We start from the raw sequence: 288,358 nt of genomic DNA on the forward strand, positions 1-288,358 counted from the left end.
ATCAGTCTTGGTGACTGCATTTAGAGCTCTATAGTCCACACAGAATCTCAAGTCTTTGGATCCTGCCTTTGGTACTAACACAACTGGGCTAGACCATGGACTAGTAGAGGGTTCTATTACCCCGAGATCAAGCATCTTCTTGACCTCTCCTTTGATGTGGGCTCTGATATGTTCTGACATTCTGTATCCTCTGCTTTTGACTGGCAGACAGTCACCAGTGAGTATCTCATGCTGGCCCCAAGGGGTCAAGCCTGGTGACAGTGAGAACAGGGAGGCAAACTGATTTAACATAGATTTGCACTCCTCTTGTTGCTCAGGTGTCAGGTCTGAAGAGAGATTGACTCCTTCAACTTTTTCATCTAAAGGTACACCTCTGAGGAGATCAGGGAGAGATTCACTCTCTTCCTCCTCTGCAGCTGAAGCTAGGAGCAAGGCTCCTACATCAGGTCTGGAGATGTAGGCTTTTAGTCGGTTGGTGTGGAAGACTCTAGGAGCTTCCCTGGGTCTGCCCAGATCCACCAGATAGTTGACCTCTCCAAGTTTTCCCACAACCTTGAAGGGTCCCATCCATTTGTCTTGCAAGGCCCTCTGCCTTGTTGGGAGCATAACTAGAACAAGCTGGTCTTGAGTAAACTCAACCATGTTAGCCTTCTGGTCGTGCCAATGTTTGACCAGGGCTTGACCAGCTTTCAAGTTGTCACTTGCTTCTGCCATCATGTGTGACATTCTCCTCCGGAGACCTATCACATAGTCAGTCACTCTGACTGGCTTGAGGGGAGGAGCACCTTCCAACCCCTCCTTAATCAGGGCCAATGGACCTCTGACTGGATGGCCATAGAGAAGCTCAAAGGGAGAATAACCTACTCCCTCCTGAGGGACTTCTCTATAAGCAAAGAGAAGGCATGGCAGTAGAAGGTCCCACTTTTTCTTAAGGGGTTCTTCCAAAGCACCTATCATGCTCTTCATGGTTCTGTTAAACCTTTCAACCAACCCGTTTGTCTGAGGGTGGTAGGCGGTTGAGAACTTGTAGGTAACTCCACAGGTTTTCCACATGGCCTTCATGTAGTGGGACATAAAGTTTGACCCCCTGTCAGAGATTACCTCCTTAGGAAACCCAACCCTGGTAAAAATACCAAGGAGGGCCTTAGCCACAGCCGGAGCTGTAACAGTCCTCATAGGAATGGCCTCCGGGTACCTAGTAGCATGGTCTACTACAACAAGGATAAACCTGTTGCCTGAGGAGGTTGGAGGATCAAGGGGACCAACAATGTCAATCCCTACCCTCTCAAATGGGACTCCCACAACTGGGAGAGGCACTAAAGGTGCCACATTCTTGGAACCAACCTTACCAGAAGTCTGGCAGGTATGGCAGCTCTTACAATATCTATCTACTTCGGCCCCCATCTTTGGCCAATAAAAGTAGAGTGAGAGCCTTTCCTTGGTCTTCTTGAAACTCAAGTGGCCAGCCAAAGGTATCTCATGGGCTAGTTGTAAGAACTGTTGTCTGTTTTCCTGTGGGACTACAAGGCGTTTGTAGTCTCCAGGTTCAGACTCAGTGGGTTCACTGTAGAAGAGGCCATCTTCCCAGTGCAACCTATACTTCCCAGGCTCTTGCCCATCAGCTTGAGAAGCTGCCTGGTGGCGGAGACCCTCCAGAGTTGGACATTCTCTTTGCCCCTTACGAAAAGCTGCCCTGCTAGGCCCACCTTCTGCCAGTAAAGACTGCAGCTCAGGATGGTCCTCAGGGTCCAAATCTCCAATAAGGTTGGGGCCTCCTTCTAGCTCTTCCTCAGAGTCTAGCTCAACCACACAGGGTTGTACCTCCCTCTCAGCCTCAGCTGGAGGTGGAGTTACAGGTGTAACTTTGGACAACCTAGGGGAAGTCCTTGTTGGAAGCACTGGAGTGCTTGCTGCTGGCTTTTTCCTAGGAGTCTTGGGTTGCCCCTTTGCTCCTGATCTGGTAGTTACTGCAGTAAGTTGCTCCAGTGGTAGAGGAGTGATTTCTGTCATCATCTCCTGAGATAACCCTCTCAGGGTTTTCTCCCTTGCAGGTTTTGTGAGTTCCTGAAACCTTTTGCTAGGAGGTCTGGGGGTATGAGATACAACTCCAAGAGCTTTGAGGTCATTACCCAACAGAACCCTACCTGGCACTTCACATTGTACACTGACAGGTATTTTTACAGCCATATCATTACATTGGATGAGAACTGGTAACTGGGGACACATCTGCACAGGCCCACCAGCTAACTTGGTGAGGCATTTGGGTGCCTTAGCAACATCCTCTGCCTTGAAAAATGATTCATCCACCACAGTTATGCTGGCTCCAGTGTCCCTAATGGCAGGAGTCTCCTGACCATTCACCTGGACACTGTCCTTATAATACTCTTTAGTATTATCTGGGATAGAGTTATAGACATCTAAATTCTGTTGCTCCCACAACCCCAGAGAGACTAAAGAAACACTAGCTGAGACTCCAGTGGGTTCATCAGCTAGTAATAGAAAGTTTCCACTTGCCATGGGTACTTCCTCTTCTGGAGCGAAGGCTAAGGAGGCAAGCTGGACCCCTGAAGGTTTACCCTTACATCTGGGATCTCCTTTCACATGGTCAGTAGCCTTACAAACAAAGCATGAGCCAAAGGCTCGCTGGAATGGAGGCTTGTTCTGACCTCCTTCTGGTCTGGGACCAGAAGGTACACTAGCCTGATTTGGTTTCCCTTGTGGCTTACCCTTATAGTTTTGTTTGGGGCCCTCTTTGGAATTTGTAGTATTAGAATTCTCTTTGGAGTCCTTCTTAGACTGTTTTTCCCCATCCTTCTTCTGAGTTACCCCAGAATCCTTGTGAGTGGCCCTGTTGGCAACCCACAAGTCAGCAGCCTTAGCTAGCCTCCGGGAATCTAATTCCCTGGAATCAGCCAAGTGTTGTCTGAGCTCAGGAGAGCAGGCATCATAAATAGTCTCCAACATAAACAAATTCTTCATACCTTCATAAGTGTTCACCTTGTAACCCTTAATCCATCCCTCTAAGTTTTTCAAACATTCATTCACCCAGGTAGCCCAAGGGGTACCATCATGCTTTTTGAGGCTCCTAAACCTCTTAAGATACTGGGAAGGGGTCTTCCCAAACCTAGCTATCAAAGCTAGTTTCACACATTCATAGTCCTTCCTATCCTCCTCCCCCATCTCCATTACCACATCAGTTGCAACAGGGGGAAGCCTAGAGAACAACCAGGTGAGTAAGTCATTTCCTGTGATGTTCTGGAGCCCATGATTATATTCAAACAGAGACAACCAATCCAACACATCCAACTTAGGCTCATACATACCAACCAATTCTTTAGGCATCCGGGGTCTTTTAGGACTGGAACTTCTAGAGGAGCCAGAGAGAGAAACATTCTCAACAGATAATTTCTTCATTTCTAAGTCATACTTGAGCTCCATTTCCCTTAGCCTTAGTTCTTTGTCAGTTTGAGCATTAAGTTTCTTATACTCCAATTCTAGCTTCATTTTCTCCAGTTCAAAGTACTGAGGACTAAATGTGGGACCTGGTAAAGGTCCAGTAGGTACAGCAGGTAGAGCAGGCAGAGGCCTAGGGGGGACAGTTACAACAGCCTCACCCTCCTCTTCTGACTCTTCCTCAGAAACATCAACATTTTGCTCCATGTTAACTTCAACACTGTCATCTACAGTTGCTGGAGTGGTAGGTTCCTCTGAACCATCACCCAGACTTTGGTTAGCTAACAATCTTTCAATCAGCTCCATTTTCTTGCCCTTAGTCAGGAGATCCTTATGTTTACAGAGCACTCTTAAACAATCAGCAGTTTTGGCTGCAAGGGACTCTTGACTATAGCTTTCTATAACTGACATGTTAGAGGTTTTACTTTTTCAGTGCTAAGCTTTGTGGTTAGTTGCACTAAGGTATCTAAAGCACAATAAAATGTATACTCAATACAAATCCCACCGCTGTACACCAGTGTTAGGCAGAAACCTGTGCAGTTCCCTTGGGGAACACTGCAAAAGATTTAAGACTACAGGTAGAGCAGTAAACCCCTTTGGTAGCAGTCTGTACCACCCAGATTTACCTGGTAGCTGTGGCTGAGCAGTCAGACTTCTCTCAAGAAGAGTTAGGCAGTATGTAAAGTATACACAATATGTACCAAAACACAATAGCACAAGCAAACACTGACCAGAGCTTGGTTTCAAAAGTATATAGTTATTTATTTAAAATACACATAAGTTAAAAACACTCTAGCAAAAATATAGTAAAAGCACTTCAACACAGTTATAATGAAAGTAGATTCAATCCTTTCTCCTATCTAGACAACTCTAAGTAAACACCACTTAATTAAAACAGAGGCGAGTGCTTAACGTTAGATGACACTCTAGTAGTTTCCAAGAAAGGGAGAGAAAAAGCAGAAATGGGTTAGACACACCACTCTAAGGTCCAGAGCACTTGCAATAGGCTTAAAGAAGAATAAAGTCACAGGTGAGCAAAAGTCACTAGGCAGGGCCCACTCTTAGAGTAGCCGGAGCGAAAATGTGCCCAAGATCACACTGTTAGTTAGAGATTCAAAGTCTTGCAAAGAGTCAAAAAGAGGTTAGAGTGGCTCAGAAAGTTTAGCCAAAGTGTCCCAGGCACTCCCAGGTTCGAAAGCCGGGGACTAAATCTACCCCGTACAGTCGGTAGCAAGGGAAGCCAGGCAGAACACAGTACCTTAAGCGGAAAGGATCCTCCAGCGGTGGCAGTTGTTCCAGGCAGTGGCAGCAGGGCTCGACGTCGGTCAGGGGAGAAGAAGTTCTCGCTGAAGAGCAGAAGAAGAGGGTCGTTGCACTGCCCGGGAAGAAACCAGCCGCGGAGTCCTCCGGTTAAAGGGTTGTTACCGACTTTCGCGGTATGGGGGTAAAGTGTGGTATTCCGGTTGCCGGGGTGCTTGGCACAGGCAAGGCGGCCACGAGATACCTCAAAGAACGGAAAGAAGGCGAAAACTGGTTGTCCCCACCAGTCAAGGGAAGGAGCCACTCCGTTAAGAGTTCTCCTCGGTCGTCGGGAAAAAGTGGTGAGACGGTTCAGCAGGGCTCCACCGGGTGGTGTCGTCGAAGCAGGTCGGCTCAGCTCTTCCCTCGTCGGATTCTTGGTCCTGTGGCGACTTCTGAAGTCCCAGTCCCCAAAGCCCTGCTTTTATGCAGCAAACCCCCATTCACCCAGCCTAGCTGTCACTCAAACATGCTAAGTGGTGAGCCGGGCGGCTCACCACTTGGGCCAATCAGGACGGAGTGCGACTTGAGTTACCAAGGTAACTCAGTCCAGGGTGCCTAAATCCCCCTCCCCCCCTCCTAAGTACCCCAGACAGAGTGGCACCACTTTGGAGGGCTTCTGTGGAGAAGCCCGCCAAAAGTGGAACAAAGGGCTCCACTTTGGGTCAGAGTTACAGAGGCGAACACCAACGCCATTTTAGAATCAAGTTTTGGCAAAAAGTCCCAACCGGAGTTATAAAAATAAATATATAAACCGGCGGTATGTTTAAGGCTACCGTAAATAAATAATTAAATGTGTTAGCCTAAAACAATGGGAAATCCCATAGGGAAATATTCGCGGTCGAATATAAAAAGTAGTTTCCACTGCCACCAGCCAAAACTCGATCAGGGGGGACGGAGACGTGCCCCCTCGACTAACAGACCCTGGGGCAATCGAATTGCCCCAGCCAGTACGTCCACAATATGATGGTTTGTACTGGTTCTGTTCAGGATTCAAGACTAGCAAAGTCTTTGGTGACTTTACATGCCCTGGGAGACAGTAGTCAGTCCCAGGGTATGGAGTCTATGTTGGGGAGTCCCTAGGACACCCCTGGGTCACGGCACAGAGGGTGCTGTGTGACCCACATCACAAAAATACATGAGGCCCTATGGAGTAAGAGACCCCATAGCCCATTCAACACAAGGTTTAACCAAGAAAACACACTTCAACATGTCCAAGAGTGAGGGTAAAAGAGTCTCACTCTTGGCAGGAGAAAAAAATTAAACCCCAGAAATCCAGCAAAGCTGCTGGGGGACTCACTAGGTAGGGAAATTCAGCCTAAACAGAGAATTCTCCCTAACAGGCTTGGACACCCGAGGCCCATATCTGTACGTTGTGCCGGTCGGCAGAATGTCTGAGATTTCACTCTGAAAACAGACTTGGGGTTACTTGTGTTTCAGGCTTTCCCCTTGGCGGCCAGGTAGGTGCACCCACACATGTGAGGTACCGTTTTCATCGGGACACCTGTGGGAACGTGTGACGGTAGGCCATGTGTTGTTGGGGGCGTGTTTCGATGGGTGCGTCGAGCGAAATGTGCGTAAAAAGTGTTTTTTCCCCACATTTCGGACTTTGCGGGGCTGTCTGGTTAATAAAATCTGGGGCGATGTGCGCAAATCATACCTCTGCGGATTCCCACGGGTGTCCTCTTTTCGGAAATGCATGGGGTTCCCTATTTTCCTCGGTGGCTTGGACACCCAAGGGCCATATCTCTACGTTGTGCCGGTCGGCAGAATGTCTGAGATTTCGCTCTGAAAACAGACTTGGGGTTACTTGTGTTTTAGGCTTTCCCCTTGGCGGCCAGGTAGGTGCACCCACACATGTGAGGTAGCATTTTCATCGGGACACCTGTGGGAACGTTTGACGGTAGGCCATGTGTTGTTGGGGGCGTGTTTCCATGGGTGCGTCGAGTGAAATGTGCGGAAAAAGTGTTTTTTCCCCACATTTCGGACTTTGCGGGGCTGTCTGGGTAATAAAATCTTGGGCGATGTGCACAAATCATACCTCTGCGGATTCCCACGGGTGTCCTCTTTTCAGAAATGCATGGGGTTCCCTGTTTTCCTCGGTGGCTTGGACACCCAAGGGCCATATCTGTACGTTGTGCCGGTCGGCAGAATGTCTGAGATTTCGCTCTGAAAACAGACTTGGGGTTACTTGTGTTTTAGGCTTTCCCCTTGGCGGCCAGGTAGGTGCACCCACACATGTGAGGTACCGTTTTAATCGGGACACCTGTGGGAACACGTGACGGTAGGCCATGTGTTGTTGGGGGCATGTTTCAATGGGTGCGTCGAGCAAAATGTGCGGAACAAGTGCTTTTTTCACGACATTTCGGAATTTGCGGGGCTGTCTGGGTAATAAAATCTGGGGCGATGTGCGCAAATCATACCTCTGCGGATTCCCACGGGTGTCCTCTTTTCGGAAATGCATGGGGTTCCCTGTTTTCCTCAGTGGCTTGGACACCCGAGGCCCATATCTGTATGTTGTGCCGGTCGGCAGAATGCCTGAGATTTCGCTCTGAAAACAGACTTGGGGTTACTTGTGTTTTAGGCTTTCCCCTTGGCGGCCAGGTAGGTGCACCCACACATGTGAGGTACCGTTTTCATCGGGACACCTGTGAGAACATGTGACGGTAGGCCATGTGTTGTTGGGGGCGTGTTTCAATGGGTGCTTCGAGCAAAATGTGCAGAAAAAGCGTTTTTTTCCCGACATTTCGGACTTTGCGGGGCTGTCTGGGTAATAAAATCTGGGGCGATGTGCACAAATCATACCTCTGCGGATTCCGAAGGGTGTCCTCTTTTCAGAAATACATGGGGTTCCCTGTTTTCCTCGGTGGCTTGGACACCCGAGGCCCATATCTGTACGTTGTGCCGGTCGGCAGAATGTCTGAGATTTCATTCTGAAAACAGACTTGGGGTTACTTGTGTTTCAGGCTTTCCCCTTGGCGGCCAGGTAGGTGCACCCACACATGTGAGGTACCGTTTTCATCGGGACACCTGTGGGAACGCGTGACGGTAGGCCATGCGTTGTTGGGGGCATGTTTCGATGGGTGCGTCGAGCGAAATGTGCGGAAAAAGTGCTTTTTTCCCGACATTTCGGATTTTGCGGGGCTGTCTGGGTAAAAAATTTTGGGGCGATGTGCGCAAATCATATCTCTGCGGATTCCCACGGGTGTCCTCTTTTCGGAAATGCATGGGTTTCCCTGTTTTCCTCGGTGGCTTGGACACCCGAGGCCCATATCTGTACATTGTGCCGGTCGGCAGAATGTCTGAGATTTCGCTCTGAAAACAGACTTGGGGTTACTCTTGTTTTAGTCTTTCCCCTTGGCGGCCAGGTAGGTGCACCCACACATGTGAGGTACCGTTTTCATAGGGACACCTGTGGGAACGTGTGACGGTAGGCCATGTGTTGTTGGGGGGGTGTTTCGATGGGTGCATCGAGCAAAATGTGCGGAAAAAGCGTTTTTTCCCGACATTTCGGACTTTGCGGGGCTGTCTGGGTAAGAAATTATGGGGCGATGTGCGCAAATCATACCTCTGCGGATTCCCACGGGTGTCCTCTTTTCAGAAATGCATGGGGTTCCCTGATTTCCTCGGTGGCTTGGACACCCGAGGAACATATCTGTACAATGTGCCGGTCGGCAGAATGTCTGAGATTTCGCTCTGAAAACAGACTTGGGGTTACTTGTGTTTTAGGCTTTCCCCTAGGCGGCCAGATAGGTGCACCCACACATGTGAGGTACCGTTTTCATCGGGACACCTGTGGAAACATGTGACGGTAGGCCATATGTTGTTGGGGGCGTGTTTCAATTGGTGCTTCGAACAAAATGTGCGGAAAAAGCATTTTTTTACCCACATTTCGGACTTTGCAGGGCTGTCTGGGTAATAAAATCTGGGGCGATGTGCGCAAATCATACCTCTGCGGATTCCCACGGGTGTCCTCTTTTCGGAAATGCATGGGGTTCCCTGTTTTCCTCGGTGGCTTGGACACCCGAGGGCCATATCTGTACGTTGTGCCGGTCAGCAAAATGTCTGAGATTTCGCTCTGAAAACAGACTTGGGGTTACTTGTGTTTTAGGCTTTCCCCTTGGTGGCCAGGTAGGTGCACCCACACATGTGAGGTACCGTTTTCATTGGGACACGTGTGGGAACGCGTGACAGTAGGGCATGTGTTGTTGGGGGCGTGTTTCGATGGGTGCGTCGAGCGAAATGTGCGGAAAAAGTATTTTTTTCCCGACATTTCGGACTTTGCGGGGCTGTCTGGGTAAAAAATTCTGGGCGATGTGCGCAAATCATACCTCTGCGGATTCCCACAGGTGTCCTCTTTTCGGAAATGCATGGGGTTCCCTGTTTTCCTCGGTGGCTTGGACAGCCGAGGCCCATATCTGTACGTTGTGCCGGTCGGCAGAATGTCTGAGATTTCGCTATGAAAACAGACTTGGGGTTACTTGTGCTTTAGGCTTTCCCCTTGGCGGCCAGGTATGTGCACCCACACATGTGAGGTACTGTTTTCATCGGGACACCTGTGGGAAAGCGTGACGGTAGGCCATATGTTGTTGGGGGCGTGTTCCGATGGGTGCGTCGAGTGAAATCTGCGGAAAAAGTGTTTTTTTTCCCCACATTTCGGACTTTGCGGGGCTGTCTGGGTACAAAATTCTGGGGCGATGTGCACAAAGCATACCTCTGCGTATTCCCACGGGTGTCATCTTTTCGGAAATGCATGGGGTTCCCTGTTTTCCTCGGTGGCTTGGACACCCGAGGCCCATATCTGTACATTGTGCCGGTCGGCAGAATGTCTGAGATTTCGCTCTGAAAACAGACTTGGGGTTACTTGTGTTTTAGTCTTTCCCCTTGGCGGCCAGGTAGGTGCACCCACACATGTGAGGTACCATTTTCATCGGGACACCATTGGGAATGCGTGGCGGTAGGGCATGTGTTGTTGGGGGTGTGTTTCGATGGGTGCATCGAGCAAAATGTGCGGAAAAAGCGTTTTTTCCCGACATTTCGGACTTTGCGGGGCTGTCTGGGTAAGAAATTCTGGGGCGATGTGCGCAAATCATACCTCTGCGGATTCCCACGGGTGTCCTCTTTTTGGAAATGCATGGATTCCCTGTTTTCCTCGGTGGCTTGGACACCCGAGGGCCATATCTGTACGTTGTGCCAGTCGGCAGAATGTCTGAGATTTCGCTCTGAAAACAGACTTGGGGTTACTTGTGTTTTAGGCTTTCCCCTTGGCGGCCAGGTAGGTGCACCCACGAATGTGAGGTGCCGTTTTCATCAGGACACCATTGGGAATGCATGACGGTAGGGCATGTGTTGTTGGGGGCGTGTTTTGATGAGTGCATCGAGCGAAATGTGCGGAAAAAGCGTTTTTTCCCCGACATTTCGGACTTTGCTCGGCTGTCTGGGTAAAAAAATCTGGGGCGATGTGCGCAAATCATACCGCTGCAGATTCCCACAGGTGCCCTCTTTTCAGAAATGCATGGGGTTCCCTGTTTTCCTCGGTGGCTTGGACACCCGAGGCCCATATCTGTACATTGTGCCGGTCAGCAGAATGTCTGAGATTTCGCTCTGAAAACAGACTTGGGGTTACTTGTGTTTCAGGCTTTCCCCTTGGCGGCCAGGTAGGTGCACCCACACATGTGAGGTACCGTTTTCATCGGGACACCTGTGGAAACATGTGACGGTAGGCCATATGTTGTTGGGGGCGTGTTTCAATGGGTGCTTCGAGCGAAATGTGCGGAAAAAGCATTTTTTTACCCACATTTCGGACTTTGCGGGGCTGTCTTGGTAATAAAATCTGGGGCGATGTGCGCAAATCATACCTCTGTGGATTCCCACGGGTGTCCTCTTTTCGGAAATGCATGGGGTTCCCTGTTTTCCTCGATGGCTTGGACACCCGAGGGCCATATCTGTACATTGTGCCGGTCGGCAGAATGTCTGAGATTTCGCTCTGAAAACAGACTTGGGGTTACTTGTGTTTAAGGCTTTCCCCTTGGCGGCCAGGTAGGTGCACCCACACATGTGAGGTACCGTTTTCATCGGGACACCTGTGGGAATGTGTGACGGTAGGCCATGTGTTGTTGGGGGCGTGTTTCAATAGGTGCTTCGAGCGAAATGTGCGGAAAAAGCATTTTTTCCCCACATTTCGGACTTTGCGGGGCTGTCTGGGTAAAAAATTCTGGGCGATGTGCACAAATCATACCTCTGCGGATTCCCACGGGTGTCCTCTTTTCGGAAATGCATGGGGTTCCCTGTTTTCCTCGGTGGCTTGGACACCCGAGGGCCATATCTGTACGTTGTGCCGGTCAGCAAAATGTCTGAGATTTCGCTCTGAAAACAGACTTGGGGGTACTTGTGTTTTAGGCTTTCCCCTTGGCGGCCAGGTAGGTGCACCCACACATGTCAGGTACCATTTTCATCGGGACACCTGCGGGAAGGCGTGACAGTAGGCCCTGTGTTGTTGGGGGCGTGTTTCAATGGGTGCGTCGAGCGATATGTGCGGAAAAAGTATTTTTTTCCCGACATTTTGGACTTTACGGGGCTGTCTGGGTAAAAAATTCTGGGCGATGTGCGCAAATCATACCTCTGCGGATACCCACGGGTGTCCTCTTTTCGGAAATGCATGGGGTTCCCTGTTTTCCTCGGTGGCTTGGACACCCGAGGCCCATATCTGTACGTTGTGCCGGTAGGCAGAATGTCTGAGATTTCGCTCTGAAAACAGACTTGGGGTTACTTGTGTTTTAGGCTTTTCCCTTGGCGGCCAGGTAGGTGCACCCACACATGTGAGGTACCGTTTTCATCGGGACACCTGTGGGAACGCGTGACAGTAGGCCATGTGTTGTTGGGGGCGTGTTTCGATGGGTACGTCGAGCGAAATGTGCGGAAAAAGCATTTTTTTTACCCACATTTCGGACTTTGCGGGGCTGTCTGGGTAATAAAATCTGGGGAGATGTGCGCAAATCATACCTCTGCGGATTCCAACGGGTGTCCTCTTTTCGGAAATGCATGGGGTTCCCTGTTTTCCTCGGTGGCTTGGACACCCAAGGGCCATATCTGTACGTTGTGCCGGTCGGCAGAATGTCTGAGATTTCGCTCTGAAAACAGACTTGGGGTTACTTGTGTTTTAGGCTTTCCCCTTGGCGGCCAGGTAGGTGCACCCACACATGTGAGGTACCGTTTTCATCGGGACACCTGTGGGAACGCGTGACGGTAGGCCATGTGTTGTTGGGGGCATGTTTCGATGGGTGCGTCGAGCGAAATGTGCGGAAAAAGTGCTTTTTTCCTGACATTTCGGACTTTGCGGGGCTGTCTGGGTAATAAAATCTGGGGCGATGTGCGCAAATCATACCTCTGCGGATTCCCACGGGTGTCCTCTTTTCGGAAATGCATGGGGTTCCCTGTTTTCCTCAGTGGCTTGGACACCCGAGGCCCATATCTGTACGTTGTGCCGGTAGGCAGAATGTCTGAGATTTCGCTCTGAAAACAGACTTGGGGTTACTTGTGTTTTAGGGTTTTCCCTTGGCGGCCAGGTAGGTGCACCCACACATGTGAGGTACCGTTTTCATCGGGACACCTGTGGGAATGCGTGACAGTAGGCCATGTGTTGTTGGCGGCGTGTTTCGATGGGTACGTCGAGCGAAATGTGCGGAAAAAGCATTTTTTTACCCACATTTCGGACTTTGCGGGGCTGTCTGGGTAATAAAATCTGGGGCGATGTGCGCAAATCATACCTCTGCGGATTCCCACGGGTGTCCTCTTTTTGGAAATGCATGGGGTTCCCTGTTTTCCTCGATGGCTTGGACACCCGAGGGCCATATCTGTACATTGTGCCGGTCGGCAGAATGTCTGAGATTTCGCTCTGAAAACAGACTTGGGGTTACTTGTGTTTAAGGCTTTCCCCTTGGCGGCCAGGTGGGTGCACCCACACATGTGAGGTACCGTTTTCATCGGGACACCTGTGGGAATGTGTGACGGTAGGCCATGTGTTGTTGGGGGTGTGTTTCAATAGGTGCTTCGAGCGAAATGTGCGGAAAAAGTGTTTTTTCCCGACATTTCAGACTTTGCGGGGCTGTCTGGGTAATAAAATCTGGGGCGATGTGCGCAAATCATACCTCTGCGGATTCCCAGGGGTGTCCTCTTTTCGGAAATGCATGGGGTTCCCTGTTTTCCTCGGTGGCTTCGACATCCGAGGGCCATACCTGTACGTTGTGCCGGTCAGCAAAATGTCTGAGATTTCACTCTGAAAACAGACTTGGGGTTACTTGTGTTTTAGGCTTTCCCCTTGGCGGCCAGGTAGGTGCACCCACACATGTGAGGTACCGTTTTCATCGGGACACCTGTGGGAATGCATGACAGTAGGCCATGTGTTGTTGGGGGCGTGTTTCAATGGGTGCGTCGAGCGATATGTGCTGAAAAATTATTTTTTTCCCTACATTTCAGACTTTGCGGGGCTGTCTGGGTAAAAAATTCTGGGCGATGTGCACAAATCATACCTCTGCGGATTCCCACAGGTGTCCTCTTTTCAGAAATGCATGGGGGTCCCTGTTTTCCTCGGTGGCTTGGACACCCGAGGGCCGTATCTGTACGTTGTGCCGGTCAGCAAAATGTCTGAGATTTCGCTCTGAAAACAGACTTGGGGTTACTTGTGTTTTAGGCTTTCCCCTTGGCTGCCAGGTAGGTGCACCCACACATATGAGGTACCGTTTTCATTGGGACACGTGTGGGAACGCGTGACAGTAGGGCATGTGTTGTCGGGGGCGTGTTTCGATGGGTGCGTCGAGCGAAATGTGCGGAAAAAGCGTTTTTTCCCCGCATTTCGGATTTTGCGGGGCTGTCTGGGTAATAAATTCTGGCCCGATGTGCGCAAATCATACCTCTGCGGATTCCCACGGGTGTCTTCTTTTCAGAAATGCATGGGGGTTCCTGTTTTTCTTGGTGGCTGAAGCACCCCAGGCCTAAATCTGTCGGTTGCCTCCCCAAACCCTTTGGGGGGGATAGCAGTGTTTTAGGCTTTCCCCTTGGCGTCCAGGTAGGTGCACCCACACATGTGAGGTAACATTTTCATCGGGACACCTGCGGGAAGGCGTGACAGTAGGCCCTGTGTTGTTGGGGCGTGTTTCAATGGGTGCGTCGAGCGATATGTGCGGAAAAAGTATTTTTTTCCCGACATTTTGGACTTTGCGGGGCTGTCTGGGTAAAAAATTCTGGGAGATGTGCGCAAATCATACCTCTGCGGATTCCCACGGGTGTCCTATTTTCGGAAATGCATGGGGTTCCCTGTTTTCCTCGGTGGCTTGGACACCCAAGGGCCATATCTGTACGTTGTGCCGGTCGGCAGAATGTCTGAGATTTCGCTCTGAAAACAGACTTGGGGTTACTTGTGTTTTAGGCTTTCCCCTTGGCGGCCAGGTAGGTGCACCCACACATGTGAGGTACCGTTTTCATCGGGACACCTGTGGGAACGCGTAACGGTAGGCCATGTGTTGTTGGGGGCATGTTTCGATGGGTGCGTCGAGCGAAATGTGCGGAAAAAGTGCTTTTTTCCTGACATTTCGGACTTTGCGGGGCTGTCTGGGTAATAAAATCTGGGGCGATGTGCGCAAATCATACCTCTGCGGATTCCCACGGGTGTCCTCTTTTCGGAAATGTATGGGGTTCCCTGTTTTCCTCAGTGGCTTGGACACCCGAGACCCATATCTGTACGTTGTGCCGGTAGGCAGAATGTCTGAGATTTCGCTCTGAAAACAGACTTGGGGTTACTTGTGTTTTAGGGTTTTCCCTTGGCGGCCAGGTAGGTGCACCCACACATGTGAGGTACCGTTTTCATCGGGACACCTGTGGGAACGCGTGACAGTAGGCCATGTGTTGTTGGGGGCGTGTTTCGATGGGTACGTCGAGCGAAATGTGCGGAAAAAGCATTTTTTTACCCACATTTCGGACTTTGCGGGGCTGTCTGGGTAAAAAATTCTGGGCGATGTGCGCAAATCATACCTCTGCAGATTTCCACGGGTGTCGTCTTTTCGGAAATGCATGGGGTTCCCTGTTTTCCTCGGTGGCTTGGACACCCGAGGGCCATATCTGTACGTTGTGCCGGTCAGCAAAATGTCTGAGATTTTGCTCTGAAAACAGACTTGGGGTTACTTGTGTTTAAGGCTTTCCCCTTGGCAGCCAGGTGGGTGCACCCACACATGTGAGGTACCGTTTTCATCGGGACACCTGTGGGAATGTGTGACGGTAGGCCATGTGTTGTTGGGGGTGTGTTTCAATAGATGCTTCGAGCGAAATGTGCGGAAAAAGCGTTTTTTCCCGACATTTCAGACTTTGCGGGGCTGTCTGGGTAATAAAATCTGGGGCGATGTGCGCAAATCATACCTCTGCGGATTCCCAGGGGTGTCCTCTTTTCGGAAATGCATGGGGTTCCCTGTTTTCCTCGGTGGCTTCGACATCCGAGGGCCATATCTGTACGTTGTGCCGGTCAGCAAAATGTCTGAGATTTCACTCTGAAAACAGACTTGGGGTTACTTGTGTTTTAGGCTTTCCCCTTGGCGGCCAGGTAGGTGCACCCACACATGTGAGGTACCGTTTTCATCGGGACACCTGTGGGAATGCATGACAGTAGGCCATGTGTTGTTGGGGGCGTGTTTCAATGGGTGCGTCGAGCGATATGTGCTGAAAAATTATTTTTTTCCCGACATTTCGGACTTTGCGGGGCTGTCTGGGTAAAAAATTCTGGGCGATGTGCACAAATCATACCTCTGCGGATTCCCACAGGTGTCCTCTTTTCGGAAATGCATGGGGGTCCCTGTTTTCCTCGGTGGCTTGGACACCCGAGGGCCGTATCTGTACGTTGTGCCGGTCAGCAAAATGTCTGAGATTTCGCTCTGAAAACAGACGTGGGGTTATTTGTGTTTTAGGCTTTCCCCTTGGCGGCCAGGTAGGTGCACCCACACATGTGATGTACCGTTTTCATTGGGACACGTGTGGGAACGCGTGACAGTAGGGCATGTGTTGTCGGGGGCGTGTTTCGATGGGTGCGTCGAGCGAAATGTGCGGAAAAAGCGTTTTTTCCCCGCATTTCGGATTTTGCAGGGCTGTCTGGGTAATAAATTCTGGGCCGATGTGCGCAAATCATACCTCTGCGGATTCCCACGGGTGTCTTCTTTTCAGAAATGCATGGGGGTTCCTGTTTTTCTTGGTGGCTGAAGCACCCCAGGCCTAAATCTGTCGGTTGCCTCCCCAAACCCTCTGGGGGGGATAGCAGTGTTTTAGGCTTTCCCCTTGGCGTCCAGGTAGGTGCACCCACACATGTGAGGTACCATTTTCATCGGGACACCTGCGGGAAGGCGTGACAGTAGGCCCTGTGTTGTTGGGGGCGTGTTTCAATGGGTGCGTCGAGCGATATGTGCGGAAAAAGTATTTTTTTCCCGACATTTTGGACTTTGCGGGGCTGTCTGGGTAAAAAATTCTGGGAGATGTGCGCAAATCATACCTCTGCGGATTCCCACGGGTGTCCTCTTTTCGGAAATGCATGGGGTTCCCTGTTTTCCTCGGTGGCTTGGACACCCGAGGGCCATATCTGTACGTTGTGCCGGTCGGCAGAATGTCTGAGATTTCGCTATGAAAACAGACTTGGGGTTACTTGTGCTTTAGGCTTTCCCCTTGGCGGCCAGGTATGTGCACCCACACATGTGAGGTACTGTTTTCATCGGGACACCTCTGGGAACGCGTGACGGTAGGCCATGTCTTGTTGGGGGCGTGTTTCAATGGGTGCGTCGAGCGAAATCTGCGGAAAAAGTGTTTTTTTTCCCCACATTTAGTACTTTGTGGGGCTGTCTGGGTAATAAAATCTGGGGCGATGTGCGCAAATCATACCTCAGCGGATTCCCACGGGTGTCCTCTTTTCGGAAATGCATGGAGTTCCCTGTTTTCCTCGATGGCTTGGACACCCGAGGGCCATATCTGTACATTGTGCTGGTCGGCGGAATGTCTGAGATTTCGTTCTGAAAACAGACTTGGGGTTACTTGTGTTTAAGGCTTTCCCCTTGGCAGCCAGGTGGGTGCACCCACACATGTGAGGTACCGTTTTCATCGGGACACCTGTGGGAATGTGTGACGGTAGGCCATGTGTTGTTGGGGGTGTGTTTCAATAGGTGCTTCGAGCGAAATGTGCGGAAAAAGCGTTTTTTCCCGACATTTCAGACTTTGCGGGGCTGTCTGGGTAATAAAATCTGGGGCGATGTGCGCAAATCATACCTCTGCGGATTCCCAGGGGTGTCCTCTTTTCGGAAATGCATGGGGTTCCCTGTTTTCCTCGGTGGCTTCGACATCCGAGGGCCATATCTGTACGTTGTGCCGGTCAGCAAAATGTCTGAGATTTCACTCTGAAAACAGACTTGGGGTTACTTGTGTTTTAGGCTTTCCCCTTGGCGTCCAGGTAGGTGCACCCACACATGTGAGGTACCATTTTCATCGGGACACCTGCGGGAAGGCGTGACAGTAGGCCCTGTGTTGTTGGGGGCGTGTTTCAATGGGTGCGTCGAGCGATATGTGCGGAAAAAGTATTTTTTTCCCGACATTTTGGACTTTGCGGGGCTGTCTGGGTAAAAAATTCTGGGAGATGTGCGCAAATCATACCTCTGCGAATTCCCACGGGTGTCCTCTTTTCGGAAATGCATGGGGTTCCCTGTTTTCCTCGGTGGCTTGGACACCCGAGGGCCATATCTGTACGTTGTGCCGGTCGGCAGAATGTCTGAGATTTCGCTATGAAAACAGACTTGGGGTTACTTGTGCTTTAGGCTTTCCCCTTGGCGGCCAGGTATGTGCACCCACACATGTGAGGTACTGTTTTCATCGGGACACCTCTGGGAACGCGTGACGGTAGGCCATGTCTTGTTGGGGGCGTGTTTCAATGGGTGCGTCGAGCGAAATCTGCGGAAAAAGTGTTTTTTTTCCCCACATTTAGTACTTTGTGGGGCTGTCTGGGTAATAAAATCTGGGGCGATGTGCGCAAATCATACCTCAGCGGATTCCCACGGGTGTCCTCTTTTCGGAAATGCATGGAGTTCCCTGTTTTCCTCGATGGCTTGGACACCCGAGGGCCATATCTGTACATTGTGCTGGTCGGCGGAATGTCTGAGATTTCGTTCTGAAAACAGACTTGGGGTTACTTGTGTTTAAGGCTTTCCCCTTGGCAGCCAGGTGGGTGCACCCACACATGTGAGGTACCGTTTTCATCGGGACACCTGTGGGAATGTGTGACGGTAGGCCATGTGTTGTTGGGGGTGTGTTTCAATAGGTGCTTCGAGCGAAATGTGCGGAAAAAGCATTTTTTCCCGACATTTCAGACTTTGCGGGGCTGTCTGGGTAATAAAATCTGGGGCGATGTGCGCAAATCATACCTCTGCGGATTCCCAGGGGTGTCCTCTTTTCGGAAATGCATGGGGTTCCCTGTTTTCCTCGGTGGCTTCGACATCCGAGGGCCATATCTGTACGTTGTGCCGGTCAGCAAAATGTCTGAGATTTCACTCTGAAAACAGACTTGGGGTTACTTGTGTTTTAGGCTTTCCCCTTGGCGGCCAGGTAGGTGCACCCACACATGTGAGGTACCGTTTTCATCGGGACACCTGTGGGAATGCATGACAGTAGGCCATGTGTTGTTGGGGGCGTGTTTCAATGGGTGCGTCGAGCGATATGTGCTGAAAAATTATTTTTTTCCCGACATTTCGGACTTTGCGGGGCTGTCTGGGTAAAAAATTCTGGGCGATGTGCACAAATCATACCTCTGCGGATTCCCACAGGTGTCCTCTTTTCGGAAATGCATGGGGGTCCCTGTTTTCCTCGGTGGCTTGGACACTCGAGGGCCATATCTGTACGTTGTGCCGGTCAGCAAAATGTCTGAGATTTCGCTCTGAAAACAGACTTGGGGTTACTTGTGTTTTAGGCTTTCCCCTTGGCGGCCAGGTAGGTGCACCCACACATGTGATGTACCGTTTTCATTGGGACACCTGTGGGAACGCGTGACAGTAGGGCATGTGTTGTCGGGGGCGTGTTTCGATGGGTGCGTCGAGCGAAATGTGCGGAAAAAGCGTTTTTTCCCCGCATTTCGGATTTTGCGGGGCTGTCTGGGTAATAAATTCTGGGCCGATGTGCGCAAATCATACCTCTGCGGATTCCCACGGGTGTCTTCTTTTCAGAAATGCATGGGGGTTCCTGTTTTTCTTGGTGGCTGAAGCACCCCAGGCCTAAATCTGTCGGTTGCCTCCCCAAACCCTTTGGGGGGGATAGCAGTGTTTTAGGCTTTCCCCTTGGCGTCCATGTAGGTGCACCCACACATGTGAGGTACCATTTTCATCGGGACACCTGCGGGAAGGCGTGACAGTAGGCCCTGTGTTGTTGGGGGCGTGTTTCAATGGGTGCGTCGAGCGATATGTGCGGAAAAAGTATTTTTTTCCCGACATTTTGGACTTTGCGGGGCTGTCTGGGTAAAAAATTCTGGGAGATGTGCGCAAATCATACCTCTGCGGATTCCCACGGGTGTCCTCTTTTCAGAAATGCATGGGGTTCCCTGTTTTCCTCGGTGGCTTGGACACCCGAGGGCCATATCTGTACGTTGTGCCGGTCGGCAGAATGTCTGAGATTTCGCTATGAAAACAGACTTGGGGTTACTTGTGCTTTAGGCTTTCCCCTTGGCGGCCAGGTATGTGCACCCACACATGTGAGGTACTGTTTTCATCGGGACACCTCTGGGAACACGTGACGGTAGGCCATGTGTTGTTGGGGGCGTGTTTCAATGGGTGCGTCGAGCGAAATCTGCGGAAAAAGTGTTTTTTTTCCCCACATTTAGTACTTTGTGGGGCTGTCTGGGTACAAAATTCTGGGGCGATGTGCGCAAATCATACCTCTGTGGATTCCCACGGGTGTCCTCTTTTCGGAAATGCATGGGGTTCCCTGTTTTCCTCGGTGGCTTGGACACCCAAGGGCCATATCTGTACGTTGTGCCGGTCGGCAGAATGTCTGAGATTTCGCTATGAAAACAGACTTGGGGTTACTTGTGCTTTAGGCTTTCCCCTTGGCGGCCAGGTATGTGCACCCACACATGTGAGGTACTGTTTTCATCGGGACACCTCTGGGAACACGTGACGGTAGGCCATGTGTTGTTGGGGGCGTGTTTCAATGGGTGCGTCGAGCGAAATCTGCGGAAAAAGTGTTTTTTTTCCCCACATTTAGTACTTTGTGGGGCTGTCTGGGTACAAAATTCTGGGGCGATGTGCGCAAATCATACCTCTGTGGATTCCCACGGGAGCCCTCTTTTCGGAAATGCATGGGGTTCCCTGTTTTCCTCTGTGGCTTGGACACCCAAGGGTCATATCTGTACGTTGTGCCGGTCGGCAGAATGTCTGAGATTTCGCTCTGAAACAGACTTGGGGTTACTTATGTTTTAGGCTTTCCCCTTGGCGGCCAGGTAGGTGCACCCACACATGTGAGGTACCGTTTTCATCGGGACACCTGTGGGAACGCGTGACGGTAGGCCATGTGTTGTTGGGGGCATGTTAAGATGGGTGCGTCGAGCAAAATGTGCGGAAAAAGTGCTTTTTTCCTGACATTTCGGACTTTGCGGGGCTGTCTGGGTAATAAAATCTGGGGCGATGTGCGCAAATCATACCTCTGCGGATTCCCACGTGTGTCCTCTTTTCGGAAATGCATGGGGTTCCCTGTTTTCCTCGGTGGCTTGGACACCCGAGGCCCATATCTGTACGTTGTGCCGGTCGGCAGAATGTCTGAGATTTCACTCTGAAAACAGACTTGGGGTTACTTGTGTTTCAGGCTTTCCCCTTGGCGGCCAGGTAGGTGCACCCACACATGTGAGGTACCGTTTTCATCGGGACACCTGTGGAAACGTGTGACGGTAGGCCATATGTTTTTGGGGGCGTGTTTCAATGGGTGCTTCGAGCGAAATGTGCGGAAAAAGCATTTTTTTCCTGACATTTCGGACTTTGCGGGGCTGTCTGGGTAATAAAATCTGGGGCGATGTGCGCAAATCATACCTCTGCGGATTCCCACGGGTGTCCTCTTTTTTCGGAAATGCATGGGGTTACCTGTTTTCCTCGGTGGCTTGGACACCCGAGGCCCATATCTGTACGTTGTGCCGGTCGGCAGAATGTCTGAGATTTCGCTCTGAAAACAGACTTGGGGTTACTTGTGTTTTAGGGTTTTCCCTTGGCGGCCAGGTAGGTGCACCCACACATGTGAGGTACCGTTTTCATCGGGACGCCTGTGGGAACGCGTGACAGTAGGCCATGTGTTGTTGGGGGCGTGTTTCGATGGGTACGTCGAGCGAAATGTGCGGAAAAAGCATTTTTTTACCCACATTTCGGACTTTGCGGGGCTGTCTGGGTAATAAAATCTGGGGCGATGTGCGCAAATCATACCTCTGCGGATTCCCACGGGTGTCCTCTTTTCGGAAATGCATGGGGTTCCCTGTTTTCCTCGATGGCTTGGACACCCGAGGGCCATATCTGTACATTGTGCCGGTCGGCAGAATGTCTGAGATTTCGCTCTGAAAACAGACTTGGGGTTACTTGTGTTTAAGGCTTTCCCCTTGGCGGCCAGGTGGGTGCACCCACACATGTGAGGTACCGTTTTCATCGAGACACCTGTGGGAATGTGTGACGGTAGGCCATGTGTTGTTGGGGGTGTGTTTCAATAGGTGCTTCGAGCGAAATGTGCGGAAAAAGCGTTTTTTCCCGACATTTCAGACTTTGCGGGGCTGTCTGGGTAATAAAATCTGGGGCGATGTGCGCAAATCATACCTCTGCGGATTCCCAGGGGTGTCCTCTTTTTGGAAATGCATGGGGTTCCCTGTTTTCCTCGGTGGCTTCGACATCCGAGGGCCATATCTGTACGTTGTGCCGGTCAGCAAAATGTCTGAGATTTCACTCTGAAAACAGACTTGGGGTTACTTGTGTTTTAGGCTTTCCCCTTGGCGGCCAGGTAGGTGCACCCACACATGTGAGGTACCGTTTTCATCGGGACACCTGTGGGAATGCATGACAGTAGGCCATGTGTTGTTGGGGGCGTGTTTCAATGGGTGCGTCGAGCGATATGTGCTGAAAAATTATTTTTTTCCCGACATTTCGGACTTTGCGGGGCTGTCTGGGTAAAAAATTCTGGGCGATGTGCACAAATCATACCTCTGCGGATTCCCACAGGTGTCCTCTTTTCGGAAATGCATGGGGGTCCCTGTTTTCCTCGGTGGCTTGGACACCCGAGGGCCGTATCTGTACGTTGTGCCGGTCAGCAAAATGTCTGAGATTTCGCTCTGAAAAAGACTTGGGGTTACTTGTGTTTTAGGCTTTCCCCTTGGCGGCCAGGTAGGTGCACCCACACATGTGAGGTACCGTTTTCATTGGGACACGTGTGGGAACGCGTGACAGTAGGGCATGTGTTGTCGGGGGCGTGTTTCGATGGGTGCGTCGAGCGAAATGTGCGGAAAAAGCGTTTTTTCCCCGCATTTCGGATTTTGCGGGGCTGTCTGGGTAATAAATTCTGGGCCGATGTGCGCAAATCATACCTCTGCGGATTCCCACGGGTGTCTTCTTTTCAGAAATGCATGGGGGTTCCTGTTTTTCTTGGTGGCTGAAGCACCCCAGGCCTAAATCTGTCGGTTGCCTCCCCAAACCCTTTGGTGGGGATAGCAGTGTTTTAGGCTTTCCCCTTGGCGTCCAGGTAGGTGCACCCACACATGTGAGGTACCATTTTCATCGGGATACCTGCGGGAAGGCGTGACAGTAGGCCCTGTGTTGTTGGGGGCGTGTTTCAATGGGTGCGCCGAGCGATATGTGCGGAAAAAGTATTTTTTTCCCGACATTTTGGACTTTGCGGGGCTGTCTGAGTAAAAAATTCTGGGAGATGTGCGCAAATCATACCTCTGCGGATTCCCACGGGTGTCCTCTTTTCGGAAATGCATGGGGTTCCCTGTTTTCCTCGGTGGCTTGGACACCCGAGGGCCATATCTGTACGTTGTGCCGGTCGGCAGAATGTCTGAGATTTCGCTATGAAAACAGACTTGGGGTTACTTGTGCTTTAGGCTTTCCCCTTGGCGGCCAGGTATGTGCACCCACACATGTGAGGTACTGTTTTCATCGGGACACCTCTGGGAACACGTGACGGTAGGCCATGTGTTGTTGGGGGCGTGTTTCAATGGGTGCGTCGAGCGAAATCTGCGGAAAAAGTGTTTTTTTTCCCCACATTTAGTACTTTGTGGGGCTGTCTGGGTACAAAATTCTGGGGCGATGTGCGCAAATCATACCTCTGTGGATTCCCACGGGTGTCCTCTTTTCGGAAATGCATGGGGTTCCCTGTTTTCCTCGGTGGCTTGGACACCCAAGGGCCATATCTGTACGTTGTGCCGGTCGGCAGAATGTCTGAGATTTCGCTATGAAAATAGACTTGGGGTTACTTGTGCTTTAGGCTTTCCCCTTGGTGGCCAGGTATGTGCACCCACACATGTGAGGTACTGTTTTCATCAGGACACCTGTGGGAACGCTTGACGGTAGGCCATGTGTTGTTGGGGGCGTGTTTCGATGGGTGCGTCGAGCGAAATCTGCGGAAAAAGTGTTTTTTTCCCCACATTTCGGACTTTGCGGGGCTGTCTGGGTACAAAATTCTGGGGCGATGTGCGCAAATCATACCTCTGTGGATTCCCACGGGAGCCCTCTTTTCGGAAATGCATGGGGTTCCCTGTTTTCCTCTGTGGCTTGGACACCCAAGGGTCATATCTGTACGTTGTGCCGGTCGGCAGAATGTCTGAGATTTCGCTCTGAAACAGACTTGGGGTTACTTGTGTTTTAGGCTTTCCCCTTGGCGGCCAGGTAGGTGCACCCACACATGTGAGGTACCGTTTTCATCGGGACACCTGTGGGAACGCGTGACGGTAGGCCATGTGTTGTTGGGGGCATGTTAAGATGGGTGCGTCGAGCAAAATGTGCGGAAAAAGTGCTTTTTTCCTGACATTTCGGACTTTGCGGGGCTGTCTGGGTAATAAAATCTGGGGCGATGTGCGCAAATCATACCTCTGCGGATTCCCACGTGTGTCCTCTTTTCGGAAATGCATGGGGTTCCCTGTTTTCCTCGGTGGCTTGGACACCCGAGGCCCATATCTGTACGTTGTGCCGGTCGGCAGAATGTCTGAGATTTCACTCTGAAAACAGACTTGGGGTTACTTGTGTTTCAGGCTTTCCCCTTGGCGGCCAGGTAGGTGCACCCACACATGTGAGGTACCGTTTTCATCGGGACACCTGTGGAAACGTGTGACGGTAGGCCATATGTTTTTGGGGGCGTGTTTCAATGGGTGCTTCGAGCGAAATGTGCGGAAAAAGCATTTTTTTCCTGACATTTCGGACTTTGCGGGGCTGTCTGGGTAATAAAATCTGGGGCGATGTGCGCAAATCATACCTCTGCGGATTCCCACGGGTGTCCTCTTTTTTCGGAAATGCATGGGGTTACCTGTTTTCCTCGGTGGCTTGGACACCCGAGGCCCATATCTGTACGTTGTGCCGGTCGGCAGAATGTCTGAGATTTCGCTCTGAAAACAGACTTGGGGTTACTTGTGTTTTAGGGTTTTCCCTTGGCGGCCAGGTAGGTGCACCCACACATGTGAGGTACCGTTTTCATCGGGACGCCTGTGGGAACGCGTGACAGTAGGCCATGTGTTGTTGGGGGCGTGTTTCGATGGGTACGTCGAGCGAAATGTGCGGAAAAAGCATTTTTTTACCCACATTTCGGACTTTGCGGGGCTGTCTGGGTAATAAAATCTGGGGCGATGTGCGCAAATCATACCTCTGCGGATTCCCACGGGTGTCCTCTTTTCGGAAATGCATGGGGTTCCCTGTTTTCCTCGATGGCTTGGACACCCGAGGGCCATATCTGTACATTGTGCCGGTCGGCAGAATGTCTGAGATTTCGCTCTGAAAACAGACTTGGGGTTACTTGTGTTTAAGGCTTTCCCCTTGGCGGCCAGGTGGGTGCACCCACACATGTGAGGTACCGTTTTCATCGAGACACCTGTGGGAATGTGTGACGGTAGGCCATGTGTTGTTGGGGGTGTGTTTCAATAGGTGCTTCGAGCGAAATGTGCGGAAAAAGCGTTTTTTCCCGACATTTCAGACTTTGCGGGGCTGTCTGGGTAATAAAATCTGGGGCGATGTGCGCAAATCATACCTCTGCGGATTCCCAGGGGTGTCCTCTTTTTGGAAATGCATGGGGTTCCCTGTTTTCCTCGGTGGCTTCGACATCCGAGGGCCATATCTGTACGTTGTGCCGGTCAGCAAAATGTCTGAGATTTCACTCTGAAAACAGACTTGGGGTTACTTGTGTTTTAGGCTTTCCCCTTGGCGGCCAGGTAGGTGCACCCACACATGTGAGGTACCGTTTTCATCGGGACACCTGTGGGAATGCATGACAGTAGGCCATGTGTTGTTGGGGGCGTGTTTCAATGGGTGCGTCGAGCGATATGTGCTGAAAAATTATTTTTTTCCCGACATTTCGGACTTTGCGGGGCTGTCTGGGTAAAAAATTCTGGGCGATGTGCACAAATCATACCTCTGCGGATTCCCACAGGTGTCCTCTTTTCGGAAATGCATGGGGGTCCCTGTTTTCCTCGGTGGCTTGGACACCCGAGGGCCGTATCTGTACGTTGTGCCGGTCAGCAAAATGTCTGAGATTTCGCTCTGAAAAAGACTTGGGGTTACTTGTGTTTTAGGCTTTCCCCTTGGCGGCCAGGTAGGTGCACCCACACATGTGAGGTACCGTTTTCATTGGGACACGTGTGGGAACGCGTGACAGTAGGGCATGTGTTGTCGGGGGCGTGTTTCGATGGGTGCGTCGAGCGAAATGTGCGGAAAAAGCGTTTTTTCCCCGCATTTCGGATTTTGCGGGGCTGTCTGGGTAATAAATTCTGGGCCGATGTGCGCAAATCATACCTCTGCGGATTCCCACGGGTGTCTTCTTTTCAGAAATGCATGGGGGTTCCTGTTTTTCTTGGTGGCTGAAGCACCCCAGGCCTAAATCTGTCGGTTGCCTCCCCAAACCCTTTGGTGGGGATAGCAGTGTTTTAGGCTTTCCCCTTGGCGTCCAGGTAGGTGCACCCACACATGTGAGGTACCATTTTCATCGGGATACCTGCGGGAAGGCGTGACAGTAGGCCCTGTGTTGTTGGGGGCGTGTTTCAATGGGTGCGCCGAGCGATATGTGCGGAAAAAGTATTTTTTTCCCGACATTTTGGACTTTGCGGGGCTGTCTGAGTAAAAAATTCTGGGAGATGTGCGCAAATCATACCTCTGCGGATTCCCACGGGTGTCCTCTTTTCGGAAATGCATGGGGTTCCCTGTTTTCCTCGGTGGCTTGGACACCCGAGGGCCATATCTGTACGTTGTGCCGGTCGGCAGAATGTCTGAGATTTCGCTATGAAAACAGACTTGGGGTTACTTGTGCTTTAGGCTTTCCCCTTGGCGGCCAGGTATGTGCACCCACACATGTGAGGTACTGTTTTCATCGGGACACCTCTGGGAACGCGTGACGGTAGGCCATGTGTTGTTGGGGGCGTGTTTCAATGGGTGCGTCGAGCGAAATCTGCGGAAAAAGTGTTTTTTTTCCGCACATTTAGTACTTTGTGGGGCTGTCTGGGTACAAAATTCTGGGGCGATGTGTGCAAATCATACCTCTGTGGATTCCCACGGGTGTCCTCTTTTCGGAAATGCATGGGGTTCCCTGTTTTCCTCGGTGGCTTGGACACCCAAGGGCCATATCTGTACGTTGTGCCGGTCGGCAGAATGTCTGAGATTTCGCTATGAAAATAGACTTGGGGTTACTTGTGCTTTAGGCTTTCCCCTTGGTGGCCAGGTATGTGCACCCACACATGTGAGGTACTGTTTTCATCGGGACACCTGTGGGAACGCGTGACGGTAGGCCATGTGTTGTTGGGGGCGTGTTTCGATGGGTGCGTCGAGCGAAATCTGCGGAAAAAGTGTTTTTTTCCCCACATTTCGGACTTTGCGGGGCTGTCTGGGTACAAAATTCTGGGGCGATGTGCGCAAATCATACCTCTGTGGATTCCCACGGGAGTCCTCTTTTCGGAAATGCATGGGGTTCCCTGTTTTCCTCGGTGGCTTGGACACCCAAGGGTCATATCTGTACGTTGTGCCGGTCGGCAGAATGTCTGAGATTTCGCTCTGAAAACAGACTTGGGGTTACTTGTGTTTTAGGCTTTCCCCTTGGCGGCCAGGTAGGTGCACCCACACATGTGAGGTACCGTTTTCATCGGGACACCTGTGGGAACGCGTGACGGTAGGCCATGTGTTGTTGGGGGCATGTTAAGATGGGAGCGTCGAGCAAAATGTGCGGAAAAAGTGCTTTTTTCCTGACATTTCGGACTTTGCGGGGCTGTCTGGGTAATAAAATCTGGGGAGATGTGCGCAAATCATACCTCTGCGGATTCCCACGGGTGTCCTCTTTTCGGAAATGCATGGGGTTCCCTGTTTTCCTCGGTGGCTTGGACACCCGAGGCCCATATCTGTACGTTGTGCCGGTCGGCAGAATGTCTGAGATTTCACTCTGAAAACAGACTTGGGGTTACTTGTGTTTCAGGCTTTCCCCTTGGCGGCCAGGTAGGTGCACCCACACATGTGAGGTACCGTTTTCATCGGGACACCTGTGGAAACGTGTGACGGTAGGCCATATGTTTTTGGGGGCGTGTTTCAATGGGTGCTTCGAGCGAAATGTGCGGAAAAAGCATTTTTTTCCTGACATTTCGGACTTTGCGGGGCTGTCTGGGTAATAAAATCTGGGGCGATGTGCGCAAATCATACCTCTGCGGATTCCCACGGGTGTCCTCTTTTTGGAAATGCATGGGGTTACCTGTTTTCCTCGGTGGCTTGGACACCCGAGGCCCATATCTGTACGTTGTGCCGGTCGGCAGAATGTCTGAGATTTCGCTCTGAAAACAGACTTGGGGTTACTTGTGTTTTAGGGTTTTCCCTTGGCGGCCAGGTAGGTGCACCCACACATGTGAGGTACCGTTTTCATCGGGACACCTGTGGGAACGCGTGACAGTAGGCCATGTGTTGTTGGGGGCGTGTTTCGATGGGTACGTCGAGCGAAATGTGCGGAAAAAGCATTTTTTTACCCACATTTCGGACTTTGCGGGGCTGTCTGGGTAATAAAATCTGGGGCGATGTGCGCAAATCATACCTCTGCGGATTCCCACGGGTGTCCTCTTTTCGGAAATGCATGGGGTTCCCTGTTTTCCTCGATGGCTTGGACACCCGAGGGCCATATCTGTACATTGTGCCGGACGGCAGAATGTCTGAGATTTCGCTCTGAAAACAGACTTGGGGTTACTTGTGTTTAAGGCTTTCCCCTTGGCGGCCAGGTATGTGCACCCACACATGTGAGGTACTGTTTTCATCGGGACACCTGTGGGAATGTGTGACGGTAGGCCATGTGTTGTTGGGGGTGTGTTTCAATAGGTGCTTCGAGCGAAATGTGCGGAAAAAGCGTTTTTTCCCGACATTTCAGACTTTGCGGGGCTGTCTGGGTAATAAAATCTGGGGCGATGTGCGCAAATCATACCTCTGCGGATTACCAGGGGTGTCCTCTTTTCGGAAATGCATGGGGTTCCCTGTTTTCCTCGGTGGCTTCGACATCCGAGGGCCATATCTGTACGTTGTGCCGGTCAGCAAAATTTCTGAGATTTCACTCTGAAAACAGACTTGGGGTTACTTGTGTTTTAGGCTTTCCCCTTGGCGGCCAGGTAGGTGCACCCACACATGTGAGGTACCGTTTTCATCGGGACACCTGTGGGAATGCATGACAGTAGGCCATGTGTTGTTGGGGGCGTGTTTCAATGGGTGCGTCGAGCGATATGTGCTGAAAAATTATTTTTTTCCCGACATTTCGGACTTTGCGGGGCTGTCTGGGTAAAAAATTCTGGGCGATGTGCACAAATCATACCTCTGCGGATTCCCACAGGTGTCCTCTTTTCGGAAATGCATGGGGGTCCCTGTTTTCCTCGGTGGCTTGGACACCCGAGGGCCGTATCTGTACGTTGTGCCGGTCAGCAAAATGTCTGAGATTTCGCTCTGAAAACAGACTTGGGGTTACTTGTGTTTTAGGCTTTCCCCTTGGCGGCCAGGTAGGTGCACCCACACATGTGAGGTACCGTTTTCATTGGGACACGTGTGGGAACGCGTGACAGTAGGGCATGTGTTGTCGGGGGCGTGTTTCGATGGGTGCGTCGAGCGAAATGTGCGGAAAAAGCGTTTTTTCCCCGCATTTCGGATTTTGCGGGGCTGTCTGGGTAATAAATTCTGGGCCGATGTGCGCAAATCATACCTCTGCGGATTCCCACGGGTGTCTTCTTTTCAGAAATGCATGGGGGTTCCTGTTTTTCTTGGTGGCTGAAGCACCCCAGGCCTAAATCTGTCGGTTGCCTCCCCAAACACTTTGGTGGGGATAGCAGTGTTTTAGGCTTTCCCCTTGGCGTCCAGGTAGGTGCACCCACACATGTGAGGTACCATTTTCATCGGGACACCTGCGGGAAGGCGTGACAGTAGGCCCTGTGTTGTTGGGGGCGTGTTTCAATGGGTGCGTCGAGCGATATGTTCGGAAAAAGTATTTTTTTCCCGACATTTTGGACTTTGCGGGGCTGTCTGGGTAAAAAATTCTGGGAGATGTGCGCAAATCATACCTCTGCGGATTCCCACGGGTGTCCTCTTTTCGGAAATGCATGGGGTTCCCTGTTTTCCTCGGTGGCTTGGACACCCGAGGGCCATATCTGTACGTTGTGCCGGTCGGCAGAATGTCTGAGATTTCGCTATGAAAACAGACTTGGGGTTACTTGTGCTTTAGGCTTTCCCCTTGGCGGCCAGGTATGTGCACCCACACATGTGAGGTACTGTTTTCATCGGGACACCTCTGGGAACGCGTGACGGTAGGCCATGTGTTGTTGGGGGCGTGTTTCAATGGGTGCGTCGAGCGAAATCTGCGGAAAAATTGTTTTTTTTCCCCACATTTAGTATTTTGTTGGGCTGTCTGGGTACAAAATTCTGGGGCGATGTGCGCAAATCATACCTCTGTGGATTCCCACGGGAGTCCTCTTTTCGGAAATGCATGGGGTTCCCTGTTTTCCTCGGTGGCTTGGACACCCAAGGGTCATATCTGTACGTTGTGCCGGTCGGCAGAATGTCTGAGATTTCGCTCTGAAAACAGACTTGGGGTTACTTGTGTTTTAGGCTTTCCCCTTGGCGGCCAGGTAGGTGCACCCACACATGTGAGGTACCGTTTTCATCGGGACACCTGTGGGAACGCGTGACGGTAGGCCATGTGTTGTTGGGGGCATGTTAAGATGGGTGCGTCGAGCAAAATGTGCGGAAAAAGTGCTTTTTTCCTGACATTTCGGACTTTGCGGGGCTGTCTGGGTAATAAAATCTGGGGCGATGTGCGCAAATCATACCTCTGCGGATTCCCACGGGTGTCCTCTTTTCGGAAATGCATGGGGTTCCCTGTTTTCCTCGGTGGCTTGGACACCCGAGGCCCATATCTGTACGTTGTGCCGGTCGGCAGAATGTCTGAGATTTCACTCTGAAAACAGACTTGGGGTTACTTGTGTTTCAGGCTTTCCCCTTGGCGGCCAGGTAGGTGCACCCACACATGTGAGGTACCGTTTTCATCGGGACACCTGTGGAAACGTGTGACGGTAGGCCATATGTTTTTGGGGGCGTGTTTCAATGGGTGCTTCGAGCGAAATGTGCGGAAAAAGCATTTTCTTCCTGACATTTCGGACTTTGCGGGGCTGTCTGGGTAATAAAATCTGGGGCGATGTGCGCAAATCATACCTCTGCGGATTCCCACGGGTGTCCTCTTTTCGGAAATGCATGGGGTTACCTGTTTTCCTCGGTGGCTTGGACACCCGAGGCCCATATCTGTACGTTGTGCCGGTCGGCAGAATGTCTGAGATGTCGCTCTGAAAACAGACTTGGGGTTACTTGTGTTTTAGGCTTTCCCCTTGGCGGCCAGGTAGGTGCACCCACACATGTGAGGTACTGTTTTCATCGGGACACCTGTGGGAATGCGTGACGGTAGGCCATGTGTTGTTGGGGGCATGTTTCGATGGGTGCGTCGAGTGAAATGTGCGGAAAAAGCATTTTTTTACCCACATTTTGGACTTTGCGGGGCTGTCTGGGTAATAAAATCTGGGGCGATGTGCGCAAATCATACCTCTGTGGATTCCCACGGGTGTCCTCTTTTCGGAAATGCATGGGGTTCCCTGTTTTCCTCGATGGCTTGGACACCCGAGGGCCATATCTGTACATTGTGCCGGTCGGCAGAATGTCTGAGATTTCGCTCTGAAAACAGACTTGGGGTTACTTGTGTTTAAGGCTTTCCCCTTGGCGGCCAGGTAGGTGCACCCACACATGTGAGGTACCGTTTTCATCGGGACACCTGTGGGAATGTGTGACGGTAGGCCATGTGTTGTTGGGGGCGTGTTTCAATAGGTGCTTCGAGCGAAATGTGCGGAAAAAGCGTTTTTCCCGATATTTCAGACTTTGCGGGGCTGTCTGGGTAATAAAATCTGGGGCGATGTGCGCAAATCATACCTCTGCGGATTCCCAGGGGTGTCCTCTTTTCGGAAATGCATGGGGTTCTCTGTTTTCCTCGGTGGCTTCGACATCCGAGGGCCATATCTGTACGTTGTGCCGGTCAGCAAAATGTCTGAGATTTCACTCTGAAAACAGACTTGGTGTTACTTGTGTTTTAGGCTTTCCCCTTGGCGGCCAGGTAGGTGCACCCACACATGTGAGGTACAGTTTTCATTGGGACACCTGTGGGAACGCCTGACAGTAGGGAATGTGTTGTTGGGGGCGTGTTTCGATGGGTGCGTCGAGCGAAATGTGCAGAAAAATCATTTGTTCCCCACATTTCGGACTTTGCGGGGCTGTCTCGGTAATAAATTCTGGGCCGATGTGCGCAAATCATACCTCTGCGGATTCCCACGGGTGTCTTCTTTTCAGAAATGCATGGGGGTTCCTGTTTTTCTTGGTGGCTGAAGCACCCCAGGCCTAAATCTGTCGGTTGCCTCCCCAAACCCTTTGGTGGGGATAGCAGTGTTTTAGGCTTTCCCCTTGGCGTCCAGGTAGGTGCACCCACACATGTGAGGTACCATTTTCATCGGGACACCTGCGGGAAGGCGTGACAGTAGGCCCTGTGTTGTTGGGGGCGTGTTTCAATGGGTGCGTCGAGCGATATGTGCGGAAAAAGTATTTTTTTCCCGACATTTTGGACTTTGCGGGGCTGTCTGGGTAAAAAATTCTGGGAGATGTGCGCAAATCATACCTCTGTGGATTCCCACGGGTGTCCTCTTTTCGGAAATGCATGGGGTTCCCTGTTTTCCTCGGTGGCTTGGACACCCGAGGGCCATATCTGTACGTTGTGCCGGTCGGCAGAATGTCTGAGATTTCGCTATGAAAACAGACTTGGGGTTACTTGTGCTTTAGGCTTTCCCCTTGGCGGCCAGGTATGTGCACCCACACATGTGAGGTACTGTTTTCATCGGGACACCTCTGGGAACGCGTGACGGTAGGCCATGTGTTGTTGGGGGCGTGTTTCAATGGGTGCGTCGAGCGAAATCTGCGGAAAAAGTGTTTTTTTTCCCCACATTTAGTACTTTGTGGGGCTGTCTGGGTACAAAATTCTGGGGCGATGTGCGCAAATCATACCTCTGTGGATTCCCACGGGTGTCCTCTTTTCGGAAATGCATGGAGTTCCCTGTTTTCCTCGGTGGCTTGGACACCCAAGGGCCATATCTGTACATTGTGCCGGTCGGCAGAATGTCTGAGATTTCGCTATGAAAATAGACTTGGGGTTACTTGTGCTTTAGGCTTTCCCCTTGGTGGCCAGGTATGTGCACCCACACATGTGAGGTACTGTTTTCATCGGGACACCTGTGGGAACGCGTGACGGTAGGCCATGTGTTGTTGGGGGCGTGTTTCGATGGGTGCGTCGAGCGAAATCTGCGGAAAAAGTGTTTTTTTCCCCACATTTCGGACTTTGCGGGGCTGTCTGGGTACAAAATTCTGGGGCGATGTGCGCAAATCATACCTCTGTGGATTCCCACGGGAGTCCTCTTTTCGGAAATGCATGGGGTTCCCTGTTTTCCTCGGTGGCTTGGACACCCAAGGGTCATATCTGTACGTTGTGCCGGTCGGCAGAATGTCTGAGATTTCGCTCTGAAAACAGACTTGGGGTTACTTGTGTTTTAGGCTTTCCCCTTGGCGGCCAGGTAGGTGCACCCACACATGTGAGGTACCGTTTTCATCGGGACACCTGTGGGAACGCGTGACGGTAGGCCATGTGTTGTTGGGGGCATGTTAAGATGGGTGCGCCGAGCAAAATGTGCGGAAAAAGTGCTTTTTTCCTGACATTTCGGACTTTGCGGGGCTGTCTGGGTAATAAAATCTGGGGCGATGTGCGCAAATCATACCTCTGCGGATTCCCACGGGTGTCCTCTTTTCGGAAATGCATGGGGTTCCCTGTTTTCCTCTGTGGCTTGGACACCCGAGGCCCATATCTATACGTTGTGCCGGTCGGCAGAATGTCTGAGATTTCACTCTGAAAACAGACTTGGGGTTACTTGTGTTTCAGGCTTTCCCCTTGGCGGCCAGGTAGGTGCACCCACACATGTGAGGTACCGTTTTCATCGGGACACCTGTGGAAACGTGTGACGGTAGGCCATATGTTTTTGGGGGCGTGTTTCAATGGGTGCTTCGAGCGAAATGTGCGGAAAAAGCATTTTCTTCCTGACATTTCGGACTTTGCGGGGCTGTCTGGGTAATAAAATCTGGGGCGATGTGCGCAAATCATACCTCTGCGGATTCCCACGGGTGTCCTCTTTTCGGAAATGCATGGGGTTACCTGTTTTCCTCGGTGGCTTGGACACCCGAGGCCCATATCTGTACATTGTGCCGGTCGGCAGAATGTCTGAGATGTCGCTCTGAAAACAGACTTGGGGTTACTTGTGTTTTAGGCTTTCCCCTTGGCGGCCAGGTAGGTGCACCCACACATGTGAGGTACTGTTTTCATCGGGACACCTGTGGGAATGCGTGACGGTAGGCCATGTGTTGTTGGGGGCATGTTTCGATGGGTGCGTCGAGTGAAATGTGCGGAAAAAGCATTTTTTTACCCACATTTTGGACTTTGCGGGGCTGTCTGGGTAATAAAATCTGGGGCGATGTGCGCAAATCATACCTCTGTGGATTTCCACGGGTGTCCTCTTTTCGGAAATGCATGGGGTTCCCTGTTTTCCTCGATGGCTTGGACACCCGAGGGCCATATCTGTACATTGTGCCGGTCGGCAGAATGTCTGAGATTTCGCTCTGAAAACAGACTTGGGGTTACTTGTGTTTAAGGCTTTCCCCTTGGCGGCCAGGTAGGTGCACCCACACATGTGAGGTACCGTTTTCATCGGGACACCTGCGGGAATGTGTGGCGGTAGGCCATGTGTTGTTGGGGGCGTGTTTCAATAGGTGCTTCGAGCGAAATGTGCGGAAAAAGCGTTTTTCCCGACATTTCAGACTTTGCGGGGCTGTCTGGGTAATAAAATCTGGGGCGATGTGCGCAAATCATACCTCTGCGGATTCCCAGGGGTGTCCTCTTTTCGGAAATGCATGAGGTTCTCTGTTTTCCTCGGTGGCTTCGACATCCGAGGGCCATATCTGTACGTTGTGCCGGTCAGCAAAATGTCTGAGATTTCACTCTGAAAACAGACTTGGTGTTACTTGTGTTTTAGGCTTTCCCCTTGGCGGCCAGGTAGGTGCACCCACACATGTGAGGTACAGTTTTCATTGGGACACCTGTGGGAACGCCTGACAGTAGGGAATGTGTTGTTGGGGGCGTGTTTCGATGGGTGCGTCGAGCGAAATGTGCAGAAAAATCATTTGTTCCCCACATTTCGGACTTTGCGGGGCTGTCTCGGTAATAAATTCTGGGCCGATGTGCGCAAATCATACCTCTGCGGATTCCCACGGGTGTCTTCTTTTCAGAAATGCATGGGGGTTCCTGTTTTTCTTGGTGGCTGAAGCACCCCAGGCCTAAATCTGTCGGTTGCCTCCCCAACCCCTTTGGTGGGGATAGCAGTGTTTTAGGCTTTCCCCTTGGCGTCCAGGTAGGTGCACCCACACATGTGAGGTACCATTTTCATCGGGACACCTGCGGGAAGGCGTGACAGTAGGCCCTGTGTTGTTGGGGGCGTGTTTCAATGGGTGCGTCGAGCGATATGTGCGGAAAAAGTATTTTTTTCCCGACATTTTGGACTTTGCGGGGCTGTCTGGGTAAAAAATTCTGGGAGATGTGCGCAAATCATACCTCTGCGGATTCCCACGGGTGTCCTCTTTTCGGAAATGCATGGGGTTCCCTGTTTTCCTCGGTGGCTTGGACACCCGAGGGCCATATCTGTACGTTGTGCCGGTCGGCAGAATGTCTGAGATTTCGCTATGAAAACAGACTTGGGGTTACTTGTGCTTTAGGCTTTCCCCTTGGCGGCCAGGTATGTGCACCCACACATGTGAGGTACTGTTTTCATCGGGACACCTCTGGGAACGCGTGACGGTAGACCATGTGTTGTTGGGGCCGTGTTTCAATGGGTGCGTCGAGCGAAATCTGCGGAAAAAGTGTTTTTTTTCCCCACATTTAGTACTTTGTGGGGCTGTCTGGGTACAAAATTCTGGGGCGATGTGCGCAAATCATACCTCTGTGGATTCCCACGGGTGTCCTCTTTTCGGAAATGCATGGGGTTCCCTGTTTTCCTCGGTGGCTTGGACACCCAAGGGCCATATCTGTACGTTGTGCCGGTCGGCAGAATGTCTGAGATTTCGCTATGAAAATAGACTTGGGGTTACTTGTGCTTTAGGCTTTCCCCTTGGTGGCCAGGTATGTGCACCCACACATGTGAGGTACTGTTTTCATCGGGACACCTGTGGGAACGCGTGACGGTAGGCCATGTGTTGTTGGGGGCGTGTTTCGATGGGTGCGTCGAGCGAAATCTGCGGAAAAAGTGTTTTTTTCCCCACATTTCGGACTTTGCGGGGCTGTCTGGGTACAAAATTCTTGGGCGATGTGCGCAAATCATACCTCTGTGGATTCCCACGGGAGTCCTCTTTTCGGAAATGCATGGGGTTCCCTGTTTTCCTCGGTGGCTTTGACACCCAAGGGTCATATCTGTACGTTGTGCCGGTCGGCAGAATGTCTGAGATTTCGCTCTGAAAACAGACTTGGGGTTACTTGTGTTTTAGGCTTTCCCCTTGGCGGCCAGGTAGGTGCACCCACACATGTGAGGTACCGTTTTCATCGGGACACCTGTGGGAATGCGTGACGGTAGGCCATGTGTTGTTGGGGGCATGTTAAGATGGGTGCGTCGAGCAAAATGTGCGGAAAAAGTGCTTTTTTCCTGACATTTCGGACTTTGCGGGGCTGTCTGGGTAATAAAATCTGGGGCGATGTGCGCAAATCATACCTCTGCGGATTCCCACGGGTGTCCTCTTTTCGGAAATGCATGGGGTTCCCTGTTTTCCTCGGTGGCTTGGACACCCGAGGCCCATATCTGTACGTTGTGCCGGTCGGCAGAATGTCTGAGATTTCACTCTGAAAACAGACTTGGGGTTACTTGTGTTTCAGGCTTTCCCCTTGGCGGCCAGGTAGGTGCACCCACACATGTGAGGTACCGTTTTCATCGGGACACTTGTGGAAACGTGTGACGGTAGGCCATATGTTTTTGGGGGCGTGTTTCAATGGGTGCTTCGAGCGAAATGTGCGGAAAAAGCATTTTCTTCCTGACATTTCGGACTTTGCGGGGCTGTCTGGGTAATAAAATCTGGGGCGATGTGCGCAAATCATACCTCTGCGGATTCCCACGGGTGTCCTCTTTTCGGAAATGCATGGGGTTACCTGTTTTCCTCGGTGGCTTGGACACCCGAGGCCCATATCTGTACGTTGTGCCGGTCGGCAGAATGTCTGAGATGTCGCTCTGAAAACAGACTTGGGGTTACTTGTGTTTTAGGCTTTCCCCTTGGCGGCCAGGTAGGTGCACCCACACATGTGAGGTACTGTTTTCATCGGGACACCTGTGGGAATGCGTGACGGTAGGCCATGTGTTGTTGGGGGCATGTTTTCGATGGGTGCGTCGAGTGAAATGTGCGGAAAAAGCATTTTTTTACCCACATTTTGGACTTTGCGGGGCTGTCTGGGTAATAAAATCTGGGGCGATGTGCGCAAATCATACCTCTGTGGATTCCCACGGGTGTCCTCTTTTCGGAAATGCATGGGGTTCCCTGTTTTCCTCGATCGCTTGGACACCCGAGGGCCATATCTGTACATTGTGCCGGTCGGCAGAATGTCTGAGATTTCGCTCTGAAAACAGACTTGGGGTTACTTGTGTTTAAGGCTTTCCCCTTGGCGGCCAGGTAGGTGCACCCACACATGTGAGGTACCGTTTTCATCGGGACACCTGTGGGAATGTGTGACGGTAGGCCATGTGTTGTTGGGGGCGTGTTTCAATAGGTGCTTCGAGCGAAATGTGCGGAAAAAGCGTTTTTCCCGACATTTCAGACTTTGCGGGGCTGTCTGGGTAATAAAATCTGGGGCGATGTGCGCAAATCATACCTCTGCGGATTCCCAGGGGTGTCCTCTTTTCGGAAATGCATGGGGTTCTCTGTTTTCCTCGGTGGCTTCGACATCCGAGGGCCATATCTGTACGTTGTGCCGGTCAGCAAAATGTCTGAGATTTCACTCTGAAAACAGACTTGGTGTTACTTGTGTTTTAGGCTTTCCCCTTGGCGGCCAGGTAGGTGCACCCACACATGTGAGGTACAGTTTTCATTGGGACACCTGTGGGAACGCCTGACAGTAGGGAATGTGTTGTTGGGGGCGTGTTTCGATGGGTGCGTCGAGCGAAATGTGCAGAAAAATAATTTGTTCCCCACATTTCGGACTTTGCGGGGCTGTCTCGGTAATAAATTCTGGGCCGATGTGCGCAAATCATACCTCTGCGGATTCCCACGGGTGTCTTCTTTTCAGAAATGCATGGGGGTTCCTGTTTTTCTTGGTGGCTGAAGCACCCCAGGCCTAAATCTGTCGGTTGCCTCCCCAAACCCTTTGGTGGGGATAGCAGTGTTTTAGGCTTTCCCCTTGGCGTCCAGGTAGGTGCACCCACACATGTGAAGTACCATTTTCATCGGGACACCTGCGGGAAGGCGTGACAGTAGGCCCTGTGTTGTTGGGGGCGTGTTTCAATGGGTGCGTCGAGCGATATGTGCGGAAAAAGTATTTTTTTCCCGACATTTTGGACTTTGCGGGGCTGTCTGGGTAAAAAATTCTGGGAGATGTGCGCAAATCATACCTCTGCGGATTCCCACGGGTGTCCTCTTTTCGGAAATGCATGGGGTTCCCTGTTTTCCTCGGTGGCTTGGACACCCGAGGGCCATATCTGTACGTTGTGCCGGTCGGCAGAATGTCTGAGATTTCGCTATGAAAACAGACTTGGGGTTACTTGTGCTTTAGGCTTTCCCCTTGGCGGCCAGGTATGTGCACCCACACATGTGAGGTACTGTTTTCATCGGGACACCTCTGGGAACGCGTGACGGTAGGCCATGTGTTGTTGGGGGTGTGTTTCAATGGGTGCGTCGAGCGAAATCTGCGGAAAAAGTGTTTTTTTTCCCCACATTTAGTACTTTGTGGGGCTGTCTGGGTACAAAATTCTGGGGCGATGTGCGCAAATCATACCTCTGTGGATTCCCTTGGGAGTCCTCTTTTCGGAAATGCATGGGGTTCCCTGTTTTCCTCGGTGGCTTGGACACCCAAGGGTCATATCTGTACGTTGTGCCGGTCGGCAGAATGTCTGAGATTTCGCTCTGAAAACAGACTTGGGGTTACTTGTGTTTTAGGCTTTCCCCTTGGCGGCCAGGTAGGTGCACCCACACATGTGAGGTACCGTTTTCATCGGGACACCTGTGGGAACGCGTGACGGTAGGCCATGTGTTGTTGGGGGCATGTTAAGATGGGTGCGTCGAGCAAAATGTGCGGAAAAAGTGCTTTTTTCCTGACATTTCGGACTTTGCGGGGCTGTCTGGGTAATAAAATCTGGGGCGATGTGCGCAAATCATACCTCTGCGGATTCCCACGGGTGTCCTCTTTTCGGAAATGCATGGGGTTCCCTGTTTTCCTCGGTGGCTTGGACACCCGAGGCCCATATCTGTACGTTGTGCCGGTCGGCAGAATGTCTGAGATGTCGCTCTGAAAACAGACTTGGGGTTACTTGTGTTTTAGGCTTTCCCCTTGGCGGCCAGGTAGGTGCACCCACACATGTGAGGTACTGTTTTCATCGGGACACCTGTGGGAATGCGTGACGGTAGGCCATGTGTTGTTGGGGGCATGTTTCGATGGGTGCGTCGAGTGAAATGTGCGGAAAAAGCATTTTTTTACCCACATTTTGGACTTTGCGGGGCTGTCTGGGTAATAAAATCTGGGGCGATGTCCGCAAATCATACCTCTGTGGATTCCCACGGGTGTCCTCTTTTCGGAAATGCATGGGGTTCCCTGTTTTCCTCGATGGCTTGGACACCCGAGGGCCATATCTGTACATTGTGCCGGTCGGCAGAATGTCTGAGATTTCGCTCTGAAAACAGACTTGGGGTTACTTGTGTTTAAGGCTTTCCCCTTGGCGGCCAGGTAGGTGCACCCACACATGTGAGGTACCGTTTTCATCGGGACACCTGCGGGAATGTGTGACGGTAGGCCATGTGTTGTTGGGGGCGTGTTTCAATAGGTGCTTCGAGCGAAATGTGCGGAAAAAGCGTTTTTCCCGACATTTCAGACTTTGCGGGGCTGTCTGGGTAATAAAATCTGGGGCGATGTGCGCAAATCATACCTCTGCAGATTCCCAGGGGTGTCCTCTTTTCGGAAATGCATGAGGTTCTCTGTTTTCCTCGGTGGCTTCGACATCCGAGGGCCATATCTGTACGTTGTGCCGGTCAGCAAAATGTCTGAGATTTCACTCTGAAAACAGACTTGGTGTTACTTGTGTTTTAGGCTTTCCCCTTGGCGGCCAGGTAGGTGCACCCACACATGTGAGGTACAGTTTTCATTGGGACACCTGTGGGAACGCCTGACAGTAGGGAATGTGTTGTTGGGGGCGTGTTTCGATGGGTGCGTCGAGCGAAATGTGCAGAAAAATCATTTCTTCCCCACATTTCGGACTTTGCGGGGCTGTCTCGGTAATAAATTCTGGGCCGATGTGCGCAAATCATACCTCTGCGGATTCCCACGGGTGTCTTCTTTTCAGAAATGCATGGGGGTTCCTGTTTTTCTTGGTGGCTGAAGCACCCCAGGCCTAAATCTGTCGGTTGCCTCCCCAAACACTTTGGTGGGGATAGCAGTGTTTTAGGCTTTCCCCTTGGCGTCCAGGTAGGTGCACCCACACATGTGAGGTACCATTTTCATCGGGACACCTGCGGGAAGGCGTGACAGTAGGCCCTGTGTTGTTGGGGGCGTGTTTCAATGGGTGCGTCGAGCGATATGTGCGGAAAAAGTATTTTTTTCCCGACATTTTGGACTTTGCGGGGCTGTCTGGGTAAAAAATTCTGGGAGATGTGCGCAAATCATACCTCTGCGGATTCCCACGGGTGTCCTCTTTTCGGAAATGCATGGGGTTCCCTGTTTTCCTCGGTGGCTTGGACACCCGAGGGCCATATCTGTACGTTGTGCCGGTCGGCAGAATGTCTGAGATTTCGCTATGAAAACAGACTTGGGGTTACTTGTGCTTTAGGCTTTCCCCTTGGCGGCCAGGTATGTGCACCCACACATGTGAGGTACTGTTTTCATCGGGACACCTCTGGGAACGCGTGACGGTAGGCCATGTGTTGTTGGGGGCGTGTTTCAATGGGTGCGTCGAGCGAAATCTGCGGAAAAAGTGTTTTTTTTCCCCACATTTAGTACTTTGTGGGGCTGTCTGGGTACAAAATTCTGGGGCGATGTGCGCAAATCATACCTCTGTGGATTCCCACGGGTGTCCTCTTTTCGGAAATGCATGGGGTTCCCTGTTTTCCTCGGTGGCTTGGACACCCAAGGGCCATATCTGTACGTTGTGCCGGTCGGCAGAATGTCTGAGATTTCGCTATGAAAATAGACTTGGGGTTACTTGTGCTTTAGGCTTTCCCCTTGGTGGCCAGGTATGTGCACCCACACATGTGAGGTACTGTTTTCATCGGGACACCTGTGGGAACGCGTGACGGTAGGCCATGTGTTGTTGGGGGCGTGTTTCGATGGGTGCGTCGAGCGAAATCTGCGGAAAAAGTGTTTTTTTCCCCACATTTCGGACTTTGCGGGGCTGTCTGGGTACAAAATTCTGGGGCGATGTGCGCAAATCATACCTCTGTGGATTCCCACGGGAGTCCTCTTTTCGGAAATGCATGGGGTTCCCTGTTTTCCTCGGTGGCTTGGACACCCAAGGGTCATATCTGTACGTTGTGCCGGTCGGCAGAATGTCTGAGATTTCGCTCTGAAAACAGACTTGGGGTTACTTGTGTTTTAGGCTTTCCCCTTGGCGGCCAGGTAGGTGCACCCACACATGTGAGGTACCGTTTTCATCGGGACACCTGTGGGAACGCGTGACGGTAGGCCATGTGTTGTTGGGGGCATGTTAAGATGGGTGCGTCGAGCAAAATGTGCGGAAAAAGTGCTTTTTTCCTGACATTTCGGACTTTGCGGGGCTGTCTGGGTAATAAAATCTGGGGCGATGTGCGCAAATCATACCTCTGCGGATTCCCACGGGTGTCCTCTTTTCGGAAATGCATGGGGTTCCCTGTTTTCCTCGGTGGCTTGGACACCCGAGGCCCATATCTGTACGTTGTGCCGGTCGGCAGAATGTCTGAGATTTCACTCTGAAAACAGACTTGGGGTTACTTGTGTTTCAGGCTTTCCCCTTGGCGGCCAGGTAGGTGCACCCACACATGTGAGGTACCGTTTTCATCGGGACACCTGTGGAAACGTGTGACGGTAGGCCATATGTTTTTGGGGGCGTGTTTCAATGGGTGCTTCGAGCGAAATGTGCGGAAAAAGCATTTTCTTCCTGACATTTCGGACTTTGCGGGGCTGTCTGGGTAATAAAATCTGGGGCGATGTGCGCAAATCATACATCTGCGGATTCCCACGGGTGTCCTCTTTTCGTAAATGCATGGGGTTACCTGTTTTCCTCGGTGGCTTGGACACCCGAGGGCCATATCTGTACATTGTGCCGGTCGGCAGAATGTCTGAGATGTCGCTCTGAAAACAGACTTGGGGTTACTTGTGTTTTAGGCTTTCCCCTTGGCGGCCAGGTAGGTGCACCCACACATGTGAGGTACTGTTTTCATCGGGACACCTGTGGGAATGCGTGACGGTAGGCCATGTGTTGTTGGGGGCATGTTTCGATGGGTGCGTCGAGTGAAATGTGCGGAAAAAGCATTTTTTTACCCACATTTTGGACTTTGCGGGGCTGTCTGGGTAATAAAATCTGGGGCGATGTGCGCAAATCATACCTCTGTGGATTCCCACGGGTGTCCTCTTTTCGGAAATGCATGGGGTTCCCTGTTTTCCTCGATGGCTTGGACACCCGAGGGCCATATCTGTACATTGTGCCGGTCGGCAGAATGTCTGAGATTTCGCTCTGAAAACAGACTTGGGGTTACTTGTGTTTAAGGCTTTCCCTTTGGCGGCCAGGTAGGTGCACCCACACATGTGAGGTACCGTTTTCATCGGGACACCTGTGGGAATGTGTGACGGTAGGCCATGTGTTGTTGGGGGCGTGTTTCAATAGGTGCTTCGAGCGAAATGTGCGGAAAAAGCGTTTTTCCCGACATTTCAGACTTTGCGGGGCTGTCTGGGTAATAAAATCTGGGGCGATGTGCGCAAATCATACCTCTGCGGATTCCCAGGGGTGTCCTCTTTTCGGAAATGCATGGGGTTCTCTGTTTTCCTCAGTGGCTTCGACATCCGAGGGCCATATCTGTACGTTGTGCCGGTCAGCAAAATGTCTGAGATTTCACTCTGAAAACAGACTTGGTGTTACTTGTGTTTTAGGCTTTCCCCTTGGCGGCCAGGTAGGTGCACCCACACATGTGAGGTACAGTTTTCATTGGGACACCTGTGGGAACGCCTGACAGTAGGGAATGTGTTGTTGGGGGCGTGTTTCGATGGGTGCGTCGAGCGAAATGTGCAGAAAAATCATTTGTTCCCCACATTTCGGACTTTGTGGGGCTGTCTCGGTAATAAATTCTGGGCCGATGTGCGCAAATCATACCTCTGCGGATTCCCACGGGTGTCTTCTTTTCAGAAATGCATGGGGGTTCCTGTTTTTCTTGGTGGCTGAAGCACCCCAGGCCTAAATCTGTCGGTTGCCTCCCCAAACCCTTTGGTGGGGATAGCAGTGTTTTAGGCTTTCCCCTTGGCGGCCAGGTAGGTGCACCCACACATGTGAGGTACCGTTTTCATCGGGACACCTGTGGGAACGCGTGACGGTAGGCCATGTGTTGTTGGGGGCATGTTAAGATGGGTGCGTCGAGCAAAATGTGCGGAAAAAGAGTGCTTTTTTCCTGACATTTCGGACTTTGCGGGGCTGCCTGGGTAATAAAATCTGGGGCGATGTGCGCAAATCATGCCTCTGCGGATTCCCACGGGTGTCCTCTTTTCGGAAATGCATGGGGTTCCCTGTTTTCCTCAGTGGCTTGGACACCCGAGGCCCATATCTGTACGTTGTGCCGGTCGGCAGAATGTCTGAGATTTCACTCTGAAAACAGACTTGGGGTTACTTGTGTTTCAGGCTTTCCCCTTGGCGGCCAGGTAGGTGCACCCACACATGTGAGGTACCGTTTTCATCGGGACACCTGTGGAAACGTGTGACGGTAGGCCATATGTTTTTGGGTGCGTGTTTCAATGGGTGCTTCGAGCGAAATGTGCGGAAAAAGCATTTTCTTCCTGACATTTCGGACTTTGCGGGGCTGTCTGGGTAATAAAATCTGGGGCGATGTGCGCAAATCATACATCTGCGGATTCCCACGGGTGTCCTCTTTTCGGAAATGCATGGGGTTACCTGTTTTCCTCGGTGGCTTGGACACCCGAGGGCCATATCTGTACATTGCGCAGGTCGGCAGAATGTCTGAGATGTCGCTCTGAAAACAGACTTGGGGTTACTTGTGTTTTAGGCTTTCCCCTTGGCGGCCAGGTAGGTGCACCCACACATGTGAGGTACTGTTTTCATCGGGACACATGTGGGAATGCGTGACGGTAGGCCATGTGTTGTTGGGGGCATGTTTCGATGGGTGCGTCGAGTGAAATGTGCGGAAAAAGCATTTTTTTACCCACATTTTGGACTTTGCGGGGCTGTCTGGGTAATAAAATCTGGGGCGATGTGCGCAAATCATACCTCTGTGGATTCCCACGGGTGTCCTCTTTTCGGAAATGCATGGGGTTCCCTGTTTTCCTCGATGGCTTGGACACCCGAGGGCCATATCTGTACATTGTGCCGGTCGGCAGAATGTCTGAGATTTCGCTCTGAAAACAGACTTGGGGTTACTTGTGTTTAAGGCTTTCCCCTTGGCGGCCAGGTAGGTACACCCACACATGTGAGGTACCGTTTTCATCGGGACACCTGTGGGAATGTGTGACGGTAGGCCATGTGTTGTTGGGGGCGTGTTTCAATAGGTGCTTCGAGCGAAATGTGCGGAAAAAGCGTTTTTCCCGACATTTCAGACTTTGCGGGGCTGTCTGGGTAATAAAATCTGGGGCGATGTGCGCAAATCATACCTCTGCGGATTCCCAGGGGTGTCCTCTTTTCGGAAATGCATGGGGTTCTCTGTTTTCCTCGGTGGCTTCGACATCCGAGGGCCATATCTGTACGTTGTGCCGGTCAGCAAAATGTCTGAGATTTCACTCTGAAAACAGACTTGGTGTTACTTGTGTTTTAGGCTTTCCCCTTGGCGGCCAGGTAGGTGCACCCACACATGTGAGGTACAGTTTTCATTGGGACACCTGTGGGAACGCCTGACAGTAGGGAATGTGTTGTTGGGGGCGTGTTTCGATGGGTGCGTCGAGCGAAATGTGCAGAAAAATCATTTGTTCCCCACATTTCGGACTTTGCGGGGCTGTCTCGGTAATAAATTCTGGGCCGATGTGCGCAAATCATACCTCTGCGGATTCCCACGGGTGTCTTCTTTTCAGAAATGCATGGGGGTTCCTGTTTTTCTTGGTGGCTGAAGCACCCCAGGCCTAAATCTGTCGGTTGCCTCCCCAAACCCTTTGGTGGGGATAGCAGTGTTTTAGGCTTTCCCCTTGGCGTCCAGGTAGGTGCACCCACACATGTGAGGTACCATTTTCATCGGGACACCTGCGGGAAGGCGTGACAGTAGGCCCTGTGTTGTTGGGGGCGTGTTTCAATGGGTGCGTCGAGCGATATGTGCGGAAAAAGTATTTTTTTCCCGACATTTTGGACTTTGCGGGGCTGTCTGGGTAAAAAATTCTGGGAGATGTGCGCAAATCATACCTCTGCGGATTCCCACGGGTGTCCTCTTTTTGGAAATGCATGGGGTTCCCTGTTTTCCTCGGTGGCTTGGACACCCGAGGGCCATATCTGTACGTTGTGCCGGTCGGCAGAATGTCTGAGATTTCGCTATGAAAACAGACTTGGGGTTACTTGTGCTTTAGGCTTTCCCCTTGGCGGCCAGGTATGTGCACCCACACATGTGAGGTACTGTTTTCATCGGGACACCTCTGGGAACGCGTGACGGTAGGCCATGTGTTGTTGGGGGCGTGTTTCAATGGGTGCGTCGAGCGAAATCTGCGGAAAAAGTGTTTTTTTTCCCCACATTTAGTACTTTGTGGGGCTGTCTGGGTACAAAATTCTGGGGCGATGTGCGCAAATCATACCTCTGTGGATTCCCACGGGTGTCCTCTTTTCGGAAATGCATGGGGTTCCCTGTTTTCCTCGGTGGCTTGGACACCCAAGGGCCATATCTGTACGTTGTGCCGGTCGGCAGAATGTCTGAGATTTCGCTATGAAAATAGACTTGGGGTTACTTGTGCTTTAGGCTTTCTCCTTGGTGGCCAGGTATGTGCACCCACACATGTGAGGTACTGTTTTCATCGGGACACCTGTGGGAACGCGTGACGGTAGGCCATGTGTTGTTGGGGGCGTGTTTCGATGGGTGCGTCGAGCGAAATCTGCGGAAAAAGTGTTTTTTTCCCCACATTTCGGACTTTGCGGGGCTGTCTGGGTACAAAATTCTGGGGCGATGTGCGCAAATCATACCTCTGTGGATTCCCACGGGAGTCCTCTTTTCGGAAATGCATGGGGTTCCCTGTTTTCCTCGGTGGCTTGGACACCCAAGGGTCATATCTGTACGTTGTGCCGGTCGGCAGAATGTCTGAGATTTCGCTCTGAAAACAGACTTGGGGTTACTTGTGTTTTAGGCTTTCCCCTTGGCGGCCAGGTAGGTGCACCCACACATGTGAGGTAGCGTTTTCATCGGGACACCTGTGGGAACGCGTGATGGTAGGCCATGTGTTGTTGGGGGCATGTTAAGATGGGTGCGTCGAGCAAAATGTGCGGAAAAAGTGCTTTTTTCCTGACATTTCGGACTTTGCGGGGCTGTCTGGGTAATAAAATCTGGGGCGATGTGCGCAAATCATACCTCTGCGGATTCCCACGGGTGTCCTCTTTTCGGAAATGCATGGGGTTCCCTGTTTTCCTCGGTGGCTTGGACACCCGAGGCCCATATCTGTACGTTGTGCCGGTTGGCAGAATGTCTGAGATTTCACTCTGAAAACAGACTTGGGGTTACTTGTGTTTCAGGCTTTCCCCTTGGCGGCCAGGTAGGTGCACCCACACATGTGAGGTACCGTTTTTATCGGGACACCTGTGGAAACGTGTGACGGTAGGCCATATGTTTTTGGGGGCGTGTTTCAATGGGTGCTTCGAGCGAAATGTGCGGAAAAAGCATTTTCTTCCTGACATTTCGGACTTTGCGGGGCTGTCTGGGTAATAAAATCTGGGGCGATGTGCGCAAATCATACCTCTGCGGATTCCCACGGGTGTCCTCTTTTCGGAAATGCATGGGGTTACCTGTTTCCCTCGGTGGGTTGGACACCCGAGGCCCATATCTGTACGTTGTGCCGGTCGGCAGAATGTCTGAGATGTCGCTCTGAAAACAGACTTGGGGTTACTTGTGTTTTAGGCTTTCCCCTTGGCGGCCAGGTAGGTGCACCCACACATGTGAGGTACTGTTTTCATCGGGACACCTGTGGGAATGCGTGACGGTAGGCCATGTGTTGTTGGGGGCATGTTTCGATGGGTGAGTCGAGTGAAATGTGCGGAAAAAGCATTTTTTTACCCACATTTTGGACTTTGCGGGGCTGTCTGGGTAATAAAATCTGGGGCGATGTGCGCAAATCATACCTCTGTGGATTCCCACGGGTGTCCTCTTTTCGGAAATGCATGGGGTTCCCTGTTTTCCTCGATGGCTTGGACACCCGAGGCCCATATCTGTACATTGTGCCGGTCGGCAGAATGTCTGAGATTTCGCTCTGAAAACAGACTTGGGGTTACTTGTGTTTAAGGCTTTCCCCTTGGCGGCCAGGTAGGTGCACCCACACATGTGAGGTACCGTTTTCATCGGGACACCTGTGGGAATGTGTGACAGTAGGCCATGTGTTGTTGGGGGCGTGTTTCAATAGGTGCTTCGAGCAAAATGTGCGGAAAAAGCGTTTTTCCCGACATTTCAGACTTTGCGGGGCTGTCTGGGTAATAAAATCTGGGGCGATGTGCGCAAATCATACCTCTGCGGATTCCCAGGGGTGTCCTCTTTTCGGAAATGCATGGGGTTCTCTGTTTTCCTCGGTGGCTTCGACATCCGAGGGCCATATCTGTACGTTGTGCCGGTCAGCAAAATGTCTGAGATTTCACTCTGAAAACAGACTTGGTGTTACTTGTGTTTTAGGCTTTCCCCTTGGCGGCCAGGTAGGTGCACCCACACATGTGAGGTACAGTTTTCATTGGGACACCTGTGGGAACGCCTGACAGTAGGGAATGTGTTGTTGGGGGCGTGTTTCGATGGGTGCGTCGAGCGAAATGTGCAGAAAAATCATTTGTTCCCCACATTTCGGACTTTGCGGGGCTGTCTCGGTAATAAATTCTGGGCCGATGTGCGCAAATCATACCTCTGCGGATTCCCACGGGTGTCTTCTTTTCAGAAATGCATGGGGGTTCCCTGTTTTCCTCGGTGGCTTGGACACCCGAGGGCCATATCTGTACGTTGTGCCGGTCGGCAGAATGTCTGAGATTTCGCTATGAAAACAGACTTGGGGTTACTTGTGCTTTAGGCTTTCCCCTTGGCGGCCAGGTATGTGCACCCACACATGTGAGGTACTGTTTTCATCGGGACACCTCTGGGAACGCGTGACGGTAGGCCATGTGTTGTTGGGGGCGTGTTTCAATGGGTGCGTCAAGCGAAATCTGCGGAAAAAGTGTTTTTTTTCCCCACATTTAGTACTTTGTGGGGCTGTCTGGGTACAAAATTCTGGGGCGATGTGCGCAAATCATACCTCTGTGGATTCCCACGGGTGTCCTCTTTTTGGAAATGCATGGGGTTCCCTGTTTTCCTCGGTGGCTTGGACACCCAAGGGCCATATCTGTACGTTGTGCCGGTCGGCAGAATGTCTGAGATTTCGCTATGAAAATAGACTTGGGGTTACTTGTGCTTTAGGCTTTCCCCTTGGTGGCCAGGTATGTGCACCCACACATGTGAGGTACTGTTTTCATCGGGACACCTGTGGGAACGCGTGACGGTAGGCCATGTGTTGTTGGGGGCGTGTTTCGATGGGTACGTCGAGCGAAATGTGCCGAAAAAGCATTTTTTTACCCACATTTCGGACTTTGCGGGGCTGTCTGGGTAATAAAATCTGGGGCGATGTGCGCAAATCATACCTCTGCGCATTCCCACGGGTGTCCTCTTTTCGGAAATGCATGGGGTTCCCTGTTTTCCTCGATGGCTTGGACACCCGAGGGCCATATCTGTACATTGTGCCGGTCGGCGGAATGTCTGAGATTTCGCTCTGAAAACAGACTTGGGGTTACTTGTGTTTAAGGCTTTCCCCTTGGCGGCCAGGTGGGTGCACCCACACATGTGAGGTACCGTTTTCATCGGGACACCTGTGGGAATGTGTGACGGTAGGCCATGTGTTGTTGGGGGTGTGTTTCAATAGGTGCTTCGAGCGAAATGTGCGGAAAAAGCGTTTTTTCCCGACATTTCAGACTTTGCGGGGCTGTCTGGGTAATAAAATCTGGGGCGATGTGCGCAAATCATACCTCTGCGGATTCCCAGGGGTGTCCTCTTTTCGGAAATGCATGGGGTTCCCTGTTTTCCTCGGTGGCTTCGACATCCGAGGGCCATATCTGTACGTTGTGCCGGTCAGCAAAATGTCTGAGATTTCACTCTGAAAACAGACTTGGGGTTACTTGTGTTTTAGGCTTTCCCCTTGGCGGCCAGGTGGGTGCACCCACACATGTGAGGTACCGTTTTCATCGGGACACCTGTGGGAATGCATGACAGTAGGCCATGTGTTGTTGGGGGCGTGTTTCAATGGGTGCGTCGAGCGATATGTGCTGAAAAATTATTTTTTTCCCGACATTTCGGACTTTGCAGGGCTGTCTGGGTAAAAAATTCTGGGCGATGTGCACAAATCATACCTCTGCGGATTCCCACAGGTGTCCTCTTTTCGGAAATGCATGGGGGTCCCTGTTTTCCTCGGTGGCTTGGACACCCGAGGGCCGTATCTGTATGTTGTGCCGGTCAGCAAAATGTCTGAGATTTCGCTCTGAAAACAGACTTGGGGTTACTTGTGTTTTAGGCTTTACCCTTGGCGGCCAGGTAGGTGCACCCACACATGTGATGTACCGTTTTCATTGGGACACGTGTGGGAACGCGTGACCGTAGGGCATGTGTTGTCGGGGGCGTGTTTCGATGGGTGCGTCGAGCGAAATGTGCGGAAAAAGCGTTTTTTCCCCGCAATTCGGATTTTGCGGGGCTGTCTGGGTAATAAATTCTGGGCCGATGTGCGCAAATCATACCTCTGCGGATTCCCACGGGTGTCTTCTTTTCAGAAATGCATGGGGGTTCCTGTTTCTCTTGGTGGCTGAAGCACCCCAGGCCTAAATCTGTCGGTTGCCTCCCCAAACCCTTTGGGGGGGATAGCAGTGTTTTAGGCTTTCCCCTTGGCGTCCAGGTAGGTGCACCCACACATGTGAGGTACCATTTTCATCGGGACACCTGCGGGAAGGCGTGACAGTAGGCCCTGTGTTGTTGGGGGCGTGTTTCAATGGGTGCGTCGAGCGATATGTGCGGAAAAATCATTTGTTCCCCACATTTCGGACTTTGCGGGGCTGTCTCGGTAATAAATTCTGGGCCGATGTGCGCAAATCATACCTCTGCGGATTCCCACGGGTGTCTTCTTTTCAGAAATGCATGGGGGTTCCTGTTTTTCTTGGTGGCTGAAGCACCCCAGGCCTAAATCTGTCGGTTGCCTCCCCAAACCCTTTGGTGGGGATAGCAGTGTTTTAGGCTTTCCCCTTGGCGTCCAGGTAGGTGCACCCACACATGTGAGGTACCATTTTCATCGGGACACCTGCGGGAAGGCGTGACAGTAGGCCCTGTGTTGTTGGGGGCGTGTTTCAATGGGTGCGTCGAGCGACATGTGCGGAAAAAGTATTTTTTTCCCGACATTTTGGACTTTGCGGGGCTGTCTGGGTAAAAAATTCTGGGAGATGTGCGCAAATCATACCTCTGCGGATTCCCACGGGTGTCCTCTTTTCGGAAATGCATGGGGTTCCCTGTTTTCCTCGGTGGCTTGGACACCCGAGGGCCATATCTGTACGTTGTGCCGGTCGGCAGAATGTCTGAGATTTCGCTATGAAAACAGACTTGGGGTTACTTGTGCTTTAGGCTTTCCCCTTGGCGGCCAGGTATGTGCACCCACACATGTGAGGTACTGTTTTCATCGGGACACCTCTGGGAACGCGTGACGGTAGGCCATGTGTTGTTGGGGGCGTGTTTCAATGGGTGCGTCGAGCGAAATCTGCGGAAAAAGTGTTTTTTTTCCCCACATTTAGTACTTTGTGGGGCTGTCTGGGTACAAAATTCTGGGGCGATGTGCGCAAATCATACCTCTGTGGATTCCCACGGGTGTCCTCTTTTCGGAAATGCATGGGGTTCCCTGTTTTCCTCGGTGGCTTGGACACCCAAGGGCCATATCTGTACGTTGTGCCGGTCGGCAGAATGTCTGAGATTTCGCTATGAAAATAGACTTGGGGTTACTTGTGCTTTAGGCTTTCCCCTTGGTGGCCAGGTATGTGCACCCACACATGTGAGGTACTGTTTTCATCGGGACACCTGTGGGAACGCGTGACGGTAGGCCATGTGTTGTTGGGGGCGTGTTTCGATGGGTACGTCGAGCGAAATGTGCGGAAAAAACATTTTTTTACCCACATTTCGGACTTTGCGGGGCTGTCTGGGTAATAAAATCTGGGGCGATGTGCGCAAATCATACCTCTGCGGATTCCCACGGGTGTCCTCTTTTCGGAAATGCATGGGGTTCCCTGTTTTCCTCGATGGCTTGGACATCCGAGGGCCATATCTGTACATTGTGCCGGTCGGCGGAATGTCTGAGATTTCGCTCTGAAAACAGACTTGGGGTTACTTGTGTTTAAGGCTTTCCCCTTGGCGGCCAGGTGGGTGCACCCACACATGTGAGGTGCCGTTTTCATCGGGACACCTGTGGGAATGTGTGACGGTAGGCCATGTGTTGTTGGGGGTGTGTTTCAATAGGTGCTTCGAGCGAAATGTGCGGAAAAAGCGTTTTTTCCCGACATTTCAGACTTTGCGGGGCTGTCTGGGTAATAAAATCTGGGGCGATGTGCGCAAATCATACCTCTGCGGATTCCCAGGGGTGTCCTCTTTTCAGAAATGCATGGGGTTCCCTGTTTTCCTCGGTGGCTTCGACATCTGAGGGCCATATCTGTACGTTGTGCCGGTCAGCAAAATGTCTGAGATTTCACTCTGAAAACAGACTTGGGGTTACTTGTGTTTTAGGCTTTCCCCTTGGCGGCCAGGTGGGTGCACCCACACATGTGAGGTACCGTTTTCATCGGGACACCTGTGGGAATGCATGACAGTAGGCCATGTGTTGTTGAGGGCGTGTTTCAATGGGTGCGTCGAGCGATATGTGCTGAAAAATTATTTTTTTCCCGACATTTCGGACTTTGCGGGGCTGTCTGGGTGAAAAATTCTGGGCGATGTGCACAAATCATACCTCTGCGGATTCCCACAGGTGTCCTCTTTTCGGAAATGCATGGGGGTCCCAGTTTTCCTCGGTGGCTTGGACACCCGAGGGCCGTATCTGTACGTTGTGCCGGTCAGCAAAATGTCTGAGATTTCGCTCTGAAAACAGACTTGGGGTTACTTGTGTTTTAGGCTTTCCCCTTGGCGGCCAGGTAGGTGCACCCACACATGTGATGTACCGTTTTCATTGGGACACGTGTGGGAACGCGTGACAGTAGGGCATGTGTTGTCGGGGGCGTGTTTCGATGGGTGCGTCGAGCGAAATGTGCGGAAAAAGCGTTTTTTCCCCGCATTTCGGATTTTGCGGGGCTGTCTGGGTAATAAATTCTGGGCCGATGTGCGCAAATCATACCTCTGCGGATTCCCACGGGTGTCTTCTTTTCAGAAATGCATGGGGGTTCCTGTTTTTCTTGGTGGCTGAAGCACCCCAGGCCTAAATCTGTCGGTTGCCTCCCCAAACCCTTTGGGGGGGATAGCAGTGTTTTAGGCTTTCCCCTTGGCGTCCAGGTAGGTGCACCCACACATGTGAGGTACCATTTTCATCGGGACACCTGCGGGAAGGCGTGACAGTAGGCCCTGTGTTGTTGGGGGCGTGTTTCAATGGGTGCGTCGAGCGATATGTGCGGAAAAAGTATTTTTTTCCCGACATTTTGGACTTTGCGGGGCTGTCTGGGTAAAAAATTCTGGGAGATGTGCGCAAATCATACCTCTGCGGATTCCCACGGGTGTCCTCTTTTCGGAAATGCATGGGGTTCCCTGTTTTCCTCGGTGGCTTGGACACCCGAGGGCCATATCTGTACGTTGTGCCGGTCGGCAGAATGTCTGAGATTTCGCTATGAAAACAGACTTGGGGTTACTTGTGCTTTAGGCTTTCCCCTTGGCGGCCAGGTATGTGCACCCACACATGTGAGGTACTGTTTTCATCGGGACACCTCTGGGAACGCGTGACGGTAGGCCATGTGTTGTTGGGGGCGTGTTTCAATGGGTGCGTCGAGCGAAATCTGCGGAAAAAGTGTTTTTTTTCCCCACATTTAGTACTTTGTGGGGCTGTCTGGGTACAAAATTCTGGGGCGATGTGCGCAAATCATACCTCTGTGGATTCCCACGGGTGTCCTCTTTTCGGAAATGCATGGGGTTCCCTGTTTTCCTCGGTGGCTTGTGTCAAGACCGGTGGGGGGGTCTGTACTTCCGCTCTCTATATGGTAGAGGAGAGGCACAGAAGACCCCAGCCAAGATTCTCGATTACGGTAGCAATGGACGAGCAATCAAGGCCTAGCTTCTCAGGAGGTGATGCAGGCTGGTTCTTAAGTACAGTGTATCCCCCAAGCCCCCACAAAGGAATGTCCACACACTGTATTACTGAAAACACAGTCTTTATATAATTAATATTCAAAGGTTATGTACACTTATCACAATAACGCACTTTGTGCTCAGGAAAATCAATAATGGTAAATATCTACAATTCTAAAGTGGTACCACTAATATTAGACCTCATTAAAGTGCATTCACAATACTGTTAAAATAGCACACAGATCAATAAGAAGGAAACCAGCAATAGAGAGAGGAGAGATAACAGAGGGTTGAAACAATAGGCAGAATACTGGCCCTCGCTACTGGACACAGTTCTGTGTGGAGATCCCCCCACCTGGGCAACCTGTAAAATAAAGAGATATAACACAAGCCCAGTCCATATATTGTTCAATAGTCTTATTCTCTCCTACAATGTTTTTACCCCCCCAATGTACCTGGTGGAGTCGAGTTCTTCGAAGAGGCGTCGACAGATCCTTCTTGAATGACCCCCTTTAAAGCAGGAGTCACGGATCGTCGAGAGGCGTCGAGAAGCGTCGAGGAACTCGGTGTTCGGTGTCGGGGAATCGACGGCCCTTCTTGAATGCCTTCTCTTTCAAGCGGGAGACACGGGGCGTCGAACGTCCGACAACAAACAGGGTAGAACGGCGTCGATGAGGCGGCAGGCTTCGATCCGAGCGGTGCTCGTCGGCGTCGAGACGTCGGCGTCCTGCGAGGAAGAGGCGTGCGGGGCACCTCGGCGACACTAGTTCTGGACCGCAAAGATTGTGAATGACGGTAGCCCAACAGGGGCGTCGAGTCGCTCGAGTCTTTGGGGTCGTGAGGTGGCGGGAAACCCACCGGCGGATTCTCCTCGGCGCGTTGGTCGTCCTCGACTTTCTCCGGCAGGACAAAAGCAGTCGACGGTGCGGACGAGGGAGTCCTTCGAGTCAAATGTTCTTAGGCAAGGAGCGGACGGCTCCGGTCGTCGGCGGCTCGGCGTCAAGTGGTTCCCACGGCTGGGCAACACAACTTCGACGGGCCTCCAGCGGTTGCACAGACCTGCGAACCCTGGTCGACGGCAATGGACTTCGACAGCGTCGATGTCCGGGTGCTTTACTTCGGTCTCCTCGGCAGTCCCCTTCTCCGGTCGGCAGCCTTTCGATGGTCTGGCGTCCAGGGAGCTTCGGCGAAGATTCAGCGGTGCTCGATGGTCCCTCGGAGCACGGGAAGAGGGCGCCTAGCCAGGTCCTCTCTCGGGTCAGTCCTCGACGATTTCGACAACCTTCAGTTCCGTCGAAGCAAATGCCACAGCAAGTCTTCTTCTTCCAGCTGGACGTCGAGGATCAGCAAATCCAGTTACTCTTGAGTGGAGACTCAGCTTCTGAATGCTTCTGAACAATTTCCAGTGGTGAGAGGTCCCCAGATATACTATTCTGTCTCTCATCCACACTGCTGGCACACACACAGCAGTCAATCACACAGAAGGGCATTCATGCAGTCAGTCAGCCAATCAGGCACACAGTGCATTCAGGCCACACTCCTCCCTTTCAGACACTCACAACAAGGAATGTGGATTGGGACAAGTACCCAGCCATTCAACACTACACACTGCATTCAGGCCAGTTTCGGGCAGGGCTGTCTCAGTCTTTGTCTCTCATGCCAGAAACCAGACAACCACAACAAGGAGTGTATATTGGTCACACACTCCATTCACCCAGGTCCCACCCACAGGAGGTACCCATAACATACAGTCACTGGGAAGGCTCCAGTCAGTCTAGCTGGGCCTTCACAACAACACCATATATGGAACTTCCACCCAACAGCCAGCCAGGGGGAAGGGACAGAGCCAGGGCTTCCCAGGACTTTGGGAAAAACAAGACAACAGGCAATAGAAAGCAAGAGGCCACAGGGGCCATCTTGTTTCTATCAGGAATCAACTGATCCCAATGGCAGGGCCTGGGTATCCCAAAATGGAGGACACCCAGAGCACCTGTCAAGTTTAGCATGGAGCTGCCACCAGCCCATACCCTGCTCTGTGGGCCACCCACAGGTGCCCAAAAACATACACTAGGGGCACAGGGTTGTACCCCTACCCATGGGTGCCATAAGGGTATCCCATGGGTCTGTTCACCAAACCAAAAGAGAGCTGCACTGCCAGGAGTCCCTCATGGACTCCTGGGCAGAAAACATGACAGAACACACGGTAAAAACAGAAAAAGGACAAGGATTCAGAGGCCCTCTCCCTCAGATGCATTTCCGGCATCACAGTCGTCCCCCCCAGACTGAGGTGGAGGGTGCCTAATCTCCCACGGGATAGACACCCTCATCCAGACGGTCAACATACCTTCTGGAAAGGCCATCTGCATTATCGTGACTCTTCCCTGGTCTGTGCTCTATGGTGAAGTCTAGCCCTTGTAGGCTAATCGACCACCTGAGCAATTTCGGATTCTCACCCTTCATCTGCATAAGCCACTTCAGGGGCTTATGATCTGTTTGGACCTTGAAGGTGGACCCCGTAAGGTAGGGCCTAAAACGCCTAAGGCTCCAAACTATACTAAAACATTCCTTTTCAACAGTAGCCCACCTAAGTTCTCTACCCTTGAGTTGTCTACTGATGAATATGATAGGATGTTCTCTCCCTTTGTCATCTAACTGGGACAAGACAGCTCCAATTCCGGTGTCGCAGGCATCCGTCTGGACGATAAAGGGTCGGCTGTAGTCAGGCGCACTCAACACAGGTGCCCTACACAGACTTTCTTTCAAGCCATCAAAGGCCCTCTGACAGTCTTCAGTCCAATTAACCTTCCTAGGCTGTTTGGGTGAAGTTAGAGCTGTCAGGGGTGCAGCTATGGTTCCATAGTCTGCCATGAAATTGCGATAGTACCCAGTGAGGCCCAAAAAGGCTCTCACCTGGGTTTGAGTAGTGGGAGTCTCCCAGTTCTGTACGTCCTGTACTTTACTGGAGAGAGGTTGGATTTGACCCCCTCCTACCTCATGACCAAGATAGGTAACTTTCCCCTGAGCTATCTGGCACTTGGTGGCCTTGATAGTGAGGTTAGCCCTTTTCAAGGCCTGCAACACCTTATCCAGATGTGTCAAATGCTCTTCCCAGGTGGAACTGTAGACGGCAATGTCGTCTAAGTAAGCCACACAAAAGGCTTCCAGCCCACTGAGCGCATGGTTGACCAATCTCTGGAAGGTGGCAGGGGCATTCTTCAACCCAAAGGGCATGACCCTAAACTGGTAGAGTCCCTCAGGTGTGGAGAATGCCGTCTTTTCCTTGGCATGGTCCGTCAGAGCTATTTGCCAATAGCCTGAGGTAAGGTCAAAGGTGCTCACAAATTTGGCAGCACCTATAGTGTCCACGAGCTCATCAGCCCTGGGCAATGGGTGCGCGTCAGTTTTGGTGACGGCATTGACTCCTCGGTAGTCCACACAGAACCTCCAATCCTTGGTACCCGCCGGGGAACTTGCCTTGGGGACAAGGACCACTGGACTGGACCAGGGACTGGTGGAGGGTTCAATAACACCCAGATCCAACATCTTGGCGACCTCAGCCTGGATGTGGTTTTTGACGGTATCTGACATACGATAGCTCCTGCTTTTGACAGGCACACTGTCACCAGTGTCAATTTCGTGCTTACACCACGGTGTAAGGCCCGGTGTCAGTGAAAACAGAGGGGCATACTGCTGGAGCAAAGCCCGGCAGGCCCTCTGCTGCTCTGTTGTCAAATCTGGAGAGAGTTGTACTCCCTCCACTGAGCCATCGTGAGGGTTGCTATGCAGCAAATCAGGAAGGGGCTCACTCTCATCCTCTTCTTGCCCTGAAGCTAGCAAGAGACATGAGACCTCTGCTCGCCTGTGGAAAGGCTTGAGCCTGTTGACATGGAATACCTGGGGGGCTACCCCAGAGGCTCCCATGTCCACCAGATAATTGACTTCGCCCATCTTGGAGATGATCCTGAAGGGTCCAGTCCACTTGTCTGCCAAAGCTCTAGGCTTGGTAGGCTCCATCACAAGGATTTCCTGTCCCGGAGTCCAATCCACTTGCGAAGCTTTCAGGTCATGCCAGTACTTATTCAATTCCTGGCTGGCCTTGAGATTTGCTGTTGCCTGACCCATCATTTGTGTCATCCTCCGCCTGAGGCCTAACACATAGTCCCCCACTTGCTTGGCGGGACCTGGAGGGGTGGCTTCCAAGCCTTCTCGGATCAAGGCGAGGGGCCCCCTCACGGGATGTCCAAAGAGTAACTCAAAGGGGCTGAAACCAACACCCTCTTGAGGTACCTCTCTGTAAGCAAACAGCAGGCATGGCAGGAGGAGATCCCATTTCCTCCTTAGGGGCTCTTCCAAAGCACCTAGCATGCCCTTGAGAGTTTTGTTAAATCTCTCAACCAGACCATTGGTCTGGGGGTGGTAAGAGGTGGAGAACTTGTAGGTTACCCCGCACTCTTTCCACATGGTTTTCATGTAACTAGACATGAAGTTGGATCCTCGGTCAGAGACAACCTCCTTGGGGAATCCAACACGGGTGAAAATGCCCAGGAGAGCCCTGGCAACCACCTTGGCAGTAACAGTCCGAAGGGGTATTGCCTCAGGGTACCTGGTGGCATGATCTACCAAGACCAGGATGAACCGATGTCCACCTGAAGTGGGAGGGTCAAGGGGACCGACGATGTCGATGCCCACCCTCTCAAATGGTGTGCCAACCACTGGTAATGGCTGCAGTGGGGCAATGACCCTGCCTCCAGTCTTGCCAGACAACTGACAAGTTGGGCAGGTCCTGCAGTGGGACTCCACCTCTACTCCCATCCGTGGCCAGTAGAAATGGGCAGAGAGCCTCTGCTTAGTCTTCTTGGTCCCAAGATGACCAGCCAAGGGCACCTCATGCGCCAACTGCAGTAGGAAGGGCCTGTAAACCTGGGGTACCACCAACCTCTTGCGGGCACCAGGTTCGGGCTTAGTGGGCTCACTAACAAGGAGCTCACTCTCCCAATAAATCTTGAATGTCCTAGGCACTTCACCTTGTGCCTGGGACAGGGCCTGTTTCCTCAGGCCCTCGAGAGAGTGGCACTCTCTCTGTCCCTTACAGAAGTCTGCCCGGGAGGGTCCCCCTTCAGCTAACAAGCATTGAAGGTCGGGATGATCCTCCGGGTTGAGAACCTCTCCCACAGGAGAGTCTTCTGTCTCTTCTCCCACAGGAGTTGAGTTTGGGTTTTCCACTGGACCCAGCCCGTCCGGAGCATGGATCCCAATGGGTGCTGTCGGAACAGCAGGAAGAGAAGGTGTTCCCTCCACAGAGGTGGCCTTCTTGGTCTTCCTTCTTCTTGCCTTAGGCCTCGCCTTTGGCTCGGGTACCTGACTCACAGCCAGACCCGGTGTCACCTGTGACCTAGTGACTGCAGCAGCAGTCATGGGAAGACCATCCGAGATCAACCCCAACTCTACTAGATCATTTCCTAACAGAATGTTAGCAGGGACATTGTCCTGAACCAGGACAGGAAGCTTTGCTGTCTTGTCTCCAATCATGAGTGTGACTAGGGCTACAGGCGATAATTTGGGAGGCCCACCAGCTAACCTGGTGGTTCTCAGAGGAGCACCTACATAGTCCTCTGGCTTGAGCAGGGTCCTGTCCACCACTGTCATGCTTGCCCCAGTGTCTCTCAAACCAGTAGAAGGCTGGCCATTCAAGAGGACACTTCTCAAAAACCTACGGGTGTTCTGCGGGATAGTTGCCAGTACTTCTGCGTACTGGTCCCAGGCCCCAAGGGACACTAAGGAAATCTCTACCGGAGCACCAAATGTGATTCCTGTAGAGGAGGGGAGGACAGTGGCCTCCACCTCAGCCACGGGGTAAGGGTAGGTCAGGCTGACAGCCTGTACTCCAAGTGCCTTACCTTTACACTTGGGGTCACCCCTTTTGTGATCCAGAGCCCCACAATCCCAACAAGTGCCAGGAGTGCGGGGTACGGTACTGGAACCACTGGGAACCTGCTTTGCAGCAGGTGGACCACTACTCTTATTCCCACCCACAGAGGACTTATCCCCACTAGATTTTTGGGTCTTAGGAGAGGAAGGTTTTGGTTTACCCGACTGTGATTGCCTTTGGGACTCCTCAGCTTTCTGAGAGGTCCCCTTTTCTTTGTCCTTGTCCTTCCCACTGGAGTCCTTAGGGGACACCCGGTGGGAGACCCACTTGTCAGCCAACCTAGCCAGCTTAAAGGGGTCCAAAATGTTCTGGTCAGCCACATACTGACGCAGCTCTGGTGAACAGGCTTCAGAAAAATGCTCAAAAAACAAGAGGTGGGACAACTCAACAAAAGTTTTCACCTTGTAACCGTCAATCCACCCCATCATGTTCATGTGCGCAGTACTCACCCAGTCAACCCAAGACACATTCTCTCTTTTCTTAAAATCCCTGAACCTTTTAAGGTATTGGGTAGGTGTCTTGCCAAACTTGGCAATCAAAGCAGACTTCATACACTCATACTGACCCCTTTCTTCCACACTCAGCTTCAGAATACAGTCATATCCAGTTTGAGGCACTCTGCTTAACAAACACTTAGCCCAATCTCTTTTATCTACATCATGAATTGCACAAGCCATTTCAAACGCTTCAATCCATTGGAGGATATCTGAACCCTCCACAAACACACCAACCAAATCTTTCATAAACTTGGTGGCTGGGGACCTGCCACTCTCAATTGGTCTAGCTGAAGTCTCCACTCTAGCTCTCTCTAGCTGGATTCTCTGACATTCAGTGTCCTTGTCTTTGAGCGCAAGATCCCTATTCTTGAGTTCCACTTGCTGTGCCAGCTCCTCTTTCTTAAGCTCAGCTTCTATTTCCAACTTGCGATATTCAAAGGCCAATTTCATCCTTAATAACTCAAGTTCCATGGAATTGCTGGGGTTTGGAACAGAGGCAGCAGGAATGGTGGCATTCCCAGAAACAGATTCAGCGACAACCCCAGGGGCAGAGTCCTCACTGGGTGCATCCCCCCCTTCATCAAGGGTTTCACCATCAGTCTGGTAGTCCACCAGGGCAGCTATCAGCTCAGCCCTAGACTTATCCACAAAGTCTAACTCCCTGGCTTCACAAGCACTCTGGAGAGCCTCTAAGCTCATCCGAGTCAATTTACCATTTGCAATGGGCTCCATTGCCTGTAATGCAGTTATTTGGTACACACCCAAACCTTAATCTAATAAAGTGCGGATATTTTGTAAGTGGCACGGTTATACACTGAGTCTTAAAACCATAAGCATCCCACCGCTGCCACCAGCTTGTCAAGACCGGTGGGGGGGTCTGTACTTCCGCTCTCTATATGGTAGAGGAGAGGCACAGAAGACCCCAGCCAAGATTCTCGATTACGGTAGCAATGGACGAGCAATCAAGGCCTAGCTTCTCAGGAGGTGATGCAGGCTGGTTCTTAAGTACAGTGTATCCCCCAAGCCCCCACAAAGGAATGTCCACACACTGTATTACTGAAAACACAGTCTTTATATAATTAATATTCAAAGGTTATGTACACTTATCACAATAACGCACTTTGTGCTCAGGAAAATCAATAATGGTAAATATCTACAATTCTAAAGTGGTACCACTAATATTAGACCTCATTAAAGTGCATTCACAATACTGTTAAAATAGCACACAGATCAATAAGAAGGAAACCAGCAATAGAGAGAGGAGAGATAACAGAGGGTTGAAACAATAGGCAGAATACTGGCCCTCGCTACTGGACACAGTTCTGTGTGGAGATCCCCCCACCTGGGCAACCTGTAAAATAAAGAGATATAACACAAGCCCAGTCCATATATTGTTCAATAGTCTTATTCTCTCCTACAATGTTTTTACCCCCCCAATGTACCTGGTGGAGTCGAGTTCTTCGAAGAGGCGTCGACAGATCCTTCTTGAATGACCCCCTTTAAAGCAGGAGTCACGGATCGTCGAGAGGCGTCGAGAAGCGTCGAGGAACTCGGTGTTCGGTGTCGGGGAATCGACGGCCCTTCTTGAATGCCTTCCCTTTCAAGCGGGAGACACGGGGCGTCGAACGTCCGACAACAAACAGGGTAGAACGGCGTCGATGAGGCGGCAGGCTTCGATCCGAGCGGTGCTCGTCGGCGTCGAGACGTCGGCGTCCTGCGAGGAAGAGGCGTGCGGGGCACCTCGGCGACACTAGTTCTGGACCGCAAAGATTGTGAATGACGGTAGCCCAACAGGGGCGTCGAGTCGCTCGAGTCTTTGGGGTCGTGAGGTGGCGGGAAACCCACCGGCGGATTCTCCTCGGCGCGTTGGTCATCCTCGACTTTCTCCGGCAGGACAAAAGCGGTCGACGGTGCGGACGAGGGAGTCCTTCGAGTCAAATGTTCTTAGGCAAGGAGCGGACGGCTCCGGTCGTCGGCGGCTCGGCGTCAAGTGGTTCCCACGGCTGGGCAACACAACTTCGACGGGCCTCCAGCGGTTGCACAGACCTGCGAACCCTGGTCGACGGCAATGGACTTCGACAGCGTCGATGTCCGGGTGCTTTACTTCGGTCTCCTCGGCAGTCCCCTTCTCCGGTCGGCAGCCTTTCGATGGTCTGGCGTCCAGGGAGCTTCGGCGAAGATTCAGCGGTGCTCGATGGTCCCTCGGAGCACGGGAAGAGGGCGCCTAGCCAGGTCCTCTCTCGGGTCAGTCCTCGACGATTTCGACAACCTTCAGTTCCGTCGAAGCAAATGCCACAGCAAGTCTTCTTCTTCCAGCTGGACGTCGAGGATCAGCAAATCCAGTTACTCTTGAGTGGAGACTCAGCTTCTGAATGCTTCTGAACAATTTCCAGTGGTGAGAGGTCCCCAGATATACTATTCTGTCTCTCATCCACACTGCTGGCACACACACAGCAGCCAATCACACAGAAGGGCATTCATGCAGTCAGTCAGCCAATCAGGCACACAGTGCATTCAGGCCACACTCCTCCCTTTCAGACACTCACAACAAGGAATGTGGATTGGGACAAGTACCCAGCCATTCAACACTACACACTGCATTCAGGCCAGTTTCGGGCAGGGCTGTCTCAGTCTTTGTCTCTCATGCCAGAAACCAGACAACCACAACAAGGAGTGTATATTGGTCACACACTCCATTCACCCAGGTCCCACCCACAGGAGGTACCCATAACATACAGTCACTGGGAAGGCTCCAGTCAGTCTAGCTGGGCCTTCACAACAACACCATATATGGAACTTCCACCCAACAGCCAGCCAGGGGGAAGGGACAGAGCCAGGGCTTCCCAGGACTTTGGGAAAAACAAGACAACAGGCAATAGAAAGCAAGAGGCCACAGGGGCCATCTTGTTTCTATCAGGAATCAACTGATCCCAATGGCAGGGCCTGGGTATCCCAAAATGGAGGACACCCAGAGCACCTGTCAAGTTTAGCATGGAGCTGCCACCAGCCCATACCCTGCTCTGTGGGCCACCCACAGGTGCCCAAAAACATACACTAGGGGCACAGGGTTGTACCCCTACCCATGGGTGCCATAAGGGTATCCCATGGGTCTGTTCACCAAACCAAAAGAGAGCTGCACTGCCAGGAGTCCCTCATGGACTCCTGGGCAGAAAACATGACAGAACACACGGTAAAAACAGAAAAAGGACAAGGATTCAGAGGCCCTGTCCCTCAGATGCATTTCCGGCATCACAGCTTGGACACCCAAGGGCCATATCTGTACGTTGTGCCGGTCGGCAGAATGTCTGAGATTTCGCTATGAAAATAGACTTGGGGTTACTTGTGCTTTAGGCTTTCCCCTTGGTGGCCAGGTATGTGCACCCACACATGTGAGGTACTGTTTTCATCGGGACACCTGTGGGAACGCGTGACGGTAGGCCATGTGTTGTTGGGGGCGTGTTTCGATGGGTGCGTCGAGCGAAATCTGCGGAAAAAGTGTTTTTTTCCCCACATTTCGGACTTTGCGGGGCTGTCTGGGTACAAAATTCTGGGGCGATGTGCGCAAATCATACCTCTGTGGATTCCCACGGGAGTCCTCTTTTTGGAAATGCATGGGGTTCCTTGTTTTCCTCGGTGGCTTGGACACCCAAGGGTCATATCTGTACGTTGTGCCGGTCGGCAGAATGTCTGAGATTTCGCTCTGAAAACAGACTTGGGGTTACTTGTGTTTTAGGCTTTCCCCTTGGCGGCTAGGTAGGTGCACCCACACATGTGAGGTACCGTTTTCATCGGGACACCTGTGGGAACGCGTGACGGTAGGCCATGTGTTGTTGGGGGCATGTTAAGATGGGTGCGTCGAGCAAAATGTGCGGAAAAAGTGCTTTTTTCCTGACATTTCGGACTTTGCGGGGCTGTCTGGGTAATAAAATCTGGGGCGATGTGCGCAAATCATACCTCTGCGGATTCCCACGGGTGTCCTCTTTTCGGAAATGCATGGGGTTCCCTGTTTTCCTCGGTGGCTTGGACACCCGAGGCCCATATCTGTACGTTGTGCCGGTCGGCAGAATGTCTGAGATTTCACTCTGAAAACAGACTTGGGGTTACTTGTGTTTCAGGCTTTCCCCTTGGCGGCCAGGTAGGTGCACCCACACATGTGAGGTACCGTTTTCATCGGGACACCTGTGGAAACGTGTGACGGTAGGCCATATGTTTTTGGGGGCGTGTTTCAATGGGTGCTTCGAGCGAAATGTGCGGAAAAAGCATTTTTTTCCTGACATTTCGGACTTTGCGGGGCTGTCTGGGTAATAAAATCTGGGGCGATGTGCGCAAATCATACCTCTGCGGATTCCCACGGGTGTCCTCTTTTTGGAAATGCATGGGGTTACCTGTTTTCCTCGGTGGCTTGGACACCCGAGGCCCATATCTGTACGTTGTGCCGGTCGGCAGAATGTCTGAGATTTCGCTCTGAAAACAGACATGGGGTTGTGTTTTAGGGTTTTCCCTTGGCGGCCAGGTAGGTGCACCCACACATGTGAGGTACCGTTTTCATCGGGACACCTGTGGGAACGCGTGACAGTAGGCCATGTGTTGTTGGGGGCGTGTTTCAATGGGTACGTCGAGCGAAATGTGCGGAAAAAGCATTTTTTTACCCACATTTCGGACTTTGCGGGGCTGTCTGGGTAATAAAATCTGGGGCGATGTGCGCAAATCATACCTCTGCGGATTCCCACGGGTGTCCTCTTTTCGGAAATGCATGGGGTTCCCTGTTTTCCTCGATGGCTTGGACACCCGAGGGCCATATCTGTACATTGTGCCGGTCGGCAGAATGTCTGAGATTTCGCTCTGAAAACAGACTTGGGGTTACTTGTGTTTAAGGCTTTCCCCTTGGCGGCCAGGTGGGTGCACCCACACATGTGAGGTACTGTTTTCATCGGGACACCTGTGGGAATGTGTGACGGTAGGCCATGTGTTGTTGGGGGTGTGTTTCAATAGGTGCTTCGAGCGAAATGTGCGGAAAAAGCGTTTTTTCCCGACATTTCAGACTTTGCGGGGCTGTCTGGGTAATAAAATCTGGGGCGATGTGCGCAAATCATACCTCTGCGGATTCCCAGGGGTGTCCTCTTTTCGGAAATGCATGGGGTTCCCTGTTTTCCTCGGTGGCTTCGACATCCGAGGGCCATATCTGTACGTTGTGCCGGTCAGCAAAATGTCTGAGATTTCACTCTGAAAACAGACTTGGGGTTACTTGTGTTTTAGGCTTTCCCCTTGGCGGCCAGGTAGGTGCACCCACACATGTGAGGTACCGTTTTCATCGGGACACCTGTGGGAATGCATGACAGTAGGCCATGTGTTGTTGGGGGCGTGTTTCAATGGGTGCGTCGAGCGATATGTGCTGAAAAATTATTTTTTTCCCGACATTTCGGACTTTGCGGGGCTGTCTGGGTAAAAAATTCTGGGCGATGTGCACAAATCATACCTCTGCGGATTCCCACAGGTGTCCTCTTTTCGGAAATGCATGGGGGTCCCTGTTTTCCTTGGTGGCTTGGACACCTGAGGGCCGTATCTGTACGTTGTGCCGGTCAGCAAAATGTCTGAGATTTCGCTCTGAAAACAGACTTGGGGTTACTTGTGTTTTAGGCTTTCCCCTTGGCGGCCAGGTAAGTGCACCCACACATGTGAGGTACCGTTTTCATTGGGACACGTGTGGGAACGCGTGACAGTAGGGCATGTGTTGTCGGGGGCGTGTTTCGATGGGTGCGTCGAGCGAAATGTGCGGAAAAAGCGTTTTTTCCCCGCATTTCGGATTTTGCGGGGCTGTCTGGGTAATAAATTCTGGGCCGATGTGCGCAAATCATACCTCTGCGGATTCCCACGGGTGTCTTCTTTTCAGAAATGCATGGGGGTTCCTGTTTTTCTTGGTGGCTGAAGCACCCCAGGCCTAAATCTGTCGGTTGCCTCCCCAAACCCTTTGGTGGGGATAGCAGTGTTTTAGGCTTTCCCCTTGGCGTCCAGGTAGGTGCACCCACACATGTGAGGTACCATTTTCATCGGGACACCTGCGGGAAGGCGTGACAGTAGGCCCTGTGTTGTTGGGGGCGTGTTTCAATGGGTGCGTCGAGTGATATGTGCGGAAAAAGTATTTTTTCCCGACATTTTGGACTTTGCGGGGCTGTCTGGGTAAAAAAATTCTGGGAGATGTGCGCAAATCATACCTCTGCGGATTCCCACGGGTGTCCTCTTTTCGGAAATGCATGGGGTTCCCTGTTTTCCTCGGTGGCTTGGACACCCGAGGGCCATATCTGTACGTTGTGCCGGTCGGCAGAATGTCTGAGATTTCGCTATGAAAACAGACTTGGGGTTACTTGTGCTTTAGGCTTTCCCCTTGGCGGCCAGGTATGTGCACCCACACATGTGAGGTACTGTTTTCATCGGGACACCTCTGGGAACGCGTGACGGTAGGCCATGTGTTGTTGGGGGCGTGTTTCAATGGGTGCGTCGAGCGAAATCTGCGGAAAAAGTGTTTTTTTTCCTCACATTTAGTACTTTGTGGGGCTGTCTGGGTACAAAATTCTGGGGCGATGTGCGCAAATCATACCTCTGTGGATTCCCACGGGTGTCCTCTTTTCGGAAATGCATGGGGTTCCCTGTTTTCCTCGGTGGCTTGGACACCCAAGGGCCATATCTGTACGTTGTGCCGGTCGGCAGAATGTCTGAGATTTCGCTATGAAAATAGACTTGGGGTTACTTGTGCTTTAGGCTTTCCCCTTGGTGGCCAGGTATGTGCACCCACACATGTGAGGTACTGTTTTCATCGGGACACCTGTGGGAACGCGTGACGGTAGGCCATGTGTTGTTGGGGGCGTGTTTCGATGGGTGCGTCGAGCGAAATCTGCGGAAAAAGTGTTTTTTTCCCCACATTTCAGACTTTGCGGGGCTGTCTGGGTACAAAATTCTGGGGCGATGTGCGCAAATCATACCTCTGTGGATTCCCACGGGAGTCCTCTTTTCGGAAATGCATGGGGTTCCCTGTTTTCCTCGGTGGCTTGGACACCCAAGGGTCATATCTGTACGTTGTGCCGGTCGGCAGAATGTCTGAGATTTCGCTCTGAAAACAGACTTGGGGTTACTTGTGTTTTAGGCTTTCCCCTTGGCGGCCAGGTAGGTGCACCCACACATGTGAGGTACCGTTTTCATCGGGACACGTGTGGGAACGCGTGACGGTAGGCCATGTGTTGTTGGGGGCATGTTAAGATGGGTGCGTCGAGCAAAATGTGTGGAAAAAGTGCTTTTTTCCTGACATTTCGGACTTTGCGGGGCTGTCTGGGTAATAAAATCTGGGGCGATGTGCGCAAATCATACCTCTGCGGATTCCCACGGGTGTCCTCTTTTCGGAAATGCATGGGGTTCCCTGTTTTCCTCGGTGACTTGGACACCCGAGGCCCATATCTGTACGTTGTGCCGGTCGGCAGAATGTCTGAGATTTCACTCTGAAAACAGACTTGGGGTTACTTGTGTTTCAGGCTTTCCCCTTGGCGGCCAGGTAGGTGCACCCACACATGTGAGGTACCGTTTTCATCGGGACACCTGTGGAAACGTGTGACGGTAGGCCATATGTTTTTGGGGGCGTGTTTCAATGGGTGCTTCGAGCGAAATGTGCGGAAAAAGCATTTTCTTCCTGACATTTCGGACTTTGCGGGGCTGTCTGGGTAATAAAATCTGGGGCGATGTGCGCAAATCATACCTCTGCGGATTCCCACGGGTGTCCTCTTTTCGGAAATGCATGGGGTTACCTGTTTTCCTCGGTGGCTTGGACACCCGAGGCCCATATCTGTACGTTGTGCCGGTCGGCAGAATGTCTGAGATGTCGCTCTGAAAACAGACTTGGGGTTACTTGTGTTTTAGGCTTTCCCCTTGGCGGCCAGGTAGGTGCACCCACACATGTGAGGTACTGTTTTCATCGGGACACCTGTGGGAATGCGTGATGGTAGGCCATGTGTTGTTGGGGGCATGTTTTGATGGGTGCGTCGAGTGAAATGTGCGGAAAAAGCATTTTTTTACCCACATTTTGGACTTTGCGGGGCTTTCTGGGTAATAAAATCTGGGGCGATGTGCGCAAATCATACCTCTGTGGATTCCCACGGGTGTCCTCTTTTCGGAAATGCATGGGGTTCTCTGTTTTCCTCGGTGGCTTCGACATCCGAGGGCCATATCTGTACGTTGTGCCGGTCAGCAAAATGTCTGAGATTTCACTCTGAAAACAGACTTGGTGTTACTTGTGTTTTAGGCTTTCCCCTTGGCGGCCAGGTAGATGCACCCACACATTTGAGGTACAGTTTTTATTGGGACACCTGTGGGAACGCCTGACAGTAGGGAATGTGTTGTTGGGGGCGTGTTTCGATGGGTGCGTCGAGCGAAATGTGCAGAAAAATCATTTGTTCCCCACATTTCGGACTTTGCGGGGCTGTCTCGGTAATAAATTCTGGGCCGATGTGCGCAAATCATACCTCTGCGGATTCCCACGGGTGTCTTCTTTTCAGAAATGCATGGGGGTTCCTGTTTTTCTTGGTGGCTGAAGCACCCCAGGCCTAAATCTGTCGGTTGCCTCCCCAAACCCTTTGGGGGGGATAGCAGTGTTTTAGGCTTTCCCCTTGGCGTCCAGGTAGGTGCACCCACACATGTGAGGTACCATTTTCATCGGGACACCTGCGGAAAGGCGTGACAGTAGGCCCTGTGTTGTTGGGGGCGTGTTTCAATGGGTGCGTCGAGCGATATGTGCGGAAAAAGTATTTTTTTCCCGACATTTTGGACTTTGCGGGGCTGTCTGGGTAAAAAATTCTGGGAGATGTGCGCAAATCATACCTCTGCGGATTCCCACGGGTGTCCTCTTTTTGGAAATGCATGGGGTTCCCTGTTTTCCTCGGTGGCTTGGACACCCGAGGGCCATATCTGTACGTTGTGCCGGTCGGCAGAATGTCTGAGATTTCGCTATGAAAACAGACTTGGGGTTACTTGTGCTTTAGGCTTTCCCCTTGGCGGCCAGGTATGTGCACCCACACATGTGAGGTACTGTTTTCATCGGGACACCTCTGGGAACGTGTGACGGTAGGCCATGTGTTGTTGGGGGCGTGTTTCAATGGGTGCGTCGAGCAAAATCTGCGGAAAAAGTGTTTTTTTTCCCCACATTTAGTACTTTGTGGGGCTGTCTGGGTACAAAATTCTGGGGCGATGTGCGCAAATCATACCTCTGTGGATTCCCACGGGTGTCCTCTTTTCAGAAATGCATGGGGTTCCCTGTTTTCCTCGGTGGCTTGGACACCCAAGGGCCATATCTGTACGTTGTGCCGGTCGGCAGAATGTCTGAGATTTCGCTATGAAAATAGACTTGGGGTTACTTGTGCTTTAGGCTTTCCCCTTGGTGGCCAGGTATGTGCACCCACACATGTGAGGTACTGTTTTCATCGGGACACCTGTGGGAACGCGTGACGGTAGGCCATGTGTTGTTGGGGGCGTGTTTCGATGGGTGCGTCGAGCGAAATCTGCGGAAAAAGTGTTTTTTTCCCCACATTTCGGACTTTGCGGGGCTGTCTGGGTACAAAATTCTGGGGCGATGTGCGCAAATCATACCTCTGTGGATTCCCACGGGAGTCCTCTTTTCGGAAATGCATGGGGTTCCCTGTTTTCCTCGGTGGCTTGGACACCCAAGGGTCATATCTGTACGTTGTGCCGGTCGGCAGAATGTCTGAGATTTCGCTCTGAAAACAGACTTGGGGTTACTTGTGTTTTAGGCTTTCCCCTTGGCGGCCAGGTAGGTGCACCCACACATGTGAGGTACCGTTTTCATCGGGACACCTGTGGAAACGTGTGACGGTAGGCCATATGTTTTTGGGGGCGTGTTTCAATGGGTGCTTCGAGCGAAATGTGCGGAAAAAGCATTTTTTTCCTGACATTTCGGACTTTGCGGGGCTGTCTGGGTAATAAAATCTGGGGCGATGTGCGCAAATCATACCTCTGCGGATTCCCACGGGTGTCCTCTTTTTGGAAATGCATGGGGTTACCTGTTTCCTCGGTGGCTTGGACACCCGAGGCCCATATCTGTACGTTGTGCCGGTCGGCAGAATGTCTGAGATTTCGCTCTGAAAACAGACTTGGGGTTACTTGTGTTTTAGGCTTTCCCCTTGGTGGCCAGGTAGGTGCACCCACACATGTGAGGTACCGTTTTCATCGGGACACCTGTGGGAATGCGTGACGGTAGGCCATGTGTTGTTGGGGGCATGTTTCGATGGCTGCGTCGAGTGAAATGTGCGGAAAAAGCATTTTTTTACCCACATTTTGGACTTTGCGGGGCTGTCTGGGTAATAAAATCTGGGGCGATGTGCGCAAATCATACCTCTGTGGATTCCCACGGGTGTCCTCTTTTCGGAAATGCATGGGGTTCCCTGTTTTCCTCGATGGCTTGGACACCCGAGGGCCATATCTGTACATTGTGCCGGTCGGCAGAATGTCTGAGATTTCGCTCTGAAAACAGACTTGGGGTTACTTGTGTTTAAGGCTTTCCCCTTGGCGGCCAGGTAGGTGCACCCACACATGTGAGGTACCGTTTTCATCGGGACACCTGTGGGAATGTGTGACGGTAGGCCATGTGTTGTTGGGGGCGTGTTTCAATAAGTGCTTCGAGCGAAATGTGCGGAAAAAGCGTTTTTCCCGACATTTCAGACTTTGCGGGGCTGTCTGGGTAATAAAATCTGGGGCGATGTGCGCAAATCATACCTCTGCGGATTCCCAGGGGTGTCCTCTTTTCAGAAATGCATGGGGTTCTCTGTTTTCCTCGGTGGCTTCGACATCCGAGGGCCATATCTGTACGTTGTGCCGGTCAGCAAAATGTCTGAGATTTCACTCTGAAAACAGACTTGGTGTTACTTGTGTTTTAGGCTTTCCCCTTGGCGGCCAGGTAGGTGCACCCACACATGTGAGGTACAGTTTTCATCGGGACACCTGTGGGAACGCCTGACAGTAGGGAATGTGTTGTTGGGGGCGTGTTTCGATGGGTGCGTCGAGCGAAATGTGCAGAAAAATCATTTGTTCCCCACATTTCGGACTTTGCGGGGCTGTCTCGGTAATAAATTCTGGGCCGATGTGCGCAAATCATACATCTGCAGATTCCCACGGGTGTCTTCTTTTCAGAAATGCATGGGGGTTCCTGTTTTTCTTGGTGGCTGAAGCACCCCAGGCCTAAATCTGTCGGTTGCCTCCCCAAACCCTTTGGGGGGATAGCAGTGTTTTAGGCTTTCCCCTTGGCGGCCAGGTAGGTGCACCCACACATGTGAGGTACTGTTTTCATTGGGACACCTGTGGGAATGCGTGACAGTAGGCCATGTGTTGTTGGGGGCGTGTTTCAATGGGTGCGTCGAACGATATGTGCGGAAAAAGTATTTTTTTCCCGACATTTCGGACTTTGTGGGGCTGTCTGGGTAAAAAATTCTGGGCGATGTGCGCAAATCATACCTCTGAGGATTCCCACGGGTGTCCTCTTTTCGGAAATGCATGGGGTTCCCTGTTTTCCTCGGTGGCTTGGACACCCGAGGGCCGTATCTGTATGTTGTGCCGGTCAGCAAAATGTCTGAGATTTCGCTCTGAAAACAGACTTGGGGTTACTTGTGTTTTAGGCTTTCCCCTTGGCGGCCAGGTAGGTGCACCCACACATGTGAGGTACCGTTTTCATTGGGACACGTGTGGGAACGCGTGACAGTAGGGCATGTGTTGTTGGGGGCGTGTTTCGATGGGTGCGTCGAGCGAAATGTGCGGAAAAAGCGTTTTTTCCCACATTTCGGATTTTGCGGGGCTGTCTGGGTTATAAATTCTGGGCCGATGTGCGCAAATCATACCTCTGCAGATTCCCACGGGTGTCTTCTTTTCAGAAATGCATGGGGGTTCCTGTTTTTCTTGGTGGCTGAAGCACCCCAGGCCTAAATCTGTCGGTTGCCTCCCCAAACACTTTGGGGGGGATAGCAGTGTTTTAGGCTTTCCCCTTGGCGGCCAGGTAGGTGCACCCACACATGTAAGGTACCGTTTTCAACGGGACACCTGTGGGAACGCGTGACAGTAGGCCATGTGTTGTTGGGGGCGTGTTTCGATGGGTGCGTCGAGCGAAATCTGCGGAAAAAGTGTTTTTTTTCCCCACATTTAGTACTTTGTGGGGCTGTCTGGGTACAAAATTCTGGGGCGATGTGCGCAAATCATACCTCTGTGGATTCCCACGGGTGTCCTCTTTTGGGAAATGCATGGGGTTCCCTGTTTTCCTCGGTGGCTTGGACACCAAAGGGCCATATCTGTACGTTGTGCCGGTCGGCAGAATGTCTGAGATTTCGCTCTGAAAACAGACTTGGGGTTACTTGTGTTTTAGGCTTTCCCCTTGGCGGCCAGGTAGGTGCACCCACACATGTGAGGTACCGTTTTCATCGGGACACCTGTGGGAACGCGTGACGGTAGGCCATGTGTTGTTGGGGGCATGTTTCGATGGGTGCGTCGAGCAAAATGTGCGGAAAAAGTGCTTTTTTTCCCGACATTTCGGACTTCGCGGGGCTGTCTGGGTTTTAAAATCTGGGGCGATGTGCGCAAATCATACCTCTGCGGATTCCCACGGGTGCCCTCTTTTTGGAAATGCATGGGGTTCCCTGTTTTCCTCGGTGGCTTGGACACCCGAGGCCCATATCTGTACGTTGTGCCGGTCGGCAGAATGTCTGAGATTTCACTCTGAAAACAGAATTGGGGTTACTTGTGTTTCAGGCTTTCCCCTTGGCGGCCAGGTAGGTGCACCCACACATGTGAGGTACTGTTTTCATCGGGACACCTGTGGGAACGTGTGACGGTAGGCCATGTGTTGTTGGGTGCGTGTTTCGATGGGTGCATCGAGCGAAATGTGCGGAAAAAGCATTTTTTTCCGACTTTGCGGGGCTGTCTGGGTAATAAAATCTGGGGCGATGTGCGCAAATCATACCTCTGTGGATTCCCACGGGTGTCCTCTTTTGGGAAATGCATGGGGTTCCCTGTTTTCCTCGGTGGCTTGGACACCAAAGGGCCATATCTGTACGTTGTGCCGGTCGGCAGAATGTCTGAGATTTCACTCTGAAAACAGACTTGGGGTTACTTGTGTTTTAGGCTTTCCCCTTGGCGGCCAGGTAGGTGCACCCACACATGTGAGGTACCGTTTTCATCGGGACACCTGTGGGAACGCGTGACGGTAGGCCATGTGTTGTTGGGGGCATGTTTCGATGGGTGCGTCGAGCAAAATGTGCGGAAAAAGTGCTTTTTTTCCTGACATTTCGGACTTCGCGGGGCTGTCTGGGTAATAAAATCTGGGGCGATGTGCACAAATCATACCTCTGCGGATTCCCACGGGTGCCCTCTTTTTGGAAATACATGGGGTTCCCTGTTTTCCTCGGTGGCTTGGACACCCGAGGCCCATATCTGTACGTTGTGCCGGTCGGCAGAATGTCTGAGATTTCACTCTGAAAACAGACTTGGGGTTACTTGTGTTTCAGGCTTTCCCCTTGGCGGCCAGGTAGGTGCACCCACACATGTGAGGTACTGTTTTCATCGGGACACCTGTGGGAACGTGTGACGGTAGGCCATGTGTTGTTGGGTGCGTGTTTCGATGGGTGCATCGAGCGAAATGTGCGGAAAAAGCATTTTTTTCCGACTTTGCGGGGCTGTCTGGGTAATAAAATCTGGGGCGATGTGCGCAAATCATACCTCTGTGGATTCCCACGGGTGTCCTCTTTTGGGAAATGCATGGGGTTCCCTGTTTTCCTCGGTGGCTTGGACACCAAAGGGCCATATCTGTACGTTGTGCCGGTCGGCAGAATGTCTGAGATTTCGCTCTGAAAACAGACTTGGGGTTACTTGTGTTTTAGGCTTTCCCCTTGGCGGCCAGGTAGGTGCACCCACACATGTGAGGTACTGTTTTCATCGGGACACCTGTGGGAACGCGTGACGGTAGGCCATGTGTTGTTGGGGGCATGTTTCGATGGGTGCGTCGAGCAAAATGTGCGGAAAAAGTGCTTTTTTTCCTGACATTTTGAACTTCGCGGGGCTGTCTGGGTAATAAAATCTGGGGCGATGTGCACAAATCATACCTCTGCGGATTCCCACGGGTGCCCTCTTTTCGGAAATGCATGGGGTTCCCTGTTTTCCTCGGTGGCTTGGACACCCGAGGCCCATATCTGTACGTTGTGCCGGTCGGCAGAATGTCTGAGATTTCACTCTGAAAACAGACTTGGGGTTACTTGTGTTTCAGGCTTTCCCCTTGGCGGCCAGGTAGGTGCACCCACACATGTGAGGTACTGTTTTCATCGGGACACCTGTGGGAACGTGTGACGGTAGGCCATGTGTTGTTGGGTGCGTGTTTCGATGGGTGCATCGAGCGAAATGTGCGGAAAAAGCATTTTTTTCCGACTTTGCGGGGCTGTCTGGGTAATAAAATCTGGGGCGATGTGCGCAAATCATACCTCTGCGGATTCCCACGGGTGTCCTCTTTTCGGAAATGCATGGGGTTCCCTGTTTTCCTCGATGGCTTGGACACCCGAGGGCCATATCTGTACATTGTGCCGGTCGGCAGAATGTCTGAGATTTCGCTCTGAAAACAGACTTGGGGTTACTTGTGTTTAAGGCTTTCCCCTTGGCGGCCAGGTAGGTGCACCCACACATGTGAGGTACCGTTTTCATCGGGACACCTGTGGGAACGCGTGACGGTAGGCCATGTGTGGTTGGGGGCATATTTCGATGGGTGCGTCGAGCAAAATGTGTGGAAAAAGTGCTTTTTTCCCGACATTTCGGAATTTGCGGGGCTGTCTGGGTAATAAAATCTGGGGCGATGTGCGCAAATCATACCTCTGCGGATTCCCACGGGTGTCCTCTTTTCGGAAATTCATGGGGTTCCCTGTTTTCCTCAGTGGCTTGGACACCTGAGGCCCATATCTGTACGTTGTGCCGGTCGGCAGAATGCCTGAGATTTCGCTCTGAAAACAGACTTGGGGTTACTTGTGTTTTAGGCTTTCCCCTTGGCGGCCAGGTAGGTGCACCCACACATGTGAGGTACCGTTTTCATCGGGACACCTGTGGGAACGTGTGACGGTAGGCCATGTGTTGTTGGGGGCATGTTTCGATGGGTGCGTCGAGCGAAATGTGCGGAAAAAGTGCTTTTTTCCTGACATTTCGGATTTTGCGGGGCTGTCTGGGTAAAAAATTCTGGGGCGATGTGCGCAAATCATATCTCTGCGGATTCCCACGGGTGTCCTCTTTTCGGAAATGCATGGGTTTCCCTGTTTTCCTCCGTGGCTTGGACACCCGAGGCCCATATCTGTACATTGTGCCGGTCGGCAGAATGTCTGAGATTTCGCTCTGAAAACAGACTTGGGGTTACTTGTGTTTTAGTCTTTCCCCTTTGCGGCCAGGTAGGTGCACCCACACATGTGAGGCACCGTTTTCATAGGGACACCTGTGGGAACGTGTGACGGTAGGCCATGTGTTGTTGGGGGCGTGTTTCGATGGTTGCGTCGAGCGAAATCTGCGGAAAAAGTGTTTTTTGTCCCCACATTTTGGACTTTGCGGGGCTGTCTGGGTAAAAAATTCTGGGGCGATGTGCGCAAATCATACCTCTGCGGATTCCCACGGGTGTCCTCTTTTCGGAAATGCATGGGGTTCCTTGTTTTCCTCGGTGGCTTGGACACCCGAGGGCCATATCTGTACATTGTCCCGGTCGGCAGAATGTCTGAGATTTTGCTCTGAAAACAGACTTCGGGTTACTTGTGTTTTAGGCTTTTCCCTTGGCGGCCAGGTAGGTGCACCCACACATGTGAGGTACCGTTTTCATCGGGACACCATTGGGAATGCGTCACAGTAGGGCATGTGTTGTTGGGGGCGTGTTTCGATGGGTGCATCGAGCGAAATGTGCGGAAAAAGCATTTTTTCCCGACATTTCGGACTTTGCGGGGCTGTCTGGGTAAGAAATTCTGGGGCGATGTGCGCAAATCATACCTCTGCGGATTCCCACGGGTGTCCTCTTTTTGGAAATGCATGGATTCCCTGTTTTCCTCGGTGGCTTGGACACCCGAGGGCCATATCTGTACGTTGTGCCAGTCGGCAGAATGTCTGAGATTTCGCTCTGAAAACAGACTTGGGGTTACTTGTGTTTTAGGCTTTCCCCTTGGCGGCCAGGTAGGTGCACCCACGCATGTGAGGTACCGTTTTCATCAGGACACCATTGGGAATGCGTGACGGTAGGGCATGTGTTGTTGGGGGCGTGTTTTGATGAGTGCATCGAGCGAAATGTGCGGAAAAAGCGTTTTTTTCCCGACATTTCGGACTTTGCGGGGCTGTCTGGGTAATAAAATCTGAGGCGATGTGCGCAAATCATACCGCTGCGGATTCCCACGGGTGTCCTCTTTTCAGAAATGCATGGGGTTCCCTGTTTTCCTCGGTGGCTTGGACACCCGAGGCCCATATCTGTACATTGTGACGGTCGGCAGAATGTCTGAGATTTCGCTCTGAAAACAGACTTGGGGTTACTTGTGTTTTAGGCTTTCCCCTTGGCGGCCAGGTAGGTGCACCCACACATGTGAGGTACAGTTTTCATCGGGACACCTGTGGAAACATGTGACGGTAGGCCATATGTTGTTGGGGGCGTGTTTCAATGGGTGCTTCGAGCGAAATGTGCGGAAAAAGCATTTTTTTACCCACATTTCGGACTTTGCGGGGCTGTCTGGGTAATAAAATCTGGGGCGATGTGCGCAAATCATACCTCTGCAGATTCCCACGGGTGTCCGCTTTTCGGAAATGCATGGGGTTCCCTGTTTTCCTCGGTGGCTTGGACACCCAAGGGCCATATCTGTACGTTGTGCCGGTCGGCAGAATGTCTGAGATTTCGCTCTGAAAACAGACTTGGGGTTACTTGTGTTTTAGGCTTTCCCCTTGGCGGCCAGGTAGGTGCACCCACACATGTGAGGTACCGTTTTCATCGGGACACCTGTGGGAACGCGTGACGGTAGGCCATGTGTTGTTGGGGGCATATTTCGATGGGTGCGTCGAGCAAAATGTGTGGAAAAAGTGCTTTTTTCCCGACATTTCGGAATTTGCGGGGCTGTCTGGGTAATAAAATCTGGGGCGATGTGCGCAAATCATACCTCTGCGGATTCCCACGGGTGTCCTCTTTTCGGAAATTCATGGGGTTCCCTGTTTTCCTCAGTGGCTTGGACACCCGAGGCCCATATCTGTACGTTGTGCCGGTCGGCAGAATGCCTGAGATTTCGCTCTGAAAACAGACTTGGGGTTACTTGTGTTTTAGGCTTTCCCCTTGGCGGCCAGGTAGGTGCACCCACACATGTGAGGTACCGTTTTCATCGGGACACCTGTGGGAACGTGTGACGGTAGGCCATGTGTTGTTGGGGGCATGTTTCGATGGGTGCGTCGAGCGAAATGTGCGGAAAAAGTGCTTTTTTCCTGACATTTCGGATTTTGCGGGGCTGTCTGGGTAAAAAATTCTGGGGCGATGTGCGCAAATCATATCTCTGCGGATTCCCACGGGTGTCCTCTTTTCGGAAATGCATGGGTTTCCCTGTTTTCCTCCGTGGCTTGGACACCCGAGGCCCATATCTGTACATTGTGCCGGTCGGCAGAATGTCTGAGATTTCGCTCTGAAAACAGACTTGGGGTTACTTGTGTTTTAGTCTTTCCCCTTGGCGGCCAGGTAGGTGCACCCACACATGTGAGGCACCGTTTTCATAGGGACACCTGTGGGAACGTGTGACGGTAGGCCATGTGTTGTTGGGGGCGTGTTTCGATGGTTGCGTCGAGCGAAATCTGCGGAAAAAGTGGTTTTTGTCCCCACATTTTGGACTTTGCGGGGCTGTCTGGGTAAAAAATTCTGGGGCGATGTGCGCAAATCATACCTCTGCGGATTCCCACGGGTGTCCTCTTTTCGGAAATGCATGGGGTTCCTTGTTTTCCTCGGTGGCTTGGACACCCGAGGGCCATATCTGTATATTGTCCCGGTCGGCAGAATGTCTGAGATTTTGCTCTGAAAACAGACTTCGGGTTACTTGTGTTTTAGGCTTTTCCCTTGGCGGCCAGGTAGGTGCACCCACACATGTGAGGTACCGTTTTCATCGGGACACCATTGGGAATGCGTCACAGTAGGGCATGTGTTGTTGGGGGCGTGTTTCGATGGGTGCATCGAGCGAAATGTGCGGAAAAAGCATTTTTTCCGACATTTCGGACTTTGCGGGGCTGTCTGGGTAAGAAATTCTGGGGCGATGTGCGCAAATCATACCTCTGCGGATTCCCACGGGTGTCCTCTTTTTGGAAATGCATTGATTCCCTGTTTTCCTCGGTGGCTTGGACACCCGAGGGCCATATCTGTACGTTGTGCCAGTCGGCAGAATGTCTGAGATTTCGCTCTGAAAACAGACTTGGGGTTACTTGTGTTTTAGGCTTTCCCCTTGGCGGCCAGGTAGGTGCACCCACGCATGTGAGGTACCGTTTTCATCGGGACACCTGTGGGAATGTATGACGGTAGGCCATGTGTTATTGGGGGCGTGTTTCAATAGGTGCTTCGAGCGAAATTTGCGGAAAAAGCATTTTTTCCCGACATTTCAGACTTTGCGGGGCTGTCTGGGTAATAAAATCTGGGGAGATGTGCGCAAATCATACCTCTGCGGATTCCCACGGGTGTCCTCTTTTCGGAAATACATGGGGTTCCCTGTTTTCCTCGGTGGCTTCGACATCCGAGGGCCATATCTGTACGTTGTGCCGGTCAGCAAAATGTCTGAGATTTCACTCTGAAAATAGACTTGGGGTTACTTGTGTTTTAGGCTTTCCCCTTGGCGGCCAGGTAGGTGCACCCACACATGTGAGGTACCGTTTTCATTGGGACACCGGTGGGAATGGCTGACAGTAGGGCATGTGTTGTTGAGGGCGTGTTTCGATGGGTGCGTCGAGCGAAATGTGCGGAAAAAGCATTTTTTCCCCACATTTCGGACTTTGCGTGGCTGTCTGGGTAATAAATTCTGGGCCGATGTGCGCAAATCATACCTCTGCAGATTCCAACGGGTGTCTTCTTTTCAGAAATGCATGGGGGTTCCTGTTTTTCTTGGTGGCTGAAGCACCCCAGGCCTAAATCTGTCGGTTGCCTCCCCAAACCCTTTGGGGGGGATAGCAGTGTTTTAGGCTTTCCCCTTGGCGGCCAGGTAGGTGCACCCACACATGTGAGGTACCGTTTTCATCGGGACACCTGTGGGAACGCGTGACGGTAGGCCATGTGTTGTTGGGGGCGTGTTTCAATGGGTGCGTCGAGCGATATGTGCGGGAAAAGTATTTTTTTCCCGACATTTTGGACTTTGCGGGGCTGTCTGGGTAAAAAATTCTGGGCGATGTGCGTAAATCATACCTCTGCGGATTCCCACGGGTGTCCTCTTTTCGGAAATGCATGGGGTTCCCTGTTTTCCTCGGTGGCTTGGACACCCGAGGGCCATATCTGTACGTTGTGCCGGTCAGCAAAATGTCTGAGATTTCGCTCTGAAAACAGACTTGGGGTTACTTGTGTTTTAGGCTTTCCCCTTGGCGGCCAGGTAGGTGCACCCACACATGTGAGGTACCGTTTTCATTGGGACACATGTGGGAACGCGTGACAGTAGGGCATGTGTTGTTGGCAGCGTGTTTCGATGGGTGCGTCGAGCGAAATGTGCGGAAAAAGCGTTTTTTCCCCACATTTCGGATTTTGCGGGGCTGTCTGGGTAATAAATTCTGGGCCGATGTGCGCAAATCATACCTCTGCGGATTCCACGGGTGTCTTCTTTTCAGAAATGCATGGGGGTTCCTGTTTTTCTTGGTGGCTGAAGCACCCCAGGCCTAAATCTGTCGGTTGCCTCCCCAAACCCTTTGGGGGGGATAGCAGTGTTTTAGGCTTTCCCCTTGGCGGCCAGGTAGGTGCACCCACACATGTGAGGTACCATTTTCATCGGGACACCTGCGGGAAGGCGTGACAGTAGGCCCTGTGTTGTTGGGGGCGTGTTTCAATGGGTGCGTCGAGCGATATGTGCGGAAAAAGTATTTTTTTCCCGACATTTTGGACTTTGCGGGGCTGTCTGGGTAAAAAATTCTGGGAGATGTGCGCAAATCATACCTCTGCGGATTCCCACGGGTGTCCTCTTTTCGGAAATGCATGGGGTTCCCTGTTTTCCTCGGTGGCTTGGACACCCGAGGGCCATATCTGTACGTTGTGCCGGTCGGCAGAATGTCTGAGATTTCGCTATGAAAACAGACTTGGGGTTACTTGTGCTTTAGGCTTTCCCCTTGGCGGCCAGGTATGTGCACCCACACATGTGAGGTACTGTTTTCATCGGGACACCTCTGGGAACGCGTGACGGTAGGCCATGTGTTGTTGGGGGCGTGTTTCAATGGGTGCGTCGAGCGAAATCTGCGGAAAAAGTGTTTTTTTTCCCCACATTTAGTACTTTGTGGGGCTGTCTGGGTATAAAATTCTGGGGCGATGTGCGCAAATCATACCTCTGTGGATTCCCACGGGTGTACTCTTTTCGGAAATGCATGGGGTTCCCTGTTTTCCTCGGTGGCTTGGACACCCAAGGGCCATATCTGTACGTTGTGCCGGTCGGCAGAATGTCTGAGATTTCGCTATGAAAATAGACTTGGGGTTACTTGTGCTTTAGGCTTTCCCCTTGGTGGCCAGGTATGTGCACCCACACATGTGAGGTACTGTTTTCATCGGGACACCTGTGGGAACGCGTGACGGTAGGCCATGTGTTGTTGGGGGCATGTTTCGATGGGTGCGTCGAGCGAAATCTGCGGAAAAAGTGTTTTTTTCCCGACATTTAGTACTTTGTGGGGCTGTCTGGGTACAAAATTCTGGGGCGATGTGCGCAAATCATACCTCTGTGGATTCCCACGGGTGTCCTCTTTTCAGAAATGCATGGGGTTCCCTGTTTTCCTCGGTGGCTTGGACACCCAAGGGCCATATCTGTACGTTGTGCCGGTCGGCAGAATGTCTGAGATTTCGCTCTGAAAACAGACTTGGGGTTACTTGTGTTTTAGGCTTCCCCTTGGCGGCCAGGTAGGTGCACCCACACATGTGAGGTACCGTTTTCATCGGGACACCTGTGGGAACGCGTGACGGTAGGCCATGTGTTGTTGGGGGCATGTTAAGATGGGTGCGTCGAGCGAAATGTGCGGAAAAAGTGCTTTTTTCCTGACATTTCGGACTTTGCAGGGCTGTCTGGGTAATAAAATCTGGGGCGATGTGCGCAAATCATACCTCTGTGGATTCCCACGGGTGTCCTCTTTTGGGAAATGCATGGGGTTCCCTGTTTTCCTCGGTGGCTTGGACACCAAAAGGCCATATCTGTACGTTGTGCCGGTCGGCAGAATGTCTGAGATTTCGCTCTGAAAACAGACTTGGGGTTACTTGTGTTTTAGGCTTTCCCCTTGGCGCCAGGTAGGTGCACCCACACATGTGAGGTACTGTTTTCATCGGGACACTTGTGGGAACGCGTGACGGTAGGCCATGTGTTGTTGGGGGCATGTTTCGATGGGTGCGTCGAGCAAAATGTGCGGAAAAAGTGCTTTTTTTCCTGACATTTCGGACTTTGCGGGGCTGTCTGGGTAATAAAATCTGGGGCGATGTGCGCAAATCATACCTCTGCGGATTCCCACGGGTGCCCTCTTTTCGGAAATGCATGGGGTTCCCTGTTTTCCTCGGTGGCTTGGACACCCGAGGCCCATATCTGTACGTTGTGCCGGTCGGCAGAATGTCTGAGATTTCACTCTGAAAACAGACTTGGGGTTACTTGTGTTTCAGGCTTTCCCCTTGGCGGCCAGGTAGGTGCACCCACACATGTGAGGTACTGTTTTCATCGGGACACCTGTGGGAACGTGTGACGGTAGGCCATGTGTTGTTGGGTGCGTGTTTCGATGGGTGCATTGAGCGAAATGTGCGGAAAAAGCATTTTTTCCCCACATTTCCGACTTTGCTGGGCTGTCTGGGTAATAAAATCTGGGGCGATGTGCGCAAATCATACCTCTGCGGATTCCCACGGGTGTCCGCTTTTCGGAAATGCATGGGGTTCCCTGTTTTCCTCGGTGGCTTGGACACCCAAGGGCCATATCTGTACGTTGTGCCGGTCGGCAGAATGTCTGAGATTTCGCTCTGAAAACAGACTTGGGGTTACTTGTGTTTTAGGCTTTCCCCTTGGCGGCCAGGTAGGTGCACCCACACATGTGAGGTACTGTTTTCATCGGGACACCTGTGGGAACGCGTGACGGTAGGCCATGTGTTGTTGGGGGCATATTTCGATGGGTGCGTCGAGCAAAATGTGTGGAAAAAGTGCTTTTTTCCCGACATTTCGGAATTTGCGGGGCTGTCTGGGTAATAAAATCTGGGGCGATGTGCGCAAATCATACCTCTGCGGATTCCCACGGGTGTCCTCTTTTCGGAAATTCATGGGGTTCTCTGTTTTCCTCAGTGGCTTGGACACCCGAGGCCCATATCTGTACGTTGTGCCGGTCGGCAGAATGCCTGAGATTTCGCTCTGAAAACAGACTTGGGGTTACTTGTGTTTTAGGCTTTCCCCTTGGCGGCCAGGTAGGTGCACCCACATATGTGAGGTACCGTTTTCATCGGGACACCTGTGGGAACGTGTGACGGTAGGCCATGTGTTGTTGGGGGCATGTTTCGATGGGTGCGTCGAGCGAAATGTGCGGAAAAAGTGCTTTTTTCCTGACATTTCGGATTTTGCGGGGCTGTCTGGGTAAAAAATTCTGGGGCGATGTGCGCAAATCATATCTCTGCGGATTCCCACGGGTGTCCTCTTTTCGGAAATGCATGGGTTTCCCTGTTTTCCTCCGTGGCTTGGACACCCGAGGCCCATATCTGTACATTGTGCCGGTCGGCAGAATGTCTGAGATTTCGCTCTGAAAACAGACTTGGGGTTACTTGTGTTTTAGTCTTTCCCCTTGGCGGCCAGGTAGGTGCACCCACACATGTGAGGTACCGTTTTCATAGGGACACCTGTGGGAACGTGTGACGGTAGGCCATGTGTTGTTGGGGGCGTGTTTCGATGGTTGCGTCGAGCGAAATCTGCGGAAAAAGTGTTTTTTGTCCCCACATTTTGGACTTTGCGGGGCTGTCTGGGTAAAAAATTCTGGGGCGATGTGCGCAAATCATACCTCTGCGGATTCCCACGGGTGTCCTCTTTTTGGAAATGCATGGGGTTCCTTGTTTTCATCGGTGGCTTGGACACCCGCGGGCCATATCTGTACATTGTCCCGGTCGGCAGAATGTCTGAGATTTTGCTCTGAAAACAGACTTCGGGTTACTTGTGTTTTAGGCTTTTCCCTTGGCGGCCAGGTAGGTGCACCCACACATGTGAGGTACCGTTTTCATCGGGACACCATTGGGAATGCGTCACAGTAGGGCATGTGTTGTTGGGGGCGTGTTTCGATGGGTGCATCGAGCGAAATGTGCGGAAAAATCATTTTTTCCCGACATTTCGGACTTTGCGGGGCTGTCTGGGTAAGAAATTCTGGGGCGATGTGCGCAAATCATACCTCTGCGGATTCCCACGGGTGTCCTCTTTTTGGAAATGCATGGATTCCCTGTTTTCCTCGGTGGCTTGGACACCCGAGGGCCATATCTGTACGTTGTGCCAGTCGGCAGAATGTCTGAGATTTCGCTCTGAAAACAGACTTGGGGTTACTTGTGTTTTAGGCTTTCCCCTTGGCGGCCAGGTAGGTGCACCCACACATGTGAGGTACCGTAGTCATCGGGACACCTGTGGAAACATGTGACGGTAGGCCATATGTTGTTGGGGGCGTGTTTCAATGGGTGCTTCGAGCGAAATGTGCGAAAAAAGCATTTTTTTACCCACATTTCGGACTTTGCGGGGCTGTCTGGGTAATAAAATCTGGGGCGATGTGCACAAATCATACCTCTGCGGATTCCCACGGGTGTCCTCTTTTCGGAAATGCATGGGGTTCCCTGTTTTCCTCGATGGCTTGGACACCCGAGGGCCATATCTGTACATTGTGCCGGTCGGCAGAATGTCTGAGATTTCGCTCTGAAAACAGACTTGGGGTTACTTGTGTTTAAGGCTTTCCCCTTGGCGGCCAGGTAGGTGCACCCACACATGTGAGGTACCGTTTTCATCGGGACACCTGTGGGAATGTATGACGGTAGGCCATGTGTTATTGGGGGCGTGTTTCAATAGGTGCTTCGAGCGAAATGTGCGGAAAAAGCATTTTTTCCCGACATTTCAGACTTTGCGGGGCTGTCTGGGTAATAAAATCTGGGGAGATGTGCGCAAATCATACCTCTGCGGATTCCCACGGGTGTCCTCTTTTTGGAAATGCATGGGGTTCCCTGTTTTCCTCGGTGGCTTCGACATCCGAGGGCCATATCTGTACGTTGTGCCGGTCAGCAAAATGTCTGAGATTTCACTCTGAAAATAGACTTGGGGTTACTTGTGTTTTAGGCTTTCCCCTTGGCGGCCAGGTAGGTGCACCCACACATGTGAGGTACCGTTTTCATTGGGACACCTGTGGGAATGCCTGACAGTAGGGCATGTGTTGTTGGGGGCGTGTTTCGATGGGTGCGTCGAGCGAAATGTGCGGAAAAAGCATTTTTTCCCCACATTTCGGACTTTGCGTGGCTTTCTGGGTAATAAATTCTGGGCCGATGTGCGCAAATCATACCTCTGCAGATTCCAACGGGTGTCTTCTTTTCAGAAATGCATGGGGGTTCCTGTTTTTCTTGGTGGCTGGAGCACCCCAGGCCTAAATCTGTCGGTTGCCTCCCCAAACCCTTTGGGGGGGATAGCAGTGTTTTAGGCTTTCCCCTTGGCGGCCAGGTAGGTGCACCCACACATGTGAGGTACCGTTTTCATCGGGACACCTGTGGGAATGCGTGACAGTAGGCCATGTGTTGTTGGGGGCGTGTTTCAATGGGTGCGTCGAGCGATATGTGCGGGAAAAGTATTTTTTTCCCGACATTTTGGACTTTGCGGGGCTGTCTGGGTAAAAAATTCTGGGCGATGTGCGTAAATCATACCTCTGCGGATTCCCACGGGTGTCCTCTTTTCGGAAATGCATGGGGTTCCCTGTTTTCCTCGGTGGCTTGGACACCCGAGGGCCATATCTGTACGTTGTGCCGGTCAGCAAAATGTCTGAGATTTCGCTCTGAAAACAGACTTGGGGTTACTTGTGTTTTAGGCTTTCCCCTTGGCGGCCAGGTAGGTGCACCCACACATGTGAGGTACCGTTTTCATTGGGACACGTGTGGGAATGCGTGACAGTAGGGCATGTGTTGTTGGCAGCGTGTTTCGATGGGTGCGTCGAGCGAAATGTGCGGAAAAAGCGTTTTTTCCCCACATTTCGGATTTGGCGGGGCTGTCTGGGTAATAAATTCTGGGCCGATGTGCGCAAATCATACCTCTGCGGATTCCCACGGGTGTCTTCTTTTCAGAAATGCATGGGGGTTCCTGTTTTTCTTGGTGGCTGAAGCACCCCAGGCCTAAATCTGTCGGTTGCCTCCCCAAACCCTTTGGGGGGGATAGCAGTGTTTTAGGCTTTCCCCTTGGCGGCCAGGTAGGTGCACCCACACATGTGAGGAACCATTTTCATCGGGACACCTGCGGGAAGGCGTGACAGTAGGCCCTGTGTTGTTGGGGGCGTGTTTCAATGGGTGCGTCGAGCGATATGTGCGGAAAAAGTATTTTTTTCCCGACATTTTGGACTTTGCGGGGCTGTCTGGGTAAAAAATTCTGGGAGATGTGCGCAAATCATACCTCTGCGGATTCCCACGGGTGTCCTCTTTTCGGAAATGCATGGGGTTCCCTGTTTTCCTCTGTGGCTTGGACACCCGAGGGCCATATCTGTACGTTGTGCCGGTCGGCAGAATGTCTGAGATTTCGCTATGAAAACAGACTTGGGGTTACTTGTGCTTTAGGCTTTCCCCTTGGCGGCCAGGTATGTGCACCCACACATGTGAGGTACTGTTTTCATCGGGACACCTCTGGGAACGCGTGACGGTAGGCCATGTGTTGTTGGGGGCGTGTTTCAATGGGTGCGTCGAGCGAAATCTGCGGAAAAAGTGTTTTTTTCCCCACATTTAGTACTTTGTGGGGCTGTCTGGGTATAAAATTCTGGGGCGATGTGCGCAAATCATACCTCTGTGGATTCCCACGGGTGTCCTCTTTTCGGAAATGCATGGGGTTCCCTGTTTTCCTTGGTGGCTTGGACACCCAAGGGCCATATCTGTACGTTGTGCCGGACGGCAGAATGTCTGAGATTTCGCTATGAAAATAGACTTGGGGTTACTTGTGCTTTAGGCTTTCCCCTTGGTGGCCAGGTATGTGCACCCACATATGTGAGGTACTGTTTTCATCGGGACACCTGTGGGAACGCGTGACGGTAGGCCATGTGTTGTTGGGGGCGTGTTTCGATGGGTGCGTCGAGCGAAATCTGCGGAAAAAGTGTTTTTTTCCCCACATTTAGTACTTTGTGGGGCTGTCTGGGTAGAAAATTCTGGGGCGATGTGCGCAAATCATACCTCTGTGGATTCCCACGGGTTCCTCTTTTCGGAAATGCATGGGGTTCCCTGTTTTCCTCGGTGGCTTGGACACCCAAGGGCCATATCTGTACGTTGTGCCGGTCGGCAGAATGTCTGAGATTTCGCTCTGAAAACAGACTTGGGGTTACTTGTGTTTTAGGCTTTCCCCTTGGCGGCCAGGTAGGTGCACCCACACATGTGAGGTACCGTTTTCATCGGGACACCTGTGGGAACGCGTGACGGTAGGCCATGTGTTGTTGGGGGCATGTTAAGATGGGTGCGTCGAGCGAAATGTGCGGAAAAAGTGCTTTTTTCCCGACATTTCGGACTTTGCAGGGCTGTCTGGGTAATAAAATCTGGGGCGATGTGCGCAAATCATACCTCTGCGGATTCCCACGGGTGTCCTCTTTTCGGAAATGCATGGGGTTCCCTGTTTTCCTCTGTAGCTTGGACACCCGAGGCCCATATCTGTACGTTGTGCCGGTCGGCAGAATGTCTGAGATTTCACTCTGAAAACAGACTTGGGGTTACTTGTGTTTCAGGCTTTCCCCTTGGCGGCCAGGTAGGTGCACCCACACATGTGAGGTACCGTTTTCATCAGGACACCTGTGGAAACGTGTGACGGTAGGCCATATGTTTTTGGGGGCGTGTTTCAATGGGTGCTTCGAGCGAAATGTGCGGAAAAAGCATTTTTTTCCTGACATTTCGGACTTTGCGGGGCTGTCTGGGTAATAAAATCTGGGGCGATGTGCGCAAATCATACCTCTGCGGATTCCCACGGGTGTCCTCTTTTCGGAAATGCATGGGGTTACCTGTTTTCCTCGGTGGCTTGGACACCCGAGGCCCATATCTGTACGTTGTGCCGGTCGGCAGAATGTCTGAGATTTCGCTCTGAAAACAGACTTGGGGTTACTTGTGTTTTAGGCTTTCCCCTTGGCGGCCAGGTAGGTGCACCCACACATGTGAGGTACCGTTTTCATCGGGACACCTGTGGGAATGCGAGACGGTAGGCCATGTGTTGTTGGGGGCATGTTTCGATGGGTGCGTCGAGTGAAATGTGCGGAAAAAGCATTTTTTTACCCACATTTTGGACTTTGCGGGGCTGTCTGGGTAATAAAATCTGGGGCGATGTGCGCAAATCATACCTCTGTGGATTCCCACGGGTGTCCTCTTTTCGGAAATGCATGGGGTTCCCTGTTTTCCTTGATGGCTTGGACACCCGAGGGCCATATCTGTACATTGTGCCGGTCGGCAGAATGTCTGAGATTTCGCTCTGAAAACAGACTTGGGGTTACTTGTGTTTAAGGCTTTCCCCTTGGCGGCCAGGTAGGTGCACCCACACATGTGAGGTACCGTTTTCATCGGGACACCTGTGGGAATGTGTGACGGTAGGCCATGTGTTGTTGGGGGCGTGTTTCAATAGGTGCTTCGAGCGAAATGTGCGGAAAAAGCGTTTTTCCCGACATTTCAGACTTTGCGGGGCTGTCTGGGTAATAAAATCTGGGGCGATGTGCGCAAATCATACCTCTGCGGATTCCCAGGGGTGTCCTCTTTTCGGAAATGCATGGGGTTCTCTGTTTTCCTCGGTAGCTTCGACATCCGAGGGCCATATCTGTACGTTGTGCCGGTCAGCAAAATGTCTGAGATTTCACTCTGAAAACAGACTTGGTGTTACTTGTGTTTTAGGCTTTCCCCTTGGCGGCCAGGTAGGTGCACCCACACATGTGAGGTACAGTTTTCATCGGGACACCTGTGGGAACGCCTGACAGTAGGGAATGTGTTGTTGGGGGCGTGTTTCAATGGGTGCGTCGAGCGAAATGTGCAGAAAAATCATTTGTTCCCCACATTTCGGACTTTGCGGGGCTGTCTCGGTAATAAATTCTGGGCCGATGTGCGCAAATCATACATCTGCAGATTCACACGGGTGTCTTGTTTTCAGAAATGCATGGGGGTTCCTGTTTTTCTTGGTGGCTGAAGCACCCCAGGCCTAAATCTGTCGGTTGCCTCCCCAAACCCTTTGGGGGGATAGCAGTGTTTTAGGCTTTCCCCTTGGCGGCCAGGTAGGTGCACCCACACATGTGAGGTACCGTTTTCATTGGGACACCTGTGGGAATGCATGACAGTAGGCCATGTGTTGTTGGGGGCGTGTTTCAATGGGTGCGTCGAACGATATGTGCGGAAAAAATATTTTTTTCCCGACATTTCGGACTTTGCGGGGCTGTCTGGGTAAAAAATTCTGGGCGATGTGCGCAAATCATACCTCTGCGGATTCCCACGGGTGCCCTCTTTTCGGAAATGCATGGGGTTCCCTATTTTCCTCGGTGGCTTGGACACCCGAGGGCCGTATCTGTACGTTGTGCCGGTCAGCAAAATGTCTGAGATTTCGCTCTGAAAACAGACTTGGGGTTACTTGTGTTTTAGGCTTTCCCCTTGGCGGCCAGGTAGGTGCACCCACACATGTGAGGTACCGTTTTCATTGGGACACGTGTGGGAACGCGTGACAGTAGGGCATGTGTTGTTGGGGGCGTGTTTCGATGGGTGTGTCGAGCGAAATGTGCGGAAAAATCGTTTTTTTCCCACATTTCGGATTTTGCGGGGCTGTCTGGGTTATAAATTCTGGGCCGATGTGCGCAAATCATACCTCTGCAGATTCCCACGGGTGTCTTCTTTTCAGAAATGCATGGGGGTTCCTGTTTTTCTTGGTGGCTGAAGCACCCCAGGCCTAAATCTGTCGGTTGCCTCCCCAAACACTTTGGGGGGGATAGCAGTGTTTTAGGCTTTCCCCTTGGCGGCCAGGTAGGTGCACCCACACATGTGAGGTACCGTTTTCAACGGGACACCTGCGGGAACGCGTGACAGTAGGCCCTGTGTTGTTGGGGGTGTGTTTCAATGGGTGCATCGAGCGATATGTGCGGAAAAAGTATTTTTTTCCTGACATTTCGGACTTTGCGGGGCTGTCTGGGTAAAAAATTCTGGGCGATGTGCGCAAATCATACCTCTGCGGATTCCCACGGGTGTCCTCTTTTCGGAAATGCATGGGGTTCCCTGTTTTCCTCGGTGGCTTGGACACCCGAGGGCCATATCTGTACGTTGTGCCGGTCGGCAGAATGTCTGAGATTTCGCTATGAAAACAGACTTGGGGTTACTTGTGCTTTAGGCTTTCCCCTTGGAGGCCAGGTATGTGCACCCACACATGTGAGGTACTGTTTTCATCGGGACACCTGTGGGAATGCGTGACGGTAGGCCATGTGTTGTTGGGGGCGTGTTTCGATGGGTGCGTCGAGCGAAATCTGCGGAAAAAGTTTTTTTTTTCCCCACATTTAGTACTTTGTGGGGCTGTCTGGGTACAAAATTCTGGGGCGATGTGCGCAAATCATACCTCTGTGGATTCCCACGGGTGTCCTCTTTTCGGAAATGCATGGGGTTCCCTGTTTTCCTCGGTGGCTTGGACACCCAAGGGCCATATCTGTACGTTGTGCCGGTCGGCAGAATGTCTGAGATTTCGCTCAGAAAACAGACTTGGGGTTACTTGTGTTTTAGGCTTTCCCCTTGGCGGCCAGGTAGGTGCACCCACACATGTGAGGTACCGTTTTCATCGGGACACCTGTGGGAACGCGTGACGGTAGGCCATGTGTTGTTGGGGGCATGTTTCGATGGGTGCGTCGAGCAAAATGTGCGGAAAAAGTGCTTTTTTCCTGACATTTCGGACTTTGCGGGGCTGTCTGGGTAATAAAATCTGGGGCGATGTGCGCAAATCATAACTCTGCGGATTCCCACGGGTGCCCTCTTTTCGGAAATGCATGGGGTTCCCTGTTTTCCTCGGTGGCTTGGACACCCGAGGCCCATATCTGTACGTTGTGCCGGTCGGCAGAATGTCTGAGATTTCACTCTGAAAACAGACTTGGGGTTACTTGTGTTTCAGGCTTTCCCCTTGGCGGCCAGGTAGGTGCACCCACACATGTGAGGTACCGTTTTCATCGGGACACCTGTGGGAACGTGTGACAGTAGGCCATGTGTTGTTGGGTGCGTGTTTCGATGGGTGCATCGAGCGAAATGTGCGGAAAAAGCGTTTTTTCCCCACATTTCCGACTTTGCGGGGCTGTCTGGGTAATAAAATCTGGGGCGATGTGCGCAAATCATACCTCTGCGGATTCCCACGGGTGTCCGCTTTTCGGAAATGCATGGGGTTCCCTGTTTTCCTCGGTGGCTTGGACACCCAAGGGCCATATCTGTACGTTGTGCCGGTCGGCAGAATGCCTGAGATTTCGCTCTGAAAACAGACTTGGGGTTACTTGTGTTTTAGGCTTTCCCCTTGGCGGCCAGGTAGGTGCACCCACACATGTGAGGTACCGTTTTCATCGGGACACCTGTAGGAACGTGTGACGGTAGGCCATGTGTTGTTGGGGGCATGTTTCGATGGGTGCGTCGAGCGAAATGTGCGGAAAAAGTGCTTTTTTCCTGACATTTCGGATTTTGCGGGGCTGTCTGGGTAAAAAATTCTGGGGCGATGTGCGCAAATCATATCTCTGCGGATTCCCACGGGTGTCCTCTTTTCGGAAATGCATGGGTTTCCCTGTTTTCCTCCGTGGCTTGGACACCCGAGGCCCATATCTGTACATTGTGCCGGTCGGCAGAATGTCTGAGATTTCGCTCTGAAAACAGACTTGGGGTTACTTGTGTTTTAGTCTTTCCCCTTGGCGGCCAGGTACTTGCACCCACACATGTGAGGTACCGTTTTCATAGGGACACCTGTGGGAACGTGTGACGGTAGGCCATGTGTTGTTGGGGGTGTGTTTCGATGGTTGCGTCGAGCGAAATCTGCGGAAAAAGTGTTTTTTGTCCCCACATTTTGGACTTTGCGGGGCTGTCTGGGTAAAAAATTCTGGGGCGATGTGCGCAAATCATACCTCTGCGGATTCCCACGGGTGTCCTCTTTTCGGAAATGCATGGGGTTCCTTGTTTTCCTCGGTGGCTTGGACACCCGAGGGCCATATCTGTACATTGTCCCGGTCGGCAGAATGTCTGAGATTTTGCTCTGAAAACAGACTTCGGGTTACTTGTGTTTTAGGCTTTTCCCTTGGCGGCCAGGTAGGTGCATCCACACATGTGAGGTACCGTTTTCATCGGGACACCATTGGGAATGCGTCACAGTAGGGCATGTGTTGTTGGGGGCGTGTTTCGATGGGTGCATCGAGCGAAATGTGCGGAAAAAGCATTTTTTCCTGACATTTCGGACTTTGCGGGGCTGTCTGGGTAAGAAATTCTGGGGCGATGTGCGCAAATCATACCTCTGCGGATTCCCACGGGTGTCCTCTTTTTGGAAATGCATGGATTCCCTGTTTTCCTCGGTGGCTTGGACACCCGAGGGCCATATCTGTACGTTGTGCCAGTCGGCAGAATGTCTGAGATTTCGCTCTGAAAACAGACTTGGGGTTACTTGTGTTTTAGGCTTTCCCCTTGGCGGCCAGGTAGGTGCACCCACGCATGTGAGGTACCGTTTTCATCAGGACACCATTGGGAATGCGTGACGGTAGGGCATGTGTTGTTGGGGGCGTGTTTTGATGAGTGCATCGAGCGAAATGTGCGGAAAAAGCGTTTTTTTCCCGACATTTCGGACTTTGCGGGGCTGTCTGGGTAATAAAATCTGAGGCGATGTGCGCAAATCATACCGCTGCGGATTCCCACGGGTGTCCTCTTTTCAGAAATGCATGGGGTTCCCTGTTTTCCTCGGTGGCTTGGACACCTGAGGCCCATATCTGTACATTGTGACGGTCGGCAGAATGTCTGAGATTTCGCTCTGAAAACAGACTTGGGGTTACTTGTGTTTTAGGCTTTCCCCTTGGCGGCCAGGTAGGTGCACCCACACATGTGAGGTACCGTTTTCATCGGGACACCTGTGGAAACATGTGACGGTAGGCCATATGTTGTTGGGGGCGTGTTTCAATGGGTGCTTCGAGCGAAATGTGCGGAAAAAGCATTTTTTTACCCACATTTCGGACTTTGCGGGGCTGTCTGCGTAATAAAATCTGGGGCGATGTGTGCAAATCATACCTCTGCGGATTCCCACGGGTGTCCTCTTTTCGGAAATGCATGGGGTTCCCTGTTTTCCTCGATGGCTTGGACACCCGAGGGCCATATCTGTACATTGTGCCGGTCGGCAGAATGTCTGAGATTTCGCTCTGAAAACAGACTTGAGGTTACTTGTGTTTAAGGCTTTCCCCTTGGCGGCCAGGTAGGTGCACCCACACATGTGAGGTACCGTTTTCATCGGGACACCTGTGGGAATGTATGACGGTAGGCCATGTGTTATTGGGGGCGTGTTTCAATAGGTGCTTCGAGCGAAATGTGTGGAAAAAGCATTTTTTCCCGACATTTCAGACTTTGCGGGGCTGTCTGGGTAATAAAATCTGGGGCGATGTGCGCAAATCATACCTCTGCGGATTCCCACGGGTGTCCTCTTTTCGGAAATGCATGGGGTTCCCTGTTTTCCTCGGTGGCTTCGACATCCGAGGGCCATATCTGTAAGTTGTGCCGGTCAGCAAAATGTCTGAGATTTCACTCTGAAAATAGACTTGGGGTTACTTGTGTTTTAGGTTTTCCCCTTGGCGGCCAGGTAGGTGCACCCACACATGTGAGGTACCATTTTCATTGGGACACCTGTGGGAATGCCTGACAGTAGGGCATGTGTTGTTGTGGGCGTGTTTCGATGGGTGCGTCGAGCGAAATGTGCGGAAAAAGCATTTTTCCCCACATTTCGGACTTTGCGGGGCTGTCTGGGTAATAAATTCTGGGCCGATGTGCGCAAATCATACCTCTGCAGATTCCAACGGGTGTCTTCTTTTCAGAAATGCATGGGGGTTCCTGTTTTTCTTGGTGGCTGAAGCACCCCAGGCCTAAATCTGTCGGTTGCCTCCCCAAACCCTTTGGGGGGGATAGCAGTGTTTTAGGCTTTCCCCTTGGCGGCCAGGTAGGTGCACCCACACATGTGAGGTACCGTTTTCATCGGGACACCTGTGGGAATGCGTGACAGTAGGCCATGTGTTGTTGGGGGCGTGTTTCAATGGGTGCGTCGAGCGATATGTGCGGGAAAAGTATTTTTTTCCCGACATTTTGGACTTTGCGGGGCTGTCTGGGTAAAAAATTCTGGGCGATGTGCGTAAAATATACCTCTGCGGATTCCCACGGGTGTCCTCTTTTCGGAAATGCATGGGGTTCCCTGTTTTCCTGGGTGGCTTGGACACCCGAGGACCATATCTGTACGTTGTGCCGGTCAGCAAAATGTCTGAGATTTCGCTCTGAAAACAGACTTGGGGTTACTTGTGTTTTAGGCTTTCCCCTTGGCGGCCAGGTAGGTGCACCCACACATGTGAGGTACCGTTTTCATTGGGACACGTGTGGGAAAGCGTGACAGTAGGGCATGTGTTGTTGGCAGCGTGTTTCGATGGGTGCGTCGAGCGAAATGTGCGGAAAAAGCGTTTTTTCCCCACATTTCGGATTTTGCAGGGCTGTCTGGGTAATAAATACTGGGCCGATGTGCGCAAATCATACCTCTGCGGATTCCCACGGGTGTCTTCTTTTCAGAAATGCATGGGGGTTCCTGTTTTTCTTGGTGGCTGAAGCACCCCAGGCCTAAATCTGTCGGTTGCCTCCCCAAAACCTTTGGGGGGGATAGCAGTGTTTTAGGCTTTCCCCTTGGCGGCCAGGTAGGTGCACCCACACATGTGAGGTACTGTTTTCATCGGGACACCTGCGGGAACGCGTGACAGTAGGCCATGTGTTGTTGGGGGCGTGTTTCAATGGGTGCGTCGAGCGATATGTGCGGAAAAAGTATTTTTTTCCCGACATTTCGGACTTTGCAGGGCTGTCTGGGTAAAAAATTCTGGGCGATGGGTGCAAATCATACCTCTGCGGATTCCCACAGGTGTCCTCTTTTCGGAAATGCATGGAGTTCCCTGTTTTCCTTGGTGGCTTGGACAGCCGAGGCCCATATCTGTACGTTGTGCCGGTCGGCAGAATGTCTGAGATTTCGCTATGAAAACAGACTTGGGGTTACTTGTGTTTAGGCTTTCCCCTTGGCGGCCAGGTATGTGCACCCACACATGTGAGGTACTGTTTTCATCGGGACACCTGTGGGAACGCGTGACCGTAGGCCATGTGTTGTTGGGGGCGTGTTTCGATGGGTGCGTCGAGCGAAATCTGCGGAAAAAGTGTTTTTTTTCCCCACATTTCGGACTTTGCGGGGCTGTCTGGGTACAAAATTCTGGGGCGATGTGCGCAAATCATACCTCTGCGTATTCCCACGGGTGTCCTCTTTTCGGAAATGCATGGGGTTCCCTGTTTTCCTCGGTGGCTTCGACATCCGAGGGCCATATCTGTACGTTGTGCCGGTCAGCAAAATGTCTGAGATTTCACTCTGAAAACAGACTTGGGGTTACTTGTGTTTTAGGCTTTCCCCTTGGCGGCCAGGTAGGTGCACCCACACATGTGAGGTACCGTTTTCATTGGGACACCTGTGGGAATGCCTGACAGTAGAGCATGTGTTGTTGGGGGCGTGTTTCGATGGGTGCGTCGAGCGAAATGTGCGGAAAAAGCATTTTTTCCCCACATTTCGGACTTTGCGTGGCTGTCTGGGTAATAAATTCTTGGCCGATGTGCGCAAATCATACCTCTGCAGATTCCAACGGGTGTCTTCTTTTCAGAAATGCATGGGGGTTCCTGTTTTTCTTGGTGGCTGAAGCACCCCAGGCCTAAATCTGTCGGTTGCCTCCCCAAACCCTTTGGGGGGGATAGCAGTGTTTTAGGCTTTCCCCTTGGCGGCCAGGTAGGTGCACCCACACATGTGAGGTACCGTTTTCATCGGGACACCTGTGGGAATGCGTGACAGTAGGCCATGTGTTGTTGGGGGCGTGTTTCAATGGGTGCGTCGAGCGATATGTGCGGAAAAAGTATTTTTTTCCCGACATTTTGGACTTTGCAGTGCTGTCTGGGTAAAAAATTCTGGGCGATGTGCGTAAATCATACCTCTGTGGATTCCCACGGGTGTCCTCTTTTCGGAAATGCATGGGGTTCCCTGTTTTCCTCGGTGGCTTGAACACCCGAGGGCCATATCTGTACGTTGTGCCGGTCAGCAAAATGTCTGAGATTTCGCTCTGAAAACAGACTTGGGGTTACTTGTGTTTTAGGCTTTCCCCTTGGCGGCCAGGTAAGTGCACCCACACATGTGAGGTACCGTTTTCATTGGGACACGTGTGGGAACGCGTGACAGTAGGGCATGTGTTGTTGGCAGCGTGTTTCGATGGGTGCGTCGAGCGAAATGTGCGGAAAAAGCGTTTTTTCCCCACATTTCGGATTTTGCGGGGCTGTCTGGGTAATAAATTCTGGGCCGATGTGCGCAAATCATACCTCTGCGGATTCCCACGGGTGTCTTCTTTTCAGAAATGCATGGGGGTTCCTGTTTTTCTTGGTGGCTGAAGCACCCCAGGCCTAAATCTGTCGGTTGCCTCCCCAAACCTTTTGGGGGGGATAGCAGTGTTTTAGGCTTTCCCCTTGGCGGCCAGGTAGGTGCACCCACACATGTGAGGTACTGTTTTCATCGGGACACCTGCGGGAACGCGTGACAGTAGGCCATGTGTTGTTGGGGGCGTGTTTCAATATGTGCGTCGAGCGATATGTGCGGAAAAAGTATTTTTTTCCCGACATTTCGGACTTTGTGGGGCTGTCTGGGTAAAAAATTCTGGGCGATGGGTGCAAATCATACCTCTGCGGATTCCCACAGGTGTCCTCTTTTCGGAAATGCATGGGGTTCCCTGTTTTCCTTGGTGGCTTGGACAGCCGAGGCCCATATCTGTACGTTGTGCCGGTCGGCAGAATGTCTGAGATTTCGCTATGAAAACAGACTTGGGGTTACTTGTGCTTTAGGCTTTCCCCTTGGCGGCCAGGTATGTGCACCCACACATGTGAGGTACTGTTTTCATCGGGACACCTGTGGGAACGCGTGACGGTAGGCCATGTGTTGTTGGGGGCGTGTTTCGATGGGTGCGTCGAGCGAAATCTGCGGAAAAAGTGTTTTTTTTCCCCACATTTCGGACTTTGCGGGGCTGTCTGGGTACAAAATTCTGGGGCGATGTGCACAAATCATACCGCTGCGTATTCCCACGGGTGTCCTCTTTTCGGAAATGCATGGGGTTCCCTGTTTTCCTCGGTGGCTTGGACACCCGAGGTCCATATCTATATGTTGTGCCGGTCGGCAGAATGTCTGAGATTTCGCTCTGAAAACAGACTTGGGGTTACTTGTGTTTTAGTCTTTCCCCTTGGCGGCCAGGTAGGTGCACCCACACATGTGAGGTACCGTTTTCATAGGGACACCTGTGGGAACGTGTGACGGTAGGCCATGTGTTGTTGGGGGCGTGTTTCGATGGTTGCGTCGAGCGAAATCTGCGGAAAAAGTGTTTTTTGTCCCCACATTTTGGACTTTGCGGGGCTGTCTGGGTAAAAAATTCTGGGGCGATGTGCGCAAATCATACCTCTGCGGATTCCCACGGGTGTCCTATTTTCGGAAATGCATGGGGTTCCTTGTTTTCCTCGGTGGCTTGGACACCCGAGGGCCATATCTGTAAATGGTCCCGGTCGGCAGAATGTCTGAGATTTTGCTCTGAAAACAGACTTCGGGTTACTTGTGTTTTAGGCTTTTCCCTTGGCGGCCAGGTAGGTGCACCCACACATGTGAGGTACCATTTTCATCGGGACACCATTGGGAATGCGTCACAGTAGGGCATGTGTTGTTGGGGGCGTGTTTCGATGGGTGCATCGAGCGAAATGTGCGGAAAAAGCATTTTTTCCCGACATTTCGGACTTTGCGGGGCTGTCTGGGTAAGAAATTCTGGGGCGATGTGCGCAAATCATACCTCTGCGGATTCCCACGGGTGTCCTCTTTTTGGAAATGCATGGATTCCCTGTTTTCCTCGGTGGCTTGGACACCCGAGGGCCAGATCTGTACGTTGTGCCAGTCGGCAGAATGTCTGAGATTTCGCTCTGAAAACAGACTTGGGGTTACTTGTGTTTTAGGCTTTCCCCTTGGAGGCCAGGTAGGTGCACCCACGCATGTGAGGTACCGTTTTCATCAGGACACCATTGGGAATGCGTGACGGTAGGGCATGTGTTGTTGGGGGCGTGTTTTGATGAGTGCATCGAGCGAAATGTGCGGAAAAAGCGTTTTTTTCCCGACATTTCGGACTTTGCGGGGCTGTCTGGGTAATAAAATCTGAGGCGATGTGCGCAAATCATAAAGCTGCGGATTCCCACGGGTGTCCTCTTTTCAGAAATGCATGGGGTTCCCTGTTTTCCTCGGTGGCTTGGACACCCGAGGCCCATATCTGTACATTGTGACGGTCGGCAGAATGTCTGAGATTTCGCTCTGAAAACAGACTTGGGGTTACTTGTGTTTTAGGCTTTCCCCTTGGCGGCCAGGTAGGTGCACCCACACATGTGAGGTACCGTTTTCATCGGGACACCTGTGGAAACATGTGACGGTAGGCCATATGTTGTTGGGGGCGTGTTTCAATGGGTGCTTCGAGCGAAATGTGCGGAAAAAGCATTTTTTTACCCACATTTCGGACTTTGCGGGGCTGTCTGCGTAATAAAATCTGGGGCGATGTGCGCAAATCATACCTCTGCGGATTCCCACGGGTGTCCTCTTTTCGGAAATGCATGGGGTACCCTGTTTTCCTCGATGGCTTGGACACCCGAGGGCCATATCTGTACATTGTGCCGGTCGGCAGAATGTCTGAGATTTCGCTCTGAAAACAGACTTGGGGTTACTTGTGTTTAAGGCTTTCCCCTTGGCGGCCAGGTAGGTGCACCCACACATGTGTGGTACCGTTTTCATCGGGACACCTGTGGGAATGTATGACGGTAGGCCATGTGTTATTGGGGGCGTGTTTCAATAGGTGCTTCGAGCGAAATGTGCGGAAAAAGCATTTTTTCCCGACATTTCAGACTTTGCGGGGCTGTCTGGGTAATAAAATCTGGGGCGATGTGCGCAAATCATACCTCTGCGGATTCCCACGGGTGTCCTCTTTTCGGAAATGCATGGGGTTCCCTGTTTTCCTCGGTGGCTTCGACATCCGAGGGCCATATCTGTACGTTGTGCCGGTCAGCAAAATGTCTGAGATTTCACTCTGAAAATAGACTTGGGGTTACTTGTGTTTTAGGCTTTCCCCTTGGCGGCCAGGTAGGTGCACCAACACATGTGAGGTACCGTTTTCATTGGGACACCTGTGGGAATGCCTGACAGTAGGGCATGTGTTGTTGGGGGCGTGTTTCGATGGGTGCGTCGAGCGAAATGTGCGGAAAAAGCATTTTTTCCCCACATTTCGGACTTTGCGTGGCTGTCTGGGTAATAAATTCTGGGCCGATGTGCGCAAATCATACCTCTGCAGATTCCAACGGGTGTCTTCTTTTCAGAAATGCATGGGGGTTCCTGTTTTTCTTGGTGGCTGAAGCACCACAGGCCTAAATCTGTCGGTTGCCTCCCCAAACCCTTTGGGGGGGATAGCAGTGTTTTAGGCTTTCCCCTTGGCGGCCAGGTAGGTGCACCCACACATGTGAGGTACCGTTTTCATCGGGACACCTGTGGGAATGCGTGACAGTAGGCCATGTGTTGTTGGGGGCGTGTTTCAATGGGTGCGTCGAGCGATATGTGCGGGAAAAGTATTTTTTTCCCGACATTTTGGACTTTGCGGGGCTGTCTGGGTAAAAAATTCTGGGCGATGTGCGTAAAATATACCTCTGCGGATTCCCACGGGTGTCCTCTTTTCGGAAATGCATGGGGTTCCCTGTTTTCCTGGGTGGCTTGGACACCCGAGGACCATATCTGTACGTTGTGCCGGTCAGCAAAATGTCTGAGATTTCGCTCTGAAAACAGACTTGGGGTTACTTGTGTTTTAGGCTTTCCCCTTGGCGGCCAGGTAGGTGCACCCACACATGTGAGGTACCGTTTTCATTGGGACACGTGTGGGAAAGCGTGACAGTAGGGCATGTGTTGTTGGCAGCGTGTTTCGATGGGTGCGTCGAGCGAAATGTGCGGAAAAAGCGTTTTTTCCCCACATTTCGGATTTTGCAGGGCTGTCTGGGTAATAAATACTGGGCCGATGTGCGCAAATCATACCTCTGCGGATTCCCACGGGTGTCTTCTTTTCAGAAATGCATGGGGGTTCCTGTTTTTCTTGGTGGCTGAAGCACCCCAGGCCTAAATCTGTCGGTTGCCTCCCCAAAACCTTTGGGGGGGATAGCAGTGTTTTAGGCTTTCCCCTTGGCGGCCAGGTAGGTGCACCCACACATGTGAGGTACTGTTTTCATCGGGACACCTGCGGGAACGCGTGACAGTAGGCCATGTGTTGTTGGGGGCGTGTTTCAATGGGTGCGTCGAGCGATATGTGCGGAAAAAGTATTTTTTTCCCGACATTTCGGACTTTGCAGGGCTGTCTGGGTAAAAAATTCTGGGCGATGGGTGCAAATCATACCTCTGCGGATTCCCACAGGTGTCCTCTTTTCGGAAATGCATGGAGTTCCCTGTTTTCCTTGGTGGCTTGGACAGCCGAGGCCCATATCTGTACGTTGTGCCGGTCGGCAGAATGTCTGAGATTTCGCTATGAAAACAGACTTGGGGTTACTTGTGTTTAGGCTTTCCCCTTGGCGGCCAGGTATGTGCACCCACACATGTGAGGTACTGTTTTCATCGGGACACCTGTGGGAACGCGTGACCGTAGGCCATGTGTTGTTGGGGGCGTGTTTCGATGGGTGCGTCGAGCGAAATCTGCGGAAAAAGTGTTTTTTTTCCCCACATTTCGGACTTTGCGGGGCTGTCTGGGTACAAAATTCTGGGGCGATGTGCGCAAATCATACCTCTGCGTATTCCCACGGGTGTCCTCTTTTCGGAAATGCATGGGGTTCCCTGTTTTCCTCGGTGGCTTCGACATCCGAGGGCCATATCTGTACGTTGTGCCGGTCAGCAAAATGTCTGAGATTTCACTCTGAAAACAGACTTGGGGTTACTTGTGTTTTAGGCTTTCCCCTTGGCGGCCAGGTAGGTGCACCCACACATGTGAGGTACCGTTTTCATTGGGACACCTGTGGGAATGCCTGACAGTAGAGCATGTGTTGTTGGGGGCGTGTTTCGATGGGTGCGTCGAGCGAAATGTGCGGAAAAAGCATTTTTTCCCCACATTTCGGACTTTGCGTGGCTGTCTGGGTAATAAATTCTTGGCCGATGTGCGCAAATCATACCTCTGCAGATTCCAACGGGTGTCTTCTTTTCAGAAATGCATGGGGGTTCCTGTTTTTCTTGGTGGCTGAAGCACCCCAGGCCTAAATCTGTCGGTTGCCTCCCCAAACCCTTTGGGGGGGATAGCAGTGTTTTAGGCTTTCCCCTTGGCGGCCAGGTAGGTGCACCCACACATGTGAGGTACCGTTTTCATCGGGACACCTGTGGGAATGCGTGACAGTAGGCCATGTGTTGTTGGGGGCGTGTTTCAATGGGTGCGTCGAGCGATATGTGCGGAAAAAGTATTTTTTTCCCGACATTTTGGACTTTGCAGTGCTGTCTGGGTAAAAAATTCTGGGCGATGTGCGTAAATCATACCTCTGTGGATTCCCACGGGTGTCCTCTTTTCGGAAATGCATGGGGTTCCCTGTTTTCCTCGGTGGCTTGAACACCCGAGGGCCATATCTGTACGTTGTGCCGGTCAGCAAAATGTCTGAGATTTCGCTCTGAAAACAGACTTGGGGTTACTTGTGTTTTAGGCTTTCCCCTTGGCGGCCAGGTAAGTGCACCCACACATGTGAGGTACCGTTTTCATTGGGACACGTGTGGGAACGCGTGACAGTAGGGCATGTGTTGTTGGCAGCGTGTTTCGATGGGTGCGTCGAGCGAAATGTGCGGAAAAAGCGTTTTTTCCCCACATTTCGGATTTTGCGGGGCTGTCTGGGTAATAAATTCTGGGCCGATGTGCGCAAATCATACCTCTGCGGATTCCCACGGGTGTCTTCTTTTCAGAAATGCATGGGGGTTCCTGTTTTTCTTGGTGGCTGAAGCACCCCAGGCCTAAATCTGTCGGTTGCCTCCCCAAACCTTTTGGGGGGGATAGCAGTGTTTTAGGCTTTCCCCTTGGCGGCCAGGTAGGTGCACCCACACATGTGAGGTACTGTTTTCATCGGGACACCTGCGGGAACGCGTGACAGTAGGCCATGTGTTGTTGGGGGCGTGTTTCAATATGTGCGTCGAGCGATATGTGCGGAAAAAGTATTTTTTTCCCGACATTTCGGACTTTGTGGGGCTGTCTGGGTAAAAAATTCTGGGCGATGGGTGCAAATCATACCTCTGCGGATTCCCACAGGTGTCCTCTTTTCGGAAATGCATAGGGTTCCCTGTTTTCCTTGGTGGCTTGGACAGCCGAGGCCCATATCTGTACGTTGTGCCGGTCGGCAGAATGTCTGAGATTTCGCTATGAAAACAGACTTGGGGTTACTTGTGCTTTAGGCTTTCCCCTTGGCGGCCAGGTATGTGCACCCACACATGTGAGGTACTGTTTTCATCGGGACACCTGTGGGAACGCGTGACGGTAGGCCATGTGTTGTTGGGGGCGTGTTTCGATGGGTGCGTCGAGCGAAATCTGCGGAAAAAGTGTTTTTTTTCCCCACATTTCGGACTTTGCGGGGCTGTCTGGGTACAAAATTCTGGGGCGATGTGCACAAATCATACCGCTGCGTATTCCCACGGGTGTCCTCTTTTCGGAAATGCATGGGGTTCCCTGTTTTCCTCGGTGGCTTGGACACCCGAGGTCCATATCTATATGTTGTGCCGGTCGGCAGAATGTCTGAGATTTCGCTCTGAAAACAGACTTGGGGTTACTTGTGTTTTAGTCTTTCCCCTTGGCGGCCAGGTAGGTGCACCCACACATGTGAGGTACCGTTTTCATAGGGACACCTGTGGGAACGTGTGACGGTAGGCCATGTGTTGTTGGGGGCGTGTTTCGATGGTTGCGTCGAGCGAAATCTGCGGAAAAAGTGTTTTTTGTCCCCACATTTTGGACTTTGCGGGGCTGTCTGGGTAAAAAATTCTGGGGCGATGTGCGCAAATCATACCTCTGCGGATTCCCACGGGTGTCCTATTTTCGGAAATGCATGGGGTTCCTTGTTTTCCTCGGTGGCTTGGACACCCGAGGGCCATATCTGTAAATTGTCCCGGTCGGCAGAATGTCTGAGATTTTGCTCTGAAAACAGACTTCGGGTTACTTGTGTTTTAGGCTTTTCCCTTGGCGGCCAGGTAGGTGCACCCACACATGTGAGGTACCATTTTCATCGGGACACCATTGGGAATGCGTCACAGTAGGGCATGTGTTGTTGGGGGCGTGTTTCGATGGGTGCATCGAGCGAAATGTGCGGAAAAAGCATTTTTTCCCGACATTTCGGACTTTGCGGGGCTGTCTGGGTAAGAAATTCTGGGGCGATGTGCGCAAATCATACCTCTGCGGATTCCCACGGGTGTCCTCTTTTTGGAAATGCATGGATTCCCTGTTTTCCTCGGTGGCTTGGACACCCGAGGGCCAGATCTGTACGTTGTGCCAGTCGGCAGAATGTCTGAGATTTCGCTCTGAAAACAGACTTGGGGTTACTTGTGTTTTAGGCTTTCCCCTTGGAGGCCAGGTAGGTGCACCCACGCATGTGAGGTACCGTTTTCATCAGGACACCATTGGGAATGCGTGACGGTAGGGCATGTGTTGTTGGGGGCGTGTTTTGATGAGTGCATCGAGCGAAATGTGCGGAAAAAGCGTTTTTTTCCCGACATTTCGGACTTTGCGGGGCTGTCTGGGTAATAAAATCTGAGGCGATGTGCGCAAATCATAAAGCTGCGGATTCCCACGGGTGTCCTCTTTTCAGAAATGCATGGGGTTCCCTGTTTTCCTCGGTGGCTTGGACACCCGAGGCCCATATCTGTACATTGTGACGGTCGGCAGAATGTCTGAGATTTCGCTCTGAAAACAGACTTGGGGTTACTTGTGTTTTAGGCTTTCCCCTTGGCGGCCAGGTAGGTGCACCCACACATGTGAGGTACCGTTTTCATCGGGACACCTGTGGAAACATGTGACGGTAGGCCATATGTTGTTGGGGGCGTGTTTCAATGGGTGCTTCGAGCGAAATGTGCGGAAAAAGCATTTTTTTACCCACATTTCGGACTTTGCGGGGCTGTCTGCGTAATAAAATCTGGGGCGATGTGCGCAAATCATACCTCTGCGGATTCCCACGGGTGTCCTCTTTTCGGAAATGCATGGGGTACCCTGTTTTCCTCGATGGCTTGGACACCCGAGGGCCATATCTGTACATTGTGCCGGTCGGCAGAATGTCTGAGATTTCGCTCTGAAAACAGACTTGGGGTTACTTGTGTTTAAGGCTTTCCCCTTGGCGGCCAGGTAGGTGCACCCACACATGTGTGGTACCGTTTTCATCGGGACACCTGTGGGAATGTATGACGGTAGGCCATGTGTTATTGGGGGCGTGTTTCAATAGGTGCTTCGAGCGAAATGTGCGGAAAAAGCATTTTTTCCCGACATTTCAGACTTTGCGGGGCTGTCTGGGTAATAAAATCTGGGGCGATGTGCGCAAATCATACCTCTGCGGATTCCCACGGGTGTCCTCTTTTCGGAAATGCATGGGGTTCCCTGTTTTCCTCGGTGGCTTCGACATCCGAGGGCCATATCTGTACGTTGTGCCGGTCAGCAAAATGTCTGAGATTTCACTCTGAAAATAGACTTGGGGTTACTTGTGTTTTAGGCTTTCCCCTTGGCGGCCAGGTAGGTGCACCAACACATGTGAGGTACCGTTTTCATTGGGACACCTGTGGGAATGCCTGACAGTAGGGCATGTGTTGTTGGGGGCGTGTTTCGATGGGTGCGTCGAGCGAAATGTGCGGAAAAAGCATTTTTTCCCCACATTTCGGACTTTGCGTGGCTGTCTGGGTAATAAATTCTGGGCCGATGTGCGCAAATCATACCTCTGCAGATTCCAACGGGTGTCTTCTTTTCAGAAATGCATGGGGGTTCCTGTTTTTCTTGGTGGCTGAAGCACCCCAGGCCTAAATCTGTCGGTTGCCTCCCCAAACCCTTTGGGGGGGATAGCAGTGTTTTAGACTTTCCCCTTGGCGGCCAGGTAGGTGCACCCACACATGTGAGGTACCGTTTTCATCGGGACACCTGTGGGAATGCGTGACAGTAGGCCATGTGTTGTTGGGGGCGTGTTTCAATGGGTGCGTCGAGCGATATGTGCGGGAAAAGTATTTTTTTCCCGACATTTTGGACTTTGCGGGGCTGTCTGGGTAAAAAATTCTGGGCGATGTGCGTAAATCATACCTCTGCGGATTCCCACGGGTGTCCTCTTTTCGGAAATGCATGGGGTTCCCTGTTTTCCTCGGTGGCTTGGACACCCGAGGACCATATCTGTACGTTGTGCCGGTCAGCAAAATGTCTGAGATTTCGCTCTGAAAACAGACTTGGGGTTACTTGTGTTTTAGGCTTTCCCCTTGGCGGCCAGGTAGGTGCACCCACACATGTGAGGTACCGTTTTCATTGGGACACGTGTGGGAACGCGTGACAGTAGGGCATGTGTTGTTGGCAGCGTGTTTCGATGGGTGCGTCGAGCGAAATATGCGGAAAAAGCGTTTTTTCCCCACATTTCGGATTTTGCGGGGCTGTCTGGGTAATAAATTCTGGGCCGATGTGCGCAAATCATACCTCTGCAGATTCCAACGGGTGTCTTCTTTTCAGAAATGCATGGGGGTTCCTGTTTTTCTTGGTGGCTGAAGCACCCCAGGCCTAAATCTGTCGGTTGCCTCCCCAAAACCTTTGGGGGGGATAGCAGTGTTTTAGGCTTTCCCCTTGGCGGCCAGGTAGGTGCACCCACACATGTGAGGTACTGTTTTCATCGGGACATCTGCAGGAACGCGTGACAGTAGGCCATGTGTTGTTGGGGGCGTGTTTCAATGGGTGCGTCGAGCGATATGTGCGGAAAAAGTATTTTTTTTCCCGACATTTCGGACTTTGCGGGGCTGTCTGGGTAAAAAATTCTGGGCGATGGGTGCAAATCATACCTCTGCGGATTCCCACAGGTGTCCTCTTTTCGGAAATGCATGGGGTTCCCTGTTTTCCTTGGTGGCTTGGACAGCCGAGGCCCATATCTGTACGTTGTGCCGGTCGGCAGAATGTCTGAGATTTCGCTATGAAAACAGACTTGGGGTTACTTGTGTTTAGGCTTTCCCCTTGGCGGCCAGGTATGTGCACCCACACATGTGAGGTACTGTTTTCATCGGGACACCTGTGGGATCGCGTGACCGTAGGCCATGTGTTGTTGGGGGCGTGTTTCGATGGGTGCGTCGAGCGAAATCTGCGGAAAAAGTGTTTTCTTTCCCCACATTTCGGACTTTGCGGGGCTGTCTGGGTACAAAATTCTGGGGCGATGTGCGCAAATCATACCTCTGCGTATTCCCACGGGTGTCCTCTTTTCGGAAATGCATGGGGTTCCCTGTTTTCCTCGGTGGCTTCGACATCCGAGGGCCATATCTGTACGTTGTGCCGGTCAGCAAAATGTCTGAGATTTCACTCTGAAAACAGACTTGGGGTTACTTGTGTTTTAGGCTTTCCCCTTGGCGGCCAGGTAGGTGCACCCACACATGTGAGGTACCGTTTTCATTGGGACACCTGTGGGAATGCCTGACAGTAGGGCATGTGTTGTTGGGGGCGTGTTTCGATGGGTGCGTCGAGCGAAATGTGCGGAAAAAGCGTTTTTTCCCCACATTTCGGATTTTGCGGGGCTGTCTGGGTAATAAATTCTGGGCCGATGTGCGCAAATCATACCTCTGCGGATTCCCACGGGTGTCTTCTTTTCAGAAATGCATGGGGGTTCATGTTTTTCTTGGTGGCTGAAGCACCCCAGGCCTAAATCTGATGGTTGCCTCCCCAAACCTTTTGGGGGGGATAGCAGTGTTTTAGGCTTTCCCCTTGGCGGCCAGGTAGGTGCACCCACACATGTGATGTACTGTTTTCATCGGGACACCTGCAGGAACACGTGACAGTAGGCCATGTGTTGTTGGGGGCGTGTTTCAATGGGTGCGTCGAGCGATATGTGCGGAAAAAGTATTTTTTTCCCGACATTTCGGACTTTGCGGGGCTGTCTGGGTAAAAAATTCTGGGCGATGGGTGCAAATCATACCTCTGCGGATTCCCACAGGTGTCCTCTTTTCGGAAATGCATGGGGTTCCCTGTTTTCCTTGGTGGCTTGGACAGCCGAGGCCCATATCTGTACGTTGTGCCGGTCGGCAGAATGTCTGAGATTTCGCTATGAAAACAGACTTGGGGTTACTTGTGCTTTAGGCTTTCCCCTTGGCGGCCAGGTATGTGCACCCACACATGTGAGGTACTGTTTTCATCGGGACACCTGTGGGAACGCGTGACGGTAGGCCATGTGTTGTTGGGGGCGTGTTTCGATTGGTGCGTCGAGCGAAATCTGCGGAAAAAGTGTTTTTTTCCCCACATTTCGGACTTTGCGGGGCTGTCTGGGTACAAAATTCTGGGGCGATGTGCGCAAATCATACCGCTGCGTATTCCCACGGGTGTCCTCTTTTCGGAATTGCATGGGGTTCCCTGTTTTCCTCGGTGGCTTGGACACCCGAGGCCCATATCTATACGTTGTGCCGGTCGGCAGAATGTCTGAGATTTCGCTCTGAAAACAGACTTGGGGTTACTTGTGTTTTAGTCTTTCCCCTTGGCGGCCAGGTAGGTGCACCCACACATGTGAGGTACCGTTTTCATAGGGACACCTGTGGGAACGTGTGACGGTAGGCCATGTGTTGTTGGGGGCGTGTTTCGATGGTTGCGTCGAGCGAAATCTGCGGAAAAAGTGTTTTTTGTCCCCACATTTTGGAATTTGCGGGGCTGTCTGGGTAAAAAATTCTGGGGCGATGTGCGCAAATCATACCTCTGCGGATTCCCACGGGTGTCCTCTTTTCGGAAATGCATGGGGTTCCTTGTTTTCCTCGGTGGCTTGGACACCCGAGGGCCATATCTGTACATTGTCCCGGTCGGCAGAATGTCTGAGATTTTGCTCTGAAAACAGACTTCGGGTTACTTGTGTTTTAGGCTTTTCCCTTGGCGGCCAGGTAGGTGCACCCACACATGTGAGGTACCATTTTCATCGGGACACCATTGGGAATGCGTCACAGTAGGGCATGTGTTGTTGGGGGCGTGTTTCGATGGGTGCATCGAGCGAAATGTGCGGAAAAAGCATTTTTTCCCGACATTTCGGACTTTGCGGGGCTGTCTGGGTAAGAAATTCTGGGGCGATGTGCGCAAATCATACCTCTGCGGATTCCCACGGGTGTCCTCTTTTTGGAAGTGCATGAATTCCCTGTTTTCCTCGGTGGCTTGGACACCCGAGGGCCATATCTGTACGTTGTGCCAGTCGGCAGAATGTCTGAGATTTCGCTCTGAAAACAGACTTGGGGTTACTTGTGTTTTAGGCTTTCCCCTTGGCGGCCAGGTAGGTGCACCCACGCATGTGAGGTACCGTTTTCATCAGGACACCATTGGGAATGCGTGACGGTAGGGCATGTGTTGTTGGGGGCGTGTTTTGATGAGTGCATCGAGCGAAATGTGCGGAAAAAGCGTTTTTTTCCCGACATTTCGGACTTTGCGGGGCTGTCTGGGTAATAAAATCTGAGGCGATGTGCGCAAATCATACCGCTGCGGATTCCCACGGGTGTCCTCTTTTCAGAAATGCATGGGGTTCCCTGTTTTCCTCGGTGGCTTGGACACCCGAGGCCCATATCTGTACATTGTGACGGTCGGCAGAATGTCTGAGATTTCGCTCTGAAAACAGACTTGGGGTTACTTGTGTTTTAGGCTTTCCCCTTGGCGGCCAGGTAGGTGCACCCACACATGTGAGGTACCGTTTTCATCGGGACACCTGTGGAAACATGTGACGGTAGGCCATATGTTGTTGGGGGCGTGTTTCAATGGGTGCTTCGAGCGAAATGTGCGGAATAAGCATTTTTTTACGCACATTTCGGACTTTGCGGGGCTGTCTGCGTAATAAAATCTGGGGCGATGTGCGCAAATCATACCTCTGCGGATTCCCACGGGTGTCCTCTTTTCGGAAATACATGGGGTTCCCTGTTTTCCTCGGTGGCTTCGACATCCGAGGGCCATATCTGTACGTTGTGCCGGTCAGCAAAATGTCTGAGATTTCACTCTGAAAACAGACTTGGGGTTACTTGTGTTTTAGGCTTTCCCCTTGGCGGCCAGGTAGGTGCACCCACACATGTGAGGTACCGTTTTCATTGGGACACCTGTGGGAATGCCTGACAGTAGGGCATGTGTTGTTGGGGGCGTGTTTCGATGGGTGCGTCGAGCGAAATGTGCGGAAAAAGCATTTTTTCCCCACATTTCGGACTTTGCGTGGCTGTCTGGGTAATAAATTCTTGGCCGATGTGCGCAAATCATACCTCTGCAGATTCCAACGGGTGTCTTCTTTTCAGAAATGCATGGGAGTTCCTGTTTTTCTTGGTGGCTGAAGCACCCCAGGCCTAAATCTGTCGGTTGCCTCCCCAAACCCTTTGGGGGGGATAGCAGTGTTTTAGGCTTTCCCCTTGGCGGCCAGGTAGGTGCACCCACACATGTGAGGTACCGTTTTCATCGGGACACCTGTGGGAATGCGTGACAGTAGGCCATGTGTTGTTGGGGGCGTGTTTCAATGGGTGCGTCGAGCGATATGTGCGGAAAAAGTATTTTTTTCCCGACATTTTGGACTTTGCGGTGCTGTCTGGGTAAAAAATTCTGGGCGATGTGCGTAAATCATACCTCTGCGGATTCCCACGGGTGTCCTCTTTTCGGAAATGCATGGGGTTCCCTGTTTTCCTCGGTGGCTTGAACTCCCGAGGGCCATATCTGTACGTTGTGCCGGTCAGCAAAATGTCTGAGATTTCGCTCTGAAAACAGACTTGGGGTTACTTGTGTTTTAGGCTTTCCCCTTGGCGGCCAGGTAAATGCACCCACACATGTGAGGTACCGTTTTCATTGGGACACGTGTGGGAACGCGTGACAGTAGGGCATGTGTTGTTGGCAGCGTGTTTCGATGGGTGCGTCGAGCGAAATGTGCGGAAAAAGCGTTTTTTCCCCACATTTCGGATTTTGCGGGGCTGTCTGGGTAATAAATTCTGGGCCGATGTGCGCAAATCATACCTCTGCGGATTCCCACGGGTGTCTTCTTTTCAGAAATGCATGGGGGTTCCTGTTTTTCTTGGTGGCTGAAGCACCCCAGGCCTAAATCTGTCGGTTGCCTCCCCAAACCCTTTGGGGGGGATAGCAGTGTTTTAGGCTTTCCCCTTGGCGGCCAGGTAGGTGCACCCACACATGTGAGGTACTGTTTTCATCGGGACACCTGCGGGAACGCGTGACAGTAGGCCATGTGTTGTTGGGGGCGTGTTTCAATGGGTGCGTCGAGCGATATGTGCGGAAAAAGTATTTTTTTCCCGACATTTCGGACTTTGCGGGGCTGTCTGGGTAAAAAATTCTGGGCGATGGGTGCAAATCATACCTCTGCGGATTCCCACAGGTGTCCTCTTTTCGGAAATGCATGGGGTTCCCTGTTTTCCTTGGTGGCTTGGACAGCCGAGGCCCATATCTGTACGTTGTGCCGGTCGGCAGAATGTCTGAGATTTCGCTATGAAAACAGACTTGGGGTTACTTGTGCTTTAGGCTTTCCCCTTGGCGGCCAGGTATGTGCACCCACACATGTGAGGTACTGTTTTCATCGGGACACCTGTGGGAACGCGTGACGGTAGGCCATGTGTTGTTGGGGGCGTGTTTCAATGGGTGCGTCGAGCGAAATCTGCGGAAAAAGTGTTTTTTTTCCCCACATTTCGGACTTTGCGGGGCTGTCTGGGTACAAAATTCTGGGGCGATGTGCCAAATCATACCGCTGCGTATTCCCACGGGTGTCCTCTTTTCGGAAATGCATGGGGTTCCCTGTTTTCCTCGGTGGCTTGGACACCCGAGGCCCATATCTATATGTTGTGCCGGTCGGCAGAATGTCTGAGATTTCGCTCTGAAAACAGACTTGGGGTTACTTGTGTTTTAGGATTTCCCCTTGGTGGCCAGGTAGGTGCACCCACACATGTGAGGTACCGTTTTCATTGGGACACCTGTGGGAACGTGTGACAGTAGGCCATGTGTTGTTGGGGGCGTGTTTCAATGGGTGCGTCGAGCGAAATGTGCGGAAAAAGTGTTTTTTTCCTGACATTTCGGACTTTGCGGGGCTGTCTGGGCAATATAATCTGGGGCGATGTGCGCAAATCATACCTCTGCGGATTCCCACGGGTGTCCTCTTTTCAGAAATGCATGGGGTTCCCTGTTTTCCTCGGTGGCTTGGACACCCGAGGCCCATATCTATATGTTGTGCCGGTCGGCAGAATGTCTGAGATTTCGCTCTGAAAACAGACTTGGGGTTACTTGTGTTTTAGGCTTTCCCATTGGCGGCCAGTTAGGTTCACCCACACATGTGAGGTACCGTTTTCATCGGGACACCTGTGGGAACGCGTGACGGCAGGCCATGTGTTGTTGGGGGCATGTTTCGATGGGTGCGTCGAGCGAAATCTGCGGAAAAAGTGTTTTTTTCTCCACATTTCAGACTTTGCGGGGCTGTCTGGATAAAAAATTCTGGGGCGATGTGCGCAAATCATACCTCTGCGGATTCCCACGGTTGTCCTCTTTTCGGAAATGCATGGGGTTCCTTGTTTTCCTCGGTGGCTTGGACACTCGAGGGCCATATCTGTACGTTGTGCCGGTCGGCAGAATGTCTCAGATTTTGCTCTGAAAATAGACTTGCGATTACTTGTGTTTGAGGATTTCCCCTTGGCGGCCAGGTAGGTGCACCCACACATGTGAGGTACCGTTTTCATCGGGACACCTGTGGGAATGCGTGACGGTAGGGTATGTGTTGTTGGGGGCGTGTTTCGATGGGTGCATCGAGCGAAATGTGCGGAAAAAGCGTTTTTTCCCCGACATTTCGGACTTTGCGGGGCTGTCTCGGTAATAAAATCTGGGGCGATGTGCGCAAATCACACCTCTGCGGATTCCCACGGGTGGCCTCCTTTCGGAAATGCATGGGGTTCCTTGTTTTCCTCGGTGGCTTGGACACTCGAGGGCCATATCTGTACGTTGTGCCGGTCGGCAGAATGTCTGAGATTTCGCTCTGAAAACAGACTTGGGGTTACTTGTGTTTTAGGCTTTCCCCTTGGCGGCCAGGTAGGTGCACCCACACATGTGAGGTACCATTTTCATCGGGACACCATTGGGAATGCGTCACAGTAGGGCATGTGTTGTTGGGGGCGTGTTTCGATGGGTGCATCGAGCGAAATGTGCGGAAAAAGCATTTTTTCCCGACATTTCGGACTTTGCGGGGCTGTCTGGGTAAGAAATTCTGGGGCGATGTGCGCAAATCATACCTCTGCGGATTCCCACGGGTGTCCTCTTTTTGGAAGTGCATGAATTCCCTGTTTTCCTCGGTGGCTTGGACACCCGAGGGCCATATCTGTACGTTGTGCCAGTCGGCAGAATGTCTGAGATTTCGCTCTGAAAACAGACTTGGGGTTACTTGTGTTTTAGGCTTTCCCCTTGGCGGCCAGGTAGGTGCACCCACGCATGTGAGGTACCGTTTTCATCAGGACACCATTGGGAATGCGTGACGGTAGGGCATGTGTTGTTGGGGGCGTGTTTTGATGAGTGCATCGAGCGAAATGTGCGGAAAAAGCGTTTTTTTCCCGACATTTCGGACTTTGCGGGGCTGTCTGGGTAATAAAATCTGAGGCGATGTGCGCAAATCATACCGCTGCGGATTCCCACGGGTGTCCTCTTTTCAGAAATGCATGGGGTTCCCTGTTTTCCTCGGTGGCTTGGACACCCGAGGCCCATATCTGTACATTGTGACGGTCGGCAGAATGTCTGAGATTTCGCTCTGAAAACAGACTTGGGGTTACTTGTGTTTTAGGCTTTCCCCTTGGCGGCCAGGTAGGTGCACCCACACATGTGAGGTACCGTTTTCATCGGGACACCTGTGGAAACATGTGACGGTAGGCCATATGTTGTTGGGGGCGTGTTTCAATGGGTGCTTCGAGCGAAATGTGCGGAATAAGCATTTTTTTACGCACATTTCGGACTTTGCGGGGCTGTCTGCGTAATAAAATCTGGGGCGATGTGCGCAAATCATACCTCTGCGGATTCCCACGGGTGTCCTCTTTTCGGAAATACATGGGGTTCCCTGTTTTCCTCGGTGGCTTCGACATCCGAGGGCCATATCTGTACGTTGTGCCGGTCAGCAAAATGTCTGAGATTTCACTCTGAAAACAGACTTGGGGTTACTTGTGTTTTAGGCTTTCCCCTTGGCGGCCAGGTAGGTGCACCCACACATGTGAGGTACCGTTTTCATTGGGACACCTGTGGGAATGCCTGACAGTAGGGCATGTGTTGTTGGGGGCGTGTTTCGATGGGTGCGTCGAGCGAAATGTGCGGAAAAAGCATTTTTTCCCCACATTTCGGACTTTGCGTGGCTGTCTGGGTAATAAATTCTTGGCCGATGTGCGCAAATCATACCTCTGCAGATTCCAACGGGTGTCTTCTTTTCAGAAATGCATGGGAGTTCCTGTTTTTCTTGGTGGCTGAAGCACCCCAGGCCTAAATCTGTCGGTTGCCTCCCCAAACCCTTTGGGGGGGATAGCAGTGTTTTAGGCTTTCCCCTTGGCGGCCAGGTAGGTGCACTCACACATGTGAGGTACTGTTTTCATCGGGACACCTGTGGGAACGCGTGACAGTAGGCCATGTGTTGTTGGGGACGTGTTTCGATGGGTGCGTCGAGCGAAATCTGCGGAAAAAGTGTTTTTTTCCCCACATTTCGGACTTTGCGGGGCTGTCTGGGTACAAAATTCTGGGGCGATGTGCGCAAATCATACCTCTGCGTATTCCCACGGGTGTCCTCTTTTCGGAAATGCATGGGGTTCCCTGTTTTCCTCGGTGGCTTGGACACCCGAGGCCCATATCTGTATGTTGTGCCGGTCGGCAGAATGTCTGAGATTTCGCTCTGAAAACAGACTTGGGGTTACTTGTGTTTTAGGATTTCCCCTTGGTGGCCAGGTAGGTGCACCCACACATGTGAGGTACCGTTTTCATCGGGACACCTGTGGGAACACGTGACGGTAGGCCATGTGTTGTTGGGGGCGTGTTTCAATGGGTGCGTCGAGCGAAATCTGCGGAAAAAGTGTTTTTTTTCCCCACATTTCGGACTTTGCGGGGCTGTCTGGGTATAAAATTCTGGGCCGATGTGCGCAAATCATACCTCTGCGTATTCCCACGGGTGTCCTCTTTTCGGAAATGCATGGGGTTCCCTGTTTTCCTCGGTGGCTTGGACACCCGAGGCCCATATCTGTATGTTGTGCCGGTCGGCAGAATGTCTGAGATTTCGCTCTGAAAACAAACTTGGGGTTACTTGTGTTTTAGGCTTTCCCCTTGGCGGCCAGGTAGGTTCACCCACACATGTGAGGTACCGTTTTCATCGGGACACCTGTGGGAACGCGTGACGGTAGGCCATGTGTTGTTGGGGGCGTGTTTCAATGGGTGCGTCGAGCGAAATCTGCGGAAAAAGTGTTTTTTTTCCTGACATTTCGGACTTTGCGGGGCTGTCTGGGCAATATAATCTGGGGCGATGTGCGCAAATCATACCTCTGTGGATTCCCACGGGTTTCCTCTTTTCGGAAATGCATGGGGTTCCCTGTTTTCCTCGGTTGCTTGGACACCCGAGGGCCATATCTGTACGTTGTGCCGGTCGGCAGAATGTCTGAGATTTCGCTCTGAAAACAAACTTGGGGTTACTTGTGTTTTAGGCTTTCCCCTTGGCGGCCAGGTAGGTTCACCCACACATGTGAGGTACCGTTTTCATCGGGACACCTGTGGGAACGCGTGACGGTAGGCCATGTGTTGTTGGGGGCGTGTTTCAATGGGTGCGTCGAGCGAAATCTGCGGAAAAAGTGTTTTTTTTCCCCACATTTCGGACTTTGCGGGGCTGTCTGGGTATAAAATTCTGGGCCGATGTGCGCAAATCATACCTCTGCGTATTCCCACGGGTGTCCTCTTTTCGGAAATGCATGGGGTTCCCTGTTTTCCTCGGTGGCTTGGACACCCGAGGCCCATATCTGTATGTTGTGCCGGTCGGCAGAATGTCTGAGATTTCGCTCTGAAAACAGACTTGGGGTTACTTGTGTTTTAGGATTTCCCCTTGGTGGCCAGGTAGGTGCACCCACACATGTGAGGTACCGTTTTCATCGGGACACCTGTGGGAACACGTGACAGTAGGCCATGTGTTGTTCGGGGCGTGTTTCAATGGGTGCGTCGAGCGAAATGTGCGGAAAAAGTGTTTTTTTCCTGACATTTCGGACTTTGCGGGGCTGTCTGGGCAATATAATCTGGGGCGATGTGCGCAAATCATACCTCTGCGGATTCCAACGGGTTTCCTCTTTTCGGAAATGCATGGGGTTCCCTGTTTTCCTCGGTGGCTTGGACACCCGAGGGCCATATCTGTACGTTGTGCCGGTCGGCAGAATGTCTGAGATTTCGCTCTGAAAACAAACTTGGGGTTACTTGTGTTTTAGGCTTTCCCCTTGGTGGCCAGGTAGGTTCACCCACACATGTGAGGTACCATTTTCATCGGGACACCTGTGGGAACGCGTGACGGTAGGCCATGTGTTGTTGGGGGCGTGTTTTGATGAGTGCATCGTGCGAAATGTGCGGAAAAAGCGTTTTTTTCCCGACATTTCGGGCTTTGCGGGGCTGTCTGGGTAATAAAATCTGAGGCGATGTGCGCAAATCATACCGCTGCGGATTCCCACGGGTGTCCTCTTTTCAGAAATGCTTGGGGTTCCCTGTTTTCCTCGGTGGCTTGGACACCCGAGGCCCATATCTGTACATTGTGACGGTCGGCAGAATGTCTGAGATTTCGCTCTGAAAACAGACTTGGGGTTACTTGTGTTTTAGGCTTTCCCCTTGGCGGCCAGGTAGGTGCACCCACACATGTGAGGTACCGTTTTCATCGGGACACCTGTGGAAACATGTGACGGTAGGCCATATGTTGTTGGGGGCGTGTTTCAATGGGTGCTTCGAGCGAAATGTGCGGAAAAAGCATTTTTTTACCCACATTTCGGACTTTGCGGGGCTGTCTGGGTAATAAAATCTGGGGCGATGTGCGCAAATCATACCTCTGCGGATTCCCACGGGTGTCCTCTTTTCGGAAATGCATGGGGTTCCCTGTTTTCCTCGATGGCTTGGACACCCGAGGGCCATATCTGTACATTGTGCCGGTCGGCAGAATGTCTAAGTTTCGCTCTGAAAACAGACTTGGGGTTACTTGTGTTTAAGGCTTTCCCCTTGGCGGCCAGGTAGGTGCACCCACGCATGTGAGGTACCGTTTTAATCAGGACACCATTGGGAATGCGTGACGGTAGGGCATGTGTTGTTGGGGCCGTGTTTTGATGAGTGCATCGAGCGAAATGTGCGGAAAAAACATTTTTTTCCCGACATTTCGGACTTTGCGGGGCTGTCTGGGTAGTAAAATCTGGGGCGATGTGCGCAAATCATACCTCTGCGGATTCCCACGGGTGTCCTCTTTTCGGAAATGCATGGGGTTCCCTGTTTTCCTCGATGGCTTGGACACCCGAGGGCCATATCTGTACATTGTGCCGGTCGGCAGAATGTCTGAGATTTCGCTCTGAAAACAGACTTAGGGTTACTTGTGTTTAAGGCTTTCCCCTTGGCGGCCAGGTAGGTGCACCCACACATGTCAGGTACTGTTTTCATCGGGACACCTGTGGGAATGTGTGACGGTAGGCCATGTGTTGTTGGGGGCGTGTTTCAATAGGTGCTTCGAGCGAAATGTGCGGAAAAAGCATTTTTTTACGCACATTTCGGACTTTGCGGGGCTGTCTGGGTAATAAAATCTGGGGCGATGTGCGCAAATCATACCTCTGCGGATTCCCACGGGTGTCCTCTTTTCGGAAATGCATGGGGTTCCCTGTTTTCCTCGGTGGCTGTTAGGGAGAATTCTCTGTTTAGGCTGAATTTCCCTACCTAGTGAGTCCCCCAGCAGCTTTGCTGGATTTCTGGGGTTTCTTTTTTTTCTCCTGCCAAGAGTGAGACTCTTTTACCCTCACTCTTGGACATGTTGAAGTGTGTTTTCTTGGTTAAACCTTGTGTTGAATGGGCTATGGGGTCTTTTACTCCATAGGGCCTCATGTATTTTTGTGATGTGGGTTACACAGCACCCTCTGTGCCGTGACCCAGGGGTGTCCTAGGGACTCCCCAACATAGACTCCATACCCTGGGACTGACTACTGTCTCCCAGGGCATGTAAAGTCACCAAAGACTTTGCTAGTCTTGAATCCTGAACAGAACCAGTACAAACCATCATATTGTGGACGTACTGGCTGGGGCAATTCGATTGCCCCAGGGTCTGTTAGTCGAGGGGGCACGTCTCCGTCCCCCCTGATCGAGTTTTGGCTGGTGGCAGTGGAAACTACTTTTTATATTCGACCGCGAATATTTTCCTATGGGATTTCCCATTGTTTTAGGCTAACACATTTAATTATTTATTTACGGTAGCCTTAAACATACCGCCGGTTTATATATTTATTATTATAACTCCGGTTGGGACTTTTTGCCAAAACTTGATTCTAAAATGGCGTTGGCGTTCGCCTCTGTAACTCTGACCCAAAGTGGAGCCCTTTGTTCCACTTTTGGCGGGCTTCTCCACAGAAGCCCTCCAAAGTGGTGCCACTCTGTCTGGGGTACTTAGGAGGGGTGGAGGGGGATTTAGGCACCCTGGACTGAGTTACCTTGGTAACTCAAGTCGCACTCCGTCCTGATTGGCCCAAGTGGTGAGCCGGCCGGCTCACCACTTAGCATGTTTGAGTGACAGCTAGGCTGGGTGAATGGGGGTTTGCTGCATAAAAGCAGGGCTTTGGGGACTGGAACTTCAGAAGTCGCCACAGGACCAAGAATCCGACGAGGGAAGAGCTGAGCCGACCTGCTTCGACGACACCACCCGGTGGAGCCCTGCTGAACCGTCTCACCACTTTTCCCGACGACCGAGGAGAACTCTTAACGGAGTGGCTCCTTCCCTTGACTGGTGGGGACAACCAGTTTTCACCTTCTTTTCGCTTCTCGAGGTATCCCGTGGCCGCCTTGCCCGTGCCAAGCACCCCGGCAACCGGAATACCACATTTTTACCCCTAACCGCGAAAGTCGGTACAACCCTTTAACCGGAGGACTCCGCGGTTGGTTTCTTCCCGGGCAGTGCAACGACCTTCTTCTTCTGCTCTTCAGCGAGAACTTCTTCTCCCCTGACCGACGTCGAGCCTTGCTGCCACTGCCTGGAACAACTGCCACCGCTGGAGGACCCTTTCCGCTTAAGGTACCGTGTTCCGCCTGGCTTCCCTTGCCACCGACTGTACGGGGTAGATTTAGCCCCCGGCTTTCGAACCTGGGAGTGCCTGGGACACCCTGGCTAAACTTTCTAAGCCACTCTAAACTCTTTCTAACTCTTTGCAAGACTTTGAATCCCTAATAACAGTGTGATCTTGGGCACATTTTTCGCTCCGGCTACTCTAAGAGTGGGCCCTGCCTAGTGACTTTTGCTCACCTGTGACTTGGTACTTCTTTGAGCCTATTGCAAGTGTACTGGACCTTAGAGTGGTGTGTTTAACCTAATTCTGCTCCTTCTCCCTTCTTTTTACCTACTAGAGTGTCATCTAACGTTAAGCGCTCACCTCTGTTTGAATTATGTGGTGTTAACCTAGAGTTGTCTAGATAGGAATAAGGATTGGGACTGCTTTCCATATAACTGTGTTTAGAGTGTTTTACTATATTTTTGCTAGAGTGTTTTCAACTTATATGTACTTGAAAATAAATAACTATATACTTTTGAAACCAAGCTCTGGTCAGTGTTTGTTTGTGCTATTGTGTCTGAGTACATATTGTGTATACTTTGCATACTGCCTAACTCTTCTTGAGGGAAGTCTGACTGCTCAGCCACAGCTACCAGGTAAATCTGGGTGGTACAGACTGCTACCAAGTGGGTTTACTGCTATACCTGTGGTCTTAAATCTTTTGCAGTGTTCCCCAAGGGAACTGCACAGGTTTCTGCCTAACACTGGTGGCAGAGGTGGGATTTGTATTGAGTATACATTTTATTGTACTTTGAATACCTTAGTGCAACTAACCACAAAGCTTAGCACTGTAAAAGTAATCCTCTAACATGTCAGTTATAGAAAGCTATAGTCAAGAGTCCCTTGCAGCCAAAACTGCTGACTGTTTAAGAGTGCTCTGTAAACATAAGGATCTCCTGACTAAGGGCAAGAAAATGGAGCTGATTGAAAGATTGTTAGCTAACCAAAGTCTGGGTGATGGTTCAGAGGAACCTACCACTCCAGCAACTGTAGATGACAGTATTGAAGTTAACATGGAGCAAAATGTTGATGATTCTGAGGAAGAGTCAGAAGAGGAGGGTGAGGCTGTTGTAACTGTCCCCCCTAGGCCTCTGCCTGCTCTACCTGATGTACCTATTGGACCTTTACCAGGTCCCACATTTAGTCCTCAGTACTTTGAACTGGAGAAAATGAAACTAGAATTGGAGTATAAGAAACTTAATGCTCAAACTGACAAAGAACTAAGGCTAAGGGAAATGGAGCTCAAGTATGACTTAGAAATGAAGAAATTATCTGTTGAGAATGTTTCTCTCTCTGGCTCCTCTAGAAGTTCCAGTCCTAAAAGACCCCGGATGCCTAAAGAATTGATTGGTATGTATGAGCCTAAGTTGGATGTGTTGGATTGGTTGTCTCTGTTTGAATATAATCATGGGCTCCAGAACATCACAGGAAATGACTTACTCACCTGGTTGTTCTCTAGGCTTCCCCCTGTTGCAACTGATGTGGTAATGGAGATGGGGGAGGAGGATAGGAAGGACTATGAATGTGTGAAACTAGCTTTGATAGCTAGGTTTGGGAAGACCCCTTCCCAGTATCTTAAGAGGTTTAGGAGCCTCAAAAAGCATGATGGTACCCCTTGGGCTACCTGGGTGAGTGAATGTTTGAAAAACTTAGAGGGATGGATTAAGGGTTACAAGGTGAACACTTATGAAGGTATGAAGAATTTGTTTATGTTGGAGACTATTTATGATGCCTGCTCTCCTGAGCTCAGACAGCACTTGGCTGATTCACAGGAATTAGATCCTAGGAAACTAGCTAAGGCTGCTGACTTGTGGGTTGCCAACAGGGCCACTCACAAGGATTCTGGGGTCACTCAGAAGAAGGATGGGGAGAAACAGCCAAAAAAAGACTCCAAAGAGAATTCTAATAATTCCTATCCCAAAGAGGGCCCCAAACCACAAAATAACCAGGGTAAGCCACATGGGAAACCTAGTCAGGCTACTGTACCTTCTGGCCACAAGCCAGAAGGAGGTCAGAACAAGCCACCCTTCCAGAGAGCATTTGGACAATGCTATGTCTGTCAGGGTACTGACCATATCAAAGGAGATCCCAAGTGCAAGGGTAAACCTGCGGGGATCAGCACAGTCTCCTTAGCCTTCACTCCTGAGGATGAAGTACAGATGGCTAGTGCCCACTTTGAACTCTTTGCTGAAGAACCCTTGGGTCTTCAAGCAACTGTAAACTTAGAGCCTATGGGTCTGGTTAGTCCCCAGAATAGGGTTGTGTATAACTCCCTACCTGTTAACTCTAAGGTGTATTATGTGGACAGTGTTCTTGTCAATGGCCAGGATACTCCTGCCAGGAGAGACACTGGGGCCAGCAGAACAGTAGTGGATGAAAGCTTCTTTCAACCTGAGGATGTGGCCAAAGCACCCAAAGGTCCCACTAAGATGTCTGGAGGCCCTGTCCAAATGGTTCCTATCCTACCAGCCCTCATTCAGTGTAACAACATGACAGTAAGGATCCCTGTCAGTGTTCAGGCTGAGGTACCTGGGAAGGTCCTGTTGGGGAATGACCTAAGAACTCTAGGAGTAGTGTCACATACCCCCAGGCCTCCCAGTATGGAGAAGCAGAGCTTAAGCAAATTGGCTAGACAGGCTACCTTGAAGGACCCTTCTAAGCCTGTGGGACCCTCTACTGAGAACCCCACTACAAGCCCTGGTGTTAGTAAGTTGACCTCTAACCCAGGCACATTTCAGGATAGTATGCTAGGAACATGGGCGCCCCAACCAAGCTCCATCATTGTTCCCCTAGTCTCAGAGTCTCTGACTCCCCCTGCTTCTGAGGAAGAGGTGGATAGACCAACTAGGCCCCTATCTGGACCTGAGAGAACTGGTAATTCTCAGTGCTGGTGGAAAACCAGAAAAGAAAAGTCTAAGGCCAGAAACCTTCAGACTGTTGGACCTTCTACTGAAGACCCCAACTCAAATCCTAATATTAGGGGGGAAACTCCTAAAATAGGTAAGGGTAGATCTAAGAGGAAGGGGAAGCAGGTACATTGCCTAACCCCAACCCCTCCAACCAAGAGGCCTAAGACCCAACCTGCTCCCACAAGAGAGGTGGTGAGGAACCTTGGAGGCCCCTCTAGATCTAAGGGAACCCTTTATAAGGACCCCTTCAAAAAGCCTAACCTAGGTTCAGAAGTTGTACCAACTTCTGAGGGACTGGTCAACCAGATCCCCTATAACAAAAAGACTGATGTTCCTCAAAGGGTCTGTAGGTCCGTTAGCTTGAAAAAGAAAACCTTTGAGTTCTCCATTGAACATAGGTCAAGGTGTCACCATCAAAATGCTGATGGACTCTCTAGGATGTATATCATCGACTAGAGGTATGAGGTTCATCCAGGAGTGGATTAAATCCTCCTGTCCCTTAGTCTGGGGGGGGGCGAGTGTTAGGGAGAATTCTCTGTTTAGGCTGAATTTCCCTACCTAGTGAGTCCCCCAGCAGCTTTGCTGGATTTCTGGGGTTTCTTTTTTTTCTCCTGCCAAGAGTGAGACTCTTTTACCCTCACTCTTGGACATGTTGAAGTGTGTTTTCTTGGTTAAACCTTGTGTTGAATGGGCTATGGGGTCTTTTACTCCATAGGGCCTCATGTATTTTTGTGATGTGGGTTACACAGCACCCTCTGTGCCGTGACCCAGGGGTGTCCTAGGGACTCCCCAACATAGACTCCATACCCTGGGACTGACTACTGTCTCCCAGGGCATGTAAAGTCACCAAAGACTTTGCTAGTCTTGAATCCTGAACAGAACCAGTACAAACCATCATATTGTGGACGTACTGGCTGGGGCAATTCGATTGCCCCAGGGTCTGTTAGTCGAGGGGGCACGTCTCCGTCCCCCCTGATCGAGTTTTGGCTGGTGGCAGTGGAAACTACTTTTTATATTCGACCGCGAATATTTTCCTATGGGATTTCCCATTGTTTTAGGCTAACACATTTAATTATTTATTTACGGTAGCCTTAAACATACCGCCGGTTTATATATTTATTATTATAACTCCGGTTGGGACTTTTTGCCAAAACTTGATTCTAAAATGGCGTTGGCGTTCGCCTCTGTAACTCTGACCCAAAGTGGAGCCCTTTGTTCCACTTTTGGCGGGCTTCTCCACAGAAGCCCTCCAAAGTGGTGCCACTCTGTCTGGGGTACTTAGGAGGGGTGGAGGGGGATTTAGGCACCCTGGACTGAGTTACCTTGGTAACTCAAGTCGCACTCCGTCCTGATTGGCCCAAGTGGTGAGCCGGCCGGCTCACCACTTAGCATGTTTGAGTGACAGCTAGGCTGGGTGAATGGGGGTTTGCTGCATAAAAGCAGGGCTTTGGGGACTGGAACTTCAGAAGTCGCCACAGGACCAAGAATCCGACGAGGGAAGAGCTGAGCCGACCTGCTTCGACGACACCACCCGGTGGAGCCCTGCTGAACCGTCTCACCACTTTTCCCGACGACCGAGGAGAACTCTTAACGGAGTGGCTCCTTCCCTTGACTGGTGGGGACAACCAGTTTTCACCTTCTTTTCGCTTCTCGAGGTATCCCGTGGCCGCCTTGCCCGTGCCAAGCACCCCGGCAACCGGAATACCACATTTTTACCCCTAACCGCGAAAGTCGGTACAACCCTTTAACCGGAGGACTCCGCGGTTGGTTTCTTCCCGGGCAGTGCAACGACCTTCTTCTTCTGCTCTTCAGCGAGAACTTCTTCTCCCCTGACCGACGTCGAGCCTTGCTGCCACTTCCTGGAACAACTGCCACCGCTGGAGGACCCTTTCCGCTTAAGGTACCGTGTTCCGCCTGGCTTCCCTTGCCACCGACTGTACGGGGTAGATTTAGCCCCCGGCTTTCGAACCTGGGAGTGCCTGGGACACCCTGGCTAAACTTTCTAAGCCACTCTAAACTCTTTCTAACTCTTTGCAAGACTTTGAATCCCTAATAACAGTGTGATCTTGGGCACATTTTTCGCTCCGGCTACTCTAAGAGTGGGCCCTGCCTAGTGACTTTTGCTCACCTGTGACTTGGTACTTCTTTGAGCCTATTGCAAGTGTACTGGACCTTAGAGTGGTGTGTTTAACCTAATTCTGCTCCTTCTCCCTTCTTTTTACCTACTAGAGTGTCATCTAACGTTAAGCGCTCACCTCTGTTTGAATTATGTGGTGTTAACCTAGAGTTGTCTAGATAGGAATAAGGATTGGGACTGCTTTCCATATAACTGTGTTTAGAGTGTTTTACTATATTTTTGCTAGAGTGTTTTCAACTTATATGTACTTGAAAATAAATAACTATATACTTTTGAAACCAAGCTCTGGTCAGTGTTTGCTTGTGCTATTGTGTCTGAGTACATATTGTGTATACTTTGCATACTGCATAACTCTTCTTGAGGGAAGTCTGACTGCTCAGCCACAGCTACCAGGTAAATCTGGGTGGTACAGACTGCTACCAAGTGGGTTTACTGCTATACCTGTGGTCTTAAATCTTTTGCAGTGTTCCCCAAGGGAACTGCACAGGTTTCTGCCTAACAGTGGCTTCGACATCCGAGGGCCATATCTGTACGTTGTGCCGGTCAGCAAAATGTCTGAGATTTCACTCTGAAAACAGACTTGGGGTTACTTGTGTTTTAGGCTTTCCCCTTGGCGGCCAGGTAGGTGCACCCACACATGTGAGGTACCGTTTTCCTTGGGACACCTGTGGGAATGCCTGACAGTAGGGCATGTGTTGTTGGGGGCGTGTTTCGATGGGTGCGTCGAGCGAAATGTGCGGAAAAAGTGTTTTTTTCCTGACATTTCGGACTTTGCGGGGCTGTCTGGGCAATATAATCTGGGGCGATGTGCGCAAATCATACCTCTGCGGATTCCAACGGGTTTCCTCTTTTCGGAAATGCATGGGGTTCCCTGTTTTCCTCAGTGGCTTGGACACCCGAGGGCCATATCTGTATGTTGTGCCGGTCGGCAGAATGTCTGAGATTTCGCTCTGAAAACAAACTTGGGGTTACTTGTGTTTTAGGCTTTCCCCTTGGTGGCCAGGTAGGTTCACCCACACATGTGAGATACCATTTTCATCGGGACACCTGTGGGAACGCGTGACGGTAGGTCATGTGTTGTTGGGGGCGTGTTTTGATGAGTGCATCGAGCGAAATGTGCGGAAAAAGCGTTTTTTTCCCGACATTTCGGGCTTTGCGGGGCTGTCTGGGTAATAAAATCTGAGGCGATGTGCGCAAATCACACCGCTGCGGATTCCCACGGGTGTCCTCTTTTCAGAAATGCTTGGGGTTCCCTGTTTTCCTCGGTGGCTTGGACACCCGAGGCCCATATCTGTACATTGTGACGGTCGGCAGAATGTCTGAGATTTCGCTCTGAAAACAGACTTGGGGTTACTTGTGTTTTAGGCTTTCCCCTTGGCGGCCAGGTAGGTGCACCCACACATGTGAGGTACCGTTTTCATCGGGACACCTGTGGAAACATGTGACGGTAGGCCATATGTTGTTGGGGGCGTGTTTCAATGGGTGCTTTGAGCGAAATGTGCGGAAAAAGCATTTTTTTACCCACATTTCGGACTTTGCGGGGCTGTCTGGGTAATAAAATCTGGGGCGATGTGCGCAAATCATACCTCTGCGGATTCCCACGGGTGTCCTCTTTTCGGAAATGCATGGGGTTCCCTGTTTTCCTCGATGGCTTGGACACCCGAGGGCCATATCTGTACATTGTGCCGGTCGGCAGAATGTCTAAGTTTCGCTCTGAAAACAGACTTGGGGTTACTTGTGTTTTAGGCTTTCCCCTTGGCGGCCAGGTAGGTGCACCCACACATGTGAGGTACCGTTTTCATCGGGACACCTGTGGAAACATGTGACGGTAGGCCATATGTTGTTGGGGGCGTGTTTCAATGGGTGCTTCGAGCGAAATGTGCGGAAAAAGCATTTTTTTACCCACATTTCGGACTTTGCGGGGCTGTCTGGGTAATAAAATCTGGGGCGATGTGCGCAAATCATACCTCTGCGGATTCCCACGGGTGTCCTCTTTTCGGAAATGCATGGGGTTCCCTGTTTTCCTCGATGGCTTGGACACCCGAGGGCCATATCTGTACATTGTGCCGGTCGGCAGAATGTCTAAGTTTCGCTCTGAAAACAGACTTGGGGTTACTTGTGTTTAAGGCTTTCCCCTTGGCGGCCAGGTAGGTGCACCCACGCATGTGAGGTACCGTTTTAATCAGGACACCATTGGGAATGCGTGACGGTAGGGCATGTGTTGTTGGGGGCATGTTTTGATGAGTGCATCGAGCGAAATGTGCGGAAAAAACATTTTTTTCCCGACATTTCGGACTTTGCGGGGCTGTCTGGGTAATAAAATCTGGGGCGATGTGCGCAAATCATACCTCTGCGGATTCCCACGGGTGTCCTCTTTTCGGAAATGCATGGGGTTCCCTGTTTTCCTCGATGGCTTGGACACCCGAGGGCCATATCTGTACATTGTGCCGGTCGGCAGAATGTCTGAGATTTCGCTCTGAAAACAGACTTAGGGTTACTTGTGTTTAAGGCTTTCCCCTTGGTGGCCAGGTAGGTGCACCCACACATGTCAGGTACTGTTTTCATCGGGACACCTGTGGGAATGTGTGACGGTAGGCCATGTGTTGTTGGGGGCGTGTTTCAATAGGTGCTTCGAGCGAAATGTGCGGAAAAAGCATTTTTTTACGCACATTTCGGACTTTGCGGGGCTGTCTGGGTAATAAAATCTGGGGCGATGTGCGCAAATCATACCTCTGCGGATTCCCACGGGTGTCCTCTTTTCGGAAATGCATGGGGTTCCCTGTTTTCCTCGGTGGCTGTTAGGGAGAATTCTCTGTTTAGGCTGAATTTCCCTACCTAGTGAGTCCCCCAGCAGCTTTGCTGGATTTCTGGGGTTTCTTTTTTTTCTCCTGCCAAGAGTGAGACTCTTTTACCCTCACTCTTGGACATGTTGAAGTGTGTTTTCTTGGTTAAACCTTGTGTTGAATGGGCTATGGGGTCTTTTACTCCATAGGGCCTCATGTATTTTTGTGATGTGGGTTACACAGCACCCTCTGTGCCGTGACCCAGGGGTGTCCTAGGGACTCCCCAACATAGACTCCATACCCTGGGACTGACTACTGTCTCCCAGGGCATGTAAAGTCACCAAAGACTTTGCTAGTCTTGAATCCTGAACAGAACCAGTACAAACCATCATATTGTGGACGTACTGGCTGGGGCAATTCGATTGCCCCAGGGTCTGTTAGTCGAGGGGGCACGTCTCCGTCCCCCCTGATCGAGTTTTGGCTGGTGGCAGTGGAAACTACTTTTTATATTCGACCGCGAATATTTTCCTATGGGATTTCCCATTGTTTTAGGCTAACACATTTAATTATTTATTTACGGTAGCCTTAAACATACCGCCGGTTTATATATTTATTATTATAACTCCGGTTGGGACTTTTTGCCAAAACTTGATTCTAAAATGGCGTTGGCGTTCGCCTCTGTAACTCTGACCCAAAGTGGAGCCCTTTGTTCCACTTTTGGCGGGCTTCTCCACAGAAGCCCTCCAAAGTGGTGCCACTCTGTCTGGGGTACTTAGGAGGGGTGGAGGGGGATTTAGGCACCCTGGACTGAGTTACCTTGGTAACTCAAGTCGCACTCCGTCCTGATTGGCCCAAGTGGTGAGCCGGCCGGCTCACCACTTAGCATGTTTGAGTGACAGCTAGGCTGGGTGAATGGGGGTTTGCTGCATAAAAGCAGGGCTTTGGGGACTGGAACTTCAGAAGTCGCCACAGGACCAAGAATCCGACGAGGGAAGAGCTGAGCCGACCTGCTTCGACGACACCACCCGGTGGAGCCCTGCTGAACCGTCTCACCACTTTTCCCGACGACCGAGGAGAACTCTTAACGGAGTGGCTCCTTCCCTTGACTGGTGGGGACAACCAGTTTTCACCTTCTTTTCGCTTCTCGAGGTATCCCGTGGCCGCCTTGCCCGTGCCAAGCACCCCGGCAACCGGAATACCACATTTTTACCCCTAACCGCGAAAGTCGGTACAACCCTTTAACCGGAGGACTCCGCGGTTGGTTTCTTCCCGGGCAGTGCAACGACCTTCTTCTTCTGCTCTTCAGCGAGAACTTCTTCTCCCCTGACCGACGTCGAGCCTTGCTGCCACTTCCTGGAACAACTGCCACCGCTGGAGGACCCTTTCCGCTTAAGGTACCGTGTTCCGCCTGGCTTCCCTTGCCACCGACTGTACGGGGTAGATTTAGCCCCCGGCTTTCGAACCTGGGAGTGCCTGGGACACCCTGGCTAAACTTTCTAAGCCACTCTAAACTCTTTCTAACTCTTTGCAAGACTTTGAATCCCTAATAACAGTGTGATCTTGGGCACATTTTTCGCTCCGGCTACTCTAAGAGTGGGCCCTGCCTAGTGACTTTTGCTCACCTGTGACTTGGTACTTCTTTGAGCCTATTGCAAGTGTACTGGACCTTAGAGTGGTGTGTTTAACCTAATTCTGCTCCTTCTCCCTTCTTTTTACCTACTAGAGTGTCATCTAACGTTAAGCGCTCACCTCTGTTTGAATTATGTGGTGTTAACCTAGAGTTGTCTAGATAGGAATAAGGATTGGGACTGCTTTCCATATAACTGTGTTTAGAGTGTTTTACTATATTTTTGCTAGAGTGTTTTCAACTTATATGTACTTGAAAATAAATAACTATATACTTTTGAAACCAAGCTCTGGTCAGTGTTTGCTTGTGCTATTGTGTCTGAGTACATATTGTGTATACTTTGCATACTGCATAACTCTTCTTGAGGGAAGTCTGACTGCTCAGCCACAGCTACCAGGTAAATCTGGGTGGTACAGACTGCTACCAAGTGGGTTTACTGCTATACCTGTGGTCTTAAATCTTTTGCAGTGTTCCCCAAGGGAACTGCACAGGTTTCTGCCTAACAGTGGCTTCGACATCCGAGGGCCATATCTGTACGTTGTGCCGGTCAGCAAAATGTCTGAGATTTCACTCTGAAAACAGACTTGGGGTTACTTGTGTTTTAGGCTTTCCCCTTGGCGGCCAGGTAGGTGCACCCACACATGTGAGGTACCGTTTTCCTTGGGACACCTGTGGGAATGCCTGACAGTAGGGCATGTGTTGTTGGGGGCGTGTTTCGATGGGTGCGTTGAGCGAAATGTGCGGAAAAAGTGTTTTTTTCCTGACATTTCGGACTTTGCGGGGCTGTCTGGGCAATATAATCTGGGGCGATGTGCGCAAATCATACCTCTGCGGATTCCAACGGGTTTCCTCTTTTCGGAAATGCATGGGGTTCCCTGTTTTCCTCGGTGGCTTGGACACCCGAGGGCCATATCTGTATGTTGTGCCGGTCGGCAGAATGTCTGAGATTTCGCTCTGAAAACAAACTTGGGGTTACTTGTGTTTTAGGCTTTCCCCTTGGTGGCCAGGTAGGTTCACCCACACATGTGAGATACCATTTTCATCGGGACACCTGTGGGAACGCGTGACGGTAGGTCATGTGTTGTTGGGGGCGTGTTTTGATGAGTGCATCGAGCGAAATGTGCGGAAAAAGCGTTTTTTTCCCGACATTTCGGGCTTTGCGGGGCTGTCTGGGTAATAAAATCTGAGGCGATGTGCGCAAATCATACCGCTGCGGATTCCCACGGGTGTCCTCTTTTCAGAAATGCTTGGGGTTCCCTGTTTTCCTCGGTGGCTTGGACACCCGAGGCCCATATCTGTACATTGTGACGGTCGGCAGAATGTCTGAGATTTCGCTCTGAAAACAGACTTGGGGTTACTTGTGTTTTAGGCTTTCCCCTTGGCGGCCAGGTAGGTGCACCCACACATGTGAGGTACCGTTTTCATCGGGACACCTGTGGAAACATGTGACGGTAGGCCATATGTTGTTGGGGGCGTGTTTCAATGGGTGCTTTGAGCGAAATGTGCGGAAAAAGCATTTTTTTACCCACATTTCGGACTTTGCGGGGCTGTCTGGGTAATAAAATCTGGGGCGATGTGCGCAAATCATACCTCTGCGGATTCCCACGGGTGTCCTCTTTTCGGAAATGCATGGGGTTCCCTGTTTTCCTCGATGGCTTGGACACCCGAGGGCCATATCTGTACATTGTGCCGGTCGGCAGAATGTCTAAGTTTCGCTCTGAAAACAGACTTGGGGTTACTTGTGTTTAAGGCTTTCCCCTTGGCGGCCAGGTAGGTGCACCCACGCATGTGAGGTACCGTTTTAATCAGGACACCATTGGGAATGCGTGACGGTAGGGCATGTGTTGTTGGGGGCATGTTTTGATGAGTGCATCGAGCGAAATGTGCGGAAAAAACATTTTTTTCCCGACATTTCGGACTTTGCGGGGCTGTCTGGGTAATAAAATCTGGGGCGATGTGCGCAAATCATACCTCTGCGGATTCCCACGGGTGTCCTCTTTTCGGAAATGCATGGGGTTCCCTGTTTTCCTCGATGGCTTGGACACCCGAGGGCCATATCTGTACATTGTGCCGGTCGGCAGAATGTCTGAGATTTCGCTCTGAAAACAGACTTAGGGTTACTTGTGTTTAAGGCTTTCCCCTTGGCGGCCAGGTAGGTGCACCCACACATGTCAGGTACTGTTTTCATCGGGACACCTGTGGGAATGTGTGACGGTAGGCCATGTGTTGTTGGGGGCGTGTTTCAATAGGTGCTTCGAGCGAAATGTGCGGAAAAAGCATTTTTTTACGCACATTTCGGACTTTGCGGGGCTGTCTGGGTAATAAAATCTGGGGCGATGTGCGCAAATCATACCTCTGCGGATTCCCACGGGTGTCCTCTTTTCGGAAATGCATGGGGTTCCCTGTTTTCCTCGGTGGCTGTTAGGGAGAATTCTCTGTTTAGGCTGAATTTCCCTACCTAGTGAGTCCCCCAGCAGCTTTGCTGGATTTCTGGGGTTTCTTTTTTTTCTCCTGCCAAGAGTGAGACTCTTTTACCCTCACTCTTGGACATGTTGAAGTGTGTTTTCTTGGTTAAACCTTGTGTTGAATGGGCTATGGGGTCTTTTACTCCATAGGGCCTCATGTATTTTTGTGATGTGGGTTACACAGCACCCTCTGTGCCGTGACCCAGGGGTGTCCTAGGGACTCCCCAACATAGACTCCATACCCTGGGACTGACTACTGTCTCCCAGGGCATGTAAAGTCACCAAAGACTTTGCTAGTCTTGAATCCTGAACAGAACCAGTACAAACCATCATATTGTGGACGTACTGGCTGGGGCAATTCGATTGCCCCAGGGTCTGTTAGTCGAGGGGGCACGTCTCCGTCCCCCCTGATCGAGTTTTGGCTGGTGGCAGTGGAAACTACTTTTTATATTCGACCGCGAATATTTTCCTATGGGATTTCCCATTGTTTTAGGCTAACACATTTAATTATTTATTTACGGTAGCCTTAAACATACCGCCGGTTTATATATTTATTATTATAACTCCGGTTGGGACTTTTTGCCAAAACTTGATTCTAAAATGGCGTTGGCGTTCGCCTCTGTAACTCTGACCCAAAGTGGAGCCCTTTGTTCCACTTTTGGCGGGCTTCTCCACAGAAGCCCTCCAAAGTGGTGCCACTCTGTCTGGGGTACTTAGGAGGGGTGGAGGGGGATTTAGGCACCCTGGACTGAGTTACCTTGGTAACTCAAGTCGCACTCCGTCCTGATTGGCCCAAGTGGTGAGCCGGCCGGCTCACCACTTAGCATGTTTGAGTGACAGCTAGGCTGGGTGAATGGGGGTTTGCTGCATAAAAGCAGGGCTTTGGGGACTGGAACTTCAGAAGTCGCCACAGGACCAAGAATCCGACGAGGGAAGAGCTGAGCCGACCTGCTTCGACGACACCACCCGGTGGAGCCCTGCTGAACTGTCTCACCACTTTTCCCGACGACCGAGGAGAACTCTTAACGGAGTGGCTCCTTCCCTTGACTGGTGGGGACAACCAGTCAGTTTTCACCTTCTTTTCGCTTCTCGAGGTATCCCGTGGCCGCCTTGCCCGTGCCAAGCACCCCGGCAACCGGAATACCACATTTTTACCCCTAACCGCGAAAGTCGGTACAACCCTTTAACCGGAGGACTCCGCGGTTGGTTTCTTCCCGGGCAGTGCAACGACCTTCTTCTTCTGCTCTTCAGCGAGAACTTCTTCTCCCCTGACCGACGTCGAGCCTTGCTGCCACTGCCTGGAACAACTGCCACCGCTGGAGGACCCTTTCCGCTTAAGGTACCGTGTTCCGCCTGGCTTCCCTTGCCACCGACTGTACGGGGTAGATTTAGCCCCCGGCTTTCGAACCTGGGAGTGCCTGGGACACCCTGGCTAAACTTTCTAAGCCACTCTAAACTCTTTCTAACTCTTTGCAAGACTTTGAATCCCTAATAACAGTGTGATCTTGGGCACATTTTTCGCTCCGGCTACTCTAAGAGTGGGCCCTGCCTAGTGACTTTTGCTCACCTGTGACTTGGTACTTCTTTGAGCCTATTGCAAGTGTACTGGACCTTAGAGTGGTGTGTTTAACCTAATTCTGCTCCTTCTCCCTTCTTTTTACCTACTAGAGTGTCATCTAACGTTAAGCGCTCACCTCTGTTTGAATTATGTGGTGTTAACCTAGAGTTGTCTAGATAGGAATAAGGATTGGGACTGCTTTCCATATAACTGTGTTTAGAGTGTTTTACTATATTTTTGCTAGAGTGTTTTCAACTTATATGTACTTGAAAATAAATAACTATATACTTTTGAAACCAAGCTCTGGTCAGTGTTTGCTTGTGCTATTGTGTCTGAGTACATATTGTGTATACTTTGCATACTGCCTAACTCTTCTTGAGGGAAGTCTGACTGCTCAGCCACAGCTACCAGGTAAATCTGGGTGGTACAGACTGCTACCAAGTGGGTTTACTGCTATACCTGTGGTCTTAAATCTTTTGCAGTGTTCCCCAAGGGAACTGCACAGGTTTCTGCCTAACACTGGTGGCAGAGGTGGGATTTGTATTGAGTATACATTTTATTGTACTTTGAATACCTTAGTGCAACTAACCACAAAGCTTAGCACTGTAAAAGTAATCCTCTAACATGTCAGTTATAGAAAGCTATAGTCAAGAGTCCCTTGCAGCCAAAACTGCTGACTGTTTAAGAGTGCTCTGTAAACATAAGGATCTCCTGACTAAGGGCAAGAAAATGGAGCTGATTGAAAGATTGTTAGCTAACCAAAGTCTGGGTGATGGTTCAGAGGAACCTACCACTCCAGCAACTGTAGATGACAGTATTGAAGTTAACATGGAGCAAAATGTTGATGATTCTGAGGAAGAGTCAGAAGAGGAGGGTGAGGCTGTTGTAACTGTCCCCCCTAGGCCTCTGCCTGCTCTACCTGATGTACCTATTGGACCTTTACCAGGTCCCACATTTAGTCCTCAGTACTTTGAACTGGAGAAAATGAAACTAGAATTGGAGTATAAGAAACTTAATGCTCAAACTGACAAAGAACTAAGGCTAAGGGAAATGGAGCTCAAGTATGACTTAGAAATGAAGAAATTATCTGTTGAGAATGTTTCTCTCTCTGGCTCCTCTAGAAGTTCCAGTCCTAAAAGACCCCGGATGCCTAAAGAATTGATTGGTATGTATGAGCCTAAGTTGGATGTGTTGGATTGGTTGTCTGTGTTTGAATATAATCATGGGCTCCAGAACATCACAGGAAATGACTTACTCACCTGGTTGTTCTCTAGGCTTCCCCCTGTTGCAACTGATGTGGTAATGGAGATGGGGGAGGAGGATAGGAAGGACTATGAATGTGTGAAACTAGCTTTGATAGCTAGGTTTGGGAAGACCCCTTCCCAGTATCTTAAGAGGTTTAGGAGCCTCAAAAAGCATGATGGTACCCCTTGGGCTACCTGGGTGAGTGAATGTTTGAAAAACTTAGAGGGATGGATTAAGGGTTACAAGGTGAACACTTATGAAGGTATGAAGAATTTGTTTATGTTGGAGACTATTTATGATGCCTGCTCTCCTGAGCTCAGACAGCACTTGGCTGATTCACAGGAATTAGATCCTAGGAAACTAGCTAAGGCTGCTGACTTGTGGGTTGCCAACAGGGCCACTCACAAGGATTCTGGGGTCACTCAGAAGAAGGATGGGGAGAAACAGCCAAAAAAAGACTCCAAAGAGAATTCTAATAATTCCTATCCCAAAGAGGGCCCCAAACCACAAAATAACCAGGGTAAGCCACATGGGAAACCTAGTCAGGCTACTGTACCTTCTGGCCACAAGCCAGAAGGAGGTCAGAACAAGCCACCCTTCCAGAGAGCATTTGGACAATGCTATGTCTGTCAGGGTACTGACCATATCAAAGGAGATCCCAAGTGCAAGGGTAAACCTGCGGGGATCAGCACAGTCTCCTTAGCCTTCACTCCTGAGGATGAAGTACAGATGGCTAGTGCCCACTTTGAACTCTTTGCTGAAGAACCCTTGGGTCTTCAAGCAACTGTAAACTTAGAGCCTATGGGTCTGGTTAGTCCCCAGAATAGGGTTGTGTATAACTCCCTACCTGTTAACTCTAAGGTGTATTATGTGGACAGTGTTCTTGTCAATGGCCAGGATACTCCTGCCAGGAGAGACACTGGGGCCAGCAGAACAGTAGTGGATGAAAGCTTCTTTCAACCTGAGGATGTGGCCAAAGCACCCAAAGGTCCCACTAAGATGTCTGGAGGCCCTGTCCAAATGGTTCCTATCCTACCAGCCCTCATTCAGTGTAACAACATGACAGTAAGGATCCCTGTCAGTGTTCAGGCTGAGGTACCTGGGAAGGTCCTGTTGGGGAATGACCTAAGAACTCTAGGAGTAGTGTCACATACCCCCAGGCCTCCCAGTATGGAGAAGCAGAGCTTAAGCAAATTGGCTAGACAGGCTACCTTGAAGGACCCTTCTAAGCCTGTGGGACCCTCTACTGAGAACCCCACTACAAGCCCTGGTGTTAGTAAGTTGACCTCTAACCCAGGCACATTTCAGGATAGTATGCTAGGAACATGGGCGCCCCAACCAAGCTCCATCATTGTTCCCCTAGTCTCAGAGTCTCTGACTCCCCCTGCTTCTGAGGAAGAGGTGGATAGACCAACTAGGCCCCTATCTGGACCTGAGAGAACTGGTAATTCTCAGTGCTGGTGGAAAACCAGAAAAGAAAAGTCTAAGGCCAGAAACCTTCAGACTGTTGGACCTTCTACTGAAGACCCCAACTCAAATCCTAATATTAGGGGGGAAACTCCTAAAATAGGTAAGGGTAGATCTAAGAGGAAGGGGAAGCAGGTACATTGCCTAACCCCAACCCCTCCAACCAAGAGGCCTAAGACCCAACCTGCTCCCACAAGAGAGGTGGTGAGGAACCTTGGAGGCCCCTCTAGATCTAAGGGAACCCTTTATAAGGACCCCTTCAAAAAGCCTAACCTAGGTTCAGAAGTTGTACCAACTTCTGAGGGACTGGTCAACCAGATCCCCTATAACAAAAAGACTGATGTTCCTCAAAGGGTCTGTAGGTCCGTTAGCTTGAAAAAGAAAACCTTTGAGTTCTCCATTGAACATAGGTCAAGGTGTCACCATCAAAATGCTGATGGACTCTCTAGGATGTATATCATCGACTAGAGGTATGAGGTTCATCCAGGAGTGGATTAAATCCTCCTGTCCCTTAGTCTGGGGGGGGGGCGAGTGTTAGGGAGAATTCTCTGTTTAGGCTGAATTTCCCTACCTAGTGAGTCCCCCAGCAGCTTTGCTGGATTTCTGGGGTTTCTTTTTTTTCTCCTGCCAAGAGTGAGACTCTTTTACCCTCACTCTTGGACATGTTGAAGTGTGTTTTCTTGGTTAAACCTTGTGTTGAATGGGCTATGGGGTCTTTTACTCCATAGGGCCTCATGTATTTTTGTGATGTGGGTTACACAGCACCCTCTGTGCCGTGACCCAGGGGTGTCCTAGTGACTCCCCAACATAGACTCCATACCCTGGGACTGACTACTGTCTCCCAGGGCATGTAAAGTCACCAAAGACTTTGCTAGTCTTGAATCCTGAACAGAACCAGTACAAACCATCATATTGTGGACGTACTGGCTGGGGCAATTCGATTGCCCCAGGGTCTGTTAGTCGAGGGGGCACGTCTCCGTCCCCCCTGATCGAGTTTTGGCTGGTGGCAGTGGAAACTACTTTTTATATTCGACCGCGAATATTTTCCTATGGGATTTCCCATTGTTTTAGGCTAACACATTTAATTATTTATTTACGGTAGCCTTAAACATACCGCCGGTTTATATATTTATTATTATAACTCCGGTTGGGACTTTTTGCCAAAACTTGATTCTAAAATGGCGTTGGCGTTCGCCTCTGTAACTCTGACCCAAAGTGGAGCCCTTTGTTCCACTTTTGGCGGGCTTCTCCACAGAAGCCCTCCAAAGTGGTGCCACTCTGTCTGGGGTACTTAGGAGGGGTGGAGGGGGATTTAGGCACCCTGGACTGAGTTACCTTGGTAACTCAAGTCGCACTCCGTCCTGATTGGCCCAAGTGGTGAGCCGGCCGGCTCACCACTTAGCATGTTTGAGTGACAGCTAGGCTGGGTGAATGGGGGTTTGCTGCATAAAAGCAGGGCTTTGGGGACTGGAACTTCAGAAGTCGCCACAGTACCAAGAATCCGACGAGGGAAGAGCTGAGCCGACCTGCTTCGACGACACCACCCGGTGGAGCCCTGCTGATCCGTCTCACCACTTTTCCCGACGACCGAGGAGAACTCTTAACGGAGTGGCTCCTTCCCTTGACTGGTGGGGACAACCAGTTTTCACCTTCTTTTCGCTTCTCGAGGTATCCCGTGGCCGCCTTGCCCGTGCCAAGCACCCCGGCAACCGGAATACCACATTTTTACCCCTAACCGCGAAAGTCGGTACAACCCTTTAACCGGAGGACTCCGCGGTTGGTTTCTTCCCGGGCAGTGCAACGACCTTCTTCTTCTGCTCTTCAGCGAGAACTTCTTCTCCCCTGACCGACGTCGAGCCTTGCTGCCACTTCCTGGAACAACTGCCACCGCTGGAGGACCCTTTCCGCTTAAGGTACCGTGTTCCGCCTGGCTTCCCTTGCCACCGACTGTACGGGGTAGATTTAGCCCCCGGCTTTCGAACCTGGGAGTGCCTGGGACACCCTGGCTAAACTTTCTAAGCCACTCTAAACTCTTTCTAACTCTTTGCAAGACTTTGAATCCCTAATAACAGTGTGATCTTGGGCACATTTTTCGCTCCGGCTACTCTAAGAGTGGGCCCTGCCTAGTGACTTTTGCTCACCTGTGACTTGGTACTTCTTTGAGCCTATTGCAAGTGTACTGGACCTTAGAGTGGTGTGTTTAACCTAATTCTGCTCCTTCTCCCTTCTTTTTACCTACTAGAGTGTCATCTAACGTTAAGCGCTCACCTCTGTTTGAATTATGTGGTGTTAACCTAGAGTTGTCTAGATAGGAATAAGGATTGGGACTGCTTTCCATATAACTGTGTTTAGAGTGTTTTACTATATTTTTGCTAGAGTGTTTTCAACTTATATGTACTTGAAAATAAATAACTATATACTTTTGAAACCAAGCTCTGGTCAGTGTTTGCTTGTGCTATTGTGTCTGAGTACATATTGTGTATACTTTGCATACTGCATAACTCTTCTTGAGGGAAGTCTGACTGCTCAGCCACAGCTACCAGGTAAATCTGGGTGGTACAGACTGCTACCAAGTGGGTTTACTGCTATACCTGTGGTCTTAAATCTTTTGCAGTGTTCCCCAAGGGAACTGCACAGGTTTCTGCCTAACAGTGGCTTCGACATCCGAGGGCCATATCTGTACGTTGTGCCGGTCAGCAAAATGTCTGAGATTTCACTCTGAAAACAGACTTGGGGTTACTTGTGTTTTAGGCTTTCCCCTTGGCGGCCAGGTAGGTGCACCCACACATGTGAGGTACCGTTTTCCTTGGGACACCTGTGGGAATGCCTGACAGTAGGGCATGTGTTGTTGGGGGCGTGTTTCGATGGGTGCGTCGAGCGAAATGTGCGGAAAAAGTGTTTTTTTCCTGACATTTCGGACTTTGCGGGGCTGTCTGGGCAATATAATCTGGGGCGATGTGCGCAAATCATACCTCTGCGGATTCCAACGGGTTTCCTCTTTTCGGAAATGCATGGGGTTCCCTGTTTTCCTCGGTGGCTTGGACACCCGAGGGCCATATCTGTATGTTGTGCCGGTCGGCAGAATGTCTGAGATTTCGCTCTGAAAACAAACTTGGGGTTACTTGTGTTTTAGGCTTTCCCCTTGGTGGCCAGGTAGGTTCACCCACACATGTGAGATACCATTTTCATCGGGACACCTGTGGGAACGCGTGACGGTAGGTCATGTGTTGTTGGGGGCGTGTTTTGATGAGTGCATCGAGCGAAATGTGCGGAAAAAGCGTTTTTTTCCCGACATTTCGGGCTTTGCGGGGCTGTCTGGGTAATAAAATCTGAGGCGATGTGCGCAAATCATACCGCTGCGGATTCCCACGGGTGTCCTCTTTTCAGAAATGCTTGGGGTTCCCTGTTTTCCTCGGTGGCTTGGACACCCGAGGCCCATATCTGTACATTGTGACGGTCGGCAGAATGTCTGAGATTTCGCTCTGAAAACAGACTTGGGGTTACTTGTGTTTTAGGCTTTCCCCTTGGCGGCCAGGTAGGTGCACCCACACATGTGAGGTACCGTTTTCATCGGGACACCTGTGGAAACATGTGACGGTAGGCCATATGTTGTTGGGGGCGTGTTTCAATGGGTGCTTTGAGCGAAATGTGCGGAAAAAGCATTTTTTTACCCACATTTCGGACTTTGCGGGGCTGTCTGGGTAATAAAATCTGGGGCGATGTGCGCAAATCATACCTCTGCGGATTCCCACGGGTGTCCTCTTTTCGGAAATGCATGGGGTTCCCTGTTTTCCTCGATGGCTTGGACACCCGAGGGCCATATCTGTACATTGTGCCGGTCGGCAGAATGTCTAAGTTTCGCTCTGAAAACAGACTTGGGGTTACTTGTGTTTAAGGCTTTCCCCTTGGCGGCCAGGTAGGTGCACCCACGCATGTGAGGTACCGTTTTAATCAGGACACCATTGGGAATGCGTGACGGTAGGGCATGTGTTTTTGGGGGCGTGTTTTGATGAGTGCATCGAGCGAAATGTGCGGAAAAAGCATTTTTTTCCCGACATTTCGGACTTTGCGGGGCTGTCTGGGTAATAAAATCTGGGGCGATGTGCGCAAATCATACCTCTGCGGATTCCCACGGGTGTCCTCTTTTCGGAAATACATGGGTTTCCCTGTTTTCCTCGATGGCTTGGACACCCGAGGGCCATATCTGTACATTGTGCCGGTCGGCAGAATGTCTGAGATTTCGCTCTGAAAACAGACTTGGGGTTACTTGTGTTTAAGGCTTTCCCCTTGGCGGCCAGGTAGGTGCACCCACACATGTCAGGTACTGTTTTCATCGGGACACCTGTGGGAATGTGTGACGGTAGGCCATGTGTTGTTGGGGGCGTGTTTCAATAGGTGCTTCGAGCAAAATCTGCGGAAAAAGCATTTTTTTACCCACATTTCGGACTTTGCGGGGCTGTCTGGGTAATAAAATCTGGGGCGATGTGCGCAAATCATACCTCTGCGGATTCCCACGTGTGTCCTCTTTTCGGAAATGCATGGGGTTCCCTGTTTTCCTCGGTGGCTTCGACATCCGAGGGCCATATCTGTACGTTGTGCCGGTCAGCAAAATGTCTGAGATTTCACTCTGAAAACAGACTTGGGGTTACTTGTGTTTTAGGCTTTCCCCTTGGCGGCCAGGTAGGTGCACCCACACATGTGAGGTACCGTTTTCATTGGGACACCTGTGGGAATGCCTGACAGTAGGGCATGTGTTGTTGGGGGCGTGTTTCGATGGGTGCGTCGAGCGAAATGTGCGGAAAAAGCATTTTTTCCCCACATTTCGGACTTTGCGTGGCTGTCTGGGTAATAAATTCTGGGCCGATGTGCGCAAATCATACCTCTGCAGATTCCCACGGGTGTCTTCTTTTCAGAAATGCATGGGGGTTCCTGTTTTTCTTGGTGGCTGAAGCACCCCAGGCCTAAATCTGTCGGTTGCCTCCCCAAACCCTTTGGGGGGGATAGCAGTGTTTTAGGCTTTCCCCTTGGCGGCCAGGTATGTGCACCCACACATGTGAGGTACTGTTTTCATCGGGACACCTGCGGGAACGCGTGACAGTAGGCCATGTGTTGTTGGGGGCGTGTTTCAATGGGTGCGTCGAGCGATATGTGCGGAAAAAGTATTTTTTTCCCGACATTTCGGACTTTGCGGGGCTGTCTGGGTAAAAAATTCTGGGCGATGGGTGCAAATCATACCTCTGCGGATTCCCACAGGTGTCCTCTTTTTGGAAATGCATGGGGTTCCCTGTTTTCCTCGGTGGCTTGGACAGCTGAGGCCCATATCTGTACGTAGTGCCGGTCGGCAGAATGTCTGAGATTTCGCTATGAAAACAGACTTGGGGTTACTTGTGCTTTAGGCTTTCCCCTTGGCGGCCAGGTATGTGCACCCACACATGTGAGGTACTGTTTTCATCGGGACACCTGTGGGAACGCGTGACGGTAGGCCATGTGTTGTTGGGGGCGTGTTTCGATGGGTGCGTCGAGCGAAATCTGCGGAAAAAGTGTTTTTTTCCCCACATTTCGGACTTTGCGGGGCTGTCTGGGTATAAAATTCTGGGGCGATGTGCGCAAATCATACCTCTGCGTATTCCCACGGGTGTCCTCTTTTCGGAAATGCATGGGGTTCCCTGTTTTCCTCGGTGGCTTGGACACCCGAGGGCCATATCTGTATGTTGTGCCGGTCGGCCGAATGTCTGAGATTTCGCTCTGAAAACAGACTTGGGGTTTCTTGTGTTTTAGGATTTCCCCTTGGTGGCCAGGTAGGTGCACCCACACATGTGAGGTACCGTTTTCATCGGGACACCTGTGGGAACATGTGACAGTAAGCCATGTGTTGTTCGGGGCGTGTTTCAATGGGTGCGTCGAGCGATATGTGCTGAAAAATTATTTTTTTCCCGACATTTCGGACTTTGCGGGGCTGTCTGGGTAAAAAATTCTGGGCGATGTGCACAAATCATACCTCTGCGGATTCCCACAGGTGTCCTCTTTTCGGAAATGCATGGGGGTCCCTGTTTTCCTCGGTGGCTTGGACACCCGAGGGCCGTATCTGTACGTTGTGCCGGTCAGCAAAATGTCTGAGATTTCGCTCTGAAAACAGACTTGGGGTTACTTGTGTTTTAGGCTTTCCCCTTGGCGGCCAGGTAAGTGCACCCACACATGTGAGGTACCGTTTTCATTGGGACACGTGTGGGAACGCGTGACAGTAGGGCATGTGTTGTCGAGGGCGTGTTTCGATGGGTGCGTCGAGCGAAATGTGCGGAAAAAGCGTTTTTTCCCCGCATTTCGGATTTTGCGGGGCTGTCTGGGTAATAAAATCTGGAGCGATGTGCGCAAATCATACCTCTGCGGATTCCCACGGGTGTCCTCTTTTCGGAAATGCATGGGGTTCCCTGTTTTCCTCAGTGGCTTCGACATCCGAGGGCCATATCTGTACGTTGTGCCGGTCAGCAAAATGTCTGAGATTTCACTCTGAAAACAGACTTGGGGTTACTTGTGTTTTAGGCTTTCCCCTTGGCGGCCAGGTAGGTGCACCCACACATGTGAGGTACCGTTTTCATTGGGACACCTGTGGGAATGCCTGACAGTAGGGCATGTGTTGTTGGGGGCGTGTTTCGATGGGTGCGTCGAGCGAAATGTGCGGAAAAAGCATTTTTTCCCCACATTTCGGACTTTGCGTGGCTGTCTGGGTAATAAATTCTGGGCCGATGTGCGCAAATCATACCTCTGCAGATTCCCACGGGTGTCTTCTTTTCAGAAATGCATGGGGGTTCCTGTTTTTCTTGGTGGCTGAAGCACCCCAGGCCTAAATCTGTCGGTTGCCTCCCCAAACCCTTTGGGGGGGATAGCAGTGTTTTAGGCTTTCCCCTTGGCGGCCAGGTAGGTGCACCCACACATGTGAGGTACTGTTTTCATCGGGACACCTGCGGGAACGCGTGACAGTAGGCCATGTGTTGTTGGGGGCGTGTTTCAATGGGTGCGTCGAGCGATATGTGCGGAAAAAGTATTTTTTTCCCGACATTTCGGACTTTGCGGGGCTGTCTGGGTAAAAAATTCTGGGCGATGGGTGCAAATCATACCTCTGCGGATTCCCACAGGTGTCCTCTTTTTGGAAATGCATGGGGTTCCCTGTTTTCCTCGGTGGCTTGGACAGCTGAGGCCCATATCTGTACGTTGTGCCGGTCGGCAGAATGTCTGAGATTTCGCTATGAAAACAGACTTGGGGTTACTTGTGCTTTAGGCTTTCCCCTTGGCGGCCAGGTATGTGCACCCACACATGTGAGGTACTGTTTTCATCGGGACACCTGTGGGAACGCGTGACGGTAGGCCATGTGTTGTTGGGGGCGTGTTTCGATGGGTGCGTCGAGCGAAATCTGCGGAAAAAGTGTTTTTTTTCCCCACATTTCGGACTTTGCGGGGCTGTCTGGGTATAAAATTCTGGGGCGATGTGCGCAAATCATACCTCTGCGTATTCCCACGGGTGTCCTCTTTTCGGAAATGCATGGGGTTCCCTGTTTTCCTCGGTGGCTTGGACACCCGAGGGCCATATCTGTATGTTGTGCCGGTCGGCCGAATGTCTGAGATTTCGCTCTGAAAACAGACTTGGGGTTTCTTGTGTTTTAGGATTTCCCCTTGGTGGCCAGGTAGGTGCACCCACACATGTGAGGTACCGTTTTCATCGGGACACCTGTGGGAACATGTGACAGTAGGCCATGTGTTGTTCGGGGCGTGTTTCAATGGGTGCGTCGAGCGAAATGTGCGGAAAAAGTGTTTTTTTCCTGACATTTCGGACTTTGCGGGGCTGTCTGGGCAATATAATCTGGGGCGATGTGCGCAAATCATACCTCTGCGGATTCCAACGGGTTTCCTCTTTTCGGAAATGCATGGGGTTCCCTATTTTCCTCGGTGGCTTGGACACCCGAGGGTCATATCTGTACGTTGTGCCGGTCGGCAGAATGTCTGAGATTTCGCTCTGAAAACAAACTTGGGGTTACTTGTGTTTTAGGCTTTCCCCTTGGTGGCCAGGTAGGTTCACCCACACATGTGAGGTACCGTTTTCATCGGGACACCTCTGGGAACGCGTGACGGTAGGCCATGTGTTGTTGGGGGCGTGTTTTGATGAGTGCATCGAGCGAAATGTGCGGAAAAAGCGTTTTTTTCCCGACATTTCGGGCTTTGCGGGGCTGTCTGGGTAATAAAATCTGAGGCGATGTGCGCAAATCATACCGCTGTGGATTCCAACGGGTGTCCTCTTTTCAGAAATGCATGGGGTTCCCTGTTTTCCTCGGTGGCTTGGACACCCGAGGCCCATATCTGTTACTTGTGACGGTCGGCAGAATGTCTGAGATTTCGCTCTGAAAACAGACTTTGGGTTACTTGTGTTTTAGGATTTCCCCTTGGCGGCCAGGTAGGTGCACCCACACATGTGAGGTACCGTTTTCATCGGGACACCTGTGGAAACATGTGACGGTAGGCCATATGTTGTTGGGGGCGTGTTTCAATGGGTGCTTCGACCGAAATGTGCGGAAAAAGCATTTTTTTACCCACATTTCGGACTTTGCCGGGCTGTCTGGGTAATAAAATCTGGGGCGATGTGCGCAAATCATACCTCTGCGGATTCCCACAGGTGTCCTCTTTTTGGAAATGCATGGGGTTCCCTGTTTTCCTCGGTGGCTTGGACAGCTGAGGCCCATATCTGTACGTTGTGCCGGTCGGCAGAATGTCTGAGATTTCGCTATGAAAACAGACTTGGGGTTACTTGTGCTTTAGGCTTTCCCCTTGGCGGCCAGGTATGTGCACCCACACATGTGAGGTACTGTTTTCATCGGGACACCTGTGGGAACGCGTGACGGTAGGCCATGTGTTGTTGGGGGCGTGTTTCGATGGGTGCGTCGAGCGAAATCTGCGGAAAAAGTGTTTTTTTTCCCCACATTTCGGACTTTGCGGGGCTGTCTGGGTATAAAATTCTGGGGCGATGTGCGCAAATCATACCTCTGCGTATTCCCACGGGTGTCCTCTTTTCGGAAATGCATGGGGTTCCCTGTTTTCCTCGGTGGCTTGGACACCCGAGGGCCATATCTGTATGTTGTGCCGGTCGGCCGAATGTCTGAGATTTCGCTCTGAAAACAGACTTGGGGTTTCTTGTGTTTTAGGATTTCCCCTTGGTGGCCAGGTAGGTGCACCCACACATGTGAGGTACCGTTTTCATCGGGACACCTGTGGGAACATGTGACAGTAGGCCATGTGTTGTTCGGGGCGTGTTTCAATGGGTGCGTCGAGCGAAATGTGCGGAAAAAGTGTTTTTTTCCTGACATTTCGGACTTTGCGGGGCTGTCTGGGCAATATAATCTGGGGCGATGTGCGCAAATCATACCTCTGCGGATTCCAACGGGTTTCCTCTTTTCGGAAATGCATGGGGTTCCCTATTTTCCTCGGTGGCTTGGACACCCGAGGGTCATATCTGTACGTTGTGCCGGTCGGCAGAATGTCTGAGATTTCGCTCTGAAAACAAACTTGGGGTTACTTGTGTTTTAGGCTTTCCCCTTGGTGGCCAGGTAGGTTCACCCACACATGTGAGGTACCGTTTTCATCGGGACACCTCTGGGAACGCGTGACGGTAGGCCATGTGTTGTTGGGGGCGTGTTTTGATGAGTGCATCGAGCGAAATGTGCGGAAAAAGCGTTTTTTTCCCGACATTTCGGGCTTTGCGGGGCTGTCTGGGTAATAAAATCTGAGGCGATGTGCGCAAATCATACCGCTGTGGATTCCAACGGGTGTCCTCTTTTCAGAAATGCATGGGGTTCCCTGTTTTCCTCGGTGGCTTGGACACCCGAGGCCCATATCTGTTACTTGTGACGGTCGGCAGAATGTCTGAGATTTCGCTCTGAAAACAGACTTTGGGTTACTTGTGTTTTAGGATTTCCCCTTGGCGGCCAGGTAGGTGCACCCACACATGTGAGGTACCGTTTTCATCGGGACACCTGTGGAAACATGTGACGGTAGGCCATATGTTGTTGGGGGCGTGTTTCAATGGGTGCTTCGACCGAAATGTGCGGAAAAAGCATTTTTTTACCCACATTTCGGACTTTGCCGGGCTGTCTGGGTAATAAAATCTGGGGCGATGTGCGCAAATCATACCTCTGCGGATTCCCACGGGTGTCCTCTTTTCGGAAATGCATGGGGTTCCCTGTTTTCCTCGATGGCTTGGACACCCGAGGGCCATATCTGTACATTGTGCCGGTCGGCAGAATGTCTGAGATTTCGCTCTGAAAACAGACTTGGGGTTACTTGTGTTTAAGGCTTTCCCCTTGGCGGCCAGGTAGGTGTACCCACACATGTCAGGTACTGTTTTCCTCGGGACACCTGTGGGAATGTGTGACGGTAGGCCCTGTGTTGTTGGGGGCGTGTTTCAATAGGTGCTTCGAGCGAAATCTGCGGAAAAAGCATTTTTTTACCCACATTTCGGACTTTGCGGGGCTGTCTGGGTAATAAAATCTGGGGCGATGTGCGCAAATCATACCTCTGCGGATTCCCACGGGTGTCCTCTTTTCGGAAATGCATGGGGTTCCCTGTTTTCCTCGGTGGCTTCGACATCCGAGGGCCATATCTGTACGTTGTGCCTGTCAGCAAAATGTCTGAGATTTCACTCTGAAAACAGACTTGGGGTTACTTGTGTTTTAGGCTTTCCCCTTGGCGGCCAGGTAGGTGCACCCACACATGTGAGGTACCGTTTTCATTGGGACACCTGTGGGAATGCCTGACAGTAGGGCATGTGTTGTTGGGGGCGTGTTTCGATGGGTGCGTCGAGCAAAATGTGCGGAAAAAGCATTTTTTCCCCACATTTCGGACTTTGCGTGGCTGTCTGGGTAATAAATTCTGGGCCGATGTGCGCAAATCATACCTCTGCAGATTCCCACGGGTGTCTTCTTTTCAGAAATGCATGGGGGTTCCTGTTTTTCTTGGTGGCTGAAGCACCCCAGGCCTAAATCTGTCGGTTGCCTCCCCAAACCCTTTGGGGGGATAGCAGTGTTTTAGGCTTTCCCCTTGGCGGCCAGGTAGGTGCACCCACACATGTGAGGTACTGTTTTCATCGGGACACCTGCGGGAACGCGTGACAGTAGGCCATGTGTTGTTGGGGGCGTGTTTCAATGGGTGCGTCGAGCGATATGTGCGGAAAAAGTATTTTTTTCCCGACATTTCGGACTTTGCGGGGCTGTCTGGGTAAAAAATTCTGGGCGATGGTTGCAAATCATACCTCTGCGGATTCCCACAGGTGTCCTCTTTTTGGAAATGCATGGGGTTCCCTGTTTTCCTCGGTGGCTTGGACAGCCGAGGCCCATATCTGTACGTTGTGCCGGTCGGCAGAATGTCTGAGATTTCGCTATGAAGACAGACTTGGGGTTACTTGTGCTTTAGGCTTTCCCCTTGGCGGCCAGGTATGTGCACCCACACATGTGAGGTACTGTTTTCATCGGGACACCTGTGGGAACGCGTGACGGTAGGCCATGTGTTGTTGGGGGCGTGTTTCAATGGGTGCGTCGAGCGAAATCGCGGAAAAAGTGTTTTTTTTCCCCACATTTCGGACTTTGCGGGGCTGTCTGGGTATAAAATTCTGGGCCGATGTGCGCAAATCATACCTCTGCGTATTCCCACGGGTGTCCTCTTTTCGGAAATGCATGGGGTTCCCTGTTTTCCTCGGTGGCTTGGACACCCGAGGCCCATATCTGTATGTTGTGCCGGTCGGCAGAATGTCTGAGATTTCGCTCTGAAAACAGACTTGGGGTTACTTGTGTTTTAGGATTTCCCCTTGGTGGCCAGGTAGGTGCACCCACACATGTGAGGTACCGTTTTCATCGGGACACCTGTGGGAACACGTGACAGTAGGCCATGTGTTGTTCGGGGCGTGTTTCAATGGGTGCGTCGAGCGAAATGTGCGGAAAAAGTGTTTTTTTCCTGACATTTCGGACTTTGCGGGGCTGTCTGGGCAATATAATCTGGGGCGATGTGCGCAAATCATACCTCTGCGGATTCCAACGGGTTTCCTCTTTTCGGAAATGCATGGGGTTCCCTGTTTTCCTCGGTGGCTTGGACACCCGAGGGCCATATCTGTACGTTGTGCCGGTCGGCAGAATGTCTGAGATTTCGCTTTGAAAACAAACTTGGGGTTACTTGTGTTTTAGGCTTTCCCCTTGGTGGCCAGGTAGGTTCACCCACACATGTGAGGTACCATTTTCATCGGGACACCTGTGGGAACGCGTGACGGTAGGCCATGTGTTGTTGGGGGCGTGTTTGGATGAGTGCATCGAGCGAAATGTGCGGAAAAAGCGTTTTTGTCCCGACATTTCGGGCTTTGCGGGGCTGTCTGGGTAATAAAATCTGAGGCGATGTGCGCAAATCCTACCGCTGCTGATTCCCACGGGTGTCCTCTTTTCAGAAATGCTTGGGGTTCCCTGTTTTCCTCAGTGGCTTGGACACCCGAGGCCAATATCTGTACATTGTGACGGTCGGCAGAATGTCTGAGATTTCGCTCTGAAAACAGACTTGGGGTTACTTGTGTTTTAGGCTTTCCCCTTGGCGGCCAGGTAGGTGCACCCACACATGTGAGGTACCGTTTTCATCGGGACACCTGTGGAAACATGTGACGGTAGGCCATATGTTGTTGGGGGCGTGTTTCAATGGGTGCTTCGAGCGAAATGTGCGGAAAAAGCATTTTTTTACCCACATTTCGGACTTTGAGGGGCTGTCTGGGTAATAAAATCTGGGGCGATGTGCGCAAATCATACCTCTGCGGATTCCCACGGGTGTCCTCTTTTCGGAAATGCATGGGGTTCCCTGTTTTCCTCGATGGCTTGGACACCGGAGGGCCATATCTGTACATTGTGCCGGTCGGCAGAATGTCTAAGTTTCGCTCTGAAAACAGACTTGGGGTTACTTGTGTTTAAGGCTTTCCCCTTGGCGGCCAGGTAGGTGCACCCACGCATGTGAGGTACCGTTTTAATCAGGACACCATTGGGAATGCGTGACGGTAGGGCATGTGTTGTTGGGGACGTGTTTTGATGAGTGCATCGAGCAAAATGTGCGGAAAAAGCATTTTTTTCCCGACATTTCGGACTTTGCGGGGCTGTCTGGGTAATAAAATCTGAGGCGATGTGCGCAAATCATACCGCTGCGGATTCCCACGGGTGCCCTCTTTTCAGAAATGCATGGGGTTCCCTGTTTTCCTCGGTGGCTTGGACACCCGAGGCCCATATCTGTACATTGTGACGGTCGGCAGAATGTCTGAGATTTCGCTCTGAAAACAGACTTGGGGTTACTTGTGTTTTAGGATTTTCCCTTGGCGGCCAGGTAGGTGCACCCACACATGTGAGGTACCGTTTTCATCGGGACACCTGTGGAAACATGTGACGGTAGGCCATATGTTGTTGGGGGCGTGTTTCAATGGGTGCTTTGACCGAAATGTGCGGAAAAAGCATTTTTTTACCCACATTTCGGACTTTGCGGGGCTGTCTGGGTAATAAAATCTGGGGCGATGTGCGCAAATCATACCTCTGCGGATTCCCACTGGTGTCCTCTTTTCGGAAATGCATGGGGTTCCCTGTTTTCCTCGATGGCTTGGACACCCGAGGGCCATATCTGTACATTGTGCCGGTCGGCAGAATGTCTGAGATTTCGCTCTGAAAACAGACTTGGGGTTACTTGTGTTTAAGGCTTTCCCCTTGGCAGCCAGGTAGGTGCACCCACACATGTCAGGTACTGTTTTCATCGGGACACCTGTGGGAATGTGTGACGGTAGGCCATGTGTTGTTGGGGGCGTGTTTCAATAGGTGCTTCGAGCGAAATGTGCGGAAAAAGCGTTTTTTCCCGACATTTCAGACTTTGCGGGGCTGTCTGGGTAATAAAATCTGGGGCGATGTGCGCAAATCATACCTCTGCGGATTCCCACGGGTGTCCTCTTTTTGGAAATGCATGGGGTTCCCTGTTTTCCTCGGTGGCTTCGACATCCGAGGGCCATATCTGTACGTTGTGCCGGTCAGCAAAATGTCTGAGATTTCACTCTGAAAACAGACTTGGGGTTACTTGTGTTTTAGGCTTTCCCCTTGGCGGCCAGGTAGGTGCACCCACACATGTGAGGTACTGTTTTCATTGGGACACCTGTAGGAACGCCTGACAGTAGGGCATGTGTTGTTGGGGGCGTGTTTCGATGGGTGCGTCGAGCGAAATGTGCGGAAAAAGCATTTTTTCCCCACATTTCGGACTTTGCGTGGCTGTCTGGGTAATAAATTCTGGGCCGATGTGCGCAAATCATACCTCTGCAGATTCCCACGGGTGTCTTCTTTTCAGAAATGCATGGGGGTTCCTGTTTTTCTTGGTGGCTGAAGCACCCCAGGCCTAAATCTGTCGGTTGCCTCCCCAAACCCTTTGGGGGGGATAGCAGTGTTTTAGGCTTTCCCCTTGGCGGCCAGGTAGGTGCACCCACACATGTGAGGTACTGTTTTCATCGGGACACCTGCGGGAACGCGTGACAGTAGGCCATGTGTTGTTGGGGGCGTGTTTCAATGGGTGCGTCGAGCGATATGTGCGGAAAAAGTCTTTTTTTCCCGACATTTTGGACTTTGCGGGGCTGTCTGGGTAAAAAATTCTGGGCGATGGTTGCAAATCATACCTCTGCGGATTCCCACAGGTGTCCTCTTTTTGGAAATGCATGGGGTTCCCTGTTTTCCTCGGTGGCTTGGACAGCCGAGGCCCATATCTGTACGTTGTGGCGGTCGGCAGAATGTCTGAGATTTCGCTATGAAAACAGACTTGGGGTTACTTGTGCTTTAGGCTTTCCCCTTGGCGGCCAGGTATGTGCACCCACACATGTGAGGTACTGTTTTCATTGGGACACCTGTAGGAACGCCTGACAGTAGGGCATGTGTTGTTGGGGGCGTGTTTCGATGGGTGCGTCGAGCGAAATGTGCGGAAAAAGCATTTTTTCCCCACATTTCGGACTTTGCGTGGCTGTCTGGGTAATAAATTCTGGGCCGATGTGCGCAAATCATACCTCTGCAGATTCCCACGGGTGTCTTCTTTTCAGAAATGCATGGGGGTTCCTGTTTTTCTTGGTGGCTGAAGCACCCCAGGCCTAAATCTGTCGGTTGCCTCCCCAAACCCTTTGGGGGGATAGCAGTGTTTTAGGCTTTCCCCTTGGCGGCCAGGTAGGTGCACCCACACATGTGAGGTACTGTTTTCATCGGGACACCTGCGGGAACGCGTGACAGTAGGCCATGTGTTGTTGGGGGTGTGTTTCAATGGGTGCGTCGAGCGATATGTGCGGAAAAAGTATTTTTTTCCCGACATTTCGGACTTTGCGGGGCTGTCTGGGTAAAAAATTCTGGGCGATGGGTGCAAATCATACCTCTGCGGATTCCCACAGGTGTCGTCTTTTTGGAAATGCATGGGGTTCCCTGTTTTCCTCGGTGGCTTGGACAGCCGAGGCCCATATCTGTACGTTGTGGCGGTCGGCAGAATGTCTGAGATTTCGCTATGAAAACAGACTTGGGGTTACTTGTGCTTTAGGCTTTCCCCTTGGCGGCCAGGTATGTGCACCCACACATGTGAGGTACTGTTTTCATCGGGACACCTGTGGGAACGCGTGACGGTTGGCCATGTGTTGTTGGGGGCGTGTTTCGATGGGTGCGTCGAGCAAAATCTGTGGAAAAAGTGTTTTTTTTCCCCACATTTCGGACTTTGCGGGGCTGTCTGGGTATAAAATTCTGGGGCGATGTGCGCAAATCATACCTCTGCTTATTCCCACGGGTGTCCTCTTTTCGGAAATGCATGGGGTTCCCTGTTTTCCTCGGTGGCTTGGACACCCGAGGCCCATATCTGTATGTTGTGCCGGTCGGCAGAATGTCTGAGATTTCGCTCTGAAAACAGACTTGGGGTTACTTGTGTTTTAGGATTTCCCCTTGGTGGCCAGGTAGGTGCACCCACACATGTGAGGTACCGTTTTCATCGGGACACCTGTGGGAACATGTGACAGTAGGCCATGTGTTGTTGGGGGCTTGTTTCAATGGGTGCGTCGAGCGAAATGTGCGGAAAAAGTGTTTTTTTCCTGACATTTCGGACTTTGCGGGCTGTCTGGGCAATATAATCTGGGGCGATGTGCGCAAATCATACCTCTGCGGATTCCAACGGGTTTCCTCTTTTCGGAAATGCATGGGGTTCCCTGTTTTCCTCGGTGGCTTGGACACCCGAGGGCCATATCTGTACGTTGTGCCGGTCGGCAGAATGTCTGACATTTCGCTCTGAAAACAAACTTGGGGTTACTTGTGTTTTAGCCTTTCCCCTTGGCGGCCAGGTAGGTTCACCCACACATGTGAGGTACCGTTTTCATTGGGACACCTGTGGGAACGCGTGACGGTAGGCCATGTGTTGTTGGGGGCGTGTTTTGATGAGTGCATCGAGCGAAATGTGCGGAAAAAGCGTTTTTTTCCCGACATTTCGGGCTTTGCGGGGCTGTCTGGGTAATAAAATCTGAGGCGATGTGCGCAAATCATACCGCTGCGGATTCCCACGGGTGTCCTCTTTTCAGAAATGCTTGGGGTTCCCTGTTTTCCTCGGTGCCTTGGACACCCGAGGCCCATATCTGTACATTGTGACGGTCGGCAGAATGTCTGAGATTTCGCTCTGAAAACAGACTTGGGGTTACTTGTGTTTTAGGATTTCCCCTTGGCGGCCAGGTAGGTGCACCCACACATGTGAGGTACCGTTTTCATCGGGACACCTGTGGAAACATGTGACGGTAGGCCATATGTTGTTGGGGGCGTGTTTCAATGGGTGCTTCGACCGAAATGTGCGGAAAAAGCATTTTTTTACCCACATTTCGGACTTTGCGGGGCTGTCTGGGTAATAAAATCTGGGGCGATGTGCGCAAATCATACCTCTGCGGATTCCCACGGGTGTCCTCTTTTCGGAAATGCATGGGGTTCCCTGTTTTCCTCGATGGCTTGGACACCCGAGGGCCATATCTGTACATTGTGCCGGTCGGCAGAATGTCTGAGATTTCGCTCTGAAAACAGACTTGGGGTTACTTGTGTTTAAGGCTTTCCCCTTGGTGGCCAGGTAGGTGCACCCACACATGTCAGGTACTGTTTTCATCGGGACACCTGTGGGAATGTGTTACGGTAGGCCATGTGTTGTTGGGGGCGTGTTTCAATAGGTGCTTCGAGCGAAATCTGCGGAAAAAGCATTTTTTTACCCACATTTCGGAATTTGCGGGTCTGTCTGGGTAATAAAATCTGGGGCGATGTGCGCAAATCATACCTCTGCGGATTCCCACGGGTGTCCTCTTTTCGGAAATGCATGGGGTTCCCTGTTTTCCTCGGTGGCTTCGACATCCGAGGGCCATATCTGTACGTTGTGCCTGTCAGCAAAATGTCTGAGATTTCACTCTGAAAACAGACTTGGGGTTACTTGTGTTTTAGGCTTTCCCCTTGGCGGCCAGGTAGGTGCACCCACACATGTGAGGTACCGTTTTCATTGGGACACCTGTGGGAATGCCTGACAGTAGGGCATGTGTTGTTGGGGGCGTGTTTCGATGGGTGCGTCGAGCAAAATGTGCGGAAAAAGCATTTTTTCCCCACATTTCGGACTTTGCGTGGCTGTCTGGGTAATAAATTCTGGGCCGATGTGCGCAAATCATACCTCTGCAGATTCCCACGGGTGTCTTCTTTTCAGAAATGCATGGGGGTTCCTGTTTTTCTTGGTGGCTGAAGCACCCCAGGCCTAAATCTGTCGGTTGCCTCCCCAAACCCTTTGGGGGGGATAGCAGTGTTTTAGGCTTTCCCCTTGGCGGCCAGGTAGGTGCACCCACACATGTGAGGTACTGTTTTCATCGGGACACCTGCGGGAACGCGTGACAGTAGGCCATGTGTTATTGGGGGCGTGTTTCAATGGGTGCGTCGAGCGATATGTGCGGAAAAAGTATTTTTTTCCCGACATTTCGGACTTTGCGGGGCTGTCTGGGTAAAAAATTCTGGGCGATGGGTGCAAATCATACCTCTGCGGATTCCCACAGGTGTCCTCTTTTTGGAAATGCATGGGGTTCGCTGTTTTCCTCGGTGGCTTGGACAGCCGAGGCCCATATCTGTACGTTGTGCCGGTCGGCAGAATGTCTGAGATTTCGCTATGAAGACAGACTTGGGGTTACTTGTGCTTTAGGCTTTCCCCTTGGCGGCCAGGTATGTGCACCCACACATGTGAGGTACTGTTTTCATCGGGACACCTGTGGGAACGCGTGACGGTAGGCCATGTGTTGTTGGGGGCGTGTTTCAATGGGTGCGTCGAGCGAAATCTGCGGAAAAAGTGTTTTTTTTCCCCACATTTCGGACTTTGCGGGGCTGTCTGGGTATAAAATTCTGGGGCGATGTGCGCAAATCATACCTCTGCGTATTCCCACGGGTGTCCTCTTTTCGGAAATGCATGGGGTTCCCTGTTTTCCTCGGTGGCTTGGACACCCGAGGCCCATATCTGTATGTTGTGCCGGTCGGCAGAATGTCTGAGATTTCGCTCTGAAAACAGACTTGGGGTTACTTGTGTTTTAGGATTTCCCCTTGGTGGCCAGGTAGGTGCACCCACACATGTGAGGTACCGTTTTCATCAGGACACCTGTGGGAACATGTGACAGTAGGCCATGTGTTGTTCGGGGCGTGTTTCAATGGGTGCGTCGAGCGAAATGTGCGGAAAAAGTGTTTTTTTCCTGACATTTCGGACTTTGCGGGGCTGTCTGGGCAATATAATCTGGGGCGATGTGCGCAAATCATACCTCTGCGGATTCCAACGGGTTTCCTCTTTTCGGAAATGCATGGGGTTCCCTGTTTTCCTCGGTGGCTTGGACACCCGAGGGCCATATCTGTACGTTGTGCCGGTCGGCAGAATGTCTGAGATTTCGCTCTGAAAACAAACTTGGGGTTACTTGTGTTTTAGGCTTTCCCCTTGGTGGCCAGGTAGGTTCACCCACACATGTGAGGTACCGTTTTCATCGGGACACCTGTGGGAACGCGTGACGGTAGGCCATGTTTTGTTGGGGGCGTGTTTTGATGAGTGCATCGAGCAAAATGTGCGGAAAAAGCGTTTTTTTCCCGACATTTCGGGCTTTGCGGGGCTGTCTGGGTAATAAAATCTGAGGCGATGTGCGCAAATCATACCGCTGCGGATTCCCACGGGTGTCCTCTTTTCAGAAATGCTTGGGGTTCCCTGTTTTCCTCGGTGGCTTGGACACCCGAGGCCCATATCTGTACATTGTGACGGTCGGCAGAATGTCTGAGATTTCGCTCTGAAAACAGACTTGGGGTTACTTGTGTTTTAGGCTTTCCCATTGGCGGCCAGGTAGGTGCACCCACACATGTGAGGTACCGTTTTCATCGGGACACCTGTGGAAACATGTGACGGTAGGCCATATGTTGTTGGGGGCGTGTTTCAATGGGTGCTTCGAGCGAAATGTGCGGAAAAAGCATTTTTTTACCCACATTTCGGACTTTGCGGGGCTGTCTGGGTAATAAAATCTGGGGCGATTTGCGCAAATCATACCTCTGCGGATTCCCACGGGTGTCCTCTTTTCGGAAATGCATGGGGTTCCCTGTTTTCCTCGATGGCTTGGACACCCGAGGGCCATATCTGTACATTGTGCCGGTCGGCAGAATGTCTGAGATTTCGCTCTAAAAACAGACTTGGGGTTACTTGTGTTTAAGGCTTTCCCCTTGGCGGCCAGGTAGGTGCACCCACACATGTCAGGTACTGTTTTCATCGGGACACCTGTGGGAATGTGTGACGGTAGGCCATGTGTTGTTGGGGGCGTGTTTCAATGGGTGCGTCGAGCGAAATCTGCGGAAAAAGTGTTTTTTTTCCCCACATTTCGGACTTTGCGGGGCTGTCTGGGTATAAAATTCTGGGGCGATGTGCGCAAATCATACCTCTGCGTATTCCCACGGGTGTCCTCTTTTCGGAAATGCATGGGGTTCCCTGTTTTCCTCGGTGGCTTGGACACCCGAGGCCCATATCTGTATGTTGTGCCGGTCGGCAGAATGTCTGAGATTTCGCTCTGAAAACAAACTTGGGGTTACTTGTGTTTTAGGCTTTCCCCTTGGTGGCCAGGTAGGTTCACCCACACATGTGAGGTACCGTTTTCATCGGGACACCTGTGGGAATGTGTGACGGTAGGCCATGTGTTGTTGGGGGCGTGTTTCAATGGGTGCGTCGAGCGAAATGTGCGGAAAAAGTGTTTTTTTCCTGACATTTCGGACTTTGCGGGGCTGTCTGGGCAATATAATCTGGGGCGATGTGCGCAAATCATACCTCTGCGGATTCCAACGGGTTTCCTCTTTTCGGAAATGCATGGGGTTCCCTGTTTTCCTCGGTGGCTTGGACACCCGAGGGCCATATCTGTACGTTGTGCCGGTCGGCAGAATGTCTGAGATTTCGCTCTGAAAACAAACTTGGGGTTACTTGTGTTTTAGGCTTTCCCCTTGGTGGCCAGGTAGGTTCACCCACACATGTGAGGTACCGTTTTCATCGGGACACCTGTGGGAACGCGTGACGGTAGGCCATGTGTTGTTGGGGGCGTGTTTTGATGAGTGCATCGAGCGAAATGTGCGGAAAAAGCGTTTTTTTCCCGACATTTCGGGCTTTGCGGGGCTGTCTGGGTAATAAAATCTGAGGCGATGTGCGCAAATCATACTGCTGCGGATTCCCACGGGTGTCCTCTTTTCAGAAATGCTTGGGGTTCCCTGTTTTCCTCGGTGGCTTGGACACCCGAGGCCCATATCTGTACATTGTGACGGTCGGCAGAATGTCTGAGATTTCGCTCTGAAAACAGACTTGGGGTTACTTGTGTTTTAGGCTTTCCCCTTGGCGGCCAGGTAGGTGCACCCACACATGTGAGGTACCGTTTTCATCGGGACACCTGTGGAAACATGTGACGGTAGGCCATATGTTGTTGGGGGCGTGTTTCAATGGGTGCTACGAGCGAAATGTGCGGAAAAAGCATTTTTTTACCCACATTTCGGACTTTGCGGGGCTGTCTGGGTAATAAAATCTGGGGCGATGTGCGCAAATCATACCTCTGCGGATTCCCACGGGTGTCCTCTTTTCGGAAATGCCTGGGGTTCCCTGTTTTCCTCGATGGCTTGGACACCCGAGGGCCATATCTGTACATTGTGCCGGTCGGCAGAATGTCTAAGTTTCGCTCTGAAAACAGACTTGGGGTTACTTGTGTTTAAGGCTTTCCCCTTGGCGGCCAGGTAGGTGCACCCACGCATGTGAGGTACCGTTTTAATCAGGACACCATTGGGAATGCGTGACGGTAGGGCATGTGTTGTTGGGGGCGTGTTTTGATGAGTGCATCGAGCGAAATGTGCGGAAAAAGCATTTTTTTCCCGACATTTCGGACTTTGCGGGGCTGTCTGGGTAATAAAATCTGAGGCTATGTGCGCAAATCATACCGCTGCGGATTCCCACGGGTGTCCTCTTTTCAGAAATGCATGGGGTTCCCTGTTTTCCTCGGTGGCTTGGACACCCGAGGCCCATATCTGTACATTGTGACGGTCGGCAGAATGTCTGAGATTTCGCTCTGAAAACAGACTTGGGGTTACTTGTGTTTTAGGATTTCCCCTTGGCGGCCAGGTAGGTGCACCCACACATGTGAGGTACCGTTTTCATCGGGACACCTGTGGAAACATTTGACGGTAGGCCATATGTTGTTGGGGGCGTGTTTCAATGGGTGCTTCGACCGAAATGTGCGGAAAAAGCATTTTTTTACCCACATTTCGGACTTTGCGGGGCTGTCTGGGTAATAAAATCTGGGGCGATGTGCGCAAATCATACCTCTGCGGATTTCCACGGGTGTCCTCTTTTCGGAAATGCATGGGGTTCCCTGTTTTCCTCGATGGCTTGGACACCCGAGGGCCATATCTGTACATTGTGCCGGTCGGCAGAATGTCTGAGATTTCGCTCTAAAAACAGACCTGGGGTTACTTGTGTTTAAGGCTTTCCCCTTGGCGGCCAGGTAGGTGCACCCACACATGTCAGGTACTGTTTTCATCGGGACACCTGTGGGAATGTGTGACGGTAGGCCATGTGTTGTTGGGGGCGTGTTTCAATAGGTGCTTCGAGCGAAATGTGCGGAAAAAGCGTTTTTTCCCGACATTTCAGACTTTGCGGGGCTGTCTGGGTAATAAAATCTGGGGCGATGTGCGCAAATCATACCTCTGCGGATTCCCACGGGTGTCCTCTTTTCGGAAATGCATGGGGTTCCCTGTTTTCCTCGGTGGCTTCGACATCCGAGGGCCATATCTGTACGTTGTGCCGGTCAGCAAAATGTCTGAGATTTCACTCTGAAAACAGACTTGGGGTTACTTGTGTTTTAGGCTTTCCCCTTGGCGGCCAGGTAGGTGCACCCACACATGTGAGGTACTGTTTTCATTGGGACACCTGTAGGAACGCCTGACAGTAGGGCATGTGTTGTTGGGGGCGTGTTTCAATGGGTGCGTCGAGCGAAATGTGCGGAAAAAGCATTTTTTCCCCACATTTCGGACTTTGCGTGGCTGTCTGGGTAATAAATTCTGGGCCGATGTGCGTAAATCATACCTCTGCAGATTCCCACGGGTGTCTTCTTTTCAGTAATGCATGGGGGTTCCTGTTTTTCTTGGTGGCTGAAGCACCCCAGGCCTAAATCTGTCGGTTGCCTCCCCAAAACCTTTGGGGGGATAGCAGTGTTTTAGGCTTTCCCCTTGGCGGCCAGGTAGGTGCACCCACACATGTGAGGTACTGTTTTCATCGGGACACCTGCGGGAACGCGTGACAGTAGGCCATGTGTTGTTGGGGGCGTGTTTCAATGGGTGCGTCTAGCGATATGTGCGGAAAAAGTATTTTTTTCCCGACATTTCGGATTTTGCGGGGCTGTCTGGGTAAAAAATTCTGGGCGATGGGTGCAAATCATACCTCTGCGGATTCCCACAGGTGTCCTCTTTTTGGAAATGCATGGGGTTCCCTGTTTTCCTCGGTGGCTTGGACAGCCGAGGCCCATATCTGTACGTTGTGGCGGTCGGCAGAATGTCTGAGATTTCGCTATGAAAACAGACTTGGGGTTACTTGTGCTTTAGGCTTTCCCCTTGGCGGCCAGGTATGTGCACCCACACATGTGAGGTACTGTTTTCATTGGGACACCTGTAGGAACGCCTAACAGTAGGGCATGTGTTGTTGGGGGCGTGTTTCGATGGGTGCGTCGAGCGAAATGTGCGGAAAAAGCATTTTTTCCCCACATTTCGGACTTTGCGTGGCTGTCTGGGTAATAAATTCTGGGCCGATGTGCGCAAATCATACCTCTGCAGATTCCCACGGGTGTCTTCTTTTCAGAAATGCATGGGGGTTCCTGTTTTTCTTGGTGGCTGAAGCACCCCAGGCCTAAATCTGTCGGTTGCCTCCCCAAACCCTTTGGGGGGGATAGCAGTGTTTTAGGCTTTCCCCTTGGCGGCCAGGTAGATGCACCCACACATGTGAGGTACTGTTTTCATCGGGACACCTGCGGGAACGCGTGACAGTAGGCCATGTGTTGTTGGGGGCGTGTTTCAATGGGTGCGTCGAGCGATATGTGCGGAAAAAGTATTTTTTTCCCGACATTTCGGATTTTGCGGGGCTGTCTGGGTAAAAAATTCTGGGCGATGGGTGCAAATCATACCTCTGCGGATTCCCACAGGTGTCCTCTTTTTGGAAATGCATGGGGTTCCCTGTTTTCCTCGATGGCTTGGACACCCGAGGGCCATATCTGTACATTGTGCCGGTCGGCAGAATGTCTAAGTTTCGCTCTGAAAACAGACTTGGGGTTACTTGTGTTTAAGGCTTTCCCCTTGGGGGCCAGGTAGGTGCACCCACACATGTGAGGTACCGTTTTCATCGGGACACCTGTGGGAATGTGTGACGGTAGTGTTATTGGGGGCGTGTTTCAATAGGTGCTTCGAGCGAAATGTGCGGAAAAAGCATTTTTTCCCGACATTTCAGACTTTGCGGGGCTGTCTGGGTAATAAAATCTGGGGCGATGTGCGCAAATCATACCTCTGCGGATTCCCACGGGTGTCCTCTTTTTGGAAATGCATGGGGTTCCCTGTTTTCCTCGGTGGCTTCGACATCCGAGGGCCATATCTGTACGTTGTGCCGGTCAGCAAAATGTCTGAGATTTCACTCTGAAAACAGACTTGGGGTTACTTGTGTTTTAGGCTTTCCCCTTGGCGGCCAGGTAGGTGCACCCACACATGTGAGGTACCGTTTTCATCGGGACACCTGTGGGAACGTGTGACGGTAGGCCATGTGTTGTTGTGGGCGTGTTTCAATGGGTGCTTTGAGCAAAATGTGCGGAAAAAGTGTTTTTTTCCTGACATTTCGGACTTTGCGGGGCTGTCTGGGTAATAAAATCTGGGGCGATGTGCACAAATCATACCTCTGCGGATTCCGACGGGTGTCCTCTTTTCAGAAATGCATGGGGTTCCCTGTTTTCCTTGGTGGCTTGGACACCCGAGGCCCATATCTGTACGTTGTGCCGGTCGGCAGAATGTCCGAATTTTCACTCTGAAAACAGACTTGGGGTTACTTGTGTTTCAGGCTTTCCCCTTGGCGGCCAGGTAGGTGCACCCACACATGTGAGCTACCGTTTTCATCGGGACACCTGCGGGAACGCGTGACAGTAGGCCATGTGTTGTTGGGGGTGTGTTTCAATGGGTGCGTCGAGCGATATGTGCGGAAAAAGTATTTTTTTCCCGACATTTCGGACTTTGCGGGGCTGTCTGGGTAAAAAATTCTGGGCGATGGGTGCAAATCATACCTCTGCGGATTCCCACAGGTGTCGTCTTTTTGGAAATGCATGGGGTTCCCTGTTTTCCTCGGTGGCTTGGACAGCCGAGGCCCATATCTGTACGTTGTGGCGGTCGGCAGAATGTCTGAGATTTCGCTATGAAAACAGACTTGGGGTTACTTGTGCTTTAGGCTTTCCCCTTGGCGGCCAGGTATGTGCACCCACACATGTGAGGTACTGTTTTCATCGGGACACCTGTGGGAACGCGTGACGGTTGGCCATGTGTTGTTGGGGGCGTGTTTCGATGGGTGCGTCGAGCAAAATCTGTGGAAAAAGTGTTTTTTTTCCCCACATTTCGGACTTTGCGGGGCTGTCTGGGTATAAAATTCTGGGGCGATGTGCGCAAATCATACCTCTGCTTATTCCCACGGGTGTCCTCTTTTCGGAAATGCATGGGGTTCCCTGTTTTCCTCGGTGGCTTGGACACCCGAGGCCCATATCTGTATGTTGTGCCGGTCGGCAGAATGTCTGAGATTTCGCTCTGAAAACAGACTTGGGGTTACTTGTGTTTTAGGATTTCCCCTTGGTGGCCAGGTAGGTGCACCCACACATGTGAGGTACCGTTTTCATCGGGACACCTGTGGGAACATGTGACAGTAGGCCATGTGTTGTTGGGGGCTTGTTTCAATGGGTGCGTCGAGCGAAATGTGCGGAAAAAGTGTTTTTTTCCTGACATTTCGGACTTTGCGGGCTGTCTGGGCAATATAATCTGGGGCGATGTGCGCAAATCATACCTCTGCGGATTCCAACGGGTTTCCTCTTTTCGGAAATGCATGGGGTTCCCTGTTTTCCTCGGTGGCTTGGACACCCGAGGGCCATATCTGTACGTTGTGCCGGTCGGCAGAATGTCTGACATTTCGCTCTGAAAACAAACTTGGGGTTACTTGTGTTTTAGCCTTTCCCCTTGGCGGCCAGGTAGGTTCACCCACACATGTGAGGTACCGTTTTCATTGGGACACCTGTGGGAACGCGTGACGGTAGGCCATGTGTTGTTGGGGGCGTGTTTTGATGAGTGCATCGAGCGAAATGTGCGGAAAAAGCGTTTTTTTCCCGACATTTCGGGCTTTGCGGGGCTGTCTGGGTAATAAAATCTGAGGCGATGTGCGCAAATCATACCGCTGCGGATTCCCACGGGTGTCCTCTTTTCAGAAATGCTTGGGGTTCCCTGTTTTCCTCGGTGCCTTGGACACCCGAGGCCCATATCTGTACATTGTGACGGTCGGCAGAATGTCTGAGATTTCGCTCTGAAAACAGACTTGGGGTTACTTGTGTTTTAGGATTTCCCCTTGGCGGCCAGGTAGGTGCACCCACACATGTGAGGTACCGTTTTCATCGGGACACCTGTGGAAACATGTGACGGTAGGCCATATGTTGTTGGGGGCGTGTTTCAATGGGTGCTTCGACCGAAATGTGCGGAAAAAGCATTTTTTTACCCACATTTCGGACTTTGCGGGGCTGTCTGGGTAATAAAATCTGGGGCGATGTGCGCAAATCATACCTCTGCGGATTCCCACGGGTGTCCTCTTTTCGGAAATGCATGGGGTTCCCTGTTTTCCTCGATGGCTTGGACACCCGAGGGCCATATCTGTACATTGTGCCGGTCGGCAGAATGTCTGAGATTTCGCTCTGAAAACAGACTTGGGGTTACTTGTGTTTAAGGCTTTCCCCTTGGTGGCCAGGTAGGTGCACCCACACATGTCAGGTACTGTTTTCATCGGGACACCTGTGGGAATGTGTTACGGTAGGCCATGTGTTGTTGGGGGCGTGTTTCAATAGGTGCTTCGAGCGAAATCTGCGGAAAAAGCATTTTTTTACCCACATTTCGGAATTTGCGGGTCTGTCTGGGTAATAAAATCTGGGGCGATGTGCGCAAATCATACCTCTGCGGATTCCCACGGGTGTCCTCTTTTCGGAAATGCATGGGGTTCCCTGTTTTCCTCGGTGGCTTCGACATCCGAGGGCCATATCTGTACGTTGTGCCTGTCAGCAAAATGTCTGAGATTTCACTCTGAAAACAGACTTGGGGTTACTTGTGTTTTAGGCTTTCCCCTTGGCGGCCAGGTAGGTGCACCCACACATGTGAGGTACCGTTTTCATTGGGACACCTGTGGGAATGCCTGACAGTAGGGCATGTGTTGTTGGGGGCGTGTTTCGATGGGTGCGTCGAGCAAAATGTGCGGAAAAAGCATTTTTTCCCCACATTTCGGACTTTGCGTGGCTGTCTGGGTAATAAATTCTGGGCCGATGTGCGCAAATCATACCTCTGCAGATTCCCACGGGTGTCTTCTTTTCAGAAATGCATGGGGGTTCCTGTTTTTCTTGGTGGCTGAAGCACCCCAGGCCTAAATCTGTCGGTTGCCTCCCCAAACCCTTTGGGGGGGATAGCAGTGTTTTAGGCTTTCCCCTTGGCGGCCAGGTAGGTGCACCCACACATGTGAGGTACTGTTTTCATCGGGACACCTGCGGGAACGCGTGACAGTAGGCCATGTGTTATTGGGGGCGTGTTTCAATGGGTGCGTCGAGCGATATGTGCGGAAAAAGTATTTTTTTCCCGACATTTCGGACTTTGCGGGGCTGTCTGGGTAAAAAATTCTGGGCGATGGGTGCAAATCATACCTCTGCGGATTCCCACAGGTGTCCTCTTTTTGGAAATGCATGGGGTTCGCTGTTTTCCTCGGTGGCTTGGACAGCCGAGGCCCATATCTGTACGTTGTGCCGGTCGGCAGAATGTCTGAGATTTCGCTATGAAGACAGACTTGGGGTTACTTGTGCTTTAGGCTTTCCCCTTGGCGGCCAGGTATGTGCACCCACACATGTGAGGTACTGTTTTCATCGGGACACCTGTGGGAACGCGTGACGGTAGGCCATGTGTTGTTGGGGGCGTGTTTCAATGGGTGCGTCGAGCGAAATCTGCGGAAAAAGTGTTTTTTTTCCCCACATTTCGGACTTTGCGGGGCTGTCTGGGTATAAAATTCTGGGGCGATGTGCGCAAATCATACCTCTGCGTATTCCCACGGGTGTCCTCTTTTCGGAAATGCATGGGGTTCCCTGTTTTCCTCGGTGGCTTGGACACCCGAGGCCCATATCTGTATGTTGTGCCGGTCGGCAGAATGTCTGAGATTTCGCTCTGAAAACAGACTTGGGGTTACTTGTGTTTTAGGATTTCCCCTTGGTGGCCAGGTAGGTGCACCCACACATGTGAGGTACCGTTTTCATCAGGACACCTGTGGGAACATGTGACAGTAGGCCATGTGTTGTTCGGGGCGTGTTTCAATGGGTGCGTCGAGCGAAATGTGCGGAAAAAGTGTTTTTTTCCTGACATTTCGGACTTTGCGGGGCTGTCTGGGCAATATAATCTGGGGCGATGTGCGCAAATCATACCTCTGCGGATTCCAACGGGTTTCCTCTTTTCGGAAATGCATGGGGTTCCCTGTTTTCCTCGGTGGCTTGGACACCCGAGGGCCATATCTGTACGTTGTGCCGGTCGGCAGAATGTCTGAGATTTCGCTCTGAAAACAAACTTGGGGTTACTTGTGTTTTAGGCTTTCCCCTTGGTGGCCAGGTAGGTTCACCCACACATGTGAGGTACCGTTTTCATCGGGACACCTGTGGGAACGCGTGACGGTAGGCCATGTTTTGTTGGGGGCGTGTTTTGATGAGTGCATCGAGCAAAATGTGCGGAAAAAGCGTTTTTTTCCCGACATTTCGGGCTTTGCGGGGCTGTCTGGGTAATAAAATCTGAGGCGATGTGCGCAAATCATACCGCTGCGGATTCCCACGGGTGTCCTCTTTTCAGAAATGCTTGGGGTTCCCTGTTTTCCTCGGTGGCTTGGACACCCGAGGCCCATATCTGTACATTGTGACGGTCGGCAGAATGTCTGAGATTTCGCTCTGAAAACAGACTTGGGGTTACTTGTGTTTTAGGCTTTCCCATTGGCGGCCAGGTAGGTGCACCCACACATGTGAGGTACCGTTTTCATCGGGACACCTGTGGAAACATGTGACGGTAGGCCATATGTTGTTGGGGGCGTGTTTCAATGGGTGCTTCGAGCGAAATGTGCGGAAAAAGCATTTTTTTACCCACATTTCGGACTTTGCGGGGCTGTCTGGGTAATAAAATCTGGGGCGATTTGCGCAAATCATACCTCTGCGGATTCCCACGGGTGTCCTCTTTTCGGAAATGCATGGGGTTCCCTGTTTTCCTCGATGGCTTGGACACCCGAGGGCCATATCTGTACATTGTGCCGGTCGGCAGAATGTCTGAGATTTCGCTCTAAAAACAGACTTGGGGTTACTTGTGTTTAAGGCTTTCCCCTTGGCGGCCAGGTAGGTGCACCCACACATGTCAGGTACTGTTTTCATCGGGACACCTGTGGGAATGTGTGACGGTAGGCCATGTGTTGTTGGGGGCGTGTTTCAATGGGTGCGTCGAGCGAAATCTGCGGAAAAAGTGTTTTTTTTCCCCACATTTCGGACTTTGCGGGGCTGTCTGGGTATAAAATTCTGGGGCGATGTGCGCAAATCATACCTCTGCGTATTCCCACGGGTGTCCTCTTTTCGGAAATGCATGGGGTTCCCTGTTTTCCTCGGTGGCTTGGACACCCGAGGCCCATATCTGTATGTTGTGCCGGTCGGCAGAATGTCTGAGATTTCGCTCTGAAAACAAACTTGGGGTTACTTGTGTTTTAGGCTTTCCCCTTGGTGGCCAGGTAGGTTCACCCACACATGTGAGGTACCGTTTTCATCGGGACACCTGTGGGAATGTGTGACGGTAGGCCATGTGTTGTTGGGGGCGTGTTTCAATGGGTGCGTCGAGCGAAATGTGCGGAAAAAGTGTTTTTTTCCTGACATTTCGGACTTTGCGGGGCTGTCTGGGCAATATAATCTGGGGCGATGTGCGCAAATCATACCTCTGCGGATTCCAACGGGTTTCCTCTTTTCGGAAATGCATGGGGTTCCCTGTTTTCCTCGGTGGCTTGGACACCCGAGGGCCATATCTGTACGTTGTGCCGGTCGGCAGAATGTCTGAGATTTCGCTCTGAAAACAAACTTGGGGTTACTTGTGTTTTAGGCTTTCCCCTTGGTGGCCAGGTAGGTTCACCCACACATGTGAGGTACCGTTTTCATCGGGACACCTGTGGGAACGCGTGACGGTAGGCCATGTGTTGTTGGGGGCGTGTTTTGATGAGTGCATCGAGCGAAATGTGCGGAAAAAGCGTTTTTTTCCCGACATTTCGGGCTTTGCGGGGCTGTCTGGGTAATAAAATCTGAGGCGATGTGCGCAAATCATACTGCTGCGGATTCCCACGGGTGTCCTCTTTTCAGAAATGCTTGGGGTTCCCTGTTTTCCTCGGTGGCTTGGACACCCGAGGCCCATATCTGTACATTGTGACGGTCGGCAGAATGTCTGAGATTTCGCTCTGAAAACAGACTTGGGGTTACTTGTGTTTTAGGCTTTCCCCTTGGCGGCCAGGTAGGTGCACCCACACATGTGAGGTACCGTTTTCATCGGGACACCTGTGGAAACATGTGACGGTAGGCCATATGTTGTTGGGGGCGTGTTTCAATGGGTGCTACGAGCGAAATGTGCGGAAAAAGCATTTTTTTACCCACATTTCGGACTTTGCGGGGCTGTCTGGGTAATAAAATCTGGGGCGATGTGCGCAAATCATACCTCTGCGGATTCCCACGGGTGTCCTCTTTTCGGAAATGCCTGGGGTTCCCTGTTTTCCTCGATGGCTTGGACACCCGAGGGCCATATCTGTACATTGTGCCGGTCGGCAGAATGTCTAAGTTTCGCTCTGAAAACAGACTTGGGGTTACTTGTGTTTAAGGCTTTCCCCTTGGCGGCCAGGTAGGTGCACCCACGCATGTGAGGTACCGTTTTAATCAGGACACCATTGGGAATGCGTGACGGTAGGGCATGTGTTGTTGGGGGCGTGTTTTGATGAGTGCATCGAGCGAAATGTGCGGAAAAAGCATTTTTTTCCCGACATTTCGGACTTTGCGGGGCTGTCTGGGTAATAAAATCTGAGGCTATGTGCGCAAATCATACCGCTGCGGATTCCCACGGGTGTCCTCTTTTCAGAAATGCATGGGGTTCCCTGTTTTCCTCGGTGGCTTGGACACCCGAGGCCCATATCTGTACATTGTGACGGTCGGCAGAATGTCTGAGATTTCGCTCTGAAAACAGACTTGGGGTTACTTGTGTTTTAGGATTTCCCCTTGGCGGCCAGGTAGGTGCACCCACACATGTGAGGTACCGTTTTCATCGGGACACCTGTGGAAACATTTGACGGTAGGCCATATGTTGTTGGGGGCGTGTTTCAATGGGTGCTTCGACCGAAATGTGCGGAAAAAGCATTTTTTTACCCACATTTCGGACTTTGCGGGGCTGTCTGGGTAATAAAATCTGGGGCGATGTGCGCAAATCATACCTCTGCGGATTTCCACGGGTGTCCTCTTTTCGGAAATGCATGGGGTTCCCTGTTTTCCTCGATGGCTTGGACACCCGAGGGCCATATCTGTACATTGTGCCGGTCGGCAGAATGTCTGAGATTTCGCTCTAAAAACAGACCTGGGGTTACTTGTGTTTAAGGCTTTCCCCTTGGCGGCCAGGTAGGTGCACCCACACATGTCAGGTACTGTTTTCATCGGGACACCTGTGGGAATGTGTGACGGTAGGCCATGTGTTGTTGGGGGCGTGTTTCAATAGGTGCTTCGAGCGAAATGTGCGGAAAAAGCGTTTTTTCCCGACATTTCAGACTTTGCGGGGCTGTCTGGGTAATAAAATCTGGGGCGATGTGCGCAAATCATACCTCTGCGGATTCCCACGGGTGTCCTCTTTTCGGAAATGCATGGGGTTCCCTGTTTTCCTCGGTGGCTTCGACATCCGAGGGCCATATCTGTACGTTGTGCCGGTCAGCAAAATGTCTGAGATTTCACTCTGAAAACAGACTTGGGGTTACTTGTGTTTTAGGCTTTCCCCTTGGCGGCCAGGTAGGTGCACCCACACATGTGAGGTACTGTTTTCATTGGGACACCTGTAGGAACGCCTGACAGTAGGGCATGTGTTGTTGGGGGCGTGTTTCAATGGGTGCGTCGAGCGAAATGTGCGGAAAAAGCATTTTTTCCCCACATTTCGGACTTTGCGTGGCTGTCTGGGTAATAAATTCTGGGCCGATGTGCGTAAATCATACCTCTGCAGATTCCCACGGGTGTCTTCTTTTCAGTAATGCATGGGGGTTCCTGTTTTTCTTGGTGGCTGAAGCACCCCAGGCCTAAATCTGTCGGTTGCCTCCCCAAAACCTTTGGGGGGATAGCAGTGTTTTAGGCTTTCCCCTTGGCGGCCAGGTAGGTGCACCCACACATGTGAGGTACTGTTTTCATCGGGACACCTGCGGGAACGCGTGACAGTAGGCCATGTGTTGTTGGGGGCGTGTTTCAATGGGTGCGTCTAGCGATATGTGCGGAAAAAGTATTTTTTTCCCGACATTTCGGATTTTGCGGGGCTGTCTGGGTAAAAAATTCTGGGCGATGGGTGCAAATCATACCTCTGCGGATTCCCACAGGTGTCCTCTTTTTGGAAATGCATGGGGTTCCCTGTTTTCCTCGGTGGCTTGGACAGCCGAGGCCCATATCTGTACGTTGTGGCGGTCGGCAGAATGTCTGAGATTTCGCTATGAAAACAGACTTGGGGTTACTTGTGCTTTAGGCTTTCCCCTTGGCGGCCAGGTATGTGCACCCACACATGTGAGGTACTGTTTTCATTGGGACACCTGTAGGAACGCCTAACAGTAGGGCATGTGTTGTTGGGGGCGTGTTTCGATGGGTGCGTCGAGCGAAATGTGCGGAAAAAGCATTTTTTCCCCACATTTCGGACTTTGCGTGGCTGTCTGGGTAATAAATTCTGGGCCGATGTGCGCAAATCATACCTCTGCAGATTCCCACGGGTGTCTTCTTTTCAGAAATGCATGGGGGTTCCTGTTTTTCTTGGTGGCTGAAGCACCCCAGGCCTAAATCTGTCGGTTGCCTCCCCAAACCCTTTGGGGGGGATAGCAGTGTTTTAGGCTTTCCCCTTGGCGGCCAGGTAGATGCACCCACACATGTGAGGTACTGTTTTCATCGGGACACCTGCGGGAACGCGTGACAGTAGGCCATGTGTTGTTGGGGGCGTGTTTCAATGGGTGCGTCGAGCGATATGTGCGGAAAAAGTATTTTTTTCCCGACATTTCGGATTTTGCGGGGCTGTCTGGGTAAAAAATTCTGGGCGATGGGTGCAAATCATACCTCTGCGGATTCCCACAGGTGTCCTCTTTTTGGAAATGCATGGGGTTCCCTGTTTTCCTCGATGGCTTGGACACCCGAGGGCCATATCTGTACATTGTGCCGGTCGGCAGAATGTCTAAGTTTCGCTCTGAAAACAGACTTGGGGTTACTTGTGTTTAAGGCTTTCCCCTTGGGGGCCAGGTAGGTGCACCCACACATGTGAGGTACCGTTTTCATCGGGACACCTGTGGGAATGTGTGACGGTAGTGTTATTGGGGGCGTGTTTCAATAGGTGCTTCGAGCGAAATGTGCGGAAAAAGCATTTTTTCCCGACATTTCAGACTTTGCGGGGCTGTCTGGGTAATAAAATCTGGGGCGATGTGCGCAAATCATACCTCTGCGGATTCCCACGGGTGTCCTCTTTTTGGAAATGCATGGGGTTCCCTGTTTTCCTCGGTGGCTTCGACATCCGAGGGCCATATCTGTACGTTGTGCCGGTCAGCAAAATGTCTGAGATTTCACTCTGAAAACAGACTTGGGGTTACTTGTGTTTTAGGCTTTCCCCTTGGCGGCCAGGTAGGTGCACCCACACATGTGAGGTACCGTTTTCATCGGGACACCTGTGGGAACGTGTGACGGTAGGCCATGTGTTGTTGTGGGCGTGTTTCAATGGGTGCTTTGAGCAAAATGTGCGGAAAAAGTGTTTTTTTCCTGACATTTCGGACTTTGCGGGGCTGTCTGGGTAATAAAATCTGGGGCGATGTGCACAAATCATACCTCTGCGGATTCCGACGGGTGTCCTCTTTTCAGAAATGCATGGGGTTCCCTGTTTTCCTTGGTGGCTTGGACACCCGAGGCCCATATCTGTACGTTGTGCCGGTCGGCAGAATGTCCGAATTTTCACTCTGAAAACAGACTTGGGGTTACTTGTGTTTCAGGCTTTCCCCTTGGCGGCCAGGTAGGTGCACCCACACATGTGAGGTACCGTTTTCATCGGGACACCTGTGGGAACGCGTGACGGTAGGCCATGTGTTGTTGGGGGCATGTTTCGATGGGTGCGTCGAGCGAAATGTGTGGAAAAAGTGCTTTTTTCCCGACATTTCAGATTTTGCGGGGCTGTCTGGGTAAAAAATTCTGGGGCGATGTGCGCAAATCATATCTCTGCGGATTCCCACAGGTGTCCTCTTTTCGGAAATGCATGGGTTTCCCTGTTTTCCTCGGTGGCTTGGACACCCGAGGCCCATATCTGTAGATTGTGCCGGTCGGCAAAATGTCTGAGATTTCGCTCTGAAAACAGACTTGGGGTTACTTGTGTTTTAGGCTTTCCCCTTGGCGGCCAGGTAGGTGCACCCACACATGTGAGCTACCGTTTTCATCGGGACACCATTGGGAATGCGTGACGGTAGGGCATGTGTTGTTGGGGACGTGTTTCGATGGGTGCATCGAGCGAAATGTGCGGAAAAAACGTTTTTTCCCGACATTATGGACTTTGCGGGGCTGTCTGGGTAAGACATTCTGGGGCGATGTGCGCAAATCATACCTCTGCGGATTCCCACGGGTGTCCTCTTTTTGGAAATGCATGGATTCCCTGTTTTCCTCGGTGGCTTGGACACCCGAGGGCCATATCTGTACGTTGTGCCAGTCGGCAGAATGTCTGAGATTTCGCTCTGAAAACAGACTTGGGGTTACTTGTGTTTTAGGCTTTCCCCTTGGCAGCCAGGTAGGTGCACCCACGCATGTGAGGTTCCGTTTTCATCGGGACACCATTGGAAATGTGTGACGGTAGGGCATGTGTTGTTGGGGGCGTGTTTTGATGAGTGCATCGAGCGAAATGTGCGGAAAAAGCGTTTTTTTCCCGACATTTCGGACTTTGCGGGGCTGTCTGGGTAATAAAATCTGGGGCGATGTGCGCAAATCATACCTCTGCGGATTCCCACGGGTGTCCTCTTTTCGGAAATGCATGGGGTTACCTGTTTTCCTCGGTGGCTTGGACACCTGAGGCCCATATCTGTACGTTGTGCCGGTAGGCAGAATGTCTGAGATTTCGCTCAGAAAATAGATTTTGGGTTACTTGTGTTTTAGGCTTTTCCCTTGGCGGCCAGGTAGGTGCACCCACACATGTGAGGTACCGTTTTCATCGGGACACCTGTGGGAACGCGTGACAGTAGGCCATGTGTTGTTGGGGGCGTGTTTCGATGGGTACGTCGAGCGAAATGTGCGGAAAAAGCATTTTTTTACCCACATTTTGGACTTTGCGGGGCTGTCTGGGTAATAAAATCTGCGGCGATGTGCGCAAATCATACCTCTGCGGATTCCCACGGGTGTCCTCTTTTCGGAAATGCATGGGGTTCCCTGTTTTCCTCGATGGCTTGGACACCCGAGGGCCATATCTGTACATTGTGCCGGTCGGCAGAATGTCTGAGATTTCGCTCTGAAAACAGACTTGGGGTTACTTGTGTTTAAGGCTTTCCCCTTGGCGGCCAGGTGGGTGCACCCACACATGTGAGGTACCGTTTTCATCGGGACACCTGTGGGAATGTGTGACGGTAGGCCATGTGTTGTTGGGGGTGTGTTTCAATAGGTGCTTCGAGCGAAATGTGCGGAAAAAGCGTTTTTTCCCGACATTTCAGACTTTGCGGGGCTGTCTGGGTAATAAAATCTGGGGCGATGTGCGCAAATCATACCTCTGCAGATTCCCAGGGGTGTCCTCTTTTCGGAAATGCATGGAGTTCCCTGTTTTCCTCGATGGCTTGGACACCCGAGGGCCATATCTGTACATTGTGCCGGTCGGCAGAATGTCTGAGATTTCGCTCTGAAAACAGACTTGGGGTTACTTGTGTTTAAGGCTTTCCCCTTGGGGGCCAGGTAGGTGCACCCACACATGTGAGGTACCGTTTTCATCGGGACACCTGTGGGAATGTGTGACGGTAGTGTTATTGGGGGCGTGTTTCAATAGGTGCTTCGAGCGAAATGTGCGGAAAAAGCATTTTTTACCGACATTTCAGACTTTGCGGGGCTGTCTGGGTAATAAAATCTGGGGCGATGTGCGCAAATCATACCTCTGCGGATTCCCACGGGTGTCCTCTTTTTGGAAATGCATGGGGTTCCCTGTTTTCCTCGGTGGCTTCGACATCCGAGGGCCATATCTGTACGTTGTGCCGGTCAGCAAAATGTCTGAGATTTCACTCTGAAAACAGACTTGGGGTTACTTGTGTTTTAGGCTTTCCCCTTGGCGGCCAGGTAGGTGCACCCACACATGTGAGGTACCGTTTTCATCGGGACACCTGTGGGAACGTGTGACGGTAGGCCATGTGTTGTTGTGGGCGTGTTTCAATGGGTGCTTTGAGCAAAATGTGCGGAAAAAGTGTTTTTTTCCTGACATTTCGGACTTTGCGGGGCTGTCTGGGTAATAAAATCTGGGGCGATGTGCACAAATCATACCTCTGCGGATTCCGACGGGTGTCCTCTTTTCAGAAATGCATGGGGTTCCCTGTTTTCCTCGGTGGCTTGGACACCCGAGGCCCATATCTGTACGTTGTGCCGGTCGGCAGAATGTCCGAATTTTCACTCTGAAAACAGACTTGGGGTTACTTGTGTTTCAGGCTTTCCCCTTGGCGGCCAGGTAGGTGCACCCACACATGTGAGGTACCGTTTTCATCGGGACACCTGTGGGAACGCGTGACGGTAGGCCATGTGTTGTTGGGGGCATGTTTCGATGGGTGCGTCGAGCGAAATGTGTGGAAAAAGTGCTTTTTTCCCGACATTTCAGATTTTGCGGGGCTGTCTGGGTAAAAAATTCTGGGGCGATGTGCGCAAATCATATCTCTGCGGATTCCCACGGGTGTCCTCTTTTCTGAAATGCATGGGTTTCCCTGTTTTCCTCGGTGGCTTGGACACCCGAGGCCCATATCTGTAGATTGTGCCGGTCGGCAGAATGTCTGAGATTTCGCTCTGAAAACAGACTTGGGGTTACTTGTGTTTTAGGCTTTCCCCTTGGCGGCCAGGTAGGTGCACCCACACATGTGAGCTACCGTTTTCATCGGGACACCATTGGGAATGCGTGACGGTAGGGCATGTGTTGTTGGGGACGTGTTTCGATGGGTGCATCGAGCGAAATGTGCGGAAAAAACGTTTTTTCCCGACATTTCGGACTTTGCGGGGCTGTCTGGGTAAGACATTCTGGGGCGATGTGCGCAAATCATACCTCTGCGGATTCCCACGGGTGTCCTCTTTTTGGAAATGCATGGATTCCCTGTTTTCCTCGGTGGCTTGGACACCCGAGGGCCATATCTGTACGTTGTGCCAGTCGGCAGAATGTCTGAGATTTCGCTCTGAAAACAGACTTGGGGTTACTTGTGTTTTAGGCTTTCCCCTTGGCAGCCAGGTAGGTGCACCCACGCATGTGAGGTTCCGTTTTCATCGGGACACCATTGGAATTGCGTGACGGTAGGGCATGTGTTGTTGGGGGCGTGTTTTGATGAGTGCATCGAGCGAAATGTGCGGAAAAAGCGTTTTTTTCCCGACATTTCGGACTTTGCGGGGCTGTCTGGGTAATAAAATCTGGGGCGATGTGCGCAAATCATACCTCTGCGGATTCCCACGGGTGTCCTCTTTTCGGAAATGCATGGGGTTACCTGTTTTCCTCGGTGGCTTGGACACCTGAGGCCCATATCTGTACGTTGTGCCGGTAGGCAGAATGTCTGAGATTTCGCTCTGAAAATAGACTTGGGGTTACTTGTGTTTTAGGCTTTTCCCTTGGCGGCCAGGTAGGTGCATGTTAGGGAGAATTCTCTGTTTAGGCTGAATTTCCCTACCTAGTGAGTCCCCCAGCAGCTTTGCTGGATTTCTGGGGTTTCTTTTTTTCTCCTGCCAAGAGTGAGACTCTTTTACCCTCACTCTTGGACATGTTGAAGTGTGTTTTCTTGGTTAAACCTTGTGTTGAATGGGCTATGGGGTCTTTTACTCCATAGGGCCTCATGTATTTTTGTCATGTGGGTTACACAGCACCCTCTGTGCCGTGACCCAGGGGTGTCCTAGGGACTCCCCAACATAGACGCCATACCCTGGGACTGACTACTGTCTCCCAGGGCATGTAAAGTCACCAAAGACTTTGCTAGTCTTGAATCCTGAACAGAACCAGTACAAACCATCATATTGTGGATGTACTGGCTGGGGCAATTCGATTGCCCCAGGGTCTGTTAGTCGAGGGGGCACGTCTCCGTCCCCCCTGATCGAGTTTTGGCTGGTGGCAGTGGAAACTACGTTTTATATTCAACCGCAAATATTTTCCTATGGGATTTCCCATTGTTTTAGGCTAACACATTTAATTATTTATTTACGGTAGCCTTAAACATACCGCCGGTTTATATATTTATTATTATAACTCCGGTTGGGACTTTTTGCCAAAACTTGATTCTAAAATGGCGTTGGCGTTCGCCTCTGTAACTCTGACCCAAAGTGGAGCCCTTTGTTCCACTTTTGGCGGGCTTCTCCACAGAAGCCCTCCAAAGTGGTGCCACTCTGTCTGGGGTACTTAGGAGGGGTGGAGGGGGGTTTAGGCACCCTGGACTGAGTTACCTTGGTAACTCAAGTCGCACTCCGTCCTGATTGGCCCAAGTGGTGAGCCGGCCGGCTCACCACTTAGCATGTTTGAGTGACAGCTAGGCTGGGTGAATGGGGGTTTGCTGCATAAAAGCAGGGCTTTGGGGACTGGAACTTCAGAAGTCGCCACAGGACCAAGAATCCGACGAGGGAAGAGCTGAGCCGACCTGCTTCGACGACACCACCCGGTGGAGCCCTGCTGAACCGTCTCACCACTTTTCCCGACGACCGAGGAGAACTCTTAACGGAGTGACTCCTTCCCTTGACTGGTGGGGACAACCAGTTTTCGCCTTCTTTTCGCTTCTCGAGGTATCTCGTGGCCGCCTTGCCAGTGCCAAGCACCCCGGCAACCGGAACCCCACCACTGTTACCCCAACCACGAAAGTCGGTACAACCCTTTGACCGGAGGACTCCGCGGCTGGTTTCTTCCCGGGCAGTGCAACGACCTTCTTCTTCTGCTCTTCTGCGAGAACTTCTTCTCCCCTGACTGACGTCGAGCCTTGCTGCCACTGCCTGGAACTGCCACCGCTGGAGGATCCTTTCCGCTTAAGGTACCGTGTTCCGCCTGGCTTCCCTTGCCACCGACTGTACGGGGTAGATTTAGCCCCCGGCTTTCGAACCTGGGAGTGCCTGGAATACCCTGGCTAAACTTCTAAGCCACTCTAAACCCTTTCTAACTCTTTGCAAGACTTTGAATCCCTAATAACGGTGTGATCTTGGGCACATTTTCGCTCCGGCTACTCTAAGAGTGGGCCCTGCCTAGTGACTTTTGCTCACCTGTGACTTTGTGCTTCTTTGAGCCTATTGCAAGTGTTCTGGACCTTAGAGTGGTGTGTTTAACCCATTTCTGTTTCTTTTTATCCCTTCCTTAAACCTACTAGAGTGTCATCTAACGTTAAGCGCTCACCTCTGTTTTAATTATGTGGAGTTAACTTAGAGTTGTCTAGATAGGAGTAAGGGTTGAAACTGCTTTCATTATAACTGTGTTTTAAGTTTTTTTACTATACTTTGCTAGAGTGTTTTCAACTTATGTGTTCTTAAAAAAATAAATAACTATATACTTTTGAAACCAAGCTCTGGTCAGTGTTTGCTTGTGCTATTGTGTCTGAGTACATATTGTGTATACTTTGCATACTGCCTAACTCTTCTTGAGGGAAGTCTGACTGCTCAGCCACAGCTACCAGGTAAATCTGGGTGGTGCAGACTGCTACCAAGTGGGTTTACTGCTATACCTGTAGTCTTAAATCTTTTGCAGTGTTCCCCAAGGGAACTGCACAGGTTTCTGCCTAACACTGGTGGCAGCGGTGGGATTTGTATTGAGTATACATTTTATTGTGCTTTAGATACCTTAGTGCAACTAACCACAAAGCTTAGCACTGTAAAAGTAATCCTCTAACATGTCAGTTATAGAAAGCTATAGTCAAGAGTCCCTTGCAGCCAAAACTGCTGATTGTTTAAGAGTGCTCTGTAAACATAAGGATCTCCTGACTAAGGGCAAGAAAATGGAGCTGATTGAAAGATTGTTAGCTAACCAAAGTCTGGGTGATGGTTCAGAGGAACCTACCACTCCAGCAACTGTAGATGACAGTATTGAAGTTAACATGGAGCAAAATGTTGATGATTCTGAGGAAGAGTCAGAAGAGGAGGGTGAGGCTGTTATGACTGTCCCCCCTAGGCCTCTGCCTGCTCTACCTGCTGTACCTACTGGACCTTTACCAGGTCCCACATTTAGTCCTCAGTACTTTGACCTGGAGAAAATGAAACTAGAATTGGAGTATAAGAAACTTAATGCTCAAACTGACAAAGAACTAAGGCTAAGGGAAATGGAGCTCAAGTATGACTTAGAAATGAAGAAATTATCTGTTGAGAATGCTTCTCTCTCTGGCTCCTCTAGAAGTTCCAGTCCTAAAAGACCCCGGATGCCTAAAGAATTGGTTGGTATGTATGAGCCTAAGTTGGATGTGTTGGATTGGTTGTCTCTGTTTGAATATAATCATGGGCTCCAGAACATCACAGGAAATGACTTACTCACCTGGTTGTTCTCTAGGCTTCCCCCTGTTGCAACTGATGTGGTAATGGAGATGGGGGAGGAGGATAGGAAGGACTATGAATGTGTGAAACTAGCTTTGATAGCTAGGTTTGGGAAGACCCCTTCCCAGTATCTTAAGAGGTTTAGGAGCCTCAAAAAGCATGATGGTACCCCTTGGGCTACCTGGGTGAATGAATGTTTGAAAAACTTAGAGGGATGGATTAAGGGTTACAAGGTGAACACTTATGAAGGTATGAAGAATTTGTTTATGTTGGAGACTATTTATGATGCCTGCTCTCCTGAGCTCAGACAACACTTGGCTGATTCCAGGGAATTGGATTCCCGGAAACTAGCTAAGGCTGCTGACTTGTGGGTTGCCAACAGGGCCACTCACAAGGATTCTGGGGCCACTCAGAAGAAGGATGGGGAGAAACAGTCTAAAAAGGACTCCAAAGAGAATTCTAATACTACAAATTCCAAAGAGGGCCCCAAACAAAACTATAAGGGTAAGCCACCAGGGAAACCAAATCAGGCTAGTATACCTCCTGGTCCCAGACCAGAAGGAGGTCAGAACAAGCCTCCATTCCAGCGAGCCTTTGGCTCATGCTTTGTTTGTAAGGCTACTGACCATGTGAAAGGAGATCCCAGATGTAAGGGTAAACCTTCAGGGGTCCAGCTTGCCTCCTTAGCCTTCGCTCCAGAAGAGGAAGTACATATGGCAAGTGGAAACTTTCTATTACTAGCTGATGAACCCACTGGAGTCTCAGCTAGTGTTTCTTTAGTCTCTCTGGGGTTGTGGGAACAACAGAATTTAGATGTCTATAACTCTATCCCAGATAATACTAAAGAGTATTATAAGGACAGTGTCCAGGTGAATGGTCAGGAGACTCCTGCCATTAGGGACACTGGAGCCAGCATAACTGTGGTGGATGAATCATTTTTCAAGGCAGAGGATGTTGCTAAGGCACCCAAATGCCTCACCAAGTTAGCTGGTGGGCCTGTGCAGATGTGTCCCCAGTTACCAGTTCTCATCCAATGTAATGATATGGCTGTAAAAATACCTGTCAGTGTACAATGTGAAGTGCCAGGTAGGGTTCTGTTGGGTAATGACCCCAAAGCTCTTGGAGTTGTATCTCATACCCCCAGACCCCCTAGCAAAAGGTTACAGGAACTCACAAAACCTGCAAGAGAGAAAACCCTGAGAGGGTTATCTCAGGAGATGATGACAGAAATCACTCCTCTCCCACTGGAGCAGCTTACTGCAGTAACTACCAGATCAGGAGCAAAGGGGCAACCCAAGACTCCTAGGAAAAAGCCAGCAGCAAGCACCCCAGTGCTTCCAACAAGGACTTCCCCTAGGTTGTCCAAAGTTACACCTGTAACTCCACCTCCAGCTGAGGCTGAGAGGGAGGTACCACCCTGTGTGGTTGAGCTAGACTCTGAGGAAGAGCTAGAAGGAGGCCCCAACCTTATTGGAGATTTGGACCCTGAGGACCATCCTGAGCTGCAGTCTTTACTGGCAGAAGGTGGGCCTAGCAGGGCAGCTTTTCGTAAGGGGCAAAGAGAATGTCCAACTCTGGAGGGTCTCCGCCACCAGGCAGCTTCTCAAGCTGATGGGCAAGAGCCTGGGAAGTATAGGTTACACTGGGAAGATGGCCTCTTCTACAGTGAACCAACTGAGTCTGAACCTGGAGACTACAAACGCCTTGTAGTCCCACAAGAGAACAGACAACAGTTCTTACAACTAGCCCATGAGATACCTTTGGCTGGTCACTTGAGTTTCAAGAAGACCAAGGAAAGGCTCTCTCTCTACTTTTATTGGCCAAAGATGGGGGCTGAAGTAGACAGATATTGTAAGAGCTGCCACACCTGCCAGACTTCTGGTAAGGTTGGTTCCAAGAATGTGGCACCTTTAGTGCCTCTCCCAGTTGTGGGAGTCCCATTTGAGAGGGTAGGGATTGATATTGTTGGTCCCCTTGATCCTCCAACCTCCTCAGGCAACAGGTTTATCCTTGTTGTAGTAGACCATGCTACTAGGTACCCTGAGGCAATTCCTATGAGGACTGTTACAGCTCCGGCTGTGGCTAAGGCCCTCCTCGGTATTTTTACCAGGGTTGGGTTTCCTAAGGAGGTAATCTCTGACAGAGGGTCAAACTTTATGTCCCACTACATGAAAGCCATGTGGAAAACCTGTGGAGTTACCTACAAGTTCTCAACCGCTTACCACCCTCAGACAAACGGGTTGGTTGAAAGGTTTAACAGAACCATGAAGAGCATGATAGGTGCTTTAGAAGAACCCCTTAAGAAAAAGTGGGACCTTCTACTGCCATGCCTTCTCTTTGCTTATAGAGAAGTCCCTCAGGAGGGAGTAGGTTATTCTCCCTTTGAGCTTCTCTATGGCCATCCAGTCAGAGGTCCATTGGCCCTGATTAAGGAGGGATTGGAAGGTGCTCCTCCCCTCAAGCCAGTCAGAGTGACTGACTATGTGATAGGTCTCCGGAGGAGAATGTCACACATGATGGCAGAAGCAAGTGACAACTTGAAAGCTGGTCAAGCTCTGGTCAAACATTGGCACGACCAGAAGGCTAACATGGTTGAGTTTACTCAAGACCAGCTAGTTCTAGTTATGCTCCCAACAAGGCAGAGGGCCTTGCAAGACAAATGGATGGGACCCTTCAAGATTGTGGGAAAACTTGGAGAGGTCAACTATCTGGTGGATCTGGGCAGACCCAGGGAAGCTCCTAGAGTCTTCCACACCAACCGACTAAAAGCATACATCTCCAGACCTGATGTAGGAGCCTTGCTTCTAGCTTCAGCTGCAGAGGAAGAAGAGAGTGAATCTCTCCCTGATCTCCTCAGAGGTGTGCCTTTAGACGAAAAAGTTGAAGGAGTCAATCTCTCTTCAGACCTGACACCTGAGCAACAAGAGGAGTGCAAATCTATGTTAAATCAGTTTGCCTCCCTGTTCTCACTGTCACCAGGCTTGACCCCTTGGGGTCAGCATGAGATACTCACTGGTGACTGTCTGCCAGTCAAAAGCAGAGGATACAGAATGTCAGAACATGTCAGAACCCACATCAAAGGAGAGGTCAAGAAGATGCTTGATCTCGGGGTAATAGAGCCCTCTACTAGTCCATGGTCTAGCCCAGTTGTGTTAGTACCAAAGACAGGATCCAAAGACTTGAGATTCTGTGTGGACTATAGAGCTCTTAATGCAGTCACCAAGACTGATGCCCACCCTTTGCCCAGGACAGATGAGTTGGTGGATAAACTTGGTGCAGCCAAGTACCTCAGCACATTTGACCTGACGTCAGGCTATTGGCAAATAGCCCTGACAGACCATGCCAAGGAGAAAACTGCATTTTCAACCCCAGTTGGCTTGTACCAGTTTAAGGTCATGCCTTTTGGACTAAAAAATGCACCTGCCACATTCCAAAGGATGGTGAACCAAGTTCTGGCTGGGATGGAAGACTTCTGCATGGCATACTTGGATGACATTGCAGTCTTCAGCCACTCCTGGGAAGAACATGTGACCCACCTAGGACATGTGTTGCAGGCTCTGGAACAGGCCCATTTGACAATCAAAGCCAGTAAGTGCCAGATTGGTCAAAGTAAAGTGGTCTACCTTGGACATGAGGTAGGAGGTGGAGAAATAAGGCCTTTGCCCAGCAAGATTGAAGCTGTGCAAAATTGGACAACACCAACTACTCAAACCCAAGTGAGAGCTTTTCTAGGCCTCACTGGATATTACAGGAATTTCATCGAGAACTATGGGACCATAGCTTCTCCACTGAATGTAATCTCCTCTCCCAAATTCCCAAAAAAGGTAAAATGGAATGAGGAGTGCAATCAGGCCTTTGAAAAACTGAAGAGAGCTCTTTGCCAAGCTCCAGTCTTGAGAGCTCCTGACTACCACCAACCTTTCATTGTACAAACTGATGCTTCCAATGTAGGTATAGGTGCAGTTCTAAGCCAACTGGATGAGAAGGGTAGGGAGCACCCCATTTGCTTCATCAGTAGAAAACTGAAGGATCCTGAGACAAGGTGGGCAACTATCGAAAGAGAATGCTTTGCTATTGTGTGGGCACTGAAGAAGTTTAGGCCATACTTGTATGGTTCTACTTTTGTTATTCAGACTGACCACCAACCCTTGAGATGGTTAATGCAAATGAAAGGGGAAAATCCAAAACTATTGAGATGGTCAATCTGCCTGCAAGGGTTTGATTTCACCATTGAGCACAGGTCAGGGTGTCACCATCAAAATGCTGATGGACTCTCTAGGATGTATATCATCGACTAGAGGTATGAGGTTCATCCAGGAGTGGATTAGATCCTCCTGTCCCTTAGTCTGGGGGGGGCGAGTGTTAGGGAGAATTCTCTGTTTAGGCTGAATTTCCCTACCTAGTGAGTCCCCCAGCAGCTTTGCTGGATTTCTGGGGTGTCTTTTTTTCTCCTGCCAAGAGTGAGACTCTTTTACCCTCACTCTTGGACACGTTGAAGTGTGTTTTCTTGGTTAAACCTTGTGTTGAATGGGCTATGGGGTCTTTTACTCCATAGGGCCTCATGTATTTTTGTCATGTGGGTTACACAGCACCCTCTGTGCCGTGACCCAGGGGTGTCCTAGGGACTCCCCAACATAGACGCCATACCCTGGGACTGACTACTGTCTCCCAGGGCATGTAAAGTCACCAAAGACTTTGCTAGTCTTGAATCCTGAACAGAACCAGTACAAACCATCATATTGTGGATGTACTGGCTGGGGCAATTCGATTGCCCCAGGGTCTGTTAGTCGAGGGGGCACGTCTCCGTCCCCCCTGATCGAGTTTTGGCTGGTGGCAGTGGAAACTACGTTTTATATTCAACCGCGAATATTTTCCTATGGGATTTCCCATTGTTTTAGGCTAACACATTTAATTATTTATTTACGGTAGCCTTAAACATACCGCCGGTTTATATATTTATTATTATAACTCCGGTTGGGACTTTTTGCCAAAACTTGATTCTAAAATGGCGTTGGCGTTCGCCTCTGTAACTCTGACCCAAAGTGAAGCCCTTTGTTCCACTTTTGGCGGGCTTCTCCACAGAAGCCCTCCAAAGTGGTGCCACTCTGTCTGGGGTACTTAGGAGGGGTGGAGGGGGGTTTAGGCACCCTGGACTGAGTTACCTTGGTAACTCAAGTCGCACTCCGTCCTGATTGGCCCAAGTGGTGAGCCGGCCGGCTCACCACTTAGCATGTTTGAGTGACAGCTAGGCTGGGTGAATGGGGGTTTGCTGCATAAAAGCAGGGCTTTGGGGACTGGAACTTCAGAAGTCGCCACAGGACCAAGAATCCGACGAGGGAAGAGCTGAGCCGACCTGCTTCGACGACACCACCCGGTGGAGCCCTGCTGAACCGTCTCACCACTTTTCCCGACGACCGAGGAGAACTCTTAACGGAGTGACTCCTTCCCTTGACTGGTGGGGACAACCAGTTTTCGCCTTCTTTTCGCTTCTCGAGGTATCTCGTGGCCGCCTTGCCAGTGCCAAGCACCCCGGCAACCGGAACCCCACCACTGTTACCCCAACCACGAAAGTCGGTACAACCCTTTGACCGGAGGACTCCGCGGCTGGTTTCTTCCCGGGCAGTGCAACGACCTTCTTCTTCTGCTCTTCTGCGAGAACTTCTTCTCCCCTGACCGACGTCGAGCCTTGCTGCCACTGCCTGGAACAACTGCCACCGCTGGAGGATCCTTTCCGCTTAAGGTACCGTGTTCCGCCTGGCTTCCCTTGCCACCGACTGTACGGGGTAGATTTAGCCCCCGGCTTTCGAACCTGGGAGTGCCTGGAATACCCTGGCTAAACTTCTAAGCCACTCTAAACCCTTTCTAACTCTTTGCAAGACTTTGAATCCCTAATAACGGTGTGATCTTGGGCACATTTTCGCTCCGGCTACTCTAAGAGTGGGCCCTGCCTAGTGACTTTTGCTCACCTGTGACTTTGTGCTTCTTTGAGCCTATTGCAAGTGTTCTGGACCTTAGAGTGGTGTGTTTAACCCATTTCTGTTTCTTTTTATCCCTTCCTTAAACCTACTAGAGTGTCATCTAACGTTAAGCGCTCACCTCTGTTTTAATTATGTGGAGTTAACTTAGAGTTGTCTAGATAGGAGTAAGGGTTGAAACTGCTTTCATTATAACTGTGTTTTAAGTTTTTTTACTATACTTTGCTAGAGTGTTTTCAACTTATGTGTTCTTAAAAAAATAAATAACTATATACTTTTGAAACCAAGCTCTGGTCAGTGTTTGCTTGTGCTATTGTGTCTGAGTACATATTGTGTATACTTTGCATACTGCCTAACTCTTCTTGAGGGAAGTCTGACTGCTCAGCCACAGCTACCAGGTAAATCTGGGTGGTGCAGACTGCTACCAAGTGGGTTTACTGCTATACCTGTAGTCTTAAATCTTTTGCAGTGTTCCCCAAGGGAACTGCACAGGTTTCTGCCTAACAGGGCACCCACACATGTGAGGTACCGTTTTCATCGGGACACCTGTGGGAACGCGTGACAGTAGGCCATGTGTTGTTGGGGGCGTGTTTCGATGGGTACGTCGAGCGAAATGTGCGGAAAAAGCATTTTTTTACCCACATTTTGGACTTTGCGGGGCTGTCTGGGTAATAAAATCTGCGGCGATGTGCGCAAATCATACCTCTGCGGATTCCCACGGGTGTCCTCTTTTCGGAAATGCATGGGGTTCCCTGTTTTCCTCGATGGCTTGGACACCCGAGGGCCATATCTGTACATTGTGCCGGTCGGCAGAATGTCTGAGATTTCGCTCTGAAAACAGACTTGGGGTTACTTGTGTTTAAGGCTTTCCCCTTGGCGGCCAGGTGGGTGCACCCACACATGTGAGGTACCGTTTTCATCGGGACACCTGTGGGAATGTGTGACGGTAGGCCATGTGTTGTTGGGGGTGTGTTTCAATAGGTGCTTCGAGCGAAATGTGCGGAAAAAGCGTTTTTTCCCGACATTTCAGACTTTGCGGGGCTGTCTGGGTAATAAAATCTGGGGCGATGTGCGCAAATCATACCTCTGCAGATTCCCAGGGGTGTCCTCTTTTCGGAAATGCATGGGGTTCCCTGTTTTCCTCAGTGGCTTCGACATCCGAGGGCCATATCTGTACGTTGTGCCGGTCAGCAAAATGTCTGAGATTTCACTCTGAAAACAGACTTGGGGTTACTTGTGTTTTAGGCTTTCCCCTTGGCGGCCAGGTAGGTGCACCCACACATGTGAGGTACTGTTTTCATCGGGACACCATTGGGAATGCGCGACAGTAGGGCATGTGTTGTTGGGGGCGTGTTTCAATGGGTACGTCGAGCGAAATGTGCAGAAAAAGCATTTTTTTACCCACATTTCGGACTTTGGGGGGCTGTCTGGGTAATAAAATCTGGGGCGATGTGCGCAAATCATACCTCTGCGGATTCCCACGGGTGTCCTCTTTTCGGAAATGCATGGGGTTCCCTGTTTTCCTCGATGGCTTGGACACCCGAGGGCCATATCTGTACATTGTGCCGGTCGGCAGAATGTCTGAGATTTCGCTCTGAAAACAGACTTGGGGTTACTTGTGTTTTAGGCTTTCCCCTTGGCGGTCAGGTAGGTGCACCCACACATGTGAGGTACCGTTTTCATTGGGACACCTGTGGGAACGCATGACAGTAGGGCATGTGTTGTTGGGGGCGTGTTTCGATGGGTGCGTCGAGCGAAATGTGCGGAAAAATCGTTTTTTCCCCACATTTCGGACTTTGCGGGGCTGTCTCGGTAATAAATTCTGGGCCGATGTGCGCAAATCATACATCTGCGGATTCCCACGGGTGTCTTCTTTTCAGAAATGCATGGGGGTTCCTGTTTTTCTTGGTGGCTGAAGCACCCCAGGCCTAAATCTGTCGTTTGCCTCCCCAAACCCTTTGGGGGGATAGCAGTGTTTTAGGCTTTCCCCTTGGCGGCCAGGTAGGTGCACCCACACATGTGAGGTACCGTTTTCATCGGGACACCTGTGGGAATGCGTGACAGTAGGCCATGTGTTGTTGGGGGCGTTTTCAATGGGTGCGTCGAACGATATGTGCGGAAAAAGTATTTTTTCCCGACATTTCGGACTTTGCGGGGCTGTCTGGGTAAAAAACTCTGGGCGATGTGCGCAAATCATACATCTGCGGATTCCCACGGGTGTCCTCTTTTCGGAAATGCATGGGGTTCCCTGTTTTCCTTGGTGGCTTGGACACCCGAGGGCCGTATCTGTACGTTGTGCCGGTCAGCAAAATGTCTGAGATTTCACTCTGAAAACAGACTTGGGGTTACTTGTGTTTTAGGCTTTCCCCTTGGCGGCCAGGTAGGTGCACCCACACATGTGAGGTACCGTTTTCATTGGGACACGTGTGGGAACGCGTGACAGTAGGGCATGTGTTGTTGGGGGCGTGTTTCGATGGGTGCGTCGAGCGAAATGTGCGGAAAAAGCGTTTTTTTCCCACATTTCGGATTTTGCGGGGCTGTCTGGGTAATAAATTCTGGGCCGATGTGCGCAAATCATACCTCTGCGGATTCCCACGGGTGTCTTCTTTTCAGAAATGCATGGGGGTTCCTGCTTTTCTTGGTGGCTGAAGCACCCCAGGCCTAAATCTGTCGGTTGCCTCCCCAAACCCTTTGGGGGGGATAGCAGTGTTTTAGGCTTTCCCCTTGGCGGCCAGGTAGGTGCACCCACACATGTGAGGTACCGTTTTCATCGGGACACCTGCGGGAATGCGTGACAGTAGGCCCTGTGTTGTTGGGGGCGTGTTTCAATGGGTGCGTCGAGCGATATGTGCGGAAAAAGTATTTTTTTCCCGACATTTCGGACTTTGCGGGGCTGTCTGGGTAAAAAATTCTGGGCGATGTGCGCAAATCATACCTCTGCGGATTCCCACGGGTGTCCTCTTTTCGGAAATGCATGGGGTTCCCTGTTTTCCTCGGTGGCTTGGACACCCGAGGGCCATATCTGTACGTTGTGCCGGTCGGCAGAATGTCTGAGATTTCGCTATGAAAACAGACTTGGGGTTACTTGTGCTTTAGGCTTTCCTCTTGGCGGCCAGGTATGTGCACCCACACATGTGAGGTACTGTTTTCATCGGGACACCTGTGGGAACGCGTGACGGTAGGCCATGTGTTGTTGGGGGCGTGTTTCGATGGGTGCGTCGAGCGAAATCTGCGGAAAAAGTGTTTTTTTTCCCCACATTTAGTACTTTGCGGGGCTGTCTGGGTACAAAATTCTGGGGCGATGTGCGCAAATCATACGTCTGTGGATTCCCACGGGTGTCCTCTTTTCGGAAATGCATGGGTTTCCCTGTTTTCCTTGGTGGCTTGGACACCCAAGGGCCATATCTGTACGTTGTGCCGGTCGGCAGAATGTCTGAGATTTCGCTCTGAAAACAGACTTGGGGTTACTTGTGTTTTAGGCTTTCCCCTTGGCGGCCAGGTAGGTGCACCCACACATGTGAGGTACCGTTTTCATCAGGACACCTGTGGGAACGCGTGACGGTAGGCCATGTGTTGTTGGGGGCATATTTCGATGGGTGCGTCGAGCAAAATGTGCGGAAAAAGTGCTTTTTTCCCGACATTTCGGAATTTGCAGGGCTGTCTGGGTAATAAAATCTGGGGCGATGTGCGCAAATCATACCTCTGCGGATTCCCACGGGTGTCCTCTTTTCGGAAATGCATGGGGTTCCCTGTTTTCCTCGGTGGCTTGGACACCCGAGGCCCATATCTGTACGTTGTGCCGGTCGGCAGAATGCCTGAGATTTCGCTCTGAAAACAGACTTGGGGTTACTTGTGTTTTAGGCTTTCCCCTTGGCGGCCAGGTAGGTGCACCCACACATGTGAGGTACTGTTTTAATCGGGACACCTGTGGGAACGTGTGACGGTAGGCCATGTGTTGTTGGGGGCATGTTTCGATGGGTGCGTCGAGCGAAATGTGCGGAAAAAGTGCTTTTTTCCCGACATTTCGGATTTTGCGGGGCTGTTTGGGTAAAAAATTCTGGGGCGATGTGCGCAAATCATATCTCTGTGGATTCCCACGGGTGTCCTCTTTTCGGAAATGCATGGGTTTCCCTGTTTTCCTCTGTGGCTTGGACACCCGAGGCCCATATCTGTACATTGTGCCGATCGGCAGAATGTCTGACATTTCGCTCTGAAAACAGACTTGGGGTTACTTGTGTTTTAGTCTTTCCCCTTGGCGGCCAGGTAGGTGCACCTACACATGTGAGGTACCGTTTTCATAGGGACACCTGTGGGAACGTGTGACGGTAGGCCATGTGTTGTTGGGGGCGTGTTTCAATGGGTGCGTCGAGCGATATGTGCGGAAAAAGTATTTTTTTCCCGACATTTCGGACTTTGCGGGGCTGTCTGGGTAAAAAATTCTGGGCGATGTGCGCAAATCATACCTCTGCGGATTCCCACGGGCGTCCTCTTTTTGGAAATGCATGGGGTTCCCTGTTTTCCTCGGTGGCTTGGACACCCGAGGGCCATATCTGTACGTTGTGCCGGTCGGCAGAATGTCTGAGATTTCGCTATGAAAACAGACTTGGGGTTACTTGTGCTTTAGGCTTTCCTCTTGGCGGCCAGGTATGTGCACCCACACATGTGAGGTACTGTTTTCATCGGGACACCTGTGGGAACGCGTGACGGTAGGCCATGTGTTGTTGGGGGCGTGTTTAGATGGGTGCGTCGAGCGAAATCTGCGGAAAAAGTGTTTTTTTTCCCCACATTTAGTACTTTGCGGGGCTGTCTGGGTACAAAATTCTGGGGCGATGTGCGCAAATCATACGTCTGTGGATTCCCACGGGTGTCCTCTTTTCGGAAATGCATGGGGTTCCCTGTTTTCCTTGGTGGCTTGGACACCCAAGGGCCATATCTGTACGTTGTGCCGGTCGGCAGAATGTCTGAGATTTCGCTCTGAAAACAGACTTGGGGTTACTTGTGTTTTAGGCTTTCCCCTTGGCGGCCAGGTAGGTGCACCCACACATGTGAGGTACCGTTTTCATCGGGACACCTGTGGGAACGCGTGACAGTAGGCCATGTGTTGTTGGGGGCATATTTCGATGGGTGCGTCGAGCAAAATGTGCGGAAAAAGTGCTTTTTTCCCGACATTTCAGAATTTGCGGGGCTGTCTGGGTAATAAAATCTGGGGCGATGTGCGCAAATCATACCTCTGCGGATTCCCACGGGTGTCCTTTTTTCGGAAATGCATGGGGTTCCCTGTTTTCCTCAGTGGCTTGAACACCCGAGGCCCATATCTGTACGGTGTGCCGGTCGGCAGAATGCCTGAGATTTCGCTCTGAAAACAGACTTGGGGTTACTTGTGTTTTAGGCTTTCCCCTTGGCGGCCAGGTAGGTGCACCCACACATGTGAGGTACCGTTTTCATCGGGACACCTGTGGGAACGTGTGACGGTAGGCCATGTGTTGTTGGGGGCATGTTTCGATGGGGGCGTCGAGCGAAATGTGCGGAAAAAGTGCTTTTTTCCCGACATTTCGGATTTTGCGGGGCTGTCTGGGTAAAAAATTCTGGGGCGATGTGCGCAAATCATATCTCTGCGGATTCCCACGGGTGTCCTCTTTTCGGAAATGCATGGGTTTCCCTGTTTTCCTCCGTGGCTTGGACACCCGAGGCCCATATCTGTACATTGTGCCGGTCGGCAGAATGTCTGACATTTCGCTCTGAAAACAGACTTGGGGTTACTTGTGTTTTAGTCTTTCCCCTTGGCGGCCAGGTAGGTGCACCCACACATGTGAGGTACCGTTTTCATAGGGACACCTGTGGGAACGTGTGACGGTAGGCCATGTGTTGTTGGGGGCGTGTTTCGATGGTTGCGTCGAGCGAAATCTGCAGAAAAAGTTATTTTTTTCCCCACATTTCGGACTTTGCGGGGCTGTCTGGGTAAAAAATTCTGGGGCGATGTGCGCAAATCATACCTCTGCGGATTCCCACGGGTGTCCTCTTTTCGGAAATGCATGGGGTTCCTTGTTTTCCTCGGTGGCTTGGACACCCGAGGGCCATATCTGTATGTTGTCCCGGTCGGCAGAATGTCTGAGATTTTGCTCTGAAAACAGACTTGGGGTTACTTGTGTTTTAGGCTTTTCCCTTGGCGGCCAGGTAGGTGCACCCACACATGTGAGGTACCGTTTTCATCGGGACACCATTGGGAATGCGTGACAGTAGGGCATGTGTTGTTGGGGGCGTGTTTCGATGGGTGCATCGAGCGAAATGTGCGGAAAAAGCGTTTTTTCCCGACATTTCGGACTTTGCGGGGCTGTCTGGGTAAGAAATTCTGGGGCGATGTGCGCAAATCATACCTCTGCGGATTCCCACGGGTGTCCTCTTTTTGGAAATGCATAGATTCCCTGTTCTCCTCGGTGGCTTGGACACCCGAGGGCCATATCTGTACGTTGTGCCAGTCGGCAGAATGTCTGAGATTTCGCTCTGAAAACAGACTTGGGGTTACTTGTGTTTAAGGCTTTCCCCTTGGCGGCCAGGTGGGTGCACCCACACATGTGAGGTACCGTTTTCATCGGGACACCTGTGGGAATGTGTGACGGTAGGCCATGTGTTGTTGGGGGTGTGTTTCAGTAGGTGCTTCGAGCGAAATGTGCGGAAAAAGCGTTTTTTCCCGACATTTCAGACTTTGCGGGGCTGTCTGGGTAATAAAATCTGGGGCGATGTGCGCAAATCATACCTCTGCGGATTCCCAGGGGTGTCCTCTTTTGGGAAATGCATGGGGTTCCCTGTTTTCCTCGGTGGCTTCGACATCCGAGGGCCATATCTGTACGTTGTGCCGGTCAGCAAAATGTCTGAGATTTCACTCTGAAAACAGACTTGGGGTTACTTGTGTTTTAGGCTTTCCCCTTGGCGGCCAGGTAGGTGCACCCACACATGTGAGGTACTGTTTTCATCGGGACACCATTGGGAATGCGTGACAGTAGGGCATGTGTTGTTGGGGGCGTGTTTCAATGGGTACGTCGAGCGAAATGTGCGGAAAAAGCATTTTTTACCCACATTTCGGACTTTGCGGGGCTGTCTGGGTAATAAAATCTGGGGCGATGTGCGCAAATCATACCTCTGCGGATTCCCACGGGTGTCCTCTTTTCGGAAATGCATGGGGTTCCCTGTTTTCCTCGATGGCTTGGACACCCGAGGGCCATATCTGTACATTGTGCCGGTCGGCAGAATGTCTGAGATTTCGCTCTGAAAACAGACTTGGGGTTACTTGTGTTTTAGGCTTTCCCCTTGGCGGTCAGGTAGGTGCACCCACACATGTGAGGTACCGTTTTCATTGGGACACGTGTGGGAACGCGTGACAGTAGGGCATGTGTTGTTGGGGGCGTGTTTCGATGGGTGCGTCGAGCGAAATGTGCGGAAAAATCGTTTTTTCCCCACATTTCGGACTTTGCGGGGCTGTCTCGGTAATAAATTCTGGGCCGATGTGCGCAAATCATACATCTGCGGATTCCCACGGGTGTCTTCTTTTCAGAAATGCATGGGGGTTCCTGTTTTTCTTGGTGGCTGAAGCACCCCAGGCCTAAATCTGTCGGTTGCCTCCCCAAACCCTTTGGGGGGATAGCAGTGTTTTAGGCTTTCCCCTTGGCGGCCAGGTAGGTGCACCCACACATGTGAGGTACCGTTTTCATCGGGACACCTGTGGGAATGTGTGAGAGTAGGCCATGTGTTGTTGGGGGCGTGTTTCAATGGGTGCGTCGAACGATATGTGCGGAAAATGTATTTTTTTCCCGACATTTCGGACTTTGCGGGGCTGTCTGGGTAAAAAATTCTGGGCGATGTGCGCAAATCATACCTCTGCGGATTCCCACGGGTGTCCTCTTTTCGGAAATGCATGGGGTTCCCTGTTTTCCTCGGTGGCTTGGACACCCGAGGGCCGTATCTGTATGTTGTGCCGGTCAGCAAAATGTCTGAGATTTCACTCTGAAAACAGACTTGGGGTTACTTGTGTTTTAGGCTTTCCCCTTGGCGGCCAGGTAGGTGCACCCACACATGTGAGGTACCGTTTTCATTGGGACACGTGTGGTAACGCGTGACAGTAGGGCATGTGTTGTTGGGGGCGTGTTTCGATGGGTGCGTCGAGCGAAATGTGCGGAAAAAGCGTTTTTTTCCCACATTTCGGATTTTGCGGGGCTGTCTGGGTAATAAATTCTGGGCCGATGTGCGCAAATCATACCTCTGCGGATTCCCACGGGTGTCTTCTTTTCAGAAATGCATGGGGGTTCCTGTTTTTCTTGGTGGCTGAAGCACCCCAGGCCTAAATCTGTCGGTTGCCTCCCCAAACCCTTTGGGGGGGATAGCAGTGTTTTAGGCTTTCCCCTTGCCGGCCAGGTAGGTGCACCCACACATGTGAGGTACCGTTTTCATCGGGACACCTGCGGGAATGCGTGACAGTAGGCCCTGTGTTGTTGGGGGCGTGTTTCAATGGGTGCGTCGAGCGATATGTGCGGAAAAAGTATTTTTTTCCTGACATTTCGGACTTTGCGGGGCTGTCTGGGTAAAAAATTCTGGGCGATGTGCGCAAATCATACCTCTGCGGATTCCCACGGGTGTCCTCTTTTCGGAAATGCATGGGGTTCCCTGTTTTCCTCGGTGGCTTGGACACCCGAGGGCCATATCTGTACGTTGTGCCGGTCGGCAGAATGTCTGAGATTTCGCTATGAAAACAGACTTGGGGTTACTTGTGCTTTAGGCTTTCCCCTTGGCGGCCAGGAATGTGCACCCACACATGTGAGGTACTGTTTTCATCGGGACACCTGTGGGAACGCGTGACGGTAGGCCATGTGTTGTTGGGGGCGTGTTTCGATGGGTGCGTCGAGCGAAATCTGTGGAAAAAGTGTTTTTTTTCCCCACATTTAGTACTTTGCGGGGCTGTCTGGGTACAAAATTCTGGGGCGATGTGCGCAAATCATACGTCTGTGGATTCCCACGGGTGTCCTCTTTTCGGAAATGCATGGGGTTCCCTGTTTTCCTCGGTGGCTTGGACACCCAAGGGCCATATCTGTACGTTGTGCCGGTCGGCAGAATGTCTGAGATTTCGCTCTGAAAACAGACTTGGGGTTACTTGTGTTTTAGGCTTTCCCCTTGGCGGCCAGGTAGGTGCACCCACACATGTGAGGTACCGTTTTCATCGGGACACCTGTGGGAACGCGTGACAGTAGGCCATGTGTTGTTGGGGGGATATTTCGATGGGTGCGTCGAGCAAAATGTGCAGAAAAAGTGCTTTTTTCCCGACATTTCGGAATTTGCGGGGCTCTCTGGGTAATAAAATCTGGGGCGATGTGCGCAAATCATACCTCTGCGGATTCCCACGGGTGTCCTCTTTTCGGAAATGCATGGGGTTCCCTGTTTTCCTCAGTGGCTTGGACACCCGAGGCCCATATCTGTACGTTGTGCCGGTCGGCAGAATGCCTGAGATTTCGCTCTGAAAACAGACTTGGGGTTACTTGTGTTTTAGGCTTTCCCCTTGGCGGCCAGGTAGGTGCACCCACACATGTGAGGTACCGTTTTCATCGGGACACCTGTGGGAACGTGTGACGGTAGGCCATGTGTTGTTGGGGGCATGTTTCGATGGGTGCGTCGAGCGAAATGTGCGGAAAAAGTGCTTTTTTCCCGACATTTCGGATTTTGCGGGGCTGTCTGGGTAAAAAATTCTGGGGCGATGTGCGCAAATCATATCTCTGCGGATTCCCACGGGTGTCCTCTTTTCGGAAATGCATGGTTTTCCCTGTTTTCCTCCGTGGCTTGGACACCCGAGGCCCATATCTGTGCATTGTGCCGGTCGGCAGAATGTCTGACATTTCGCTCTGAAAACAGACTTGGGGTTACTTGTGTTTTAGTCTTTCCCCTTGGCGGCCAGGTAGGTGCACCCACACATGTGAGGTACCGTTTTCATAGGGACACCTGTGGGAATGCGTGACAGTAGGGCATGTGTTGTTGGGGGCGTGTTTCGATGGGTGCATCGAGCGAAATGTGCGGAAAAAGCGTTTTTTCCCGACATTTCGGACTTTGCGGGGCTGTCTGGGTAAGAAATTCTGGGGCGATGTGCGCAAATCATACCTCTGCGGATTCCCACGGGTGTCCTCTTTTTGGAAATGCATAGATTCCCTGTTTTCCTCGGTGGCTTGGACACCCGAGGGCCATATCTGTACGTTGTGCCAGTCGGCAGAATGTCTGAGATTTCCTCTGAAAACAGACTTGGGGTTACTTGTGTTTTAGGCTTTCCCCTTGGCGGCCAGGTAGGTGCACCCACGCATGTGAGGTACCGTTTTCATCAGGACACCATTGGGAATGCGTGACGGTAGGGCATGTGTTGTTGGGGGCGTGTTTTGATGAGTGCATCGAGCTAAATGTGCGGAAAAAGCGTTTTTTTCCCGACATTTCGTACTTTGCCGGGCTGTCTGGGTAATAAAATCTGAGGCGATGTGCGCAAATCATACCGCTGCGGATTCCCATGGGTGTCCTCTTTTCAGAAATGCATGGGGTTCCCTGTTTTCCTCGGTGGCTTGGACACCCGAGGCCCATATCTGTACATTGTGACGGTCGGCAGAATGTCTGAGATTTCGCTCTGAAAACAGACTTGGGGTTACTTGTGTTTTAGGCTTTCCCCTTGGCGGCCAGGTAGGTGCACCCACACATGTGAGGTACCGTTTTCATCGGGACACCTGTGGAAACATGTGACGGTAGGCCATATGTTGTTGGGGGCGTGTTTCAATGGGTGCTTCGAGCGAAATGTGCGGAAAAAGCATTTTTTTACCCACATTTCGGACTTTGCGGGGCTGTCTGGGTAATAAAATCTGGGGCGATGTGCGCAAATCATACCTCTGCGGATTCCCACGGGTGTCCTCTTTTCGGAAATGCATGGGGTTCCCTGTTTTCCTCGATGGCTTGGACACCCGAGGGCCATATCTGTACATTGTGCCGGTCGGCAGAATGTCTGAGATTTCGCTCTGAAAACAGACTTCGGGTTACTTGTGTTTAAGGTTTTCCCCTTGGCGGCCAGGTAGGTGCACCCACACATGTGAGGTACCGTTTTCATCGGGACACCTGTGGGAATGTGTGACGGTAGGCCATTTGTTGTTGGGGGCGTGTTTCAATAGGTGCTTCGAGCGAAATGTGCGGAAAAAGCATTTTTTCCCGACATTTCAGACTTTGCGGGGCTGTCTGGGTAATAAAATCTGGGGCGATGTGCGCAAATCATACCTCTGCGGATTCCCACGGGTGTCCTCTTTTCGGAAATGCATGGGGTTCCCTGTTTTCCTCAGTGGCTTCGACATCCGAGGGCCATATCTGTACATTGTGCCGGTCAGCAAAATGTCTGAGATTTCACTCTGAAAACAGACTTGGGGTTACTTGTGTTTTAGGCTTTCCCCTTGGCGGCCAGGTAGGTGCACCCACACATGTGAGGTACCGTTTTCATTGGGACACCTGTGGGAATGCCTGACAGTAAGGCATGTGTTGTTGGGGGCGTGTTTCGATGGGTGCGTCGAGCGAAATGTGCGGAAAAAGCATTTTTTCCCCACATTTCGGACTTTGCGTGGCTGTCTGGGTAATAAATTCTGGGCCGATGTGCGCAAATCATACCTCTGCAGATTCCAACGGGTGTCTTCTTTTCAGAAATGGATGGGGGTTCCTGTTTTTCTTGGTGGCTGAAGCACCCCAGGCCTAAATCTGTCGGTTGCCTCCCCAAACCCTTTGGGGGGGATAGCAGTGTTTTAGGCTTTCCCCTTGGCGGCCAGGAAGGTGCACCCACACATGTGAGGTACCGTTTTCATCGGGACACCTGTGGGAATGCGTGACAGTAGGCCATGTGTTGTTGGGGGCGTGTTTCAATGGGTGCGTCGAGCGATATGTGCGGAAAAAGTCTTTTTTTCCCGACATTTTGGACTTTGCGGGGCTGTCTGGGTAAAAAATTCTGGGCGATGTGCGTAAATCATACCTCTGCGGATTCCCACAGGTGTCCTCTTTTTGGAAATGCATGGGGTTCCCTGTTTTCCTCGGTGGCTTGGACACCCGAGGGCCAAATCTGTACGTTGTGCCGGTCAGCAAAATGTCTGAGATTTCGCTCTGAAAACAGACTTGGGGTTACTTGTGTTTTAGGCTTTCCCCTTGGCGGCCAGGTAGGTGCACCCACACATGTGAGGTACCGTTTTCATTGGGACACGTGTGGGAACGCTTGACAGTAGGGCATGTGTTGTTGGGGGCGTGTTTCGATGGGTGCGTCGAGCGAAATGTGCGGAAAAAGCGTTTTTTCCCCACATTTCGGATTTTGCGGGGCTGTCTGGGTAAAAAATTCTGGGCGATGTGCGTAAATCATACCTCTGCGGATTCCCACAGGTGTCCTCTTTTCGGAAATGCATGGGGTTCCCTGTTTTCCTCGGTAGCTTGCACGGCCGAAGCCCATATCTGTACGTTGTGCCGGTCGGCAGAATGTCTGAGATTTCGCTATGAAAACAGACTTGGGGTTACTTGTGCTTTAGGCTTTCCCATTGGCGGCCAGGTATGTGCACCCACACATGTGAGGTACTGTTTTCATCGGGACACCTGTGGGAACGCGTGACGGTAGGCCATGTGTTGTTGGGGGCGTGTTTCGATGGGTGCGTCGAGCGAAATCTGCGGAAAAAGTGTTTTTTTCCCCACATTTCGGACTTTGCGGGGCTGTCTGGGCAATATAATCTGGGGCGATGTGCGCAAATCATACCTCTGCGGATTCCCACGGGTTTCCTCTTTTCGGAAATGCATGGGGTTCCCTGTTTTCCTCGGTGGCTTGGACACCCGAGGGCCATATCTGTACGTTGTGCCGGTCGGCAGAATGTCTGAGATTTCGCTCTGAAAACAAACTTGGGGTTACTTGTGTTTTAGGCTTTCCCCTTGGCGGCCAGGTAGGTTCACCCACACATGTGAGGTACCGTTTTCATCGGGACACCTGTGGGAACGCGTGACGGTAGGCCATGTGTTGTTGGGGGCGTGTTTCGATGGGTGAGTTGAGCGAAATGTGCAGAAAAAGTGTTTTTTTCCCGACATTTCGGACTTTGCGGGGCTGTCTGGGTAAACAATTCTGGGCGATGTGTGCAAATCATACCTCTGCCGATTCCCACGGGTGTCCTCTTTTCAGAAATGCATGGGGTTCCCTGTTTTCCTCGGCGGCTTGGACACCCGAGGCCCATATCTGTACGTTGTGCCGGTCGGCAGAATATCTGAGATTTCGCTCTGAAAACAGACTTGGGGTTACTTGTGTTTTAGGCTTTCCCATTGGCGGCCAGTTAGGTTCACCCACACATGTGAGGTACCGTTTTCATCGGGACATCTGTGGGAATGCGTGACGATAGGCCATATGTTGTTGGGGGCATGTTTCGATGGGTGCGTCGAGCGAAATCTGCGGAAAAAGTGTTTTTTTTCTCCACATTTCAGACTTTGCGGGGCTGTCTGGGTAAAAAATTCTGGGGCGATGTGCGCAAATCATACCTCTGCGGATTCCCACGGGTGTCCTCTTTACGGAAATGCATGGGGTTCCTTGTTTTCCTCGGTGGCTTGGACACTCGAGGGCCATATCTGTACGTTGTGCCGGTCGGCAGAATGTCTCAGATTTTGCTCTGAAAACAGACTTGCGGTTACTTGTGTTTGAGGATTTCCCCTTGGCGGCCAGGTAGGTGCACCCACACATGTGAGGTACCGTTTTCATCGGGACACCTGTGGGAATGCGTGACGGTAGGGCATGTGTTGTTGGGGGCGTGTTTCGATGGGTGCATCGAGCGAAATGTGCGGAAAAAGCATTTTTTTCCCGACATTTCGGACTTTGCGGGGCTGTCTCGGTTATAAAATCTGGGGCGATGTGCGCAAATCACACCTCTGCGGATTCCCACGGGTGGCCTCTTTTCGGAAATGCATGGGGTTCCCTGTTTTCCTTGGTGGCTTGGACACCCGAGGCCCATATCTGTACGTTGTGCCGGTCGGCAGAATGTCTGAGATTTCGCTCTGAAAACAGACTTGGGGTTACTTGTGTTTTAGGCTTTCCCCTTGGCGGCCAGGTAGGTGCACCCACACATGTGAGGTACTGTTTTCATCGGGACACCTGTGGGAACGTGTGACGGTAGGCCATGTATTGTTGGGGGCGTGTTTCAATGGGTGCTTCGAGCGAAATATGCGCAAAAAGTGTTTTTTTCCCGACATTTCGGACTTTGCGGGCTGCCTGGGTAATAAAATATGGGGCGATGTGCGCAAATCATACCTCTGCGGATTCCCACGGGTGTCCTCTTTTCAGAAACGCATGGGGTTCCCTGTTTTCCTCGGTGGCTTGGACACCCAAAGCCCATATCTGTATGTTGTGCCGGTCGGCAGAATGTCTGAGATTTCGCTCTGAAAACAGACTTGGGGTTACTTGTGTTTTAGGCTTTCCCCTTGGTGGCCAGGTAGGTGCACCCACACATGTGAGGTACCGTTTTCATCGGGACACCTGTGGGAACGCGTGACGGTAGGCCATGTGTTGTTGGGGGCGTGTTTGGATGGGTGCGTCGAGCGAAATGTGCGGAAAAAGCGTTTTTTCCCCACATTTCGGACTTTGCGGGGCTGTCTGGGTAATAAAATCTAGGGCGATGTGCGCAAATCATACCTCTGCGGATTCCCACGGGTGTCCTCTTTTTGGAAATGCATGGGGTTCCCTGTTTTCCTTGGTGGCTTGGACACCCAAGGGCCATATCTGTACGTTGTGCCGGTCGGCAGAATGTCTGAGATTTCGCTCTGAAAACAGACTTGGGGTTACTTGTGTTTTAGGCTTTCCCCTTGGCGGCCAGGTAGGTGCACCCACACATGTGAGGTACCGTTTTCATCGGGACACCTGTGGGAACGCGTGACGGTAGGGCATGTGTTGTTGGGGGCGTGTTTCAATGGGTGCATCGAGCGAAATGTGCGGAAAAAGCGTTTTTTTCCCGACATTTCAGACATTGCGGGCCTGTCTGGGTGATAAAATCTGGGCGATGTGCGCAAATCATACCTCTGCGGATTCCCACGGGTGTCCTCTTTTCGGAAATGCATGGGGTTCCCTGTTTTCCTCGGTGGCTTGGACACCCGAGGCCCATATCTGTACGTTGTGCCGGTCGGCAGAATGTCTGAGATTTCGCTCTGAAAACAGACTTGGGGTTACTTGTGTTTTAGGCTTTCCCCTTGGCGGCCAGGTAGGTGCACCCACACATGTGAGGTACCGTTTTCATCGGGACACCTGTGGGAACGCGTGACGGTAGGCCATGTGTTGTTGGGGTGTGTTTCGATTGGTGCGTCGAGCGAAATCTGCAGAAAAAGTGTTTTTTTTCCCCACATTTCGGACTTTGCGGGGTTGTCTGGGTAAAAACTTCTGGGGCGCTGTGCGCAAATCATACCTCTGCGTATTCCCACGGGTGTTCTCTTTTTGGAAATGCATGGGGTTCCCTGTTTTCCTTGGTGGCTTGGACACCCGAGGCCCATATCTGTATGTTGTGCCGGTCAGCAGAATGTCTGAGATTTCGCTCTGAAAACAGACTTGGGGTTACTTGTGTTTTAGGCTTTCCCCTTGGCGGCCAGGTAGGTGCACCCACACATGTGAGGTACCGTTTTCATCGGGACACCTGTGGGAACGTGTGACGGTAGGCCATGTGTTGTTGGGGGCGTGTTTCAATGGGTGCTTCGAGCAAAATGTTCGGAAAAAGCGTTTTTTTCCTGACATTTCGGACTTTGCGGGGCTGTCTGGGTAATAAAATCTGGGGCGATGTGTGAAAATCATACCTCTGTGGATTCCCAAGGGTGTCCTCTTTTCGGAAATGCATGGGGTTCCTTGTTTTCCTCGGTGGCTTGGACACCTGAGGGTCATATCTGTACGTTGTGCTGGTCGGCAGAATGTCTGAGATTTCACTCTAAAAACAGACTTGGGGTTACTTGTGTTTTAGGCTTTCCCCTTGGCGGCCACGTAGGTGCACCCACACATGTAAGGTACCGTTTTCATCGGGACACCTGTGGGAACGCGTGACGGTAGGCCATGTGTTGTTGGGGCGTGTTTCGATTGGTGCGTCGAGCGAAATCTGCAGAAAAAGTGTTTTTTTTCCCCACATTTCAGACTTTGCAGGGCTGTCTGGGTAAAGAATTCTGGGGCAATGTGCGCAAATCATACCTCTGCGTATTCCCACGGGTGTTCTCTTTTTGGAAATGCATGGGGTTCCCTGTTTTCCTCGGTGGCTTGGACACCGGAGGCCCATATCTGTATGGTGTGCCGGTCAGCAGAATGTCTGAGATTTCGCTATGAAAACAGACTTGGGGTTACTTGTGTTTTAGGCTTTCCCCTTGGCGGCCAGATAGGTGCACCCACACATGTGACGTACCGTTTTCATCGGGACACCTGTGGGAACGTGTGACGGTAGGCCATGTGTTGTTGGGGGCGTGTTTCAATGGGTGCTTCGAGCGAAATGTGCGGAAAAAGCGTTTTTTTCCTGACATTTTGGACTTTGCGGGGCTGTCTGGGTAATATAATCTGGGGCGATGTGTGCAAATCATACCTCTGCGGATTCCCACGGGTGTCCTCTTTTCGGAAATGCATGGGGTTCCCTGTTTTCCTCGGTGGCTTGGACACCTGAGGGTCATATCTGTACGTTGTGCTGGTCGGCAGAATGTCTGAGATTTCACTCTAAAAACAGACTTGGGGTTACTTGTGTTTTAGGCTTTCCCCTTGGCGGCCACGTAGGTGCACCCACACATGTGAGGTACCGTTTTCATCGGGACACCTGTGGGAACGCGTGACGGTAGGCCATGTGTTGTTGGGGGCGTGTTTCGAAGGGTGCGTCGAGCGAAATGTGCGGAAAAAGCGTTTTTTCCCGACATTTCGGACTTTGCGGGGCTGTCTGGGTAAGAAATTCTGGGGCGATGTGCGCAAATCATACCTCTGCGGATTCCCACGGGTGTCCTCTTTTCGGAAATGCATGGATTCCCTGTTTTCCTCGGTGGCTTGGACACCCGAGGGCCATATCTGTACGTTGTGCTAGTCGGCAGAATGTCTGAGATTTCGCTCTGAAAACAGACTTGGGGTTACTTGTGTTTTAGGCTTTCCCCTTGGCGGCCAGGTAGGTGCACCCACGCATGTGAGGTACCGTTTTAATCAGGACACCATTGGGAATGCGTGACGGTAGGGCATGTGTTGTTGGGGGCGTGTTTTGATGAGTGCATCGAGCGAAATGTGCGGAAAAAGCGTTTTTTTCCCGACATTTCGGACTTTGCGGGGCTGTCTGGGTAATAAAATCTGAGGCGATGTGCGCAAATCATACCGCTGCGGATTCCCACGGGTGTCCTCTTTTCAGAAATGCATGGGGTTCCCTGTTTTCCTCGGTGGCTTGGACACCCGAGGCCCATATCTGTACATTGTGACGGTCGGCAGAATGTCTGAGATTTCGCTCTGAAAATAGACTTGGGGTTACTTGAGTTTTAGGCTTTCCCCTTGGCGGCCAGGTAGGTGCACCCACACATGTGAGGTACCGTTTTCATCGGGACACCTCTGGGAATGCGTGACAGTAGGCCATGTGTTTTTGCGGGCGTGTTACAATGGGTGCGTCGAGCCATATGTGCGGAAAAAGTATTTTTTTCCCGACATTTCGGTCTTTGCGGGGCTGTCTGGGTAAAAAATTCTGGGCGATGTGCGTAAATCATACCTCTGCGGATTCCCACGGGTGTCCTCTTTTCGGAAATGCATGGGGTTCCCTGTTTTCCTCGGTGGCTTGGACACCCAAGGGCCATATCTGTACGTTGTGCCGGTCAGCAAAATGTCTGAGATTTCACTCTGAAAACAGACTTGGGGTTACTTGTGTTTTAGGCTTTCCCCTTGGCGGCCAGGTAGGTGCACCCACACATGTGAGGTACCGTTTTCATTGGGACATGTGTTGGAACGCGTGACAGTAGGGCATGTGTTGTTGGGGGCGTGTTTCGATGGGTGCGTCGAGCGAAATGTGCGGAAAAAGCGTTTTTTCCCCACATTTCGGATTTTGCGGGGCTGTCTGGGTAATAAATTCTTGGCCGATGTGCGCAAATCATACCTCTGCGGATTCCCACGGGTGTCTTCTTTTCAGAAATGCATGGGGGTTCCTGTTTTTCTTGGTGGCTGAAGCACCCCAGGCCTAAATCTGTCGGTTGCCTCCCCAAACCCTTTGGGGGGATAGCAGTGTTTTAGGCTTTCCCCTTGGCGGCCAGGTAGGTGCACCCACACATGTGAGGTACCGTTTTCATCGGGACACCTGCAGGAACGTGTGACAGTAGGCCATGTGTTGTTGGGGGCGTGTTTCAATGGGTGCGTTGAGCGATATGTGCGGAAAAAGTATTTTTTTCCCGACATTTCGGACTTTGCGGGGCTGTCTGGGTAAAAAATTCTGGGCGATGTGCGCAAATCATACCTCTGCGGATTCCCACGGGTGTCCTCTTTTCGGAAATGCATGGGGTTCCCTGTTTTCCTCGATGGCTTGGACACCCGAGGGCCATATCTGTACATTGTGCCGGTCGGCAGAATGTCTGAGATTTCGCTCTGAAAACAGACTTGGGGTTACTTGTGTTTAAGGCTTTCCCCTTGGCGGCCAGGTAGGTGCACCCACACATGTGAGGTACTGTTTTCATCGGGACACCTGTGGGAATGTGTGACGGTAGGCCATGTGTTGTTGGGGGCGTGTTTCAATGGGTGCTTCGAGCGAAATGTGCGGAAAAAGCATTTTTTCCCGACATTTCAGACTTTGCGGGGCTGTCTGGGTAATAAAATCTGGGGCGATGTGCGCAAATCATACCTCTGCGGATTCCCACGGGTGTCCTCTTTTCGGAAATGCATGGGGTTCCCTGTTTTCCTCTGTGGCTTCGACATCCGAGGGCCATATCTGTACGTTGTGCCGGTCAGCAAAATGTCTGAGATTTCACTCTGAAAACAGACTTGGGGTTACTTGTGTTTTAGGCTTTCCCCTTGGCGGCCAGGTAGGTGCACCCACACATGTGAGGTACCGTTTTCATTGGGACACCTGTGGGAACGCCTGACAGTAGGGCATGTGTTGTTGGGGGCGTGTTTCGATGGGTGCGTCGAGCGAAATGTGCGGAAAAAAAGTTTTTTTTCCCCACATTTCGGAATTTGCGTGGCTGTCTGGGTAATAAATTCTGGGCAGATGTGCGCAAATCATACCTCTGCAGATTCCCACGGGTGTCTTCTTTTCAGAAATGCATGGGCGTTCCTGTTTTTCTTGGTGGCTGAAGCACCCCAGGCCTAAATCTGTCGGTTGCCTCCCCAAACCCTTTGGGGGGGATAGCAGTGTTTTAGGCTTTCCCCTTGGCGGCCAGGTAAGTGCACCCACACATGTGAGGTACCGTTTTCATCGGGACACCTGCAGGAACGTGTGACAGTAGGCCATGTGTTGTTGGGGGCGTGTTTCAATGGGTGCGTCGAGCGATATGTGCGGAAAAAGTATTTTTTTCCCGACATTTCGGACTTTGCGGGGCTGTCTGGGTAAAAAATTCTGGGCGATGTGCGCAAATCATACCTCTGCGGATTCCCACTGGTGTCCTCTTTTCGGAAATGCCTGGGGTTCCCTGTTTTCCTCGGTGGCTTGGACACCCGAGGCCCATATCTGTACGATGTGCCGGTCGGCAGAATGTCTGAGATTTCGCTCTGAAAACAGACTTGGGGTTACTTGTGTTTTAGGCTTTCCCCTTGGCGGCCAGTTAGGTGCACCCACACATGTGAGGTACCGTTTTCATTGGGACACCTGTGGAAACGCGTGACGGTAGGCCATGTGTTGTTGGGGGCGTGTTTTGATGGGTGCGTTGAGCGAAATGTGCGGAAAAAGTGTTTTTTTCCCAACATTTCAGACTTTGCAGGGCTGTCTGGGTAAAAAATTCTGTGGCGATGTGCGCAAATCATACCTCTGCGTATTCCCACGGGTGTCCTCTTTTTGGAAATGCATGGGGTTCCCTGTTTTCCTCGGTGGCTTGGACACCCGAGGCCCATATCTGTATGTTGTGCCGGTCGGCAGAATGTCTGAGATTTCTCTCTGAAAACAGACTTGGGGTTACTAGTGTTTTAAGATTTCCCCTTGGCGGCCAGGTAGGTGCACCCACACATGTGAGGTACCGTTTTCATCGGGACACCTGTGGGAACGTGTGACGGTAGGCCATGGTTGTTGGGGGTGTGTTTCGATGGGTGCGTCGAGCGAAATGTGCGGAAAAAGAGTTTTTTTACCGACATTTCGGACTTTGCGGGGCTGTCTGGGTAAAAAATTCTGGGGCGATGTGCGCAAATCATACCTCTGCGGATTCCCACGGGTGTCCTCTTTTCCAAAATGCATGGGGTTCCTTGTTTTCCTCGGTGGCTTGGACACTCGAGGGCCATATCTGTACGTTGTGCCGGTCGGCAGAATGTCTCAGATTTTGCTCTGAAAACAGACTTGGGGTAACTTGTGTTTTAGGCTTTCCCCTTGGCGGCCAGGTAGGTGCACCCACACATGTGAGGTACCGTTTTCATCGGGACACCAGTGGGAATGCGTGGCGGTAGGGCATGTGTTGTTGAGGGCGTGTTTCGATAGGTGCATCGAGCGAAATGTGCGGAAAAAGCGTTTTTTTCCAGACATTTCGGACTTTGCGGGGCTGTCTGGGTAATAAAATCTGGGGCGATGTGCGCAAATCACACCTCTGCGATTTCCCACGGGTGGCCTCTTTTCGGAAATGCATGGGGTTCCCTGTTTTCCTTTGTGGCTTGGACACCCGAGGCCCATATCTGTACGTTGTGCCGGTCGGCAGAATGTCTGAGATTTCGCTCTGAAAACAGACTTGGGGTTACTTGTGTTTTAGGCTTACCCCTTGGCGGCCAGGTAGGTGCACCCACACATGTGAGGTATCGTTTTCATCGGGACACCTGTGGGAACGTGTTACGGTAGGCCATGTGTTGTTGGGGGCGTGTTTCAATGGGTGCTTAGAGCAAAATGTGCGGAACAAGCGTTTTTTTCCCGACATTTCGGACTTTGCAGGGCTGTCTGGGTAATAAAATCTGGGGCGATGTGCGCAAATCATACCTCTGCGGATTCCCACGGGTGTCCTCTTTTCAGAAATGCATGGGGTTCCCTGTTTTCCTCGGTGGCTTGGACACCCAAGGCCCATATCTGTACGTTGTGCCGGTCGGCAGAATGTCTGAGATTTCGCTCTGAAAACAGACTTGGGGTTACTTGTGTTTTAGGCTTTCCCCTTGGTGGCCAGGTAGGTGCACCCACACATGTGAGGTACCGTTTTCATCGGGACACCTGTGGGAACGTGTGACAGTAGGCCATGTGTTGTTGGGGGCGTGTTTGGAGGGGTGCGTCGAGCAAAATGTGCGGAAAAAGCGTTTTTTTCCCCACATTTCGGACTTTGCGGGGCTGTCTGGGTAATAAAATCTGGGGCGATGTGCGCAAATCATACCTCTGCGGATTCCCACGGGTGTCCTCTTTTTGGAAATGCATGGGGTTCCCTGTTTTCCTCGGTGGCTTGGACACCCAAGGGCCATATCTGTACGTTGTGCCGGTCGGCAGAATGTCTGAGATTTCGCTCTGAAAACAGACTTGGGGTTACTTGTGTTTTAGGCTTTCCCCTTGGCGGCCAGGTAGGTGCACCCACACATGTGAGGTACCGTTTTCATCGGGACACCTGTGGGAACGCGTGACGGTCGGGAATGTGTTGTTGGGGGCGTGTTTCGATGGGTGCATCGAGCGAAATGTGCGGATAAAGCATTTTATTCCCGACATTTCAGACATTGCGGGGCTGTCTGGGTAATAAAATCTGGGCGATGTGCGCAAATCATACCTCTGCGGATTCCCACAGGTGTCCTCTTTTCGGAAATGCATGGGGTTCCCTGTTTTCCTCGGTGGCTTGGACACCCAAGGGCCATATCTGTACGTTGTACCGGTCGGCAGAATGTCTGAGATTTCGCTCTGAAAACAGGCTTGGGGTTACTTGTGTTTTAGGCTTTCCCCTTGGCGGCCAGGTAGGTGCATCCACACATGTGAGGTACCGTTTTCATCGGGACACCTGTGGGAACGCGTGACGGTAGGCCATGTGTTGTTGGGGCGTGTTTCGATGGGTGCGTCGAGCGAAATCTGCAGAAAAAGTGTTTTTTTCCCGACATTTCGGACTTTGCGGGGCTGTCTGGGTAAAAAATTCTGGGGCGATGTGCGCAAATCATACCTCTGCGTATTCCCACGGGTGTCCTCTTTTTGGAAATGCATGGGGTTCCCTGTTTTCCTCGGTGGCTTGGACACCCAAGGGCCATATCTGTACGTTGTGCCGGTCGGCAGAATGTCTGAGATTTCGCTCTGAAAACAGACTTGGGGTTACTTGTGTTTTAGGCTTTCCCCTTGGCGGCCAGGTAGGTGCACCCACACATGTGAGGTACCGTTTTCATCGGGACACCTGTGGGAACGCGTGACGGTCGGGAATGTGTTGTTGGGGGCGTGTTTCGATGGGTGCATCGAGCGAAATGTGCGGAAAAAGCGTTTTTTTCCCGACATTTCAGACATTGCGGGGCTGTCTGGGTAATAAAATCTGGGCGATGTGCTCAAATCATACCTCTGCGGATTCCCACGGGTGTCCTCTTTTCGGAAATGCATGGGGTTCCCTGTTTTCCTCGGTGGCTTGGACACCCAAGGGCCATATCTGTACGTTGTACCGGTCGGCAGAATGTCTGAGATTTCGCTCTGAAAACAGGCTTGGGGTTACTTGTGTTTTAGGCTTTCCCCTTGGCGGCCAGGTAGGTGCATCCACACATGTGAGGTACCGTTTTCATCGGGACACCTGTGGGAACGCGTGACGGTAGGCCATGTGTTGTTGGGGCGTGTTTCGATGGGTGCGTCGAGCGAAATCTGCAGAAAAAGTGTTTTTTTCCCGACATTTCGGACTTTGCGGGGCTGTCTGGGTAAAAAATTCTGGGGCGATGTGCGCAAATCATACCTCTGCGTATTCCCACGGGTGTCCTCTTTTTGGAAATGCATGGGGTTCCCTGTTTTCCTCGGTGGCTTGGACACCCGAGGCCCATATCTGTATGTTGTGCCGGTCGGCAGAATGTCTGAGATTTCTCTCTGAAAACAGACTTGGGGTTACTAGTGTTTTAAGATTTCCCCTTGGCGGCCAGGTAGGTGCACCCACACATGTGAGGTACCGTTTTCATCGGGACACCTGTGGGAACGTGTGACGGTAGGCCATGTGTTGTTGGGGGTGTGTTTCAATGGGTGCGTTGAGCGAAATGTGCGGAAAAAGCGTTTTTTTACCGACATTTCGGACTTTGCGGGGCTGTCTGGGTAAAAAATTCTGGGGCGATGTGCGCAAATCATACCTCTGCGGATTCCCACGGGTGTCCTCTTTTCGGAAATGCATGGGGTTCCTTGTTTTCCTCGGTGGCTTGGACACTCGAGGGCCATATCTGTACGTTGTGCCGGTCGGCAGAATGTCTCAGATTTTGCTCTGAAAACAGACTTGGGGTAACTTGTGTTTTAGGCTTTCCCCTTGGCGGCCAGGTAGGTGCACCCACACATGTGAGGTACCGTTTTCATCGGGACACCTGTGGGAATGCGTGGCGGTAGGGCATGTGTTGTTGGGGGCGTGTTTCGATAGGTGCATCGAGCGAAATGTTCGGAAAAAGCGTTTTTTTCCAGACATTTCGGACTTTGCGGGGCTGTCTGGGAAATAAAATCTGGGGCGATGTGCGCAAATCACACCTCTGCGATTTCCCACGGGTGGCCTCTTTTCGGAAATGCATGGGGTTCCCTGTTTTCCTTTGTGGCTTGGACACCCAAGGCCCATATCTGTACGTTGTGCCGGTCGGCAGAATGTCTGAGATTTCGCTCTGAAAACAGACTTGGGGTTACTTGTGTTTTAGGCTTACCCCTTGGCGGCCAGGTAGGTGCACCCACACATGTGAGGTACCGTTTTCATCGGGACACCTGTGGGAACGTGTGACGGTAGGCCATGTGTTGTTGGGGGCGTGTTTCAATGGGTGCTTAGAGCAAAATGTGCGGAACAAGCGTTTTTTTCCCGACATTTCGGACTTTGCAGGGCTGTCTGGGTAATAAAATCTGGGGCGATGTGCGCAAATCATACCTCTGCGGATTCCCATGGGTGTCCTCTTTTCAGAAATGCATGGGGTTCCCTGTTTTCCTCGGTGGCTTGGACACCCAAGGCCCATATCTGTACGTTGTGCCGGTCGGCAGAATGTCTGAGATTTCGCTCTGAAAACAGACTTGGGGTTACTTGTGTTTTAGGCTTTCCCCTTGGTGGCCAGGTAGGTGCACCCACACATGTGAGGTACCGTTTTCATCGGGACACCTGTGGGAACGTGTGACAGTAGGCCATTTGTTGATGGGGGCGTGTTTGGATGGGTGCGCCAAGCGAAATGTGCGGAAAAAGCGTTTTTTTCCCCACATTTCGGACTTTGCGGAGCTGTCTGGGTAATAAAATCTGGGGCGATGTGCGCAAATCATACCTCTATGGATTCCCACGGGTGGCCTCTTTTTGGAAATGCATGGGGTTCCCTGTTTTCCTTGGTGGCTTGGACACCCGAGGCCCATATCTGTACGTTGTGCGGGTCGGCAGAATGTCTGAGATTTCGCTCTGAAAACAGACTTGGGGTTACTTGTGTTTTAGGCTTTCCCCTTGGCGGCCAGGTAGGTGCACCCACACATGTGATGTACCGTTTTCATCGGGACACCTGTGGGAATGCGTGACGGTCGGGAATGTGTTGTTGGGGGCGTGTTTCGATGGGTGCATTGAGCGAAATGTGCGGAAAAAGCGTTTTTTCCCGACATTTCGGACTTTGCAGGGCTGTCTGGGTAATAAAATCTGGGCGATGTGCGCAAATCATACCTCTGCGGATTCCCACGGGTGTCCTCTTTTCGGAAATGCATGGGGTTCCCTGTTTTCCTCGGTGGCTTGGACACCCGAGGGCCATATCTGTACGTTGTGCTGGTCGGCAGAATGTCTGAGATTTCGCTCTGAAAACAGACTTGGGGTTACTTGTGTTTTAGGCTTTCCCCTTGGCGGCCAGGTAGGTGCATCCACACATGTGAGGTACCGTTTTCATCGGGACACCTGTGGGAACGCGTGACGGTAGGCCATGTTTTGTTGGGGCGTGTTTCGATGGGTGCGTCGAGCGAAATCTGCAGAAAAAGTGTTTTTTTTCCCCACATTTCGGACTTTGCGGGGCTGTCTGGGTAAAAAATTCTGGGGCGATGTGCGCAAATCATACCTCTGCGTATTGCCACGGGTGTTCTCCTTTTGGAAATGCATGGGGTTCCCTGTTTTCCTCGGTGGCTTGGACACCCGAGGCCCATATCTGTATGTTGTGCCGGTCAGCAGAATGTCTGAGATTTCGCTCTGAAAACAGACTTGGGGTTACTTGTGTTTTAGGATTTCCCCTTGGCGGCCAGGTAGGTGCACCCACACATTTGAAGTACCGTTTTCATCGGGACACCTGTGGGAACGTGTGACGGTAGGCCATGTGTTGTTGGGGGCGTGTTTCGATGGGTGCGTCGAGTGAAATATGCGGAAAAAGCGTTTTTTCCCCACATTTCGCACTTTGCGGGGCTGTCTGGGTAAAACATTCTGGGGCGATGTGCGCAAATCATACCTCTGCGTATTCCCATGGGTGTTCTCTTTTCGGAAATGCATGGGGTTCCCTGTTTTCCTCGGTGGCTTGGACACCCGAGGCCCATATCTGTATGTTGTGCCGGTCAGCAGAATGTCTGAGATTTCGCTCTGAAAACAGACTTGGGGTTACTTGTGTTTTAGGATTTCCCCTTGGCGGGCAGGTAGGTGCACCCACACATGTGAGGTACCGTTTTCATCGGGACACCTGTGGGAACGTGTGACGGTAGGCCATGTGTTGTTGGGGGCGTGTTTCGATGGGTGCGTCGAGCGAAATGTGCAGAAAAACTGTTTTTTCCTTACATTTCAGACTTTGCGGGGCTGTCTGGGTAATAAAATCTGGGGCGATGTGCGCAAATCATACCTCTGCGGATTCCCACGGGTGTCCTCTTTTCGGAAAAGCATGGGGTTCCCTGTTTTCCTCGGTGGCTTGGACACCCGAGGGCCATATCTGTACGTTGTGCTGGTCGGCAGAATGTCTGAGATTTCGCTCTGAAAACAGACTTGGGGTTACTTGTGTTTTAGGCTTTCCACTTGGCGGCCAGGTAGGTGCACCCACACATGTGAGGTACCGTTTTCATCGGGACACCTGTGGGAACGCATGACGGTAGGCCATGTGTTGTTGGGGGCGTGTTTCGATGGGTGCGTCGAGCGAAATGTGCGGAAAAAGTGTTTTTTTTCCTGACATTTCGGACTTTGCGGGGCTGTCTGGGTAAAAAATTCTGAGGCGATGTGTGCAAATCATACCTCTGCGGATTCCCACGGGTGTCCTCTTTTCGGAAATGCATGGGGTTCCCTGTTTTCCTCGGCGGCTTGGACACCCGAGGCCCATATCTGTACGTTGTGCCAGTCGGCAGAATGTCTGAGATTTCGCTCTGAAAACAGACTTGGGGTTACTTGTGTTTTAGGCTTTCCCCTTAGCGGCCAGGTAGGTGCACCAACACATGTGAGGTACCGTTTTCATCGGGACACCATTGGGAATGCGTGACGGTAGGGCATGTGTGTTGTTGGGGGCGTGTTTCGATGGGTGCATCGAGCAAAATGTGCGGAAAAAGCGTTTTTTTCCCGACATTTCGGACTTTGCGGGGCTGTCTGGGTAATAAAATCTGGGCGATGTGCGCAAATCATACCTCTGCAGATTCCCACGGGTGTCCTCTTTTCGGAAATGCATGGGGTTCCCTGTTTTCCTCGGTAGCTTGGACACCCGAGGCCCATATCTGTACGTTGTGCCGGTCGGCAGAATGTCTGAGATTTCGCTCTGAAAACAGACTTGGGGTTACTTGTGTTTTAGGCTTTCCCCTTGGCGGCCAGGTAGGTGCACCCACACATGTGAGGTACCGTTTTCATCGGGACACCTGTGGGAATGTGTGACGGTAGGCCATGTGTTGTTGGGGGCGTGTTTCAATGGGTGCATCGAGCTAAATGTGCGGAAAAAGCGTTTTTTTCCTGACATTTCGGACTTTGCAGGGCTGTCTGGGTTATAAAATCTGGGGCGATGTGTGCAAATCATACCTCTGCGGATTCCCACAGGTGCCCTCTTTTCGGAAATGCATGGGGTTCCCTGTCTTACTCGGTGGCTTGGACACCCGAGGCCCATATCTGTACGTTGTGCCGGTCGGCAGAATGTCTGAGATTTCGCTCTGAAAACAGACTTGGGGTTACTTGTGTTTTAGGCTTTCCCCTTGGCGGCCAGGTAGGTGCACCCACACATGTGAGGTACAGTTTTCATCGGGACACCTGTGGGAACGCGTGACGGTAGGCCATGTGTTGTTGGGGGCGTGTTTCGATGGGTGCGTCGAGCGAAATGTGCGGAAAAAGCATTTTTTTCCCCACATTTCGGACTTTGCGGGGCTGTCTGGGTAATAAAATCTGGGGCGATGTGTGCAAATCATGCCTCTGCGGATTCCCACAGGTGTCCTCTTTTCGGAAATGCATGGGGTTCCATGTTTACCTTGGTGGCTTGGACACCCGAAGGCCATATCTGTACATTGTGCCGGTCGGCAGAATGTCTGAGATTTCGCTCTGAAAACAGACTTGGGGTTACTTGTGTTTTAGGCTTTCCCCTTGGCGGCCAGGTAGGTGCACCCACACATGTGAGGTACCGTTTTCATCGGGACACCTGTGGGAACGCATGACAGTAGGCCATGTGTTGTTGGGGGCGTGTTTCGATGGGTGCGTCGAGTGAAATGTGTGGAAAAAGTGTTTTTTTCCCGACATTTCGGACTTTGCGGGGCTGTCTGGGTAAAAAATTCTGGGGCGATGTGCGCAAATCATACCTCTGCGGATTCCCACGGGTGTCCTCTTTTCGGAAATGCATGGGGTTCCCTGTTTTCCTCGGTGGCTTGGACACCCGAGGCCCATATGTGTACGTTGTGCCAGTCGGCAGAATGTCTGAGATTTCGCTCTGAAAACAGACTTGGGGTTACTTGTGTTTTAGGATTTCCCCTTGGCGGCCAGGTAGGTTCACCCACACATGTGAGGTACCATTTCCATCGGGACACCTGTGGGATCGCGTGACGGTAGGCCATGTGTTGTTGGGGGCGTGTTTCGATGGGTGCGTCGAGCGAAATCTGCAGAAAAAGTGTTTTTTTTCCCCACATTTCGGACTTTGCGGGGCTGTCTGGGTAGAAAATTCTGGGGCGATGTGCGCAAATCATACCTCTGGGGATTCCCAGGGGTGTCCTCTTTTCGGAAATGCATGGGGTTCCCTGTTTTCCTCGGTGGCTTGGACACCCGAGGCCCATATCTGTACGTTGTGCCGGTCGGCAGAATGTCTGAGATTTCGCTCTGAAAACAGACTTGGGGTTACTTGTGTTTTAGGCTTTCCCCTTGGCGGCCAGGTAGGTGCACCCACATATGTGAGGTACCGTTTTCATCGGGACACCTGTGGGAACGCGTGACGGTAGGCCATGTGTTGTTGGGGGCGTGTTTCGATGGGTGCGTCGAGCGAAATGTGCGGAAAAAGCATTTTTTTCCCCACATTTCGGACTTTGCGGGGCTGTCTGGGTAATAAAATCTGTGGCGATGTGCGCAAATCATACCTCTGCGGATTCCCACGGGTGTCCTCTTTTTGGAAATGCATGGGGTTCCCTGTTTTCCTTGGTGGCTTGGACACCCGAGGGCAATATCTGTACGTTGTGCCGTCGGCAGAATGTCTGAGATTTCGCTCTGAAAACAGACTTGGGGTTACTTGTGTTTTAGGCTTTCCCCTTGGCGGCCAGGTAGGTGCACCCACACATGTGAGGTACCGTTTTCATCGGGACACCTGTGGGAACGCATGACAGTAGGCCATGTGTTGTTGGGGGCGTGTTTCGATGGGTGTGTCGAGCGAAATGTGTGGAAAAAGTGTTTTTTTCCCGACATTTCGGACTTTGCGGGGCTGTCTGGGTAAAAAATTCTGGGGCGATGTGCGCAAATCATACCTCTGCGGATTCCCACGGGTGTCCTCTTTTCGGAAATGCATGGGGTTCCCTGTTTTCCTCGGTGGCTTGGACACCCGAGGCCCATATGTGTACGTTGTGCCAGTCGGCAGAATGTCTGAGATTTCGCTCTGAAAACAGACTTGGGGTTACTTGTGTTTTAGGCTTTCCCCTTGGAGGCCAGGTAGGTTCACCCACATATTTGAGGTACCATTTCCATCGGGACACCTGTGGGAACGCGTGACGGTAGGCCATGTGTTGTTGGGGGCGTGTTTCGATGGGTGCGTCGAGCGAAATGTGCGGAAAAAGTGTTTTTTTTCCCCACATTTCGGAATATGCGGGGCTGTCTGGGTAATAAAATCTGGGGCGATGTGCGCAAATCATACCTCTGCGGATTACCACGGGTGTACTCTTTTCGGAAATGCATGGGGTTCCCTGTTTTCCTCGATGGCTTGGACACCCGAGGGCCATATCTGTACGTTGTGCCGGTCGGCAGAATGTCTGAGATTTCGCTCTGAAAACAGACTTGGGGTTACTTGTGTTTTAGGCTTTCCCCTTGGCGGCCAGGTAGGTGCATCCACACATGTGAGGTACCGTTTTCATCGGGACACCTGTGGGAACGTGTGACAGTAGGCCATGTGTTGTTGGGGGCGTGTTTAAATGGGTGCGTCGAGCGAAATGTGCGGAAAAAGCATTTCTTTCCCCACATTTCGCACTTTGCGGGGCTGTCTGGGTAATATATTCTGGGCCGATGTGCGCAAATCATACCTCTGCGGAATCCCACGGGTGTCTTATTTTCAGAAATGCATGGGGGTTCCTGTTTTTCTTGGTGGCTGAAGCACCCCAGGCCTAAATCTGTCGGTTGCCTCCCCAAACCCTTTGGGGGGGATAGCAGTGTTTTAGGCTTTCCCCTTGGCGGCCAGGTAGGTGCACCCACACATGTGAGGTACCGTTTTCATCGGGACACCTGTGGGAACGCGTGACAGTAGGCCATGTGTTGTTGGGGGCGTGTTTCAATGGGTGCGTTGAGCGATATGTGCGGAAAAAGTATTTTTTTCCCGACATTTCGGACTTTGCGGGGCTGTCTGGGTAAAAAATTCTGGGCGATGTGCGCAAATCATACCTCTGCGGATTCCCACTGGTGTCCTCTTTTCGGAAATGCATGGGATTCCCTGTTTTCCTCAGTGGCTTGGACACCCGAGGCCCATATCTGTACGTTGTGCCGGTCGGCAGAATGTCAGAGATTTCGCTCTGAAAACAGACTTGGGGTTACTTGTGTTTTAGGCTTTCCCCTTGGCGGCCAGGTAGGTGCACCCACACATGTGAGGTACCGTTTTCATCGGGACACCTGTGGGAACGTGTGACAGTAGGCCATGTGTTGTTGGGGGCGTGTTTCAATGGGTGCGTCGAGCGAAATGTGCGGAAAAAGCATTTTTTTCCCCACATTTCGCACTTTGCGGGGCTGTCTGGGTAAAAAATTCTGGGGCGATGTGCGCAAATCATACCTCTGCGGATTCCCACGGGTGTCCTCTTTTCGGAAATGCATGGGGTTCCCTGTTTTCCTCGGTGGCTTGGACACCCGAGGCCCATATGTGTACGTTGTGCCAGTCGGCAGAATGTCTGAGATTTCGCTCTGAAAACAGACTTGGGGTTACTTGTGTTTTAGGCTTTCCCCTTGGAGGCCAGGTAGGTTCACCCACACATTTGAGGTACCATTTCCATCGGGACACCTGTGGGAACGCGTGACGGTAGGCCATGTGTTGTTGGGGGCGTGTTTCGATGGGTGCGTCGAGCGAAATGTGCGGAAAAAGTGTTTTTTTTCCCCACATTTCGGACTATGCGGGGCTGTCTGGGTAATAAAATCTGGGGCGATGTGCGCAAATCATACCTCTGCGGATTACCACGGGTGTCCTCTTTTCGGAAATGCATGGGGTTCCCTGTTTTCCTCGATGGCTTGGACACCCGAGGGCCATATCTGTACGTTGTGCCGGTCGGCAGAATGTCTGAGATTTCGCTCTGAAAACAGACTTGGGGTTACTTGTGTTTTAGGCTTTCCCCTTGGCGGCCAGGTAGGTGCACCCACACATTTGAGGTACCGTTTTCATCGGGACACCTGTGGGAACGTGTGACAGTAGGCCATGTGTTGTTGGGGGCGTGTTTCAATGGGTGCGTCGAGCGAAATGTGCAGAAAAAGCATTTTTTTCCCCACATTTCGCAATTTGCGGGGCTGTCTGGGTAATAAATTCTGGGCCGATGTGCGCAAATCATACCTCTGCGGATTCCCACGGGTGTCTTATTTTCAGAAATGCATGGGGGTTCCTGTTTTTCTTGGTGGCTGAAGCACCCCAGGCCTAAATCTGTCGGTTGCCTCCCCAAACCCTTTGGAGGGGATAGCAGTGTTTTAGGCTTTCCCCTTGGCGGCCAGGTAGGTGCACCCACACATGTGAGGTACCGTTTTCATCGGGACACCTGTGGGAACGCGTGACAGTAGGCCATGTGTTGTTGGGGGCGTGTTTTAATGGGTGCGTTGAGCGATATGTGCGGAAAAAGTATTTTTTTCCCGACATTTCGGACTTTGCGGGGCTGTCTGGGTAAAAAATTCTGGGCGATGTGCGCAAATCATACCTCTGCGGATTCCCACTGGTGTCCTCTTTTCGGAAATGCATGGGATTCCCTGTTTTCCTCAGTGGCTTGGACACCCGAGGCCCATATCTGTACGTTGTGCCGGTCGGCAGAATGTCAGAGATTTCGCTATGAAAACAGACTTGGGGTTACTTGTGTTTTAGGCTTTCCCCTTGGCGGCCAGTTAGGTGCACCCACACATGTGAGGTACTGTTTTCATTGGGACACCTGTGGGAACGCGTGACGGTAGGCCATGTGTTTTTGGAGGCGTGTTTCGATGGGTGCGTCGAGCGAAATGTGCGGAAAAAGTGTTTTTTTCCCGACATTTCGGACTTTGCAGGGCTGTCTGGGTAAAAAATTCTGTGGCGATGTGCGCAAATCATACCTCTGCGGATTCCCACGGGTGTCCTCTTTTCGGAAATGCATGGGGTTCCCTGTTTTCCTCGGTGGCTTGGACACCCGAGGCCCATATCTGTACGTTGTGCCGGTCGGCAGAATGTCTGAGATTTCGCCATGAAAACAGACTTGGGGTTACTTGTGTTTTAGGCTTTCCCCTTGGCGGCCAGGTAGGTGCACCCACACATGTGAGGTACCGTTTTCATCGGGACACCTGTGGAAACGCGTGACGGTAGGCCATGTGTTGTTGGGGGCGTGTTTTGATGGGTGCGTTGAGCGAAATGTGCGGAAAAAGTGTTTTTTTCCCAACATTTCGGACTTTGCGGGGCTGTCTGGGTAAAATATTCTGTGGCGATGTGCGCAAATCATACCTCTGCGGATTCCCACGGGTTTCCTCTTTTCGGAAATGCATAGGGTTCCCCGTTTTCCTCGGTGGCTTGGACACCCGAGGCCCATATCTGTACTTTGTGCCGGTCGGCAGAATGTCTGAGATTTCCCTCTGAAAATAGACTTGGGGTTACTTGTGTTTTAGGCTTTCCCCTTGGCGGCCAGATAGGTGCACCCACACATGTGACGTACCATTTTCATCGGGACACCTGTGGGAATGCGTGACGGTAGGCCATGTGTTGTTGGGGGCGTGTTTTTATGGGTGCGTCGAGCGAAATGTGCAGAAAAAGTGTTTTTTCCCGACATTTCGGACTTTGCGGGGCTGTCTGGGTAAAACATTCTGGGGCGATGTGCGCAAATCATACCTCTGCGGATTCCCGTGGGTGTTTTATTTTTGGAAATGCATGGGGTTCCCCGTTTTCCTCGGTGGCTTGGACACCCGAGGCCCATATCTGTACGTTGTGCCGGCCGGCAGAATGTCTGAGATTTCCCTCTGAAAACAGACTTGGGGTTACTTGTGTTTTAGGCTTTCCCCTTGGCGGCCAGGTAGGTGCACCCAAACATGTGAGGTACCGTTTTCATCGGGACACCTGTGGGAACGCGTGACTGTAGGCCATGTGTTGTTGGGGGCTTGTTTCGATGGGTGCGTCGAGCGAAATGTGCGGAAAAAGCATTTTTTTCCCCACATTTCGGACTTTGCGGGGCTGTCTGGGTAATAAAATCTGGGGCGATGTGCGCAAATCATACCTCTGTGGATTTCCACGGGTGTCCTCTTTTCGGAAATGTATGGGGTTCCCTGTTTTCCTCGGTGGCTTGGACACCCGAGGCCCATATCTGTACGTTGTGCCGGCCGGCAGAATGTCTGAGATTTCCCTCTGAAAACAGACTTGGGGTTACTTGTGTTTTAGGCTTTCCCCTTGGCGGCCAGGTAGGTGCACCCAAACATGTGAGGTACTGTTTTCATCGGGACACCTGTGGGAACGCGTGACTGTAGGCCATGTGTTGTTGGGGGCTTGTTTCGATGGGTGCGTCGAGCGAAATGTGCGGAAAAAGCATTTTTTTCCCCACATTTCGGACTTTGCGGGGCTGTCTGGGTAATAAAATCTGGGGCGATGTGCGCAAATCATACCTCTGTGGATTTCCACAGGTGTCCTCTTTTCGGAAATGCATGGGGTTCCCTGTTTTCCTCGGTGGCTTGGACACCCGAGGCCCATATCTGTACGTTGTGCCAGTCGGCAGAATGTCTGAGTTTTCGCTCTGAAAACAGACTTGGGGTTACTTGTGTTTTAGGCTTTCCCCTTGGCGGCCAGGTAGGTGCACCCACACATGTGGGGTACCATTTTCATCGGAACACCTGTGGGAACGTGGGACGGTAGGCCATGTGTTGTGTTTGTGTGTTTTTCATAACGTTTTGACCCATTTGCTGGTGCCCTTTTTCTCACAACCCTTTCTTTTCCCAAATGTGACCTACATTTAGTCGCTGATTTAGCCACCATACACTTTTGTAACCTGCACAAGTCACCTACCCTTGAAAAGGTCTGCCTATGCTCTTTCAAAAAATGTATGCTTGCCGTTCCTCACCACATTGGTTTTCCCAATTTACACATGCTAAGTGCGTCTGGTCAGGCCGAGAGTGTAAAACTCCTGTGTACCATGGCTCAGTGTTTGGCTTGTGGTATTGCTTGTTTTGTAAAAACACTACACAAATTGTATGCTCACCTAACTGCAAGAGTCGGGGGAATGTAGCGGAGCATTGCTTTTCTCAAAATGTATAGAAGCCATTCCTGTACCAAGCCAACCATGTCCAACACATACCTTTTTTTTCTGTCATTTTCCCGCTTTTCCCCCATTCGATGGCAGTTTCCCCTACCTAGTTGTTGCCTGACCTATGCAAATCACCCCTTCCTAAACTTGGAATTTTGTCTACTTTTCAGAAATATATGCCTTTCTGTCCTCCTATTTGGCTTTCCTGCCCTTTTCTTCCATTCCGTCCAGGCATGTCCAATTGGCAAAAATGGCCAAAATCACCTACCTCTCACAAAACGGTTGATAACCACTTCAAAATAATTGTTTTCCATTTCCACTCAACCTGTTCCTGAAAGTCACGGCATTTGGGAACTCAGCACAGCAAACCATTTGTTCCTAGCTCTTATAAGGAAAAATCCACAGGCTTCTTTGGACATCATTTTATTGGCATTTTTTGAAAAAACCCAAAATATTCGCACTTTTTCCTTATTTTCTCTCACCCCCTACAGCAACCTGGGATTCCTGGGTGGCGTTATGACCGCCTACATGTGGGAAAAAAAGGAGCCCAATTTGGCCGAGATATCTCATGTAACAAAAAAGGTACAAGCCATTGAATGGCCACATACCAAAATCACCAAAAAAGGCCCTGGCACTGGGGAGAAATACCCATGGCACTTAAAGGGTTAAATTGACTAAGTAAAGTTAATGGCAACTTTACCCTTTTCTGGGGGACAGTAGTCAGCCTCAGAAATGGAGTCGGTGGGAAGTCTGAATAACAACCCTATGTCACTGCACTGAAGGTGCTGTGTAACACACAAAAGAAGGGGGCTACTGAAGTGGTGTACTTCAGAATCCACAATCACAGAAAACAGAGAAAAAGACACATAGCAAAACATGGGTAAGAGTGGGGAAAAGCCTACACTCTTACCAAGTGGAAATAAATAACTCCAGAGATCCAGCAAAGCTGCTGAGGGACTCACTAGGTAAGGGAAATTAGTCATCAAATGAGAATTCTCCCTAACACCCCCCCTTCCCATGCCCCGCAGGCAGCCAACACCACAGGGGACCACCCCACACCCCTGGGCATGCCTCACAGGCAGCCCATAACCACTGGGCATGCCCCACAGGCAGGCCACATGGCACGATGCACTTTGGAGCCCCGACACATGTCCCCCACCCCCCCACCCCCATTGACGGGCACCTGCCAGCAGGCCCCCACTCATGTCCCCCACCCCCCCACCCCCCACCATAGACAGGCACCTGCCAGCAGTCCCCGACTCATGTCCCCCACCCCCCCCATTGATGGGCACCTGCCAGCAGGCCCTGACTCATGTCCCCCACCCCCCCAACCCCCACCATTGACGGGCACCTGCCAGCAGGCCCCGACTCATGTCCCCCACCCCCCAGCCCCTTTGACGGGCACCAGCCAGCAGGCCCCGACTCATGTCCCCCACCCTCCTAACCCCCCAGCATTGACGGGCACCTGCCAGCAGGCCCCAACACATGGGCCACCAAACAACATGTCATAACAAAACAGACCCATGGCCCTAATACCAACTCAAAGCCCCCCTGACCCCCAGCACAAACATGCAACCATCCACTGCACCCACTCCCAAATAAGCCATGCAATGAGAGACTCAAAAGAACCAGCTTGGCCATGCATGAGTGTACAACAAAGCCACTCAGTGGCAACACATGACTGAGGAAATGCTCATAGAGACATGCACAAGACCAATGAGAGTACACAACACCAATAATGAAGTTTGAATAAATGTATTAAAAACATAATGAAATTACATAAAGAAAATCCACCTTGGAAAACAATAAACAATGACAGATATTACCAAAAAATACAGAAAATCCAATAAAAAACAAAAATCCACGCCATGAAAAAAGAAAAGTGGTCCATCGCCAATGTCAATATGAAAAAATTATCCAAACAAAATGAAACCATTAATCCATGGAAATGTCAAAAAAGAAAGTATGTGCAAGTCTTCAACTATATACAATCCAAGTCCAAAGGGTCCATGATCCCCAAAACAAATGAAACCTACCAAAAAGTCCTACGAATAAAAAAGTATATACATGAAGTGGAGTAAAATCCATTAACTCCAAAAAAAGAGAAAAAACAAAGGAAACCTAACCCTAAAGAACTATGTACAAAGGCGGTGGGCAAGTCCTACGGCTCACTCTTCGATGTTCCGGGCCAGGGTATCATTGAATTCCTCTTCAACGTCCCGGAGGTGCGCCTCTCCCCTGGCCTTGAGGTCTCGCAGGGATGCAGCCATGGCCTCCTCCAACACCCTGCAAGTTGCCTCGAGGCACTCAGCCCGCCTCAATGCCCTGCGCATGGAGTTCTACACCCTGACCATAGTGTGCCGTGCCTCTTCCGCCCGCCGCTGCTCTGCATCTATTTCCTGGCCCAACCGCTGCCACACGGAAGACACTCCCAATCCAGGGTCCTCTTGCCCTCCGGCCTATGCCTGCCCCTGTGATGTTGATGGCCCCGAGCCATCATCGCTCCCACCTTGAGCCTGCTGCTGCCGTGCATGTGCCCTGTCTGTCGATGCCTGCACGTCCTCCTTCTGCTGGGGTCCAGTTGTTGGGGTGGCCACCCATGCTGGACCTCCGACTGTGGCAGGGATGTGTCCTCCACCAGCCTGGCCGCTGGCTCAGGGGCAGCTACACAGGGTGCCCAATTGATACTTGGGCAGGAAGATGACACGGAGGACGACTGACGCATAGTGGTTTCAGTTGTGGAAGGGGTCGCCAGAAGTTCCAGCACACGGAGGAACCCAGCCCTGCTGACCCCTCCTAGTTGGTCAACGCAGTCAATGAGGTATTCGAAATGACATGCATTGTCCTCACGAGAACCCTGCACGTCATCCCGAATACCACGTTGACGCAATACCACCCCAGCTAGGACAGGCTCAAAAAGGTCCCGGATTGCCACGTCCGCAGGGAGAGGAAGGCCAGTCGTTGTGAGCGCATCCCCTCCCTGAAAACGGGTCTGGACGGAGGCATCCCTGCTGGTGCCGGATGATGCAGTCACAGGATCAGGGACAGGATTACACACAGGCACCTCTGCGGCGGCCTGTGCTACGTCCTATCCCTGCCCCTGGAACGCACCACTAGCACCAGTGTAAACCCCCCTCCAGGCCTCGTGCGTGGGCCTTCCACAGCCTCCTCCTCAACCAAACCCCCCACCAACCTGAATGACTCTGTGCCATCTTCCTCCATAGGCCCCTGTGCGGGCTCAGCTGCCCCTTCTGCACCTCCAACCTCCGCCTCTTGGACCTTCCCTCAGAAGCTGTGGCCGCGGATGCTGCACCAGATTCCTCACTCCCAGATGAGATGTCAACCTGGTAGGGGAGCTGGGCCTTGCGCCTCTTGCTGGCAGTGGGATCCCTGCCGCTGTGCTCCACAGCACCATCTCCACCCTCTTCATCAGTTGACGATGCAGTCAGGGAGAGACAAAACACAGGCATCAGGGCACTGTACAATGGTCTGATACACACATGACAGTTACACATGAGTGGCAGTCTCAAACTTCACAGTTGGCATCACACTCCCCAACACACATATCAATTGAACCCACACACATGTGCAAATTAACAGGAATCGTGCAGCAGGCAGCAGCATCCATACACATACAACAGCATGAACATCAGAAGGTTATCCTGCCGTCACATGCAACACTGGGAGTGCCGAACACATGCACACACACCACCAGACATACATGCATCTGCACATCTCCACCACCTGTCACAGTGCAATAATCAGCAACTATGTCACATCTGCCAATGGGGTTCCTACATGTCTGTGTCACATGCATCCATGGCGTATCACACTTGCACACATGTCAAACACACACACGCACATGTATGCCGTGCATGTACATGAAGGTGGAACCAGCATCCATGTGTCACACCCCAACCATGCCATAGTACATACACAGAAATGCTAACATGTGTGCATCTCCACATGCATTCGTGCATCATGCATTTGAACACATACACCATTGATGTGCCTCACACATGACTGGACTCACATGCGGGAGGCTCATCTCCCTGCACATACACATCCATACATGGACCTTTCAAGACATATGTCCTAGCTGCACACACCTGGCACACCTCAACATGCACTGCGTCCAATCAGTACACATGGACACTTACCGCTTGACTCCGGATGGGTATGCCTCTCAAGGACCTGGAGGTGAAGCGCAGGGCGTATACGTTCCAGGACCCTCATCTGGGCTTTGATAAGGCGGACCCGGCACCCCTCTGCATCCGCTGCCTCCAAGAGGGTTCCTGAGGGTTCTGGACCTGAAGTCCTCCCAGCGCTTCCAGACGTGTCGTATGTCGCGGGCTGCCACCCCCTCCACATTGATGGCAGCCACAATGTCCTTCCAGATCCTCTTCCGTCCATCATTGTCGGCGCATGGTCTTCCGAAGAGGGCATCATAATGCACCAGGACTTGCTCCACCAGGATACCAACTTCTGCGGCACTGAAGCTGGTAGCCCTCTGCCTCACTGGCTGGGGGTCGCCAGTGGTCTCTGATGGTGTTGGCCCCGACATGGCAACCACGAGGCAGGTGCGGGTGGGCAATTGGGTCCTGGAGCTGGGCTGTGGAGCGATGGAACTTCAGTCGGGAGTCTTCTGTTCCAGCAGGGGTGGTCACAGCTACTGGACCCCTGCAGATGGCTGACATGCAGGCTCCAAATAGCAGGGCACCTGGCGAGCAGGCAGGCAGGCAGCAGCAGATGGCTGGTGGGAGGCTGCTCAGGGCTCTGAGGGGCAGTAATTTGGCTTTCTGGGCAGTGTAATTCGAGGAAAGACCCTTAGCATGTAAGCGTGTCTGTAACGCGCAATCTTTCCCCTCATCACGGGTGCATAGTGATTCAGCACGTGAAAAAAAAAATGTCTGCGTGTTAATACATGTAATTCCTCAGCACGGGTTAAAGGTGAACGGGGCCAGCAGTTCGCTGTACGTGCCTTTCGTGGAGACCGACGTGTGTTGCTACTTCTGGTTGTTTCGCGCACCATCACAACTTCACAGCAGATCAAGGACGTATCTCTTCTTTTGGCAGGGGTATTGGCTACTGTGTTTTTCATTATCACGCTAGTCAGACGGGGAGTCGCGCATGCTATTTTTCCAACTGTGGGTGCCACTGTGTATCGCGTACCCATTTTCAAGGTCATAGTAGCCTGCGTATCGCACGCGTATGTGTCCTTCGTGTCCCTGGGTGCCACTGCGTACTACGGGAGGTTAATTCCACACATGTGGGCTACCAGGGGTTACGTGCACGGTTTTACTGCAGTTTTGGGGTGCATGAGCGTTGCGTGACCAGTCACTTTATCACCGGGGTCACATACAGCCTTGCAGTTGCACAGGGGTGCTGTTAACATTTTGTATCCCACCCCCTTCACCCCAATTGCCCAGGACAATTGTCGTGTACACCTCCCATTGGCACTACTCCATCTGTGCCGGCACTACTCCATCTGTGCCATGGTTGGGAGGCCACGAAAGGTGAGAGGCACCTCAGCTGGGCGTACTCCACGTGGCGGGCGTTGTCAGGGACGTGGCCGGGATGACCAGGGAGTAGGGGGACTCCACAGTGTCCAGGGTGGCCGCAGAGGGGGAAGAGGCAGGGGTGCGCCAGTTCGGCACAATGTTGTGCCACATGTTGGTGCAGTCATGCCACCACCCCCTGTGGTTACGGGAGATGCAGCTCTTGCATCTGGCACTGGTGCCCATGTGACCCGGCAGTCCGTTTCATCAACTGCCACGGGCCCAAGGGTAGTGGTAGCTGCAGGTACAGCTGTGGACACCACCACCCAGGCTCAGGGTTGGCCAGCGCATGCTGCGTTGGCACCTGAAGAGTCCCTGGATGATTTCCAGGAGTTCAGGAGGCACAGGGAAAGTGCACGCAGGGCTGCCCTGACCGAGGCACATGTTCCTGTGGCAGTATTGTCATCTGCTGCCCCGAACAGACAGGTGTCGGCAAGTGCATGGGCAGATGCACCCGACACCACCCCGGCTGGGAGTCTACCATCCAGAACAGTCCCGGTCAATGACCTTGGCACAGCAGATGTTTCTGCGTAGGGTCAAGTCAAGGGCACTCAGCAGCCACTGTCGCAAGTCAGGGCTCCCATCCTTGTCCCACCTGCCACTCCCTCAGTTCAATCCACCAGCGCCACTGCCCCTACTGATCGGGACGGCATTTGCCAGTCAGGGTTCGGACCACTGTCCAAGAGGAGGAAGGTTGCACCTGCAGTAGAGGCAGGGACCCCAGACACAGCTCCAGCCTCCGGCACGGTGAGGAAGAAGCCTTTCTGCATGCAGGAACTGGACTTCCTTGTGGACTATGTGCGGGAACACAACCGTGATATGCTAGTGGGGCCGAATTGTCACACTATGGCTACCCAGCGTATGTCCCACTGGAAGCATGTTGCGGATTGTGTGAGTGCATTCGGACATGAGGTGCGCACAGCTCAAGAGTGCAAAAAGCATTGGGATGACTTCCGATGCTGTGCTAAGGTGAAGCGTGCCTCCAATTATGCCATGACTGGGTTGACTGGCGGTGGGTCTCCAGCTCAGGAGGAAGACCTCACTTCGCACGAGTCAGTCGCTGCAGAGTTCATAACGGCAGAATTGTGCGAACGAGTGGGAGAGATGCTGGATTTTGATGCCCAGTCCAGTGAGTGTTGTAGCGTGTTTGTCCAGACCATGTGTGGTTTGCTTGTGTGATGTGTTGTGCTTGACTGCCACTACATGCTATGTGTACATGGTTCTCATGTGTGAGTCATGCAATGCTTCATGGATGCATGCCTGCTGTGCGGCATGCTGGACATGTAGAGCAGACAGGGACTGTCCTCATCACCACACTTTCAACCTACTCACATGCTAGGCACCTGGCTGCCCCTCCGGTCCATGTTCCAGCTCACTGGCCCTTCTGCATGTAGCATGGGGTGCCTTTCCATTCAGCACTGGGACTATGTCATTGCATGACTGATGTGCATGTGTGTTCTGCCTGCATGTGGGTACTCCACGTAGGCATGCTCCCTTGCCCCTCCAGCCCGCTGCACCGCAATTTCACCATGGCACTGGTGGGTATCATGTTGGAGTACTGCAATGGCCTGTTCAATGTTCCTGTGTACATGCACACTTCCCCCTGCCAACCTGCCAGACACATACAGTGGGTACATCCATTGTCCTTGATGCAGGGTGTCTCACTCGGACTGTGCAGATGGCAGATGCTCCGCAGAGACATGAGTGCCCATTCATGCTCCATGTGCATTCAATGCATGCCCCTATGTGTCCTTGCCCGGATGATCCTTGTAGTATGTGTCCAGGATGACCTACATTTAATGGCATTTGATCATCCATTCCATGCCCACTCTGGCTCAGTCCTGCATCACACATATGTTTAGGGTGTCACAGTCTGTGTGGGGCACAGGCCTCCCCCTGTTTCAGGCCCCCTGACTCTGTTCAACTGGTGTAGTGGCTTCTGCACACATGGGTGTACTACTGAGGGTTCATCATGTGTCCTGCTTACTGTCCCATTCTCATCTGCTGTGTTGTCAGTTGACTCAGATAATGCAATTGACGCTAGTCAACACTGTCTGCCAATACACAGGTCTCTGGTCACCCTTTCGCTGCCATGCAATGCGTGCCTGCATTTTCACTTAGGGGGGCGGGGGGTTTGCTTGTAGCCATGCAACCCATTGCATGCACATTGCACTTGATGCCTGAACTTGCCCTTACAATGCCTTCATTTTTATTGATAGACATAATAATGTACTTGTTCATGTAGAAAGTGGGTAACATACACATGTTCTGCACTGCATCAACCCACTTCTGAGCCATGTTACACCGTTCTACATGCCTACTCACTGCTACAATGTCAAAGTAACCTGGCATGTATGTCAGATTTTCATCCCTTCTCTGTCATGAATGCCACTGGCACAGGTGCATCCTGTGACACATGTACTCATTATTGGAACTCCCTAGTGGTTGTTTAGCAAAGTTGATAGGTCAATCTGTGGCCTATACCAACTGACATAGGGTGCAGATTGAATGTAGCCTCAAATCGGGTTGTAATGACTGTGGAGCTGCCTTAACGTGTGTATCTGTACACTTTCACATACATCAAAGCAAGCAGCGTTGTAGGTGCTTGCTTTGCTGTATTGGATGCTGTTCATGTTCACAATACAGGTGTATGGGGAAAGGGGTGTTTTTGAACGCTTTCACATGTACATATGCAAGCAGCTTCAATGGTGGGTAGTGCAACATTGCGGCTACTCACTTTGTGTATGTGAATGTGTTCATTTACACATGTGTCTTCCGCAGATTTTTTGTTGAGTGACTAATATGTAGCTGATTGACGTTAATGCTGGTGAGATTTCAGCATTGCGCACGTTATGTTTAACTGGCATAATCCTGAAGGTGCACTGTTGTGCAGTATGTGTACGCCCAGGCCCACTTAGCTAATATGGTAGGGCCTGGCTGTGAAGATTTTACACAACGAATGATGGAATAGGGCACATTCATAGCACAATGTGCTAAATCAGGCCATGAGGGGTGTTGTGGAGGCTTCATGTCCTGCAGCTCGGACCGTACTGGGCATTATGGTCCCTCATGCTAGTTGCAGGCTCTTGCTTTGCTTGGGACATTAGCTATATCTAGATGGCCCATGACTCCCAGTACGGGCCGAGCTGCAGACGGATGAAGCTATATTGGTGATAATGGTTTAGTGATGCATGTGTACATGCATATTACGTGTGTCATTGTGTGTTTGGATTCACTTGCAGCAGTGGTCAATTTGTAGTTCAGACATGCTTATGGTATGTGCCATCTCTTTGTTGCCATCTGTCTTTTCTGCCTGTGACTGACCGAGGTGGTGTCTGATGGAGGTGATATACTACATTTTGTACTTGTGTAGGCTTTGCTATTTAGACACATCCATTTCTGCTTTTGGGATGTGTTTGCATATCAATGCCACTGGATGCATGCCAGGTTCTCATTTGTGTGTGACATGTCTGCTTCATGTGTTGGCTATCGATGTGATGTCTATGTGTGTGTGGGTTATGTGCTTCTGACATGTGTACTCATGTTTTTTTTCCCCTTTTCAGATGATGACGCAGTGGAGCCAGAGGATGGTGTTGTCATGCCAGTCACAGGGTTGCTATCACACCAGCGAACCAGCACAAGTGGGGGTCGTGGGGTGGTAGACCACGAGAACCCACTTGTGTTACAGACCATCGAGTCTAGGGCGTATGATCACTCTGACGACAATGTCGAGTTGGATGCACCTCATGTCCATTCGTCAACGGTAAGTGATTCTGATGTGGACGCTCCTCTATCCGCGACACCTGCACTGAGGGGTCAGACGGTGGTGGGACCTCCGCCTGTGGTGGATCGGGACGCACGGTCACACTCCACACCAGTTGCTGATGTGCCTGGGGCATCATGTCAATGGAGGAATGTAGTCCTGCAGCCGCGGGGGGTGCCAACCCAACAAGGACCGCGGCTCCTTGGGCCCCGCGGGTGTCAAGCCCAGCAGTACGTTGGCCATGCGCCACCGGGGTATACTGAGTGGGAGCAAGCCATGGTTGCCAATTCCAAATAACAGGGGGCAGCAATTGAAAATATCGCTCAGAGCATGGAACGTGTGGCCCAATCCGTGCTCCCACCTGCTAGGCAGGTGGATCTCCAGCAGCGGGACGCACAGTCCACGGCCCGCTCGCTCAGGCTGGGCATGGTGTCCTCAGACAGGGCACGCCGGGCTGAAATGGTGTCTCTGTGTCAAGCAATTGCTGCTCAGGCAGAGGCACACAGGGAGGCCCTGAGGGATGACCATCGATCCCTCCGATCTACTCTGGGTGTGCTCTTGATGACCCAGAGGAAGCGGACAGAGGAGAGGTTGGCGCAGATTGAGAATACCATCTCGGCTGAGCTACGTGCTTGCGGGGAGGTGTTCCAGATGTCCTGCCAGGCCATGCAGGAAGAATTCTGTGTTACACATGCGACCTTGCAAGAGGAAGCATGCGTATCAAGCGAGGTTCTTCATGCTGACCTACGTGTCATCGCCACACAGAACCAGGCTCACCGGTCCCGCAGACTTGCTGCCAACGAGGGGCAAGCTGTGCATAGGTGTGGTCAGGGTACTGTGCCACGTCAACCTTTTGAGTCAGAGGGTGAGGACGATGACGACTTATCTCCCACACAGGTCAGGCTGTGCAGGAGTCGAGCCCATGGAGGGTTTTTTTTATCTCAACATCATCGCATGGTGTTGAGGGGCACCCTGTACCGCCCCCCTCCGGGTGCCTCCCCCACCCGGGTCGTATGTGGCCATTTTTGATTTTTATAGTTAGTTTAATTAGTTAATATAGTTTAAAATTGCTTGTCTGTTGTGCATTCATGTGATGGTGTGGTGCTTTGTGGCTTTTGAAAGCATACACTGTCTGTTCCAGCTGGGCCCTTCAAGCTTGTCTTATGTATATGTTTGCAGCTTGGGGTCCTGACTCACATTTGTCACTCCTGCTTCCCCTCTCCATGGGCTCGCAAGGATGGTTCGGGGTTACAACCATTTACACAAGGGCATTGGACTTTCGTCATATCTGTGGCCTGTCTGCTGCTGTACTACTTGTGTTAACACCCTTAGTGGGGATAATGCATGTTTTCTCCACGGCATGTTTGCAATCAATTTTGGTGAGTACATCATTGATATGTCCATTTATTGATGTTGATTGTGATGTATGTTCTTTTCTTGCCTGTATATGTGCTTGATGCGCTTCATGCTGTAGACAGTAGCCTGCACCCTTTGGCTGTCAAAGTCACACTGATGGTGGGAGGAGGTCGGATGTAGGTCTCAGACATGGCCCAGTGACACCCAACATGAAGACACACACACAGGAAACTTGCCAGCCTTATTAAAAGTTTGTATGCCCTTTGTGCAGGAAAATGAGCCTCCAGACTACCTTTCCCAGCAGACACGGGCCAAGAACTACAGAAACCTGGCCACGTTGGGTGTTGCACACGTGCGCAAGCAGAAGCACAGGGCTTGTGCTCAGACGTCTGACAGAAGCAGACGTGTTTCGAGGAGCTCTAAGCAAGGTGAGCAGCACGAGGGGCCACACCCCAGCCGACCTTCCTCCAGGCCCCTCGCACATGCATGCTAAGTAGCGCCAGTGCTGGGGAGCTTGGCCAGGCATTGGGGAAGAAGCGCATGTGAGAGACGGGCCTCTACGACCGGTGGGGGGTGTCTGTACTTCCGCTCCCTATATGGTGGAGGAGAGGCACAGGAGACCCCAGCCAAGATTCTCTATTCGGTAGCAATGGTCGAGCAATCAAGGCCTAGCTTCTCAGGAGGTGATGCAGGCTGGTTCTTAAGTACAGTGTATCCCCCAAACCCCCACAAAGGAATATCCACACTCTGTATTGGTTAGAACACAGTCTTTATATAATCAAAAGTTAAGGTTATGTACATTTATCATGATAACTCACTTTGTACTCTGGCAAAATCTACAATGACAAATATTTACAATCCTAAAGTGGTACCACCCTAGATCTCATTGAAGTGCATGAACAATACTGTACAATATCACACAGACCAATAGAGTGAAACCAGCAATAGAGAGAGGAGAGAAAATAAGATGGTTGAGCAATAGGCAGAATACTGACCCCTACCACTAGGCACAGTTCTGTGTGGAGATCCCCCCACCTGGGCAACCTGTAAAGAAAGATATAGTACCAGCCCAGTCCATATATTGCTCTGCAAGTCTTATTCTCTCCTATAATGTTTTTACCCCCCCAATGTACCTGGTGGAGTTGAGCTCCTCGAAGGCGTCGACAAACGTCGAGGGACTCGCTGTTCGGCGACGGGGAATCGACGGCCCTTCTTGAATGCCTTCCCTTTCAAGCAGGAGGCACGGGGCGTCGAACGTCCGTCGACGAACGAGGTAGAACGATGTCGAAGAGGTGGCAGCTTCGTCCGAGCGGTGCTCGTCGGCGTCGGGGCGTCGGCGTCCTGCAAGGCGGAGGTGTGCGGGGCACCTCAATGACAATAGTTCTGGACCGCAAAGATTGTAGAGACGGGAGCCCAGCAAGGGCGTCGAGTCGTCCGGGTCTTTGAGGTCGTCGGGTGGCGGGAAACCCACCGGCAGGTTTCTCCTCGGCGCGTTGGTCGTCCTCGACTTTCTCCGGCAGGATAAGCGGTCGACGAAGCGGTCGAGAGAGTCCTTCGATTGAATGTTCTTAGGTAAAGGAGCAGACGGCTCCGGTCGTCGGCGGCACGGCGTCAAGTGGTTCCCACGGCTGGGTAACACAACTTCGACGGGCCTCCAGCGGTTTCACAAACCTGCGAACCCTGGTCGACGGCAATGGACTTCGACGGCGTCGATGTCCGGGTGCTTCACTTCGATCTCCTCAGCGGTCCCGTCTCGGGTCGACAACCTTTCGAGGGTCTGTCTTCCAGGGCGCTTCGGCGAAGATGGAGCGGTGCTCGATGGTCCCTCGGAGCACGGGAAGAGGGCGCCTTACCAGGTCCTCTCTCGGGTCAGCCCTCGACGATCTCGTCAGCCTTCGGGTCGGTCGAAGCAAATGCCACAGCAAGTCTTCTTCTTCCAGCTGGACATCGAGGATCAGCAGTTCCAGTTACTCGTAGAGTGGAGACTCAGCTCCCTGGCTGCTTCAGGAGCACAATGGTTGCTTCTCAACCAAAGGTCCCTTCTGAACACTTTTCCAGTGGTGAGAGGTCCCCAGATATACTATCCTCTCTCTCATCCACGCTGCTGGCACACACTCAGCAGCCAATCATACTGCAGGGCATTCATGCAGTCAGTCAGCCAATCAGGCACACAGTGCATTCAGGCCACACTCCTCCCTTCCAGACACTCACAACAGGGAATGTGGATTGGGACAAGTACCCAGCCATTCAACACTACACACTGCATTCAGGCCAGTTTCGGGCAGGGCTGTCTCAGTCTTTGTCTCTCATGCCAGAAACCAGACAACCACAACAAGAAGTGTATATTGGTCACACACTCCATTCACCCAGGTCCCACCCACAGGAGGTACCCACAACATACAGTCACCGGGAAGGCTCCAGTCAGTCTAGCTGGGCCTTCACAACAATACCATACATGGAACTTCCACCCAACAGCCAGTCAGGGGGAAGGGACAGAGACAGGGCTTCCCAGGACTTTGGGAAAACAAGCTATCAGGCAATAGAAAGCAAGAGGCCACAGGGGCCATCTTGTTTTCTATTAGGAATCAACAGATCCCAATGGCAGGGCCAGGGTATCCCAAAATGGAGGACACCCGGAGCACCTGTCAAATTCAGCACGGGGCTGCCACCAGCCCATACCCTGCTCTGGGGTCACCCACAGGTGCCCAAAAACATACACTAGGGGCACAGGGTTGTACCCCTACCCATGGGTGCCATAAGGGTATCCCATGGGTCTGTTCACCAAACCAAAAGAGAGAGCTGCACTGCCAGGAGTCCCACATGGACTCCGGGGCAGAAAACATAACAGAACACACGGTAAAAACAGAAAAAGGACAAGGACTCAGAGGCCCTGTCCCTCAGATGCATTTCCAGCATCACAGCGCACAGTACAGCTAAGCCGCGTTGAGGAACAAATGCCAAGTGCTTTACAAGTTGTCAGGGGCACACGCAGGGGGCGTCACCCATATCCTCGAGGCCCCCCCTGCTCCATAGAGGCTGAGTTATTAGCGCAGTAGCTTTCCTAGCCATAAACTAATACAGCGCACGGGGGCACCCAGCGACGCACAGACTCGAGTGCAGTGCATATCATTTGCATATGCAAATTGCCACGTGTGCTACCTATTGAAATCCACGACTGGCAGAACACAACTTGTTCTGAAGTCGCACCTCACCACACGCGTCTAGCAGCTCACCCAAGGACCATTCTATCATGTGTGATTCTTAACACATTGGTCTTCCATTTACCGCGGGGCCACGTGCGGCTGCCTTACCGCATTGACAGTGTATGAACCATCACGGGGGCAAGCAAAAGTATACGAACAAAGCAGCACACAAGAGTGTTTGTTTGGGGAGAAGTCACTTAGTTTGAGCCATGAATGGTGTTGTGTGTGTGGTGAAAACACACACAGAATAGTAACTCACGCTCTCTTTTCAGCATTGAACTGCTCCTGTTACCGGACCTGAGAGTGCAGGCAGGAGACCAGCACTCACCCCAGAGATAAGTCTCTCTTTGGCTTGCATTTGTCCCATTTTGTACAATGTGAATGAAGAACATGGTTTCTCTGATTGAGTATGTGTTATTGTCAATGGTTGTATTTTGCATTTTGCCTACTTTCCCTTGCCCATCCACCTCCCCTCTCCTACCCCTCTTTCCGGTTATCCTGAATACCGATGCCTATCCAAACAACAGATCCCTGAACCTCTTTCCCCGCCGGGGTCTCGGAGGCCTGTGTAAGCTTTACCTTGCAGGCGCCCAGACCGCAGGGGGGGTGGTTGGTTCGTGCCACTCCTGCACCTGGAGACCAGAGCTGTGACACTACCCATCAGTTGTTGCATTCCTCATTGATTATTGTGTACTGAAAATGCTACCCATCCTGTTGAACCATGCTACCTTGGTTGTTCTATCATTCTGCTTGGACATGTGCTTGGCAATTTTCAGCAACTTCAAGTCAACTACTGGAGACTCTTCCAGTATTTTTTGGTGGCTACAGGCTTTTTCCCTGGTTTGGGGGTTTGGCTCCTTGGAGTTCTCTGCGATTTGGTATTTTTACCAGTCAAGGTGGCCTCTGAGGGGGCTGGACCCTATTTACATGCAAGGTAGAACATGGAAACCAAGGGGAAGGGGGATCCTGAAGCCAGGTAGACTAGAAGGAAGAAGGCTACATACCCCAGACACAGTTCTTCAGAAGGTCATGGTGATGTGTAAATGAGGGAGAGCCTTTTGTTGTTGGACAGTACGCTTGGGCTGCAGTGTTTGGGCACTCTCTGACATTGTCATTGTGGGGTACTATGTACATGATGTGTTCTGCTGGTCAATGGCTGTTCCTGTGTTGTTTACTTTTCAGGTGTCAGGGGATTGTTGTGGTTTGACATGCTGGGGTGTACACATGGGCAATGTTCACATGTGATGTGTACAGGACACTGGGGGTCACTTGATTTCACATGCATGTATTGAGTGCATGTCCCGACTGACACACACACTTACACAATGCTCCACCACACGTACAACCACCCTTCCATGCCCACATGTGCACACAGATTGTCTTCTCTGTCATGCTGTGTCCCTGCAGCGCATGATCACTTACCATTTGGGGATCGTGTACATGTGTCAATAGGTTATTTTTGTTGCTTGTCCTTTTTATGTGATGCTCAAGGTGTATCCCCAACACAATGGCTGCTCACTGTGCTGTGTGCTGAGCAGTGTGTTGCAGGAGACACACACAGCACACAGGTTAGGGATTAGCGGATTTGGCTTGGCCAATGTGCATGAGAACAGGCATTCAGTCTTTTGTTGATGGTACCACTGGTGGCATGCATTTGTGTATGACTTTTTATGTGTAGGAGGTTGTGGTTCAGTCATTTCATCTGATTCCATGTCAGGTGTGATTGTCTCAGGCCTCTTTCCACTTATCACATGTCACTTCGTATCTAATTGGTCATATGTTGGCCTTTTGCTGTTGCCTGCCATGTCATGGTGTGGCAGACAAGGGTTATCTGGATTGGGAGGGTTTGGGTGACATACCAGTGATTGTCATGGCCTGTTTTGTAGGGGGTGTTGTGTGATACACACCTTGCATGTGTTCCTATTGGTCACACAGGATTGGTTTTGTTAAAGTAGCTATGGATGCACACAATGTGGCACGTCCGTGGCAACATTCTCAGGGTGGTAAGGTTGTGACAGTTGACTGTCTCTTTGTCATCATCGATTGTCACCCGGTATGTGCCAGGCCTGTGTGCACTCCACAGGGGTGGGAGTTTAGGTGGAAAATGTGGCCACAAGCTGGGTCCGGGCTGCCTCGCCACGTGCCCTTTCCCCTCCCAAGGGCAGCACCTGTGCCTGTGGTTGGGGATGTGGGGGCACCACCATGTCCACCGGTACGTCGTTGCAACATTGTGCAGGACACATGCTGTCACAATGATCCTGCACACTACTGGAGGTGCACATAGTAACTGGCCGCCAGAGCGGTCAAGGGAGCGGAAGCGTGACTTGAGCACTCCGAATGTGCACTCCACTATGCCCCTGGTTGCAATATGGGCAGCGTTGTATCTTACCTGGGGTGGTGTGGTGGGGTTCCGTATTGGCATCATCATGTGGTTGCTCAGGGGGTAGGCACTGTCCCCTTGGGAGGTTAGGATGGTTGTCATTAGTTGGGTTTGTGTATTTGTCTGTGTGAGACATGCATACATCTGCGCAGACATTTGTACTCACAAATGAGCCATGTGTCACCATGCTTCCCAGCCTCCAGGTCCTGGCTCAGGGCAGACATTCTGTGAATGAAACTGTCATGGGTAGACCCAGGATAGTTTGCATAGACAGAGGTGATTATTCCATGCCCATCGCATACAACCTGTACGTTGATGGAATGCCAGTGCTTGCGGTTTCGATAGATGTGCTAAGTGGCCCTAGGTGGACGTAGGGCCACATGGGTCCAATCTATGGCAATCTATGGCACTGAGAACTTTGGGGAAGTGTGCCACCCTGTAAAAGTCCTGGACCACGGCCTGCCTTTCTGCGGGTGTTCTGGGCATGTATATGTGCCTGCGGACTGAGGGGCGCGCAGTCATGATTGCCAACACCTGGTGTAGGCGGCGTGACTGCGTGGCCTGTGAGACACCCCGACTATGGCAGTTGTCCGCTGAAATGACCCAGTGGCCAAAAAATGCAGGACATTGAGCACCTTCTCCAAGGGGCTCAATGCTTGGGAGCACAGGGTGGGTGATTTAAGGTCATCTTCCCACTCCTTGACCAGGTCTAGGATGATACGAGGTGGAAACCTATTCCTGCCATGGACCTGGTCATCAGGCATCCCAAAATGGCTTTTCCAGGGCAAGAAAATGCGGGGCCTGGCTATTCTCCTCCTCCTGCGGTGTCCCATGATCAGTGCTGCGACAAATGGGGCATTCATCGTAGCTGAATATACGTGTTTGTTGTTTGCGCGCACTTTTATACTGCGCGCGGGGATGCTTCCACTTGCCTTCATGTGACGGACGTGTTGATGCCTGTGCGCGTCTTTTGGCGTGCATAGGTTTCCCGTATTCGATTCCATGAATACATGTTGTTCGCGTGCGTGTGGGCGTTCCGTGTATTTCTCTGCAGTACTTCCCCAGTTACGCCTTCTTTTTCACGCTTGCGCCACGATTTTCGACGCACATTTGTTCTATGAATTGGCCCCAGTATATCATGTCCTTTCCTCCCCACACACTTTCCCACTCCTACCTCAAGGAAACGGCTATAATATGTCCGTCACGGAACTGCGCCGGCACTTGGAACAAGTGCCAGCCAACTTCTTCCCTCAGCTCTGACCCAGCTCGCCTTCTCAACCCTGGGTAAGGGAGCGAGGAATGCCGGCCCAAAAAACAAACGGCATCAGGGGACGTTCCTCCACGGCTGAGGGCCTAACCCCCAGCGTGATTGCCCAGTCATGAGACCGGCCCGTTGGCGCCACTCGAGGAGTCTTTTATCATTCTTGGTCCTTCCCACCTGCGCTTCTATGCGGGGGACTCTCGTCAGTACCTGAGGAGAAATCACCTCACAGACACGCCCAATGCCCTGCTGGTGGAGTGTACCAACATTCACCATCGCGCTGGAAGCCTGACAAAAGCGTGAAATATCTCCCCCAAAACAAAAATGTAAACCCAATATATAAACATAATGACAGCCCCAGATGCGGGAAGGGGAGAAAGCACACGGAAGGACATCCACAACAATAGAATGACTGTCCTAGCGGACCTCGCCCCATAACAAACCCCAGCAATGAGCTATGCTGGAAACACCCATTTCTTGACAAACCACAAAATCAAATACGGGTTTCCATTCGCATGTGAAGATCTCTGTATGCTGTCAATGGAATTGCACCTTTTTCTCGCCATCAACGTCTACGAGGACATCTGTATGTTGTCGGTGGAATTGCAGACTTTGCTTTGCACAATCTTCTGCGAAGACATCTGTAAGCAGCCTTTACTCACCATTATTGCCTGGGACATAGCTCTCAACCATTTGAGTCGCGAAAGCGGGTGAAAACACCCGATTTTGTTTTTGGCGGGTGAGAGGCCCATTGAAATGAATGGGCCTGCAGGAGGCTTGGCGGGTGAGTCCACACTTTACAAGGCGGGTGACACCCGCCAAAAGCGTGTGAGTTGAGAGCTATGCTGCGAGAGCATCTATATATTGTCGGTGGAATTGCAGCTTGTATTCGCTATGATTGTCTGTGAGGATATATGTATGTTTTTTTAAGGAATTGCAGCCTTTAGTCTCCATAATCCCTTCTGAGTGCTTCTGTAAATGAGTGTGCAATTGTAGTGTCCCTGGGCATAATCGCCTGCCAAGACATCTGTATAAAAAGGAAGCTGGCCTAATACGAAGCTAATTTAAGCCTGCTAATAAGAAGCTGGCCGAATGAAAAAAGCTAAAAACTGGCCGAATAAAATAGCTAACTTCAGGCTCAAATATTTAATATACTGTAAGGAAATCTCTAACTTTAAAATTAAAACTACCGCATAAAATTATACGTGGAATCGCAGCTTTTACACGCAATCGTCGTCTGCGAGGACATCTGTATGTTTTCGGTAGAAATGCAGCCTTTACACGGCATAACCGCTTCCGAGAACATCCATATGGTGTCGTTGGATTTAAAGCCTTTTCTGGCCTTCATCGTCTGTGAGGACAGCTATATGTTATCGGTGGAATTGCAGCATTTACTCGCATAATCGCCTGGCGGACATTTGTAGGTTGCTAGAAGCAGTCGTTAGTCTCCATAATTGCTTGTGATTACTTATGTATGTTGTCTGGGTATTTGAAGCCTTCACTGTGTGGAATTACATCTTTTATTCGCCATCATCACCTGCAAGGACATGGAATGGCTGCCTTTATGCGACATAATTGCCTGCGAGGACATCTATATGTTGTCAGTGAAATTACAGTCTTTCTAAGGACATCTGTATGTTGTCAATGGAGTTGCCCCTTTTCCTCGTCATCGTCGCCCGCAAGGACATCGGTATGTTATCGGTGGAATTGCAACGTTTTCTCGGCATAATCGCCTGTAGGGACATCGGTATGTTGAGGGTTGAATTAGATCTTTTATTCGCCATAATCGCCAAGCGGATATCTGCACGTCGCAAAAGAAATTGCAGCCTTTAGTCTCCATAATTGGTTCTGATTACTTCTGTTTGTTATCAATGGAATTGCGACTTCCACACGGTGGAATTACAGCCCCTGCTCGCCATCATCGCCCGTGAGGACATCTGCATTCTGTCAATGGAATTACAGCTTTTACTTGGGATCATCGCCTGCGAGGACATCTGTATGTTGTCGGTGGAATTGCAGACTTTGCTTTGCACAATCTTCTGCGAGGACATCTGAATGCAGCCTTTACTCATCATTATTGCCTGCGAGGGCATCTATAGAAGCTCGCCAAATTAAAAAGCTAACATCAGCCTCATGTATGTCATGTGCTGTAAGGAAATCTCTACCTTGAAAATAAAATGACTGCCTAAAATTGTAGGTGGGATCGCAGCTTATACTCGCCATATTCGCCTGCGAAGACATCTGTATGTTTTTGGTCGAATTGCAGACTTTACACGGGATAACTGCTTCCGAGAACATCCACATCATGTCGGTGGAATTACAGCCTTTTCTGGCCTTCATGGTCTGTGAGGAGAGCTATATGTTATCCTTGGAATTGCAACATTTACTCAGCATAATCGCCTTGTGGACATATGTAGGTGGCTAGAGAAATTGCAGTCTTTAGTCCCCTTGCCTTTTTTAGGGCAGGGCCCAAATCGAGGGGACTGGGACAACCAGGTCAGGACACGGAGTCGGACAAGGAATCAGTGGTGATCAATTTGTCCAACTATATCCTCTCTCCTGAAGAGGAAAGTACCCTTAATAAGGGTCTTAGCTTTGTCATCACTAAACCACATGATCTTTTCGAATTTAGAACAGAGTTTTTTGCATTTATGCGAAAGGTACGTTTAAATGAATACTTCAGTGAACATGAAGGTTATAACAGCAACAACTGTAGTGGGCTGCGTAATGCGTCTACTTTTTGCGCGCCTAGCCATTCTTACACCGCTGAATCGACGGTGTTTGAAAGACAGGTCCTGGCGGAAGTTCGTAAGCTAGAGTCCTGTGAGAAGTCTCATAACTCGAATTTTAGTAAACTTCAAAAAGCATCTGCGCTGAAGTTAGCTAAAGATAAGAATCTCATCATTGGACAAGCAGACAAAGGGGGAGCGATTGTTTTAATGAATCGTAGTGACTATGTAAAAGAATGTGAGAGACTTCTATCAGATGATATTAGCTATTTGAAACTAACTAATGACCCCTCAGCCAGACTTATGAAGATTATAAAAGAAAAAGCGACTTCAGCATTTGACTCTGAGATGATCAGTAAACAAGAATATGAGTTTTTGACCAGGGAACAAGGAAGGGTACCAGTTTTTTACATCTTGCCTAAGGTGCACAAGAGACTTGTTGATCCCCCAGGATGTCCAATAGTTTCTGGAGTTAACTCCATTTTGGAACCCCTGTCGAAATTTGCAGACTTTTACTTGCAACCTTTTGTTTTGAAAATTAAAAGTTATGTGAGGAACACCACCGATGCCATCAACAAAATAGAGGATATAGAATTTGTCCCGGGCCATTCCCTATTGATAGGGTTGGACATCCAATCCCTTAATACGATGATACCTCAAAGAGCCACACTAGAGGTGGTTGAAGACATTTTGCTTAGCAGAGAGGACGGACATCCTGTGAGCAATGCTTTCATTTTATGGTGCACAAAGTTTGCCCTCACTCAAAATTTCTTTCAATTTCAAGGGACATTTTTCCAACAAATCGAGGGTACTGCCACGGGGGCTGCCATGGCCCCTAATTTAGCTAACCTTTACGTTGAGTACTTTGAGAAAGCGGTGATATACCCAGCCACAAATCCTTATATCCATCATTTGAGGAAGTGGCTGAGGTATATAGATGATTCAGTAAAAAAACTTTGTTAAAGGGACATTATGATTAAGTTGCGCTACTAAAAACCTATGAAATTCAGTGAAAAAACTTTGTTAAAGGGACGTTATGGTTCAAAGTAAAACCGAAAAACCCCTGAAATTCGGCAGTTATGGTAAGATAAGCAACCATAACTCGCGCCACCGTGCACTGCTAACACTAACACCCAGGATATCACTGATGACATCACATGTCTAGCTCTCCCTTTTTTCCCTTTACTGACATATCTAGGCCACATAGTTTTCTTCAGTAACAGTCAGGAAGTAAAAATTGAAAAGGTACTATATTTGTAGACTTAGGGTCAAGTCACATCATATGAAACATACATAGCAGAAGACACAGGCTTGAAAGAGAGCAATCCTTTCTGTGCATGAAGATAATCATTAGGGTTATCAGCACTTTCTCATAGATTTATTTTTATTACTCTACCTTCCATGTATATGCTCATATTTGTATACATTATACTCACTCTCCTTTCCTTTGGGTGAAGTCACATCATGTGATACACATACATATGGTAAGTAGCAGCTTTGGAACAGAGCAATAGTTTCTCTGCATAAAGACAATCAGTTAGGTCAAGAACTCTTTCTGCTACTACGTCTGCTTTTTTGTTTACTTCACTGTCCCTGTATATACTCATATTTGCATGTGTTGTTGTCTCTTTGTGTTTTGTCTGTAATAATTATGTATTAAGTGGGTTTTATTATCTACTTATTACATGTTTCACAGTACGCAAAACTCTAATAAGAAAGCAGTTATCATTTCACTATTCAACATGGCAAGATTATGAATATGGCACCTTCATCATGTATGCTGCACACACTGCCTATGTTTCTGCATGAGTAGCTTAGTATACTGGATAGAACTTCATAATAGAATGCTATTTATATCAATGCGTTGCTTAATGCACTAATTAGCTCATGATATTTATCCCAATGATCCTTGACAGTTTTTGGTCAGCATTATAAGAATCCCTTGTGCAGAGTTTTTATGAAAAGTAAATGCACATGTGATATCATCAGTGATGTCATCAATTACATTTGTGATGTCATCTTTGATGTCCTGGGTGTTAGTGTTAGCAGTGCACGGTGGCGCGAGTTATGGTTGCTTATCTTACCATAGCTGCCGAATTTCATGGGTTTTTTTGGTTTTACTTTGAACCATAACGTCCCTTTAACAAAGTTTTTTTTACTGAATTTCATAGGTTTTTAGTAGCGAAACTTAACCATAACGTCCCTTTAACAAAGTTTTTTAACTGAATTTCATAGGTTTTTAGTAGCACAACTTAACAATAATATCCCTGACTTTAAATACATGTAACATAGAACATACTGAACTCCTAGCTAGTGATTTCGATGTCCGCGGACTACCGCCATGTCTGTGGACATATCGAAAATCTGAGCGTGGTGAATGTAAATTTAAATAGTGTGCCCCATTTCCCCTTTGAGGTTGGCTCTGAAAAGTGCCGTTTTTTTTGGTTTTTTTGCAGATGCTTGACAGACACCTGTTATTTTGTATTTTTTTTCTTCTTTCTTTCTTACTTTACTCCTAAAATCTTCACATAACCTTCTCCAAAGCAACCCTTACATTCCAAAACAGCATGGCATTTCCCATAAAAGATAAGGAAATGCCATCTTCTTTAAAATAAACAGCATTACTGGAATCCATATTCTCATTATTACAGAAGAACATACCAGCTCTAAGCATGAAGGCACACATGCCTCGGTTGATTACACACCTAGCATTGTTTTGCTGAGGACAAAAACTGAACTATTGTCCCATATTGCCCTAGGTAGTAATCCAGAAAAAATTACTTTGGCATTTGGAAGGATGTTCATTACTGCTTGAACCAAGTGTTCCAAATCTGCAACAAAGTAGGGGCACTGACATAGCCCAAACGGAAAGCACCATAGTGAAAAACTACCACATGGGGACTGTTGATCCTGCCCATATCTTCACAAACTTGTACAATTCCCTGTACATTGCAATCAAGCACAGTGCTCCACACGACCTCCACTCCTTTAACATCAAAATTCTTTGCAACATGCCTGCATTGAGCATACTGTTGTAAACCATGCACAAACATATCTCCGAGCACCAACACCCTGACTTTCTCTACTTCTGCCATCTTCACTACACACAGTCTCTTTCAACACAAATCCACAACCTCAACATCTGATTGGCTGATCCCTACAGTCTTCTTTCCATACTGGATTTGCTGGAAAACCCCATATGTAGCACGCCCTGTCCATGGACAGCCGCAGTGTCCGCGGACCACATAACTCTTGGACAGCCCTTCTACCATTTCCACTTCACTCTCTGTGCCATTCCCTCATTGCATACAGCTAAGCAGTCACACAATACGGAGAATGTCCTCAGAACACCCCCATTTTGTTTATTTTCGAACATTTCAGGACACCGCGATTATTCTTATAACACATGCAACTTGCCAGCAAACAATACGGACAACGTCCTCAGAACACCCCCATTTTCTTTATGTCGAACATTTCAGGACAGTGTTCTTCTGGCTCACTCTTTTTTCTTTTGCTGACATATCTAGGCCACATGGTTTTCTTCAGTAACAGTCAGAAACTAAAAATTGTATTTTATTTGTAGACGTATCCTACAAGTAGGTTCTTATAGTAATTCCCTTAGAGTCCAGTCACATAATATGAAACATATACATAGGGGAAGACACAAGCTTTAAAGACAGCATTATTTTCAAGTAAATAAATGATGATTTCTCTGTTTCAAAGCTGCTATTTACCCTATGTATATGTATATTGGTATGTGTTCTTGTCTCTTTCTGTTTTCTCTATAGTAATGCAATTATGTAATACATGGGTTTTATTAGCTACTTATTACATATTTCACAGTACACAAAAATCTATTAAGAAAACAATTATCATTTCATTATTCAACATATTAACATTACGAATATTATACCTTCATCTTGTACGCTGCACACAATGCTATGTTTCTGCATTAGTAGCTTAGTATACTAGATAGAACCTCATAATAGAATGCTATTTATATCAATGCATCGTTCACAGCACTAATAAGGGTATGATATTTATTGCAATGATCCTTGACACTTTTTTCGCAACATTATAATAAGAATCCCTTGTACACATATTTCATGAAAAGTACATACACATGTGATGTCATCAGTGATGTCATCAATTACATTTGTGATGTCATCTTTGATGTCCTGGGTGTTGGTTTTAGCAGTGCACGGAGGTGGCGCGGTGGTGGCGCGAGTTATGGTTGCTTAGCTTACCATAACTGGCGAATTTCAGGGGTTTTTCGGTTTTACTTGGAACCATAACGTCACTTTAACAAAGTTTTTTTTATTAGCATGCAAACAATATACAAAGATGGAGTGTAAAAAGCAATTTCTCAGAGATGGCTGAACACAGAATGTTACAAACTAAGAATTTATAGTCGTTTACAGTGAAGGTCAGCTGCTTCCATTTTTTGCTCGCATGCCGGAGAGGCCCACGACTCACACTATAAGGTTCTATTGTTTTTTTACCTTAACAGACAGGGATCGTGCTAAAAGACTTCTTTTGAAGGAGTGTTGCAAAAACGTAAGACATGATGAGGATGAAATTTCTGAAACGAAACCACTTTTATATATTATATCACTATGAGAAAGATCGTTGGCACAGATGGAGTCGTATTTTGGGACTGCACTATGCTTAGACAATGGAAACTGCCAATATAATGTAAGTAACCCTTTAGATTATTTTATACCGGAATATAATAACAATAGCGTGGCATTAAAGCGCGGTTAAGTTGTACTTGTTCGTTCAATGTGGCATAGTGTTTTCTACCGCGCACTATCACCGCCAAATTGGTCCCCTGTCGCTTAGACGGCTCTGAAAAAGGCAGAGGACAGAGGGTGGGTTAATGGGAATAAGTTCTCTTACTCCGTTGCACTATCCTCGCTAGCAAAGAGTTTCACGCCCTAATAAATAAAATGAATATTTTTAATGAAGATCGGCTGGTGAGACTAATTTATGTTTTTTAAAAGAGGTATGTCCTTCCGTACTGTCAATGCCACGATTTTCAGACCCCGGCCGACGGATTTTTTAACTGCCAGGTGCAGCTACTTGTTTGTTTGTTTGTTTGTTTGTTTGTTTGTTTTTATTATTTATAATGCGCGATGGTACCCGGAGGTATCAGGGCGCAGCATTTACAAGAATTTTCTAGGCTTAGTTACAATCATCATAACATATACATAAATGTGGGACAATAAAGTAAACCAAAGTTATATACAAAGCAGCAGTGAGGTAACGAGTCAAGCATTATATACAAGTAGACATGTAGGCACATATGGTTAAGCTGTGTGCAGGTATTGCGGCATTTATATGTCCTAGTGGGCCTCTGATTGCAGCCATGAAACTACCTTGGAGCGGAAGTTTTGGTAAGGCAGGTCCATTCTGATGTTTGCAGGCAAGGAGTTCCACAACTTGGCAGCTTTTACCGGGAAGCTATTTCCCCCTATGGTGGCACGTTTGTAGGTGGGAACGGTTAGGCAGCCTTTGTATGCCGTTCTTACGGGTCTTAAGGAAGATTGTCTGTGAAATCTATTGACTAGGTAGGTTGGGGCAGCATTATTGATCACTTTATGGGTGAGTGATGCCGTTTTTAAGAGGATTTTGTCATTAGTAGAGAGACATTTGTTCTGTTGGCTGAGTCCTGTTATGTGTTCTCTTCTAGAGATGCCCAGAGCTGCTCTAAGAGCGTTGTTCTGGAGAATTTGTATCTTACTGGTAGTGGCCTTGGATGATCCCAGGTAGAGGGCGTTGCAGTAGTCAAGACGGGACAATATGAGGGCTCTAGCAAGCGTAAGGCAGCTATTATCCGAAAGAAATGGTTTGGCTGCGCGGATTAGTTTGCATGTGTATGCCGTGGATGATGCCAAGGAGCTCACTTGTCTTTTAAAGGAGAAGTTAGAATCCAGGTAGAAACCCAGTGTTTTGACCTCCTGTCCGACTGTGATGTTATTTCCATGAATCATGAAGGAATTGTATGCCGGGCCCAGTTTCTTTAGGCTGGAGGTGGTGCCTAGGATGATAAGCTCTGTTTTCTCATCATTCAGGCATAGTCCATGTGTGGCCATCCATGCCTGGATGATGATGTATACTCTATTTAGCAAGGCCAAATCCTTTTCATAATCTCCAGAAAGTGGAAGGAGGATCTGGGGATCATCTGCATAGTTAGTGTAGGTGATACCGAGATGATCCAGATCATCGAAAAGGGGCTTGGTAAATATATTATACAGAGTGGGGGAGACACAGGAGCCCTGTGGTACACCACAGGTGATGGGTATGGGATCTGCTGCAGCAGTAGGATAGAAGACCCTCATGGTTCTGCCATTGAGGAATGATGTGATCCAGGTGATAGCCTCCGTGGAGAAGTGTGCTGATGAGTGGAGGTGTGAGCATAAGACAGAGTGATCGACCAGATCGAATGCTGCAGATAAGTCGAGGAGTAGGAGTAGGGCAGCTTGTCCATTGTCTCTGAGTGTGTCGATCTGAGCTTTTAGGTCGATGAGCGTGGTTTCAGTCCCATGTTGGGGGCGGAACCCTGATTGTCTGGATCCTAATAGGTGGTGATCTTCCAGGTGCTTCTGTATTTGTACATAGGCGACCTTATCCAGAATTTTCAGAAGGAAAGGGACGGTTGTTATGGGTCGGTAGTTGGTAGGTGTGGCTGAGTCAAGTGTAGGTTTTTTTAGTAATGGTCGTACCCAAGATTGTTTTAGATTGGTCGGAATAGAGCCGCTGGCGAAGGAGGCGTTAATCAGTTTCGTAATGAAAGGGGAGAGTTCGCGGGCAGCATCTTTGATGAGCTGTGCTGGGCACAGATCTCCTTGGCAATTGGATGGTTTCAAGGATAGGATGATTTTTTCAACTTCAAGTGTATTGACTTTGGAGAATTTGAAGCGGGTGATACCTGTGGGCGTAAGTTTGTCCGAATTTTTTGGTGGGAGAGTGACATTGAGGGAAGCTTTTTTGCAGGAGATTTTGCTTTGTAAGGTCGCGATCTTATTCGCTAGGGCACTTTGAATTTCTGAGCACCAGTTTTTATCTTTGGTACAAGTGTCAGGAGGTGCTATGGGTGTTTCTATTTCTTTAAGGATAGAGAAGAGTTCTTTCATGTTGGATTTCGCTTGGGATATGCGAGAATCAAAAGAGGTTCGTTTAGCCAAGTAGATTTCTTTTTTATAGAGTGCGGCTAGTCTGGAAAGTTTGAGTTTGTTTGCGACTGACGGGGACTTTTTTCAAGTGGCCTCGCAATTTCTTTTCTGCTGCCTAAGATTTTTGAGGAATGGTGTGTACCATTTGTTAAGGTGTGTTTTTGGTTTGCTTGGTCTGAGCTTGAGGGGGGCGATGATGTCCAGTGAGGCGGCCATAGTCTTGTTGTACTCTTCGACCAAGGTGTCAGGGTCGAGGTTGTCAGAGAGTGTATTGAGTGTGGGAAGTAGGGTTGGGATGAGTCTTTCTACTGTCATATTCTTTTTGTTTCTGGTGAGAGCCGGTGGGGCCCTAATGGTAGGTGGAGGAGGAGGTCTGTCAGTGGAGAGCATGAACGAGATTAGGTGGTGGTCGGTCCAGACTAGGGGAGAGATATTCGTAATTTTTGCTTGGCAGTTATAATCAGCTACCCAGTCGAGTGTTCTCCCTTTTGAGTGGGTCGGTGCTGTGCATCTTTGTGTGAAACCTAGTTCGGTGAGGGAGTTAGCTATGGTACTGGTGATGTGGTCTTCTGGGTCATTATAGCCTAAGTTGAAGTCTCCCAGGGTGAGAACTTGAGTGGAGCTTTTAAGATTGCTGGATAGAATAGAGTTGAGGTCTTCATCAAAGGTGCCGATGGGGCCCGGCGGGCGGTAGATCAAGTAGATATTGAGAGTTTGGGTATTGGTAAGTGGGACTTTGATTGACAGTGTTTCGCATGAGAGGATATTGGACGGAGTTGCTGGTCTAATGGTAAGGCTGCACTTATGGATAATGGCGACACCCCCTCCTCTAGAGTTAGGGCGATCTTGTCTCAAGATAGAGTAGTTATCTGGGACTGCCAACATGAGCATGGGACATGCTGCTGGGTGTAGCCAAGTCTCAGTAACAGCGAGGAAGTCAAGGTCTTCTGTGAGGATTAGGTCTGCTATTTCCGTAGCATAGGCTACTAGCGATCTGGCATTGATCAAGGCTCCCTTGATTTTGGGGCTATCTGTAATTTTGGGAGTAGTGGTATGGCGCTTGTCCTGTGCTGGTTCCGGGGTGCTGTGGATGTAGGAGTTGTGAGGTGGTATGGAGTTACGGTTTTGGAGTGGATGGGAGGTTTTTGTAGAGGGGTTATGTCTAGGTGGCGGCGCTCTGGGGTTCTTTGTACTGGGCAGTGAGCGGGCAAGAGGTTCATAGATTTTAGCTAGTCTAGCTCTGAGACCTAGGTTCCTGTCTATAGTGACTCGAGGGAGACTGGTAGGTAACTGTGATTGAAGGATGTTTGTGTCTAAGTTTGATTCAAGGATGTTGAGGCCAATTAGGGATATCGTGTTGGGTAGGTATGGAGCCATCTTAAGCTGTGTTGTGGTGTTTGAAAGGATCAGGAAGCATGCTAGCAGGTTGGTGATGTTTGGGCACATGTTAGGTAGGTTATACCTAAACATCTAATTACAATGAGGCAGAGTGGCTAAGGTGTATTTAGCAGTGGCTTGATTCATGTAAAGCAGTTGGGCTAAGATACAGTGTGTAGCGACCAGATAATATCTAGGTATGTAAATACAAGTGTGCAAGGTGGCTAAAGTGCACATGGCATCATCTAGATTCAAATACAGCAGTATAGGCAGGAATGCGTACAATAGCGACCAGATAATATCTAGGCATGTAAATACAAGTGTGCAAGGTGGCTAAGGTGCGCATGGCATCATCTAGATTCACATACAGCAGTATAGGCAGGAATGCGTACAATAGCGACCAGATAATATCAAGCCATGTAAATACAAGTGTGCAAGGTGGCTAAAGTGCACATGGCATCATCTAGATTCAAATACAGCAGTATAGGCAGGAATGCGTACAATAGCGACCAGATAATATCTAGGCATGTAAACACAAGTGTGCAAGGTGGCTAAAGTGCACATGGCATCATCTAGATTCAAATACAGCAGTTCAGGCAGGAATGCATTGACTGGCGACCAGGTTATGCCTATACATCTAGGTAAAAGGGCAGGGTGGTTAAGGTAGATTTAGCAGTGGATAGGTTCATGTGTAGTAGTTAGGCTAGAGTGCATTGGTTAAGAACTGGGTTACAGCTGTGCAGTTAAGTTTGAGGTGGGTGGTTGAATGGGCAGTATGTGGTATCTGGTTTGAGGTAGGGCAGGATGGCTGCAATATATAGAGTGCCAGCTAGGTGCTAGAATAGATGGTTTGGCTAGTGTGAGTTTAGTAGCACCTAAAGGTGAAATAACACGCTGGCTAGAGCATTAGGTGTCACCTAGGTTCGAAATCTGGCAGAGACTAAAATGCGATGAGATTTCGGGAAGGAGGATAAACATGTGCAGTTTCACAGTATTAGTGCGGTATTAGCGTCGTAAGGTTGTACATGTGATGGGAGGGAGCAAGGTAGCATTTAACTTCAGGCTATGGCAGATGGCTAAGGTACAGTGGGATACACAATGCAATTGAGGCAGCAACGTAAGGTGATGCATGTTATGCAATTGTTTGAGTGTTTCAGTTTCACGTGGATGGTATCGAGTAGCGTTGCAGTTGTAGGCAAAGTACCTTAGAGTGAGTTATCTGCTGAGTCGTGCGCAGGACTGCTGTGGAGGTCAAGGTTTCGGCAGAATCGCTGTGTGCATCATATGAGCTGGTAGAAGAGCTGTGGCACGCGAGCACGGTCCAGCTCGGTCAGCTCAGTCAGGTAGCAGCCTTTGTCTGCTTCCTTCGTCGAGCCGGCTTCACATGCCGGTGCACGCGATAGGCTAATGGAGTGCAGGCAGCCAATAGGTGGAGGAGGCGGGCTTCAACCCTCTGCTGCCGAGATGAATCAAATGGTGGAGATGGCGGCGGCCATCTTTTAGTAGCAAAACAGCGTGTTGCTGCTAAATTGCATTTAGATATAAATTTGCTTCGTTTTGTTTCCAAGCGGGCATGAGGCTTTCACACGGTTCTTAGTGCATTGTTGGAAGGTGCATTAATTGGGGGATACAATGCGATTATGAGGCACTTTTGCGGCCAGTGCCTATTACGAAAAAGGTGTAGCCTCCAGGCTTACCTTTGTCCCAGCAGTACTCCAGACTGCATGGGGTTGCTCCTGTGGCTCAGGGGTGAGGGAGCTCCTGCTCCAACCTCGGTGAACCGGATGAAGGACAAAAGGCTCAGTCAGGTAGCAGCCTTTGTCTGCTGCCTTCGTCGAGCCGGCTTCGCCTGCCGGTGCACGCGATAGGCTAATGGAGTGCAGGCAGCCAATAGGTGGAGGAGGCGGGCTTCAACCCTCTGCTGCCGAGATTAATCAAATGGTGGAGATGGCGGCGGCCATCTTTTAGTAGCAAAATAGCGTGTTGCTGCTAAGTTGCATTTAGATATAAATTTGCTTCGTTTCGTTTCCAAGCGGGCATGAGGCTTTCACACGGTTCTTAGTGCATCGCTTGGAAGGTGCATTAATTGGGGGATAAAATGCGATTATGAGGCACTTTTGCGGCCAGTGCCTATTACGAAAAAGGTGTAGCCTCCAGGCTTACCTTTGTCCCAGCAGTACTCCAGACTGCATGGGGTTGCTCCTGTGGCTCGGGGGTGAGGGAGCTCCTGCTCCAACCTCGGTGAACCGGATGAAGGACAAAAGGCTCAGTCAGGTAGCAGCCTTTGTCTGCTGCCTTCATCGAGCCGGCTTCGCCTGCCGGTGCACGCGATAGGCTAATGGAGCCTATTGCGTGCACCTACTTGTAAACAACTTCATGACCCTCACCATTTTATGAGACAATCGCCAAGGACCAATATGCCCTTACGCGGTACTAGCGGCTAGAAGCAACATACCAACCATTATGGTGGTCTAATGCCTCGTTGTTGGAACAGCCTTCCGATTATCAGTGTGACCATAGTGCTTCTTTTATCATAAACCAACACCCTGTGTACCGCAAAGGAACAGCGCGTGACTCAAGATGAACTTTTGCGGATCGACAGCAAAGACAAATGCAAATCGCTGAATATTCTCTCAACATTTGGGGGGTAATTCATAGAATTTAGCGCACAAGTGGCACACGCGGCTGGCGCACAGTGTGCGTGTGCGAATCTCTGCGCCAGCCGCGTGCGCTAAAATCCATTTCCGCGCATGGATTTCAGATACCAAAACCAGCCGTGGCGCACAGTGGTGCAGCGACCCTGCAGCAGCGCCAGTTACGCCCCCAAGAACGCCCCTTGCGCAGGAAAAAGCCATCCAAATCCCCAATCCAGTGCAAAGGGCTGTGCTAACCCTGTACCAGCACGGCAAGCGGGAACGTGTATTACTGGGGATCGCGGGAAGTTTCACACGCGATTGGCCCTGTGCGAGCGGGGTATGTGTATTACTGGGGTGCGCGGGAAGTTTCACACGCGATTTCAGCAGGGTACGTGTTTTCAGGGGTGCGCGGGAAGTTTCACACGCGACTTCAGCAGGGTACGTGTATTACTGGGGATCGCGGGAAGTTTCACACGCGATTGGCCCTGCGCGAGCGGGGTATGTGTATTACTGGGGTGCGCGGGAAGTTTCACATGCGATTTCAGCAGGTTACGTGTATTACTGGGGTGCGCGGGAAGTTTCACACGCAATTGGCACTGTGCGAGCGGGGTACGTGTATTACTGGGGTGCGCTGGAAGTTTCACACGCGATTTCAGCAGGTTACGTGTATTACTGGGGTGCGTGGGAAGTTTCACACGCGATTGGCCCTGTGCGAGCGGGATACGTGTATTACTGGGGTGCGCGGGAAATTTCACACGCGATTTCAGCAGGGTACGTGTATTACTGGGGTGCACGGGAAGTTTCACACGCGATTGGCCCTGTGCGAGTGGGGTACGTGTATTACTGGGGTGCGCGGGAAGTTTCACACGCAATTTCAGCAGGGTACGTGTATTACTGGGGTGCGTGGGAAGTTTCACACGCAATTGGTCCTGTGCGAGCGGGGTACGTGTATTACTGGGGTGTGCGGGAAGTTTCACACGCGATTTCAGCAGGGTACGTGTATTTCAGGGGTGCGCGGGAAGTTTCACACGCGATTTCAGTAGGGTACGTGTATTTTGGGGGTGCCGGGGAGTCCTACACGTGATTTGGCAGTGTGGGTCCTCCCAGGTGTTCCCTGTACACCCTCCACGGCCCCTGCAGGCAGCCCACACCACAGGGGACTACCCTGCACCCCTGGTCATGTCCCGCAGGCAGCCCACCCAACATGGGCATGCCCCCCAGCAAAGGCACGTGTCTCCTTGCACTACTGATCACCAACTCATGTCCCCTTGCACCCCCACCCCCCAGCAGTGTGGGGCACCTGCCAGCAGGCCCCCACTCATGTCCCACTCATGTCCCCCTGCACCCCCACCCCCCAGCAGTGCGGGGCACCTGCACGCAGGCCCCCACTCATGTCCCCCTCATGTCCCCCTGCACCCCCACCCCCCAGCAGTGCGGGGCACCTGCCTGCAGGACCCCACTCATGTCCTACTCATGTCCCCCTGCACCCCCACCCCCCAGCAGTGCGGGGCACCTGCCCGCAGGCCCCCACTCATGACCTATTCATGTCCCCCTGCACCCCTGCCCCCAGCAGTGTGGGGCACCTGACAGCAGGCCCCCACTCATGTCCCACTCATGTCCCCCTGCGCCCCCACCCCCTAGCAGTGCGGGGCACCTGCCCGCAGGCCCCCACTCATGTCCCCCTCATGTCCCCCTGCACCCCCACCCCCCAGCAGTGCGGGGCACCTGCCCGCAAACCCCGACACATGTCCCCCAGCCAACACATCATCACAATCTAGATCCCTGGCCCTTATGGGCAGCCTCCACATGCCAAACACCCACCCAAGTATTGCATCCACCCACTTAGAAATGCCAATTACATGATACAACCCCAATGGCAAGTATGTAAATGAACACATGTCCCTCACATACACACAATGGGTGTAAGTGAATGTCAAAACCCATATCATGACATGCATGAAACCAATGAGATGATACTACACATTGAAGTTTGATGATAAAAATGTATTAAAAGCAACATAAATGGAATTAAAAATAAACAAACGACAATGGGAATTAAAAACGATAAGCAGCATGTCCGTAAAATAATGAAAAACAACAAATTATAATCCAAAGGAAAGGTGTCCAAAGTCACAGTTCAAAAAAGTAAATCCAAGGGAAAAACAAAACCGAAAACCATTGCTCCATGGGTAAATCCAAAAAAAAAACTATAATCCAACAGTCAACTATATACAGATAAACAATCCAGGGTCCATGATCCCAACTGAAGAAATGAAACCTATCTAAAAATACTACGTAATAAAAAAACTATATACAAAAATGTGGTCCATTGTCCAAAAGGTCCAAAATAAATAAAAAAGCAAAGGAAACCTAACACTAACTACATAACTATTTACAAGGGCAGAGGGCTAGTCCGACAGCTCACTGGTTGATGTCATGGGCCAGGGCATCATCGAACTCCTGTTCAATGGCTTGGAGGCGGGCATGCTCCCTGACCCCGAGGTCTCGCAGGGATAATGCAGTGTCCAGCTCCAACTCCCTGTGAATACCCTCGAGGCACTCAGCCCGCCTCCGCATGGAGTTCTCCGCCCTGACCATTGTGAGCCGTTCCTCCTCTGCCCGCTGCCGCTCCGCACCTATCTGCTGGCCCAACCACTCCCACACGGAAGACACTCCCATTCCAGGGTTCTCCTGCCCTCCGGCCAATGCCTGCCCCCCTGATGTTGATGGCCCGAGCCATGATGCCTCCCACGTCGAGCCTGCCGCTGCCACCGACGCAACTGCCTGTGCCAGCACGACGGCATCCAGGCTGATGGAATCCACCGACGCCGTCATGCACGTGCCCTGCCCGATGATGCCGTTACATCCTCCATCTGCTGGGGTCCAGTTGCTGGTGTGTCCACCCCTGCTGGACCTCCGACTCCCGACTGTGGCAGGGATGGGATCCCCACCGAGTTGGCTGCGTTGGTCGGGGCAGGTCCACAGGGGGCCCTGGTGGCATCTCGGCCGGAAGACGGCATGGAGAACGACTGGCGCATAGCCTCCACAGAGGAGGAGAGGGTCGCCAGAGTGGCCGACACATGTACGAAACCCCCGACCATGGCCGCTCCCACCTGGGCCAAGTTGGCACAGTGCTCTTCGTGATGACGTGCGTGCTCCCCCCGTAAAGCACGCACGTCATCACGAATGACACCCGTGCGCAACGCGCCACCAATCAGGACCTTCTCCATACGGCCAGGGGTCCTCTGGTCCGCAGGTGGAGGGGAGTCAGATGACATGGACATCCCCCCTACCTGCGGACGGGCCTGGGATGGGGCATCCCTGCTGGTGCATGGTGGTGCAGTCACAGTGTCAGGGACAGTGACATGCACAGGCCCCTCCACGGCGACCTGTGCTGCCTCCTGCTCAAGCCCCTGGACTGCACCACTTGCACCAGCAGGGATGCCCCCACCAGGCCCCATGTGCGGCTCAGTAGCGGCCTCCTCCTCCTCTGTGGAAACCACCAACCTGGATGGCTCCACCCCATCTTCTGCCGTTGCAAGCCCCTGTGGGGGCTCACCCACCCCTTCCGCTGCGGCCGTGGGAGCATCCCCGCCACTTTGCTCCACAGCGCCGTCTCCGCCCTCTTCTTCACTTGGTGCTGTGTAGAGGGAGACATAGAACACAAGCATCAGGGTACTGTACAATGGTCCCATAGACAGGAAGCAATAGCAGATGAGTGGCACTGTCAAAGATCACTTCCATCATGTCCCTCCACAACACATGGGTCAGTGCAGGCAAAACACATGCAGTAACAGGCATGGCGCATGCTATGGACATTAGCATACATGTCCAAGGGACTCTTGAAACATACAATGTAGTTTTGGAACTCACATGCATCATGGGTCATGCCTATCACATGCACACACTTCACCGTAGTTTCATTAATCTGGACTCATACACCCCAGACACAGTGGATGCAAGGATTACTAGGCTGCATCAGTGATTTTGAACATTGTCACAGACATGTGTCATGCATCCATGGCATTCACAAGTCACAAACACGCAGGTCAGACACACATACATGGACACCATGCATGTACATGGCATCAGCACCCATCCCTCACCCCCACCCATGTCCAGGAACAGAGACTGGCATGCTCTCATGTGTCCATTCCACATAGGACTCCCCATGTTGCATTTAAACACATACACCAACCGTGTGCTTCACACATTACTGGTCTCACATGCATGACCATGATGTCCCTGCACACACACATGCGTACATGGCCTATGTCACACATACAGGCAAGTATCAGACAACCAGCACACTGCAACATGCCCTGTCTCACACAGCAATGCTTGGCCACTTACCGCTCGACTCCAGACGGGTCTGCCTCTCAAGGATCTGGGCATGGAGCGCTGGGCGTACGCGTTCCAGGACCCTCATCTGGATGGTACTCATGCTGCCCCGGCCCCCCTCCACGAAGCGCCGGGCCTTTATGAGGGTCCTGGACCTCAAGTCCTCCCAGTGCTTCTTGACTTGCTTGATGTTGCTGGTTGCCACCCCCTCCGCGTTGATGGGAACCACAAAGTCGGCGGGTGATGATCCGAAGAGGGCATCATAATGCCCCAGGACAAGCTCCACCAGGACACCAACTTCCTTCTGACAGAAGCTGGTGGCCCTCTGCCCCTCTGGCTGGGGGTCGCCAGTGGTCTCAGATGGTGTTTGCCCCGACATGGCAACCCCAGAGGCAGGCGTGGGTGGGCAACTGGGTCCTGGAGCTGGGCTGTGGAGCGATGGTATCCCAGTCGGGAGTCTTCTGTTTCAGCAGGGGTGGACACAGCAACTGAACCCCTGCAGATGGCTGATGTGCAGGCACCAAATGGCAGGGCACGAGGACAGCAGGCAGTCAGGCAGCAGCAGATGGCAGGTGGGAGCGTGCTCGGGGCTCTAGGGGGCAGTGATTCAGCCTTTTGGGCAGGAGCGTGGTCTTCCGTGTGTTTTCGCGTGGCCAGCTTGATACCAGAGTGATTTAGCACGTGAAAAAATTGCACGTCAGCATGTAATTCGAGGAAAGGCCCTTAGCGTGTAAGCGCGTCTGCACGCATACGCGATTTAATTGGACCAAAGGCCCTTCAAGCGTAAGCACCTCTGTGACGTGACGCGCGCGGGCGTGCACAGGCATTTCAGCGCACGTGAAAAACTGCACGTCTGCGTGGGACTGCGTGTAATCCGAGGAAAGAGCCCATGCACGTAAGTGACATGACGCCCGTGGGCGTTTCCCTCAGCACGGGTTAAAGGTGAGCGGGGGCAGCAGTTCACTTTACGTGCCTTTCGTGGAGACTGACGTGTGTTGCTGCTTCCTGTTGTTTCGCGCGCCATCACAACTTCAAAGCCATCAAGGACGTATCTCTTCTTTTGGCGGGGGTGTTGGCTATGCGTGTTTTTCTGCATCGCGCTAGTCAGACGGTGAGTCGCACACGCTATTTTTCCCACTGCGGGCGCCCCTGTGTATCGCACCCATTTTCGAGGTCATAGTAGCCTGGGTGTCCCACGCGTACGTGTTATTCGTGTTACTGGGTGCCACCGCGTACTGCGGGAGGTTGATTCCACGCACGTAGGCTGCTGGGTTGCGTGCACGGTTTTACTGCAGTTTTGGGGTGCCTGAGCATTGTGTGACCCGTCACTACATCACCGGGGTCACATACAGCCTTGCAGGTGCAGGGGGGCCGTTAACATCTTGCTTCCCACCCCCTTCACCCCAATTGCCCAGGTCAATTGTGGTGTACACCTCCCATTGGCACTACTCCATCTGTGCCGGCACTACAACATCTGTGCCATGGTTGGGAGGCCACCAAAGGTGAGGGGCGCCTCAGCTGGGCGTACTCCGCGTGACGGGCGTGGTCGGGGACGTGGCCATAGTGACCAGGGAGTAGGGGGACTACAGGGTGTCCAGGGCGGCCACAGAGGGGGAAGAGGCAGGGGTTCACCACTTGAGCACAATGTTGTACCATGTGTTGGTGCAGTCATCCCACCACCCCCTGTGGTTCCGGGGGATGCAGTTTCTGCATCTGGAACTGGCGCCCGTGTGATCCGGCAGTCCGTTCCATCGACTGCCACGAGCCCAAGGGTAGTGGTAGCTGCAGGTGCAGCTGTGGACACCGCCACCCAGGCTCAGGGTCTGCCAGCGCAGGCTGCGTTGGCACTTGAGGAGCCCTTGGTAGATTTCCAACAGGCCAGGAGGGAAACCATAGGGGCACGCAGGGCTGCTCTGACCAAGACACATGTCCCTGGGGGAGTTATGTCATCTGCTGCTCCGAACAGCCGGTGATTGGCAAGTGCAGGGGCAGATGCACCCAACAACACCCCGGTTGTGAGACTGCCATCCAGGACCGTTGCGGTCAATGACCCTGCCACAGCGGATGTTGCTGTGCAGGGTCCATTAGAGGGCACCCAGATGCCACTGACGCAAGTCAGGCCTTTGGTCGTCCCTCCACCTGCCACTCCCTTGGCTCAATCCACCGAACCCACTGGCCATACTGGTCAGGGCGGCATTAGCCAGCCAGGGTCTGCGCCACAGTCCAAGAGGAGAAAGGTTGCACCTGCAGCAAGGCTGGGACCCCACACACAGCCACGACCTCCTGCACATCGAGGAAGAAGCCTTTCTGCAAGCAGGAACTGGACTTCCTCGTGGACTACGTGCGGGGCCACAGCCGTGACATGGTAGTGGGTTCCAATAGTCAGACTACGGCTGCCCACCGTGACACCCACTGGAAGAATGTTGCGGAACATGTCAGTTCATTCGGCCATGAGGTGCGCACGGCGCAAGAGTGCAAAAAGCGTTGGAATGACCTCAAACGCAGCGCTAAGGCTAAGCGTGCCTCAAATTACAACTTGACTCTGGTGACTGGCAGTGGGCCTGCACCAGAGGAGGAAGAGCTCACTCCACATGAGTCACTCGTTGCAGAGTTCATACCACCTGAATCGGTCGAAGGAGTTGGAGAGATGCTAGACTTTGATGCCCAGTCCAGTGAGTGTTGATGCGTGTTTGTTGAGGACGCGTGCGTTTTATTTGTGGGATGTGTTGTGCATGATTGCCACTACATGTGACGTGTACATGGTTCTGATGTGTAAGTAATGCAATGCTTCCATGATGCATGTCTGCTCTGCTGGATGCTGGACATGTGGAGCAGACGGGGACTGTCCGCATCACCACTATTGCACCCTACTCACATGCTGGTTACCAGTATACCCCTCCGGTCCATGTTCCAGCTCACTGGCCCTTCTTCATGTGGCGTGGGGTGACCTTCCTCTCAGCCCAGGCACAATGTCATTGCATGACTAACGTGCATGTGTCCTCTGCCTGCATGCGGGTACTCCATGTAGGCATGCTCCCTTGCCCCTCCTCCACCACTCTGCACCCCAGTTCCACCTTTGCACTGGTCTCCTTCAATCTTGCCATTGTGTACTTTCCTGTTCGTGCGTCCTGTGTACATGCTAACTTCCAGCATACAATCTGCCAGACATATGCTGTGTGGTACAGCCTTAGTACTTGATGCAAGGTATCTCACTTGTACTGTGCATAGGTCAGATGCCCCGCAGGGACATGAGTGCCCATTCATGCTCCATGTGCATTGCACGCATGCCCCTATGTGTCCTTGACTGGATGATCACTGTAATACAAGTCCTGGGTGACATACATTGCATGGCATCTCATCAGCCTTCCCATGTCAACTGTGGCTCAGTACTGCGTTGCACACATGTTTAGGGTCTGACAATCTGTGTGGGTCACAGGCCTCAGCCTGTTTAATGGCCAATGACTCTGTCCGACTGTTGTAGTGTCTTCTTCACACGTGAGCGGCCTACAGAGTTTTCATCATGTGTCCTGCTTACTGTCCCATCATCATTTGCAGTGTTGTCACTTGAATCACATTACGCTGTTGATGCCAGTCAATACTGACTGTCAATACACAGGTCTATGGTCAGCCTTTTGATACCATGCTAGGCATCCCTGCTTTTGTACTTGGGTGGAGGGGTGCTTTGCTTGTAGATATGCTACCCACTGAATGCACAGTGCACGTGATGCATGAATTTGACCTTGCACTGCCTTCACATTTCCTGACACACACCATGGAGTCCTTGTACATGTAGGTAGTGAGTGACATACACATTTTCTGCACTGCATAGACCCACTTCTATGCAAACTGCCACCTTTCAACAGGTCTGATCACAGAAGCAATTCAAAGTTGACCCAGCATGCATGCCAGGTTCTATTTTGTGTGTCACATGTCTGCCTGATGTGTTTGTTGTCGGTGTGTGTGTGTTGTGTGCTTCTGACATGTGTAGTGACCTTTTTTCTGTCTATTTTTCAGGTGATGACGCAATGGAGGCGGAGGATGGTGTTGTCATGCCAGACACAGGGTTATTACCACTACATCAACCCGGCACAAGTGGGGGTCGTGGGGTGGTAGGCCACGAAAACCCCCAAGTGCTACAGTCCATCTTGTCTCTGGCTGCCTATGAGTCCAGCCCTGATGATGACTCTGACGTCCATGTCGAGTTGGATGAGCATCAAGTCCATGTGTCAGGGGTGAGTGATTCTGATGTGGACACTCCCCTGTCCACGACACCTGCACTGAGGGATGAGACAGTCTTGGTTCCTCCGCCCGTGGTGGATCGGGACACAGGGTCACCCTCCACACCAGTCACTGATGTGCCTGGGACATCACGTCGATGGCGTGGCCAGGCTACTGTGCCACGTGCTCCTTTCCAGGATGAGCCAGACTCGGACGACCATCTATCTCCCACATAGGTCGGGCTGTGCAGGTGTTGAGCCCATGGAGGTTTTTTCTTTGGCTCAGCATCATCGCATGTGGGTGTTGAGCACCACCCTGTACCTCCCCCCTCCTGGGTGCCTCCCCTCCCCCCGTGTCGTATGTGGCAATTTTTTATTTTTCTTTTAGTTTAGTTAGTTAAGTTTTTGTTTGATAGTTAGTTTAATTAGGTAATGTAGGTTTTTCATAGTTAGTGTAATTAGTTAATATAGTTTAAAATTGCTTGTCTATTGTGCTTTTATGTGATGGTGTGGCGCTTTGTGGCTTTTGAAAGCATCCACTGTCTGTTCCAGCTGGGCCCTTCAGGCTTGTCTTGTGTATGTATTTGCTGCTTAGGGTCCTTGACTCACATATGCCACTCCTGCCTCCCTTATTCATGGGCTCGCAAGGATGGTTTGGTGTAACAGCCTATTACACAAGGGCTTTGGACTGTCATATCTGTGGCATGTCTGATGCTGTGTAACTTGTGTTAACACCCCTAGTGGGGATGATTGCAGTGTTATTGACCACTGTTCTGCTTTTGCTAGATGGGGTGTTTCATGATTAATGTGTACATTCATTGCTATGCATTGTGTAGTATGTTTCTTATCTTTACTGTACACGTGCTTGTTGCAATTCATGCCGTAGATAGTGTGTTCCACACTTTGGATGTGAAAGACGGACTGATGGTGTGATTTCTGATGTACGTCTCTGACATGGTCCAGTAATGAGATGCCTGAAGAGACACACACACATGACTTTATAGCATTAATCATGTGTTGCATGCCCTTTCTGCAGGGGGATGTGCCTCCAGACCACCTTTGCCAGCAGACATGGCCCATTGGACGTCTGGATTCTGGACACGTTTGTTGGTGCCCACATGCACATGTGTGCGCAAGCAGAGGCACATGGATGGCAGACATACATCCTAGAACTATTGGCGTGTTCCAAGGAGCTCCAGGTAAGGTGAGCAGCACAACACAGCAAAGCTTCCACCAGGCCAGTTGCACATGCAGGCTTAGTAGCAGCACTGAGGGTGAGCTTGGACGAATATTGGTGTTGAAGCACACAATACAGCTCAGATGTGTTGGTGGACTGATGGCTGTTGATTGTAAGGTTGTCTGGGGCACCTGCAGGGGCAGTGGCACATACCCTCCGGTACACCAAGATCCATTGAGGCACTTGTATCACCCATGCAGCCTTCCGAGACATGGAAAGGAGCATCTCACAGGGACATACAGCAAGGGACATACTCGGGTGCAGTGCATTTCATTTCCATGTACATTTTGAAACATGCACTGCCTACTTTGTTTCGGTCATGGTGGAACACGACTTGTTCTGAAGTCATGCCTTGCTATATGGGTCTGTCTGCTTACCCAGGGAACATTGCATGTTGTGTGAATTGTGACAAATTGGTGTTCCATTTGCCACGCACCCACCGGCGGCTGACTTACTGCATTCACTGTGTATGACCCATCACAGGGGTAATGTTACATATGGGTACGAAGCATCCACACCAGATTGTCTGTTTGTAGAGTAGTTTGTTGCTATGGGGCATATATGGTGGTGTGTTTTTGTGTTATGGGGATGCACAGATTATTAACTGTGGCTCTCTTTGCAGCATTGAAGTGCTCCTGTAACCGGACCTGAGAGTGCGCAGGCAGGAGGCCAGCACTCAAAACCAAAGCTAAGTGTCTTGTTGTTTTTCTTTCAAACTGCTCTGCATAGGCTTGCTGGGGAGTGCACTAATGCATGGATGAATGTGTAATTCAATTTGGTATGTTTTTTTTTCCCTCATCACCCGGAGTCCTATCCAATTCTAAACCCTGTACACTCTACCCGGTGTTCCTGCTTCCCGTACCTATCCAACCAACGTTCCCTAACCCTCTTTCCCCGCTGGGGTTGCGGATGCCTGTGTAAGCCCCAAGCTTGCAGGCGCCGAAACGATAGAGCGGGTGGTTGGTTCATGCCACTCCTAAGCCTTGACTCCGGAAGGCTCTGACAATGATGTACAAGTTTGTTAGGATTGTGTATGTGTTCATGCAGGTAGTACATTTTCGTGCATTCCCTACTTTCACGTGTCATTCCTCCTCCCCTCTCCTGCCACTCATTCCAGTTATACAGTGTGCCAACGCCTGTCCCGACTGCATATCCCTGACCCTCCTTCCCCACCAGGGTCTCAGAGGCCTGTGTGAGTTTGACCTTGCAGGCACCCGGGCCACGGTGGTGGTGGTTGGTTCGTGCCACTCCTGCGCCTGTACACGGGAGCTGTGACAGTACACATCCGTTCGTGGTGCATCATTCTATGTTATGTACCACACATGGTTCACATCCTGTTGTGACATTGTTTTACTGTGCTACCTTGGTTGTTACATCATTGTGGTAGTAGTTGGCCTTTGTGAGGTACTGCTACTTCAATTCATCTACTGGAGGCTGTTCTGGTTCGTTTTTCTGCCTTGGATTTTGTGTTTTTGCAAATGAAGGTGGACTCTGAGGGTGCAGGCAACTTTTTACACACAAGGTGGGAGATGGTGACGAAGGGGAAGGGTGATCCTGTGGCCAGGTGAAATTGAGGGTTGAAGGCTCCATGACCCAGGTGCAGTTGTTCAGTGGGTCATGGTGATTTGTGAGGGAGGGGGGGTGTTTTGTTGTTGATAGTTGCCTTGCCCTGCAGTGTGATGGGAACCCTGACATTGTAATTGTGGTATCCTATGTACATTATGTGTTCTGCTGATCAATGCCTGTTCATGTCTTGTGTTTATCTTTCAGCTGTGAGGGGATGGTTTTGGTTTGACATGCTGGGGTGTACACATGGTGAATTGTCACATGTGATGTGTAGAGGACACTGATGGTCACTTGATTGCACATGCATATGTTGAGTGCATGTCCTTACTGACCCACACACTCGCACTATGATGCACTACATGTACAACCACCCTTGGATATCCAGGTGTACACTCTGTCTGCCTTCTGGTGCCCACTGTATCCCTGCAGCACATGTGCTGTGACCAATTATGGATCCTGTACATGCCTAATTTGCTTTTTGATGTGGTTTGTCGCTTACATGTGATGCTCAGGGTGTGCATCACACACAATAGCTGTTCACTGTGCTGTGTGCTGAGCAGTGTGTTGCAGGAGTTGGACACAGCACACAGAAGCTGCAGTGTTCATTTTGCAATGCACAATGTGCATGTAGACAGGCATTAATTGTTATGTTACGGCTACAACTTTTGTAATGTATTTGGGAATGACTTATTTTGGGTGGGAGGTTGTTGGTCAATCATTTCATCTGATTCCATGTCAGGCATCATTGTCTGATGCCAATATACATTTTTAACATGGCAATGTGTACCTTATTGGTACTGTGTTGGTGTATGGCTATTGCTTGCCATGTCATGTTGTGGTTTGGGAGGGTTTGAGTGACATAACAGTGATGGTCATGGCCTGTTTCGCAGGTGTGTGTGATTCACACCTTGCATGTCAGGGTCAGCCACTTCTCGAAGCAACAAGCTGGGGGTAGATCTCTCTCCGCGGCAGGGGCCTCCCTCTGGAACAGCCTTCCTGCCTCCCTGGAACTTGAGGAGAACCATCTCCGGTTCCGGAAGCATCTCAAAACCTTCCTCTTTGCTTCTGCTTTCTCTCTCTCTCTCCCTTGCTAAATTCTTCACTGAAACTGCATTGAATCTGCAACTGGGCCACTCTCACCAACCTCGGTCCCTGGCCCAGCCACTCTCCACTTGCACTGCCTCCCTGGCAACCCCTGCACTGCGGGACTGTCTCTCTATCCCTACAGCACCCCCCTTCCCAGCACTTGTCTGCACTTACCTTTGCAGTTGCCACCAGCTGGCCTATTTATTTGTTTTTTATTCTACTTACCCTGTACTGCACTCCCCCCTCCCCTTCCCCTTGCACTTTTCCCTTCCCCCTACCCCTGCACTTGCGCAATCTAAATGACACCTGGCCGAGTAGGATTATTGTCTGTCTTCCCTTGTTCCCCTCTCCCTACCTCGTTGCACCTTGAAACACTTGTGTATAGGCACGTTACAAATGCCATATCATATCATATCATATGTCATATTTGTGCCTTTTGGTCACACAGGATAGCTTGTGTTTAAGTAGCTAGGGATGCAGACAATGTGGCACTTCCATGGCAACAATCTCAGGGTGGTAAGGTTGTGACAGTTGACTGTCTCTTTGTCATCATCGATTTTCACCTGGTATGTGCCAGGCCTGTGTGCACTCCGCAGGGGTGGGAGTTTAGGTGAAAAATGTGGCCACAAGCAGGGTCCGGGCTTCCTCGCCACGTGCCCTGTCCCCTCCCATGGGCAGCGCCTGTGCCTGTGGTTGCGGATGTGGGGACACCACCATGTCCACCGGTACGCCCTGCCGTGTTGCAACATTGTGCAGAAAACATGCTGCCACAATGATCCTGCACACTACTGGGGGTGCATAGAGTAGCTGCCCGCCAGAGCGGTCAAGGGAGCGTAAATGTGACTTTAGCACTCGGAATGTGCGCTCCACTATGGCCCTGGTTGCAATATGGGTGGCGTTGTATCTTACCTGGGGTGGTGTGGTGGGGTTCTGGATTGGCGTCATCATGTGGTTGCTCAGAGGGTAGGCACTGTCCCCTGGGGAGGTGTAAATGGTTGTGATTATTGGGGTTTGTGTATTTGTGTGTGTGTGTGTGACATGCATGCATGTGCAAGGGCATTTGTACTCACCTAGGAGCCATGTGTCGCCATGCTGCCCAGCTTCCAGGGCCCGGCTCAGGGCGGACATTCTGTATATGAAACTGTCATGGGTGGAGCCAGGGTAGTTTGCATACACAGAGGTGATGATTTCCTTTGCATCGCATACCACCTGTACATTGCTGGAATGCCAGTGCTTGCGGTTTCGGTAGATGTGCTCAGTGGCCCTAGGTGGACGTAGGGCCACATGGGTGCAATCTATGGCACCGAGCACTTTGGGGAAGTGTACCACCCTGTAAAAATCCAGGACAACGGCCTGCCTTTCTGCAGGTGTTCTGGGCATGTATATGTGCCTGCGGACTGAGGGGCGCGCTGTCATGATTGCCAAGACCTGGTGTAGGCAGCGCGACTGCGTGGCCTGTGAGACCCCCCCCCACTATGGCAGTAGTCCGCTGAAATGACACAGTGGCCAAGAAATGCAGGACATTGAGCCCCTTCTCCAAGGGGCTCAATGCTTGGGAGCAAAGGGTGGGGGATGTAAGGTCATCTTCCCACTCCCTGACCAGGTCTAGGATGATACGGGGTGGAAACCTATACCTGCCGTAGACCTGGTCGTCAGGCATCCCAAAAAGGCTTGTCCGTGGTGCGAAAATGCGTGCCCTGGCTATTCTCCTCCTCCTGCGGTGTCCCACGATCAGTGCTGCGACAAATGGGGCATTCATCGTAGCTGTATATACGTGTTTGTTGTTTGCGCGCACTTTTATACTGTGCGCGGGGACGCTTCCGCCTGCCTTCGTGTGCCGGACGCGTTGACGCCTGTGTGCGTCTTTTGCCGTGCGCGGGTTTCCCGTATTCGAATCCATGAATACGGGTTGTTCGCGAGCGTGTGGGCGTTCTGTGTAGTTCCCTGCAGTACTTCCCCAGTTATGCCTTCTTTTTCACGCGTTATTCCCCATTCCGCGTGTTACGCCCACTGTTCCGCCCACTTTGGTTGTGTGCGCCGCACTATGTTTGCTTTTGCTGTGCACGCAGAGCACGCCATTTGGTGGAGTGTGTGCCCGCGTGCGCCATGCAAGGATTGGCGCACAGACAGCGGGAAACACGCGCAGCGTCTTCCTTGAATCGCACGTTTGCGCTGGGTTTCTCACGCTTGCGCCACCTTGCGCCTGCTTGCGCTGGGATTTTCGGCGCACGTTTGTTCCATGAATCGACCCCTTCATGTCAAATAAAAGTACTTTACGAAATGTAGAATCTTGCTGTTTGCTTTTAAATCACAGTTTCATATTCCGAATTGTGGCACGCTGTGTTGTGAGCTGATCTGTGTTGTTTTCCGGGTTCTGTGTAAAGTCGCGTAGGACTGGAGACGACTGGGCCTTACGCGGTACTAGCGGCTAGAAGCAACATACCAACCATTATGGTGGTCTAATGCCTCGTTGTTGGAACAGCCTTCCGATTATCAGTGCGACCATAGTGCTTCTTTTATCATAAACCAACACCCTGTGTACCGCAAAGGAACAGCGCGTGACTCAAGATGAACTTTTGCGGATCGACAGCAAAGACAAATGCAAATCGCTGAATATTCTCTAAACATTTGATGTCAAATAAAAGTACTTTATGAAATGTACAATCTTGCTGTTTGCTTTTAAATCACAGTTTCATATTCCGAATTGTTGCGCGCTGTGTGGTGAGATGATCTGTGTTGTTTTCCAGGTTCTGGAGACGACTGGGCGCGTTTGGCTATGCACCCTCTACCGTCACGGAGAGAGACGGGGAATATGAATGCTTTGATAATGTCAGGCTTAGGGGCGGGAAATATGATTTAGTGTCGCAAAAGCAGATCAGCCAGGTCGATGGGGCAAGTGATAGGATTATCACATAATGTCGACGCACAGCAGCCTGATTTATCATTTGTTTAGTGGACAAAAAGTCGGGTAAGGGCCATAGGAAATTGTAATGTCAATGGACATAAGGAGGGTTCTTAGAACACTTTCAACCTGACAACGAACAATGCGAACAGCGTTCTCAGAACACCCCCATTTTGTTTAATTGCAAACATTACCTCCACGTCCACTCTTCCTCATCCCAGTACTTACTTCATGAGGCCCCTGCCTCCAACACAGGACCTTCTTCTATTTCTTTAAATTCCTATAACTCCTCCCCCACATCCACATCACTCTGTTTCATATTACCAAGCCAGAGCATGGGACCTTCCCTGCAGGGAGGGTGAGGACGGTCGTCAGTACTGTGACGAGAAAGAGTAGGACTAGGAGTAACGAAGATTACCGGTAAGTAATCAGAGCATTTCAGGACAACGCGAGTGTTCTTAGAACACATTCAACTTGCCAGAGTACAATACTGACAGCGTCCTCAGGACACCCCCATTTTGTTTATGTACGAACATTTAAGGACACCGCGAGTGTTCTTAGCTCAATTTTAGCTTGCTTGCGAACAAAACAGACACATACTCCGTCCTCAGAACACCCCACCATTTAGTTTATATAGAACATTTCAGAACAGCCGTGTTGTCCGCAGACAAATTGAACACAACAAAAGTGTCTAGCATATAAAAAAACAGAACATTGAACCTATCTCATACTCCCCCCACCCTCCCCAAACACTCTTATACACCAACACACTCCACTAAATACAATTTTTAATCCAAGTTTCACCACGCTGTCCGCGGTCGTCCGCGAATGCAAGATGGCGGGCGCCACAGAAAATCTGACGTTCTTCACGCACCACGCCGTCCAATCAGTGAACACGTTGCATGTCCGCAGACATCACGCAAGCTGCTCAGCCAATCAGGGCACTGTCCGCGGAGAGAACCGGGAAGTCCGTCTGCGGAGCGAACAGAGATATCGCTAATTTTTTTGCCTTACATTTTGGTCATTTTAAAAAAAACTACTGGACGGATTTACATCAAATTTGCAAAAGCACGCTTTTGGGACCAAGCACCTGCTCCTGCCGCAAATTTGGTGTAAATCCTTCCAGCGGTTTGGGCTGTAGGCGTGCGCAAAGTTTTTTCCCATTAAGTCTATGGGAAAAAACTAAAGTTTTGGGACCCCCCCTATAACTTTGCCCCCCTGGACCAAACCTCTCCAAACTTTGCACAAAAATTCAGAGTGGGCCATATACTTTTTTTGCAAAGTTTGGTGAGAGGGAGCGAAGTTATAAGCCGCCCAAAAAATGCTCTTCCTATGGAAACACCAACTTAACCATAACTACATGGACGCTACCGCGTCCATATAATATACTGATCGTATGGGGTGGCTCAAGGGAAGAGGCTGACTGTTTTGTAACTTGGCTTAACTAACAGAACCGTTTTTTGAAATTCACTGGGTCTATATGTGATCTTGAGACTCATTTTTTGGATATTACTATCTTCCATCACAATGGGCTATTGCAAGTGAAGCCATACAATAAGACTACTGATAAAAAAAATTCTCTATTGCACTTTAATAGTCATCATGCAAAGCATTTAAAGACCAATTTACCTTTTGGACAATTTCTTAGGTTGAAACGGAACAGTAGCAGGAAAGAGGACTTCAGCCAGAGTGCGGATGCACTAACCCACAAATTGTTAGCCAAAGGCTATCCGTCCAGAGTGATTAGAAATGCTTCCAAAAGAGCGTACAACAATAACCGGGAGGCATTGCCAGAGAAAAATACGAAAACTACGAAAAAGCTTGGCACTGTTTTTGTAAATACTTTTTCTAATTTATCCTATGAAATCAAAACCATTGTTATGAAAACATGGAAGAGAGTTTACTGAGGCAAAGAGGTGTTGCCACCTCTGGTGGCTTTAAAAAAAAGTCAGAACTTACGGAATATATTGATCAGAAATGATGTGACAGAAATGAACACACCACCTGTTTTACAAACAAGATTGTGGGGGATGCCAGAAGTAAAAGGCCATTTTCCGTGTGGTAAATGCAGCATGTGTGCCCAAACAAATGAAACCAGATCTATACAAATTTTGCCTAATGTCAAGTGGGTGTTCACTGAAATGACCAATTGTAACACATCTAATGTTGTGTATTTAATCACGTGCCCGTGTGGCCTACATTACGTGGGTAAGACTAATAGGCAGTGTAAAGTTCGAATGGTGGAACATCAGGGCTGCATTAAAAATCAAGTATTTACAGCTCCCCTAGTAAAACATTTCGTTGACATCAAACATGGCCATAATGACTTCATGTGGCTCATATTGAAAAAGGTGCATGGCCACATTAAAGCTGAGACAGATCAAAAATTATTGAATTTGGAGCAGAAAAGTATTTTTAAATTACAAAGCAATGTGTTAGGGCTTAATGAAAGCATTGATTGTCATTTGGTTAGTCAAATATGAAGAGTATTGTCTGATCATATTATATTTACATATTTTGCCTCCAAAAATTGAGTGTGCGATTTCAAATATGAAGTGTCAAAGGTGTCACGGTATTGTGAAACATTGTGAAAATGTATTGACTACAATTTTGTGTACATTTCATAATTTAATGGATTTGTAAATGTGGTCTAATATATTTTTTTGTAATCGCAACTAATTGCTTTTTGTAATTGTAACAAATAACACATTGCTTTTTTCATATTGCTTTTTATAATTGCAACACATTGTATGTTTTATTTGTTAACAATGGTCCAGGTTGTCAGATTGGGGTCCATTAATCTCCTCAACACCGGCCGTAGGTTTTGGGTGGGGATTGATTGAGGGTCCGTGTTAATATGGCCGCTCGTTTTTCGTTGGCGCTAGCTCCGCTGAGGAGATTAGTCCCTTTTCAGTGTTTACACCCGAGGTTGGAGTCATTGATATACAGACAGCGTTTTCGCGTCTGTATTAATCTGTGGTTAGACGGCCAATGACTTTCTACGGCCCGGTTGTGGCTTGGTTTCTGTAGCGGAATGCACGCACTTTGAAGGTAAGCATGACAGTGTTTGTAGGATATGCGCACTCGATATACACGTCATTTATTACGGCCCTGATACTTTTGAACTCACGGTGGTAGTGATTTCAATGCCAGGTGATTGAGCTGCTTCTAATGTCACCTATTGGTGTTTTACTGGTGTCTAGCTACACTATACTCATATCCTTATTGACACGTGGTGTTGTTGGTCCGTATATTATTTAACGGTGCGGGCTTACATTTAGGCATGAGAGTGGTATATAGTTATCCACTATGGTAACTTCAGTCTTGCTAATGCATGGGTGAAGAAGGTGGATAGTCTGACTTTGAAAGGCATCACAGTTTGTCTATGATCACTTTTGCTTTACAGATTGATAATGTGATAGGCCATAGAATCTTGTGGATCTGGTCCATTTGGTGCTGCCGTGGGGTTTTTTCCCGCAGTTTCCATGCCTACATTTGTGGAGGTAATTATGACTGTAGTTCTGGCATGATTTTGTTATAGCCTGTGTTTCAGTGACTTTTGGTTGAAACAGAGCGTATGGTCTCTGTATGTTAGTTTGTCTCATTTGGGTGTTGCGATACCTCGGCGGACTGTGACGCCCTGTGAAGTATTGGTTTCCCATTGGCGAGAGATTAAGCAAATTTGTCATTTACAGACGTGCATCAAAGGTTCACCATTTAAAGGTAAATCTTAGTGGTCCTTTGGTTTTGGACCCGTGTGAGGTTGGCATAATGGTCTGAGCCGGCCTCCTATCTACATTTTGTAGCACCCCATTCCCTTTGGAACTCATTAGTTTCCTCTGTCTTTCCTCTACAGGCCCTGTTGTTCTTTGTTCCGTTGAGGGTGCCTGAAACTACCCATCCAACACGGTGTTGAGGAGAATAGTGGATGTTTTAGATTATCCCCTGAAGAATGTTCACCCGAAAGGGGTTTTGAAGAACAGAAACATGTTGGGATTACATGTTTTTTAATGACACATTGAGGTTTTTGAATTTTGTCATGTGATATCTTTTGTGTCTTGCGTATGTGTATAATTTGAGGCCGATGTTTTAGATACTGTTTTTTCTAGTGTTAGAAGCTGCACTGTGTTAGGTGAGGGTAGTGTTTTATGTTTAAATTTTAGTTTCAATATTTTGAATAAACCAACAATTTTTTTTTTAAAGTCAAGTTTTGCACGCAGTCTATTCTGTCAGGACTTGTAGTGCCGGAAAATCTATCAGAGGTTCCTAATTGAGGTGGAGGGGTGGGAGTAGAGAAAATTAATCATCTTACTCTTTATTGTATCATATAAATCGATATCCCCATTGGTGGAGTAAGATGTTATTATACGAATAGGGACTTTGGGCCTCATTACACGGATGGCGGTGGACCAAGGTGCTATTAGCACCTTGGTCCATGCCGGTAAAATACCGGCACCGCCTTGGTTGAAAGGGGAATTACCGCCCTATTCCAAGGTTGGTGGGGCGGTAATTCCCCCTTCCCCCATTGCCCTTCCCCATTCCCATTTTTGCCCCATAGGGCTCTATGGGAATGGGGAAGGCGCTAATTACGGTACCGCAAATTGCAGTACCGTAATTATCTCCCTGGTCCCTTTGCGGGTTGGTTTTTAACGCCTGCAAAAAGCAGGCGTTAAATTCCCCAACCCGCAAAGGGACCTCGTAGTAAGGCGGTAAGGGTTTACCAGTACCGATAAAATACTGGTACCGGTAAACCCTTAGCGCCTACCGTGTAATGAGGCCCTTTGTGTACCTATTTGAATACATGACAATGGAGTTGCAGCATTTACTTGTCATAATTGCCTGCAGGGACATCGGTACGTTGAGCCTTTCCCCACTGAAGAGCAAACTTCAGGAGCATAAAATCTGCAAAAGAGCTTTTTGCACACTGTGTGCACCCCCAACAGTCCTTTTTAGGGCACATTTATCTTTCCTGTTTTCTCTCCACTTTTTTCTTCCCCCTTCTCTCCACTTTTTCTTCCCCCTTCTCTCCACTTTTTTTTCTCCCCCACCTCTCCACCTTTTTCTGTCCACTTTTCTCCTAGATCTAGCATGGAAGCACAGATATCCGAGGCTCCCCATCTCCAGGACAACGAGGTCGAGATGCAATTTGTCACTTACAAGCAGAAGACCAGTGGAAGCGTGTCACCAGCTGCATCCCCTCAGAAGTAGAAAAAGCCGATGACTGAGCCAGCTGCTACAGGCGTGAGCACCAGCAACAGGTTTGATGCTCTAGAGCACAAACATCTGACCACAGGACCTGGCAATGTGGCGGATGAGCAGAGAATCCCACCACCCAAGAAGATCCGGATACCCCCAGTGTTCGTGAAGAGCCTGAAGACTCAAAAGGACCTGGTTGATGTGCTCCGAGAGCTGTGCGCCGAACCAACCTTCACCACCAAGCCTCATGGTGAGCATGTGAAGATCACCCTCACCACAGTGGAGGACTACAGGAGAGTGACGGACGCCTTCACCTTACAGCGCCTGCAGTACTACACCTTCTCCCTGGAGCGAGTAAGGTCCCAGAGGTTTGTGGTCCGTGGCCTGCCTACAAACACCAGCGTGGAAGACATCACAGATCAACTCGCAGAACAGGGTCTACCAGTGATGAGTGTAGTACAGTTGATCTCGCCAGCTGACAAGAGCAAGAAATTCCCTCAATTTCTTGCCACCCTTGCACAAACCAGCGATGGAAAACCAGCGGACTTGACAAAAATCACACGGTTATGCAGCTGCACAGTTACCACCGAAGCACCGAAGGGCAGAAGAGGACCGATCATGTGTTTCAACTGCCAGCGCATTGGCCACACATCTGCCTTCTGCCACCAGGATCCACGCTGCGTGTGGTGTGGGGAGAACCACACATCACAAACCTGCACCCGAGCCCAAACAGATCCAGCAACCTGCGCCAACAGCAAGGGACTTCACCCTGCCAGCTACCGTGGATGCCCAGCCCTGACCAAAGCTAAACAGGATGAGCAGCAGAGGAGGGCACCACGACCACCACTGCAAGCTCCACGGAACCCACCAACCACTGCAAATGACCATCAGAGGAGCAGCGGACAACACAGACCACACCAAAGCACTGCACATCGCCAGGACCCAAAACCAACAGCTTCTGCGCAGAGGAACAACCCACCTCGGCCGCCACCAGGCCAAGGCTCAGCAAAGACCCAGAGGACACCCGCTACATCTGGGCTGAGCTACGCTGGAGTCCTAAATCCACCACCGAACCTGCCGCAAGCTACCACCTCGGTGCATGAAGAGGGAACAGCGAGCTCCATCAACTGGAAGACCATCATAGTGAAGATCGCAGCCTTCGTTGCAGAGCTGAATATCGACCCCACCATGTCGTTGGTGGCACGGCTCGCCCTGAGCCTATTCCCGGGCGAAGGAAGAAACCAACATGGCATCTAAACCCAGCTGCGCTATCGTGATGTGGAATGCCAACGGTATTCAGAAGAAGACAGACGAACTCCTTCACCTGATGGAAACGAGAAAGGTGAGTGCTGCTTTGCTTTCAGAGACCCACCTGAAAGGAAACCAGAAGCTGAGCCTGGCGAACCACAGAGTGTACCGGACCGACCAACCTGCAGGAGCCAAAGGAGGGGGGACAGCAGTGATAGTGAAGACGACTATCGACCACCATGAGATTGCACTCCCACCCCACAGAAGCATTGAAGCCACTGGAGTGCAAGTCAAGACTGCAACAGGACCACTCCGACTGATCGCAACCTACTGCCCCCCGAAAGCAAAGCTGGACCTCCGAAACCTGGATGCTTTGCTGGATTCGACTGTTCCAACAATCATCGGCGGAGACCTCAAAACCAAACACGGATGCTGGAATTCCAGGACTGCCAACCAGAGTGCTACGGACACTGCTGGCATATTCCAGGAAGAACGACTGTGTGGTAGCAGGCCCGACTGAGCCCACGCACTACCCAGGTGTAGTAAGTCACAACCCAGATGTGCTGGACATCGTGCTACTGAAGAACATGTAACACTCTGTGGAGCTGGAAACACTGGTGGAGCTGACCTCGGACCACAACCCAGTAGCAATCACTGTGGGAGATGAGATGGAACCCTACCAGCAGGCCGAGAAGTACAACTTCAGAAGAGTCACATCAACCCCGCTGAGCACCAAGGAAGACATTGACAGGGCTGTGGAAGACTTCACGACAGCAGTCCAGGAGGCAATCAAGAGCAGCGTTTCCGAAGCAGAAGACAACCCGATGTTCCATCTACGACCTCCCGAGAGGAATCCAACAGTCAATCGCCGACAAGAACCGAGCCAGACGCCAGTGGCAGAAATTCTGCACACCTGATCTCCTGCAGATGTACAACACACTCACAAGACTCCTGCGTGAACAGATCCGACAGCACCGTGGAGAGAAATGGGAGGCCACAACAGCCAAGCTGAAGGAGGTGGACAACTCAGTGTGGAGAATGACTCGTCGCCTGACTGGGAAGAAGGAGCCAAGCCCACCAATCCAGGGACAAACCCACCTTGAATACAGCAACAAGGACAAGGAAGGGCTCCTTGTCGAGACACTGGAGGCTTTGTTCACCCCAAACAAGGTAAGTAGGCTCTCAGATGGAGTGGAGGAAGCAGTTGAGAAGTATCTCGCAGAAGACCGAACCGGGCTGGGAGCAGAAGACATCAAGGAGTTCACAAGCTCTGAGGTAGCAGGACTTGCAGAAAAGCTGGCGAATGGCAAAGCACCAGGGAGCGACGGAATAACCAATCTGGCAATCAAGAACCTCCCACCAGCATCAATGGAACACCTCACAGAGGTCTTCAATGCATGCCTGAGGCTCCAGCACTTCCCGAGTTCCTGGAAAGAAGCAAGGGTCATCGTTTTCCCAAAGGCCGGCAAACCACTGAGGGATCCAGTGAACTACCGCCCCATCAGCCTGCTCTCCGGATTATCGAAGCTCCTGGAGAAGGTCCTCCTCGCTCGACTCAGCGACTTCACCTCTGAATGAAATCTACTAGCAAAGGAACAGTTTGGATTTCGAAAGGAGCATGCAATGACTCATCAGCTACTGAGAGTGGTGGACACCATCGGCCACGGATTAAACATCAAGAAGTCCACAGGAATCGTCTTCCTGGATGTCGCCAAAGCATTCGACCGAGTCTGGCACAAGGGACTGCTGCACAAGATGATTGGCCTGGGATTTCTGAACTACCTGGTGAAGACGATTGCAAGCTACCTGGGAAGCCGCACCTTCCATGTCGCCATGCGGTCTGAGATGTCCTCATCACATCCCATCCGAGCAGGCGTGCCACAGGGATCGAACCTCGGACCCTTCCTGTTCAACCTCTTCACCAACGACATCCCGACAGATCTCCACAAGATCGACCTGGCGCTGTATGCAGACGATGTTACAGTCATCTCCCAGTCATTCAGCGAAAAGGAAGTGGCGAAGAACCTGCAAGCTTCATTGGATACCATTGCAAAGTGGTACAGTGACTGGAGGATAGAACTCAACACCAGCAAGACAACCGCAACGCTGTTCACCAGAAAGAAGATCAAGGAGCACCCACACATCAGCCTCAACGGGGAGACCATCAAATGGGAGAGCAGCAGCCGCTACCTCGGTGTGACCCTGGACAGCAAACTCAACTGGGAAAGCCACATCGAGAATACTCAGCAGAAGGAAACAGGAAAGATGGCAGCGCTGTACCCACTCCTGAAGAGCAAGTCCATGCCCCCCCGGACAAAGATTAACGTCTACAAGGCGATCATCAGACCAACCCTGACGTATGCCCCCCGAGCGACACCGGAAGAGTCTTCAGATAGTCCAGAACAAGGCCCTGCGGATATCGTCTGGAGCTCCAATCTTCACAAGGATAGCAGACCTTCACAGAGACCTGGACATTGAGATGTTGGACGAAGCTGAGTAAGAACTTCTGCCAAGGACTGGATCAGAACCCGAACCCTCTGATCAGAAGACTCACTGCCACCACTGCAAACCCCTTCGACCGCTACCCACAGCCCATTACTGCGAAGACCCTGTGAAACCAGCCCTACTGTGACAAGACCACACAGACCAAGAAGAATACAAACCCACGACTACATACTCAACCCAAGAAGATGGAGTAATGAGGCTCAAGCCTTGGTATCCAAAAATCACACCTGATGGATAAAAATATATCAACAAGAAGAAGAACAAGCACGCGGTATGTTGAGGGTGGAATTACAGTTTTTGCTCGCCATAATCGCCTGGCGGACATCTGCACGTCACTAAAGAATTGCATCCTTTAGTCTCCATAATTGCTTCTGATTACTTCTGTATTTTATCAGTGGAATTGTGGCCTCCACTCGGTGGAATTACAGACTCTACTCGCCATCATCGTCTGTGAAGACAGCTGTATGCTGTCAATCGAATTGCAACTTTTACTCGCCATCAACGTCTACGAAGACATCTGTATGTTGTCAGTGGAATTGCAAACTTTACTCTGGACAATAGTCTGCGAGGACATCTGTAGACAGCCTTTACTCACCATTATCGCCTCTGAGGGCGTCTATATATTGTGGTGGAGGGAGTCTATATATTGTCGGTGGAGTTACAGCTTGTATTCACTATGATTGTCTGTGAGGAAATATGTATGTTTTTAAAGGAATTGCTGCCTTTCCTCTCCATAATCCCTTCTAAGGGCTTCTGTAAATTATGATGCAATTGTAGTGTCCCTGGGCATAATCGCCTGCCAAGACATCTGTATAAACAGGAAGCTGGCCGAATACAAACCTAATTTAAGCATGATAATAAGAAGCTGGCCGAATGAAAAAAGCTTAAACTGGCCGAATAAAAAAGCTAACTTCAGCCTCAGGTATTTCATCTACTATAAGGAAATCTCTACCTTGAAAATGAAATTACCGCCTAAAACTGCACGTGCAATCACAGCTTTTACACGCAATCGTCGTCTGCGAGGACATCTGTACGTGGTCGGTGAAAAAGCAGCTTGTAATCGCCATATTCGCCTGCGAGGACTTCTGTATGTTGTCGGTAGAAATTGCAGCCTTTACACTGCATGACTGCTTCCGAGAACATCCATATGGTGTCGGTGGAATTAAAGCCTTTTCTGGGCATCATCGTCTGCGAGATGAGCTATATGTTATCGGTGAAATTGCAGCTTTACTCGGCATAATCGCATGGCCGACATATGTAGGTTGCAAGAGGAATTGCAGCATTTAGGGCCTCATTACGACCCAGGCGGTAAGGGGTTTACGGCGCCGTAAACAGCGCCAACCCTTACCGCCTGAGTACGAGGTCCCTTAGCGCCATGGCGAATTTAACACCTGCTTTTAGCAGGTGTTAAAATCCATGGCGCTAAGGGACCATGGAGTTAATTACGCCACCGTAATTTACGGTGGCGAAATTAACGCCTTCCCCACTCCCATTATGCCCTATGGGGCAAAAATGGGAATGGGGAAGGGTAAATGGGGATTGGGGACTTACCGCCCCGCCAAGGTCGGAATGGGGCGGTAAGTCCGCCAACCACCATGGCGTAAACGTAGTTTACGCCATGGTGGTAAAGTCACGGCCCAGGCGGTAACTTACCGCCTGGGTCGTGATGAGGCCCTTAGTCTCGATAATTGCTTCTAATTACTTCGGTGTGTTATCAGAGGAATTGAAGCCTTCACTCTGTGGCCTTGCAGCTTTTACTCGGCATCAACGCCTGCGAGAACATCTGTATGTTGTCGGTGGAATGGCAGCCGCGTGGAATTGCAGCCTTTACGTGGCATAATTGCCTGTGAGGACATCCATATGTTTTCAGTGAAATTACAGTCTTTACTCTAAAAGAACTTTTGTAACCTGCTCTAAGTCTCTGGCACCCAGTTACCTCAGGGTTTGGCTCGCGGTATAAATAAAGAAACTAAACTAAAATAAGGACAATGGAGTTGCCGCTTTTACTCGTCTTCGTCGCCTGCGAGGACATCGGTATGTTATCGGTGGAACTGCAGCATTTACTCAGCATAATCGCCTGGCGGCCATCTGTGCGTTGCTAGAGGAATTACAGCCTTTAGTCTCCATAATTGCTTCTGATTACTTCTCTATGTTATCAATGGAATTTAAGCCTCACTCTGTGGAATTACAGCTTTTACTCGCCATCATCGCCTGCGAGGACATTTGTACGTTGTCGGTGGAATTGCATCCTTTATTCGCCATTATCGCCTGCAAGGACATCTGGTTGAATGACAGCCTTTACAGGACATCTATATGTTGTCGTGAAATGACATTCTTTACTCTAAGGGTATCTGTATGTTGTCAATGGAGTTGCCGCCTTTACTCGTCATCGTCGCCCACGAGGACATCAGTATATTATCGGTGGAATTACAGCTTGTATTCGCTATGATTGTCTGTGAGGACATATGTATGCTTTTTAAACGAATTGCAGCCATTCAAGGTAATTCATAGAATTTGGCGCACAAGTGTCGCACGCGGCTGGTGCACAGAGTGCGTGTGCGGCAGCCTGCGCAGGCCACGTGCGCCAAAACCCATTTAGGCGAACAGCATATTCATGGATTGATAAGCAGATGTGGCGCAGAGTGGCGCAGCGATCCTGCAGCAGCGCCAGTTACGCCCCCAACCCCGCCCCGTGCCCCAAAAAAATTGCACAAATCCAGTACATGATGCAAAGGCCAGCAGACCAGCATACAGCCCCCAACCACGAAAACGCGTGTAAAACTCCCAACGCACCCCCAGAATACACGTACCCCGCTTGCACCAGGCCTATCGCGTGTAAAACTCCCTGCGCACCCCCCAGAATACACGTACCCTTCTCACGCCAGGCCTATCGCATGTAAAACTCCCCTTGCACCCCCCAGAATACACGTACCCCGCTCGCGCCAGGTAAATTGTGTGGAAAAGTACCCCCTGTGGTGTGAGCTGCCTGTGGGGCATGCCGAGGATGGATTGGCTGCCTGCGGGGCATGAGGAGGGTGAGTGGGCTGCCTGTGGGGCATGTCCAGGGTGGATGGGGTGCCTGCGTGTGTTCCAGGGGTGCGCAGGGAGTTGCACACGCGATAGGCCTTGTATGAGCGGGGTACATGTATTTCGGGGGTGCACGGGAAGTTTCACACGCGACAAGCGTTGGCCGAGTGGGGTACGTGTATTACTGGGGTACGTGGGGCATTTCACACGCAATAGCCTTGTGCGAGAGGGGTAACTGTATTACTGGGGTACGCAGGGAGTTTCACACGCTATAGGCCTTGTGCGAGAGGGGTACGTGTATTTCGGGGGTGCGTGGGAAGATTCACACGCAATAGGCCTTGGGCGAGCGGGGTACGTGTAATACTGGGGTACACGGGGAGTTTCACACGCGATAGGCCTTGTGCGAGAGGGGTATGTGTATTACTGGGGTACGCAGGGAGTTTCACACGCGATAGGCCTTGTGCGAGCGGGGTACGTGTATTTCGGGGGTGCACGGGCGGTTTCACACGCAATCGGCCTTGGGCGATCGGGGTACGTGTATTATGGGGGGCGCGGGAAGTTTCACACGCGATAGGCCTTGGGCGAGCGGGGTACGTGTATTACTGGGGTATGCAGGGAGTTTTAGACGTGATTTTGCATTGTGGCCCCTCCCAGGTGTGGCCTTTCCCCCCTCCACATGCCTTGCAGGCAGCCCACACCACAGGGGACTACCCTACAACCCTCACCATGCCCTGCAGGCAACCCACATGGCACCATGCATGTGTTAGCGCACTTGTGAGCCCCGACTCATGTCCCCCACCCACCCACCATTGACGGGGAACTGCCAGCAGGCCCTGACTCAAGTCAATTGATGGGCACCTGCCAGCAGGCCCCGACTCATGTCCCCCACCCACCCACCATTGACGGGCACCTGCCAGCAGGCCCCGACTCATGTCCCCCACCCATCCACCCACCCACCATTGACAGGCACCTGCCAGCAGGCCCCGACTCATGTCCCCCACCCACCCACCATTGACGGGCACCTGCCAGCAGGCCCCGACTCATGTCCCCCAACCATAATTGACGGGCACCTGCCAGCAGGCCCCGACTCAGGTCCCCCAACCCAACACGTCATCACGATCCACAGTCATGGCCCTTATGGCCACCCAAATCCCACCCCATGACACCCCAGTCCAAACACCCAACCAAGCATTCCATACTCTCTATATTATAATCCCCATGTCATGATAGATCCAAAATGACAAGTATGCACATCAATACATGTCCGTCAGACACACACAATGGGAGCACGTGAATGAGAAAACCCACATTGTGATATACACAAAACCAATGAGAGAATACCACACAAATGAAGTATGAAATAAAAATGTATTATATACAAAATGGAAGGAATGAAAGAAAATCACACAAGAAAATAAATATTAAACAAAAGCCTGGATGTCCAAAATGAATGAAAAAATGTGAATGCTGAATCGAAATAAATCCAAATTAAAATGGCTCCAAAGCATTTGTCTATTAAACCAAATCCAAACTTTAAAAAAAAAGAAAACCATTGCTCCATGGAAAAAAGAAATCAATGAACTCAAATCCAGTCCAGAACTATTAACAATGTAAAATTCCAGGTTCCATGAGCCCAACAATCCAAAGGAAACCTACCAAAAAGCCTACCTAATGAATAACTATATACAAAAAGGCGGGGCATAGTCCATGCGCCCCAAAGGAAAAAAAAATAGAAAGGAAACTTACACCTACAGAACTATTTACAAAGGCGGCGGGCAAGTCCAACGGCTCACTTGTTGATGTCCTAGGCCATGGCATCATCGAACTCCTCTTCAACATCCTGGAGGCGGGCCTCTTCCCTGGTCCCGAGGTCTTGCAGGGATAAAGCCATGTCCACCTCCAACTCCCTGCAAATTTCCTTGAGGCACTCAGCCCGCCCCAATGCCCTGCGCATGGAGTTCTCTGCCCTGACCATAGTGAGCCGTGCCTCTTCCGCCCGCCGCCGCTCCGCATCTATTTGCCAGCCCAACCGCTGTCACACGGAAGACACTCCCAATCCAGGGTCCTCCTGCCATCCGGCCGATGCCTGCCCCTCTGATGTTGACTCATGTACCCTGCCTGTTGATGCCTGCACGTCCTCCTCCTGCTGGGTACAGTTGTTGGGGTGGACCTCCGACTCCCGACTTTGGCAGGGATGTGGCCTCCACCAGCATGTCCGCTGGGTCAGAGGCAGCTCCACAGGATGTCCAGGTGATACTTGGGCAGGAAGATGGCACGGAGGATGACTGGTGCATAGGATTTTCAGTTGAGGAGGGGGGTCGCTAGAAGTTCCAGCACACAGAGGAACCCAGCACCGGTGATCGCTCCTAGTCGGTCAACGTGGTCAACGAGGCATCTGAAATAACGTGCAGCAACCTCACAAGAACCCTGCACGTTATCCCGGATGCCAAGTTGACGCAATGCCACCCCAGCCAGGACAGGCTCAACACGATCCCGGATTGCCACGTCCGCAGGGAGAGGAAGGCCAGTTGTTGTTAGCAGATCCCCTCGCTGAAAACGGGTCTGGACGAAAGCATCCCTGCTGGTGCGGGATGATACAGTAACAGGATCGGGGACAGGATTACACACAGGCACCTCCGTGGCCGCCTGTGCTGCCTCCTGTCCCTGCCCCTGGACTGCAACACTAGCACCAGTGGAATCCCCCCTCCAGACCCCTTGTGTGGCCCTTCCACGGCCTCCTCCTCAACCAAACCCTCCACCAACCTGGATGACTCAGTGCCATCTTCCTCCATAGGCCCCTCTGGGGTCTCAGCTGCCCATTCTGCTGCTGAGGAGTCCAACTCTGACCTCTGCCTCTTGGACGTACCCTCGGCAGCTGCGGGCGCGGACGCAGCACCAGACCCCTCACTCCCCGACGAGATGACAACATGGGAGGGGAGCTGGGCCTTGCATCTCCGGCTGGCGGTGGGATCCCTGCCGCTGTGCTCCACAGCACTGTCTCCGTCCTCTTCATCAGTTGACACTGCAGACAGGGAGAGACAGAAGACAGGCATCAGGGCACTGTACAATGGTACACACATGACAGTTGCACATGGGTGGCAGTCCCAAACTTCACACATGGCATCACACTCCCCAACACACATATCATTTGAACCCACACACATGCGCAAATCAACAGGAATGTTGCAGCAGGCAGCACTATCCATACACATACAACAGCATGAGCTTCCGAAGGTTAGCCTGATGTCACATGCAACACGGGGAGTGCCGAACACATGCACACACGCCACCAGACATACATGCATCTGTACATCTCCACCAACTGTCGCAGTAAATCATCGCCATCCATGTCACATCTGCCAATCAGCCTCCTACATGTCGGTGTCACATGCATCCATTGTGTATCCCAGTGGCACACATGTCAAATACACCCACACACACGTACGTTATGCACATACATGAAGATGGAACCAGCATCCATGCGTCACACCACAACCATTCCACAGTACATACACATTAATTTAAACATGTGTGCACCGACACATGCATTTGGGCACCATGCATTTGAACACATACACCATTGATGTGCCTCACACATGACTGTACTCACATGCGGCAGGCTCATGTCCCTGTACATACACATCCATACATGGCACTTCCAAGACATATGTGCAACCTGCACACTCCTGCCACACCTCAACATGCACTGCATCCAATCAGTACACATGGACACTTACCACTCGACTCCAGACGGGTCTGCCTCTGAAGGACCTGGAGGTGGAGCGCTGGGTGTATGCGTTCCAGGACCCTCAAATGGATGTTGATAAGGCGGGCCTGGCACCCCTCTGCATGCTTTGCCTTCAAGAGGTGCCGGGCCTTGCTGAGGGTCCTGGACCTGAAGTCCTCCCAGATCTTCTGGATGTGTTGCATGTCACGGGCTGCCACCCCCTCCACGTGGATGGCAGCCACAATGTCCTTCCAGATCCTGTTCCGTCCTTCATTGTCGGCGCATGAACTTCCAAAGAGGGCATCATAATTCACCAGGACTTGCTACACCAGGATACCAACTTCTGCGGCACTGAAGCTGGTAGCCCCCTGCCTGTCTGGCTGGGGGTTGCTAGTGGTCTCCGATTGGTGTTTCCCCCGACATGGCAACCCTAAGGCAGGTGTGGGTGGGCAACTGGGTCGTGGAGCGATGGAACTTTAGTCGGGAGTCTTCTGTTCCAGCAGGGGTGGTCACAGCAACTGGACCCCTGCAGATGGCTGACGTGCAGACACCAAATAGCAGGGCACCTGGCCAGCAGGCATGCAGGCCGCAGCAGATGGCAGGTGGGAGAGGGCTCGGGGCTCTGGGGGGGCAGGAAAATGGCCTTCTGGGCAGGAGGGTGGTCTTCCGTGTGTTGTTGCGTGGCCAGGTTGATACTGAGTGATTTGGCACGTGAAAAAACTGCACGTCAGCGTGCAATTCGAGGAAAGGTCCTTAATGCATAAGCGCATATGTGACATAACACGCGCGAGCGTTTCCCTGGCACGGGTTGAGGGTCCCACGTGGGTTTCCATCGCTCTGTACATGTTTTTCATGGATAGCGGTGCGTGTGTTTTCCAGGCGTTGGGGTTCACACGCGATTACTTCACGGCGGGTGGGTGTTGGCTACGCGTTCTTCTTCTATACGCAAGGCAGACGGTGAGTCGCACACGCTATTTTTCCTACTGCGGGTGTCCCTGTTTGTCGCGTACCCCTTTTTTTCCACCCATACTGGCCTGCGTGTTGATCACATACGTATTTTTTGGGTTCCTGGCTGCCACAACATACTGCGTGTGTTTTTTTAACACGCACGTGGGCTACGCTTATCTCTTTTTCTTGCTTTTATGGGATGCCTGTGCATTGCGTGACACGTCATTTCTCCTAAGGGGTCACAGAATGGGACATTCATCGTAGCTGTGTGTACGTGTTTTTTGTTTGCGCACACTTTTGTAATGCGCAGGGACGCTACCGCCTGCCTTCGTGTGGCGGACGTGTTTAGGCCTGTGCTAGTCTTTTGCCGTGCGCGGGTTTCCCCTATTCCATTCCATGAATACATGTTGTTCGCGTGCGTGTGGGCGTTCCGTGTATTTCCCTACAGTACTTTCCCAGTTACGCCTTCTTTTTTACATGTTGGTCCCCATTCCGCATGTTCCGCCCCTTTTTCTGCCTCCTTTTCGTGTGTGCCCTAATGTTGTGTGCTTTCGCTGTGCACCTCGCGCATGGCGTTCTGGATGTTGAAATGACGTGTGTACACCACGCACGGATTTGGCGCACATCCCGGAAAAAGCACGCGCAGGCCCTTCCATGAATCGCATGCCTGCGCGTGAGCTTGCTTTTTCACGCTTGCGACGGCTTGCGCCAAGATTTTCGGCGCACACTTGTTCCATGAATCGGCCCCTTGGTCTCCACAATCACTTCTGAGGGTTTCCTTAAATTATTGGGCAATTGTAGCGTCACTGGGCATAATCGCCTGCCAAGACATCTGTATAAACAGGAAGCTGGCTGAATACAAACCAAGTTTAAGCCTGCTAATAAAAATATGGCCGAATAAAAAAGCTAGAAGCTGGCCGACTAAAAAAGCTAACTTCAGCCTCAGGTATTTTGGAATCGCAGCTTTTACACGCAATTATCGTCTGTGAGGACATCGGTATGTTGTCGGTAGAATTGCAGCTTATATTCGCCATATTCGCCTGCGAGGACATGTGTGTGTTGTCGGTAGAATTGCAGCCTTTAAGCGGCATAACTGCTTCCGAGACCATCCATATGGTGTGGGTGGAATTAAAGCCTTTTCTGGCCTTCATCGTCTGTGAGGACAGCTATATGTTATTGGTGGATTGCAGCATTTACTCGGCATAATCGCCTCACGGACATCTACACGTTGCTAGAAGAATTGCAGCCTTAAGTCTCCATAATTGTTTCTGATTACTTCTGTATGTTATCACGGGTATTAAAGCCTTCACTCTGTGGAATTACAGCTTTTACTCGCTATCATCGCTTGCGAGGACATCTGTATGTTGTCGGTAGAATTGCATCCTTTACTCGCCATTATTACCTGGACATCTGTATATTGCCGGTGGAATGGCCGCCTTTACGCAGCATATTTGCCAGCGAGGACATCTATACGTTATCGGTGAAATTACAGTCTTTACTCTAAGGACATCTGTATGCTGTCAACGGAACTGCACCTTTTACTCGCCATCAACGTCTACGAAGACATCTATATGCCTCATTACGACCCTGGCGCTAAGTGGTTAACGGCGCCGTAAAAGGCTGCGGCGCCGTTAACCACTTAGCGCCTTACTACGAGGTCCCTTTGCAGGAGCCGACCAGAAAGGCTGGTCTGGACCAGCCGTTAAAGTAGGGACCCGCAAAGGGACCTTGCAGGCAATTATGGTACCGCAATTTGCGGTACCGTAATTGCCGCCTTACCCATTCCCATTGAGCCCTATGGAATGGGGCGGTATTTCCCCATTTCCCCATGGGAGTCTCGTTACAACACCGGCACCAACCATGGCGCTATTAGTACCATGGTTGGTGCCGGTGTTGTAACGAGTCTGCCATGGTGGAATGGGGAAATACCGCCCCATTGCAAGGTTGGCGGGCGGTATTTCCCCATTCCACCATAGGGCTCAATGGGACTGGGGAAGGCGCTAAGTACGGTACTGCAAATTGCGGTACCGTAATTAGCACCGAGGTCCCTTTGCGGCACCCTACTTTAACGGCTGCTAAAACTAGCCGTTAAGGTCGGGTCCCGCAGGCGTTAAGGGTTTAACGGCGCCGACACCTTTTACGGCGCCGTTAAACCCTTAACGCCAGGGTCGTAATGACCCCCATGGTGTCGTGGACGTAAAACCTTTTCTGGCCTTCATCGTCTGTGAGGACAGGTATATGTTATCGGTGGAATTGCAGCATTTACTTTGCATAATCGCCTAGCGGACATATGTAAATTGCCAGAGGAATTGTAGTCTTTAGCCTCCATAATTACTTCTGATGATTTATGTATGTTATCAGGGGAATTGAAGCCTTCACTGTGTGGAATTACAGCGTTTACTCTACATCATCGCCTGCGAGTACACCTGTATATTGTCGGTGGAATGGCAGCCTTTATGCAGCATAATTGCCTTCGAGTACATCTATATATGTTGTCGGTGAAATGACAGTCTTTACTCTAAAGACATCTTTGTTGTCAATGAAGTAGCCGCTTTTACTCGTCATCGTCGCCCGCAAAAACATTGGTATGTTATCAGTGGAATTGCAGCGGTTACTCGGCATAATCGCATGCGGGGACATCGGTATGTTGAGGGTGGAATTACAGCTTTTACTCGCCATAATCGCCTGGTGGACATCTGCACGTCGCTAAAGAAATGGCAGCCTTTAGTCTCCATAATTGCTTCTGATTACTTCTGTATGTTATCGGTGGAATTGCGACCTCCGCTCGGTGGAATTACTGCCTCTACTCGCCATCAACGTCTACGAGGACATCTGTATGTTGTCGATGGAATTGCACAATCTTCTGCGAGGACATCTGAATGCAGGCTTTACTCACCATTATTGCCTGCGAGGGCATCTATATATTGTCGGTAGAATTACAGCTTGTATTCCCTATGATTGTGAGGACATATGTATGTTTTTAAAGGAATTGCAGCTTTAGTCTCCACAATCACTTCTGAGGGCTTCTGTAAATTATTGTGCTATTGTAGCATCACTGCGCATAATCGCATGCCAAGACATCTGTATAAACAGGAACCTGACCGAATACAAACCTAATTTAAGCCTGCTGAGAAGAAGCTGGCCGAATAAAAAAGCTAGGAGCTAACCAATTCATCGTCTGTGAGAACAGCTATATGTTATCGGTGGAATTGCAGCATTTACTCGCATAATCGCCTCGTGGACATCTACACGTTGCTAGAAGAATTGCAGCCTTAAGTCTCCATAATTGCTTCTGATTACTTGTGTATGTTGTCTGGGGAATTGAAGCCTTCACTGTGTTGAATTACATCACCTGCAAGGACATCTGTATGTTGTCGGTGGAATGGCCGCCTTTGCAGCATAATTGCCTGCGAGGACATATATATGTTGTCGGTGAAATTACAGTCTTTACTCTAAGGACATCTGTATGTTGTGAATGGAGTAGCCGCTTTTACTCATTGTCGCCCGCGAGGACATTGGTTTGTTATCGGTGGAATTACAGCTTTTACTCGCCATAATCGCCTGCAGGGACATCTGCACGTCGCTAAAGAAATGGCAGCCTTTAGTCTCCATAATTGCTTCTGATTACTTCTGTATGTTATCAGTGGAATTGCACAGCGCTGGTCATTGGGCCGACTCTCGCTGGATCCGAGATCCGTCATCAAATGTCCAGGCGATCTTGGGATCCGGCCAGCCTCCGCCCATAAAGCTTGACGATTTTTTGTTTAACTAGCGCTCTGGTCACTGCTAAGCAACGCAACGAAAAACGTTTTTTTATAGCTTAAACAAATATAACCAACGATGATGTCATGTTCTCTGTGGCGGTGCACAGGGCCCATTTGGTGCTATAATCTGCCCTGTGCACCGCCACAAAGCATATTACATTACTGTCGGTTATATTTGCTTACATTATACAAAGCGCTTTTCGTTGCGTTGCTTAGCAGTGACTGGAGCGCTTGTATAAAAAAAAAAGTTTTCCTGTCATTGCTAAGCAAAGCAACGAAAAGCGCTTTGTATAACTTAAGCACATATAACCAACAGTAATGTAATGTGCTCTGTGGCTGTGCACAGGACAGATTCAGGTTCTAATCAGCCCTATGCACAGCCACAGAGCACCAGGGGAGTATCCAGCATTGCAATTCCATATGGTCTCATTCGCGCCCACAAACCGCCAAACCTGCCCCAGTCTACTTTTTTGATAAGATTAGTGGTAAATGGCATTTTAACTAATAACACATGTAGAGCTGCCGAATCATTACAGATGCAGGAAAGTCATCTATTAGAACACTGTCCAGGTGCTCTGGGGCAAAATACATATAGACCTCATCATTTGCATATGGATTGCACCAACAGACAGGACATCACAGAAAAGGACATCCCAAGTAGCATCATCAGTCATTGATACTTGGAGGCACCACAGAAGCAACTTTAGAATAAGTTGCCATAAGTAAGCCAAGTGGCAAATAACTTGGTGGTGCAAAATACCTGAATTGTACTATTGCTATTTATGGAGCAACTCTATAGTCAGGCTTTAAAAAAAAAATAACAGCATGATGTATTAACATAAGTTCTTAAGTGAATAACAGAGCAGATAAGAGACAGTAGGCCTGATTCATGGAAGTCTTTCATAATGGTACAAACCCATGGGAAAACGTTCTGTGAATCAGGCCCAGTGTGATTAAATGATCTGCCCAAGATCACACACTTTGGTAAAATGGTGAAACCGGGATGTGGACAATTCAAGCAACTGAGCACATTATCACAGGTTTAGTTAAAATATATATTTATTAAGGTTTCCCTTTGCATTTCATGTGCTTAAATAATACTTTATTTAAAGCAATACCTTGAAAGCAAAGCACATTGCATAAGAAACGACCCTTTCATAATTAACTTTACACTAAATTCATCATGATGGCTTTAGTTTTATTCTCCCCACCCCATTCTGCATCCAAGGTCACAATAGCATCATACAGATAAATGTTAGCCTATCATATCCCCCTTGGGTAAAGCCATAGTCATTAGTCATAAAGCCTGTGGCATTATGCACCCTTCTCACTGCTGATCACTCCCTCCCATGCACATTTCTAAAGGGACAAAAGTACTTGCTAATAGCCTCCCTACCTCCCATCAGTGCCTAATGGCTCACATTAGCTCAAGGAGCTCCTTGGGACATTGTTCTGGCAGCAGGACACCTTTCGTGTTCAGAAAGGGTAAGGTGTCCTGCTGCCAGGACAATGACCGTGCTGAGCAGGAATTGCTCACCAATTGTGCACCCAGCGGGATACCTTCCCTGTTGGGCACCCTCAGTGAGGTGCCGAATGGGAGAGGTGTCCCAGCGACAAAAGTCCCAGTAAGGCACTCAAAGAAGTCTGTGGTGGGGGGGCAGCTTTACCCCCCCGCCCTCTCGGTATGCCACTGAAGAGCACATTACATTACCGTTGGTTAAATTTGCTTAAGTTTTACGTTTCCACTCTACAGAGCATTGAACCATGTACGGTAGTTAATGTTTTTTTCTTCATCGTCACCTAGCTGGTGCTTACCAGGAAATGCTAGAGTTCACCGTCAGTTAGCAGTGAACTCTAGTATTTCCCTAGGGTTCTGCTAGGAGACTTGGGGTGGGAAGTATACATGTGTGTGTGTTTAATCTAGAATCAGAGTATAAATAGTGTGGAATTTTAATACTATTATTTTGAACATTTCCTTTGATTGGAGGTCAACTGCCAGCTCCAATCCCCTCTGAACTTTGCCTCCTTGGAATTACGCCTCCTGCTCCAAACCCCACCCCAGCCCTTGTGGGATCCTCCGCCAAATTTTTTCCCATTTCCACCACTCGAATTGCGACCTCCACTCAGTGGAATTACAGCCTCTACTCGCCATCATCGCCCGTGGGGACATCTGTATGCTGTCAACGGAACTGCACCTTTTACTCGCCATCAACGTCTACGAGGACATCTGTATGTTGTTGGTGGAATTACAGCTTGTATTCGCTATGATTGTCTGGGAGGACATATGTATGATTTTTAAAGGAATTGCAGCCTTTAGTCTCCACAATCACTTATGAGGGCTTGTGTAAATTATTGTGCAATTGTAGTGTCACTGGGCATAATCGCATGCCAAGACATCTGTATAAGCAGGAAGCTGGCCGAATACAAACCTAATTTAAGCCTGCTAATAAGAAGATGGGCGAATAAAAAAGCTATAAACTAGCCGAAAAAAAAAAACTAACTTCAGCCTCAAATATGTCATCTACTGTAAGGAAATCTCTAACTTGAAAATAAAATTACCGACTGAAATTGTACGTGGAATCTCAGTTTTTACACGCAATCGTCGCCTGCGAGGACATCTGTATGTTGTCGATGGAACGGCAGCTTATACTCGTCATATTCGTCTGCGAGGACATCTGTATGTTGTCGGTAGAATTGCAGCCTTTAGGCGGCATAACTGCTTCCGAGAACATCCATATGGTGTCGGTGGAATTACATCCTTTTCTGGCCTTCATCTTCTGTGAGGACAGCTATATGTTATCGGTGGAATTGCAGCATTTACTCGGCATAATCGCCTGGCGGACATATGTCGGTTGCTAGAGGAATTGCAGTCTTTAGTCTCCATAATTGCTTCAGATTACTTCCATATGTTATCAGGGGAATTGAAGCCTGTGTGGAATTGCAGTTTTACTCACCATCATCGCCTGCGAGGACATCTGTTTATTGTCGGTGGAATTACAGCCTTTACGCACATAATTACCTGCGAGTACATCTATTTGTTGACGGTGAAATTAGAGTTTTTACTCTAAGGACATCGGTATGTTGTCAATGGAGTTGCCGCTTTTACTCGTCATTGTCGCCCGCGAGGTTATCAGTATGTTATCGGTGGAATTGCAGCGTTTACTCGGCATAATCGTCTGCACGTTGCTGAAGAAATTGCAGCCTTTAGTCTCCATAATTGCTTCTGACTACTTCTGTATGTTATCAGTGGAATTGCGGCCTCCACTTGGTGGAAATACAACCTCTACTAGCAAACATTGCCTGTGAGGACATATGTATGTTGTCCTGTAATTGCAGACTTTACTCTGCACAATCGTCTGCAAGGACATTTGTAGGCAGCCTTTTCTCACCATTATCGCCTGCGATGGCATCTATATATCGTCGGTAGAATTACAGCTTGTATTCGCTATGATTGTGTGTGAGGACATAGGTATGTTTTTTTTAAAGGAAATGCAGCCTTTACGCTCCATAAACCACTTCTGATGACTTCTGTAAATTGTTGTGCAATTGTAGCATCACTGGGCCTGCCAAGACATCTCTATAAACAGGAAGCTGGCTGAATACGAACCTAATTTAAGCCTGCTAATAACAAGCTGGCTGAATAAAAAAGCTAGAAGCTGGCCGAATAAAAAAGCTAACTTCAGCCTCAGGTATTTCATGTGCGGTAAGGAAATCTCTATCTTAAAAGTCAAATTACCGCCTAAAATTGTAAGTGGAATCGCAACTTTTACATGCAATTATCGTCTATGAGGACATCGGTATGTTGTGGTGGAATGGCACCTTAGACTCACCATATTCGCCTGTGATGTGAGGACATCTGTGTGTTGTCGGTAGAACTGCAGCCTTTAGGCGGCATAAATGCTTCCGAGAACATCCATATGGTGTCGGTGGAATTACATCCTTTTCTGGCCTTCATCGTCTGTGAGAACAGCTATATGTTATTGGCGGAATTGCAGCATTCACTCGGCATAATCGCCTGCTGGGACATCTGCACGTTGCTAATAAAATTGCAGCCTTTAGTCTCCATATATTTTTTTTTTAAAAAATTTATTTTGGGTTCTTTGGTTTACCAAATCGGAAACCTTAAGCCAACAACCGAACAGCCATTCACAATGATTACAATGATTACATCGTTATATGTGTTATATGTGTTCTTTTAGAACAATACTAAATTGTCCAAATCTGTTAAATAATTGTCTAATCAAATGTCATTTGTTGACAGTTCGTCAATTTTTCTAAAAATGGTTATTAACCATAGGATCAGGGCCAAGTTGGTGGTTGTTTTTTCCCCTTCAGTGAACATTTGACACCATACATCAATGCTTCTATTTGTGGTGGATTTTGCAATGTCTCCCAGACAAATTTCACGTTCTGCCGTTAATCCTCTGCATTCCAATGTTAGGTGTTTCAATGATTCTATGTCGCAGGGTTTGCACAGACTCTACAAATACTCATGCCGTTTTGCTTAGATCTTCTCTGTAGTATTTCTCTGGTGGGCAAGATGTTCCGACTGAACCTCATCAGTTGTGACCTCCAAAACAAATTTGGAAACAGTTTCAAATACCCTGGAATTGTGTTTAGTTTCCTGGGAACAGACCAGAACTTCTCGTAACTTTTGTATTCCCTCACTGCTTCTTGAGTTTCTATCCAGTCTTTCTTGTATAGATGATTTTTTGTTCTCGAGGGGTTAGAGATTAGGTCCTCCTCTGTCTCGTTTAGTTCCTCCAATGTTGCTAAACACTTTTTTTGCCATTCGTGAAGTAGTGGTTCATTCTTGTTTTTAAGTGTTTTGTTGATGGCTTCAAAGCCCCCCCCCCCCCGTCAGTGTTATCGTGGCATTTTCTGTAAAATGATAAGCTCTTCTAGTCCACTATCGCTTTCAATTAAGTCAGGGTAAGTTTTCTTCTTATTGCTTGGATTGGTAATGATTTTGGTAACTGCAGCACGGACCTCCAAAACGGTCCTTCTAGGAGCAGCCAGATCTTATCTGGTAGACCGAATGCTGTTTCAGCTCCATAGGCTACAATTGGTATGACTTCAATTCTATAGAAAGTTATTAGCGGTAGTAACAAGAATCTACAGTGTCTTTTCATTAGGATATTTCCCAGGGCCGCCAGGTTTTTAACTTTCTTCCGCATCACTTCTTGTCTTTGTATCTCACATTGGCTATTATTTACACAGACAACCAGGTAATTCAAGGAGTTTACCTCCAGTATTCTTTTGCCTTTCAGGAACCAGCCAAAGTTTGTTTTCTTGTTTTTCGTGTCTTTTGATAGGTTTAATATATGCAATTTTTCCAGGTTTATTGATAGCTCGTTTGCTTCGACATAGTCCTGAATCGCTTCAAAGTGCTGCTGTAGTCCAACTGCCATCTGATCTATTAAGACTATGTTATCCGCATACAGAAGTTTCCCTATCAACATCCCTGCAAGTTTCCAAGGAAATGCACGTACATCTTTAAAGGTTTCGGCTGTGTCCGAGACATACAGGTTGTAAAGTTCTGGCACCAGGGGGCAGCCTTGTTTCAGCCCCGTTGTGGTGCGTATTTGGTTTGTTGTTAGACACGTCTTGTCCAATCTAACTCTCAAAGACGTGTTGGTATAGAGGTTTTTGATGGTATTCAGTATTGTTGGGGGGCACTGCCACTTTGATAACTTACACCACAGAATTTCTCT

The sequence above is a fragment of the Ambystoma mexicanum genome, chromosome 4p (assembly GCF_040938575.1).
Source record: "Ambystoma mexicanum isolate Mex_15411 chromosome 4p, UKY_AmexF1_1, whole genome shotgun sequence".
NCBI lineage: Eukaryota > Metazoa > Chordata > Amphibia > Caudata > Ambystomatidae > Ambystoma > Ambystoma mexicanum.